This window comes from Perognathus longimembris, chromosome 8 (genome assembly GCF_023159225.1).
Source record: "Perognathus longimembris pacificus isolate PPM17 chromosome 8, ASM2315922v1, whole genome shotgun sequence".
NCBI classification, from domain to species: domain Eukaryota; kingdom Metazoa; phylum Chordata; class Mammalia; order Rodentia; family Heteromyidae; genus Perognathus; species Perognathus longimembris.
Genome location: NC_063168.1, coordinates 20,594,008 through 20,882,365, shown reverse-complemented (window position 1 = coordinate 20,882,365; position 288,358 = coordinate 20,594,008). Strand labels below are relative to the sequence as shown.

The 288,358-nt window shown below is 43.8% G+C and overlaps 2 protein-coding genes, 1 long non-coding RNA gene and 1 pseudogene across 4 annotated transcripts; 2 read left to right on the top strand and 2 right to left on the bottom strand.

The window, feature by feature from the left end:
- Positions 1 to 83,425: 83,425 nt before the first annotated feature.
- Positions 83,426 to 209,828, top strand: Spred2 (sprouty related EVH1 domain containing 2). 2 transcript variants are annotated; one of them, XM_048352627.1, is made up of 6 exons: positions 83,426 to 84,241; positions 175,286 to 175,463; positions 185,943 to 186,111; positions 188,552 to 188,616; positions 203,296 to 203,433; positions 206,003 to 209,828. In XM_048352627.1, exons 1-6 carry the CDS (start codon positions 84,216 to 84,218, stop codon positions 206,669 to 206,671), a joined length of 1,245 nt encoding a protein of 414 aa, XP_048208584.1. In that variant the 5' UTR covers positions 83,426 to 84,215; the 3' UTR covers positions 206,672 to 209,828. The 2 variants fall into 2 exon arrangements, with proteins under 2 accessions (XP_048208584.1, XP_048208585.1); XM_048352628.1 differs by lacking the exon at positions 83,426 to 84,241 and adding an exon at positions 153,740 to 154,718.
- LOC125356268 lies at positions 94,546 to 96,001 on the top strand. The gene is made up of 3 exons (XR_007211845.1): positions 94,546 to 94,677; positions 95,831 to 95,838; positions 95,990 to 96,001. It is a non-coding gene; the product is annotated as an uncharacterized LOC125356268 (long non-coding RNA).
- Positions 209,829 to 241,445: 31,617 nt separating the features above from the next.
- Positions 241,446 to 243,998, bottom strand: LOC125355958 (annotated as a pseudogene).
- A 1,445-nt stretch (positions 243,999 to 245,443) lies between these two features.
- Positions 245,444 to 286,819, bottom strand: Actr2 (actin related protein 2). Its single transcript, XM_048352626.1, has 9 exons — positions 286,661 to 286,819; positions 275,570 to 275,680; positions 268,479 to 268,694; positions 264,459 to 264,531; positions 262,121 to 262,257; positions 260,235 to 260,384; positions 254,265 to 254,410; positions 252,435 to 252,567; positions 245,444 to 247,891 (listed from the first exon to the last, which is right to left on the bottom strand). Exons 1-9 carry the CDS (start codon positions 286,706 to 286,708, stop codon positions 247,721 to 247,723), a joined length of 1,185 nt encoding a protein of 394 aa, XP_048208583.1. The 5' UTR covers positions 286,709 to 286,819; the 3' UTR covers positions 245,444 to 247,720.
- Positions 286,820 to 288,358: the final 1,539 nt, after the last annotated feature.

Below are 288,358 nucleotides of genomic sequence, written 5' to 3'. Positions count from 1 at the left end.
CCTTACCTCACACCTTATACAGAAAGTAAAACAAACTGTATCAGAATTCTACATGTAAGAAATAAAACTATAAAGCTAACAGCAAAAGCATAGAACAATCTTGTGCCTTTGGGTTAGGCAAAAACTTCATCCCTAGGACACCAAAGGGAAAATGGACATATTGAACATGGTTACAAATTTAAATTTTTCTCTTGAAAAGACATAGATTAGAAGTAAAATAAACACAAAGACAGTTAAGAAATCAAGAAGGAACCAGCAGAAAGTATTTGCACAACAAAAATCTGGCGACAGACTTGTATCATGGGTACATCCAGATCTCTTATAGCATAGTAAAAAAAAAAAAGAGCAAAAAAAATTAATCATCCATAGAATATATACAAATGAAAAATAAACCCATGTAAAGATGTTCAGTAATATTTATTCCAGAGGGAAATGCAAATGGCAACAATAAGGACAGCAATTATGACATACAGTGGTATGAAATATAGTAATATGTCATTACTGTTTATACCACTGTATAAACATCCATTTGAATGGTGAAAATTAAGAAGACTGGCAAGCCAGACTTGTTGGTAATCTCAACACTTGGAAGGCTGAAGCATGAAGATAGTGAGTTCAAGGCCAGCCTGGATTACACAGTAATGCCCTGCCTCAAAACAAAACACAATTAAAATAGCCAGGCACCAATGGCTCACACCCATAATCCTAGCTACTTAGGAGGCTGAGGTCTAAGGATCACAGTTTAAAGCCAACTCAGGCAGGAACATCCCTGAGACTATTATCTCCTATTAAAGCCAAAAGTGGAGTTGTGGCTCAAGTGGTAGAGCAGCCATAGCCTTGAGCAAAAATACTCATGGACAATGCCCCAGCTCTGAGTTCAAACCCCAAGACCTATACAAAAAAAGGAAAAAAGAGACTGACAATACCAAACAATGAGGATGCTGGGTAACTAGAACTCTCATGCTTTGCTAATAGAAGTATAGCTATTACATTTATGCATGCACGTGCACATGTGCACACGCACACACATATGGATATTTCTTATAGATTTAAATATAGAGTTACATATAACCTAGCAATTTTACTTATAGATACTTTCTCAAGAGTAATGCAATATATGCCTATATAGAGAGAACTGCCTAAATTAATGTTTATAGATTTATTGACAAGAACCATGACTGGAAAGAACCCAACTGTCCATCAGCTAACAAAGTAATAAGCTAATTGTCCAATCTCCCCACAGTAAGCCACTACTCAGTAATAAAAAGCAATGAACTCCTGATGGATACTGCTACACAAACAACTCTCAAATTTAAAGGCCAAGTGAAAGAAGCCACAATCAAAAGATTATAATTTAGCTAACAACTTTTTTGTTTTTATGGTACCAAGGAATTGAATTCAGAGCCTCATGTACACTAGGCCAGCACTCTACCACCAAGCCACATTCCCAGCCCTCTTTTGTTTGTTTTCATTTAGAAACAGGGTCTTACTAACTTGTCTGGGCTGGGTCAGCTTCCTGAGTGCTAGGATTACAGGTGCCAGCAAGTCCAATATTAAATTCTGTTTAAAAAGACATCAGCTCAATGGCTGTCAGGGGCCAAGGGGTGAGGGAACAGATAAACTAAAAGGGGAAGAACCTTTGGGAGGTGATAGGCTTGTTGTAGATCTTTATTGTGATGCTAGTTACATGAGTGCATATATTTGTCACAGTTCATCCAACTGGTGAGTTTTACAGTATGTAAATTATACTGCAATAAGGACCCTACCTATCTGCTGCCTTTGCTGAAGACTTCTTATTCTTAGTTGAGTAGTGTAGGCCATATGGGTATCATTTGAGCTGTGAGGGTTTTTCCAATTTTTTTTTAGTTGGTCATGGGGCTTGAACTCAGGGACTGAACACTGTTCTTGAGCTTTTCTGCTAAAGGTTAGCACTCTACCACTTTGAGCCACAGCTCAAGTTCCAGTTTTCTGGTGGTTAATTGGAGATAAGAGTCTCACAGACTTTCCTGCCCAAGTTGGCTTTGAACTGTGATCCTCAGATCTCAGCCCCCTGAGTAGCTACAGGTATGAGCCAGCAGCACCCAGTTACTGTTATTTGTGTGTGTGTGTGTGTGTGCCAGTACTGGAGCTTGAACTCAGGTTCTTGCTTGGCTTTCTTGATCAAGGCTGGTGCTCTACTATTTGAGCCACAACTCCATTTTTGGACTTTTGTTGGTTAATTGGAGATAAGAGTCTCACGGATTATTCTGCCTGAGCTGGCTTCAAATGGAATCCTCAGATGTCAGCTTCCTCTACAGCTAGGGCCACAGGCCTGAGCCACCAGTCCCCAGCTTTTCCCCAGTTATTCATCTTTCTAGCTATATTGCAAATTTGCTAGGGGTGTGTGCATCAGGGGAGGAATCTGGCAGACTGACTTAAACCCGTATGAAGATATCCCACATTGGTTTGGCTTGGTGTAAATTGTAGCTACCAAAGAAGCTGGAAGTATCACACACTGATAGAAAAACATCAAACCAAATCCGGCCACATAACACTATAAAAACAGCTTATTTCTGGATATGTTGATGCATACCTGTAGTCCCAGCTTCTGGAAGATGGAAGAGTTTGAGACCAGTAAAAGATCCTGTCTAAAAAAAAAACACAAAATGCCAACTAAAAAGCTGGAGGCATGTTTTAAGTGATAAAGCACCTGCCTTACATATAAGAGGTTTTGAATTCAAAAGCTAGTAACCATAGTAACAGAGAGAGAGAGAGAGAGAGAATAAATATATTAACAAGCAAACCTATGCAGTTTATAAGGCCTGTTTTATCAGTTCCATGAAGTATAAATTCTTCTCCTTTTGAGAAGTTTTTGACCAATACTTTCTACAAAAGGGCTTATCTGACATGACAACATTCCAGAAACAAGATTGTGTTAACCTGACAAGAGGCATTAGGCAAACACACATCATCCTACACCAGTGGCCTAATCTAGGATCATTTAGACATCAAGGGTCTGCTAGTTTTCCTAAGGGTTCAGGCCTCAATTCTACCCTGTTGGAGGTACATGGTTCTGAAATGTTTCAGACAAACCACATATCTGGCTACTATTTTCACTCATTAATCCCCTTCCTGATATTCACCATGCTAAGCAAAGCAGCATGGACAGATACGCAGTAACTACTTGGACTTCCTGGTTAGAATAGAGCTGGCCACACCTTAGTGGCAAAAGCTGGGGTCCTTTGAGATATTGCTTATACCAGTTGCAAAGTTAATATGCGACATCTTCCTGAGAACACACCCTGTCTTCTTTTAAACTCTTTACTAAATGTTTGACTTCTAACAGATGCTTAGTGACTCCTAATGATCATAAGGCAAGCAAATTAAGAATGGACAGCTTTGAGGAAAAAAGAGAGGGGGGAGGAGGGAGGGAAAGAGGAGGGAGGCTTGGCTTCAACCCCTCCAGACAGTTGTCTCTACCAGTTTTCCAGCTCCCAGACCCTTCTTGCCTCTGAAGATGGAGAAACTCAGCCTTGGGCTATGGTCAGCCTCCAGCTCAGCTCTGGGGAGGCTTTTGTGGGATGGTGGGTTCTTCAAGCAGATTCAAAAATAAGGAAATGGTGTTGCCTGTAAAAGGGTAAGTCACTCTGTGTCAATAAAACTTGGGAATTTCTGGAGTGAAAAATAATTGCTAGAGGCTAAACAACCACCTCAAATTAACCATCCACAGGAGACAGGCTCTTCTAAGTCTCCGAGTTCCCCATTTCAAGGGAATTTATCCACACTCCTTAGCTTCCAACCCCTTTCTGATCTTTTCTTCTACAGGACCAGTCCTTGTGGCTTGAGGCTATAGCTGCTCAGTGCTGGGCATGAAGGGGGTTGGGGGGACAGTAACAGAACACCAGGCCTGGTCTCCAGACCTCCAAGGCCTCTCTGGCTTGCCTATAACCCTAGCTATTTAGGAGGCTAAAATCTGTGGATCCAGGTTGAAATTAGCCAGGACAGTTAAAAAGGAGACTCATCTCCAATTAAGTGATGGGAGGGGGGGGGGGAGAGGGCACAGAACTGGAAGTGTGTCTCAAGTGGTAGAGGGCCAGCCATAAGTAAAAAAGTCAAAAAGAGCCAGGTGCCAGTGGCTCACAGTTGTAATCTCAGCTGCTCAAGAGACTGAGATCTGCAGACTGCAGATTATTTATTCTATAAGAACCCCACAGTCATTTAAGCCCTACAACCCCCCCTCAAATCTAATCAACATAAACAAAGAAAAGATAGAACCTACTTATCATGGCCATCCACAATATCTACTCATCCAGCATCCATTCTGCCCCTGTAATAGTACCTATTAATCTTTATTGTTTTTTCATTAAGATGCAAAGTAAGGAAATGACCCTCAGTGAAAAGGATGCTTCAATTCTTGGGAATAAAATGGAGAATTATTTACTCAGTTGTGGTAAGGCAAACTTAACATCATACTAACCTTTACCCTCCCCTCCAACCCTCACTCTTACCTTGTCCTCACTTGGACACATTGTCATATGACCCAACTCTAGCCAATCAGCCTATTTTATCCTGGCATCACAGTGATAATGGTACAATCCATTACCCACCTGTGACTCAGTCCTAAAATGTAGATTGGGACTATGCCTCTGCTCTGGATTTGGGGCTGATAATGGTATCAACCACTATTGCTAGAGTGGACACATAAGGAGACTGTGCAAGGATGAAGCTGATAAGAGAGGGTGCCAGGCCTGACCTACCTAGGGACTAAGTTGGGAATAAATTCTACTTCTGCCATTAACTTATTTGCGATAGCTCTCTCTCTCTCTCTCGTTCTCTCTCTCGTTCTCTCTCTCTCTCTCTCTCTCTCTCTCTCTCTCTCTCTCTCTCTCTCTCTCTCTCTCTCTCTCTCTCTCTCTCTCGGCTTAAATTGAGAACTTGCTAGGCCTTACCACTTAAACTATGCCCCTAGCCCTTTTTGCCTTGATTCTTTTTTCAATAGAATTTCACTTTCCCCCTAGGCTAGCCTCTTTGGTCCTCTCATGCTCTCTCCAAGTAGCTGGGAGGACAGATGTGCACTCCTGAGGCAGAATAGATTTGGGAAAATGAGACATGGTGGACAACTGCCAGGAATAATACAGGAGATAATTGTAATATGGAGGTCAGATCTGGCCAGCGCCATCATTGGCCACATGGCAAATTGTACTATCTACCATCTTGTCTTGATGGGTGTGCCTGGACTCCTACAGGAAGGGAAGTCCCATCCCCAGGTACTTGGTGTTCCTGAATCCCAAGAGACAGGGGTGGGCACATGGCCTAGAGGTTACTGAACCTGTCTGTCAAGGGCTTGGTACTGGGAGTTTCCTGTGACCCAGCCCCCTTAGGGTCAGGCTGGCTCAGTCACCATTATGCCATGCCACATGTCTCCATGTTCGCGTCCTGTGTTGTGTCCCTTGGCTCATCTCTCGTCCCCATGGCGTCCGAAGTCAGCTCTCCGTCAGAGCTGGGTTGCTTTGTTGGTATCGTTTTTGTTCTTTCCTCCCCCTCTGGCCTGTTTCCTGATAGTGTTAAGGGCATGTGTGGGCTGCAGGAGTTACTTAGAAATCTTCCGGAAGTAAGTCTCTGTGTCTCTGTCCTGTTCCGTGTTATGTTTTTCTGAAACCTGGGACTGGTCCATCTGGAGCATCCCCAATAAATTCATCTTTTTGCGTGAGACTGTCTCTGAGTGGTGGATTTTGGGAATCTCCTCCCTCAAACCCCATAACAATAATCATCTATCTATTTCCCTTAAGATTATGGGACCGGAGTCCTTTTAGGCAAAAATGAGGCAGGATAAATTAGGGAAAATGAAGCCTGGTGAAGGCAATTAAATAACTAGGTAGTTAAAAACAGAAGCGCCATCTCTGCTCCAAAGAAAAGCAACAGGATGCATTCCTTCCTGCAAGATAAGTATCTCACCCCCAAAAGTAACATTTGTTTAACAGGATGCATCTCCTCCTGAGAGAAATGCTCCCCCAAAGTGCAAACAAGTGTGGTAAACAAGAGCCAGAAGCATAGAAAGTGTATAACACTAAGAGTGATTGAGAGCAAAGGCAAACTATCTTTTCTAAGACAGCCCCCCCTATACCTTTACCCTATAAATATCCTAGACCCCAAAGAGTTGTATGTCTCCCTGTTAGAGGGCCCACAGTTAGTGTGTCTCTGCTTTTCTTCTTTTTGTCTGTTTGCCTGCTTGCTTACTCAGTAAAGCTCCACCAAGTTTTCTTACCACTGTGATCAAAGTCATTTCCCTTTTTTTTTTTTTTTTTTGCCAGTCCTGGGCCTTGGACTCAGGGCCTGAGCACTGTCCCTGGCTTCTTCCCGCTCAAGGCTAGCACTCTGCCACTTGAGCCACAGCGCCACTTCTGGCCGTTTTCTGTATATGTGGTGCTGGGGAATCGAACCTAGGGCCTCGTGTATCCGAGGCAGGCACTCTTGCCGCTAGGCTATATCCCCAGCCCGTCATTTCCCTTTTAAAGGGAAACTTCAGCCAGGTGCTGGTTGCCCATGCATGTAATTCTAGCTAGTCAAAAGACTTGAGATCTGAGGATTAAGTTCATTGGAAGCCAGCCTGGGCAGAAAAGTCCGTGAGACACTTTTTTTTTTTTTTTTTTTGTCAGTTGTGGGGCTTGAATTTAGGGCCTGAGCACTGTCCCTGGCTTCTTTTTGCTCAAGGCTAGCACTCTACCTCTTGAGCCACAGAGCCACTTCTGGATTTTTCTGTTTCTGTGGTGCTGAGGAATCGAACCCAGGGCTTCTTGCATGCTAGGCAAGCACTCTACCACTAAGCCACATTCCCAGCCCCAGAGAGACTTTCCAATTAACCACTCAAAAACTAGAAGTATTGCTGTGGCTCAAAGTGTAGAACACTAGCCTTGAGTGAAAGAGCTCAAGGGCAGCTCCTAGGCCCCGAGTTCAAGCCCCATAACTGACAAAAGGAAACTTCACTACCCTTCACGTGCATCTGGTGACACTCCCACATGTGATAGAGTTTCCGTAAGTAGTTTGCCCAGGTTGGCCTTAACCACCATTTCAGGCCCTCCCCCCACCCCGAGTGGGTAGGGTCAAAAGTGTGAGACTTTGATGATATCTATGGATGAGATGCAGAACTGTGGGGGAAGTATAACTATGGCATTTGACTAATTGACTAGATCACACCTCATTAATAAAGTGAGCTTTAAACATGATTTGGAGGAGCAGAGGCCTTTAGGCTCCCAACTATCTGAGAATAGGGCCATGGAGTCAGGGAATTGCCCGTGCAAAGGTCCCAGAGCAGACGCCTGCCCCCGGCATCTGGGAGGAACTACCAGATGGGAGTGAATCCTGATACATACAATAGGAGGTGAAGGAAGAGAGGCAGGTGGGCCCATGTCATACATGAGGACTTGCACTTTCAATCCATGTGAGACAAGCTTTTGAAGCATGGTTGCGCCTGAGTGACATCTGACTATGTTTTTGAAAGGTCCCTTTGGACTCCATGTGGAGGTAGCAAGACCAAAAGCAGGTGGATAGGTGAGAGCCCGGGCTTTCTCCAGCGAGACAAAGACTCCATATTGTCTGGCAGTTCCTGACATCACTGCCAAGGCTTTCTTCCCTTTCATTCAATATTGAAAGGGGAGTTATAGGATTTGAATTCTAGACACTGACCTTTAGCTTTTTCACCCAAGGCAAGAGCTCTACCACTTGAACCACAGCCCCACTTTAGGCTCTTTGTGGGTTAATTGGAGATAAACAGTCTCACAGACTTTCCTGCCTAGGCTAGCTTCCAACTGAGATCCTCAGATCTCAACCTCCTGAGTAGCTAGTATTACAGGCATAAGCCACCAGAGCACCCAGCTAATTCAATTTTTTAAAGAGAAAAACGGGCCCTGCATACAGCTGGCAGTTGTAATGTATAAATAATTAGCACATAAACACGTAACCTTCTGCTTGATGACTTGGTGGGGTGAATTGTGGCACATCACTGATTTCCTCTTACCTTTTCTACTTTAGACCAATGATCATATTTGCAAAGTAACTAGATGAATTTCACAGGGCTGGTCACTGGCCACAAGGATAGCATATGCCATATCCCGAGACCTGGGGGCCTGCTTTATGACCATCATCTCCTTGACAATAAAAAGATAAGACACAGTGTTTAGCTCTTAGGCAATATAAATCACAAGCAATATTACTGTTAGGTTTTTAAAGTAGGTAGCTGGTAAAGGAGAATGCCACGCGGTATTCAGGCAGGAGAAAAAGTTTATTACTGAACTGCTGGCCTGTGGCCAAGATGATCCGTGGCGGGAGAGAAGGGAGAGAAGAGCGACCCCAACCCAGCCCTGCCTTATCTAAGGCAGGGGCAGGGGGTGTGGCCAGGTGGATTAGGCTATTGGAATTCAAAAAGAGTCTACCGCTGAAACTCATTTTTGCACGCTGTAAAACCTATGTGCACAGTGTGTATGTTCCATGTGTGCATGTCTGTGTAAACGTCATTTGTTAGTGAAGTCTCAGAAAAGGGAATTGAAGAAACAGTGTAGGAAGAAGATGGTATGGGTATGTCTTAAATTCATACAAGACAAAGATTGTTAAATTGGTGTACAATGTCCATCTAGCTATATATCTGTGCTAAAACTCATCACATCTACTGAGTTTTGTCATTGCAGAATTCTGGCAAGTATTTGTTGGTCAATTCTTGACGAGGTACAGGTAAGCTCTAGTCCCCTTAGTCTCCTTGTTGTTTTAATTGGAAATAAAAAAGGGCTTTTGTGGCAAAGACACCTTGGGTTGCAGTTCGAAGCCAGCCTGGGCAGAAAATCTCTCTCAAACTCCAACTCCATCTCCCAACTAACCAGAGAAAAGCCAGGCTGAAAGCATGGCTCAAGAGATTTATCTCTAACCAGCCAAATGCTGGAAGTGGAGCTGTGGCTCAAGTGGTAGAGTACTAGCCTGGAGCAGAAGTGCTCAGAGACAGTGCCCAGGCCCTGAGTTCAAACCCCGTTGGAGTGCCAGACTTTGAAGTCAGGCCCCACTTTACCATGCGAACCCCACTTTACCACGCGAACCCCACTTTACCACGTGAATCTGAGATAAGCAGGCCCTGTGAGCAGACCCAGGACAAGCTTATTAGGGCCTAGTCGGTCAAGAACTCTAACCACTGGGAATGCTTAACTCTAACTGCCCCCAGAATGCCTCGAGCCCTGAGCCAATCAGATTTGTACCTGTGTCCTAATCTTGCTTGCTTGAACACCTGATTGCTGTAACTTTGTTTTTGCCTTTATAAGCCCTGTGTAATCGCAGCTCAGGGCTTCCTCCTAACCTCCGCTGTGTCGGTGGGTAAGACGAGGCCCGAGTTGCAGCTCGCCTGAATAAAGCCTTGCCTTGCTTTTGCATTTTGGAACGTCTGAGTCTCGGTGGCCTTCTTGGTGGTCGTCTCGCGACTTGACACAACACCGTGAATGCCAATGGGGGCAAGCCATTCGAGCAACAAGCACCTAGACCCCTGAGACTCAGCCAGTTCAGGGAACAAGGATCATGGAGCGGAGTAAGAGGAGAATAATGTCACATACTAAATGGAGTCACTTTGTCTCGCCCTTTCAAAATTAATTAGAGCCGGGGGATCAAGAGATAGCAACTGGGCTGGGGATATAGCCTAGTGGCAAGATCGCTTCCCTCGTATACATGAAGCCCTGGGTTCGATTCCCCAGCACCACATATACAGAAAATGGCCAGAAGTGGTGCTGTGACTCAAGTGGCAGAGTGCTAGCCTTGAGCAAAAAGAAGCCAGGGGGCTGGGGATATGGCCTAGTGGCAAGAGTGCCTGCCTCATATACATGAGGCCCTGGGTTCGATTCCCCAGCACCACATATACAGAAAATGGCCAGAAGTGGCACTGTAGCTCAAGTGGCAGAGTGCTAGCCTTGAGCAAAAAGAAGCCAGGGACAGTGCTCAGGCCCTGAGTCCAAGCCCCAGGACTGACCAAAAAAAAAAAAAAAAAAAGAAGCCAGGGACAGTGCTCAGGCCCTGAGTCCAAGGCCCAGGACTGGCAAAAAAAAAAAAAAAAAAGAGAGAGAGAGAGATAGCAGCTTGTGGGGCTGGGAATATGGCCTAGTGGCAAGAGTTCTTGCCTTGTATACATGAAGCCCTGGGTTCGATTCCCCAGCACCACATATATAGAAAACAGCCAGAGTGGCAAAAAGAAACCAGGAACAGTGCTCAGGCCCTGAGTCCAAAGCCCAGGACTGTCAAAAAATTAAAAAATAGGGGCTGGGGATATAGCCTAGTGGCAAGAGTGCCTGCCTTGGATACACGAGGCCCTAGGTTCGATTCCCCAGCACCACATATACAGAAAACGGCCAGAAGCGGCGCTGTGGCTCAAGTGGTGGAGTGCTAGCCTTGAGCGGGAAGAAGCCAGGGACAGTCTCAGGCCCTGAGTCCAAGGCCCAGGACTGGCAAAAAAAAAAAAAAAAAAAAAAAAAAATTAAAAAATAAAAGAATAAAATAAAGAGATAGTAGCTTGTCCATACCTGAGTATAAGAACTAGCCAAGTCATCCAATTTTTAATTTTGTGCCCTAAACCCTTCCTTTTGCCTTAATATTTTTTTTTGTCCAGCCCCTGCCTCATGAGACTTCTTCCAGGCTTCATTCAAGGACTGGCATCTACCACCAAGGGACCACATTTCTGCCTTTTACCCCTAATGCTGACGCCCCCTTGCCAGCAGGAAACAGCCAGAGAGAGTCTTCATCCTTTTTCATAACTATTAAAAGGCTGGAATGTAAGGTTCGTCCCTGGAAGGCTCCAGGAGATGCCCCCACCTCACTAAGTCTCCACCCAGTTACCTGGGTACCCAGCAGACCTGGAGGCAGTTACCTCCCCTTTCCCTGAGGTCACATCCTAATCCACCTGGCCACACCCCCCACTCACCCTCCCCCACCCCCGCCCTAGATAAGGCAGGGCTGGGTGGTGATCACCCTTCTCTCCCTTCTCTCCTGCCATGGATCATTTTGGCCACAGGCCAGCAGTTCAGTAATAAACTTTCTCTCCTGCCTGAATACCGTGTGGCATTCTCCTTTACTGGCTACCTAGTTAAAAAACCTAACAATTACATCAAGGGAAGAGAGATGACATTTTCAAATATTCTTCAACATTTTTATTGAAACAAGGTAATTAGAGACTCATTGAAAAAGGCAGAGAAGAGTGCTAGGACAATATAGAGAAAGGTGGAGTGTGGAGATGAGACCCTGAAAAGCAGCAGCCCAAGAATCAGGACTGAAGATGTGTATTGCTCAACCTTCACAGTGGTGACCTGTGTACTGATTTTAATTTTATTACATTGGCAGCTGATATGGAAGCCTCAGGACTTTTTACATGCATTCCCATTTCAAGATCCTCATTGAAATGTCCTACTATCTGGAAAAGTTGCACCATAATCCTCCTAGTCAGAACTTGCAGTAGAAGGACCCCTATCCCTCCCCACATAGACTCCTTCTGAAATTTACAGCAACATCTTAGTTCCCAGAAAAACTTACATTTGTAATCTCTAATGTGAAGTATATTTTCTGAGGCACTTTCCAAAACAAAATCTGAGAGTCAGTGGCTCACACATGTAACCCTAGTTACTCAGGAGGCTGAGATCTGAGGAGTCCCATTCAAAATCAGCCCAGGCAGGAAAGCCAAGAGAGTCTTATCTCCAATTAACCAACAAAAAAGCCAGAAGAGGAGCTGTGGCTCAAAGTGGAAGAGCACTGGACTGGAGCACAAAAGCTCAGGAACAGTGCTCAGGCCCTGAATTCAAATCCCAGGACTGGCACACACACACACACACACACACACACACACACACACACACACACACACAAATCCTGACTACTAGGGGACTGAGGTTTGAGAAGCACCATTGAAAGCCAGCTCACACAAAGTCCCTAAGGTTCTTGTTTCCAGTGAACCCCCCCCCCCAAAAAAAAAGCCAGAAATGGAGCTGTGGCTCAAGTGGAAGAGCATTAGCCTTGAGCGAAAATGCTAAGGGACAGTGCCCAGGCCATGAGTTCAAGCCCCAGTACCAACACACACACATACACACACACACACACACACACAGAGTATTCACATAGAGGTCTAGAACTAACAAGGCAAAAGAAATGTCAAACCATCAAAATGCAAAAATGAATAAGAACAGAAAGGTTCTCTCTCACTTGGGCACATTTCTATCATACACAAACAGGTAGGGACCAGGATCGTGTGTAGGTTTTGACACCTCTATCACAGGGGGGACCTTTAGCCACACTGAGTCACAGACATAAATTTAGATTCATTCGAAGCCATTAGGCTTATTGCACACACATATAAGAAAAGCAAAATAGTGTCCTCTTGCCTCAGTGGAATGAGGGCTTTTGCCCAGGTCTGCCCTTCCAAACCAGAATTATACAACGCTTCCCGTGGGTTCCTCAGAACCAGGAGCTGGAGTTGACCCAAAGTATGAACCAAAAATTGGAAGGGATCACGGTTATTTGTGAAACCCAGTTGGAAAATGAGTAACAATGTATTACTTTTGCCTAAACTGTGGACTTATCCAAAAAGATTTCTATGAAAATCAATAAAATCCTACTCAACTAATGTGAACTATAACTGAATCAATGTTTTCTTTTTCTTTTTTTTTTTTTGGCCAGTCCTGGGGCTTGGACTCAGGGCCTGAGCACTGTCCCTGGCTTCTTTTTGCTCAAGGCTAGCACTCTGCCACTTGAGCCACAGCGCCACTTCTGGCCATTTTCTGTATATGTGGTACTGGGGAATCGAACCCAGGGCCTCATGTATATGAGGCAGGCACTCTTGCCACTAGGCCATATCCCCAGCCTGAATCAATGTTTTCTAAAAATGACTGAAACAAAGTATTAAATATATGATTATCTGAAACAACCAGGGATTGTTTTTGTCTTTCAAATATATTTTCTTAAATATTTAAAGGCCTTCATGGTTTTGTTCTGATTATTGTACATAGCAATACTATGCAAAATATTTTTCCATTTTTTAACTCCTTAGTTCTGGCAGAGACTGCTAATTGCTTACCAAATACTCAATCCACTGTATTTATTAAACAAAACCTAGATTTATTCAAACTGCATGTATTCACCTTCCTTTCCCTAATGTCCCTTGGAACCAAATGTGGCTGTTGATTTAAGTTTCAAGGACAAGATTTAAATGGAACTTAGGTAGAAATTCCAGGAAACCTTTTTGCCATGGCCCCATTCTCTATTCTTTCATCTTGGAATCCTGGTAAATAAGCTAGAGATGCAGGCACCAAAAGACTGAAGAATGACATCCCTGTACTGAGGAGGGCAAAACAGAAACAGAAGCCTGGTGGCTCATTCCTATAATCCTCGCTACTTAGAAGGTTGAGATATGAAGCCAGACTAGGCAGGAAAATTAGTAAGAATCATCTCCAATGAAGTGCCAAAAAGCCAGAAGTAGAGGTGTGGCTTCAGTGACAGAGTGCCAGATCTGAGCAAAATAGCTAAGGGAGAGCACCCAGGCCCTGAGTTCAAACCCCAGTACAACATCAAAAACCAAAACAAGAGCAACAACAAAAAAAAAAAAAAAGAAGAAGGAAAATCAATTAAAGATGAATAATGTTCCTGGAAAGCCCAAAACTGCTCTGTCACCAGATCTGCCTAAGTTCTATCTCTTCGTGGTTCTTATTCCATTTTACTGTATTACAGATGTGTCCAGCTGCTGCTCCTGCATCAGCACCACTTTTCCTCTGGCAGCATCCTCCTGATGGGTTAGTGTTGATCCCCTGGTGTGGCCCACAGACTACCCCTCCCCTAGGGGATCCTCCCCAAATTCTCCAGTCCAGTATCTTAATCTATACATGAAAGCCCACTGCCCAACCCTCTCAGGTGATAGGCACCTGAGAAAGGGGGCAGGAGACCTGCTCAAACAATAGACAAAACTCTGTGAACCCTCCAGTGACCTGGGACCCTGCCCCCTCCCATTACCCCTACTTAAGTCCCTACACCTCAGCCCCCAATATGCCAGGCTTTCTGTTTCCGGACTCTCCTCAGGTCATCATGGTCACCCTGTTCAACTTTTCATTAAAGTTGATCTGATCTGTTGAGGTCATTTTCTTTCTTTCTTTCTTTCTTTATTATAATACCATCATTACTCAGTTTCCTAACAATAACCATCTTCCAAATAGCCTTGCCAACAAAAAAAGAACTTGAATTGAGTCTCAAAGTCAGTTTCTCAACTTCAGCCCTAAGGACATTTGGGGACACATACATATAATTCATTCTTCCTTCCTTCCCTCCCCACCACCCTCTCTCCCTCTCTCTTTCTCTCTTTCTTCCTCTTTTGAGACATGGTAACACTATGTAGCCCCGTCTTTTCACTTGCCATCCTGCTTCAACCTCCCAAGTGTTGAGGGATTACAGGTATGCACCACGATGCCTGGCTTTAATTCTTTCTTGAGGGCAGCTGTCCTATGCATTGAAGGATGTTTATTTACCAACATTGCAGGCCTCTCTCTACACACTAGATGTTAGGAAAATCTCAACATCACAATTGTGACAACCAAAAAGATCTCCAGATATTACCCAGTACCCTCTGGGAGGTAGGCCGAACAAAGTTGTCCCCACTCTTTGCTGTGGGACATTACCTCTCCACATCTTAAAGACCAGTGAACAGGAAATAGGATTGAGAAATCAATTCAAGAACACCAGCAAAAAAAGGGGTTATTCTAAAGGACAAATGACCCAGATTCTTCAACAAACATGGGAAAGTAGGCAGAAGGCAGTATTAAGTTTAAAAGACCTTTCAAGGGCCTGGGGATATGGCCTAGTGGCAAGAGTGCCTGCCTCATATACATGTAGGCCCTGGGTTCTATTCCCCAGCACCACATATACAGAAAATGGCCAGAAGTGGCGCTGTGGCTCAAGAGGCAGAGTGCTAGCCTTGAGCAAAAAGAAGCCAGGGACAGTGCTCAGGCCCTGAGTCCAAGCCCCAGGACTGGCCAAAAAAAAAAAAAAAGAAAGACCTTTCAAATCCAGCAAATGAATAGTGTGGACTTTGTTTGGATTCTGATTTAAACCCACTGCCAAGAGTTGTTTTTTATATAGTGGAAGAAAATAGAGCTCAAAGTGGCTGTTAGAACATGAAGACCAATGATGAACGTGGTCGGCATGGTAGTGGTACTTCAGCAGCATTGCTTTTATATGCTTTCTGTGAAGAGATGAAGTGACATATGACATCTTGTGAAGAGGAGAAAGGCAGGAATTGAGAAAACAACCTCCAAATTGTAAGGACAGCCAGGCACTAGTGGCTCACATCTGTAATCCTAGAGACATAGGAAGCTGATATCTTAGGATGGTGGTTTGAAGCCAGCCTAGGAAGGAAAAATTATAAGACTCTTAAAAAGCTAGAAAGGGAGCTATGGCTCAAGTGGTAGAGTGCTACCATTGAGCTTTGTAAAAGCCAAATCAGAGGGTAAGGCCTTGAGTTCAAGACCCAGTACTGGCACAGAAAAGAAAAGCAAAAAAGAAGAGAAAAAGAAACAGGGTTTTAGTTATTCCTAATAGCCTTCTCCCTGCTCATGTATAGGTTTGGAATTTTCCAAAAGAAAAAGTTAGGGAAGAAATTAACAAGGCATGGGTTAATAGGGAATTCAGTAGCTTCCAGAATTGTAGCAATCCACTATTAGGTCTGATGGTTTGAAGCAGAGCAGGCACCTCTGTTGCTTACAGAAGGATCATGAATTAAGGAACTTCCATGGTCCTTTCAGAGCTAGCTTGGGACCCTAGAGTTTCAAAAGGCTGACTTTGTGGTGGACTCACTGGTAATGCATTCTGAACTAGGGTTCCTCTGGCCCAGGGATCCTGGATTGAGTGAATGTGCCCTCTCCCTGGCCCCTGACTCATTTAGATGACAGACTGGACCGCACTGGAACATTCCAAATTAGACAGCGCCTGCTGAACAGGGCTTGCGTCAAAGCCCCTCTCTAAGCGCCTGTGGCTGCAGTTTGAGTAACTTGTCAGGAAAGTGTGAATTACAAGTCAGTATTACAAAAGTGCTTATTTTCAGCCTTCCAAAAAAACAGTGAGAAAGAGGAAGGCATGCATAATAAAGCAGCCAGGCATCTGAGGCAAAAGTTTGCTTGTCCTCATCCTCTCCTTCCTCCCCCCCACCCCTCAGGCCTTCTCTACCCCAGCCTAACCTGAGAAAGCACAGCCTCCACACACCCGGAGGAGGAAGGGGGGTGGGGAGAGAGCAAGTGAGGGGACCGAGGAGCAAGTATCACACAAAGGTGGGGCAGGGAACAACAGAAGTCCCTGTGCTCCCCTCCCCCAAGTCCTGCTGTCACTAAGTATGGAAAGAAGACTGGCTGCCCCAAGCCACAAAGGACACCTTACCAGAAAGCTGAGATGCCTCTAAAGTGGCACTCAGAGTGTCTCTGCCCAGCTCGGAAGGCTGTAGAACACTTCCTTGCAGCCACGGATAGAGCATCAGCCATGCTGTTCCACCTGTCCCTTCCTCTCCATCTCCCACCCCAAGCCCCAATCCTGACCTCAGCTTCTCTCCTTCAGCCTGCAACATGAGCCTCTGTGTTATTGTTCAAGCCATTCATTCTCCTCTTTACCATATTGTCAACAAGGCTGGGCACAGTGGCTCATGCTTATGATCCCAGCTAAACGGGTAGTACAGGACAAAAGGATTGTGGTTTGAATCTACTATGAGCCAAAAAGTTCTGAAGACTCCATCTCAACTAATAAAACACTGAGACCAGGGATGCACACTTGTCATTCTAGCTATTACAAAAGTTTAAATGGGGGCTGGGAATGTGGCTTAGCAGTAAAGTGCTTGCCTAGCATTCATGAAGTCCTGGGTTTGATTCTTCAGCACCACATATATATAGAAAAAGCCGGAAGTGGCGCTGTGGCTCAAGTGGCAGAGTGCTAGCCTTGAGCAAAAAGAAGCCAGGGACAGTGCTCAGGCCCTAAGTTCAAGCCCCAGGACTGGCAACAAAAACAAAACCAACCAAACAAAAAAAGTTTAAATAGGAGGATCACAGCCTAGGCTGGCCTGGACAAAAAGAGAGATCTTTTTTTTTTTTGGCCAGTCCTGGGGCTTGGACTCAGGGCCTGAGCACTGTCCCTGGCTTTTTTTTGCTCAAGGCTAGCACTCTGCCACTTGAGCCACGGCGCCACTTCTGGCCGTTTTCTGTATATGTGGTGCTGGGGAATTGAACCCAGGGCCTCATGTATACGAGGCAAGCACTCTTGCCACTAGGCCATATCCCCAGCCCAAAAAGAGAGATCTTATATGAATACTAACTAAGGCAGAAAGGGGCTACAGGATCCTATGAAAAGAAATAACTAAAATAAACAAACAGCCATGGCTGTCATTACAGCCATGCCTGTAATCCTAGCTACTCAGGAGGCTGAGAACTGAAGATCATGGTTAGAAGACAGCCCAAGCAGGAAAGTCTGTGGGACTCTTATCTCCAATTAACCACCAGAAAACTGGAAGTTGTGCTATAGCTCAAGTGGCAGAGTGCTAGCCTTGAGCAAAAAAGCTAAGGGACAATGCCCAGTTCAAGCCCAAGACCAAAAAACTCACAAAACAAACAAGCAAAAAGTGGTAGCGCTGTTGCCCAGGCCTGAGTTCAAACCTGAGTACAAAAATAAATAAATACATACATATATACATACATACATACATTAAAATAAAGACACAAACTGTGTTGGTGCACGTATTGTGGCTCATGCCTATAATTCTAGCTACTCAGGAGACTGGGATCTGAGAATCCAGGTTTGAAGCCAGCCTGGGCAGAAAAGTTCCAGTGAGACTTTTATCTCCCAATTAGCCACTCAACAATGGGAAGTGGTGCTGTGGTTCAACGTGGTAGAATGCTATCTTTGAGTACAAAGAGCTCAGGGACAGCGTCCAAGCCTTCAGCTCAAGCTCCATGACTGATTTTTTTTTTTTAAGACAAATATGGTGGTTCATGCCTATAGTTCCAGCTACTCCTGAGGCAGAGATCCAAAGTACCATGGTTCAATGCCACCTGGGACAAAAAGTCAGTCCTATCTCAACAATAAGATAAACATGATGTCACATGCTTATAATCCTCACTTGTGCTTGAGGAATAAACAGGAGGCTCACCATCTAGAACAACCCAAGCAGGGGCTGGGGATATGGCCTAGTGGCAAGAGTGCCTGCCTCATATACATGAGGCCCTGGGTTCGATTCCCCAGCACCACATATACAGAAAATGGCCAGAAGTGGCACTGTAGCTCAAGTGGCAGAGTGCTAGCCTTGAGCAAAAAGAAGCCAGGGACAGTGCTCAGGCCCTGAGTCCAAGCCCCAGCCAGGACTGACCAAAAAAAAAAAAAAAAAAAAGAAGCCAGGGACAGTGCTCAGGCCCTGAGTCTAAGCCCCAGGACTGGCCAAAAAAAAAAAAAACAACCCAAGCAAAAACTTGAAAACCTATTCAAAAAATAACTAAAAGCAGAAAGAGCTGGAGTGTAGCTCCAGTGGTAGAGTGTCTGTCTAACAAGTAAAAGACTTTGTTTTCTAGTACCACCAAAAAAAAGGTGGGGGGAGAGGTTGTTACTTGACTATCTATAAGATAGTTATTATCATCATCATAATTATCATCTTGACTTTTCCAAATACAGGATCTGTGACTAAAAAAAAAGGCAACCATCTTGTTCAAGAGGCGGGCATGATGATTTTACTCAAGTAATCCTAGCTACTCTAGAGGGGGAAATCAGTTGGATCAAAATTCAAAGCCAACTCAGGAGGTTGAGATCTGAGGATTGCAGTTGGACACCAGCCTTGGCAGAAAAGTCCCTGGGAAATTCTTATCTCCAATTAGCTACTCAAAAACTGGAAGGGGAGCTGTGGCTCAAAGTGACAGAGTGCTAGCCTTGAGTGAAAGAGCTCAGGGACAGTACCAGGCCCTGAGTTCAAGCTCCATGACTGGCAAAAAAAAAAAAAAATCAAAGCCAGTTTAAACAAAAAGTGAGTAAAACTTCATCTCAACAAACAATTTGAGTACAATGTAGTTCACGTCTGTGGTCCTAGGCACAAGAGACATAGGTGGTAGGATTGTGGTTCAACACTGGCCCCAGGGGAAAAAAATGCAAGATCCTACTGGAAAAATAACTAAAGTACAGAGGGCTAAGGCCATGGGCCAGGTGGTAGACAACTGCCTCGCAAGAGTGAGGCCCTGAGTTCAAGCACTAATACTGCCCCCTCAAAAAAGATACATTATCCAGGTGGGGCATAGGGATGGACGCCTGTAATCCCAACACTCAGGAGGATGGAGGTAAGAAGATCACACATTTGTAATTAGCCTGGGCCATATAGGGAGACCCTGTCTCAAAGGCAGATAAAGACACACAGTCAGTGGATCCAAAGCCTTTGGCTGTCAGTGTGAATGGATCCTTTCCCTATCCAGACACACAAATCTATATGCTGACATCTCACTCCAATCCAATGCCTTTTTCTGACCCCAAGTTTATTCTCTGTCTCAACTTCTCTGGGGCAGCCGCTCCAGCTTTTTCCTCTAGCCAAAGAGAATCCAATTTATTAGGATTTCTCTTGAAGGAGGCAGAGCCACTCCTGTTTATCCGCATCCCTATCAGACACATAAATGTATAATACAGTCATTAAATCCTGAAATGCCTGACCCAGCTACAACCACACACTAGCTATTAAAAGGTTCATTACCTCCAATGGGAGACAGTCGTTGTGCCTCCTCGTCTCCTCAGCAGATCCAGCAGAGCACATGAACTCTAATGGAAGGAAATCTTTACTTTCTCTAGGAATCCTCCTTGACAGATGTGTTGTTGGTCTATCCCCAGAAACATGGTATGCTTCTGGATGCATTGGAAGACAATACTCTTTGCGGAGGGGGGGAGCAAACAATTGTGTAAATTCTCTAAAGAATGAGAAGACAAGACAGATTGGAAAAAATATGCACAAAAGGATGCCTGATGACTGGGTGCCAGTGGCTCATGGCCTGTGATGCTAGCTACTCAGGAGGCTGAGATCTGAGGATCACGGTTTGAAGGTAGTCTGGGTTGAAAAGTCTATGAGACTCATCTTCAATGAACCACCAAAAAGCCAGTAGTATGGACGTGAAACATTAGGCCTGGGGCAAAGTGAGCAATTATTGTGTTTGAATGCAGTCTGTGAATTACCTCAAAAATACTATTTTAGGGGCTGTGAATATGGCCTAGTAGCAAGAGTGCTCACCTCATATACATAAAACCCTGGGTTCGATTCCCCAGCACCACATATATAGAAAATGGCCTGAAGTGGTGCTGTGGCTCAAGTGGCAGAGTGCTAGCCTTGAGCAAAAAAGAAGCCAGAGACAGTGCTAAGCCCCTGAGTTCAAGGCCCAGGACTGGCCAAATATATATAATATATATATTATATGACATATATAATATATATATACTATTTTAAAAGAAAAAATTATGTGTGAATTGAACTGGAGTAGAACAGTTTTCACTTTGTTTTCAATATGCATTGGTCTTTTTTTTAATCAGTTGAGAGGCTTGAATGGATGGCCTGGGTGCTGTCCCTGAGCCTCTTTGTGCTCAAAACCAATGTTCTGGGGCTGGGGATATAGCCTAGTGACAAGAGTGCCTGCCTCAGATACACGAGGCCCTGGGTTCGATTCCCCAGCACCATATATACAGAAAACGGCCAGAAGCGGCGCTGTGGCTCAAGTGGCGGAGTGCTAGCCTTGAGCGGGAAGAAGCCAGGGACAGTGCTCAAGCCCGGAGTCCAAGGCCCAGGACTGGCCAAAAAAAAAAAAAAAACCAATGTTCTGCCACTTTGAGCCACAGCACCACTTCTGCTTTTTGAGTGGCTAGTTGGAGATTAGAGTCTCATGACAACTTTCCTGCCCAGGCTAACTTCAAACCATGATCCTCAGGTCTCAGTCTCCTGAGTAGCTAGGATTGAGCCACCAGTGCCCAGCTCAATAATCATTTTTATTGCTACATACCAATAGCAAATAACTATCAATTCAGTGGGGTTTTTAATCCTTTTGTTATACTAAGGAGGTGAAATTTAAGGCTGACTCCAAGTTGGAAGATGGAAATTAGGGAGAAGAATCAAGGTCAGGAACCTTGTACAGAAGGAAGGGCAGTAAAAGAATAGATCCTAGATAGGTTTGCTGACCCCAGCGTCCAAGAGTCAATGCACCAGGGGCAGCTCAACCAGAGCCACCAGAGACCCGAGAGGGGTGAATTCTCATAGGAGAAAGGGAGGGAGGAAATTTCTGGCATGGCCTATCACTCCAAGAATTTTATTTTTGTTTAATTTTGTCCTAGACCTGGGGCTTGAACTCAGAATCTAGGCGCTTTCAGGATCTTGAGTTTTCTTGTTCAAAGCTAGCACACTACCAACTTGAGCTACAGCTCCACTTCTGGCTTTCTGGTAATTAATTAAAGATAAGCATCTCACAGACTTTTTTGCCTGGGCTGGCTTTGAACTGCCGTCCTCAGATCTCAGCTTCCTGAGAAGCTAGTATTACAGGCATGAGCCACTGACATCTGGCTCATGAATGTTTTAAAGCTCAAAATAGGGGCTGGGGATATAGCCTAGTGGCAAGAGTGCCTGCCTCGGATACACGAGGCCCTAGGTTCGATTCCCCAGCACCACATATACAGAAAACGGCCAGAAGCGGCGCTGTGGCTCAAGTGGCAGAGTGCTAGCCTTGAGCGGGAAGAAGCCAGGGACAGTGCTCAGGCCCTGAGTCCAAGGCCCAGGACTGGCCAAAAAAAAAAAAAAAAACAAAAAAAAAAGCTCAAAATAACTTCAGTTTTATGTTACAAGCAAATAATCACCCAGCATCTAAGCAGTCAGAGAACCTGGTATTAAAACACTGGTCTTTCTTCCCTCAGGCCTTTTCCTCTGCCTGCATGCATTTATCTTACATGTAGTGCATGTGTAAGGTACAGGTATGTACGTCAGTGGTTTCCCTACATGATATCCTTTTAGCATGTCAATAAAGGATCACTCATGACATAATTTTTAATGACAGAAAAGAATTTCAGTGTCTGGTGAAACCATACTTTATTTGGGCCATTTCCCAGATCTTGCCATTATAAACAGAGCTGCCAGGAACTTCCTTAGAGACGCGCCCTGAACTTCTGATCCTCATTCACAGAAGGGTGAAAGAGAACAACGAGCTATTTGCTCAAGTTGCCTTCAAACCCTCCCCCCCCCCCCCCCCCCGCCATCACAGCCCCTCCTCCCCAGCCCTGGTGACAGGCAGCCCTCTGCAGTCCAGCTGGAAGGCCCAGGGTCAGATCTTCCGATTCCTCAGGAGATGCTCTGCTCCCCAGAAGGACTGGCTGCATCCTTCTGAACCCAGATAATCAGATGCCAGGGTGTAGAAATCAGGCTAGCACTAGCCAAAACTGGGAGGAGATGCAGCTTGACATAGTCTGAGTCCTCTTGAAGGCTCCCCTTCCCTTGCACCGGCCCTAGCCTCTACGACATTCACACATTGCTGGCTCGGGGCTCTGCTGTCTCATCCTGTTGTCCTCACTCCCAAAGGTGTGGCAGCAAACTTCCACTCATACAGTCTCTCCAAGAAACCCTCTTTTATACCTTCTCTCAGCCAACAGGGTTTGTTTTGTCTGTGCTGGTACTGGGGTTTGAACTCAGGGCCTGTACTCTTGCTTGGCTTTTTTTGCTCCAGGCTCTACCTCTTAAGACATGCAGCCACTTTCAGGATTTCACTGTTTAAGTGGAGATAAGTGTGTCTCTGAGCCAGCACAGGTAGCTCATGTCTGTAATCCTAGCTACTCAGGAGGCTGAGTTCTTAAGATTGGGGTTCAAAGCCAACACAGGCAAGAAAATCTGTGAGACTCTCCAATAAACTACTCTGAAAAAACCAGAAGTAGCACTGTGGGCTCAAGTGGTAGAGCACTAACACTGAGCAGAAATAATAGGAATAATAGGAATAGCACCCAGGCCCTAAGTTCCAGCCCCAGGACTGGGAGAAAAAAAAGTCTCTCAGATGTACTTGCCTGAGCCTGTCAGCCTCTTAAGTATCTAGGATTTGGTCCAGCAGCCAAAAGGTTTTGAATTAAATGCCAAGGATCCATACAAGATGAATAAGAAGATGTCAGCACTGCCCACAGATCAGGGCCTTATTCTCTGTGTTCATCCATAGGGGCTGTCCTAACAGTGCCACAGTTCTAAGTTCAAGCCCCAGGATTGGAATGCATACCCATGCACGCGTGTTCGCGCACACACACACACACACACACACACACACACACACACACACACACACACAGAGTGGTGAATGTTACCAGAAAGTAAGTCAAGTGCAGCAAATCATCCCCAGTCCTTGCATGTGGTGAGAAAGAGAACACAGTGAAAGTGGTCAGAATTTGGAAAAAAAGACTGTGTGGCATGATACCACAGAAAAGAGAGATGACACTTCAGATCAGCAGCCATCTTCATAGTACAGACCTGAGTATTAGATTTAAGCACAGAAAGCACTGGGGGGGCAGGAGACAAAGGTCTGCATAGTTCCAGGGGGTCTGGATGATCGGTGAGGGATCTGGAGAAGTTGCCGCCACGGTCATCCCTTGAGGGGCGCAATAGGGATCCTATATATGACTTCTTTGGCTCCAGGAGCAGTCTGATCCTTCATAGTAATTATCCTCATTTGGGAGTGATCTGCTTTGTACAGACTCTTCTGTATCTCAGGGGTAGTTTTAGTTCTTGACATAAAGATGTTATTCATCAGTCCTGTCTTCCCTAGAACCCAAGGTGATTGCAGTGACACAGTTTAGAAAACAGTGCCAAACACAAAATGGAGGCAGAGAGGCCAGACGCAAACAGTGTAATATGATTACGATGCAGCCCTCTAGGTCAAACAACTCAGCATTTGCAGAGCTTGGAGATCAGCTCCAATCTGCTGATGTGACCACCTGAGTTAAGACTTCTGTGGGAGTGTGTGTTAGGAGTGAGCTCCTCAAGCAAGGGCAGGCACCTAACCGTATTCCTCTGAGCATGCGCCATTTGGTCATGCGCATTACCTCATCCCATGTGTGTGGCAATCCTGAGAGAACACCACTGTCCCTACCTTTCCTGTCTTAGAAGGGACCAAAATGCATGTCACAGCCTGGAAGAAGCTGTCAGGATTTGAAGCTTTGTGGCTTCTCAAAAGGCTATGCTATTAATTATCACAAGATGGAAATAGTATTCACTGAGTCGGTGGAGGGAAGGAACACAGCAGTGAGTGACCTGGACAAGCATTCATACACAATGGTCACTATTTGGATGCTAGACCAGCTTGGACAGGCTGTCAGACTGTCCTTCCCCAGATTTTCACATGTCCTTTTTTCTATCTATTTATTGGTTCAAGGAGCATTTTCTGATTCTACTGTGTCCAAGCGCTAGACTGCAAACTTACTCAATTTAGATCAAAATCAAGGAGCTGACATTCTATTGGAGATGTAGGACAGGAATATAGATAAGGTAGAAGCTGGATGTCAATGGCTCACGCCTGTAATCCTAGCTACTGAGGAGGCTGAGAGCTGAGGATTGTGGTTTGAAGCCGGCCTAGGCAGAAAAGTCATGTGCTATTATTTCCAATTAATGAGCAAAAAAGTCAGAAGTAGAGGTGTATTCAACTGTTAAAGAATGCCAGCCTTGAGCAAAAAAAGTTTTTTAAAAAAAAGAGTTCAAGCACCATTACCAGCACACAGACACACACACAGACACACACACGGTAGAAAAACTTGAACTGATTAATTACAAAGCCAGACCTGTTGCCAGACAGAACTGATGCATAGCCAAATGAGTTGAGCAGAGACATGGCATATTTTCAGAAGATAAGGTGACTCTGGAACTGGAGTAGATGGGTGTTCGGAAGGAAATGAGGCTTAAGGAATGCAGAGAGCTTGCTGCTTGGACACAGGAACAAAAGGGAGAGTGAAAGGCAAGAAGCATGTAAGTAGCCGGGTATGGTAGCATACAGCAGTAATTCCAGCCCTAGGGAGACTGAGGCAAGAGCATCTGCCTGAGGCATACAGTGGGACCTTGTCTCACAAACATACAAAGAAAAAAGCCGAGCCTGAGGGTGCTTATCTATAATCCTGGCTACTTAAGAGTTGGAAGTAGGAAGATTGAGGTCCATGGTCAGATCCAGGCCCCCCCAAAAGTTGGAAATTTTATTTGAAAAACAAACTGAAAGCAAAAGGGCTGAGGCATGGCTCCAATGGTAGAGCACCTGCCTTGCAAGTGCAAGGCCCTAAGTTCAAACCCAGCATGGACAGGATGGGAGGGAGGGAGGGAGGGAGGGAGGGAGGGAGGGAGGGAGGGAGGGAGGGAGGGAGAAAAGATGAGATGGTGAAGAAAGAATAAAGGAAAGGGCAGAAAAGGGGGCCCAGTGTGGAAATGGAGAAGGAAGGGGAGGAGGAGGAAAAGGTAGAAGAGGAGGAGGAGGAAAGCAAAGGCAGACAGCAAGGGAATTCCAGGTTTCCCTTCACCTCACTGTCTTTTCCACCTTTCCTCCAGCTGAAACAAACTAGGGAGCTATAAAGGACTTTAAAAAAAAAAAAAAAGTTGTTTACCAGGTTTCAGAGACAACAGCTGAGGATTATACACACCCTGGGATTCATGATCGGTTTGCAAGCCAAGGCATGCCCGGAGCTGGGCAGCAGCACCGCGAGCAGGTCACCCCTCCAGGTCTAGAGGGGCCGAGGGAGGAAGAGGACACGGGTGACCGTGATGGCTCTGAAAACCTGCCACTAGAAGACTCCGTGCCACTGCCATTTCCTACTGTTGTGTGTGGTCCCCCCAGCCTGCACTGGGGAGACCCAAGCTTAGGGATTGAAGGCATTTCCTGAAGGCTCAGCAGGGAAGGAGGCCTGCAGTGCACGGGCAGGGAGAGGCCTCTCCTTTGCTCCCCTTCGCCCTTCTCCCCTCTGAAGGACTGTGCAGGACAGGCTGGCACCCCAGTTAAACACTAAGCACAACTTCATGAGGAATATGAGGTCTGAAAAGCCCTGGGGACTCTGGGTTTTGTGGCATGACCCTGCTTATGAGCCCCCACCTCTCCCACACCCCAAGTACTCAGTCCTGTCTGTTCTGCCCACATAGCTTCGAAATGCACAAGCCCCCACCAGATGGCTTTCCCCCAAGGCACAAAAATCCCATAGCCACCATTTTGGCTGCTCCTGCTGGGCATCTAGAGTTCTAGGAACACGAGGGCAGGAGCCAAGCCCTAGGAAGAGCCCAAAGAACATCACCATTTACTTAGCAAGGCAAGATAAAATAGTGAGGTCACATTAGATGCCAACAGGTCTCTATGAGGGGCATTTGCCCACACTCTGCCAGGTGCATTTATGCCCTGGGGCAGGGAAATCCTCACCCACCAGAGGCTGATGCAAATGGCTAAATGCTGAAGATGCTGAGCTGCTCCCAGGATGCTTCGCAGAAGACCCTGCTGGGTGGTGGGTAACACAACTACCATTCTCCCACTGAACTCATGGCATGGAGGTAGGGTCAGGGACCCCAAAGCATAGCACCTTGGCATCTGAGAAAACAGCAGAGCAGGAAGATCTCTCTCCCTTGACACAGGCAATCACAGAACCCCCTAACCTGCCCCTGGAGTTGATCCTAAGTGGCTCATCCAGAAGTTTCCTTCTTTATGTTGAGAGGAAAAGAACATCCTTATCTCTGGAGACAAATAGACATAGAGGACAAGCAGGACTTGCTAATTCACCCACCCCACCTCCAGTTTTTACTCTAAGGTCTCATCCCCCATCGTCCTTTCCTCCTGCTCCTTGAACGCCCACTCTTCATCAACTGCAGCAAGAAGATGCACAGTCTAAAGGCTGCTGTCTCATACACACAAATACATTTGTATGCTTCTCTTGTTAATCTGTCTTTTGTTCTAGATAGCTCATCCAATGACCTGGCCATGAGAATGAAAATGCTACTCACATAGCTGGGAAATGTTGTTGAATGCCTGCAATCCCAGCACTTAGAAAGCAGAGGCAGAAAGATTATGAGTTCAAGACTAGCCTTAGCTACATAGAGAAACCTTATCTAAATAAATAAAAAAGGAAGGGAGGGTGGGAGGGACTCTTATAGAATAATTGCTAAATATACAGCTCATTCTGCCACCAGATGCAGGTGAGGTTTAGGGAAGTTTTCTGTTAAATGTAAGAACTCTTCACTTAGGGTCCTTGACTTCAATCCCAGAATAAGAATTTCTGGACAGGTCGCAATAATGAGAAAACTTGGCAGAGCTTTATTGAGAAAGTAAACAAGCAGTCAAGCAAATCTACAAAAAGCAAACAGATGAGCAGAAAGGCAGGGGTAGAGTGTGGGTGCTCTCACAGGGAGATAGAGACAGACATAGAGAAAGAGAGAGACACAGACACAACTCCTTGGGGCTGTTGGGGTATTTATATGGTAAAAGCAAAGCAGTTATGTGAAGATAGGTGCTTTGTCTTTGCTCTAATCACACGTGTGTTACATTCTTGAGTTTCTAGGTAAGAATACATCCTGCCATAAAACAGATTCTTATCCTGAGATAAGGAGGGTGCCTTAAGTTTGGGGATGCATTTTTCTCAGGAAGGCATACATCCTGTCAGACAAGTGTTCATTCTTGGGGTGAGGAATGCATCCCTCAGGAAGGAATGCATCCTGTTGTCTCTCTTTGAAGCAAAGATGGCACTTCTATGTTTCTAAATACCATGTTTCTGAGTTGCCTTCACCAGGCCTCAGTTTCCTTAAGTTACCCTGTTATGTTTTCCACTAAATGACTTTGGTCCCTTAATCTTTTGTTTTGTTTTGTTTTGTTTTGCCAGTCCTGGGGCTTGAACTCAGGGCCTGAGCACTGTCCCTGGCTTCTTTTTGCTCAGGGCTAGCACTCTGCCACTTAAGCCACAGTGCTACTTCCAGCTTTTTCTATATGTGTGGGGCTGAGGAATTGAACCAGGGCTTCATGTATATGAGGCAAGCACTCTACCACTAAGCCATATTCCCGGCCCTTGGTCCCTTAATCTTAAGGGAAGTATATGGAGGATTGTCTCCTGTATTTGCTGTAAATTGATTGTTCCTCATCTTCCATAATCTGTCCAGATTCATTTCTCCTAAAATGATTTTGTTCCCTTAATCTTAAGGGAGGTGTATGGACAAGCTTTCATTAAACTTGAGTTTTTTTAACTCCCAGCAGCCATTTACCATGCCTCATTTTCCCTAGGCTATCCTGCCTCAACTCTGCCTCCCTATCAGTTTCTGCTTCCAAGAGAATAGTTGAAAGGACTCAGGAATCTCCAGAGATGGTACATGGTCCCTGGAAGTGACCCTGTAGGACACAGTGATAAGTTTCCTTGGGGCTTGTCTCATACCAGTACTTAAGACGCTTCCGTTCTGTTGCAGGAAGTCAGGTCTGACTCTCAGTCCACTAAGCCCAGCCGAGGAAGGGAAAACGATCTGTCCACCTCTCAGGACAGACATGGCAGGTGGAGTCTTTGCATCCTGTCACTGGTTCTGTCCATGGGGGAACGCCGCAGACTCACCGTGCAAACACGGAGGGAGGGTTTCCCTGATGATCCACATGCGTGAGCTCCTTACACACCAGCAGGACACCGAGCAGGGTGGCATGGTGAAGTGCCTGAAGCTCGAGAGATTTCTACCCAGACAGAGCCGAGAGACCGCATCATAACTCAGCACCTTTTTCCAAAGAACTGAGAGGCTGGGGAAGAAGGAAGGATAGGATCCAAGGGAATCAAATAAACCTCAAGAAAGAGCAGCTTTTCAAAGTCAAGAAGGAAAGAGCCTCTCACCTGCATCTTTATCTGCTTGCAAACCAGGGTCACAACATGATAGCTTACAAAGTAACATAGAACTATCCAGAAATGTATATGCCCTGGGAGAAAGTTGAGTTTTCTTTGTGGTAGAACTTAGTTTATAAATGTAGAGAAAGAAGAGACAGTATCCTTTAATTCCTAGCACCTGTCACAGATCAAAAATCATGTTTTTACTATTATTATTATTTATTATTATTATTGCCAGTTCTGGGGCTTGAACTCATGGCCTGGGCACTGTCCCTGAGCTTCCTTTGCTCAAGGCTAGCACTCTACTACTTGAGCCAAGCACCAGTTCTGACTTTTTTTTTGTCCATGTGGTACTGAGGAGTCAAACCCAGGGCTTCATGCATGCTAGGCAAGCGCTCTATCACTAAGCCACATTCCCAGACCAAAAACTCATGCTTTAGAGTTAAGACTTTATTGTGATTATAAAGTTATTAGTTTTGATGTTACAAAATGGGAAGACTGGCTAGGTGACAGTGAATCGTGCCTATAATCCCAGAGACTCAAGAGGCTGAGATCTGAGGATTGCAGTTGAAAACCAGCCTGGGCAGAAAGTCCATGATAATCATCTCCAATTAACTATCAAAAAAGACAAAATGGGAGCTGCAGTTCAACTGGCAGGGCACTAGCCTTGAGTAAAATAGCTCAGGGATAGTGCCCAGGCCCTGAGTTCAGTTCCCAGTATACATACACACACACACACACACACACACACACACACACACACACACACACACACACGTCTAGAACAAAACAATTAGTATGTTTTGAAGAGTGTAATTTTTGTTGTCTATTTGTTGTGCTGGTACTGAGGCTTTAATTTGTACTCTCACTCTGCTTTTTCTACCAGTTGAACCACAGTTCCATTTTAGGTTTTTTGCTCGTTAATTGGAGAGAACAGTCTCTCCAATTTATCTGCCTGGACTGGCTTCTCAAATCTCAGCCTCCCAAGTAGCAAGGATTACAGTTTAAAGCCACCAGTGTCAGCCTCAAGTCTTCGAGATTTTATTGGGACCAGCAGACATAGGATTGTGCGTCCCAGAAAACTGGGTTCATGTGTCATTCACTTCTGGAGACTGGGTTATGTGTCAACACACCCTCCTTTATGTGGGGTTGGGGCCATGTCTTGGCCTTTGATGGTCAGACTCGGACTGTCATGTTTCATAGCGCCTGGGTCAGCAAGGCCCTGCTGTATATGACAAGTCATTCCGTTAATGTCTAACAGTCTGAGAGGTGATTCCTTAGCAACACCTAAGCCATCACTTTCCATGGTCAGGTTTGTGAACTCCCTGCCTAAGTCCTGCATCAAAGTGATGATTAGCCCGAGTTGTAGCTCGCTTAAATAAAGCCTTGCCTTGCTTTTGCATTTCGGAAAAAAAAAAAGTGATGATTAGATAAACAAACAATAGCATAGGGGCTGGGGATATGGCCTAGTGGCAAGAGTGCTTGCCTCGTATACATGAGGCCCTGGGTTCGATTCCCCAGCATCACATATACAGAAAATGGCCAGAAGTGGCGCTGTGGCTCAAGTGGCAGAGTGCTAGCCTTGAGCAAGAAGAAGCCAGGGACAGTGCTCAGGCCCTGAGTCCAAGCCCCAGGACTGGCAAAAAAACAAAACAAAACAAAAAAACAATAGCATAACAATCCAACCTTTCTCCACAATAACTCAAGGATGAATGTCAACCACTTTGGTTTTGAAACAAGGTCTCACAGTGCAGCCCAAACTGCCCTCAAACTCTTTGATTCTCCCCAGTGTTCCTGATGCTGACATTACAGGCATGAGCCTGTAATGTATTCAAATGTATTTTACTCAGTGAAGGAAACAAATCTTAAAAGGTTATCCAATCCATTTGTAGGGCATTCTAGAAAAGACAACAGAGATAGAAAATGAGTTCTTGGTAGCACATGCCTGTAATCCCAGCACTCAGGAGGATAAGGCAGGAGGATCACAAACTCTAAATCAGAGTAGTCTCCCTAGTAAGACCCTATCTCAAAAGAAAAGGAACAAACATAAAGAAAACCAGGATAAAGGCAAGGCACTAACCACATGTGTGTTGCAGACAGGGAGTGACCCATTGTTCATTCATTCATTAGCAAAAGAAGGCACGCAATGAGCATTGCAGAGCACTTCTCCATGCCAAATTCTGTGCCAGGAATGCTGGGACCCTAGGGAGAGTCGCACAAGTCCTTCCCAGCCCCTGAGCAGGACAGGAAAAGCTGTCCACATGCAGACAACTGTTGTCCCTGGGGCTCGGACCTCGCTAGGACCCACAACCTCAGCCTGCAGTGGAGAAGGAGGTGGGACTTGCTGATGCCCGTGTCCCCGCCAACGGCACTGCTGACCTCAAGATGAACGTGTTTAATAGGAAAAGCTACTGGACAAGTTTCTGTTTCTTCTGCTGCTCTGAAACTACTTGTGAGGGAATAGAAAGACACACAGCCCCAGGAATGAGGCAGACAAATGGAGAGAAAGCACAAGGGAATAGAAATATTTGCAATATTTTATTCTTTAAGTCCACAGAACTAAATGTTAAAGTGGAGTGTGAAGAGTCCATACTCATGAGTTCTAAGACACTGTACTTTTTCATATATTTCAAACACAGAAAATTTTTTCATAATATTTTTAAAAAGTCACCTGGGGGCTGGGAATATGGCCTAGTGGCAAGAGTGCTTGCCTCCCATACATGAAGCCCTGGGCTTGATTCCCCAGTACCATATATATATAAAACGGCCAGAAGTGGCACTGTGGCTCAAGTGGCAGAGTGCTAGCCTTGAGCAAAGAGAAGCCAGGGACAGTGCTCAGGCCCCAAGTCCAAGGCCCAGGACTGGCAAAAAAAAAGTCACCCTTTTCTTTCGGGTGCCCAAACTGGGGCTTGAATTCATGGTTTGGGTGCTGTCCCTTAGCTTTTTCTCTCAAGGCTAGTCCACAGCTCCAATTCTGGCACTTTTTTTTTTTGGTTGGTCGTGGAACTTGAACTCAGGGCTTGAGTGCTGTCCCTAAGCTCTTCTGCTCAAGGCTAGCTCTCCCCCCACTTGGAGCCACAGTGCCACTTCTGGTTTTCTGGTGGTTAATTGGAGATAAGAGTCTCACGGACCTTCCTGCCTGGGTTGACTTTGAACCTCAGTCCTCAAATCTCAGCCTCCTGAGTAGCTAGGATTACTGGCATGAGCTACTGGCGCCCAACTCAATTCTAGCTTTTTGCAGGTTAACTAGAGATGAGAGTCTCATGGACTTTTCCACCTGGGCTGGCTTTGATCCATGATCCTCAGATCTCAGCCTGTGGAGTAGCTAGGATTACAGGTGTGAGCCAGCCCTACCTGACGCTCCTTTCTTTACTTAAGTACCCAAAATTGCGGTATGAGGCCTTTTTCTACCCTAGAAAGAGTATTTCTGTGTGCACCTGAGTTATCAGCCTTCCTTGGAAATGACACTCTGCTGATTCATTCTCCAGGATGCGGCCTACATCCTAACGCTAGGATGAACTGATGACTGACAGTGAAATCATGACAGCCAGAAGCACCCCCACTTAACTTCCTTCAAACCCTTCCTACTGGCAGGTCAGCACCACCTCAATGCCCCTGACCCTCAGGCCGGACATCCTGCTGGTGGAAGCAGCTTTGAGCAAGCCTTGCTCAAGGACAGCTCCCACGAGAATTCTGGCAGCGCTGGGGAACAAAAAGGACTCCAAATTTCAAAGGCAGGGGTGAAGGGAGGGGTGAATCAGCCTGCCTCAAAGGCTAAAAATAATCTGCTTTGTAGACTTCCTCCAACTAGTCTGGGCCGGAAAAAGGGAGGGGGTGGGGGATGGGAGGATATTTACACCAATCCAGAGTATTAAGCACGAGCTTCTCAGAAATGAGTGCCATGGAGACCCCCACCCCAGGCTGGCTCTCAAGACAACTTCCTACAACTAGAACTTGATTCTCCTCTCTTGATATGTGTTTGGTAGCTCACACCTGTAATCCTCAAGTGCTAATAAGCTGCAAGTGGAGCTGTGGCTCAAAGTGGTAGAGCACTGGCATTGAGCGAAAGAGCTCAGGGGCAGCACCCAGGCTGAGTTCAAACCCCACTACCAACAACAAAAAAACAAATACATAAATAAATGTGTTTGGGGTTGGGCACACCTGTACTCCTAGCTACTCAAGATCTGAGGATCAAGGGAGCAGAAAAGTCTGTGAGACTCTTATCTCCAATGAGCCACCCCAAAGCTGGAAGTGGAGCTGTGGCTCAAATGGTAGAGCATCAGCCTTGAGCAAAAAAGCTAAGCAAGTGCACAAGACCTTGAGTTCAAGTCCCAGTACAGGCACACTCAAGCGCATGTGCATCCTCTCTCTCTCTCTCACACACACACACACACACACACACACACACACACACACACAGTGGCAGGTTGCCCTGTGCTCCACTTCCACAAGGCGTTCTCACATAGTGGGTCACAAAGTTCCCACACTCCCACCCAGCCAATTTTTCTTGGCACCTGCGCTACCACACTAGCGTTAGGAATATCAAGGCCCCAACCTCAATGTTCCTGCAAAATATTTACTAAGATCACATAAACAACAGAACTTGTTTGATTTTTGAGGTGGAGGGGGTCTTATTAGGTTATTCTTAAATTTTTACTAGGTTATTCTTAAATTCAGTCTTTCTGTCTCAACCTCTTGAGTAGCATGGATTACAGGTGTGTGCCACTGTAGGTGGCTATATTATAACTTTTAACTAGAGATTTTTTTTTTTTGGTTAGTTTGTCATGGAGCTTGAACTCAGGGCATTGGTGCTGTCTCTAAGCTCTTTTGCTGAAGGCTCATAGTGCTTCACCACTTTGAGCCACAGCTCCACTTCTGTTTTTTTAAGTGGATAATTGAAGATAAGAGTCTCACAGGGACTTTTTTTCCAGACTTGGTGTTAGCTTCCTCAAACTTTAATACCTTCCCCATAAGCCCATCTATGTTTTTTTGTTTGTTTTCATGGGGTTTTTGTTTTTGTTTTGTCAGTCATGGGGCTTGAACTCAGAGCCTGGGTGCTGTCCCTGAGCTCTTCAGCTTAAGGCCAGCACTCTACCACTTGAGCCACAGCATCACTTCTGGTTTTCTGGTGGTTAATTGCAGATAAGAGTCTCAGAGGGGCTGGGGATAGCCTAGTGGCAAGAACGCTTGCCTCGTATACATGAAGCCCTGGGTTCGATTCCCCAGCACCACATATACAGAAAATGGCCAGAAGTGGCGCTGTGACTCAAGTGGCAGAGTGCTAGCCTTGAGCAAAAAAGAAGCCAGGGACAGTGCTCAGGCCCTGAGTCCAAGGCCCAGGACTGGCAAAAAAAACCAAACAAACAAACAAAAAAAAGAGTCTCAGAGACTTTCCTGCCCAGGCTGGCTTTGAAGAGCAGTCCTCAGATCTCATCTTCCTGAGCAGCTAAGATTACAGGTGTGAGCCACCGGTGCCCAGCAACAAGAGATAATTCCGAGTCAGGACAATTCCATGCATGTTCCCTAGAAGAAATAAAGGGCACTCACTCTCCAGGTACTGATGTAAAAGAAGAGTTCATTTCCATTCCTTTAAATCTCAAATTACACTTCTTTGAATATTTACAAAAAGAATTCACAACAATCTCTCTATCTTCAGTTTCACCTTCCTCAGTGTCAATTACTCATAATCATGGAAGGTACAAAAACAGTAAGTAGAAAATTTCATAAAGAACTCAAGCCAGGTGCCAGTGGCTTACACCTGTAATCCTAGCTTCTCTGAGATCTGAAGATGGCAGTTCAAGATGGCAGAAAAGTCCCCGAGAGACTCTTATCTCCAATAAACTACTAAAAAAAGCTGAAAGTGGTGCCGTGGTTCAAGTGGTAGAGCACTAGCCTTTAGCACAAAGAGACTCAGGGACAATGCCCAGGCCCAAGGTTCAAGCCCCAGGACCAGAAGAAAACAAAAACAACAACAAAACTCCCCTGAATTATGGACAGCTTAAATAGCAACCTGCCCAGGAAGTGACTCAGCCCTCTATTCAGTGTATCCATGCTGTATGTGCTGCCCTTCCATCAGTTACTAGTAGCTGTCTCAGTTACCAGATATACCGCACAGTATCACCTCTGTTCATATAACCCCTTATTTTCCATTTCTTTATTCATTGAAATAGAAACAAGAAAGTTTTTTAATTGTACTATTTTGGGGGGTTTTTTCCTTTCTTTCTTCTGTTTTGCCCTCTTTTGTCACTGATTTTGATTTCTGTACCCTTTGTCTTGAATGTAAGTTTAACCGATTTAGGGAGGGGAAGAGAAAACACAGAAACCATGGGACAAAGGGTGAACTAATTCAGCAGTGATATTCACTAGACACTACGTTGGAAATGAACTATACAACTTGGGGAGGAGGGGGTTTGTGAGGGAAAAAACTGGGAGAAAATGAGGGAGGTAACACTGTTGAAGAAGAAATATACTCATAACTTATGTAACTGTAAGCTCCCTGTATATCACCTTTACAATAAAAAAAAGTAAAAAGAAAACCTAGTAAAATAAAAAACGAACCAACAAAAAAACTTATTTTACCTAATAATGACTCCAAAACATGAGAGTAGTAAAGATGAGAGTTTGGTTATCCAAGCAAGTATAAAGGGATGAAATGCCTCCTTCCAGGTATTAATAATTAACATATGGAAATGTATTGTTTCCTTCTTTCCTTCCTTCCTTTCTCCCTTCTTCCGTCCTTCTTTCTTTTGCTTCTTTCTTTTCTTTTTAATATTCCTCCTTTTTTTTTTTTTTTCAATCAGTCCTGGGGCTTGAACTCAAGGCCTGAGCACTGTCCCTAAGCTTTTTCACTCAAGGCTAGCCTCTACCACTTTGAGCTACAACACTACTTCATGTTTCTGGGGTTAAAGATAAGAGTCTCATGGACTTTCCTGCCCAAGCTGGTTTTGAACTGCGATCCTCAGATCTCAGCCTCCTTAGTAACTAGGATTAAAGGTGTGAGCCACCAGCACCCCTCTTTAAAAAAAAATTATTGGCATCTATTAGTTGCACAATGGGATAGGTGTTAATTGTGACATTCCCATTCATGCATACAATATATTCTACACCATCACTCTCTCTTACTTCCTTACACGGTTCTGAACAATTTCAGCAGGCTTTATTATTCTGTTTGCTCAAACAAACTACATTGACCCTAGTCATCTTTAACTTTCAACCATCCTGGTGGTTAGTCCTCCTCCTGTCCACTGAGAAAATTCTTAATTTAATAGGAAAGAAAATTCCTTGTGTTGGGGTTGCCAAAAGCTAGAGTACAATATAATGTGAAATATAACATAACGTGATCACATTCACGTAATTTTGTTTGGTTTTGGTTTTTGAGACAGAGTCTCACTAGGTAGTCTAGACTGCTCTGGAACTTGTAACTCTCCTGCCTCAACCTCCTCAGTACTGGGATTATAGTCATCTGCCATTACACCCAGCAACATTTGCATAAATTTTATTATAGTATATTATATACTATATATTACAGTAGACTATGTACTATACATATATATATATACATATATACACATATATATGGGTGAGTACTATCTGCAATTTCAGGGAATCTACTGATGGTTTTTAAACATATCCCTCTTAGCTGACAGGGGATCATTATAAGTGGATCTTCTTGGGGGCAGGGCATATGGCCTAATGGTAAAGTGCTCGCCTTATATACATAAGTAGATCTTCTTGTTTATTCTCCACATTCACAGAAATGGAGCCCAGGGCCCTAGTGGCTCACTCCTGTAATCCTCTTAGCTTACTCAGGAGGCTGAAATCTGAGCATCAAGGTTTGAGGCTTTGCCTAGGCAGAAAAGCCCATCTCCAAATAGAAGTAAAGCTATGGCTCAAGTGATAAAATAGTGCCAGACCTGATTTGAATCCTAGCCAGGCACGCACACATGTGCAAACATTTGTGCACACACACAAACACAGAGTCATTCTATGGTCATACAACGCACATGATGGGGAGCTGGGATAGGAACTCCGAGTTGTCTAGCTCCACAGACATAGCAAAGAATGATGATTTCCAGAGGGCTGTGTTGAAATGGGTGTGGTCTAAGGGAGACTTGCGCTCATCCCCCTCAGCCCCCCCACCCCCCACGGTCAGGTCTCATCCTAACTTTCTATCTGACTGTATCTCTGACTGTCAGATTTGAAGACAATAAAGGCAATAAAGTGTAACTGCACCTTTTTAAGGCTGGAGGTGAGTTTTAATCTCTGCAATAAACAAAAAATAAATGAATTACCAAGACTCCTCAGCCTTACAAAGTACCCTGGGGCAAGAGAGAGCCTTAGCTAGACAGTGTCTGGCAGGCGCCCCTTCCACCAGCCTTCCCAGATCGTCTGCAGCTATGAGGAGATTCCCAATCAAATGGACAAACTTGAAATGGGCCAATTTAAGTTCCCTGCCTTCAAGGGCTATATTTACCTCTCAAGGGAGGTAAAAACCTTTTTCAGGGGGTTATGAATGAAGGACTCTTCTAGGCCAGGCAATTTATAAAGATTTTCAAGAAAAGATTTTCATCAAAACAGCTCCCAAAGAAAGAGAGTGAGGTCTGGGGCAGACCCCAGAGGAAAGGCCCATAACAGACATCAAATGTCTTTGAAGCCTGGTCTGTATCTTTTAAAATTGATCCCTATCTTTTTGTTCTTGTTCTTGTTCTCTTGCTTGCTTTTTTTTTTTCCTGATGACTGGCTCTGAAAATATAAACTTGAAGCAACCTCTTGGATTTTAAGCATGAAAGGGTGTGGGATAAAGTCTGCTGACCCTTGAATGCTAAGCAAGTGTCTTCATGAACCTTGAAAGCTCTTTGCAGAGAATGAATCCAGGATCTATAACCGTTGGATCTGAAATGTCCCCCAAAGGACCAGGTGTTAAATAAAGCCTTGGCCCTCAGACTGTGGTACTATTAAGAGGGAGGAGAAATGAGTACAATGGAGCACTCTTCTAATATCAGCACTCAGGAGGATGAGGCAGGAAGATGGCAAATTCCAGGTCAGACTGGGCTAATTGAAAGTTCCAGATTCGCCTGAACAACATAGCCTTCTGAGACACTGATATATTGGTATTCTCCCCCCTCCTTCCTATATCCAGCTATGAGGTTAATGAGCTTCTTCCAACACACACTTCCACCATGATGTACTTCCATTCCAAAGACCCAAAAGCACTGAAGCCAAGTAACCATAGATGGAAGAAACCTCTAAAACCAGAAGCCAAAATAAACCTATTCTCATCATAAGATGATTATCTCAGGCCAAGTTTTTGTCACAGTAATGGAAAGCTGACACCACAGCAGAACTGAGCCCCAAGCTGGCTGCAGATACAACATGGTCACAGCAGCTCTGCCCCAGGAGGCAATCCTAATCACTGGTCACCCCTGCTGAGCTGACAGTGCTGCTCTAACCAGGGCTCTTCCTCATTTCCAGCTCATACATTTTCATCTCTTTGCTGGACTGAGAACTCATAGAGATGAGGCCAGAAAACTTCATTCAAGGCTAGATAACTCATCATCACCACCACTACTACCACCACCACCAACAACAACAACAACCACCATAGTAAGTCCTGAAAACCTTTTTAGAACTAATTCATAGGAGGCTGTAACATGTTCTCTCTTCCCTAGGGTATATCGGAGTAATCAGTACCAGTTTTGTGGCCTACATGTTTGGATTGATCAAAACTAGTAGCTTCCTCAAAAACCTAGGCTTGAAGAAAAGTAGCCTTTTCAACCAATGGTGCTCGGGGAACTGGATGTCCACATGCAGAAAACTGAAACCAGATCCCTGTTCAAAGTGATAGAGTGCTATCCTTGAGTAAAAAAAAAAAAAAAAAAAGCTTAGTAACGGTGCCTAAGCCCTGAGTTCATGCCCCAGAACCAAGACCAACAACAAAATTAAACCCTCAAAGAACCAGCAACTTGGGGCTGGGAATATGGCCTAGTGGCAAGAGTGCTTGCCTTGTATACATGAAGCCCTAGGTTTGATTCCTCAGCACCACATATATAGAAAACAGCCAGAAGTGGCGCTGTGACTCAAGTTGGCAGAGTGCTAGCCTTGAGCAAAAAGAAGCCAGGGACTGTGTGCAGGCCCTGAGTTCAAGCCCCAGGACTGGCAAAAAAAAAAGAACCAGCAACTCAATAAATAAATGGGCTAATGGGTTATTGAGCTAAAGGGAGACTTCTAGGAAGAAGAAGTAAAAATGGCCAATAGACACATGAAGAAATGCTGAACATATCTGGCCATAAAGGAAATGAAGAAAAAATAAAAAAAAAAACACTGAGATTCCACCTCATTCCAGCTAGAATGACCATGACCAAGAAAACAAACAATAATAGACACTGTCAGGATGTGGCCAAAAATAGGGTTTCTATTATACTATTGGTAGGAAGCATATTCAACCATTCTGGAAAGCAGTATGGGAGTGCTTCAAAAACTAAATATGGGCATTTATCCAAAAGATTACAAACCACAATACAGACAAGTCACCAGCACAACCATGTTCATTGTAGCACTATTCACCATAGCTAAGATATGGAATCAGCCCAAGTGTCCATCAATGGATAGATGGATCAAGAAAATGTAGTTCATATACACAGTGGAATTTTACTCATCCATTAGAAAAAAATATTGTATCATGTGTAAAGAAATGGAAAGAACTAGAAAAAATTATGTTAAGTGAAATAAGTCAAGCCCAGAGAGACAAAGATTTCATGTTTTACCACATATGTGGAAGCTAGAATTAGCTTCCAAAGATGTAAGTAAATATGTTGGGTAGTATATAAATGTATGCAAATATATCAACTGAAACATGATAGATTCAAAAGAGAGCACAAATACTGTAATTCTTTAGAAAGGCAAAGTCAAAATTTACAAAATAAACACCAGGAAGTGGGTACTTGAAAGGGGTGAGGGTGACATTAAGGGGAGGGGAGTAGATGAATGAAGAAAAGAAGGAAGGGAGAATACAATCAAGAATTCAATGTATATCCTATAGAATTGAGAAAATCAAGGGACTGGGTGGGTTGGTAGCAAGCAATGTGTGAGAATGGTAGAAAGGGTGAAGGGTAGAAATTGATGAAGATGCATTATATTATTAAACTGCTTTATTAAATGGCAAGGCCTTTGTATAATTACATAATAATAACAATAATAATAATAAACAAGGTAGATTTTTGTCAGTCATGGGGCTTGAACTCAGAGCCTGGGCACTGTCCCTGAGCTTTTTAGCCCAGGGCTAGCACTCTATCACTTGAGCCACAGCACCACTTCCAGTTTTCTGGTAGTTAGTTGGAGATAAGAGTCTCACAGACTTTCCTGCCCTGGCTGGCCTTTAACCGAGATCCTCAGATCTCAGTGTCCTGAGTAGCTAGAATTATACACATAAACCATCAGTATCAGCTCGACTGTGTACTTTTAAAATTCAGTTTGAGCAAAAACCCTACCAAATTGGTTCAACCAGAAACCCCAACCTTCATGTCTGACCACCCTTCATGTCTGATGGGTTCTTCATACTCCAGCAGCCCCAGAGGAGGTCTGATCACTGCTGCTCATCCTCAGGAAGAATCATACTGGGTTAGTTTAGCCTGAGTCCCTTCTGCCCTTGATTTTTCCCCCCTCTTAGTCATTTCCACCCACCAAACCCACCCCACCTCCCTTGGCTATGAATTTTTACTTGCCCACATTGTAATCTGGATTGCACCTGGTTCTCTAGTGAGGTTTCTTCTCCATAGGGCCTTGATCCTGAATGAAAATCTCTTTTTTACCACTTTTCTGTTGAGCCCTGGAATTCTCTGTCAGTGCATATGGCTGCTCTTATCGCAGGAGGGTCCCCTCAGAGAGTCAGGTCATTCAGTCAGAATCATAGTCCTTTTAATTGATTAAGTATCTTGTCTCCTGGCATCTTCTTTTCCAAACATTTCAGCTGGACCACTTAGGACAAGGAAAGAAAAGAACTAATGTAATTGGCGTTGGTTCCATTAACTTTGGTTTCTCGACCCAGTTTCCAAATTGGATGCAAAATGGGGAAGGGGACGCTTCTCCAGGGCCAGCAGGATCCACAGTTGTACTCCCACTCTGGTGGGGTGCCTCTTTTCTCTCCACCCAGCCCTATATACAGAGAGAGGAGGATAGAGACAGAGGATTCACACCTGGATAAACTTAATAAGAGCTTCTCTCTAGGGACCAAGTGGAGCCTGGCTCCCCAATCCCTAAATAAATTAGTCTGGCATCCTGGCAAGGACCAGGGTTTGCAATCATCGGCTCTGTCTCTTGTAGCCTTCTGTATAATCACTGGACTTGCCTAGGCCTCCATTCTTCATTTATGTAAACAGAATCAGTCTACAATATTCTTTATGTTCTCTGTAATGCTAATGACTGGAAAGCACTATACACACATGAAGAATGGTCAGTCTCTCAAGAAAATGCCTTCTTTCTCTCAAAAACAAGCTGGTTAGGAAAGAACAAAGGTCCCGTGTGTGTGTGTGTGTGTGTGTGTGTGTGTATCTGTGTCTGTGTGTGTCTGTGTGTGTCTGTGTGTGTCTGTGTCTGTGTGTCTGTATATCTGTGTGTGTCTTTGTGTATGTCTACGTGTGAGAGAGACAGACAGACACAGAGAGAGAAACAGAGAGAGACAGAGAGAGAGAGAGAGACAGAGAGAGAGAGAGAGATTGAGCACCAGCAAGTCACAGATCACAGAATTCTTGACTCATCATGAGGGGACAGAATCCCTTCCGGAAACTTGTGGAGATGTCACCATCCCCTGGGACTGAGCACAAGCAGCAATTGTATTCAGGTTCTATCAATGGAAACTTTGAATTGAAACTAGAAGCTTCTAATATATTAGTCTATTTATTAACTGGCCCTTTTAGATGGAAGGGTCTGTCCAAAGTTGCCTATTGAACTAATAGTACAATCTGTGCTATTTTGGATGTTTTTTAATAAACCATAAGTGCAGTTTAAAAATAAATCAATGCCTACAACTGAAAGGCAATCAAGTTACTTAAGCTTTCCCCTAACATATGCAACCATAGACTCTCTAGAAGTCTGGCTGCAGCATTTGGACCTTGTGCAGACACCAAATTACTTAGCAAGCAGACAAAAAGAAAGGGACTTCCAATCTTCCAATCAGGAGACCATTAAAATGTGGGTCATAAATCTCTAGTTCTACCACAGTTCACTGAGGACAGCCTGGCAACTTTCCCTCCTCATTGGGAGGCCAGCTCTGTGGAGTTAGGATGGCCTCTTGCTCTCATCTGTAGCCATACACAAGTACCAAGTACTGTCAGGGGCCTTGTGCTTTCTTATCGGAAAGGGAGACTGTTTGACCCAAATATCCCTGGGAAGTGCATTTATTCCCTCACCCTCAGCCTTCATTTTGAGTACTTCCCACCCCCAGAATCTCTGCTTTTGGCTATGTGTAAGTTTCTGAATCTCTTCCTGCCAACCTTTCCCTCATCTCCAGAGCTGGGAACCTGAAAGGACAGAGGAGTAATGTCTGCTTCCGGATTGGAGCTCACTGAGAGTCTGTCCTGTTTCCAGAGTACCTATGGGTGGGAGGGTGGGAACTGAGGCTGGAGGCAGTCTCCTCAGGGGGTTATTGACAAGAAGCTCCAGACACCTGGGGTCCCACACTGGCATCACTAGTGCTGAGGTGCCGGTAGTTTGGCCTCTATCACCTATTCTACACACAACTGCAAACCTCTGCTACAGTCTCTGCCCTCTAGGCCACACCCCAGATGCCTCACAGAATGCAGAACAATACCAGCTTCACTGGTTGTTTGGATGACTCCATAAGACATTCATCAAAGCCAAGAGCCCAGTGCAGTGGGCACATAGCAGGCATTTGCCCATGGTAGTGCTTTTCCTTATCTCCTGTCACTTTTAAGTCCAACTGCTGAGGCCCGTAAGAACCACCTGCTATTCCAGCTCTAGAGTGGTAGAATCCATCATTATCCAACCCTTGATAAATAGCTATGATAAATGATTCATTTCAGCCTCCTCTGTTAAGTTATCCAGCTTGAAAGAAAGACAAAAATGATTACAGTTGGTCCTTTATAACTTTGGGGTGTAAAGCCACTGATTCAACTAACAACTGATAAAAAAAATTTTTTTTTATTACATGTTTGGGCTGAGTGGTGGTATACACATGTAATCTCAGCACTCAGGAGGCCAAGTTGGCTAGTGTGGGAGGCTCTTCAGTTGGAGGCCAGCTTTGACAGAAAAGTTTATCCGAGAGATCCCCTTCCTTTTCAAGTGTAAGCTAGGCCCAAAGATGTGAGGTTGTTGCTCTAACTGTAACGGGAATCATAATATAGGCAGATGGTAGCCCAGGTGCTTGCTTGGGAAGGAAACAAGACCCTCAAAAGTAACCATAAAAATTAGAGCTAGAAGCCAGGAGCCAGTGGCTCATACCTCTAATCCAAACTACTCAGGAGGCTGAGATCTGAGGATCATGGTTCAAAGCCAGCCTGGAAAAGAAAGTTCATGAGACTCTTACCTACAATTAGCCACCAAAAGGCCACAGTAGAGCTCTGGCACAAGTGATACAGTGCTAGATTTGAGAAACCACCTCTCAGGGACAGTACTCTGAGTTCAACCTCCAGGACAGGCACACACACACACACACACACACACACACACACACACACACACACACACACACACACCAGAACTGGAGGTATGGCTTAGCAGAAAGCATGAAACCATTGGACAACATACATGAGGCTCGTATATAAACTGTTTTTATGTGGTGGGACAGATGTCATTCACTTGCAAAAATCAGGCCTGTTCACAAGGGAATTAATTTTGCTTACAAGTTGCTGCATAGATAATAGAAGCTGGATAGGGCTCCTAAAAAAATAACATTAATTCTGTAAATATTTGAATTCTAGTTGGAACCTAAGTTTGAAGAGACATGTCACTAAGAGTCCCTTTCTTAAATACTATGATCTTTTTGTATGTGTTTGTTATACTTCAACTCATTGCCTAACTATTTTGTAATCACTAAAAAGCATTTGAAGCTTTTATTTCTTTTTTTTTTTTTTTTTCCAGCACTGGGGTTGAAACTGAAGGCACTGAGCTCACACGGCATACCACTTGAACCACACCTCCAGCCCTACTTTTTGCTAGTTATTTTGGAGATGGAATCTCAACTTTCCTGCCCAGGCTGGCTTTGCACCACAGTCTTCCAGATCTCAGCCTCCTGTGTAGCCAGAGTAACAGGCATGAGCCATCGGTACTCAGCAGCTGAAAAGAAGAGCAAAGCTGGGAGCACTAGCACTCTTGGGTGTAGGAAAGTCCTGCTGGATCTATTTAGAGAAGCTGGCAAATCTGAGCGCATGAAATATTGCACCCAAGAGATACTTAGAGAGCGCAGACCTACGTGCAGGGTGTTAGGTCTACCAGGACAATGTAGAACACAGCCACTCCTCTCCAGAAGTTAGCTACTGGCAGGTGACTTCTAAATGAAGTTACTGCTGCAGTGACTGTGACACATTGAAGAGATAAGATTGTGGAGGAGACTGAAATCTCAGTTTAATGTACCCTTTATTATTATTATTATTATTTTTTTTTTTTTTTTTTTTGGCCAGTCCTGGGGACTGGACTCAGGGCCTGAGCACTATCCCTGGCTTCTTCTTGCTCAAGGCTAGCACTCTGCCACTTGAGCCACAGCGCCCCTTCTGGCCATTTTCTGTATATGTGGTGCTGGGGAATCGAACCCAGGGCCTCATGTATATGAGGCAGGCACTCTTGCCACTAGGCCATATCCCCAGCCCAGTTTAATGTACCCTTTATAAAGAAGATAATCAGTCAGGTATGGTGACAAAAGCTTCTTATTTCTGTATTTGAGAGGATAAGGCTGGAAGATTTCAACTTAAAGGCCAGGCTGGGTTATACAGCAGACCCTATCTCAAGAAGACAGAAGAAAAGAAAAGTAAAGCCAGGCACTGGTATCTCAAATCTATAATCCTAACAACTCAGTAGCTGAGATTTGAGGATCGTTGTTCAAAGCCACCCCAGGCAGGAAAGTCCATGAGACTCTTATCTCCAATTAACCACCAGAAAACCAGATGTGTCTCTGTGGCTCAAAGTGGTACAGCACTAGCCTTGAGCAAAAGAGCTCAAGAACAACACCCAGGCCCTGAGTTCAAGCCCCATGATTGACTCCCCCACCCATTCACCCCCCAAAAAAAAAACAGAAAGAAAAGAAGAGAGGAGGGGAAAGGGGGAGAAAAAAGGGCCTGGAATTGAAAGAAGAGGAGGAAAGAGACAAAAAAGAGAGTGAGAAAGAGAGAAAAGTAGGGAACCAGAGGAGGCAACCATCTGGATCCAGAGACTGGAGTTCTTTTTCTGGGTCGAAGTTACATCATTTATTAGCTGTATGATTCTGGACAAGTAACTGAGGCTGTCTGTGCCTCCATGTATAAAATGGGGATAAAAAGTGGTACCTCAGAGGTCAGATTTAAGAACTAAGTAAGTTGTCAGGCACTGGTGGCTCAAGCGCCACAATGGGTTGGGCACAGACACACACAAAAAAAGTTTAGTTAATAATACATACAAAGTACTTTGAAGAGATAAACACATAGTAAGCACTCTGTGGGTTTCCTGTTGGCATTTTTATGTATTTCAATATCCTCTCATTGACTTGTGAGCGCATTTCATTCATACCTAGAAGATGGAATGGCAAGAAAATGGAGATGGGAAGGACAAGAAATGGAGAGAGCAAGGTCTTCTAGACAATCCATCACCCAGAAGAGAAGCACTGGAGGCTTAAGGGCTCCTAGGACAGAAGCTTCTGTTCCAATGTGGTCTTCACATGATACCCCCAGGGGGTCTTCACACACACACACACACACACACACACACACACACACACACACACACCGCCCCCAGCAACACACACACCCCAGTGGACTTACACCAGTATCCAGGCCAACCAGCCCACCTAGGAGCCATGCTGGGGATGACACAGCTGAGGGGAAGAACTGCAAACAGAATGTTTAACCTTGACAGCCTGGCAGGGTGAGTGAGCTCTGTGGCTGGAAGCCATCCGTCCATCAGATGTCTGATAAGCCACTCAGAGCTTGGCCATCCTCTGTCGTTAAAGATGAATGCCCATCAACCCTAATGGCCAACGCTGAGTGCGGAAGCCCAGAGCCCCTGACTTCCCTTCTTGGCTCCAATGCCCTTTCTAAAAAGCTATCCAAGACAGTCACTTAACTACTCAGTTTCCTTATCTGCAAAAAGGAGAAAGCACTCGATGCCTTTTGTTCCTCCTTATCTCCCTAGAGGTTCATGCTATCTGAGTAATTAGAGCTGGAAGAAGGGAGGAATCCTATCTAAAGCTCCAGGACTGCAGAGCCTAGCAAAAGCCTGGGGAATTCACTGAGGGTTCACAGACCTTGCAAAAAGACTGGGGACATAGACACGGAGATCAGGTCTGGTCCTTCCTTTACTTCCAGCCTCGGGTGATTCAAAACAGAGATGAATTCAGGAACCTGAAGTGGGAGGACGGAACATTTGAGGATAGCCTGTGCTACATAGTGAGACCCTGTCCTGAAAAAGAAGAGAGGAAGGGGAAATGTTTCTGAATACATTCTTTCTAAAAGACATTGCTTGAGTATTAATACTGTCTTCTTGTTCCTGGATTTGTACCTAGCATATTCTTTGCTCACGATGTATTGAAATATTTTCTTTCATCTACTGTATGTACACCCAACATAATACCCCACAGGGATATTAGGGGATGCCATACAAACTTCATTGCCACTTCAATCATAGCAGCATGGCTAGATCAGACTTGATTAGAAGCCCAAAGCCTGACATGACTAAAGAAAATTAAACCTAAAGAAGAATTGAGGACAGGAGTAGTGGTTCATGACTACAACGCTAGCGACTTGGGAGGTAGAGAACAGGAGGATTGAGGTTTGAGGCCAGGCCAGTCAAAAAAAATATGCAAAACTAAATGTGTGCGTGTGACCACAATTATGGGGAAGGCTGTAGGCAGAATTGTGGTGTGAGGCTGACTCAAGGGCAAAAATATTAGACTTTATCCCCCCAAAAGAGCTAAAGTAAAATAAATAAATAAAACAGAACAAAAGGAGGGGCTGAGGGCATGAGGGCTGAGGTGGTAGAGTGAATGCCTAGGAAGCACAAGAGCCTGAGTTCAAATCCTAGTACTGACCAAAGAAAAAAGGATTATAATCAGGTCATCCTAGGGGTTTGCTTCCCCATTCAATCAACAACACTCAGTGGCCCATGATCTGACTTTGTTATGCCTGACAGTCATGCCAGTGCCCGGCCTACCCTGCTACCTTGGCATGTGTTGGCATGTTGCTATCCTACAGACACATGACCTGGCTTATGCCATGCGCTGCTACAAAGCACGGAGGGGTTTCCTACAGCTCCTAGAGTAAGTGCTAAATAAGCCTCAGCCATTCCGCTCGGGCAGTACTGGAATTTTGAACTCAAGCCCTTAAGCTTGTAAAGCAGGGACTCTGCCACTGTGTCACACCCACAACCCTTTTTGATTTAGATACTTTTTTGGATAGGGTCTCACATTTTTTCCCAGGGCCAGTCTCAGACCACAGTCTTTCTACCTACAGCCTCCTCATAGCTTAGGATCACAGGCACAATCAACATGCCTAGCTTATTGGTTGACTCGGTCTTGTTAACCATGATCCTCCTAATCTCCACTTTCTAAGTCTACAAAGCCCAACACATGACAGGAAACTCTAAAAAAAAAACACCTAGCTGGGAATGTGGCTTAGCAATTGAGTGCTTGCCTAGCATGCATGAAGCCCTGGGTTCGATTCCAGATGGCCCTCAGTAGACGAATGGATCAGGAAAATGTGGTACATATACACAATGGAATTTTATGCCTCTATCAGAAAGAATGCCATTGCCCCATTCGTAAGGAAATGGAAGAACTTGGAAAAAATTATACTAAGTGAAGTGAGCCAGACCCAAAGAAACATGGACTCTGTGGTCTCCCTCATAGGGAAATTAGCACAGGTTAGGCTAGTCACAGCAGAGGATCACAAGAGCCTAATAGCTATGTCCTTATGAACACATAAGATGATGCTAAGTGAAATGAACTCCATGTTATGGAAACGACTGTTATATCACTGTTGTAATTACTTTCAACATGCCATGTGAAACCATAGCTTCTATTGTTGATGATCCTCTGTATCCCCTTCCTGTGGTTGTCCCCGCACTATCACCGTATCTTATCTGAGTATACTGGAAACTGTATATACTGGTATTAGAACTAGGGAAGTGAAAGGGAATATCAAAATCAAGAGACAAAGGAAAAAAAGACAAATGATTCCAAAAGCAATACTTGCAAAACCATTTGGTTTTTTGTTTTTGTTTTTGTTTTTTGTTTGGTTTTTTTTTTTTGTTTTTTTTTTTTGTTTTTTTTTTGGCTAGTCCTGGGCCTTGGACTCAGGGCCTGAGCACTGTCCCTGGCTTCTTCCCGCTCAAGGCTAGCACTCTGCCACTTGAGCCACAGCGCCGCTTCTGGCCATTTTCTGTATATGTGGTGCTGGGGAATCGAACCTAGGGCCTCGTGTATCCGAGGCAGGCACTCTTGCCACTAGGCTATATCCCCAGCCCCGTTGCAAAACCATTTGGTATAAACCAACTGAACAACTCATGGGGGAAGAGGGAAAGGGGGAAAGGGGAGGGGGGAATGAGAGAGGCGGTAACAAACAGTACAAGAAATGTACCCAAGGCCTAACCTATGAAACTGTAACCTCTCTGTACATCACTTTGACAATAAATAAGAAAAAAAAAACACCTATATGTGCTGGAAGCATGGCTTAAGTAGTAGAGCACCTGCCTAAAAAGCAGAAGCCCTTAGTTCAAACCCTCAGTACTGTCTCACACACACACACACACACACACACACACACATATACACACACTCACCTACATCCAAGTGAATCATAATATTTGAAAGTGGGACCAGCATAATAAAATCTTTTTTAAAAATCATCTTTTTGCCTTTTCAATCTCCCCTCTACCACCTTTTCATCCCTCGCTGTCTTTAGCCTCACTGGCCAAGTCTCTGAAGCTAGACATGGTCCAGGGCATTTGCACCAGACAATGAGTGCACAATGACTCCGGAGGTATCATTCCTCCCCTGGCCTCCCCCACTGGATCAGATTGGAGCTTTTCATACACACACTCCCCCAGCAGCCTGTCACCCCCATAGCCCATCAGGGGCTATATTGTACACCAATGTGTGAGATCCTTGGATGACTGGTGACTTCCTTCTCACCCGAGGCCAGCTGCTCTGCTTGCTGAAGTGTCCTACCAGCTTGGAGAAGAAGGCCTGACAAAGAAGAGGCGGAATATTTGTATCCAGTGTGAAGAATGAATGGCAGGATGGAAGATGATCCAATATTCTGTGTCACAGGTTTTTCAAGAGATCAAAAATAATTTTTGAAAGCCATGTGTCACTAAGGAAGTACTGTCACAAAACATTGAACCCCATTTAATCTTAGCTACAGCTCCCTCGGCCAAGCTTCAAAGACAAGCATCATTTGGAAAATAAAATTACAGAACTAATATAACGAGCCATATCCTGTTGAGAGTTATTTTGGGAGGTGCCTACAAAAGCAGGGTTGTATGCTGCCTTCTCAGTGCCTGGCCCGGGATCCACAGTGTTCTGTCAAAGACGAGCTCGGCCAATGGCAAGTGCATGGCAGAGCTCAGTTCTCTCCTCACCCTGATGCCCCCAGGGGCTCCGTGTCAACCAGCCAGCCTGTAACTAATGCCTTTCTAAATCCAGACATGCACGTCTACCACACGTGAAGGTGGAAATATGCAAGAGCCTATGCCTGCTGCCCTGCCCCTTCTCCATGCCCCCGACAAAGGCCAAAATAGGTCTTCTGGAGCAATGAGATTTCCAGAGCAAAATGAAGTGCATGGCTGACTAAGTTGCAAAACATAGACTAGTCTGTGTGTGTGTGGTGGGCTTCCAATTTCAGATTCTAAATGAATGCATGTATATGCATGCAGGATATTTGTATTTAAAAGGCTGAAGGCAATTGTGTGTGTGTGTATGTATGTATGTGTGTGTATGTGTGTGTGTGTGTGTGTGTGTGTGCGTGTGTGTGTGGACTAGGACTTGAATTCGGGGTTTTGGTGATGTCCCTTAGCTTTTTTTTGCTCAAGGCTAGCTCTCTACCACTTGAGCCATAGCTCTATTTCTGTTTTGTTGTTGCTGTTGTTTCCTGTTTAATTGGAGATAAGAATTTCATGGATTTTTCTGCCCTGGCTGGCTTCAAGCCTTGATTCCTAGATCTCAGCCTCCTGAGTAGTAGCTAGGATTACAGGCATAAGCTATTGGCACCAGGCTTGATAGCAAATAATTTATTTATTTGTGTATTCATTTTTAACTATTTTTCTCCCTTATCGTCCCTAAAAAAAGTTATTCATTTATTTTGTTTATGTGACCCTGAGGAATTGAACCCAGGGTCTCATGCATGCTAGGCAAGCATGCTACCACTAAACCACATTCCCAGCCAGGCAAATATTTTAAAAGTTAAAAATCAGCTCTAGTTCTCTCTTTCCCTGTCCTTGGCTGCTAAAACACCCCTGCTTGAGCTATGCAGGGACAGAGTACTGAACTGCGATTGCTAGGTATTCCTGTGTTGCAAAAGCCAGAGAGAGATTCTGGCTTACCCCAGTTACCATCTTTCAGTCATCTGGCTATGTATCAGAGCCAGAGGTACATTCATGAGGGCATCTGGCTTAGTATCCTGCCCCTCCCTCCACACCAAAAAGGTTTTTTGACATCCTTGCCAGCCCCAGTGTTTCTGGGCTTCCTACAGGACCCAGACTTGGGCTTAGGAACCCCTACTTTCCTGAACATAAAAGGCTGAGCACAATTCTTAACTCCACAGAGGGGGCTGAGGAAGGCTCTATGAAACAACACGTGTCAAATCTCGGGTGGTGTTTGGTGAATGCTAATTCATGTGTGAAAGACTTCCTCCTTGATGTGAAACTTCTAGTGCCCTGATGATCTGCTGTCAAGCTGGGCAGGAAATCATCTGAGGACCTAATTTACACAGCCGTGTGAATGACTGAAATGGATTTTCCTATCTTCTCAGTGTAGCTGGGTGAGAGAGAGAAGAGAAAGACAGAGAGAAACAGACTAAAAGAATGTAAATCCCCAAAGCTATATCCAAATATCAGGAACAAGGACTATCATAAGCAGCAGCCTGAGCCCGGAGTCAGGCTGCCATCCAGACTCTGCTTTCACCCTAATTACCAACCAGAGACCATAAGAAAGTAACTTAACCTTTCTGAACCTATTTTTCCTTATCCCTATAAAAGGGGGTTATATTAAAACTGCCTCATGGGAGGGTGTAGTGGGTGAGGGAATTCCCGTTACACATGTGACTACTTAGAACAGTGCCTGGCAATAGTGAGTCCTCAATAAAAGCTAGTTATTATCATTGATGATGGCATTTTGAGCATAAGGTGGAATTCTTGGGCGCTTGCTTCCTTCCCCAAGCCCAAGCCAAATGTCCCCTCACCAGATGGCCTCATGCTTACAGGAAGGAAGAACCATCTGTTTTGCTTGGAGTGTCAGGAGCATAGCTCCAAATTGAATGAGAGCACTCCCTCCGCTTCACAGCCTTTACCATGCAAAGTAGGTGCCAGAAGAAATGGGGTTTAGTAGTAATATTGCTACCAGAAAAAAATAAGATGAAAGGGATTAGATGACTGCCTGAGTCAAGGAGAACCGAAAAGTAGGAAGCCATTTTGCATAGCTTCCCATCCTGTCCATTCCAGCCCTTGCTCCCCTCCCCCCCAGAGCAGAGCTTTTTCAGCTTCTTGTTGGCCTCACTCTTGCTATCAACTCCCATCCCTAAACCCTAACTTCTACATGTAGAAATTTGCAAGCTTGACCAATAGAAGTCTAGTGAGTGCTGCCTTAACAAAAGTACCACAACCTGGGTGACTTCAAGAACAGATAGTCATTCTCTTCCCATTCTGGAGACCAAAACTCTTAATATCAAGGTGTCCGAGGGGTTGGTTTCTTATGAAGCCTCTCTCCTTGCCTTGTATGTGGCTGACTTCTCCCTGGGTCTTTCTCTCAGTGTGTGTCCGTGTCTTTTAAAAAGGGATGGCTGGGGCTGGGAATATGGCCTAGTGGCAAGAGTGCTTGCCTGGTACACATGAAGCCCTTGGTTCGATTCCCCAGCACCACATATACAGAAAATGGCCAGAAGTTGCGCTGTGGCTCAAGTGGCAGAGTGCTAGCCTTGAACAAAAAGAAGCCAGAGATAGTGCTCAAACCCTGAGTCCAAGGCCCAGGACTGGCCCACCCCCCCCAAAAAAAAAAGAAAGAAATTAAAAAGGGATGGCTCCAACTGAGCTCCAGTTGTTCAGGCCTTTGATTGCAGCTCCTTGAGAAATGGGGGTTGGGAGGATCACAGCTTAAAGCCAAGTCAGGCAAAAAGTTCAAGAGATCCCATCTTAATTTACAGTAGGAAGTGTTAAGTAGAGTGATTGGTCCAAAGAACGCTAGAGACTTGGCTCAAGGGTAGATTGCCTGCCTAGCAAGCACAAGGCCCTTAGTTCAAGCCTCACTGTTGCCGGGGCTGAAAATATGGCCTAGTGGCAAGAGTGCTCACCTCGTATACATGAAGCCCTGGGTTCGAGTCCTCAGCACCATGTATATAGAAAAAGCCAGAAGTGGCGCTGTGGCTCAAGTGGCAGAGTGCTAGCCTTAAGCAAAAAGAAGCCAGGGACAGTGCTCAGGCCCTGAGTTCAAGGCCCAGGACTGGCAAAAAACCAAACCAAAACAAAAACCCCAATGTTACCAAAAGAGACAGGCTGAAGAAACAAAGGATTGGGGGTGTGACTCAAGTGATAGGCCACCTGCTTAGCAAGTGTGAGGCCCCCAAGTTCAAATCCTACTACCTACTGTCCCTCAAATAAAAGAGGAAAAAAAACTAGGAAACTCCTCTCCTTATAATGTCCAACAACCTTTCATTACCTTAAAATTACCTCTGAAAAGATCCTCTCTCCAAATGCAGTCACATTGAGAGCTACTGTGGGCAGGATTTCAGCATACACATTTTGGTAGAGTATAATTCAACCCATAACACTTGGTTAGATTAATTCCCAAACACTTTGTGTGTGTGTGTGTGTGATTATTTTGAATGTTCTTCTATACTTTAATTGCATTTTAATTGGCTATTGCTAGCATAGTCAAATGCTGTTCATTTTTTATACATTGACACATTGTTTCTTTTATCATCAATTATATGTTTAGCTCATTTATGTCACATTACTATCAGACATCTCCTTTCTCAATTAGCTTTATTTCCCAAGGACCACTGTCATTTTCATAGGAGTCTTTTTTTTTTCATTTTAAAGTTAGATTCCTATAGAGTACTCCACAGCAGAATCTAGAGAACATTATTAAGTCAACCAAGGGATTGTGTTTTAAAATGGAGAAGAGTTAAATGGACAACGGAGAAAGACACTTGATAAGCAGAAATGGAAGGTAGGAGAGGAAAGAAAGAAGTTGTCCGGGTAAACTTGAAATCTGGAATGATTTTTCAGCACAGATGTCAGGATTAGCCCTGCACAGGAAAAAGGAAGAAAGCAATGTGGGTAAGGATATGGACAAGGTATGGTGGTGGGATGCAGAGGTTGGTTGTAGCATCTCCTGTCTGATCCCTCCACCTGTGAAGACATCTGTGTGAGATGCAGAAGGGCTGTGTGATGGAAGAAGTTGCAATGTGGATAAACTGTAAAGTTCTGTAAAGTTGTGTTGTATCATCACTTGCTCTGCATCCTTAATTTAAGGACTATGTCACCCCCTGATTCCATGTCCTGTCTAATAAAAACTGAGAACAAGAGCTTTGGGCCAAGAGTTTAGTCAAGTTGCTGTCACAAAGTTAAGGTAGCACCCATAGCATCCATGAAGAGGTAAAGGAATCCTTTTTACTCCTTGTTGTTTGTGTTGTTTCTAAGAAACCATATTTGGGAGGAAGATGTGAAGTGTCTTTAGGTTTGTGTCAAAATGCATCCATTGACACTGAGAATGACAATTCTATAGCCAATGGGAAAACCTAAAAGTCAACTTAGAGAGATCATATCAACACCCATATATCCATGCTCCTTACGGTGGGCTCTGAATGAGATACATATCCGATCACATGCCACTGTTTCATGTTGGAGAAAAGACATATAGCCAGGCACTAGTGGCTCATGCCTGTAATCCTAGCTGATACTCAAGAAGCTGACATCTGGGGCTGGGGATATAGCCTAGTGGCAAGAGTGCCTGCCTCGGATACACGAGGCCCTAGGTTCGATTCCCCAGCACCACATATACAGAAAACGGCCAGAAGCGGCGCTGTGGTTCAAGTGGCAGAGTGCTAGCCTTGAGCGGGAAGAAGCCAGGGACAGTGCTCAGGCCCTGAGTCCAAGGCCCAGGACTGGCCAAAAAAAAAAAAAAAAAAAAACAAGAAGCTGACATCTGAGGATCATGGTTCAAAGTTAGCCTGAGCAGAAAGGTCTATGAGACTCATTTCCACTAACTACCAAAAAGTCAGAAGTGGAGCTGTGGCTCAAGTAGGCAGAGCCTTGAGCCAAAAAAGCTCAGGGATGGGGCTGGGAATATGGCCTAGTGGCAAGAGTGTTTGCCTCATATACATGAAGCCCTGGGTTCAATTCCTTAGCACCACATATAAAGAAAACAGCCAGAAGTGGCACTGTGGCTCAAGTGGCAGAGTGCTAGCCTTGAGCAAAAAGAAGCCAGGGACAGTGTTCAGGCCCTGAGTCCAAGGCCCAGGACTGGCAAAATTAATTAATTAATTAATTTAAAAATAAATTTTAAAAAAAGCTCAGAGATAGTGCTCAGGCCCCGAGTTCAAGCCTCAGTACCAGCACACACACACATACACACACACACACACAACATACATATAAACATGAAATAAGGGTGGATTCACCCTTGAAAGCCACAACCAAGGGCCACTGTAGCGCAGTTCAAGTTGCAGCCAACCTGTAGACTCACGAGCATGAAAGTGATATTTTATTAAGTACTGAGCTTCAGGATATGGTAGTAGCTGACAGATACACTACCTTGTGTCAGAGGAAGGAAACTGTAGAAAAGATGGTAAAGGAAATCGACTGATATTTTTAAATTACATAACCCTAAGTTTCTCTATTTTATGTGGTACAATATATTCATTCATTCAAAGTTTATCAAATGAGCTATGTTTCAGATCCTGCATATAAAACAGGATGGAAGTTCCTACTAGAAGGAGTTCACATATATATATATATATATATATACAACAAAAACCAAAAAAATTTGCTGCAGGCTGTCTTACTCTCCTTGTATCCCATATGGGTATAACCTGAATCAAGCAGGCAAGTTCAGTATCACTAATCCTGGGACAAATTCACATTGCATACCTCCTAAAAGCTTGCCATGGGATATACACAAAGTCCTTTATCATGTTCTTCACAAAAAGTATTTGGCCCAGGAATCAGAGAAACAAAGACAGAGACAGAGGCAGATAGCTGCTGAATGTAGGTGAAGATTACAGGATCACTGTTGTAACTGATGGTGTTTCCACTGCTTACCTTACTGTTGTCACTTGTGGTTCTGGGATTGGAACTCAGAACCTCTTGCTTTCAAGGCAGGAGCTCTTACCACCAAGCCTGCCTCTAGCCTCATTTTTCACTTTTTTCTTTCTCTCAGCCTTTTCTTTTTGTATTCTGGGGATCAAGCCTAGGGCTTGCGCTCACTGACTGAGCTACATTCCACGTACTTTTATTTGTTTCTTGCTTGCTTGTTTCTTTTTGGCAGTACCAGGGTTTGGACTCCCAGCCTTACACTTGTTAGGAAGGCACTCTACCACATGAGCCACACCACCCACATTTGCAAAGTGCTGAGATCTGAAGTAGACCATCCACAGAGGCCATAGAACCATCTGCAGTCTGAGTCATGCTCATTGTCCTGGCTGAAAACCCACTCAGCATCCACTAAGATGTCTGCAGGAGCTGACCACATCACTGAAACTCTCCTTTGGGCTGGAGCATTAGAATAAGAATTTGAAGTTAGCCTTGCTAGACAAGAGGAAATTTGTGCACTGCTGGGAGAGATTGCAAAGGGTGAGTCAGAAGAAGACTTAGGAGATGAGGGGGTAGCGATGGAATGTTTGCAGTGGGAGACAGCTCAGGCAAGGCCCGGGAAACATGGAGGAGGGGAGGCTGGGAAAGGGTGACTACACAGAGGTTTGTCTGAAAATCCTCAAATACAAAACCAACAAGGAAAGGCTTACTTGGTCTTATTTACCTAACACAGGCTGATACTGTGAAGCAGGTGAGGAGCACCCACCAACATCTTTCTCCTGCAGCCAGAGAACACAGTTTCCTTCCATTCATGCTCTTCTATCCAGTCCATCCTCCTTTATAAACTGCTGGTCTTCCTCGCCACCCTCCAGCACAAAAACAAAGCATCAGGTTTGACACTGGTGGATCATGCCTGTAATTCTAGCTCAAGAGCTGAGATCATGATTCAAAGTTAGCCCAGGCAAGAAAGTACTTAAGACTTTTATTTCCAATGAACCATCAAAAAGCCAGAAATGGACCTATGACTCAAGTGGTAGAGTACCAGCTTTGAGCAAAAAGCTAAGGGGACAATGCTTAGTCCCTGAGTTCAAGCCCCAGTATCAGAGTACACTCCCGCCCCGCCCCCCCCCCAAAAAAAAAAGGAAGAAAGAAGAAAGAGAAAGGAGGAGGAGGGAGAGGAGGAGAAGAAGGAAGAGGAAGAAGAAAGGAAGGAGGAAAGAAAGGGAAGAAAGGAAGGAGGGAAGGGAAGGGCAATAAAATCAGCAGAGCGGAGAGCCATTATAGGAGGGAAAGGTAGTAACAGTTCAGAGGCTTTTGCAAATTATCCAATGAGAGTGGCTTGGACAAGGTCCCAGAGAGGTGATGAGAAGTCATTTCACTCTGACTGCATCTAAAGCCAGGTGTTAATAGGATCCACTGCTGCCTTGACTAGAAGGATTATGAACCTCTCAGATTTTCCTTCAGCATTCCTATTCTCTGTGTTTTTTATTCTTCTAGAACTGGAGGGCTCTATTCCTTAGAACCTTGTAAGGTGAATTGGGCTATGAACAAATGCAGAAAAATCTGTCCCTGGTTCACTCGCATGGCACGGCCTCCAGAGGAAGATCAGTCAATAACGTCCACCTCAGCATGCCATATTTCCAGAGAGCTTTACTCTCTGTAGATGGAAATCTTTGCCCTACAAACTCAAGGACAGCCTCAACTGTAGTAATAGTAGTATCGTCCTATGTGACATGAATAGAGACAGTACTTTACAACCGTTTCATACCATGTGGAGATTTCTTCCCCCTAGAATAGGTCTGTATTCTGTGTTCTCATAATATCTTAGTCTCTCCTATTGTAATTTTCATTATGTTTTATTGAAAATAGTAGTTTAATTATGTTTTCTTTCTAGATTGAAAACTTGAGACAGAGGAGAGAGAGAGAGAGAGAGAGAGAACACATGTGTGTGCACATACCAGTACTGAGGCTTAATTTCAGGGCCTCTCACTATTGCTTGACTTTTGTGCTCAAGGCTGCCTCACTACCACTTAAGCCATGCTTATACTTACTGTTTTTTCTGGTTAGTTGGAGGTAAGAGTCTCATAGACTTTTCTCACCTAAATAGCTTTGCACCGTGATCCTCTCAGCCTCCAGAGTAGCTAGGATTACAGGCCTTAGCCACTGGAACCTGCCTAGATCAAAAGCTCTTTGAGAAAAAAAAAAATATATCTTCAGTACCTAACAGAGTGTCTGGCTCATAGGAAGCATTCACTTACTCTTTTTTTTTTTGTGGGGGGGCCAGTCCTGGGCCTTGGACTCAGGGCCTGAGCACTGTCCCTGGCTTCTTCCCGCTCAAGGCTAGCACTCTGCCACTTGAGCCACAGCGCCGCTTCTGGCCGTTTTCTGTATATGTGGTGCTGGGGAATCGAACCTAGGGCCTCGTGTATCCGAGGCAGGCACTCTTGCCACTAGGCTATATCCCCAGCCTCACTTACTCTTTTAATTATCAAAACAATTCTTCCAAGTTGAGTAGCTGATAAGCAGAGTAGTCTGTTGAGAGACAGTGGTCACAGGGCCAGCTCTGAGAGGAATGGTACCCAGGCCCAAGCCCTGTCCACTGTCCTGAAACCTAGAAGAAATGTCCATTCATTTCAGCAGTCAACATCATTGATTTTTTTCTGTATCAGATTCTACTGTATGCTGATGAAGGGTTTGTTATGTTTTCTTTTTCCTTTTCCTTTTTTTTTTTTTTTTTTTGCCAGTCCTGGGCTTGGACTCAGTGCCTGAGCACTGTCCCTGGCTTCTTTGTGCTCAAGGCTAGCACTCTACCACTTGAGCCACAGCACCACTTCTGGCCATTTTGTTTTGCTTTTTGTTTTGTTTTGTTTTGTTTCTTTTGGCCAGTCCTGGGCCTTGGACTCAGGGTCTGAGCACTGTCCCTGGCTTCTTTCCGCTCAAGGCTAGCACTCTGCCACTTGAGCCACAGCGCCGCTTCTGGCCGTTTTCTGTATATGTGGTGCTGGGGAATCGAACCTAGGGCCTCGTGTATCCAAGGCAGGCACTCTTGCCACTAGGCTATATCCCCAGCCCCACTTCTGGCCATTTTGTATATATGTGGTGCTGGGGAATTGAACCCAGGGCTTCATGTATACAAGGCAAGCACTCTTTCCACTAGGCCATATTCCCAGCCGCTTCCTTTTACTTTTTTTTTTTTTTTGTCCAAGACCAGGACTTGAACTGAGTACCTGATGCTTTCACTCACTGGCTAATGCTCTACCAACTGAGCCATGCCTCCATATCCAGTTAGATTTTTAGGGGGTGATATTTCTGGAGTTCCTATAAATTGGTAGTCTTCCTTTGGCTCCAACCCAGCAAGGTCTTACACTAAGTTATACCTCACTTTATTGCCAAGTGATCTGCAGGCTTCTTCATTTATCCCAAAATAGATATTAAAATGGTATTGGAGATTAATTAAGGCCAGGGCAAATGCTCTACCACTTGAACCATGCCCCCCCCCAAAAAAAGAAAGAGGGGGGAAAAAGTAGACAAACTAAAAAGAGATGCTGAGTACCCGTAGCTTATGCCTATTCAGGAGGATGAAATATGAAGATTATGGTTTGAAGGCAGCCCAGGCAGGAAAATCTGTTGAGACTCATATCCAGGTAACCACAAAAAGCCTACCTGTACTACCACACACAGACTAAAATGTCATCTCTATGAGAGGTGCTTACTGGAGTCAGGCAATACTTGACCCTATCAGGCACACTGCCTGACCTCATTTGCACCTATGTATAAAATCTAGTTTAGGGCTGGGAAAAAGAAGACATAATGAGCCAGCCAATATACCTACAGTCCTTTTGTCATTGATACATGATTCTGAAGGACAGTCCAAATAAATAAAGAAATACAAACATTACCATGAACAAGTGAAGTGATGGGAAATTGCTAGTTAGGAGAATGTGGTGATATTTATGTTCTAGAAAAAGTAGAGGCAGAGCTAGGATATTGCTCAGTGGCAAAGCACTTGCCTAGCAAGTGCAACCTCCTGAGTTTAATCCCCAGTAGCTCCCCCCAAGAAAGGACAAAAAAAAAGAAAAGAAAAAGTGGAGGCAGCATGTGTGAGGAGACTAGAAGACAGAGACAAGGAGATTGTTTAGAAGGTTCATTAAAAAAAAAGTGAGGGCTGAGAACGTGGCCTAGTGGCAAGGGTGCTTGCCTCGCATACATGAAGCTCTGAGTTCGATTCCCCAGCACCACATATATAGAAAACGGCCAGAAATGGCGCTGTGGCTCAAGTGGCAGAGTGCTAGTTTTGAGCAAAAAGAAGCCAGGAACAGTGCTCAGGCCCTGAATCCAAGCTCCAGGACTGGCAAAAAAAAAAAACAGTGAGAGAGGATAAAGCATGGCCTGGATAATGGGAATGAAGAGGAGGAGATGGATTTAGAAACTGTTTAGGAGATGGAGTCATTAAGATCTGGATGACTAATTGTATCTAGGGGGTGAGAAAGTAGGGGGAGGGGGAAATGATGACTTCTGAGCTTCTGGTTTGGGTGTATGGTTGGCTAGTGGTTGGAAGAAATGTGTGTGTGTGTAGCTGAAAAGACAGTTTAGCTGTGTAATTATGGATGTGTGTATGAACCCTAAACATGGGTATCCAGTAGGTAAGTGAGGTATGTGGTTTACAATTCAAGAGAAAATGTCAGGCTAGAGATAGTAACTCGTGATTCATCTGAGTTTAAGTGGTAAGCAGGAGTGGATAAGGATGCTACAGAGAGGCAGAATCTGAATCTGGGCAACATCAACATTTAAGAGGCAGGCAGAAATAGTCTCCAATGAAGAAGATCGAAAGGCAAGCTACACAACTTAAACTATTAAACTCCACTGTGAGCCTTACGTGCTTTAGCTCAGTTGGAATTGCATTTGAGTTTATATAACAGAAACCTGACTACAGTGAATTAATCAATTCACAGGGGGAGAAAGGCAGGGCTGATACTCTCTGAAGCCATTAAGACATATACTACTTCTGCCTTCTACTTCATTTTTCTTTTCTATTCTTTTTCCTTTTTTCTTTCTTTCCTTCCTTCTTTCTTTTTTGAGACAGAATTTTCCTATGTAGCCTAGAATGGCCTCAAACTCATGATCCTCTTGTCAAGACACTTGAGCATTGGGATTAAATGCTTGAGCTATTATGCCCATTTCCACTTGTCCTCCCTTTTTGTTACAAAAACAATAATTATCTGAGACATCCTATTGTTAGAAACGCACTACTCTCTGTGTCAGAAATGATACAGACATGCAAGAGGTACTGGAAATTTTGTCAAGGCAACTTATTTTTGTGCAAAAAAGTGCAATACCATTACTATACAGAGCTAGGCAAACACACTGGGCAGGGTAGTTTGCTATGTTTTTATCGCAATCCAAACTGTCTCTCTTCCTTGTCAAGGAGTTAGGCTCACATTCTAAGTACAATTGATTATCAAAAGTTTTCTTTTGGGGCTGGGAATGTGGCTTAGTGGTAGAGTGCTTGCGTAGCATGCATGAAGCGCTAGGTTCAATTCCTCAGGATCACATAAACGGAAAAATCCAGAAGTGGTGCTGTGGCTCAAGTGGTAGAGTGCTAGCCTTGAGCAAACGAAGCTGAGGGACAGTGCCTAGGCCCAGAGTTCAATCCCCAGGACTGGCAAAAAAGAAAAAGAAAAAGGTTTACTTTCTTTTTTTTTTCCATCATGGCTGGCTGGGAGTGAGATAGCTGAAGGAGGCAACAGAGTCAGTGGAAAGCATTTGCTAACGTTCCCTCTAATTCCATTGATAAAAAATTCCTCTTTTTAACAAGCAACATCCTTGACCATTACAATTTATCATTTTAACTCCTTCACCACAAGATGTAGCTCCCTAACACAGCTAGCTGGTCACAAGCAGCACAGATAATAGTCAAAACGTGAATCATTCCAGGAAATATCAATGCCAAAAAAAAAAATCAATATACAAAACAGAAGCACTTTAGTTTGACAGAAAAGACTATGTTTTCTCATACTACCCATTAAACTAAAAACTAACACCTACTGGCTAGAATTTATATGGATATATCACTAAATAGGCATGTAGGGAAATTAGTTATTATTTTTAACGTATTTTTTGGAAATAATTTTTAGACAAAATTTGCCAAAGAAGAACAAAAAATGCCTATACATTCTTCATATAAATGTTTTGTTAACATTTACCACAGTTGCCTTATCATTTTCTCTAGCTCCTTCTCGTGTATACACAACATCCATTTACTTCTAAATAGTTCAAGGTTTACTTCCTAAAAGTAAGGACTTCCTCTTATGTAACCACAGTACAAAGATCAAAATTCGGATATTGTCATTAGTTCAATTATATTATTTCTTCTACTGCTTTTGCCAATTATCCCACTAACATGCCTTATAGCAAAGAAAAGTAAATGTTCCAGTACCCAGACCAACCAGGACCACATGTTATATTTTGTGGCAGTGTTGCTTGAGTCTACTTTCTGACAGAATCTTTTAATCTGTCTTTGTTGCTCGTGTTATTGATACTTTTAAAGCAAAAAGCCAGTAATTTTGCAGATAATCTTTTTATTTGGGCTGATCTGATGTGTGCTCATGATTGAAGTTGTATGCTTTGGCTGGGATAGCCCAGAAGTGATGCTGTATCCTTCTGGGTGCATCGTATCAAGAGGTACAGGATTTTGACTTGCTACTACAGTCACTTGGTTAAGTGCTAACTAAAATCTGTAAGAGTTCCCTAGTATAAAGTTCCTACTTTGCCCTTTCAAATTAATAAGCACCTCTAGGGCAATGCTCCAATTTTCACCCACTAGCATTAACATCTCTTGATAGCCTCTCCCTCTCCCTCTCTCTCTCTCTCTCTAATTGAGACAAAGTCTCAATATGTAACCTGATCTAGCCTCTGCCTCCCAATCCTCCTGCCTGCCTCAGCCTCCCAAGTGCTGGAATTACAGGAGCATGTTACCATGCCCAGCTAAAATGGTGATTTTTCTAATTCATATATATTTCTTCTATATTAGTGTACCTTCTACCAAAAGTAGTTTCCTTCTTCCATACACGTGTGTGTATACACACACACACACACACACACACACACACACGGAGAAGGAGAGAAAGGAAAGGAAGGAGGGAGGGAGAGAGGGAGCGGACGGAGGGAATGAAGGGAGGGAGGGAGGAAGGGAAGAACAAGCCTATATTACCCTAGTTGGTCTTGAAATCCTGGGCTTGAGCAATTCTCCTACTTCAGACTCTTCAGTACTGGGATTATATACATACTATTTTATACTTTGCTCTTCATTTTTTATGTTTCAGTGTGAACCCAGATTCCTATTCTATTTGGTGAGTTATCATTCATTGTTCCATTGTTTCGATGCTGAATTGTGTCAGATTAGCCATTAGGAACCCCTTTAAGCTGATTTCTCTATTCTATTGACATGTCTCCACTATCCTTTGAATGTATCTCTATATCTCTAATTGAGATGTGTGTGTGTGTGTGTGTGTGTGTGTGTGTGTGTGTGTGTGTGTGTGTGTGCCAGTCCTGAGGCTTTAACACAGGACCTGAGAGCTGTCCCTGAGCTTTTTTGCTCTGACTTTTTAGAAGTTCATTGGAGACAGACAAGAGTCGCATGGACTATCCTGCCCAGGCTGGCTTTGAAACATGAGCCTCAGGTCTCAGCCTCCTCAGTAGATGGTTATTTTATTTTATTTTATTTTTTGCCAGTCCTGGGGCATAAACCCAGGGCCTGAGCATTGTCCTTGGCTTCTTTTTGCTCAAGGTTAGCACTCTACCTCTTGAGCCATAGCACCACTTCTGGCTTTTTCTGTATTTGTGGTGCTGAGGAATCGAACCCAGGGCTTCATGAATGCTAGGCAAGCACTCTACACTAGGCCACATTCCCAGCCCCTATGGTTATTTTTTGATGGGTTATATTGCTTTTCTCCTTGATAAAATCAGGCTCTGTTAGTAAACAATGAGGCCAAGGGTGACACTGTCCAAAAAGAAATGTCCTCTTTACCTGACTTATGTAACATAACAGTAACTCTGTTAGGTTTTTTAAGTAGGTAGCCGGTAAAGGAGAACGCCACGTGTTATTCAGGCAGGAGAGGAAGTTTATTACTGAACTGCTGGCCTGTGGCCAAGATGACCCATGGCCGGAGAGAAGGGAGAGAAAGGGGAGAGAAGGGAGGGAAGGGACAGAAGAGGGCGACCCCCACCCAGCCCTGCTTTATTTAGGGCAGGGGCAAGGGGTGTGGCCAAGTGGATTAGGATGTGACCTCAGGGAAAGGGAAGGTAACTGCCTCCAGGTCTGCTGCTTACCCAGGTAACTGGGTGGAGACTTAATGCAGTGGGGGCATCTGCATGTGGCCCTCAGGAAGAGGACCTTACAAACTCCTCAGTACATCACCTTTATAATAACACATTTTTTTTAATTAAAAAGAATGAGGCAAAATGAAGAATGTGTGGGCCACAACCAGGATCTACCCCACATCTGTCTTCTCACAAGCTAAGAGGTGGTGCCTTGAATCCACACTCATAGTCTTGCCTTGTTTTAATTAACATGGGCCCACATTCCATACAGAGACCCACAGCCAGCAAACTTCTGCAAAGTACCAGACAGTTACATGTTTGGTTTTATGGGTCATGTCATCTCTATTGCAACTATTCAACTCTGCCAGTATCATGAGAAAGCAGCTACAGACAAAATGTAAATAAATGAGTATGGCTATGACCCTATAAAACTTTATGTGTGAACTCTGACACTGAATTTCATTCTGTTTTTACATATCACAGTAGTCTTATTTTAGTTTTAAAAATCATATAGACCAGCTGGTCACCAGTAACTCACCTCTGTAATCCCAGCTACTCAGGAGGATAAGGTTTGAGGATCTTGGTTTGAAGCCAACCTGGGCATAAAAGTCCATGAGATTCTTATCTCCAATAAACTACTCACAAAAAGCTGGAAGTGGTGCTGTGGCTCAAGTGGTAGAGGGCTAGCCTTGAGGACAAAGACGATCAGAGACAGCTCCCAGGCCCTGAGTTCAAGCCCCAGGATTGGCAAAATAAATAAATAAAATAAAATAATAAAGAAACAAACCCAACAAATCATGCAAGTCATGCATGTATATCTATAATCCCAGCACTTGGAAAATCAAGGGCAGAGAATCATGAGTGTCAAGTCAGACCTTGTCAGTCAGTAAAAAAAGTAAGTAAACAAATAGAACAAAATTTTAAAATAATAAAAATTATTTCCAAATCTGGGTGCTTGCTGGTGGCTCATGCCTGTAATCCTAGCTACTTGGGAGGCTGAGATGTAGGGATCTTGGTTCAATACCAGTCTGGATAGGAATGTTCATGACACTTCTTATCGCCAAATAACCACCAGGAAACCAGAAGTGGCACCATGGGTTAAAGTGGTCGAGAGCTCAGGGACAGAGTCCAGCCAGGCCCTGCCTCCTGCCAAGGCTCTTCTCCCTTACAGTAATCCAGAATCGTCTATCCTGCTCTGAGGTTTTCATCAGCGTTCTTCTGTCTTCCTTCCTCAGCCTTTCTTCCGTGCCCTGGAACCTACATCCAGTTATAAATAAGCTTCTTCCCACTCTAGCCTCCTAGCTCCTTCCCTGACTTAACTGCAAAGAGAATATGTTTCCTAAGGAATGTTCTGTCATTGATGAATTCTAGAAAGGATGCCACTTATCTACCCACTTCGGGCAACCCACGCTGCAGACACTTTTCACCTTCTAAAATCCTTCAAACCTTTTTTCTTCCATCTTTTACCTTTCTACAAGAGGCCCTTCTCCTTTGAAACTCTTATCAGGCTTTTGCGGGGAGTGGGGCAGAGGCAGTACTGGGGCTTGAACTCAAAACCTTGTGCCTTGCTTGGCTTTTTTTCTTCTTCTTGCTTAAGGCTGATGCTCTACCCCTTGAGCCATACCACCACTTCTGGCTTCCTCAGATCTCAGCCCCCTGAGTATATAGGATTATGTGTATGAGCCACCAGCATCTGGATTTTGCTTTAAATTTTTCACTGGATCTTTTGCTGGTGGTGATGGTGGCCTCAGACTAAGATCCTCCTGTCTCAGAATAAGATCCTCCCATCTCTGCCTTCTGTATTGATGAGATAACAGGTATGGGCTACCATGCCAATCCCTACCTGACTCCTTTAACAACAGCTAATACACACTGAGAAAGATCCTTACAACCCCTGGGAAATTGGTATTCTGATGATCCCTGTTTGCAGAAAGAGAGGTTAAGGTCACATACAAGTAAATGGCAGAATCAAGATTGCAACCCCAGTAGTCTCTGCTTATTTCTAAGCTAGCATTCGGCCTTTTTCTCCAGGGCCACATGCATAACCATCCTTCATCTGAGGCTCTGAATACCTTTGCCTTCTGCATCAGTTAGGTACTAGGGCCAAAAAAAATGTGCCTTCAACCCGAGTCATGTGAAGGGCATTGGATTTATAAAGGCGCAGGGCAGAATTTCTCAACCTCCTTTCATGATCATTTACTATAAAGAAGAAAGGTTATGTTTTATTCACCAATAAGATGTTATTGAGGAGGGTTGTTTTGGAAGCCCACCAATCACCTTAATACCTAAGATTGTTTTGTTCTCTGAAGACAAAGTTTTAGCCCTGTGGGGGTTCTATCACCCCTTGAGAAGGCGTAGGGAAGTCAGCACTGGACCATTCTCTGGGGCTAGAAGGTGAAGGGCCGTCTCAAGGCTCAAGGTGTCAAGGGAGGGCAGGATTACTAGAAGGCAGAGATAGCTGAGAGAGGAACACCACATGACAAGAACAGTGACCTGTCCAGTGATGGGTATGGCTAGGACCAAGTGGCTGACTACATCTCTACTTTCACGCTCAAAGTCATCTTTCTATTTGGAAATGGTGGGTGCCTTGCGGTAGAGAGAGAGTAGCTGAAACTAGGCAGGAGGAAGACCTCTTCAGCTTTTGATTGTTGTACAATATGCATGGAACATCTACTTTTAAAATAAAAATGTAATTTTAAAAATTGACCTAAAATGCAAATATGGTCATTCTTTCTTATGCTTAAAATGCTTTAGAAGTCCATCTGCTACCAAGTTAAAAATCCAAATCGGTTCTCATGTCACAGAAGGCCCCAGGAATACTTGCTTAGCCTCATCTCCACCCCTTCCACCTCAGACTCAGTGTCCAGACACCTAAGTACTGCAAAGTGAGTACATTCCCTAGGGAGCTGCTTTCTTCGCTCCTCGCCAGTGTGCCTGTCCATCGTGCCATTTTGTATTGGGAGTCTGTATGGTGTTTGTTTTTGTGCTAGTACCAAAGCTTAAACCCAGGGCACTGTCACATAGTTTTTTCACCCAAAGCTGGGGTTCTACCACTTGAACCACAGCTCCACTTCTGAGTAGCCAGGATTACAAGCATGAGCCACTGGCACCTGACTTGGGAGTCTGTTTTTCTGTTTGTTTGTTTTGTTTTTTAATACCTTGGGGTTTCTATATCCTGCAATGTAAAGCTTTTCTCTCTCCTCACCCCTCCTTCTTTTCTTCCTGGTGAATTAATTCTCCAAGATTCAGTTAAAATAACCTCTCCCAACTCTTGTGTGAACAGCTGATGTTCTTCTGTGTCAGCCCTGCAGAGGCTGGTGATTAAGAGAACCGTGCTCTCATGCCAGGTTCCGTGGGCTCAGATCCTGGATTTGTCACGTACCACTTGGCAACCTGGGGCATGCTACTTAACCTCTCTGCTTTGGTGTCATCCCCCTCACCTCATGACTTTTCTTTTTGTAAAATGGGGATTCAGTTAGTTCCTATCTTAGAAGATCAGGTATTTACTGAATATACCTTTTTATATATCAAAATAAACAAAAATGCTTGCTCTAATGGAACCTCAATTAGATCTCAGTGCAAATTATGGTGCCTGAGTCACATTTAGCTACCTAGTTTATAAATAAATAAAGTTTTATTGAAACAGCATGTCTATTCATTTCTGTATTATTCATGGCCACTTTCATCCTATAAGTTGAGTAGTTGAGACATACACCACATGGCCTGCCAAGTGAGAAACATTCATGATCTAGTCCTTCGAGAAAACATTTACCGGGCTGGGGATATGGCCTAGTGGCAAGAGCGCTTGCCTCGTATACTTGAAGCCCTGGGTTTGATTCCCCAGCACCACATATACAGAAAATGGCCAGAAGTGGTGCTGTGACTCAAGTGGCAGAGTGCTAGCCTTGAGCAAAAAGAAGCCAGGGACAGTGCTCAGGCCCTGAGTCCAAGGCCCAGGACTGGCAAAAACAAACAAACAAACAAAAAAATTTACCATGTTTATACTCATTGTTGGGTTCCTGTGTTCTTCCTCTTTCCACATTTCTACAGAGGATTGGGGTAAGGGTTGGGGAGGGAAGGTACTTGTTATATATCAAGTTAGGAGGGAAAAGTATTCTTAAGTTGTAAATCCAAAAGTTGAAATGTAGTACCTCTCCCATCCTGTTTGAACCTTGTAATGAGAGTATGTTTTGACCAATATTAATTACTTTTGTATAAAAACATTTTTAATAAAAAAACATTTTTAATAAAAACATTTTAAAGTAATATCTATTTAAAAGAAAAACAAAACAAAAAAACAACAAAGAAAGAATAGTTTGATTTCAGAAGAAAAAAGAAAAGGTTTACAAGCTGGGCACCGGTGGCTCACACCTGTAATCCAAGCTACTCAGGAGGCTAAGATATGAGGATCTCTGTTGGAAGGCAGCCCAGCAGGGCAGGAAAGTCCATGAGACTCTTATCTCCAATTAACTACCAAGAAAAAAGCCAGAAGTGATGCTGCAGGTCAAGTGATAGAGTGTTAGCCTTAAGCCAAAGAAGCTTAGGGACAGAGCCCAGGCCCAGAGTTTAAGCTGAAGGATCTGAGGATTGTGGTTCAAAGCCAGCCCAGACCAGAAAGTCTATAAGAGTCCTATCTCCAACTAACCACCAGAAAACCAGAAGTTGAGTTATGTGTAGTTCAAAGTGGTATCGTGTGAGCCTTGAGCAGAAAAAGCTCAGGGACAGTGCCCAGGCCCTGAGTTCAAATGCTACAACAAAAGAAAAGGTTTACTGTCCTTTGCTATAGTGAAATTAAGAGGATTCATACAAGCATGGAAAGTGCTTTCAACATTTAAGGTTTTTAATAAATGTTAGCTTTAATATTTTTGCATACCTTTGCTATAAAAATAACACCACAGTCTTGGTAAATTTTTAGATGAATAAACTGAAGATAAAGAATAGCCACAAGTTAGTCTGGAAGCAACAGACAGAGGAATTTTAAGAAGGTGGAAGTGGTCAGCTATGCTAAGTGACCAAACAAGAACTACAGAAAGACTTTCCAATTTGGCAATCAGATGAAGTTAACTGACCCACAGTGCAGCTTGTGGGAAGCAAAGACAGGAGCTAGACTGTGGGGGTTCTGGAGAGAAGAGAAATGAGCAAGAAGACACAGGAAAGTAGAGATTACCCAGTTATGTGGCAGCAAATATCAAGATAAAAATGAACACATTTGATCTCCTGGCTAAAGTTTTCAAAGCTGTGGATCAGAAATGTTTAAGTTAGGGACTGGGAATATGGCCTAGTGGCAAGAGTGCTTGCCTCATATACATGAAGCCGTAGGTTCGATTCTGCAGTACCACATGTATAGAAAAGGCCAGAAGTGGTGCTGTGGCTCAAGTGGCAGAGTGCTAGCCTTGAGCAAAAAGAAGCCAGGGTTAGTGTTCAAGCCTTGAGTCCAAGCCCCAGAACTGGCAAAAAAGAGAAATGTTTTAAGTTGCCAGATGCCAGTGGCTTACCCCTGTAATACTAGCTACTCAGGAGGCTAAGTTCCGAGGAAGATAGCCCAAGCAGAAAAGTCCCTGAGAAAGACTCATTTCTACTTAACCACTAGAAAACCAGAAGTGGAGCTGTGGCTCAGTGGCAGAGTGCTAGCCTTGAGCAAAAGAGCTCAGGTACAGCAACCAAGGCCCTGAGTTCAAACCCTACAGCCAACAAAAGAAAAAAAAAAAAAGAAAATGAATTATACATCTTGGGGGTAGGGATAGGGAGAAAAAAGTGGGAGGTAGCAAGGGAAGGGGTGATACTGTTCAAAAATAAATGTACTCATTACGTGACTTATATAACTGTAACCACTCTATACATCACCTTTATAATAATGTTTTTTAAAGCATTAATTTACAGATGAGGGAATTGTGTTTAGATCATAGCTTACTACCATTACAATAATAAAAATCTTCCAAACAGCCACTGATGGCTCATGCCTGTAATCATAGCTACTCAGGAGGCTGAGATCTGAGGATGGTGGTTCAAAGCTAGCCCAGGTAGCAAAGTCCATGAGACTCTAATCTCCAATAAACTACTCAGAAAAAGCTGGAAGGGATGCTGTGGCTCAAATGGAATAGTGCTAGCCTTGAGAAAAAGAATCTCAGGGACAGTGCCCATGCCTTGAATTCAAGCCTCAGGAACTGCATGCGCATGCACACGCGCGTGTACACACACACACACACACACACACACGTCTTCACTTCTCTGAACCTTAACTACAAAATGAATTCAGTACACATTGCTAGATCCATTGTAATGATCAAGTAGAATTGTACAGTACTGTAAGTTGTAAATAATGCTTGCCATATTTCTGTTATTATATGTTTGGTAGAAATTATGGTAGGCTCAGAGGTAAAATGGAGTAACATAAAGAAAAATTCCTTCCCTACACATCTGCTACTGGTATTTTTATTCACTAAAGGCAGTTTTACCTTGTGTAGAATTACTCTCTCCAAGAATAGAATACATGACTGAATTCTGAAGAATATTCAGTCATGTATTCATATATATATATAATTCATATATATGTGTGTATATATATACGTATATATATACGTATATATATATATATACGTATATATATATATATATGTTGTTGTTCTGGGTCTGGGTGCTTCCCTGAGCTTCTTTGCTCTAGGCTAGTACTGTACCACTTGAGCCATACCGCCATTTTCATGGGTTTTTTTTCTGTGATTAATTGGAAATCAGAGTCTTAAAGACTTTCCTGCCTGGGCTGGCTTTGAACTGAAATCCTCAGATCTCAGCTTCCTGAGTAGCTAGGATTACAGGTGTGAGCCATTGTGTCCAGCTCAATGAAAATTTTATTGGACCTGTTGCTTTTTGGAAGATCATTTCCACAGCATTAATCCTGTTTATTCATTAACATGAGAGATCTTGTATTTTCTGGTGTCTTCTTTGATTTATTTCTTCACAGACTTTCGTGCTCCAGCTGGCTTTGAATTAGCAATCCTTAGATCTCAGCCTCCTGAATAGCTAGGATTAGGGGCATGAGCTACCAGCACCGGGCCAAAGTTGTTGATTTTTAACCACAAAGGGTTCCAGAAGACAAATTTGCTAGAAGTTTCTCATGTTTTATAAATGTTTGTTACAGAAATAATACCAAAAATTTCTCTGCCTACAAATGTCATCCAATGACCTAGCAGAGGTATGTCCAGAAGTCCACTCTACTGGACCTCTCCTGAAAGACAGAGGTGAAGGCGGGCCCCTGGCCTTGGAATATTGGGCTTTCTCACTGCAGAGTAGGGAAGCTACACAATTAGACTTCATTTGCTGAAACGTCACAAGTCATGGACGAAAGGTGGTTTAAATGAGAAAAGACTTACTTCTACATGAAAATAAAGCCCAGACTTAAGAAAGTTAAAAACTGGCTAGTGTAGCAACATAACAATTTCAGGGATTGGGGTGAGCTTTCCTTCTGATAGTTCCCAATATCACTGACTCACACAAACACTTCTAAAGGTGGCCCAGGATGTGTGTGTGTGTGTGTGTGTGTGTGTGTGTGTGTGTGTGTGTCCATGTTCCTGAGTCAGTCTTTGCAGAGCTAAAAGCAAGCTCTCATTTTCATTGCCTCCTTCATGAATGAGTTAAAACCGTGATAAGCAACTCAGTCTCCCAGTAATATAAATGGAAACAACTGCCAAAAGTACACCTTTAAAAGAAAAAAAAAAAAAAGAGTGCACCCGGTTGCCCTACTGCAACAAAGGCACCATGGTGTTAGAATGTGGACTTTGAGTGCCTGAGTGACAGTTCCGGAGGAGACCCTTCCTATCTACATGGCCTTAATTGTATCACTTTGCTTATCTAGCCTGTTTCTTCATCTAGAAACAGGTAGTTCCTTAATATGCTTTTGAACTTTAGTCCTCTGTGATTTCATAGGACTGTCCAATTCAGAGGACCTGCCCAGCCTGTTATCTGTCACCTGGAAGCTTAAAGAGCTTGGGCCAAGGACAATGAGAAGTCATTCAGGACACTTCCTCTGATGCCATGAAGCAAGACTTTGTACTTTGCAAGGGAAGGAAAGGAGGCAAGCGTAGTGCCTCATCATTTATTTACTCAGTATGACAGAGCTCAGGAACTAGAGACTGAAATGGAAGATAAGAGATGTTCTAATCTAGTGGGAAGGGAATCTAGATAAGTGGAGGGGCAATTACTACAAGGTGTGCAGAGGGCTGAAGTTGTGGCTCCATAATTGAGGTTGGTCTCGCTATTTCTGAGGACCTGGACTCCATCCCCAGCACCCCAAGTAGTGGTAAGGGGCCAACTGCAGGGAAAGCTAGGACAGAGGAAGAGAGGGAACACACAGGCTCTGCACGACGCTAGATGGAAAGGTGAAAGAAACCTCCAGAGGAATTGGTCCCAAATGAGGCCTGAAGCATACCATGAGAGCCTCTGTGCATCTCCTGCTCCGTTTTATTTGCTTGTCTTCTCTTTTCTGACTTTCTGTTTCTTTTTCTCCACAGCCTGGAATCTTGTAGGAGGACTACATGCCAACTGCTTTGGCACACTGATGGCTTCTGTTCCATACTCATCCACACCATCTCCGTCACCATTACCTCTATAACCACCATCTCTGTCATTACCAAAAAAAAAGTGTAACAACAGCTCTACTTCAGTGAATCTCAAAACTACTCGAGAAGGAGAGGGATTGGCTCATGCCCATAATCCTAATGGCTCAAGGAGCAGAAATCAGGAGGATCACAGTTTTAGGCCAGTGTGGGCAAAAAGTTAGCAAGACCCCTTCCACCTCCCATCTCAAGCAACAACGCCAACATGATGATTTACCTGTGATTCCAGCCACGTGGGAGACCACAGAAAGAAGGAATGCAGTCCAAGGCCAGCCCTGGGATAGAGGAGAACAAGTGGTATAGCTCCTGCCTGGCAAGCACAAGGCTGAGTTCAAATCCCAGTACTACAAAAACTATGTATAAAATCTGAGTTGATATAATGAGCAAATTGAGGGATGATTATTTGCTTTTCCAAATTATTCAATCTAGAGCAACTTTAAATAATTAGATTTCTCTAGTGCTTTTAAAATGTGCTTTGGTTTACAAACATTTTAATTGCCCAGATCTCTTTGGGAACATACCTATTTTAGGAAGGCATGTCAGAGACAGGATTTTCATGCTGTGAGAGAAGGGCAAGCATAACAAGTTCATTAAGGCCTCTTCCTTTATACACTAAGCTAGCTGAGAAGAGCTCTATAGGCAAGCACAGATCTACTGAACACTGAGCAGCTTTAATCAGCTATAAGTCAGTAATTAGAAAGACTCCAACAGTAGTATTCCTGTGTATGAATATGATTTCTGTATAAAATACGATACATATAAATGTGACACATACACTTATATATCATATATTTTATATCTTTTTTTTCTCCTTTGGTCATGGGGCTTGAACTCAGAGCCTGGGCATTATCCTTAAGCTTTTCTGCCCAAGGTTAGCGCGCTACCACTTTGAGCCACAGCTCAACTTTCTGGTTTTCTGGTGGTTAATTGTAGATAAGAGTCTTACAGACTTTCCTGCTTGGGCTGGCTTTGAGCTGATCCTCAGATCCTCAGCCTCCTGAGTAGCTAGGATTACAGTGTGGTCACCAGTATCTGACTTAAATCTTATTTCTTTATACATAAATAAGCTATGTGTCATATATGTGATATGTACTCTCATTATGGATTCTCTACATTGTACAATTTGGATGAAATAGATTGCAAAGTGGCTATGAATTCTTATATACATATCCCCGGAGATACAACTCTTCTTTCAAAAAGGAGAGCCTATTTACACCTCCTTAGCTGATTTGCCAAGAAGTGCCTCTAGGTTTGCCACAGACAGTTTTGACTAGTGGGATATTAATGGGACACAAGCAGAGTTTTACTACTGCATGCACAGTGGGGGTTGCCTTCTTGCTGACCTGGCACCCATCACACCACCATGAGGGCTGAACTGCTAGAAGACAGCAGATCATGTGCAACAGAGATGAACCACTCCTGCACAGGACCCTCTGGACCAATGCTCGTGACCATCACCATGTCTGTGAGGGAGGCTGTCCTAAACCATCTACCCAGGCTTTGCTTAGATTAGGAGAGACCACCAACATGTAAGACATAGCATTTTGTGTGTCATTTTAAGGTACTATATTTTGTGACAGTTTACTATATAGCAAGAGTAAACTAATACAGGGACTAATACTTTTTTTGGGGGGGGTGGGTGGGTGGGAGGCCTAGTCCTCCGTCTTGAACTCTGAGCCTGAGCACTGCCCTTGAGCATCTTTCACTCAAGGCTAGTGCTCTACCACTTGAGCCACAACACCACTGCTGGCCTTTTCTGAGTAGTTTACTGGAGCTAAGAATCTCGTGGACTTTTCTGCCAGGCTGGCTTCAAATCGAGATCCTCAGATCTCAGCCTCTTGAGTAGCTAGGATTACAGATGTGAGTCACTGGTCACTGCATCCGGCTGTGCTTTTGTTGTTTCTCCTTTAACTTTATCTATCCTAGAAAAGAAAAAGCTTGGGTGAGACATTCAGTTTGGGCTGGGGAAAATAGAGAAAGGAGATTTAACTCAATGGTAAGAATGTTACCTACCATGTGCAAAGTTCTTTATTTTATCCCCAACATCCCAAAATAAATAAAAGAATAAATAACTCAATAAGCCACGATTGCCACAAGCATATGGTGTTTCATGTTCCTTCAACTATAAAAGCTCCAGTTCTCTTCTAGCATTATTAGGCTTCTTTCTCAGTTTTCTTCTCAGGAGAACGGGCATGAGGAACAAAGATAGTATGCATTAGACATGGCCTAAATGAGAGGGAGCTGGAGATGTGAATGATAATGATGATGCCATGATACCACAGCTAGAAAGATAGGACAACTTCCTGTTAACTAACTCCTGTAAGACACTTATTCTGTTAAACTCAAATATCTATAAAACTCCCTGATATGGACCCCAGATGTCTCTATATTAGATTGCAAACCCCGTACTCTTACCATTCCTCCTAACTAACGTGCCTTCCTCGGTCTCAATGTTTTTCTCTGTTCAAAGCATATAGCTATTTTGGCAGTTAAACTGGTTTTTGACTACAAGTGATAGCCCAATTAAACATAAAATGAATATACTAATTTTTACAGTTTAAAAAGTTCAGATCAGCCATCCTCAAACTTCTGGCAAGATGGAAGGAATCTAGCTGCTGCAATCAGGCCCTGGGGAACTGTTTTCCCACCTTCATCTCTAGGTTCTGTTTTGCTCTGCCCCAGCCAATGCTGCGGCTCCATCTTAAGTGAGCCTTCCCCTCACTGGTTACCATAATCACTTTAGGGGCACCATGAAGCACCAAACCTCCCAAGTCAGAAACTTGGAAATGATTCCAGACTTCTCCATTTGTGCCCATATCTAACAGATCATAGAGCCAAGGCATGTCTACCCAATTTGTGTCTTTGGCACCGGTTGCCTCTCTCCATGGCCACTCTCACTGTGCTTTCATGTGTCATTATTTCTCTTGTGGAAAAAAAAATTCTTCCAAAGTAGTAATTGTTGCTTTACTCCCTACAAATCATTCACCAGACCTGGAGTCATCCATCTGTCAAAAGTGTAAAGTCTGGGCTGGGAATATGGCCTAGTGGTACAGTGCTTGCCTTGCATGCATGAAGCCCTAGGTTCAATTCCTCAGCACCACATAAACAGAAAAAGCCAGAAGTGGTGCTGTGTCTTAAGTGGTAGAGTGCTAGCCTTGAGCAAAAAGAAGCTCGGGACAGTGCTCAGGCCCTGAGTCTAAGCCCCAGGACTGGCCAACAAAACAAAACAAAACAAAACACAAAACGCCTCAATTATATCTAGAACACAGAATAGCAGCAACAATTATTACTAAGAAAGAATTTGGCATTCCTAGTTGACAGATTCTTTCATTCTCCTTTCCAGGAATAATTTTCTAAAAGCTTGAGTTTTATACAAAATATTCTAGTTTTAAACTGTTAGTTTTACTTTAAAAAAAAACACAGCTGGTTGTTTTGTTTTTTTTTTTAAGATTTTATCTGGACTGTGAGCTGTCAGTTTGTGAATCTGGTTTGACACTCTAACTCCAGAACAATGGGGCCCATTTGCCCTGCATTTGCATAACTGTAGATGGTACTTCAATGGCCAGAAGCTGAACAAAGATCAGCTGTGAATTGGGTACAAAAAGATTTCAGGATTTAAAAAAAAGGCCTAACCTCCTTTAGTGTGTGTTGAGTGGCCTCTCTGACCCAGATTCTCCCCTCTGCCCTTTGGGTTATCAACACAGGTCCTGCCCCCAACACAGGTCCAAACCTCTGGGCGTCTGGGCTGTCTTGGAAACCATTCCTCTTCCAGTCATCTCTCCACACACCCCTGTCAGCAATTCCTCCAAGATTTGATTCAAACATCTCTCTCAGAGCAGACTTCCTTTTCTTGGTTGCTACTTATTCTTCTCACCCATTTTTTTTTTTTTTTGCCAGTTCTGGGGCTTGAACTCAGGGCCTGAGCACTGTCCCTGGCTTCTTTTTGCTCAAGGCTAGCACTCTACCACTTGAGCCACAGAGCCACTTCTGTTTTTTTTTTTTTTTTCCTATATATACAGTGCTGAGGAATTGAACCCAGGGCTTCATGGATGCGCTGCAAGCACTCTATCACTAGGCCATATTCCCAGCCCCCTTCTCACCCCATTTTTGAAAACAGTTACCTACTGTCCTAATGTATTCTTTACATGACATAAACCCTAGAAGGCAGGAAGCAGAGTTCATTCACCTTGGTACCCCTTTGCCTTCTAGGTAAACTGGCACTTAAGTTGGAGGAACAGGTATACAACATGAGAAATAATGACTTTGATCTTTGTCTTTCACATTTTTTTTTCTGAAAAAGTAGCATTTAAAAAAAAAACACCTAATTGCAGCCTGGTGTGGTTTTGCAGCCCTGTCTGTAATCCCAGCTTCTGGGAGGTTGATTCAGGAAGAGGACTAGCTGAAGGTGAAGTGGACCCTGGGTCAGTGGACCCTAAGCTAGTGTGACTCCATCTTAAATTTAGAGCATTCATCTTAGCTGATGAGGGCAGTGTGACCTTTGCCTGCTTGCAAAGAAACACCCAGCCCACCTTCAGATAGAGGCCAGATTCCTGGAATGTAAAGGGCGTCTGGCACTATCTCCCAGGGGCAACTTCATTAAAAATCCTTCCTGTTTGTAAGGAATGTGGTGAGGCTAAGATCAAGCAAATCAGAAAAACAAATGTTGTAATTTCACTCAACTACCTGCATAGGGAGTTTGAGCTCACCTGTAATCCTATTTGTCTATCAATTTAGAGTAAAAGGATTGGTTAGTTTTAAGCAGAAACTGTAGGACAACCTGTGACCTTATTGGCCACCTGTATGTGGCCAGGTATGACTATGCAGTTTTCTATATGTGCTTTAATCCCATTGGCCACCTGCGTGTGGCTAGGTCTAAATGTATGATTTTTGCTATAAAAATTAGCCTGGAAGATCAAGCAGGGTCGCAATATCTGCTCCTGAGCCAGTGCTGCAGCCCTGACCGGTCTTTGTAGGTACTCTCTCAATAAAGTTGTTTTCCTTTTTTCATCTTTGTTTTGGTGGGCTCTTATTCCAGAGTATGGTAGGTGGGATTGCTGGGCTTGCCTGCGGACAGGGTGGGCTTTTTCCTACTACAAAGGTCAACCTGGGCCCTCAGACAGCAAGATCAGGTCACAAAAGTGAAAAGTGGGAAGCCAGAACTGGTGACTCACACCTGTAATCCTAGCTACTCAAAAGACAGATTTGAGCAACCTGGATTTGAAGCCAGCCCCAGGGCAGACAAGTCCAAGAGATACTTATCTCCAATGAACTAGCAAAAAGCAGGAAGTGGAGTTACTGCTGGAGTAGTACAACAGCACTAGCCTTGAAGCTAAAGTTAAGGGAGAGTGCTTAGGCCTTCTGTTCAGCACAGACACACACACAGAGGTGGGTATTGGAAAATTGATAGAACAGTGGTAGAGCACTTGCCTAGCATTCTAGAGGCTCCAGGGTTCAATTCCCAAACCCTTCCCAAAGAAATTTGCAGTTTGGTGTTTGGGAGAAGGGAAATCCTCTCTGTGTACACTTTAAATTGTGAAGCACCAACACGTATTTGTGAAATACAGTTGGAAAGAATAGGGTTTGTTGTTTTGTTTTTATCCTAGGTCTGGACTTTGCTAACGACTGCAAGAAAAGCTTCAGAGCTCGAGCTTGTCTGAAATGACTCTCACTAGGTTCTAGAGATCTTGGGGCCCCTGGGCTCGGTCTTAGGGTGGGGGCGGGGATGAGGAAACCAACTCCTTTCAATGAAACAGCACTTCCCACGAGGTAGCCTGCGGCTGGAGGGCAACAGACCCTTTGCATAACTTACTGACTGAGGCTTGTACAGCAAATTGAAACTGCAGGCAAACCCCCAGCGGCTACACTTTTTTTAAAAATACAAAAATCTTGTTTCCTTCCTAGACCTGTCAATGATTTCCTGCTTTCTGTCCCCCCCCCCACAACGTGTGTGTGTGGCCTGTGGCGTGGACCCCAATCCAAGCAGTGGGGTTGGCATTTCATTCTTTCTACCTGAATTAAGGGTGGGGGGCACCTTTCCTCTCTGTATTTAAAATCGAGGCATTTCAGCTGAGAGGGGTGAAAATCTACGAAAGAATGAACAGCACGGGGGGGGGTGGGGAGCGGGATGAGGCGTCGCCCGATAACGGTACCACGGAGCGGCCAGTCCGCCAGCTATTTATACCGCACGGATTATGCAACCCGGCTGCAGCCATTCATCCCCGGCTGGGCCACGGCCCCCGGGTCCCGGGGCGGGCGCCGGGGAGGGTGGCGGCGGGGGAGCGACATCCTTCCCGGGCCAGTCTCTTAAGTTTGCATCATCCTCTCCACTATTCCAGAGCCGGGGTTTCCATCGCTGCCAGCGGGTGCTGGGGTAAGGCAGCTGGGCCACACACTCCCTGGGCACCCGCTGGCACGGACGGCTGCTGATTTCAACGTAATCGTCCAGGCAGCAGAAGTGCCCGTGGAGCGATCCGGCCGCGCGCAGCGCCCGGCCGGGCAGACCGGAAGGAACTGATAAACCAAGCGCTAATGACACCCCCTCACTCCCCCTCCTTCCCTCCCCACCCTCCCCCCCCCCGGGTCGGAAGTGTCCTCGCTGTGCGGGTCATTGAGAAATACCGAAGGGCTAGAGTGGGGGGGGGGGGGTGAGGCGAGGACAGGCCCCGGCGCAGCTGCACGCGCCTCGCGGGGCGGGGAGCGGGGTGCCACGGCGGGGCGTGTTGGAGGGGGTCGGGGCAAGCTGCTGGCCGGGCCGTGCAAACCTCAGGCTGGGTAGAATCCGGTCCAGATCACCCCACCCCCACCTCGTTGTCCCCGAGGGAGAGTGATTTATCAGATCCTACCCGCACACACCAAGGAAACCTACACTTCAGCCCTACCGGACTCAGGCTGGCGAGAGTGGGGGGAACGAAGGACAAGAGCGCAAGGCCGAAGAGGCTAAAATGTCTTCTCCTGGCACCGAAGCCGGGCGGGAGAAGGCGGAGGCTCGGGTCCCGGCCCCGGCGGGCTTCCTAGTGAAATTGGACCTGCGGATCGAACTGAGCATGCCCGTCCTCCTCCGAGGGTCGCTCCGGCTCCGCGCTCCGGGCTTTCCGGGCCGCCGGCGGGAAAGACTGGGGCTGTGGGGCGGCTTCCCCCGCCCTGCTCCCGGGACGGAGGGGGCCGTAGGTGGGGTCCGGCCGGGGGCTCCCCGGGTGTGCGTGAAGTTGAGAGCCGATCGTTAGGACTGTGGCAGCCTTGTCGTCCTGCCGTGGGCACGCCGGACTGGGTCGTGTTCAGAGTCGCCAGCCCGTTGGGCTGGATGGAGGAGGGACAGGGCTGTGGGTCCTTTAACTCTGACGGCGGTGTGGTTAATTCTCTGAAGTCCGTGACATTCCGAATTTACTGAATAACTCTTGTTACTCTAGGAACCAACCAGGGGGGCGAGGTTCGCGAATACTGATGTTCAGGTCAATAAACGTGTCTGGACGTCCACCCTGTGTCCTCGGTTGTTCTATGGAGATACAAAAATTAGATTCCCCTCGGGGGCTAGGAATTGGTGGATCGAGGGGAGATCTGTCCGAAACTTCTGCATCTGGAGCCTCCTTCTGGAGGAGCAACAAAACGCAGAAGAACCCGAGAGCTTTATTTACTTTATTTAATGGCACGGGGAATGGAAGGGAACATTTGGTAATCCGACTGCCTGAAGAGAGGGAGAAGTTTGCCAGGAATCTGGAACCTACAGTTCCTTTGCTGAGCAGCAGCCTATTTGATTTTCCAGTAATCCTGTGTTCTGGATGTGATTATGACACAACAAACTTTGAACTCAAGGCTAAGGAAATCCTAACACCCTTAGTCTGAGTGACACCAGGAAATCCACTAGGGAGTTTTTGACTGCTAAATCTTAAAATGTTTTCCCCAATGTTTTCCATTGTTCTGACTACCTTCACCTCACAGAGCTTCTCTACCTGAAGAAGTTAATAATCACCAAACCTGCCACCTTGCCATTTGGATACCAAAATTGGAGGGTGGACCTAAGACATACTGATGGGTTGGGTGATCTTGATATGAATATATTCCTGGGTTCTTCCTAGAAGTCCAGAAATGGCAGTGTCTTTGAAAACCCTTAGGGAGAAGAGCAACCAAAAGGAGATCTGGGTAGTTGTGGGATCTAGAGATGATTAAACTCTTACCTTTGTTGTTTTCCTTTAGATATTTTTCAAGCAGCTTTATTGATATATAATGCATAGACCATATGAAATGTACAGATTTAAATTGTACAGTTCAGTAGGGAGGGGGATAAGGGCAAGTGACTGGAGCAGTGAATCTGATTGAGATACACTGTATGCATATATGGGCATGGCCAAATGAAATTTCTCTGTACAACTAATTGATGCTAATAAAACTGTAAAATAAAACCTGGAGCTGAATGTTTCCATTGTTTGTAAATATAAATAAGTTGTGCCATTCAGGACTGAGAAAGCATCACAGTGGTAGCATATATAAGGCCTTGGGATCCATCCCCAACACAGCAAAATAATAATAATAATACAATTGATGTGGTTCTTTTAGTATGTTCACAGATGGTGTAACCATCAATACAATGAACTTAAGAAAAAAATGTAGATATCATCTCAATCACCAACCACCCTATCACCTCCCCCAACCTTGGAACCTAGCCACTTCCTGTCTGTGGACTTGCCTGTTCTGGACTTTTCTATCAATGGAGTTACAAACTGTGTGGCCTTTATGTCTGGCTTCTCTCAGTGTGCACAATGTTCTCAAAGTCCATGCACATTGTAGTGTCAGAGCCGCATTCTTTTTCACAGCTGAGTGATGTGCCAGCATGTGGAAGGACATGCTGTGTGTGTCCCTCCATCCATCTGTGGATGCTTGAGCTGGTTCCACATTTTGGCTGCATCATGCCACACTCCTTGTGCAGTTTTGTATGGACCTAACATTGACTTTCCCATCTCTTGAATATGTATTGGCCTTAAGTACTGACCTTGCCGGGTGGCTGTAACCAAGTAGTTCAAAGAAGCCAGAGTTAAAAGCTTAAACAACTGTTCCAATTCAGGAGCTAGAATCCCAAGGTCAGGGGTCTTTTGAGTCTGTGAGGTTCTGGCTATGGCTACCCCACAGATGGCCATGGTGGCCACCTTAATATCTCCTTACATCTCTCCATATAGCTTTTCTCTTAGATTCCTAATGACCTCATTAAACTGAGAAAAATATGGTTGGCTTTGTTATTCCTGTGAACCTGTAGAATTAATGGAAGTCTGGCTCTCAGTTTCAGGTCCACTAGGAGAAATCCAGAATCCACGTGTTCCATCCAGTCAAATGCCCTTCTTACCACTACACTTCACTGCAACAGGCATCAAAGGAGGTGAGCCCCAAGCCATGTACACAAAGATTGTGGCTATGATAAGCAGGAAGCCTAGAGTAAACCACCAGTTTCTCCCTGACTCAAGATGAAACTCCTATAATCTTTGGAGCATTATATCTCTCCAAATCACATATTTTTTAGTTTTTCCTCCCAATGGTATTACTGAAGTTTGAACTCAGGCTTGTGGTTTGCTAGGCTGGCATTCTACCACTTGAGCCATGCTTCTAGCCCTGCTTTCTTCTGATTATTGTGTAGATGGAGCCTAGTCAACTTTTCTGCTTGGCTTGGTCTTAAGTAGCAATCCTCCAGATTGCTAAGATTATAGGAGTAAACCACACACGCTATGTATTTTACTTTTTAAGGCCAGTGTTTATTGTCTTAGTTTGTTTGGTAGCATATTGAGTGTGGGAAAGTCTATGCTTGGAGATAAGGAAGGGGCAGAGACCCTTACTTCCTGACAGGAAATACAGAAGGAAAAATATTCGCCCTCAATGAAATTTGTGGAGCCAAGTGCAAAGTGACAACATAGAGTGATTGGTGTTGTTTAAAAAATTACAAAGGAAACTAGGCACCAGTGAGTTAGGCTTCTAATCCCAGCTACTCAGGAGGCTGAGATGTGAGGATCTTGATTCAAAGCCAGTCCAGACAGAAAAGTCCATGTGACTCGTGTCTCCAATTAGTCACCAAAAAGCTGGAAGTGGAGCTGTGGGTCAAGTAATAGAGCCATAATGTATCAGTCTTGCACCAAAAAGTCAAGTGAGAGCTAGAAGCCTTGAGTTCTAGGCTAGTTTTGGCCTAAATAAATAAATAAAATTAAAAAATTACAAATAATTTTAAGAGCATGAAACCAAGCACAGATTCAGTCAACTTGGTGATCAGCATGCTGGGAAGCCAGGCCAGTGCCCATTCTGGCTGAGAGTTGGGGCCCACCCAGAAAACCTCCAACAGCTCCCAGGTCAAGGCAAGAAAAAAAAATAATTTAAAGACGAAGGACGAGGAGTTTCATGAGAAACTCTGTCTTCCCGTGCCAAAGCCTACTGGGCTGGTAACCTCTGGCTCTGTAAGGATGGTCTTCAAGGGCCTGAGGCAAAAGCCACCCTTCACACAAGATTTACTGGATAATTTAAGAAACACATTTGGGATATGTTTTAACTCTGTCACGTTTACTGAAATGCAAATGTCTCTGGGTTGTGCGGGGTTTACATTTTTCTATGCATAAATCATGATTGTTTAAAAATGCCTACTCTTATATCAAGACAAAAAGATCACGAGATACACATGAAACTGAATCACCTCTGCCATTCAGTACCTAGGCAACGTGTAACTCCCTCCCTCCCCTGCCTTTCGGGTTGAGTTGGGGTGCAGGGGTCCGAGGCGGCCACCTGCGCCGGCCCCACCCTCGCATCCCGCCGTGGTGGTACTAGCTCCTCGGTTCCCCTTCAGCAGCTTAACTCCATTCCTTTACCGAGAGCTCCCCGTCTCCGCCTTCTTCCTCAATTTTCAAGCCTAGGGTTTGGAAGGAAGGAGAGGACAAAACGGGAGCCAGATGTGTTGGAGTCCTCGGCTCCCGCCTCCTCGCCCCTCCTTCTCCCCCCTCCCCCCTCCCCCCTCCCTCCTCTTGTGTTTCCTAAAACCCGGAGTCCTGGAATTAAGGATTCGGAGCCGAACAGACGCGGCGCAAACTACTCAGCCAGGCGGCTCTTGGGGGACTGGGAGCCTGGAGGGAGGAGGAAGGAAGCCGGGCATGCTCAGTAGGTGGGACAAAGTTTTTTTTTTTTTTCTCCTTTTTTTTTTTTTTCGGTCGCAAGTAGGAAGCTTTTTGCACTCCACCACCTCTGGCCGCTGGGAAGACGTCATCGCTTCCGCCCTACTTCCTCCTCCTGTTGGCGGCGGTGAGAATCCAATATGGAGTAAATCGGTGGAGTCGAGAGATGGGGCTCGGACGGGGCGCCCTGCACCGCCTCCCAGGCGCACCTCCCCCGGCCGCCGACCGCTCCCCGGAACCGTGATTGGCCCGCCCCCCTGGGGGCGACCCCGGGCCCAGCCCCCACCGCGTCCGGCCTCCTCCTCCTCCTCGCGGCAGTGCCCGCCGCCCCGAGGCGCGCTTGTTTTTCTCCTGCTCTCCCCCACCGCGGTCCCCTGCCCAAATCTCGCCCCTCCGGCCGCTCCGCGTCCCGGAGTCCCCTCCCGCCCGGCGGCGCTGCGGCGCGCGCTCCGCCGAGCCTGCCCGTGCACCCCATCCCCAGCCCTGCGCACAGCTCGGGTTGCCCCCGTTCCCTCTCGGCTTCGGCGCCCCCCTTCATCTCAAGCTCCCACTCCCCCCCCCCCCACTACCACCAAATCAGGCGATCTCGGAGATGTGAAGAAGGGGGGTGAGCGGACAGGAAGATGAAGGGAGCAAAGCTGCCCGCCGCGGGACAGGCGTCTAGGTGAACAAGAAAATGACCGAAGAAACACACCCGGACGAGTAAGTTCACGGCGGGGTGGGACGAGGGTGCTCCGCTGGGGTAGGACGGGGACCGCGGACGCGGCGGGGACTCGCCGGATGAACTTGGCTTAGGGTGCAGCGGCTCGCTGACCTGCCGAGGCTGGGGTGCAGGATTCCTCTCCTTGTGGAAGTGAGGAGGGGACGAGCGCTGCCGGAGGCTGGCGGGGGCACGATCGGGGTCGGCGGGCGGCTGGCTTCTGCGGGGGCCAAGGGCGCGCGGGTGACCTCGGGGCGGTCCCCGATTCCTCTCCGGGGACTCCCCCCTCTCCGTCCCCTCCCCAGATCCTTGGCTGTCCGCGCGGAAGACCTGACACCCCCTCCCCCCCTACACCGACTCAGGCTTCCCGGGGTCGGTGGATTTGTACCCGGTGACTTTGTGACTCCCGCCCTGCCATCGGCTCCGAGGTCCGCTCGGGAGACCACTGGGGCCCAGGCTCCGCCATTTCGTTTTCTTGAATCGCTCTCATTTGCATACCACATTTTCATTCATAAAAAACACTGCAGTGCGAGGGGAGGACTGGCGCGGGCGGCGTGGGGGTCTGTGGAGCCGGGGTCTGCACGCGGACCCGTGCATTGGAGCCGCCCCGGGGCTGGTTGGTGGGGGGGGGGGTGGGAGTCGGGGGGGGGTGTCCCGCGGCGTGTGGAGTGCGTGCACGCGCTTGCGGGCCGGGCACACGCGCCCCGCGGGGTCTGGGCCCCCTCGGGGATGGGGGGGGGGCAGATCCGAAGCGTGTGCCGCGGGGGCGTGCGGGGCAGCGCGCGGGGAGGGAGCGCGCGCGCGCGTGGCGTGTACGCGCGTGCACGTGCATGCGTCCGGGGCCGAGGGGAACAAAGCTCCGGGTGCTCGGCTGGAGGGGCTGCTGGGCCGCCCCGCGCGGGATCCGTGCCCGTCGCGGTCCTCTGGGCAAGGTGCAGCTTTCTCCCTCTCCCGGGAGGCGGGATCGGGTTTGGGTTTTATTTATTTATTTTTCTACCCCGCCGGAGGCGTTTCCCCGTGGAGCGTGACGGGGGCGGGGCCGGTGGCCCGGCGCGGCGGGTCCCAGGTCTGGGGTCTGCGCGGTCACTGTGCGGCCGCGGTGGCTGCAGCTCGGTGGCTTGTCCCCGCCGCCAGCCACTATTTTTTTTGTGAATAAGACATTCTCCTTTATTGTCACATGATATCCCTCCTCCCCTGCACATTCATAAATCCGGAGCCTGCCTGGGCTCCTGTTCATTCAGTGCTGCCATTAGCTAAGGTAGCAGTGGCGCCGGCTCGGGCGCGGAGAGTCGGTCGGTAGCCTCGGGGACGCGTCCTGGAGGAACAGCCCCTGGCTGCGGAGTAGGGGGGCTGCGGGCAGCTCGCTGGAGGCCTAGGCCCTCCGTGGGGGTCCCCCCTGGCCTCTGCGTTTCAAGCTTTGGGATTCTGGAGTTCGGGGAGGGGAAGTGAGTCAGGGCTGGCGACAGGGAGGCTGGCAGATCTTCTCTGGCAGCAGGTGACTACCGTGTCCTACTCGGAGAAATCTCACTTGTTTTTAAATGTTCTTTTATCTTTTGGCATTTGTTGCCGGGCTGTGTGGGAGGGGGGGTGCTGATGTTCTGTAAAGGGAATTTCCTTCCTGTGGGTCCTCAGGGAGCTTTGAATTCATTAACTCCAGATCTGCCAGAACCCCACTCCCCAACACCTGTGCAGTTCAGGGTGGCTGCTTTGTAGCTGATTGTCTTTCTACTTGAGACGTTTTGCTTCGCCTTCCTACCCCTATGGTGAAATAGGGAAGTGGAAAAAGTTGTACTGTCGTTGCTGAAATATGGAGAGGAAAGGATATATTGCCAGGCCTTGCCTCTTTTTGAACTTGGCCAGCAGGTATTTTCCTGGGTCCTTCTTTGTACCTGCACATGAGTAATGAAGGACCCTCTGCATGCTGTCAGTGGCCTTGGGAGTTCTTGGAAAGGTTTCATCACATTGCTTGGCTTCTGGCTTGGTAGTGCAGGCCTGGCCTAGTCCCTTTTACAGGATCACGTTGGTCTTGCATCCTACTCCATTTGCTATCAAAGCAAAGGACTTCAGAGATGGCTAGCAGTAAACAAATATCTCCATTTCCAGACTTTCAGAGCAAGTTCAGCTTCCACTGCTCTCAGAAACCCTGCTGAGACAATAGATACTTATTGGAGGACAGGTTCTAGTTTCTGTTAGAAGATCTCAAACCTTAGGCCTTAGCCACTGCAGAAACGGCCTTCACTGTCCATTGTATTTTCAATCTTACATAATGACCCATCTGAAAATTTTATTTTAAACGTTAGTGGCAGTAACGTTTCTCTTGAGTTACAGAGGTTGGCATGATTGCTTTTTTTTTTTTCCTTTTTATCTTTTTGATCACACTATCTGGAAGCTTAGGGTTTAAATTATTGCTCCATTGTGGTAGACACGTTAACATTTTGCTAGGTTGATTACTCCTTTTATTATCTATTTTTTTTAAATTCTAAAGATCATGCACAGAGGGGTTACAGTTACACAAGCCAGGTATCATTTCTTTTTTGGAAGGGTGTCACTTCTTTACTCCTTTTAGATAAGTAATTTAGTCTGTTCTTTCTCTTCTACTGGTTTATATTTGAGATCTCCTACATTTTGGAAGCAAGCAGGATATGTAACTTACAAATAGAATTGGTGACACCAGACTGGAGATAGAGAATGGTACACATTTTAGTACCTTAGAAAAAAAGTTTGTCCGTTTGTCTGCTCTTGTGATAGTAGAAGATGGGGGTCCAGAGTCTTGAGGATGCTAGAAAAGTGCTCTACTACTGAGCTATTTCCTTAGCTCTTAAATTTCCTTTGTAGTCTACAATATAATTAAAGTTTTTACAAGATTGATTTTAAAAAAGATCTTTTATTTAACATCAGTGTAGTAAACCAGAATCATGAAACTGGTAAAAATAGTGCATAATTAAAACTAAGAATATTTGTCTTGTAATGTTCTTTCTTTGTGTCAGCTTGATACTCCTTCTACATAGATGGTAAATTCAGAAAGCCAGACTGCTTTGTTGATGGTCCCAAGAGATAGTTTCCAAATAGAAAATGCACAGGCTAATCTCCTTTGATCTCATTCCAGACAGAAATGCATCTTCAGATTTACATTTCTGCCCATTTTCTTTAAAGATTTAAAAAGTTGGCCTGGCTGGGAATGTGGCTTAGTGGTAGAGTGCTTACCTAGCATTCATGAAGCTGAGGGTTTGATTCCTCAGTACCACATAAACAGAAAAAGCTGGAAGTGATAGAGCCTTGTGCCCAGAGAGGCTCAGGGAAGGAGCCCAGACCCTGAGTTCAAGCCCCAGGACTGGCAAAAAAAAAAAAAAAAGTTGGCCTGAAGATATACTCAATAGAGAGAAGCTGCCACTTGGATAAGGATAACATCCCTCACCCAGGACGCCACCTGGGAACTTGCAGTTCAAGACCATCCTCTTACTACACTGCTCTGCCCAGCACAGATCTGGACCCTGAAGACCCCAGCCCCAGGAGGTAGCCAGAGGAGACCATGACACCCATTGGCCCTGATAACCATTCTCATGGAAATGATGAGGACTTTTACTAACCAAACTGGACTGTACCAGGCCAAATGATGAATCAGGGACCCCTGACTACTTCGCCCCTTTTCAGCAGGAAGAAGTTCCAGAAGAAACAACCTCTGCCCATACTCCCAGCCTGGTACCCCTCTTCTGTTATTAATAAACAACAAATGGGGGAATGTTAGCATTTCCCTAGCCTCAGGTCCTCAGCTCCTCCCACTAGCCCCCAGATTCACCCATACCTAATGAGCCACTCCTACTCATTACATAACTACTTCCCCTTTACCCCCAGAGAGAGAAGCTGCCACCTGGATAAGGTGCAGACACTAAATCCCTCTCCCATGGGGACTATGGCCCCACTAATAAACCTCCTTATGAACCTTCAAAAAAAAAAAAAAAGATATACTCAATAGTAGAGTACTTGATACACCAGGCCTTGGGTTCCTACTTGTGTGCACACACCTACTCAAAAAGCACCAACAAAGTATTGAAAGTAGTCCTTTTTTTGTCAGTCATGGGCTTGAACTCAGGACCTGGGTGCTGTCCCTGAGCTCTTTGGCTCAAGGCTAGCATTCTACTACTTTGAGCCACAGCAGCACTTCTGGTTTACTGATGGTGAGATGAGTTTCATGGATTTCCCTGCCTAGGCCAGCATTGAACTAGAATCCTCAGTTTTCAGCCTCCTGAGTAGGTAAGATTGCCTATGAGCCACTAGCACCCCAGCTGAAAGTAGCCTTTATATATAGGAGTGGGGAAAGTTTTTTGAAGCCATACAGATTTGGTCCGTATTAAAACATTTGATCGGGGCAGGGGGTGGAATGGGTGGAACTTGGAGGAAATGAGTGGATGACACTGTTCAAATATAAATGTACTCCTTGGGGCTGGGAATATGGCCTAGTGGCAAGAGTGCTTGCCTTGTATACATGAAGCCCTGGGTTCGATTCCCCAGCACCACATATATAAAAATGGCCAGAAGTGGCGCTGTGGCTCAAGTGGCAGAGTGCTAGCCTTGAGCAAAAAGAAGCCAGGGACAGTGCTCAGGCCCTGAGTCCAAGGCCCAGGACTGGCAATAAATAAATAAATGAATGAATGAATGAATGAATGAATGTACTCCTTACCTGACTTAAGTAACTGTAACCCCTCTGTATAATAAAACCTGTACAATAAAATATAAAAACCTGTACAATAAAATATAAATAAAAAAAGCATTCGATCATACATACAAATGGTCTGTCTTAAAGCACGATCCTTAGGTATGGGACTGCCATTCACCTTTCCATTTGTTCTTCTCATGAACTCTTCTCTATAATCCATTTCTTGCCAGGCATGAATCTTCAGCCTCACCCTTAGTCATATTTTTTTCCTACAGCTGGAAGCTTCTCTATTACAAAAAAAAAAGTTAAATATTTTTGCAGAGCCACTTCAAAGACTTGACAAGCATTGAGACTTTATAATGACAAGCTTGTGCTTCTCAGAAGATGAGAAAACTTTTCTGTGAAAACCACAGTACCATTTTCATACTTTACAAAATTAAAACTAATTCCCTGATATCTTTTTACCACTCAACCTGAACATATCCGAAAAAAAGAATGCCCTTCATAACTAGTCAGCCAGAGAGCAAAGGCCCCGAGTTACATGAATTAATAATCCATAAGTAAGGCTTACTCATGGTCTAAGGCAAGTTATTTACATATCTCCCAGTGGTTTTATGTCATTGAATAGAATGGAAATCAATCCTATCTATTTTGGTGGAGCTGTTTGAGGATGGAGAGAGTTTATTTATATGAAGCTTACAATAAGTTTTCTATGTGGCTCTGAGACAGGTGGCTCAGTTTGTTAATTTTCAGAGAGCTCTGTGAGGGAAACGTTACCCCATTTAACTGAGGGAAAGCCTAAAGTTCCTTGCCCAAGACAGTGTGTGTGTGTTTTTCCAAAATAGTATGTGTTACATTTTCTGAGCAACTCTGAGATCAATGGTATTATCCCCATTTATGGATGGGGAAACTAGGCCCAGAGAGGTTAACAGTTTGCCCAAAGTCCTCATGGCTTTAGTAACTGAAGGAGCTAGAAATTGAATCCTCTTAATAGGAAGAGCTCAGTGTTGTAACTAACCACTATTGGGAATGAAAGCAGGAGGCAGCCAATCTCATTGAACTCAGGAATCAGGAAGAGCCCCAGTTTTAGGCAGGCTCTCTACCTTCAAGCTATGATCCCTGGCCCCCAGTCTTAGTCATTCTGACTTCAGAGCCCACATCATTTCCACCAGTCATGCTGTTGGTCCATAATTCATGTGAATTGGTAACAGTTTGTCATTGCCATGATTTTTCTTACTTCACTTCTCTTCCCTGAAAATACTGGGAGGCATGAGGGCATACTGCATTAAAATGAAGTTAGATAAATTTAGGGTTTGTGATTCACCCCAAGATTATAGAAGCACGGGAAATCAGAATTGGCTATCACTAGAATATTAAAACAGTGATAGAAATTACTGTGGAATAGTAACCCAGATGCAAGAAGTATTGATTCATTTTCTTTGAGTTAGCTTTAAAAAAAAGAGTGTGTTTCTGTTTTGCTTATATAGAATCCTTTTAATAATGTTAAAAATATGGAGCTGACTTCAGAACTGGAATCTTGGTTTATTTACTGGAAATTCTTGAGGAAAAAATCTTGGAGAGACCTTTAAGGATCTTATAAACCAAGACCCATCAATGTGTTGTTCTGTTGGGTGTTTACTGCAAGGCCTCACAGCTGCTTGGGCCTGGCCTAAACTCATCTGTTGGTGACAGCCTAGACTTTTAATCCTCACGCTAGCTCCTTTTTGACCATAATAAGCCCATTGTGTTTTCCAGTTCCTTTCCCAAAACATACATAAGTGAACTAGTAGGAATACCAAAAACTTTACTTTTGCCTCTACAGTCTGCTTACTCTTGCTTATTGTTTACTTGCCTTTTTTTTTTTTGCCCCCGTTGGGCTTGAACTCTAGCCCTGGGAGCTGTTCCTGAGCTGCTTTTGCTCAAGATATGCACTCTACCACAGCATCACTCCTGGCTCTTTTGATTAGTTTATTGGCGCTCTGAGTCTCAGAGATTTTTCCTGCCTGGGCTGGCTTTGAATCACAATCTTCAAATCTCAGTCTCCTGAGTAGCTAGGATTACAGGCATGAGCCATCAATGCCTGCTTTGTTCTGTCTGCGTTGAGACAAGGTCTCACTCTTACTTAGCCCAGGCTGGCCTGTAACTCACAGTGCAGTGCAGGCAGTCCTCTCACCCCTGACCCCCCTGCCTTTGCCTCTGAGTCCTGGGGTTACAGGTATATAACATATCTCTGTTTACTGGTGCTTTTTATTCTGAATTCTTTTTTTTTTGTTTGTTTGCCGGTCCTGGGGCTTGGATTCAGGGCCTGGGCACTGTCCTGAGCTGCTTTTGTCAAGGCTAGCACAGCCACCACTTCTGCCTTTTTCTGTTTATGTGGTGCTGAGGAATTGAACCCAGGGCTTTATGCATGCTAGGCAAGCACTGTACCACTAAGTGACACTCCCAGCCCCCTAAATTCTTTTTTTTTCCCTTCCTATAAATAAAATTCTGCTCATTCCTCCAGCCAGCTCTTAGCCATTCTATTTGAGAGATCCTTCTTGACTTTTTCTGCCCTATCCCAATTATTCTCCAAGTCAAAATTGTTACTTTTCACTTCACATTGTATAGTAATTCTCCCCATGTAGAAATTGGTCTTCTCCCCAGCCAGATTCTGGGTCACACTATGGGGTTACTTCTCTGCTGCTAAGTTTCTAGTCACGTGGCAACTGGAAAGTACAAGGTATTTGTTTATTGAGATGGTTTCACTGTATTGTCCAGGCTGGTGCAGAATTCTTTGGGCTCCAATAGTTCTCCTGCCTAAGCCTTCCAGAGTAGCAGGAACTACAGGCAAGCAGCACAGCTCCTGATTTAGAAGTAGAAGATCTTGAGCACAGTGAAACTGGGCCTATGTTTCTGACTCTGCAGGGGAATCTGCAGAAATCACGATATTAACAATTTGCAGTAGCTGTGGGGTTCTGGTGGAGTCTTCACACTTTCGGTTGGAGACAGCTGTGCTGATGAACTCCAATATTGGCAGAGGTCCGACATTACTGGCTGAACACAAATACACAATCTAACAGCAGAATCCTCAGAAATGGAACAAGATGATAATGGAGGCAGAGCAGGAAGTTTTAGTGTGTGGTTATTTGTTTTGGCTCATTTTGTCTTAAGGAAATTGAACTTGCTTTTTCTTTACTTTTTTTTTTTAAAGACCTAGTCATATTGATAATTTTATTCTTAGAAATGTTTCTTTTTCATCAATTTGTCAAGCTAGACATTTCGTAAGGCTTCTTCTGGTCACCATGAAACCAAAGGAATATTTTGCACTGATTTACACAGTGTGTATATCAGTGGAGAAAAACATATTTTCTGCATGCATCTCACATACACCTCAAGTCCAGGAGATATAAAATTCTTGGTATTGACTGGTATAGGGATTTGCCATATTTATTTCCAAGTACTCCATAACTCATTTCCCTTCTCAGTTAACCTTGATCATACTATGCTCATGTATGGCCTGTTGCACACGTGTTATCAATTGTGCTTATGTTACTTAGGCTACTTTCAAGGTAGTGTGTGTATGTGGTGTGTGTGAGAGAGAGAGGGAGGGAGGGAGGGAGGGTGGGAGGGAGGGAAGGAGAGAGAACCAGGCTTGAACTTGCTTTATGTTCTTGCCTTGGCCTTTTTTCCTAAGGCTTTATCACTTGAGCCATGCCTCTAGTTCTAGCTTTTTGAGGGTGGTTAATTAAGACATAAGAGTCTCTTAACCTCAACCTGGATGCTCAAACCTCAGCCTTCTGAGTAGCTAGGATTACAGGTGTGAGTCGCCAGTAGCTGGCTTAGTGTGACTATTTAAAAGCAACATTTCTCTGTTCAGATGGGATGGGGGACAGTGGAAGGGGGGACTGATCAAGAATTAATGTTAGATGAACCTGTTAAATTGTGATCCCTTTGTACAACCTTTTGAAGGAGAGATAAAAAATTAAAGAAGAGCCAAAAGAAAAATCTGTTTATCTATACTTAGAGGGTAGAAGTAAAGAAATAGATTTTTACTTCATCCTAGCATTTAGCACAGCATTGAAGAGATTAGAACAGATACAGACAACTTGTAAGATGTATGACTATGGTCCCTCTGTGTACTGAAATAATGATTTTTTTAAAACCTACTTGTTTCTGTTCTTAGATATATTCCCCATGGTCCGTTCATAAAATCTTAAAACTTAATTAAATGGTTGAGTTTTTAAATTGTCTCTCCTTGTTCATTTGGTAATCATATCTTTGTCTTTCCGTTTTCATGGTTGAGCCCTCTTCTTTCTTTGTCCCCTTCCATTGCTTTGGCTCTGCCCAGGGCTGATGGTACAGAAAAGCACTGTTTGATTTACCCTGGCTTCCACCCAGCCTGCATCAAACATACAGGGAAGCTGGGCCCTCTGCCCTTCCAGGTGTGGGAAGAGCTTCCTGACCCTTATCTCCATGGCCTGGCACAGTGCTGAGGATATGGTAGCCTTCCTACAGAACATATATTGACTGAAGCACCTGTTCATTAATTGAAAAAATAGTTTCACTTTATATAAAATTTTAATAATGGCTGAGCATGCATGGCATGTGTCTGTATTCGTAACACTGGGGAGACTGAGGCAAGAGGATCCCAAGTTTAAGGCCAGCTTGGAAGACATAGTGAGACCTTGTCTCAGCCAAAAATTATTCCTGTTATCTACATCCACAAAGAGAATTTGAGCTATCCTTTCCAAGACTTCCACAAGGAAGGCTTTTTTGTGTGTGTTTTTTGCTAGTCCTGGGCCCTGGACTCAAGGCCTGAGCACTGTCCCTGGCTTCTTTTCACTCAAGGCTAGCACTCTGCCACTTGAGCCACAGCGCCACTTCTGGCTTTTTCTGTTCATGTGGTGTGGAGGAATCAAACCTAGGGCTTCATGCATGCAAGGTGAGCACTGTCGCTAAACCATATTCCCAGCCCCCAAAGGGAAGATTTTTATAATGGTAGTAGAAAAATATGGGCTGGTGGGTCAGGCCCTACCTGCATACCCACTTTTGGATAAAGAGTATCTGCTAGGAGTCGGGGTTACTGAATGGAGGTTCATTTTGCTGGTGCAGGCATAGGCTGTTAAAGCATTAGAAATAGGATGACATAGATAGAACATTTTATTGCAGTTAATTGGATTTAACTGGAGATAAATGTCTCATGGACTTTCTTGCCCAGGTTTTGAATGGAATAGTGATCCTCAGACTTCAGCCTCCTAAGTATGTGTCTTTCTTTTGAGAATTTACAAGGCAGGATATATACCATTTTAGGTTTTTTTTTTTTGTTTGTTTTTTGTTTTTGCCAGTCCTGGGGCAAAGCCCTAGGGCCTGAGCATTGTCCCTGGCTTCTTTTTGCTCAAGGCTAGCACTCTACCACTTGAGCCACAGTGCCACTTTTGGCCGTTTTCTATATATGTGGTGCTGAGGAATCGAACCTAGGGCAAGCACTCTTGCCACTAGGCCATACTCCCGGCCCTATTTTAACTTTTTTGAGGCAGGAAATGAGCTTCTTCTCACTTTGCTCCTAGGAGAGTGGAAGTGATTTACTCGAGTTCCTTGGGGAGCTTGTGGAAAATTAGAGCTTAGATGGCCTGTTCCCTTTGCTTCTCTAAGGCTGCCCTATTGGATCCCTGCAGAATAAATAGCTTTTTTGTGTTTGCAATATCAATAATGCTCAGCTCTGGTTATAGACCCTTTTTTACTTGGTGATCTTAGTTGGGGCTTTTTGGTGCTATTGAGATTTTTTAACTTCTTTTTATATTACTTGTCTGTCCTTTTACTATCAGTGTTCCTCCCGACCTATAGTAGCAAACATGGCTGCCTTCTGATCCTTTTTCTTTTCCTGAATGTGGCCTAAAAAGTCTTTATTACCAATAGTTTCAAATTGTTTCAAGTCAGAAGTCAGTAAGTTTAGCCTGGCACCTATGGCTCATGCCTGTAATCCTAGCTACTCAGGAGGCTGAGATCTGAGGATCATGGTTCAGAGCCAGCCTGGGCAGGAAAGTCTGTGAGCCTCTTATCTCCAATTAACCACCAGAAAACCAGAAGTGGTGCTGTGGCTCTAAGTGGTAAAGTGCTAGCCTTGAGTAAAAGCACAGGCCCAGAGTTCAAGCCCCACAACTGACCAAAATAAAAGAAGTCAATAGGCTGGCTGAGAAGGTGTGTAGGCTGGGCCTGTTCTTTAAGGGGTTACGTTGGCTTAGGACATGTTTTGTCTACTTGCATGCCATGTTGGTGTTCCATTTTATATTTCTAGCCAAGAAATGAAGTGGATGAGGGTGTGGGAATACAGATGGAGTGCTGGACCCGTTTAATTTAATCCTCAACATCTCAGTGATTTTATTCGTGCTACAGACCTTTTACAGCTGTATAAATGTAAATAGCCTTAATATAGTCATTCAGTCTCTCTCCATTGCTTAAAGGTTAAGTCAAATCTGTTTTTTTCTCAGGTGCAAAATTCCAAAGCAGGTGTGCCCTGCCAGGATGAAGTAGGGCGGTCTAGCATCTTCCTTCTGGCTCCATGGTCCCTTCTCCTTTTCCATCTGTGTGTGAAAAACCAGAGTCTGCTGTAAACGAGCTTTAGGGCTGTACTATTAATTCATGTGCATGTGTGTGTGCATATATGTGTGCATTTGCACATGCACCACCATATGCTAGTACTGAGGCTTGAATTCAGGGCCTGGTTTTTGTCCCTCATCTTTGCACTTAAGACTGGCACTCTGCCACTTGAGCAACCACTTCTGGCTTTTTGCTATTTAATTTTAGGTAAGAGTTTCATGGACTTTCCTGCCTGGCCTGGCTTCGAATCATGATCCTCAGATCTCAGCCTCCTGAATAGCTAGGATTGCAGGCCTCTTGTGTACTAAGAAATTTAGGGGATACTAGATTATAGGTGTTGATTTAGAGTAGTAGGATAGAGTTTGAATTGTATTCATTTACTATGTGCCAGTACTGGAGCTTGAAATCAGGGCCTGGGTACTGTCCCTTAGCCTTTGCATTCAAGGTTGGCGCTCTACTACTTGAACCACAACTCCACTTACAGCTTTTTGCTGGTTAATTGGAAATAAGAACTTCACAGACTTTTCTGCCCAGGCTGGTTTTGAACCTTGATCTTCAAATCTCATCTTGAGTAGCTAGGATTACAGGCATGAACCATCAGCTCCAGTGTTAGATGCAGCATTGCTTGATGACTGATTGATTGCTAGAGTTTTTTTTCTCTTTTGCAGGTTTCCTCTTGAAGGAACAGTCTAGAAATACAAAGGCCAACAGCCTTGGTCTTCCCAGATTTGGGTTGGGAAAAACTTAATACAAGGCATGCCAGGATCCCCTAAAAAAAAGCAAGTTCTTCAAGTTCTTTTTAGGGCATAAGAGGAGAGAGAAAGTTTGTGTGCCCGTAGGCTGTAAGAGGAGCGGAAGAGTTTGTGTATGTTGTACATACCTTCATGGATGATGCAATGTGGCTGAGAGTCAGGTGTCTACAAACTACAGGTGAGGGAAAGACTCCTGGAGGTTATCCTGTCTGAAGTCACCAAAGGGTTTATATGGCTCTTGTTTCCTTTTGTTTTTGGTAGTAGGGCTTGAATTCAGGCTTTTTCCTTTCACCTCCACTTTCAGCCTTTGATGGTTACTTGGAAATAAGAGTCTCAAAGACTTTCCTGCCTCAGCTGGCTCTGAACCTTAACCACTCAGATCTCAGCCTCCTGAATAGCTAGGATTACAGGTGTGGGTCACCTGTACCCAGCTAGGGTTTGTTATTTATTTTTTTTTTTTTGGCCAGTCCTGGGCCTTGGACTCAGGGCCTGAGCACTGTCCCTGGCTTCTTCCCGCTCAAGGCTAGCACTCTGCCACTTGAGCCACAGCGCCGCTTCTGGCCATTTTCTGTATATGTGGTGCTGGGGAATCGAACCTAGGGCCTCGTGTATCCGAGGCAGGCACTCTTGCCACTAGGCTATATCCCCAGCCCGGGTTTGTTATTTTTTAACCCATGACTTCAGCTGCTGCCTCTGTAAAAGGACTCCATGTCATAATTGCATAGGGCTTACTTGGCTTATATAAAAAAATTATTTGTATACCTTGACTTATCTTACTTACTTAGCAAGTGAAATAAGAGCTCATTCAAGGTTTTGTGAACACTTTTTGGATGTGAGATGACATTTCTCCCTTGACCTCTTCTTTGGTTCTGTGGAGCAGGGAACTGTGCCCATGAAGATGGTGTTTCTGCACTGAAATGTGGAAAGCACAGATGAGCAAAATGGCCTACGTCTGAGCATGTATTGCAGTCCATCTGTTTGAGAGGAGGATCATACAAGGTGCTTCTCAAACTTGAAACTTGCTTAGGGGATGGACTGAGGAAATGTGACAAAATGAAGGTCCTGACTCAAACTCCTTGGTAATGATGTGGCGTCTGGTCCATGGACTTAGCCAGGGTTGTGATGATGGTTGTGTCCTCATTGTCTAGACCTTACTAGAAAGGTGGTGGTGAAACATGCTGGGTATTAAGTAACTCATTCATTGCCGCTTACTGGACAGAAAGGTGGTTTACAAACACTGAGTTGTTATCAAGAATGTATGTATGCGCCCCCATCTCTGGCAAGCCTTCTAGCTTTTAAGATTCAGCTTGAATTTAGGTGGGAATGAGCAGGAAGAAGGTTTTCTTTCCTTCAGGCTTAAAAAAGTTCCTGGGGAATACCAAGAGGCCCAAGAAATCCATCACTTTAGATACTCAGAAGTCCCCAAAGTATGCATGGAGTCTGAACAGTCAGCTGGCATTCTGCAACCTTCCAGACAAATCAGTCATGAATGGAAAGCCTGCTGCCCTGGGAAGCAGGCAAGTCTCAGCCCTGGAAGAAATCACAGGAAGTAATTAAACAGAGAAGGTCAGAGAAAGAGGAAGTGGTTGTGTTGTTTCTGATGCGAAATAGCATTGTTGTTACTGAGGCTCTAGATGATGTTTAAGTCTCCTGGAATGTGACTGCTTGGGGGTTTGATTGTATTTAAATTGTGACCCTTTTAGTTTATTCTTTAGACAGCAATCTAGTTGGGAAATGAATTGCTTTTAGGTCTTATCTGGAATCCCCACGTGCCTAAGCAGAAGTCTTAAGTGAGAGTTGCTTATAGCTTGGCAAATTGCACTTAAATGAAATGAATGTCAAGACTATTAGAGGTTAATTTTAGGTGTCTGGAGTTCTCCCTAATCCTCCTGATTAAACACTTTAACCATAATAGTTTCCTTAATTGGAATAATGATGGAATATTAGCATGCATATTAAACCATTTACCCAAATTTGAATAGGGTTAAAATGCAAATTATCCATCACTTGTCAGTACTTACTCTTTAGAGATAATTCCTGGGGAGAAATGGGAAAGAGATTGGAATATGAATTGGGATAGGCCTTCTACTTGTGGTAGAGCCAAGAATAGAATATAGATAACTGAAATAAGTGAGAACCTCTTTGTTATCCCCACCCCCGCAAAAAAAGAGAAAGCGCTAAAACTAGAAAGCCTGTGATATTGTTTAGGCATGGAGGCGGGGTGCAATGGGGGCCCCTAGTTGTCTTCAGTAGCCTGTCAAGGCTTTCAGAGGAACGGGAATGAGAATTAGGGTCCTTCCTCCCCACGTTTAGATGCCTCAGCTACAAGTCTAGAACTCCCCAGGGCTGGCAAACAAGTGGCTGGGACCCCATCTACACTTCAAGTGTTTGTCACACAGATATACATGCATTGTTCTCTTTCCATATCTGTAGCTGCACTTATAAAACAGTAATATGCAACCTCATTAGAATACTGCTGAACGGATAGGGGATATTTTTCTCAACTCATAATCATTGTGGAATGCAAGTATAGTCACTGGGGAGGAAAGTACTATCCTGGAGTTTATTCCTTTGAGCCTTTATACTTAGAAAGCTAGGGATCAGGTTTAGGACTCGAGTGTGTTGGGTGGAAGGTATAAAGGAAACAGGACACATTTCAGTGGAGGTAGATGTGAGTGTTGAAAGCTGGAGACAAGGTGTCAGTTAGGGCTTCTGATTAAAGGAGTTAGGGGAGTGAGTCTTCTGTCTTCCCACTCCACCCTGCCCTCCTCTGAATTCCTGTTCTCTAACCATACACAATTACATTTCTCTCTCTCTCCTCCCCTCCCCTTTCTCTCTCAACACCTTCTCTGGCCTGAACTCAGGACATCACACTCTCTTTTTACTTTGTTGCTCAAGACGGGCACTGTTGTTATTTGAGCCACACTTTGTTGCTCAAGACTGGCACTCCTGTTACTTGAGCCACACTTCGGTTTCCAGGTTTTTGCTGGTTAGTTGGAGACAAGAGTCTCACAGCTGGGCCCGCTGGTAGCTCACACCTGTAATCTTAGCTACTCAGGAGGCTGAGATCTGAGGATCACAGTTTGAAGCCAGCCATGGCAGAGAAGTCCCCATGAGACTTTCTTTTCTTTTCTTTTCTTTTTTTTTTTTTTTGCCAGTTCTGGTGCTTGGACTCAGGACCTGAGTGCTGTCCCTGGCTTCTTTTTTTTTGCTCAAGGCTAGCACTCTACCACTTGAGCCACAGCGCCACTTCTGGCCATTTTCTATATATGTGGTGCTGGGGACTTGAACCCTGAACTTCAGGTATACAAGGCAAGCAAGCACTCTTGCCACTAGGCCATATTCCCAGCCCCCCATGAGACTTTCATCTCCAATGAATCGCTCAAAAACAGAAGCATTGCTGTGGCTCAATTGGTAGATCGCTAGCCCTGAGCACAGAGAGGCTCAGGGATAGTGCCTAGGTCCTGAGTTCAAACGCCACGACTGACTAAACAAACAACTAAAAAGAGTCTACCAGTTTTGTCTAATCAGGCTGGCTTGAAATCATCCTCAGATCTTAGCCTCTTGAGCCAGCCACCAGTGCCCGTTCACTGTATAGTGCAAGATAGGCTACCCCTAATACCAAAATCTCCAGAATGTATTTCAAGTTGCAAAGGAAAGCTACCTGGTTGCCCTGTGTGCCTCAGACTCTAAAATAAAGAAGTTGAATAAAAGAGTATTGAAGGACTCGGTTAGATGCAGTCATTGCAATGAGACTTCATGCTTTAAAAAACACAGACTTCTTTTCTTAGAGAAAAGTTTTCTTTTCAAGAGAGGAGCATAAAGAAGAACTAAAGCTTTTCTTTTTTTAATACTGCACTAGCCAGGGGAGAGTTCACTTTCCAATAGGAGGGTTGCGTTGAATTTCCTAGGACTTGGAAAAAGATGATGGTAGCATTTGAGGGGAGGGGCAGGTGAGGCAAGATGGGGAAGGCACTTTATATCCAGAGGTTTCCTCCTTAGGGAGGGACATTCCAACTCCAAGTTTACACTGATTGGGGAGATGAGGGAGAGACAGAGACCACAGACAGAAGAGTGATAGTCAATTCCACAGGCTAAACTTAGGAGAATACAGAATGCAGGGCTGACAAAAGAGGTGATTGGGCTCTTCAAGTAGAATGGTTGTTTAAGGCTTTGAAGCACAGAGCTGATGAAGTGTGAAGTTAAAATTAAACTAGTTAGTGAGAGGATGCAGGGTAGCCTGGAGTTGAGGATGCCAATAGTCATTCTGAACTATGGGTAAAGATGGTAAAACTTGTGCTCCAGAGGGTTTGTCTTTGCATTCATTTGAAGCTGGTCAAAGGGGCCTGTGATACTTGGAACAAAATTAACAAGCTTGTTTTGGAGATCAGACATCCCACTTTGAAATAACCCCAGTGAGGTTTTGCGGTTTGGGGGGCTTAGTAGCATTACTTGACCAGTTGAAACTGCCCTCGTGAATTGACAGGTGTAGCGCCCTTTCTCTATCAAGTGTTGGCACTTTGACCAATACATATTAGAAGGGGAATGATCTTAGGAAGATAGGAGCTTGGCTCCCTCCTTTGAGGGAGTAATCTGGTGAGATCAGATGCCAACCCAGAGTTACCCCCGCTAGTGGATGGTTTGAGCTACGCCAGCAAGATATCTTATGGCCTTGGTTTATGTCCTGTTTAGAGTACCATGTTAAATATTCATGATCTTTGCTACTCTTGAGTTGTCAAACTCTTTAAGAGACAGGCAAAAGATGGTGGAAGCGGAATCAGTTCAGATCACTGACCCATGTAGACACGAACCATCCATATTGCTGATCTTGACACAAGACCCTGGATAAGGAATGTGGATGAGATTCCAAACACTGTCTCTGTGTTAATCTGGCTTGCAGATGACAGGTAGAGGAGGCCTGGGAATGGAGGCAAGGCAGAGCCTCCAGCCCACTACCCTGAGAGAGAGAAGATGAGATTAGTAGTTGAAACATAATACATGCCAGGTTCCCAGATTTTTGCATCTGCCGACCCCAAAAAAAGTCTGTGAGACGTTACCTTTGCTTGCTGCTTCTTCCCAGCCCCCTTACCTTTCTGTTCTTCCTGTGTTTGCTTTTGATGTCAACTGCCTAGGCCATGTGGCATAGACAACAGGAAGTAATATTGGATGTGCAGGTCTCCTGGAATGGAGGGAGGGTGGGTGCCAGGGTGGGAAGGGTGGTGAGTTGGCTCATTTTTTGTGAGAACTCCATGCACTTATAGCCAGCAGGTGCTGTTAGAACAAAGAGAGTGAAGGAGGAATTGACCCGATCATATCAGAATTTTTTTCTTTTTGGTCAGTTGTAGGGCTTGAGCTCTGGGCTTGGTGTTGTCCCTGAACTTTTCAGCTCAAGGCTAGTGCTCTACCACTTTGAGCCATGGCACCACTTCTGGTTTTCTAGTGGTTAATTGGAGATAAGAATCTCATGGACTTTCCTGCTTGGGCTGGCTTTGAACCACAATCCTCAGATCTCAACCTTCTGAGTAGGAGGGATTACAGGTGTGAGCCACCGGTGCCCAGCTAGATTTCACTTTTAAGTGTTTGTCTATTTGTTTTGGCAGTGCTGGGGTTTGACTTTGGGGCCTTATGCATGCTACGCAGGCTCTACCACTTGAGTTATACCTCCAACCCTTTTTTGGTTTAGTTATTTCCCAAATAGGCATTTGCATTTATGGCCAGGTGAGCCAGAACCATGACCTCTTATTTATCCTTCTCATGTAGATGGGATGACAGGCATGTACCCCTGGGCTGAGTGTTTTATTGGTTCCTATTAGGTCTCAGGCCCAGATGGCCTTGAGCCACCATCTTTCTGATCTCTGCTTCCTGAGTAGCTAAAATTATAGTTGTGAGCCAGTATGTCCACCCTACTCCTAAGTTTTTATAAGGCCACTGCCCCATAGGGTGACTCCAGCTAAAGTCAAGATTATTCTCTATACTGAATCACACAGCTAGAAAGTGTCATGGCCCAGGGCATGTAAAAACCTAGGCTTGAGGAAGAATGAAAATCCTTACACATGACGCACCATATCTGAAACCACAGTCCAGCCCAGCAGATGTCTTGGGAGCAACACACATCCCCTTCCCTCTTCTATCGTAGTAGAAGCTAGATCCATTTCCTCATCCTACTTTTAAAGTATTTTGTCAGTGTAGACTTTGCAAGGAATAACAAGATTCACACTGCCATCCTACCTGTATCGGCCCTGCCCCCCCCCCCCCCCCCCCCCCCGCTTGCTTTGTTTTCCATGGTTAAGCCCCATTAGCTGGGCACTCTTACTCATAAAGGGTCCCCTGTGAGCCTGAATGGTTTGGTTCTCCATACTTGCTCTACTGATTGGCTCTTCCCTAGTTCTCTTGCTCTGGATCTGGCTGTGCAAAAGTGGCCAGCTGTGGCTTCCTCTGCACTCCTCTGTTTGGTGTGTTGGTTGGTCGGCCTATAGCCTGAAACAGACCCCAACCCCACCCCAACCTGTCCAAACAAGGACAGTCTATCAGTGTAACAAAAAATCAAGGTCATACATAGAGTCTATCTGGAGTTGGTTGGTAATGTGATGCTCTTTGGTTTTTTTGAGAACTGGGTCTTGCTATAGAGGCCGAACTGGCCTGGAATTTACTATGTAGCACAGACTGGCATTGAACTTCATGATCCTCCTGCTTCAGCCCTCTAGTGTTGGGACTACAGATATATGTCACCCTGCCCAATTCATCTTTTACTCTTCATCTTTTTCACCCTCATTCCAGTTGAGTTAGAATCTTACCTGTCCTTCTGAGTTAGTAGTTTTGTTTTTTGTTTGTTTTTTGTTTTGGCCAGTCCTAGTGCTTGAACTTAGGACCTGGGTACTGTCCCTGAGCTTCTATTGCTCAAGGCTAGCTCTCTACCACTCAAGTCACAGCACCATTTTCAGTGTTTTCTGTTCATGTGGTACTGAGGAATCAAACCTAGGGCTTCATGCATGCTAGGCAAGCACTCTACCACTAAGCCGTATTTTGAGTTAGTAATTTTTTTAATCCACGCAATTGGAAAATGTTTTTAGGCCAATCCAGGCTTGGAAGGGGAAACACCCAACCAAACTAAGAGGATTGCATCCAACCTAGACAGAATTGACAGAAAGCAGCTGCTTTGTCTCTTGTTAATGTGTCCTGGTTATACCTACAGGATGACATTAGTGGTTTTACTGCTGGGAGGAATATTGCACTTTGTCATTTCAAGTTAGATAGCCTCTGTGGGAGGGCTAGCCCAAATAGAGGTTACATGTAAAATGAGACCATACAAGACTATTAAAAAAAAATTAAGGAAGTGGAGTTGTGGCTCAACTGGTAGAGTACCAGCCTTAAGTTAAAAAGCTAAGGGATCACACCTAGACCTTGAGCTCAAGCCCCAGTACCAGGAACAAAACAGTCACTTCTAAATGTTGATCCACAAAGTTTTTTAATTGAAAAACAAATTCTAAAAGCATATTTAAAAAACCCACACCTGTGCAAAATTAGGACTGTTTTATGTTTTTAAAGGTTTGGCTGACACTGAAAAGGTCCTATTAATTTTTTTCAGCCATTCTCTTGGGTGATGTAATACAGATGCCTCAGGGGTGTGAACTTAGTGATTTCAGTGGTTAAAGTAGTACCCAGAGGGTTTAATTTTCCCTTATTTATTTATTTATTTATTTATTTATTTATTTATTTATTTTTGTAGAATGAGGACCAGTAACCTTACAGGAAACAAGAATAGTTGTAGAATTTGAGGTTTTGAAAAACCTTGGTTTACATGAGACCCAGAAAAGCAGAATTCTATGCTTTACCTAGAAATGAAAATGACATTGACTTAAAACAGATGTCTCTGGTGAAGGCCAAGCCAGCTTTCAAGATTGTAGCTTGTCACATGTAAGTGGGCCACGGCTTGAAAGTGTGGCCACAGCCCATAGCCCATAAGTTAATTCAGTGGTCTAGCAGAAAACGTAAGGGGCATACTTTTAAAAAATGGGACAATGTCTTCTATCAGTTTGAATGTACTTAATGCCATCAAACTGTGCATGTAAAAAATGGTTCAAATGGTCAGTTTTAATACATTTTGACTTTTTTTTAAAGAACATAGCTGGGCACTGATGGCTCATGCTTGTAATCCTGGCTATTCAGGAGGTTGAGATCTGAGGATCTGCAGGTTTGAAGCCAGCCCAGGTAGGAAAGTTCATGAGATTCGTATCTCCAAATAAACAGCAAAAAGCCAGAAGTGAGGCTGTGGCTCAGATGGTAAGAGTACTGTCCTTTATGAGCAAAAAAGCTCAGGGACAGTCCCTAGGCCCTTAAGTTCAAGCCCCCAAGACCAGCACCAAAATAAAAATAAAATAAAACAACACATTTAAATACAGAGTCAACTAAGGCCTTGACAGGAGCTCAAGAAACTTACCTGCAAAAAAAAGAAAAAGAAAAAGAAAAAAAAGTATCCCTGTTTTCCTCAGAGGCCAGACTCCTCTATCTAGATACCCTTACTCACACGTTTCTGGTTCCCTCCTTGCCTAGTCCCTGTGCCCTCCAGACGGTTTTTTCTTCCTCCCTGCCCTCAAAACATTGCACAGACCTTTGAAGCAGGTGAACTTTGAAACTTGGCCAGTGTTGCCCCAAGTTGTATATCACCTTCTGGACCCTGCAGCTTATGAAGCATGGGTGTTTCTGTCTTAAAGCATCTTGTCGGACAGCCTTGCAGTCAATCTGATAGTAGAGCTTGGGCTAGGTGAGGCTGGGAAGGATTTCATGGAGACTTCTCCGTGGTCACAGCTGGTATACCCCTGAGCAAGCACCTCCTAACCACAGTTTCCATGGTCTTCCAGGGCAGCAAGAATCTTACTCCCAGCCAATTGTGGTGGTGTGTGCATGCCTGCAATCCCAGCACTCAAGAGGTGGAGGCCACAGAATGGAGAGTTCCATGCCAGCCTGGCTTAAAAAAATTATATACATATATACATATATTTGTGTGTGTATATATATATATAATATCCAACAACTTCTGAGGTTATTTCTATCATGTAGGATAACTTCTTGAGCAAGTGGGATACTCACACACGTGAAAAACTAAGCCACCAAGTTAGCCCTTTCCTCTCCGCTGCAAGCATATTGGAGAATTCATTGTCTGACAATGAATGACATAGAATGAATAAGTGCTGAAGTGTAGCAACTTGCCTTTGAAGATGCTGGTCCAGATTCTTGATACTTCCTTTAAGTCTTCTTCCAGGAGCATGTTGGTGTAAATGGATTTTAGCATGCCACAAGAGTGGGAATATTAACAATGTATAACTTTTGTGAAAATTTCAATAAAAAGTCACACTCTTACCAACAAGTCCTCCCTCCCTCCCTCTTTCTTTCTTTCTTTCTTTCTTTCTTTCTTTCTTTCTTTCTTTCTTTTCTTTCTTTCTTTCTTTCTTCTTTCTTTCGTACTGGAGATTGAACTTAGGGCCTCATGCTATCTATCTTTTTGCTCAAGGCTAGCACTCTACTGCTTGAGCAACACCTCCACTTAAGACTTTTTGGTGGCTAATCAAAGATAAGAATCTCATGGACTTTCCTCTCTGGACTGGCTTGGAGCTGTGATCCTCAGATCTCAGCCTCCTGATAAGCTAGGATTACAGGGATGAGTCATTGCTGCCGGGTGGTGCTTGTTCTTTTTTTTTGGCCAGTCCTGGGCCTTGGACTCAGGGCCTGAGCACTGTCCCTGGCTTCTTTTTGCTCAAGGCTAGCACTCTGCCACTTGAGCCACAGCGCCACTTCTGGCCGTTTGCTGTATATGCGGTGCTGGGGAATTGAACCTAGGGCCTCATGTATACGAGGCAAGCACTCTTGCCACTAGGCCATATCCTCAGCCCCTTGAGAAACATTTTAAGGCACTATATTTAATACTTAATTTGGTGATCTTTATCCAGTCAGAAGAAAAAACAAAGGTTGGCCCACTTACAGCTTTGGAGCTAGCATTATTTATGAGGAAGCACACAGCCCTTCCAAGAATTAAAACAGGACCCGAAAATCTGGCAAATTAAGGGAGCCAAGCAATGTCCTACCGCAGAGAATGACCTTCAGCTTCTGCTAGGGTGGATATGTCTTCAGCAAGGAACCTTGGCTCTCGTATTTACAGGGACTTAGGGGCCTATCTTTGTTGTTGCATGTTCCTCTGCAGCAGTGACCATCACTCTAACCACCCAAGGAAACTGTCTTCTCTTCTGCTGTCCACACACATCCTGGTCTCCTGAGAGCACACAGAACTGAGCCGCTGTGATAGTTGCCTCTCGGTGTAGTTTCTGGTGGCTTAGGGCCAGGGCCAATGTAAAGGCAACCAGGCTTGTTGGTGTGGGAGGTTGATGCAAGTGTTGGGTCACCCTCAGCTTTTGTATGCTCATCAGTCTAGCAGTCATCTCTCCTTGATAGGGATGCTTGCTCACTTCCTGGGTGATTTACTGGGTCCAGGGATGGAGAAGGGGGTTTGCTTCTGCTCCAAGGATCTCTCTCCACTTCTGAGTGATGGGGCCTGGGTCTTGTGTTCCCTAGGTGGAGGCCTTTGGTAAGAACGAAGGGGAATGAAAGTGTACAGGCCACCTACTCAGTCAGTCAGTGCTCAGGAGGGCTTATTAAAAATACAGATGTCAGAGGCCCACCCAGACCTCCCGCATTAGCCTTGCATGGGTATGGGGCCCAGGAAATCAGTGCGTTTGAAATGATCCTTGGGTGATTTGTCTGCCTGCAAGCTAGAGTTTGAGCTTCACTTGCTAAATTGTAATCAGATCCTTCATGTTCATTTTTCTCAAACGTCTTAACTACTGAGGACTCACATTGTAAAGGCCACCTTGTGCCTTCCTCCAGCCACCCAGAGCTTTTATAGTTCCTGAGTATGTGTTTACACAATCTGTATTTTATGAAGTCCATAAAGACATATTTCCCCAGCAAGTCACCAGCAGCTCCAAAGGTCAGCTTCCCTAGACTTGTATGAAAGGCACTTAACTCAAAGTCAATTAACACGAAGACAGAAGCCAATTAAGGTAAGGAAGTGAGCTGGTTGGCCAACATTCCACCCCTCCCCCGTGTCGCCTGCTGTGCTCACTCTTTTATAAGTCCCTTCCAGCCAGTTACTTCACACACCCTATGCATGGGTGGCCCATTACAGCACACAGGTAAAAGTGTCATTTGTCATGCTGTTTAAAAATCCTGTAATGTAACCAGTCAGTGATGCCAACTTTGTACTGTTGCCACTCAAGAATCGCCCTCCCTGCTGCCGGCGGTAGGGACATTATTGAATGTTAGGGAAGGGGAGACCCCATGTTCCCAGCCCTGCTTTGAGGAACCTGCTCTCGGCCCTCAATGATTTCTGGGGGACTTAATGAAATATTGTGCCTGGTTCATGGAAAGCAAATGGTTCAGTTCATGCTAATTCTACTGTAAAGGCTGAAAAGGCCTGGCACAAGAACTGACTCATAGGGCCAGCAGGTGCAGTAGCCCACAGTATCCTCAGGTAGTGGAGCCATCTGAGCCTTAGGTGCTCATGTGTGATCCAGGACCCCCCACCCCCTCCAGAAACCAACTGTGCACCCTGCACTCAGAGCTCTGCCCCAAAGGGAAAGGATGGACATGTAGCAGGCTCTTTCCATTTCACAGAGCCTATGCATACTCACTACCTTCTAGAGAAGCCTCAGCTTTGAGGAATAGGTTAAGTCCTCTTGGTTTATACCTAGTGAAATGAAAAACCATCTAGAGCCAGGGAATTCTTTTTGACCTCACAGTGGGGAGGGTGGATGGGAGCACAGGTTGTGCTTTCAAAAAGGAGATCCTACCTGAGAGGTAGGTTTAAGTGCCAGGGAGGATGCCACCCCTTCCGACTCGGGTGTGGGCAGGGCTGGAGAGAGGCAGCATACTACAGATCCTTTGGCACCTACACGTCCTAAAAAAAAAAATCCATTTAAAAATTGTTTTTATAACTAAATCAGGGGAAAAACAAAGGACTAGTGATGGTACTGGAGTTTGACTCAAGCTTTGCTAGGCAGATGCTGTCATGTTCCCAGTAGATCCATGCTCTGAGCCCCATTTTGCTTTAGTTACTTTTTGAGTAGGATCTCTATCCCTCCCTCCCTCCCTCCCTCCCTCCCTCCCTCCCTCCCTCCCTCCCTCCCTCCCTCCCTCCCTCCCTCCCACCCTTCCTGTCTTGATCCTTTTACCTATACTGCCATAGGTAGCTGGAATTGCAGACATGGGCTACCAGAACTGTACTACTGCTTGTTTGTTGAAATATGGGGGGTCTCACTAACTTCTTCTCTTTCAGTGGTTTCAGACTATCTCTCTAATCTACCAGTTGCTAGATTACAAGTATGTACTACCACACCTTCCAGGAAAAAAAAAAATGCTTGTTTAGAGATAGGAAACTATCCAAAGTTGCTTCCTTCTTTTTAAAATAATACATGAGATAGGAGTTGCTAGGAACTGTGTAATATTATAGGGAGAAGAATTGGAGTTTCTAGTAAAAACCATGGGATTTAGACCAGTACTATGGAATAGAAACACGGTTGGCCACATGTGTAATTTCACATGTTCTGGTAGTGGTGCTAAAAAGAAATATAGAACTAGGTAAAATCAATTTTAATTCATTAGTTAATCTAGCATATTCAGAAATAACCATTTCAGCACTCAGTCAATAAAAATTATTAGTGAAATGTCCTGTCCTCTCTTGGTATACTTGTGTGCATGTGTGTATATGTTGCACTTGGAGCCCTGCTTGGGCTTACATTTGTGTAGCTGCAGTCTGTGGCTGGTGGCCACTGTGCTGAATCATGAACCTCTGCACACACAGACCTGTGTGCAAATGTCACTGAACTGCCTGATAACTGGTGGCTGCCTGAGAATCTCCCAGGCTGTGAGTGTAAAAAGGGTCCGTGATCTTTTTTGCAGGTTGCTGTGTTAGGTCAGTTGTTTTGTTTGTTTGTTTTTTTGGCCAGTCCTGGGCCTTGGACTCAGGGCCTGAGCACTGTCCCTGGCTTCTTCCCGCTCAAGGCTAGCACTCTGCCACTTGAGCCACAGCGCCGCTTCTGGCCGTTTTCTGTATATGTGGTGCTGGGGAATCGAACCTAGGGCCTCGTGTATCCGAGGCAGGCACTCTTGCCACTAGGCTATATCCCCAGCCCATGTGTTAGGTCAGTTGTATGTGTGTGAAAGACTGGGCCTAGGAAGATGTGGTCTGCACATGACACTTGTGAATTTGGAGGTCTTCGCTGTTGGTTATAGTCTTGTGCAGGCTGAGGATTAAGAGTGTTCTGATGAAATCTGGTGGTAGAGCAGTGTTTATGAGCTGAAGAAGACCTGCCCTATCCCACTGGTTAAACCTGAGGCTGAAGTTTGGGATCTTTCTATTAGACATTACAAGGAGCCCTAGCAACCTGCCTGGAGCTCTGTGACCAATCCAGAGAATCGAGAGAGTACAAGGAATTCCTACAAGAATAACTGCTGTCTTGGGAGTGTTGGGGGGAGGGAGGAGTGGCTGTGTGAACTGAGTCCAATATCCTGCCCTTGCCTTTCATGTTCCATGTTATCGTTCTAAACTTGGGCTGTCTTGTCCCTCAAATTTGACTAATACCGTAAGACTTGTGAGGATTAGATTGGACACGGCCTACTGCTGTGTCTGGTTTGTTTGTGCCCGGTTTGTGCCAGGTGAATGGAACACACCTCTGGAAAGCAATGTCAGTTGCCTTGTTGAAAGTCCACGGCCTTGCTAGCCAAAAAGGAGAGAGAAGGCCCCAAGAAGAAACTACTTCCGGACAGAAAGCAGGCAAATACCATTCCAGTCAGGTGCATAGGTGTGGAGGCCCTAGAGCCACTCACCTGTTTACTTGGTTGAATCTCAAGGTTTTCTAGAGTCCACTCAGGGTTTGTGACGGCAGGGACAGAACCAGGACAATCGAAGGAAAGGGAGGAGTATGGCTCAGATTGGTGGCATATTAGAAGATGGAATATTCCCTGTTGGCAAGTCTTGTCACAGTCCTGCTGATGACATTTTTCTTTTGGAAAGGGGGAGGGAGAAAGTATTGGGGTTTGAACATAGGCCTTTGTACTTCCTAGGCATCCTCACTACTGCTTGAATCATGTCCCCAGTCCGTTTTGCTTTAGGTATTCTTTTGAACAGGGTCTCCCATTTACAATGCCCAGGTTGTCTTGGACCTTGATCTTCCTTCTTACACTTCCTGTGTAGCTAGGATGACAGGTGTGCACTACCACACCTAGTTTTTATTGATTGACATGGAGTCTCTCAAACTTTTTTTTTGCCAGTCCTGGGCCTTGGACTCAGGGCCTGAGCACTGTCCCTGGCTTGTTTTTTTTTTTTTTTTTTTTTTGCTCAAGGCTAGCACTCTGCCACTTGAGCCACAGCGCCACTTCTGGCCATTTTCTGTATATGTGGTGCTGGGGAATCGAACCCAGGGCTTCATGTATACGAGGCAAGCGCTCTTGCCACTAGGCCATATCCTCAGCCCCGACTCTCTCAAACTTCTTAACCAGGCTGGTTTTGAACCACAATTCATTTGTTGTTGTTGGTTAGTAGTGGGGCGTGAACTCAGGGCCTAGGCACTGTCCCTGAGCTTTTTGCTCAAGGCAGTGCTCTATCACTTTGTGCCACAGTGCCACTTTTGGTTCTGATGGTTTATTGAAGATAAGAGTCCCACAGACTTTTCTACCCAGTCTGGCTTTACATGGTGATGCTCAGATCTCAGCCTCCTGAGTAATTAGAATTACAGGTTTAGCTACTGGCACCAGGCTCCACAGTCCTTTATATCTCCCAAATAGCTAAGATTCCAGGTGTGTGCTGCTCTGTGCCTGGCCTGATGTTATTTTTCTTCCCTGCTTATTTAGTCTTCTGGCTTCCTTGCCCCAGCTTTTGCTAGTTTGCTATTGTTGTTTGACCTGGAAGGTAAAAACATTAGCACATCCCACTTTATCCTGGTGGCAGAGATTTTCCCAGGATCCTAATGGGCGTGCTGTCTTAGCAGTGGAATTCCTAGGCTGTTGCCTGTGCCTCTGTCCCCTGTTCTGTCTCACTAGGGTAAAAGGACAATGTGCTCTAGTCAGAGAGAGACTGTTGGTTGGCCTTTTGATTTAAGTCACCAAAATCTAGATTTGTAAAGCATGAGAGTGGGAATGTGCTTGACAGGCGCTATACACACACTTAGCAAAAAATGGCTTTAGATCCGCCCTATCCTCCCTCCCCCTCCCCTGAGCACCCTCAGCCTGCCATGTACCCCCTCATTGACAAAGCAACAGAAGAGATCCCTGTGTGCCTCACACTGAACTCATGAGGACACTGGAGGATGACATTTCATGCATTTTTCATTGCCTTTCTTGTCATCCTTGAATTCAGAAATAGGTTATTAGTCATCTCGTCAGTGCACTAGAATACACACACACACACACACACACACACACAGCCATCTCAGCCTCCAGTTAAGAAGCTATTACGATTTGCACATTAGCTATGAGTTGGAGGCTTTCTGTCCTGGGACTTGAAGCCAAGGATAAAGGAGACAAATGCCCCCTTGGAGAGAGAGAAGACTAAACTTTCCACTGCCTCGGGTAGTGTCCAGTAATGTGTACCAGAGACCTGTGTGAGGTAGGTGAAGATCCACACACACCCCCTCCACACACACTGAGGAAGGGGGGTGGAGGATCTTATCTCTAAGGAAGTCCTGGCTCCTTTGTACCAGGCCAGTCTGGTGGAACAGGTTTGCCCCGGGCAAGGGGGAAGGAGAACTTGCTGTTAACTATTTGTGCCCTGCTCTTCTGGGCAGCCAGGTGGGCTGCTCTGCCAAGCAAAAGGAATGTGTGTTGCCACCTTCCCTCAACTCCCACTTCCTTCCAGAATGCCTCTCCTCAGAAAGAATACACCGGGCGAGTCAGGTATGGTACACAGAGGGTTTAAGGACTTGCTTCATTTCTATAACCAGGCCAGTCCTGGCCCCTGCCTTCCTGGAAACACTTTGCAGCTGGGCACTGGTGATGCCTGTAATCCTAGCTATTCCGGAGGCAGAGTTGTGAGGACCATGGTTCTAAGCCAGCCTGGGCAGACGAATTTTAGAGACTTTTATCTATAGTTAACCAGCAGAAAGCTGGAAGTAGAGCCGTGGCTCAAGTGGTAGAATGGGAGCCGTGAGCAGAAAAAAAAAGCTAAGGGAGAACACGTTCCCTGGCCCTGAATTCAAGCAACAATACTGTCCCAAAGAACAAAAAACGTCATAGGGTCAAACTTGAGCGCAGCTTCTCTCAGGAGTGGATAAAATACTGAGTCATGTGACAAAAGCAGGCTTGTTGATTTTTGTTTAAAGTGTGTGTGTGTGTGTGTGTGTATGTTTGTTTCTAGAATTTCTATTCATTACTCTATAGTGCTATGAAGAGTGAGTTCTTTATAGGAAGGGGTTGGAGGATTGGAAAGTTGGTGGGGTTGGTAGGTTTGGGGCTGTGTATTCAGTCCTGGTCTTGGCAGTTTTTCCTGTGTGGGGCAGTCAGTTGGGGCTCTGATGCACCTGCCATCTTGTGGTCTGCTTTTCTAACCTCCAGGTAGCTCTGCCATTGTACCAAACAGCCCATCCCAATGTACAGGCCGCGAGCACCCCTTTAAAAGACAAGAACATTGAGGCCAGGAAGCTAACCCAGGCCACATTTGAGAAGTGGGAGAGTCTAGTGGCCTGCTCTCCCCCCCCCCTCCCTGGGCCCCTTCAGGGGATGAAGGGGTGGTGGTGAGGTGGCCACGGCCCACCACTGGAGGGGTACAAGGAGCAGGCCCTGCTCCTCTCAAATAGGGGAGGGGCTTGGTGGGAGCTGTAGTGTGGATAAGCCCGAAGACTTGTGGAGGAGCTCAGATGTAGCTGCTTAAATTAGTTCAAAGTGAGAAATGTAAATTACTATACTTGCTCAAACCAAATGTCTGAACATTGTTATAAAATGAGGTGTAATCACAGAAAGGAAGATTGCAGCGCCTGCATGACTCCCACAAAATAGCCTTTGTGCTCTGGAACCCCACAGTGCTGATTAAGCTTCTAGGGTTGTTCAGGTGTGTGTATGGGACTTCATTTGGGGAGTCTTTGCCCTGCTATTCTAGACACTCCTTCACAGTTACTTGGGCATTGGTAGCACGCATGTGAGGAAAGGAAAGGAGAGTTAGCATTAAGCATGTGAGCTGAGACTATCTGGGGTCGGGATAAAATAAGATCTAAGCAGAGAAAAATCGAGATGATTTGTAGCAACTGGCCCTTGCTTGCTGCTGTTCTAATGATAATGGATGTTTCACAAACCACTGGCTCTGCTTTGTGTATCAGTATTATTTGTGCGTATGCCAGTCCTGGGGCACTGTTCTCTGGTATTTACTTAGCTTTATGCGCTTAATGCTGGTAACCCCATTTCTTCTTTTTTTTTTTTTTAACATTTCTCACTAATTTATTGGAAAGCTGAATGGATAAGTATTTTTTAAATTTAATTTATTAATTGAACACAAATTTTTTTGACAAGGTGTTGTGCAAAAAGGGTACAGTTACATAGTAGGGCAGTGTGTACATTTCTTGTGATATCTTACACCCTGTTTTTCTTTCCCTTCTCTAGGTTAGGTAGACATATATACAATATACAATGTATCAAGAACATATACAGTAGCCATGTGGCCAAGCCCAAGAAAATTTTCCTAGGGCTTTAAATGTGATGTCGATATTAGACAATATGTCGACAGTATTCTTATATGAACGTACACACAGCTCCATTTCTAGCTTTTTATTTATTTTTTTTTTTTCGGGGCAGATCCTGGGACTTGAACTGAGTGTCTGGGCACTGTTTCTGGGGCTTTTTTTTTTTTTTTTTTTTGGTACTGGGGATCGAACCCAGGATGCTGCACTTGCTAGGCAAGCGCTTTGCCACTGAGCTACATCACAGCCCTCTCTTTAGCCATGTGATGCCCCAGGGCTGCACCGGAAATTCTAAGTTCAGTGTTCTTTTCTGGAAAACGGACTGAGAGAGTAGGGTGCCACCCAGCCTTGAGACAAAATACTAAGGCAGAGCAACCTGGCCCTGGTTTCAAGTCCTAGTACTGACAGAAAAGCACAACAACAAAAACAGATGTGTGTACAGTTATATAATACCCTGAACATATGATAGCACCTGGTGAGTGTTAGGAAGCTATCATTATCATAATAATTATTGTTCCTAATCGTGTTTTCAACACCTGTGTGACAGAAGACAGACATTCCTCACCAAACATAGCAGGAAGACAGGAGGGAGAGGGAGGAATTCAGGTCTGTTAGGAAGCACATGGGCTGGAGTTAAGTGAGGGTATCTCAGGGATGGACCACCAGGGCCTGGGAGAGGGAAAGATTTGTGCTTTTGTTTTCTTGTATTTCTGATGTACGTTTTTAGTTTTGAGACAGGGTCTTACTATGTAGCCAGGAACTGATCTGGAACTTCATATATATAATCCACGTTTGGGAACTGGAAATCCTCTTGCCTTACTCTCTTCTGCAAGTGCTGGCGTTGCAGTCATGAGCAACCATGTCCACCACACCCATCTTTGGAAGGAGAGATTTGTTTGGTTAGTGGAAGGGGTGATCTACCTCTTCAGGGGAATTTTGCATAGCATGACTGAGCTGTGGCTTTCATTTGAGAACTGGGCACTATTGGCCTATCATCCTGGAAGCTGAGATCTGAGAATCTTAGTTCAAAGCCAACCTGGGCAGCCAATTAACCAGCAAAAAAAGAGCTGGGAGTGGCTCAAATGGTAGACCACTCTACCATTTGAATGGGAAAAGTCAAGTGAGAGCACAAAGCCTAGAGTTCTAGCCTCACCTTAGTATTAGTGCCTCCCCCCTCCAAAAAAAAGAAAAGAAGAGAGACTTGTTTGCTGAGGAGGGCTGTTTGGTTTGCTTGTAGGTTAATAGAGGACTTTTCATTCTGGAACAGGCATTTCAGGATCTTAGTGGGCCAGAGAGATTGCTAACGCTTGCGTATTTTTGGCTTTTGTGAATGAATTTTGGCTTTTGGGTGTAAATCAGATGTTATTAGGCTTAAAGTACATTAAGTGCAAAATGCTCCAAACAGAGTGAATTTGATTCTCTTTCTCAATTCCACCAAAAGTGTTATTCATTGTCTACTCTTTTCCACCCTCTCTTTTTCTTCAGAGTACTAGGGCTTGAACCCAGGGCCTCTTGTATGCTGGGCAAGTGATGTTGAGCTTGTGCCATTCTTCCACAAACCAGTCAAGCTCTTTGTTATCTCAGGGCTTTGGTATCGTCCATTATTTCTGACCGGGATGCTGTTCCCCCTGTTCTTCTCATCACTGGCTCCTTTGTGATAATTGAGTTTGAGTTTTAATGACAGCTCCTCTGGACTCATCTCTTTTATTTTTTTATTGGTGAGTTTTTCTTGTGTGTCAATACTGAGGCTTAATTTCAGGGCCTGGATGCTGTCCCTTAGCTTTTTCTTTTAAGGTGGCTGGCACTCTACCACTTGAGCCAAAGCTCTTCTTGTGGCCTTTTGGTGCTTAATTGGAGATAAGAATGTCATGAGCCCGGAAATCTTTATATTCAAGATCATTTTCTTGCTGGGAGCCAGTGGCTCACACCTGCAATCCTAGCAACTCAGGAGGTTGGAACCTGAGGATCACTGTTGGAAGCCGTCCTGGGCAGGAAAAGTCTATGAGTCTTTCATCTCCAATTCACCACCAGGAAACCAAAAGTGGCCTTGTGACTCAAAAGAGTTACAGCGCTAACCTTGAGTGAAAAAGCTCAGGAACAAAACCTAGGCCCTTCCTGAGTGAGTTCAAGCCCTAAGACCAAAAACAACAAAAAAGAGTGTCATGAGCTTTTCCTGGTTGGGCTGGCTTCAAACCATGAATGATCTCAGCTTCATGAGTAGCTAGGTACAGTCATGAGCCACAGACACCTGGCCCTCAGTCCTCCTTTTATGTCAGTTGATTTTCAATCTGTGTAGTACTCATCACCTGGTGATCCGTCTCCCTTGACAGGAGCAGGTACCTCTTAAAAAAAAAAAAAGTAGTATATACTAATGTCCCGAAAATACCTGGATATGGTAGAATGCTCCTGCCATTACTATTTTTTTCCGTTCTTGGACAAAAAGTCCCATGATATGGGCTCATCCTGGAGATGGCTGTGCGTGCTTCATTATAAAGGAGTAATCTGTAGTGTATGTCAGGAAGTGAGAGCCTGCCATGACAAGCATGCCTAAAGTACCCCAGCCTTCAAGAGCCCTCCAAGTTCCCGTGAAGCCAGTGCCTTCAGAATAAACTAAGAAAAAGGAGCAGGTGAGTATGTGTCTGAGGACTCTAGACGTGAGCATGTAGTTTGCTAAAATATTGACCATCCATAACTGGCAGATACATCTTGAGTTCTGACTACTTCTAAGTGCCTGTGCTTAACTTTAGCACTGGGGAAAAATGGTAGGAAACATGACATTGACCTTGTAGTTGTGTTTGTAAACAGTGAGTCCTTGACTTCTGGTTAAGCATAGTAAACTGCAAACTATCTCTGCTTCCTCCCAAAGCTCAAATAAAATGACTTGGAAGCAATAAAACGGTTCTGTTGCAGGGTGAACCCAGAAACCTTCCAGAGTGCTATCAACCAACGTTTGTAGGATGCCAGTGTCTGAATGTGGTTTAGAAAGGTGGCAGGGCCTGCCTGCTTGTCTCCCCAATGGGTGGTGCAGAGGTTTTATACTAGAGGAAGGGAATAAATAAGTGCCACAGAATTTAGAAAGCAATGTCCCACACAGGAGGGAAGGAGAGGGAAGAAAGAGGGCCCCGCTCCATATACGCTGCAGCCTTGAGAACAACCTGACTAGACACAGCCATAGGGATGGACAGTTTCCAGAAGGTTGGGCATCAAGAGCAAAATTGCTTGTGTCTCAGCTCTGGTCTAGTTTGTGGATTAAATAGTTATGCATACATAGAAATCTAAGCAAAAATAAGGAGTTTTTATTCTACTTACAGATTTTTAATTAGCATATATCAGCTGTACATTGTTAGCATATGTCAGTTGTCATTTCCTTACATGCATATGTGTCCCCATTAAACTAGGCCTCTCGCTCATTCTTTCTCATCTTCCCTCAGCCCCTTCAAGTTTCATCGTTCTATTTTCATACATGCATATAAAGTACTCTGGTCACATCCCCCCTCGTTCACCTTCTCCAGTCACCCTCCACTGGTACCTGTTCCTCAGCAGAGCCTGTTTTACGTTTCTTTCATTCATTTAAAATGTTTTTTAGTGTATATTAATTGTACAGAGTATTTTGCCATATGCATATATTATAATTTTCTCAAGTTAACATCTTCAGTTGTTTTCTTTCCCTGTATCTTTCCTCTTTTATTTTATTCTTGTTGCCAGTCCTGGGGTTTTGAACTAAGGACCTTGGGTGCTCTCCCCTGAGCTTTTTTGTTCAAGACTAGTGTTCTACCTCTTGAGCCACAGCTCCACTCCCAGTGGGTTTTTGTTTGTTTGTTTTTAGCAGTGTATTGGAGATTAGAGTCTCACAGACTTTTCTGCCCAGGTAGGCTTCAAACTATAATCCTTGGATCTCAGCCTCCTGAGTAGCTAGGATTATAGGCCTGAGCGTAGCCTGTCTTCTTGTTACTTAACAGCTTCCAGTGAAATTTCTTATGCCTTCTCTTTTTTTCCTCATATTTCCTTCTTTCTCTTTTTTTATCATTATTATTATCATCATCATCATTATCATCCCCATGACTCTACACCCTAGCCAAGTTTTCTACCACCAAGCTACACTCTTGGCCTTGAGGATTTAAGTGTGTGTGTGTGTGTGTGTGTGTGTGTGTGTGTTGAGGCTTGAACTCAGGGCCTGGGCATTGTTCTTGAGCTTCCTTTGCTCAAGGCTAGCACTCTACTACTTTGAGCCACAATTCTACTTCCAGTTTTCTGGTGGTTAATTGGGAATAAGAGTCTCAGAGACTTTCCTGCTTGGACTGCCTTTGAACCACAGTCCTCAGATCTCAGCCTCCTGAGTAGCTAGGGTTACAGGCAGGAGCCATCTGCACTTGGCTCTTTTTTATTTTTATTTTTTAATAATACTAGGGTTTGAACTCAGTGTCTCTAGCCTGTTAGGCAGGTATATGTGAGCCATGTTTCCAGTCCCTTTTTTGTCTTGGTTGTCTTTTGGGGGAAGGCCTCACTTTATGCTCAGACTAGCCTGGCCTGTATTCCTCCTACTTCTGCTTTCTTGTGTTGTTGAGGATGGCAGGCACGTGTCATGCCTAGACATTGGTTGAGAGAGACTCTCACAAACTTCTCTCTTTTTTTTTTTTTTTGGCCAGTCCTGGGCCTTGGACTCAGGGCCTGAGCACTGTCCCTGGCTTCTTTTTGCTCAAGGCTAGCACTCTGCCACTTGAGCCACAGCACCACTTCTGGCCGTTTTCTGTATATATGGTGCTGGGGAATTGAACCCAGGGCCTCATGTATACGAGGCAAGCACTCTTGCCACTAGGCCATATCCCCAGCTCTCACAAACTTCTTATTTGTTATTGCATCTGGCTTCAAGAGGACAACTTTTAATGTTATAAGAATATATTCTATAACCATGGCGTGTCTAAAGGGCAGCTCTACATATTTAACTGCTATGGAATCACAGCAGTCTACTACCAGGCCTTGATTTCATTAGCATGTTCTTGAAGTACTTAAGAAGGAGCAGGAGAACCATGGAGAAGCCAGGGTGACCTCCGGACATCAGAAGGCTCGTAGGTAATGGCTGAGTTTGATGCCACTGTACCAGTGGGTCTCACTGGAGATTCCAACCCCCCCCCCCCCCCCCCCGTGTGTTCATCTACCCTACAGTGCCAGGGAAAGCTCTGCCAGATGCTTTGCTTTGTCTTCCGGAAATTGGCAATCTAATTAGAAAGTCCTGGTATATGCATGTAATATGGTTATATGCTACCTTGTAATGTGAGTAAATCCTCCCCTCCCCCAAAAGAAAACAAGTCCAATTTGATAGGGCTAGAGTCGTGGTTTAGATATTTGAGGAAAGCTTCATAAGAAGGGAAGGAGTTGAGTTTTGCCATCAGAAATTAGTACGGCTTTAAAGAGAGGCACACAGAGAGAGGTCTTAAGCTACCACCAACCCCTTCTGGTTGCCAATGAAAAAAGTTGGCATTCTTCATTTGTTTCACGATGGTGGCCTGGTAGAGAGCCCAGTTCATTCCTTGGTGCTGTCTTGGCTGATTGCAGACAGGCCCAGATCATTTTTTAGGCTATTCACAAGCAAATGCTTAGGAGCCAGGGTCTTTGCATCAGCCAAGGTTGGTGCCAAGAAATGGCATGCATCTGTTTCTTTATTGCAAATATTTTGACTTCGGCGTTTCATTCAAAACAAGGACAGAAAAGTCAGCTTTTTCCTTTTCCCTTTTCTGAGAGCCATGACTGGATTTTTCTTGCCTGAACGGTTCTTGTGTTCTTATTTAAAAAGAAGAATTTGGCACATGGCAGACCTGCTCAAGCTATCTTTAGTGGGCTGCGGGGCGTGAGTGATTATGAACGGAGTCATACTTGCTCCCAACAGCAAGCTTTTAAGAAGCGAGCTGCTAAGCAGGCAGGCCTGGTAAGGAGTTTCAAACAGCCTCTTGGGCTGAGAGCTCTTATTTTTCAAGTGCATGGTATACCAGAGTCCCTCCCCTTGGACTTGAAGCATTGAGGCCTGTTTGCCCCTGAGGAAGTGTTTGTTTAAAATGGCGGCCGCCCTTGGCTCTGGGGAGGCAGCCATGCTTCACTTGGAGTAGACAGGACGAGGCTGACTTCATTCTGCTCTGTGTAGTTTGGCTTCAGTGCTCCGTTGGAATACAAAAATTCTTCCCCAGTGTGTCCTTGCACAGCACCATCTCTGTCCTGTGGTTCAGTTACACTGCAGTATGGCTACTGTAGTCTTCAAAGCTTGGACCTCTCTCTTGACTTTGCTCCAAAAATTTGCCCTTTCCCTCAGCAAATATTTGTGGAGTTTCTGTCATCCACAGGACCGTGTGGAGCACAAAGATGCATCAGAGGTGGGCATGTCCACGCATAGTGTCAGTAAGGCCGAGGATGATGGGCAAACACGGGGAGTTTCTGCTAATAACAATGAGCGTACAACAGCATAATGTGCTGCAAGCATTTAGTAGGGGGATAGGAGGTGTGTTACATGGGTGGGATTCAGATAAACCCTCCTGGAGAAGTCGATGTTTCTACTGTTGAGTCCTACCCTCCTGGAGAAGCCGATGTTTCTACTGTTGAGTCCTAAGGACAGGCTTGGGTATACAGAGGGGGTTGCTATAAGCAGAATCTGTATGTAACCCAGGAGGTAGAAAGTAAGGGACCAGGTAGAAAATAGGAAGACAGAATAACTGGTATTTACTAGTTTTCAGTGTATGTCAGGCACATACCTGAAGCTTCACCATTGTTACTGTTTAATCTTCCTAGCACCGATTTTCTTGTTAAAGAAAACTAGGGCCTGCAGGAAGGCTTGAGTTAGGAAGATCCTGGGTTCAGAGCCAGCCTGGGATACAGAGTGAATCAGCCTAGGCTATACCCTACCTCATAAAAGCAAAACGAGTAGTCCTAGATATTTGGGGAAGGCTGAGATCAGGCGGATTGCACTTTGAGGCCAAAATAACTAGCAAAATACAGAGCTTACAGAGGCATGGCTCAGTTGGTGGGGCACCAGTAGTGAGCAAGTGCAAGGCCTTGAACTCAAACCCCTGTAAGGCCAAACAAACAAAACAAACACAAGCAAACAAACAAAAAAACCCCAAGCCCTGTTACATTTAAATACCTTGATTAAGAATATTCATAAGTAGAAACATGGAGAACTGAAGGTAAGACAGTCTAAATCTTACATTCTTAGCTTCTAAGACAGGAGAGTGTTTAGCTAGAGAGCACAAAGGAGAAAAGGAGCCTTTGAAGAGGTAAAGTTTAGAAAAACAGTCGTTTGGGGCAGATGAGAAAAAGGGCCCTGAGTGCTGAGCTAATTACTCTGTAAGCTGTGGGGAGCCATTGAAGGTTTTTAATGGGCTGTGACTTGGCCACAGCAGGGCTTCCAACTGTAACTGCAAAAACATCAGAGTTCACCAGTGTGTGCCAGACACTCACTATCCAGGCGCCTGACACTCCTAACCTCATTTACTCCTTACCGGTCCTGTGAGCTGGGTGTTGTTGATGCCTCCTCTCACCTAGAAGGAACAAGCTTAGGGAGGGTAAATGACTTTGCTAGAAGTAGAATCGCGTTATTGATGTGCACCATAAACTCCAGGCCAGAGGGAGAGGGTTAAGTGAGGTTACTGCAGCAATCACTGAGCAGAAGTGAAGGAAGAGAAGGCAGGGGTGTGTCGGAGGGAGTTTGGGATAATGGAAGGGGCCAGGAGAGTCTGGTGGCCAGCTATAGGATGTCAGTGTTGGGGGAGAACCCTGGGTCATAGGAGAAGGGGGAAGTTCCCTTCCTTTCCCACCCCTCAGAGACTTTCTTATTGGGATGTAGGACAGGTGTCTGGACTGGGCTTAGCAAGTGGTGAAATCTGCTTTGGGTTGAAGTTAGTGTGGCTGGAGAGCTGGGGCGCCTGGCAGAGAACCTCTGGGGACCAATAAACGTTTGCTGTGATCCATAACAGTGGTCAAAAAGGGTTTCGGCATGCATTTTCTATTGCTCTAAGTAAATACCATGGTCAGAAATGTATCAAGGGTCAAGGTCTTCTATTCAAGTCAGGCTTCTGAAGCCTGTAATGTATGAGATCCAGTGGGTGAACCTAGTCAAGTCCTTCTTAACTGCTGGCTAATCTGTGGTTGAGGTATCGTGGGCCATCATATGACACAACAGATAGTGAACGCTCCTTTCCTGCTCTTGCAAAGCCACCAGTGAATGCAAGCAGGGGCCCCACCTACAAGCATTACTAATATATGACTTAGGGGTGTAAGTTACCAATACACTAAATTTTGGGGGGGGATTTATTGAAATCGTAGTGAGATGGAAAGATAGGCTGGAAAACTCAGCAGAGCTGATTAATAGGGAAGAATTAATAGATGTGACAAATCCTAGTTCTTGAACATCTCTTATGCTTTCTACTTATAGTTAGAGAAACCGCAGCCTGGGGTCATCTCCCATTTTTTTCATTCAGAAAAAGAATAAAAGGCTGGTGGCACGGTGGCTTGAGCCTATAATCCCAGCTACTCTGGAGTTGGAGATGGCAAAGAGTGACAGTTGAGTGACTGCCTGGGCAAAAAAGCTCCTAAGACCCCATCTCATCCAGTAAGAAGCTAGCTGTGGTGGAGAAAGTCTGTCATCCCAGCTATATGGGAATTGTAAATGGGAGGATTGTGGTGCAAGTTGTCTTAGGCCAGAAAAAAAGGGGGGGGGGCTGGAGGCACGGCTCAAGTAGCAACATACCTACCTAGTAAGTGCAGCCAAACCCCAACCCAAATAACCAAAAGATGACCAAAAAAACAACCCTCAAAAGAAAAGGAATAAAAGTTGCTATAGCTGTCATAAATTTACCTAAGAAAAAGTCAAGTAGCATGATGTGAAAATACAGTGTTGTTTGTTTTGTTTTTAAAATATTCTCTTCCCATTAAGAAAAAAAATTACCTGTAACTTCCTAGGGGTTAGATGAGGGTTGATTGTCTGCAAACCTCTAATATGAAAGTATGTGCTTCCCAGTCAGATTTGGCATAGAGGCAAATCTCAGTTTTTGCGATTCTTGTGGCTGATTTGAAAGAAAAGACCCACCGTCTGTGAGCATGGCTTGCGTGGGCCTTGTCAACACTTTCCTGGCAAACTTGTGGCCCAGAGTTCAACCCCCAGTACCGCCAATGGAAACAAAAAGAAAGAGAAGGTCCATTAAGCCTGTGTTCCTGCCCATTCACAACCCAGCTCTCAGTGAGACAGTGGCCCGGCCTGCTCAGGCGCCAGCACCGCCCCCAGCTCCAGCAGCAGCCCTTGCCAAACAAATGCCTGTGCATTTTCAAATCGCAGCGTTGTCTGTGCCATCCTGTCTCCACCTAATGATGTGTACTTGCTCCATCTCTGAGCTGTGCTGTGTCTATTTCTAGCAGATGAGCTACTACCGGAGAGGAAATGAGAATATGAATTGTTTGCTGGACTTCAGAAAGTGGGCATTGGAGAGAGACCTTTCCTGCATGGACCCCTAGGATGCAAGAAAGCTTTTCTTCCTGGTGGCAGCCTGTGTTTATTGATTCTTTTCGTTTCCCTGTCTGAGTGCTTTCCACTGCTTCTTAATAGTCATCACAACAGTTTTTAACCTGTGTAGTTCCATCACCATCTTGAAGATGAAGAGCCCGGTTCAGAAGGTGAAGTAGTTTGCGCAGAGCTGCTGTGTGCCAGGGAGAACATGATGCTCTTGGCATTTGACAATGACCACGAATGCATGAATGAGTTCTCCAGAAAGAATACAGTCCTGGGCTGCCTATGCTAGATCCACTTATTGATACGATGATCACAGAGCTGAAAATTTCCTATTGTTTAGTGATGTCATTTCCATCAAGCTCACGTGTTTGGGGTGACAGACTTTCTGTACTGCTCGATTTGTAGATGCCACACTGTGGTGTCTGAACCACAAACACACTTCTTAGTTCCTATCCCCATCACCTGCCCCCATCATTCAACAGCAACTGACTGGTTCCAATTCTTTTTTGTTGTTGTTTTGGTCGGTCTAGGGGCTTGAACTCGGGGCCTGGGTGCTATCCTTGAGCTCTTCTGCTCAAGGTTAGTGCTCTACCATTTTGAGCTACAACGCCACTTTCAGTTTTTGATTGGTGATTGAAAATACAGTTTCACAGACTTTCCTGCCCGGGCTGGCTTTGAACTGCAATCCTCAGATCTCAGCCTCTTGAATAGCTAGGATTACAGGCATGAGCCACCAGCACCTGGCTGAACCTTTTCTATTCTTATTTTTTTTTTTTTTGGCCAGTCCTGGGCCTTGGACTCAGGGCCTGAGCACTGTCCCTGGCTTCTTCCCGCTCAAGGCTAGCACTCTGCCACTTGAGCCACAGCGCCGCTTCTGGCCGTTTTCTGTATATGTGGTGCTGGGGAATCGAACCTAGGGCCTCGTGTATCTGAGGCAGGCACTCTTGCCACTAGGCTATATCCCCAGCCCTCTATTCTTATTTTTTAAATTAATTATTTATTATCAAGGTGATTGATGTAGAGAGGGGTTACAGTTCCATTCATAAAGCAGTGAATACATTTCTTATCAAACTTGTTACCTCCTCCCTCATTTTTTCCCCACCTTCCCCCCATCCCAATCCTCTTCCCCCCAAGTTGTACAGTTGGTTTATAGTATATTGTCTTATAAGTATTACTGTTACATTGGTTTACTTTTTACTCTTTGTCTCTCCATTTTTGTGTTCCTCTTCTCTTTCCTAGTCCCTATAAATTTACATACAATTCTCAGGGTACCAAAATCAGTTACAGTGACATCAGGGGTAAAACCATGGGGAAGAAAGACAAGAGAAAAAGGCATAATTTCACATGGTATGTTGAAAATAATAACAACAAAGATAAACCACTTATTTCCAAAACTCGGAGTTCATTTTGCTTAGCATCATCTTATGTGTTCACATGTACATATAGCTATTGAGCTATTATGGTCTTCTACTAGGCTTATCCTCGGCGTATACTATTTATTACCAATGAGGCAAACCATAGAGTCCATGTTTCTTTGGGTCTGGCTCACTTCACTTACGATTTTTTTTCCAAGTCTTTGCATTTTCTTACAAATGGGGCCATGTCATTCTTTCTGACAGTGGCATAGAATTCAATTCCATTGTGTATATGTACCACACTTTCTTGATCCATTCATCTACTGAGGGGCATCTGGGTTGGTTCCATAGTTTAGTTATGGTAAATTGTGCTGAGACAAACATAGTTGTGCTGGTGGCTTTAGTATGGCCATGTTTGTGATCCTTTGGGTAAACGCCCAAAAGCAGGATTGCTTGGTCATAGGGGACCTCTATGTTTAGCCTTTTAAGGAACCTCCACATTGCTTTCCAGAGTGTGAACCTTTCCTGTTCTGAGAGAGTAACTGAAATATTTGTAAATATATTTGAAGAAGGGAAATAGACAAGGAGACACCAATAAATCTTTCCTATTTTTGGTAAATGCCTTCGTAATGACTTAATGCAAAGATAAAATCTGTGATTAATCAGTGACCTGGTAAGATGGCCACCTTTTTGCTCTGGATTTTGGAGACAGGGAATGGGGGTTGTAGTCTAGGTGGAGGAGAAAGTTGTGCAGAGGTTCTACACTCCCAACATGGAGTTCTGCACGATAGCACCACAAATATGTGTGTGCAAGAATCTGCACGATAGCACCACAAATATGTGTGTGCAAGAATCTGAAGGCAGTTGAAAGCTGTACTTAGAATTGTTTTGGATAATATGCTGCCTTGTTTTTGTCTCTGTGGCAAAAATAGCTAATTCTATGATCCTTTGGAAAAAAAAAAAGGAGATGGGGAGAGATCTGACTTCAACTCTGGATGAGCTCCTTGAAGTTTCCTTTTTTCTTTTTCTCTATTTTCTGCTAATTGACAGGCAGTCTCAGGGAGGTCTGATGTCGGTTCCCCCCCCCCTTCCACTCAGCTCAGAGTAATTCACTGCAGCCTTTAGGAGGACAAGGGCTTGGAGGAGGAGGAGGACTGAGTGTCCCTGGCACGTTCTGATTAATCCTATTCATTGTCAAGTACAGCTTTTTAATGAGCTGATTCATTACTGAGAGTAGGCCTCATGCAAGCAGATCCCCAGTTTGTATCCTGCAGATTTAATTTCTAACAATTTCCTCATTTCAACACAACTCTATTGTACTGTGAGCTTTACGATTTCCTTCTTGCGGAGAGCCTCACCTAATGTTTTATTTCAACATGAAGAGGGAAATATTTAATAAAAAAAAAAAAAGAAAACCTGAAAAAGAAAGTCATGGGTGGACACACAGGTGGATCTAACTCATTTGTAAGGACGCAGGATTGTCCACGCATGAAAGTACAGGAGGAACTTGCTGTGCAACTCATTGAGAAACTGTGTATACTTTTACATTTATACACTATCCCGGACAACCTAACAGGTATACAGAAAACGTTTGCCTCAGTGATCATAGAGGAAGAATTAATGTGAAGTTTACAAAACTATAAAAAGATACTAAAACAACCAGTAGGAAAATGGAAATTTTTTTTCGGGGGGAGGGCAATGTTGGGATTTGAACTCAATGCCTCTTATTTGCTGGGCAGGTATTCTACTGCTGAGCCACACTCGTCTCTAGACATTTTTGGAGGCAGTAAGGAGGGAGTGGGACTGAACTCCATTCATTTGGTTAGCTTGCTGTGTGGGCAGTCTACCACTTGAATCATACCCCCAGCCTAGCTTTTTGCCAGCTATTTTTGGCAGTGGAGTAATTTCTGTTGATCTGGTTTTGAGCTGTGACCCTCCAGATTTCGGCCTCCTGGGTAACTAGAATTGTAGGCATGGGCCACTGGTGCCCAGATAGACAATTCCCTAAAAACAACAACAAAAAAAGGCAAGATTACTGGCCAAAAGAGAAATGTAGCCAGGAGCTGATGGCTCACACCTATCATCTTAGCTATATAAGAAGACTGAGATCTGAAGAACACAGTTCAAAGCCAGCCCAGAAATCCCAGGACTGGTGCGCACACACACACACACACACACACACACACACACCCACACCCTCTACACCTGGCTAAACATAGGACAAAATTGTTAACCTTATAATGTATTAAACTAATATAGTGAAAACAGAATAGCAGTTTTTCACCAGAAAATATTTTAAAATACTGCTGTGGTTTTGCTGAGAACACTCTCATATACTCTTTGGGGATAAAATTTCATGCAGTCTTTCTGGAAAACAGTATAATCATTTTCATCCTCTTCCCCCTTCCAAAAGTTTCAAGGTAACAATCAGGTAAAAACACATTGGTGGGCAGTGATGTGTAAGGTTTCGTGAATGAAATAGTAAGATGGTTAAACCACATGGGAAAGCTACATAGTGTATAGTCTCGGAAAATGGTGTTCTCAGGAGATAGCTAATAAAATAGAGCAGAAAAGAAAGCATAGAACTCAGTACTACATGATATGATCCACATTTTGCCTACAGTGTGTGACTAGCATAGGGATGGCAAAAGCTGCACCGGGGTGTTAGCAATGACCCTGGTCATCTGATCTGTGGTGTTCCAGGCCCGACTCATGGTCTGTACTGATGCATCTCATGTGAACACTGATGTGTGAACTACTCTGGACAGCATGTGTGCATCAGGTGTAGTGAAATGAGCTGTGTCCCTGAGCAGGAAGAGCCAAGCTAATAAAGGTGGGAAGCTTTGGGGCCTCATGGCGATTGTGGCAGGTTTCCTAAGGTTAAAATGAATGACTTCTTTGGGAGAAGCCTGTACACTAAAACCATTTAGTGCTCACATGGATTCCATATTGCTCGAAACGCCTTCCATGGCTAACACATTGCTCATCACAACCCCAAGGCATCCCTATTGCAGAGGCTTAGAGAGATGGTGTCATTGATTCACTCTGGGTCACATAGCTTTTGACAGAGGATGAACTTGAACTCAGCCAGTCGAGATCTGATCTAGGCTGTTGACCACCATCTCTATCTCTACAGAGCTCAACCCAGCCAGTTTGCTGCATCATATCATCCATCATTGCCCCTGACAGTGGGTCAGTGACCTGCCAAGGCTGGGTTCACTGTCACCTCACTCTGGTTCCAGTGCTATGGCTGGGACTGCCCTTGACCTTGTAGGAGGAAACATCTTCCCCTGAGGAGGGAGCTGGGGTGGGGATTTTTGCAGCAGTGACTGGCCTCTGTTGACAGAGTGCTTTCAGTTTTGCCACAGGGTCTTGTGGCCCAGGTCTGGGTCCAGGTGTTGTGAGGTTATTTCTGGAAACATTTCTCCTCTTTTGCCCCATCTAGCTTGATCTTCCTTTCCCAAGGTATGTTCTTGGCTTCTGTGCCCAGGCCTTCAGACATCTCTGAAGGTTTATAATCATCTTCTATTTCTGAAGGTTTATAATCATCTTCTATTTCAGGAAGGCACCTAACACAGGAGGGGGCAATGGGTATCCTGGTGTCCATTTTCACCTTTTTTCAGCTAAGATCCCCCCCACAAGGTCACAGTGTTTGGTTAGCAGTGGTTACCTGTGCTGGACCACAGTGTATCGGTGAAGTACTCTTTATCTAAAATGCTTCTAACCAAGGTCTGTTCATCTACTCCCTGAATGTGTCCCTCTTTTCCTCCCTTCCTTCTTTGAGTTACTGGGGTTTGAACTCAGGGCTTCACACTTGTTAGGCACACCATTTGAGCCACCACTGTAGACACTGGAACTGTTTCTTATATTGATGTGTTTGGGGTTTGGAATGTTTCCATATTCATAGTGAAATTATCTTGAGGATGGAGCCCAAGTCTAAACACGAAATTCATTTGTGTTTCAGCTATTCCTCAAACCTGTAACCTGAAGGTAAACCTATACAATATTTTAAGTAATTTTATGCATGAAATTTCTTGATGTAGAGTTTTCCTCTGGTGATGCATCATATCCCACATTTTTTATTTTGGAACATTGTAGATTTTGAGTTTTCTCATTAGAGAGGTTCCACCTGCATATATTCTTCTTCCTTACCTATTTTTTTTTTTCCAAACAGAAAGATGAATTTATTGGGGATGTTCCAGATGGACCGGTCCCAGGTTTCAGAAAAACATAAAACACAAAACAGGACAGAGACTTACTTCCGGAAGATTTCTAAGTAATTCCTGCAGCCCACACATACTATCAGGAAACAGGCCAGAGAGGGAGGAAAGAACAAAAATGATAACAACAAACCAATACAGCTCCGGTGGAGTGCTGATTTGGGACACCATGGGGACAGAGATGAGACAGGACACAGGACACGAACATGGAGACATGTGGCATGGCATCCCTTACCTATTTTTTAAAATGATTATTTTTTTGTATGTGATTCTAGGGATCCAACGTGGGTTTATTGAGACCCCTTGAGACCTGGACCTATGGGCTTTCTGCAGGTGGACGGCATGCCCTGGTCCAGGTCCACATCCTGACTAGCTCCAGGCTCCCTCAGAGTTCTAGAAGTCCCTCTGTGTGCAGTGTTGGTGTGGGGGTGTCAGCACCACTCCATGTCACATGACCTCCCATGCCAGTGTGCCCAGGTAAATTATGTTCAGCCTTAACTCAAAGCAAGACCCAATCTTAGTCAGCTCCACAGTGTGATCATCCACCTTGTATCTGTCTTGGTTCTCAAACGTGATGACCCAGATGAGTGTTAGTGGCTCATGCCGCTAATCCAAGCTACTCAGGAGATTAAGACACAAGGATCACTGTTTGATCCAGCCTGAGCAGGAAAGTCTATGAGACTCTTTATCTCCAAAAAGCTGGAAGTGGAGTTGTAACTCAAGTGGTAGATCACCAGCCTTGAGAGATAAAGCTAAGGGGCTGAATGTAAGCCTCAGTATACACACACACACACACACACACACACACACACACACACACACACACAGAGTAATGCCCCAGTGGCTGTCATCATTGGGCACAAGGATTAGGTAACAGTGGGTGACAAAAACTTGGGTATAGGGAAGGTGAGTGGCAAATGACTTGCCTAGCTTGAGAAAGCCATGGTTGGTTGATGGAGGTGCCCAAGTCAGGGACGTTGGACCACGTGACCATGTTGCAATGTGAAGTAGGCAGTAAGGCTGAGGGGCAAGTGGCCAACAATGGACCCTACAGGTGTGCCTTAATGCTTGTAGACAGCCAAGTGGTCAGTGGCCCCGTTAGCTTTGCAGGCTTACGCCAAGCACCCCAGCCTCATGTCAGCCTCAGTTCACATGCTTGGCACCTGGAAACACTGGTGTCCATGTTTTCTATTGTTCAGTTTTTCCTTCAGTGGGGGAGATTGAGCTCAGAGTCTTGTGCTTGCTGAGTGGAAGGCAAGCAAGCACTCTACCACATGAGCCATACCTCCCAACTCAGCATTTCACAGTTTAATTGATCCTCCAGATCTCCAACCTGATCTGAGTAGCTAGGATTACCAGCACTGGTGCCTGCAGTTTTAGCCAGGCATTATATTCCAAGCACGCTGGAAGCTGAGGCAGGGAGATAGGAGTTCAAGATCAGCCTGAACTATAGAGGGAGATCCTGTCTCGTGAAACAAACAAAACAAAACACAGAGTTTATAAACTCTAGCTGTAACATTTTTAGCTTCTTCAAAATCTGTATGACACAGATCTTCCTAACCACCATTCAAGTTTGAGCAACTCCATTTCTGTATGAAAAAGAAATACCTCCAGCTATTGTCTGAACTTGTACTTGGATGACTGTGCCAGAGTGTCTGCTTAGTGGTTTGTTTTGTCACAATAACTGAACAGTGGGAGGGCACTGCATTCCTCAGCCGTGGGGCACTAGATCCCCATTTCTTTTTAGGTGTGGGAGATGTTTTTTTGTTTGTTTTGTTTTGCTTTGACAAGTAACAAAACTCTTTTAGGTATTTAACTTCTTTGTGGAGACTGTCATTTTTACAAGGCTTAAGTCTGGCTGTGTGCTGTGTTTCAGAGAACCTGTATGTTTTCCCAAATGATGTGTCACCATTTCTCTGTCGAGCACACTTTGAGGGGTAAGAAGAAAAGTCATGGCGGAGAATTAAATTATTTTACAAACATACAAGAGAAGGTCGAGGGCTGGTCACTCATACCTGTAACCTTACCTACTTGAGAGGCTGAGGTCATGGGTTGAAACTAGCCCCTGTAGGAAAGTCTGTGAGACGCTTATCTCCAATTAACTACCTGAAAACCAGAAGTGGAGCTGTGGCTCAAGTTGAAGATTTGAGCAAAAAAGCTAAAGGGACAGCATCTAGGCTCTGAGTTCAAGCCCCAGGATTGGCGAGCACACACACGGTAATACAAATGCTGGGTGTCTGTAGAATTTTTAGAGTTCAAAGGACAGATGGTGTGAGATGTTCCCTTAAGAAAGAAAAAACACAGAACAGCCTATCTTTGAGGGACATCCCTTTGGGGAGGGTGTAGGGCATCTTTTGGGTTGAAAACCAGCCAGAATTGCTCTGGGGCCTGGCCAGGTGGACTTTCCTGCTGGGGCAGAGCTTGTAGGGCTAGAAAGGATCTTTTATTTCTCAAGGAAAAATAGCTAAAGCCTGAGTTTCCACACATAGCACCCAGGACTGGTGGACCTGCCAGGGATCCCTAGAGCCCCAGGGCAATTGCTCTTTCCACAACACCTGCCCTGCAGAACTGTTAGAAAGGCCACGCCCTCTCCCTACCTGCTGACCCTTCTGAATCCTGGCAGTTCACCTGGATCTTAGCTGAATTGGCAGCTTCATGGCTGCCCCAGAGAACAATTTGCCCGAAAGCTAAGGAGAAGAGGGCTAGGAACTAGTCTGAGAAAGACCATTTAATTAATGAAAAGGACCTTTCTAATAAGGGACCACAGGGCTCAGGGTTTTTGCCTTTTGCTTTGGGCCACCTAGAAAACATCCTGGACACAACAGGCATGTTTGGTCGATCTTCTGTTTCTCTTTGGGGCTCCGTTACCTCTTTTTTCTCTCTTGCGTCCTTCCTATCCTCCTGGTTTTCGTGCTTTGTCTGCTTTGATGGCATCATTAGAGAAGTGGCCCCACACTGAGAAGACCAGGCTTGCTCTGCAGTCACCCTTATAACAGCACACGCTGAAAGCTGTTTCTGAGGGTCCTCAGAAATCAGCAAACAAAGTGTCAAGTCCATGGGCCTGGGCTGCTTTTGTGAGGCCCAGATGGAGTAGAGAAGAGGCTTAGCTGTGCCAGGCTTGGGACTGGGTGGGGCAGCCCTGCCCACATGCGCCCAGGGCGAGCTTACTTCACTGGCATTTGCTGGGCATCGATAATGTCTTTGGCCCTAATGGAAGACACATGATCTTTCCCTTGAGGGCTCAGATTCAGTTTCATAAGCCCTGGATTCCTTCAGGTTGAACTTCTCCACCAAATGTGGATTAAGCAAGTGATTGAGCACTGCTTGTCAAGGCACTAACACACTAAACCTTAAGGGTGAATCACGGTAGATTTTAGTTATTTGCTTCCCACATTTTTCAGTACCTATAAATTTCCTTTTTATATATGTTTATAGTGAATTTTTGTGAGGCATGGTTTGAATACAGGTCTTTGTCCTTGAGTTCTGTATGTTTAGTTATTTTTCAGGTAAGGGCTGTTGTTTTTGCCTGAGCCAGCCTTAGCTCTTACTCATTTTAGGAGTTTATGTTTCCCCGTGTAGCTAAGATGACAGGTGCGCACGACTACACTTGGCCTGCTTATTGAGATGGAAGTCTTGATAACTTTCTGCTCACGTTGGCCCAGAACTGAGATTCCCTCCTCCCCCCATCCCAGCCTTTCAAGTAATTAGGTTTACAAGTAAATGGTGTGCGTGAGCCACAACACCCAACACATTCATTTTTAGTTGGACAGTCTATAGACCTAAATGAGAAACATCAATATTTTGACATTTTCTGAATTTGTTTTAAGTAGTATTTCCATTCTGGAGTTAATATGCACATAATTAAGTCACCTTTCCAATATGGGTCCTGTTTATCTCAAAAATCCCTTTGAAGCCTTTCCAGGCATGTCTTGGAATTTTCATTTCTTTTTTATTTGCTGGCATCGTAGTTGAATGTATTTACCTGTTGCTTGCTATTAAGTAAACAGGTAGCATTGTTTTATAGAAAAGCTAGGTGCTCAGGTCACAATTATTGGCTATGGAAATGCGAAGCCTTGTCCTTTATGCAAGGGAGTTCATTCTGCCTCCATGATACCTCCTAGAACAACAACAGCAGTGCTCCTTAAGGAGAAAGCACAGGCAAAAGCCATGGTCTGCACTGAGGAGGAGATTGTTCTGCAGACTGAGAATTCCCATCTCCAACATCCTGTGGCTGAGACCCCCCCCCCCAGCATCAACTGTGCACCCACCATGTAGCCCAGGACACACAGCATTTGGGAAGAGCAGAGGGCTCTGAATATGCGGAATGACAGTGGCAAGCCTTCCTTAGACAATCTCTCCTCTTGGAACATGAGAGCCTACAGGAAAAATGAAGATGGTATATATTTGACAAGTTCACGACTGCAGAACGAGTTTAACTGAATTGGCACCACGCCCCTGGATCTTGAATAACCAGAAGTAGTGAGAGCATTTTTGAGACTCAGTTAGCACATAGACAGGTAAATAAGAAGAGAACAGTTTGTGCCATTGCTCCACGAGATAGGATGGAGAATAAGTGATCTGGCCCTGGCTCATCAGTATTTGACTCCACAGATGTTGGCTGCTTCTGGTTGTGTGGCTGCTGCATGCCCATTGGTGGAGGATGGGCCCTTTGCTCAGTTTGGGGAAGACCTTGTATCATAGGACACAGAGTGAAGGCTGGGCTTTCACCATTACCCAAGGCCTCGTCTGTTCCTAATTAATTGCTGGAAAGATCAATTTGGCCTGAAAACTTAGGAAGTTATTTGGGATCTCCAGTGTTTTTCTTCCTGTTAAAAAGTAATAACTGGGGGCTGGGAATGTGGCCTAGTGGTAGAGTGCTTGGTTAGCATTCATGAAGCCCTGGGTTCGATTCCTCAGCACAACATATGCAGAAAAAGCCGGAAGTGGCGCTGTGGCTCAAGGGGTAGAGGGCTGCTCTTGAGCAAAAAGAAGCCAGGGATAGTGGCCAGACCCTGAGTTCAAGCCCCAGGACTAGCAATAATAATAATAATAATAATAATAATAATAATAATAATAATAATAATAACTGGGCACCGGTGGCTCCTGTCTGTAATCCTAGCTAGTTAGTAGGCTGAGATCTGAGGATTGCAGTTCAAAACCAATCCAGGCAGGAAAGTTTGTGAGACTACCAAAAAGGCAGGAGTGGAGTTGTGGCTCAAATAGTAGAGCACCAGCCTTGGACACAAAAAGCTAGGGGACAGTACCCTGGCCCAGAGTTCAAGCCATAGGGCCAGCACTAAGTGGTGGTGGTGGTGATGGTGATGATGATGATGATGATGATGATGATGATGATGATGATGATGATGGAGGAAATGTCTGTAGTTGAGGTGTGATTGTTACCTTGTCTTCTACCTCGTTCCACCTCTGAAAGAACTTCTGGGTCCATAAGCATTTTCTTGAAAGGGTCACCATTTCCAGGGAGGGGAGAGCTCATCTCTTCTCAGCTTTGGTCCTTAACCTGCCTTTTGGTGACAGTGGAGTGGAAATTCATCATTAAACCACTCTCTTCCTCTTGGGGTCCATGCACACCCCAGTTACAGGTGGGAGGAGAGAGAGGCAGTACTTCCGATCCCCATCTCCACCTGCTGCTGGCCCAGCCACTTGGGGAACCACTGCTGGAGTGCACACTGCAGCATTTGCGCAGTGCAAGGAGTGGAATTCCTCGCCCAGGGTTTCAGTCTTTCTTCTGAGGTAGAAGGAAAATCTTAAGGACTTTTTCTTCATTTTCTTTTCAAGAGTCATTTGTCAAGGCCCTGGTTCTGTAAGTGTCACAGATGGAGAGCAAAGTCCCCAGTGAGTGTCCAGTAGAAATTTATAGCAGATCCACTGTGTGTCTAGTTTATTTATCTATTTAGACTGTGGAGGGAACGGCACAGAGGTAACTCAGTAGGGCAAGGAGCCGTGGACACCTGGTCTAATTGAAGAGTGGAGGAATGACAGGCAAATACATAATCAGATTAAATCAAGGCCAGAGAGCTCAGGGAAGGACATCTCAATGGTCACCTGGGAGGGTAGGTCTTCAGTCCTTGCTGGGAAGCCAGGGTTTCACTGCCGAGTGAGATGAGGGGGGGTCTTCCTGCTGCCTTTAGGGGTTCTGGGGGAGGCAGAGGGAAGGTACTGACTTCATAAATGTGCACCTTGCGCTTGCACAATGATCTTGAAATACTATTGATTTACTGATTGATTATGCTAAGGATTGAACCCTGGGCCTTGCACTGCTAATAAACTAGTGCTGTATCAATGAGCTATACTCCTAGCTTCTGAAATTCCTTTTTCTCTCTGTCTCTTTGGTAGTACTGGGACTTGAACTCAGGTGACTTGGGATTACTGAGCAGGGTCTCTGGTATTTGAGCCACTCTGTTATTTATTTATTTATTTATTTTTGGTGTTGTTTGTTTTGGTCAGTTGTGGGTCTTGAACTCAGGGCTTGGGGTCTGTCCCTAAGCCTCTTTGTGCTCAAACACTACTATTTGAGCTATGTCACCACTTTGGGTTTTTGAGTGATTAATTGGAGATAAGAGTCTCATGGTGACTTTTCTGCCCAGGCTGGCCTTGAACCTCGATCCTCAGATCTCTGCCTCCTGAGTAGCTAGAATTACAGGCATGAGCCACCTGTTCCTGGCTACACTGGTTATTTTTGAAATAGGGTCTTGCTTTATGCAGAGGCATAGCTGAACTACGATTCTCCTATTTAGAGTTCCCTTTGTCATTGATGTAACAGGAGAGTGCCATTGTGCCCATTGTGTTACATGTGGCAGGGAAATTTACAGTGGCAGGTGCTCATACCATAGCACTCAGCCATTGATTGAGATAGCAGTCTCAGAAACTTTTATGCCCAGGTTGTCCTTGAACCTCAGTCCCTCATTCTTACCTTCCCAAGTAGCTAAGATGACAGGTATAAGCCACATCACCCAACAACCCCCAAATGTTTCATTTTTGAACTACCCAGTGGCCCCACAAAATATTTTCATTTTGTACCAGGCCATGCAAAATGCCCAGCTGCTCCTGTAGGTGGAGGTGAATCTGTACAGGTATGTCTGTCCATCATACATATGTCCACTTGATTTTATTATACAGGCAGTGGGGCAGCATGGAGGGGACGGGGACAGAGTGGTGGGAGGAGCACTGGGTGCTGATGAGGCCAAAGTGACCGGGAAGATTCTGCTGTGACAGGAGCTAGACACCGAGGGCTACTTTGGACATGGGGGTAAAGGCGGAGAGAGCTGTTGCAGATAGTAAAGTTCTGGCTGGGAGCAAGATGCCACACACCAGCAGGACTGCAGGAGAAATGAGGCCTCAGCCAGAGGCTGCAAGGCAGATGTTTTGCAGGAGTGGGGTGAGGTCTTTTCCAAAAGGACCCGGAAATCTCTGGTGGGCTAGCTTGTGGAAATGTGCCCTGGCAGCTGCTCAGCTGCAGCAAATGACCTGCAGATCAAGGTTTTTGTCAGCATCCAGCGCTTCAGTAGAACAAATATTCATCCCAAAATAAACTTCCCGTTCTTCCTGTTTTTATAACTTGCCTATTTCCTCTGAGTTTGAGGCTGGTCTCCAGTTCCGTGGGCTATTAATCTTCAGAGGATCAAGACCTCTATAGAAGTATTTCCTGTACATGTTTATCCACCCAGCCCTAAATTATTTTCTTCCAGTGATAAGAGAACTTTTCCATACTGGTATGTCAGACATTGCATTCAAGAGATATTTCAATTGGACACCCCAGGGAGGCAGATTAAGCCAGAAAGATTATTCCAGGTCATAGGGAACCCAAGTCCCGTGGAGAGTGGCCCTTGATGGACAGGCTTCGCTCACCTCCTCCAGGTGAAAGGTGTTTCCTTCTGGACTGGGTCTGAGGATAGAAAGCACTAGCGGCCCAAGACCTTCTGAGAAAAGTTCAAGTGTCCTGTTGAATCCCACAGGGGGGGTATATTACATTTTTAAAACGCTTCTTTGCTGAAAGTTCAAAGTACCCCTTTCTTAGACTTGTTGGTTCTTACATGTAGCATCTTCAGGTTGTGAACAGGCCCCTGCCTGTGCAGACAGGGCAGTTGGTAAGTACTTGGTGCTCATGACTGCACAGAAAAAGAGAGAGAAAGCCACACTGCAGCTTGCAGTCCCAAGCTGATTGACAAGCAGACAAGCCTGGTTCTGTGGGCGTGGACGGTTCACTCCTCTGCCCCAGTCCACCTGCCCCTGGGAGCCCTCCTTGCTCTGCGCTTCATGCCCACAGCTCCCAAGCTAGCGTTACATGCCAGTGGGTATTTTTAAAGCCTCAGTGAAGCCGGGGTGACCGGGCTGCGTGGGTGGCGGCCTGTGCAGAAGCGGAACTTGGAGGGAGGCCAGCCGCCTTGCACGGAGGCCTTCTGAGCTGGGACTGGGATGGCACATTTTTCAAACAGCACCACGACTAGCACTCCCCTCCTGCTGGGTGGGGGAAGCCTCCAGGTGACTCTACTGGGAAGAATTGCACCCCAACCAATGTCCAGTATTGTAGCTGTTAGCTATCTGGATGATCCAGCCCTTGAAACGAGCCAGCAGTGAACTGGCTTGACTTGGATTTCGAAGCCTCATTCCAAAGAAAGAGAATGCAGAGTATCTCCTTAGTAATTATTTTATTTTGGCTTTTGTGAAAATGGAAACATTTTAGATCTATTGGCTTATGTCAACTCTATCATTAGGAATTAGTTTTGCCTGCATATTTACTTACTTTATTTTTGCTGTGACCACTAGAAAATTTTGAATTGTGTATGTGGCTCGAGTTCTGGGTCTGTAAGACAGTATTGGTAGTCTGTAAGAGTGGGCTCAGCCAATGGTGTGCCTTTTATTTATTTATTTATTTATTTATTTATTTATTTATTTATTTATTTTGGTTGGTCAAGGGGCTTGAACTTGCAGCCTGGGTGCTGTCCTTGACCTCTTTTGCTCAAGGCTAGCCCTCTACCACTTGAGCCACAGTGTCACGTTTGGTTTTCTGATGGCTAATTGGAGATAAGAGTCTCTTGTACTTTACTGCCTGGACTGGCTTTCAACCGTGATCCTCAGATCTCAGCCTCCTGAGTAGCTAGGATTAGAGGCGTGAGCCACCAGCATCTGGGAACCTGTTCACTACTTGCTAATGGCCTGGCTGAAGGGTGACCTAATCTTAACATATACTTCCTAGGAAAGATTCTGAAACTCCTTTCAAAAGCACTCTCTTGGCTTGTTTGCTTTTGTTTAGCTTGCTTTGCTGATTACTCTCCCCCAGGAAACCTTTCCCCCCTATCCCCCCAAATTCAGCACTCTGCTGGTTCTCTTTCCCAGGTCAGATTCCAAGTAGCTACTTGCTACTTGCAGCTTTCTTCAAACTAACTGCCAGACTAGGTCTTGGAAACTGCTGTTTGAGCCCTGCAAACTACCCCCCCACCCCGCCCCAAGTTTTTCAAGTGTCTGTGTGTTGGTGAGGGGAACACAGGGCAGGTGGGAGGCTTAGGAAAGTCCTGCTTTGGTAAATACAGACCCAAAAGGCAACCTCCTCTTGTGGAGCTGGCCCTTGGGGTGGGGGCATTTGTCCCCACCCCAGTGCTGTCCACAGACCCAAGGAGTTCCCTGAAGGAGGAGCTTCATGTTGACTTAGAAGCCCTGGAAGAACCTGCTGAGGTGTGAGTGGTTGGGATTTGCTGAGGTTGGTTACCATGACGTCTCTGTGCCCAGCCTGTGCGAATGAGGCACTTTGTCATTCTGTCACTTTTTGCCCACCTTGCATCTGACTGAATCTTTGCTGGGAAAACCAGCATGAAAGTAAATATGTATTAAATGTTTGCTGTGTAAATACACCTGCCGTGTGTGTGTGTGTGTGTGTGTGTGTGTGTCTGTCTGTCTGTCTGTCTGTCTTGGTATTGAGACTTGAACTCAGAGCCTGGTCACAGTCTCTTAGCTTTTTTGCTCAAAGCTATCACTCTACCACTTGAGCCACAGTTCCACTTCTGACTTTTGATGATTAATTGGAGATGAGAGACACACTGGCTTTCCTGCTGGGGCTGGATTGAAACTTTGATCCTCAGATTTCAGCCTCCTGAGTAGCTGGGATTACAGCCTTGAGCCGCCAGCATCTGGCTAGGCACTCCCTTTTTACATACAGCATTCACTAGCGTTACAAACTCCCAAGATATCTGAGTAGATGCTCATTTTCCCATTTGTGGAGGAAGCAACTGCTGTTTAGAAGGATGAAAAAAGTTGCCTCACAAGAAATGGGTGAGCCAGGGCATGCAGCATGGACTGCATGAGTCCAGGGCTGAGTGTGTTAGCTATCCCGGTGCCAGCCCCATGTGTACATTGTGCCTAGTGCCCAGGCATTTGTTTATTTATTATTACGATGTCAACTGGGCATTGCAGGCTGGAACATGACACCCTGGGAAGGTTAAATTTTGTGTTGTTGAAGCAGCCAAGCAGCACTGAGTTGGCCGGACTGACACCTCTGTCATGTCTTTCTTTAAATAAAATAAAATAAATGTCTCCCTTGTGGCTGTTAGGTTGGTGGTGTGCCGTCTGGAGGGAGGTCTAGTTTGGCTTCTAAGATGCCCTAGTACGTTGGGGTGGTGGCCACTCTGTGGCCCATTGGCTTAACCCAGTGAGGTTTTGGAAAGGAGCTGTATGCTTTGGATGCAGGCTGCTGTTTGGTTTTACCTCTCCATGACTTGGGGGATTGAGTTCTTCATTCTTGGGGTGGGAGGAGGGGTGGTCCTGCTCCCCCAGCTCTAAAAGAGGGAGATGAAGAGAACTGCTGAGAACACAGAAAGGTGGTAGGGTGTGCTTGGCATGTCAGGTAAATGTCAGCTTGCATTTCATTATGGTTCTCATTAATGCCATGCAGTGCCACATGATGGATCCAGTCATAAACCAACAAGATACAATCATCTGGCTTGAATTTCTGCTTTAAGGGAAACATTACGAGAGCACGCACCTCAGCATCTGGACGTGTACCTTTGTGATTGAATGTTGTTATCTTCCAGAGCTGTGACCTCATCTCAGGAGGCTTCGTGCTCTTCCCGAGCGCAAAGCCATCTGCTTAAACACTGCCAGGAGCCCTTTTGGAATTCTTTTCAGAAAAGAAAAAAAGGAAGTGGGACCATACTTGGCAGTATTAAGTGTGATCTTGAGCAGGTAGATTTTCAAAGTTTGGTAAATAATGTGAGCCCATGTTCACAATGGATCCATTATAAGTTTGTTCTTTTAATTTTTTGTTAGTGCATATTGTACAAAAATGTTTCATTTCAGATATGCATATAATACCTTTTGATCAAGTTTCCCCTCACTAGTTTCCTGTCCCCCCCTTTTTAAACAGCATAAAGAGCTAAGTGCCAGTGGCTTCATGCCTCTAACCCTAGCTACTTAGGCTGAGATCTGAGGATTAAGGTTCAAAGCCAGCCCAGGCAGAAAAGTGTGAGACTCTCCAGTTAACCACCAAAAAGTCAGAAGTAGTAGAGGGCCAACCTTGAACAAAACAGCTCAGGAAGAGTGTCCTGGCCATGAGTTCAAGCTCCAATACACACTCTCTCTCTCTCACACACACACACACACACCGTGTTCAGTGGGTTTCTTTACACATACATATGTACATAAATAATGTGCTTTAATCATATTCAAACCTCCTCCGCATCACCACCTTTCCCCTTTCTCCCTCCAGCTGCTTCCTTCCCTGGGATTTTTCTTTTTTCTTTTTTTTTTTTTTTTTTGGCCAGTCCTGGGCCTTGGACTCAGGGCCTGAGCACTGTCCCTGGCTTCTTTTTGCTCAAGGCTAGCACTCTGCCACTTGAGTCACAGCGCCACTTCTGGCCATTTTCTGTATATGTGGTGCTGGGGAATCGAACCCAGGGCCTCATGTATATGAGGCAGGCACTCTTGCCACTAGGCCATATGCCCAGCCCCCTCCAGATGATTCTTAACTAACAGTAAGGATCTATTCCCCTCCTCTCTCTTCTTCTCTTGTGGTAGTTCTTTTATTGGAAGGCTGCCCTTGAAGAGTTCCAGATCAACATCAAGCAGGAGCATTAAAGGCAGAGAGGGTTGGGAGTGAGTGGGCAGAGTTGACTATAACTTACAAGGTTGAGATTTTGAAAGTAAAATTGGGCTTATTCACACCACTGTATGAAGCTCTGAGCACCGATGCTCATAGCTGAGTTGCCTTTGCAATTTGGGGCTCGTGTTGCTGTGAATGGGACTAATAGCGAAGATGCATCTAGGAAACCAAACTACCAAACAAACAAGCCTGACTTATGACCTTGGATATACAAAATTAGAGTCTGAAAGAGTATGGAAGTGTGCGCAAGGTTTATATCTTCAGCAAGGAATTTAGAGTTTAGTTAGGATGGCCCGAAGTTCCAGCTACTCAGGAGGCTATGATGGGTAGATCCTTCAAGACCAGCCAGGCAATATAGCAAGAACTTGTCTTTGAAAATAAAAATACAAAAGAGCTGGGTGCCTATGGCTCACATCTGTAATACTAACTACTCAGGAAGCCGAGATAGGAGCATCAGGGTTCAAAGCCAGTCCAGGCAGGAAAGTTTGTGAGACTCTTATCTCGTATTAACCACTAAAAAAAGCCAGAACTAGAATTGTAGCTCAAGTGGTAGAGTGTGCTAGCCTTCAGCAAGAAAGCTCAGAGATGGTATGCCCAAGTCTTGAGTTCAAGCCCCAGGTTGGACACAAAATACTATTACTGCTGAGGCTCTGAAAGGGCTGAGATTGTAGCTTACTTGTTGAGTGTTTGGCTAGCATGTATAAGGCCCTAGGTTCCATTCCCCAGCCCTGCTGATCAAATGAATGAATGAATAAATAATAAAGCTGGGTGTGTAGGAAGCCTTTGTTCTCTGATGTAATGCCATGAGCAAGACAGCTAGAAAGCAACATCAGCCACGCTTCTACTGGGGTGAAGTGTATGACCCCGTAGAAAAATATCTTTGGCTTCATGCAGGAGAAAGGGGTAACCGAGCATCTTTTGGATTTGGATCACTTTCGGTAGTAGGTGGAAATGAGAGGTACAGATGCTAGACCGTATCTATTCTAGTGGATATCTTTGAGAGCATGACTATGGAAAGAAAGAGCATAGGGCATTGGGCTGGGTTGGGTCAAATTCCAACTTCTGCTCTGCTGCTGTGTGGACTCAGAAATCATAACAAAGATTGTCTGGGCTTCGTTGCTCTCATCTGTAAAATGGGAACTCAATTACACTTCAGGGTTGTCACAAGTAAGGGTAAGGGTAGTTAACACACAGAAAACACACCCTCCACCTCCCACGGCTCTGAGAATTACACTATTAAGAGAATTAATGCCATTGCCCCATTAAATGGGGTAGACCCTCACAGCTGTACATCACAGCATGTCGCCTGCCACAGAAGAAACCTCCTCAGTCACCGGAGCAGGGTAGACCCTCACAGCTGTACATCACAGTATGTCACCTGTCACAGGAGAAATCTCCCCAGTTACCCAGAGCTGGTGGCTCACACCTGTAATCCTAGCTACTCAGGAGGCTGAGATCTGAGGACCAAGGTTCAAAGCCAGCCCAGGCAGGAAAGTCTGTGAGACTCCTACCTCCAGAAAACCAGAAGTGGAGCTCAAAGTGGTAGAACACTAGCTAGCCTTGAGTGAGAGAGGTCCTGGACAGTGTCCAGGCCCTGAGTTCAAGCCCCATGATCAACAAAAAAGATTTTCAGAAAGTCTCCCCAGTCCCTCTGTGTGATGAGGCTTTTACTCCGGAGAGAATAGTCTTTTCCTCTGGGGCTTGACTAAGACCAGCTGTTAGGCAGCTAAGTAAATTTGGCTGCTTTCAGACCCTGCACCTGTACCCTGTACTCTGGAATTTTCTCTGTAGCCAGCCAGGCTGGTCTCACCAGGATGGCATTGGCCCCGAGTACTGGGCTGGGTGAGCAGGTAGTTAGTGGAATGTGATCTATGGCCTGGCATCCATAGCAGGTCATCTCCCATTGGGCTCTAAGCCATCTCCAGTTTCAGCTTTAGCATCAGCCTTGACAGTAGGGGTATTACAGGGAAGCCTGGCCTGGCCCTGACCCTAGGCGCCCCAGACACATAGATCATTAGGGTGTGAAGGCCCTAGGAAGGCTTGTGTCCAGCTGCCACTATCCTTTCACACTTCACCCTGCCTTCTTCCTAAACCCCACTGACAGGTTCTCTAAGCACTGCTTCTTAAACGTTGTACTACATGAGAACTAATTACCTGGAGAGTTTTGAAAAATCCCAGAGTCCAGGCTGCATCCTAAACACTTGAATTAGATGCCGATGCAAAAAACGAACACAAACGTCCCAGTGATACGTGCACACCCACTTTCAGTACCAGCGTCTTAGCTGGTAGAATGACTTGTATGGTCACTGGCGCTCTCCACTGCGGATCAGCTGAGGCAGTGTCATCCCACGAGCCTAGCTGTGTCTTCTGGTAGTAGTGAGCTCCTGGGGGCAGATCGCCATTAGAGCAGCCTTTTTCTTATCACCATGAAATCTTTTAATATCCACCCAAAGACAAAATAGTCCATTCCCACTACCATCACCGTACCACCCACACATACTCCTCACCCAGCCCAGCTGCCATTCCTGTCTCCTGGGCCCAGCACAGACATTTGGGGGGGCTGGGGGGAAGGGGGTAAAGTAAAGTGACTTGGAACACTTTAAAGCAAAACCCAGAAATACCATTTTATCCATAAATACTTCAATACAGGGGCTGGGGATATGGCCTAGTGGCAAGAGTGCTCAGCTCATATACATGGAGCCCTGGGTTCAATTCCCCAGCACCACATATATAGGAAACGGCCAGAAGTGGCGCTGTGGCTCAAGTGGCAGAGTGCTAGCCTTGAGCCAGGGACAGTGCTCACTCTGAGTCCAAGCCCCAGGACTGGGGGGAAAAAAAGAAAACAAACCAAAAAAACTTAAAGGCATAGTTCCAAAAGATAAGAACTTTCAAAAAAAATAACCACTTTACTATTACTGTACCGAAGACAAATAGTCGTTTTATTTTCTTAGCTGATACCAAATCTGTGAAGTTTTCTCCAGTTGGTCTCGAAAATGCCTTTCTAGGCAGAGCGCTGTGGCTCATGCCTGTGATCCCAGCTACTCGGGAGACTGATGTTAGAATTGCAGTTTGAGGCCAGCTAGGGCAAAAAGTTAGGGAGAACCTCATCTCAACCAATATGCCAGGTATTGTGGTGGTACTTGTTATCCCAACTACATGAGAAAGTCAAAGGTTGGAGGGTCACAGTCTGAGATGGTGAGACCCCATTTGCAAAATGACCTAAGACTAATAGGACTACACCCTCATAGGTGCAGGGCCCTGAGTTCAAACCCCGGTATCACAAAAAGAAAGAAAGAGCCTTTTAGTACAATTGAAGTATTTCTCCTCCCTTGTTTGGGTACACCCTTAATGCCCAGACAAATAAAATAGTTCATTTTTACTAATTGGACTTTAGCCCCAGAGTAATTCCACTGTCACTGTGTACACACTGATGATGTGGCATCTGGCTCAGCAGATGTTCACAGGATGGTCTTTCTCCTACCTTCCTGAGTCTTCTGCAGGGATCTTGACAGGTTACAGAGGAAATGGTAATTGAGGCCCAGCCTCTGTTGTGCAGGTGCGTCTGCCTGAAGGCTTGTTCCTCGTGGGAAGCCTAGAATAGAACCCTTAGGGTTCTTGTGGAAAGGGAATGAGTCAGCTCCAGTACATTCTCCGATTCCCTGCTCCTTTGCCGGAGGCTGTGGAAGGGCTTCCGTCTGGGCTCTGTTTGGGATTTACTTTGACAGGGCCTCTTTGACTGCACCTCAGAGTGTGGACGGCCAAGGAAGGAGTAACTGAATCTGTTACTTTCTGTCACTGAGATTGGAATGCTGTTAGAACACCTTTGCTTAACTTTCTTCCTCTCCCTCTCCTTCCCCTTCCCCTTATTTCCCCTCTTTCTTCCCCTTTCCATTCAAGAAGCCTCAGCTGACCTTGAATTGGTAACTCTCTTCTCTCAGTGTCCCCATTTCTGGGATTCCAGGCTAGGCTTAGTGCCACCACACAGCTAGAATTTTTCCAAGAGACGAGGCCCCGATGAATAATGGTTGAATGGGTGGTGAGCTATAGGGAAGACAAGTGGGAGGAGAAAGAGAAAAATGGTAAACTGGCAACCTAAATAATTGAACTTATCTCATTCCTTCCACGAATAGTGACTTATTAGCATGTGCTACATATGCCTCATACATTTTCCTAACCCAGCAAACCAGAATCTCATCTTCTTTTTCTGTAGCTTTAGAAGGGCTTTGTCTTAGTGTTGAAATGAACTGGCAGTTACAAAATTTTCTTCTTTCTCCACATACGTGTGTCATGGTCAGATAGTTCAAAAACAGTAAGTAAGCATCTTGGTATATAACTCTAAGATATAAGGGTATTTAGCCCAGGACTTTCGTTTTATTTTAAAAGCAAAAAGTTTATACAAATCCAAATGTCTACTAATAGTAGACTAATTAAATAACTCATAGAATTAGTAATGTTAACTCAGTGGTAGAGTACTTGCCTAGCATGCATGAAGGCCTGAGGTCAACACCCAGCACCACAAAAATTAAATAAGCCATGCTATATCCTTAGAGTAGAATATTTTTTTAAATGAGAGGGTGAGGGGAAGGAAATGAATTAATTTTGTGTGAATTAGTTCTGTGTTCAAATATGGAAATAACACCAAGAGATAAAAGTCAAGGTCCGGAGCTGTGAATTGTATGCCTCCTTTTAAAAAAAATCAATTTGAAAGAGGGGGAATGGATAGGAAGAATATGTATTTGTACTCATATAACTCCTGGAAGAAAATACAAAAAACTTTTTAGGGGAGAAGGCAGTAATGGGGTTTGAACTCAGGGCCTCCACCTCTCTTAGCTTGCTAGCTCAGCTGGTACCCTACCACTTGAGCCCAGGTTGGTCTCAAACCATGATCTTCTAGATCTCAGCCTCCTGAGTAGTTAGGATGACAGATACAAGCAACCAGTACACAGATACCCCCACTCCCCTCCCCTCCCCCCAAAAAAACTTCAAAAAGTTGTCTACTTTTGGCTCGTTGGACAAAAGAAAGAATGGGACCAATGTGATGTGGTAAAAATATGTGTCTGTGTCTTTACCTTTTTAAAGTTTTGATTTATGAGTCAAATTATTCTCTAACCTATACAAGAATGGTTAAATGAATAAAAAGAATGTGTCTGTACTTACATTATGCAGACTGATTTATAGCTTGACTATGCCCCGATGTATTATGAGTTCTAACTGGTGCTGCTTGACCTGACAGCGAGGCTGTGACAAGCCCATCATGTTCTTCCCATGATCCCTTGTTCAGCAACAAATTGTAAATATTTGGTTCTCTTTGGGAGCCCATGAGCTTTTGCCTTTTTTTACCCTGCGATACAAGGCCAGCCAACAGTGCCTGAAGTTGAACTGTAAGGGACAGGGATGGCACTGTGTCTGGATGCCCTGCTTGGGGGGGGGGGGGGGTTGGGGGGGCAGGAGGCAGGACCTGGCTGCCTTTCCCACCCCAGTCTCCCAACCATCCCTTGCTTACTCGTTGGCATCCTGTACGTCATGTTGTCTGTGTGTTTGTGTTTATTTCCAGCTTCTCCTGAATAGCAGCAAAATCCTTTTAAGCTGAACTGGTCCCACCCTGGTAGTTTTGGAATGCTCAGATGTTAAGACTTGCTCTCCGTGCCGGGCACATTCTTAGCATCAGGCACAATTCCTCCAGGGCTCACAGAAAACAAATGAAATCCATGCAACTCTTCTCCCTGTTGAGTGGACACAAAGAAGGGCAGAGTCAATCTCTGGGGAAGACTTGAGACAGAAAACATGTGGGGGTGAGGCTGCTTTTAAAGTGTTCTCAAAGTCCAAAGTTAGGAACTGAGGATCTATTCTCAGCTCTGCCTCAAATGTGCCTTTTCTATTGTATTCCACTTTGTGCTTTCCTGTTTGGATTTTAGTCTATAAGGAGATGGAAGCCACATTCACTGTCTAGTCGCTCTCCAGTTCCTCTAACATTAGATACTTACTTTAATGAAACTTGAGACCTAGCTGTCCTTATGAATTTTACCACTAAGTGAGAAGTAGCCAGGCAGGTCCTCCTTCCTCCATCCATATGGGGTAGAAGGTATGGCCAGGGACTTATTCTCTCTCCCACTGCCTCGTTTGAACAGAGCTATATACACAGCAAAGATCACATGTGTCCTAGCTGCCCTTGAAGGCTCCATGGGACACTGACCTTTCACCCCTCCCTCCAGTGCTGGAAGAGCTAGCTAGCATTTAAGAGCCAGGTTGAGAGATGAGTATATATTATTGTTGCCTGTAAGCATAAAGTCCGAGTGAGTCATCGGGAGTAGCAAGACTGGTGCATGTGGACCAAGGGATCCCCAAGTCCGCCATCTCCTGGGGTATGTGTTCATTCAGATGAAGGGCCTTTCCTCTCTATTTTATTTACTTGTTGTGTGGAGGGGTTAAGACAAGGTCTTTCTCAGCCTCCCAGGGGCTGCATATTAGCTGTGCCATTTTATCAGCATCCTTATAGCCTGGTGACATGGTTTAGTCTGGTCTCCTGGACTCAGGGTCAGGAATACGACTCTCTCTCCTCCTGATCTGTCAGCATTGTCCAGGTCTCTTCTCAACTCCCTTCTTTTTTGGCCATTTGTAGTATTAGATGGAGTTCCTCAATAAGCTCTTACCAGTCTATATGAGGAGTTTCGGAGCTTTAAATGTATAAACCCTACATTTTCTAGACTACGAGACTGAGACACAAGGAAGAGACTCTGCCCAAGGTATGTAACTAGTGACAAAGTTGAACCAAAGCTACTACAAGATTACTATTTCTGCCAAAAGTGCATACTATTGAGTATTATGTGCTGAAGAGTGAGAATTTAAAAAAGATTTCAAGTAGGCTGCTGGCTCCTGCCTATAATCCTAGCTACTCAGGAAGCTGAGATCTGAGGATCATAGTTAGAAGCCGGCCTTGGCAGGCAAGTCTGTGAGACTATGTCCAACTAATCACCAAAAGGCAGAAGTAGAGCTGTGTGGCTCAAGTGGTAGAACACTAACATTGGGCAAAAAAGCTAAGGGACAGCGACTGCTGAGGCTCTGAGTTCAATCGCCAGGACGGGCACATACATACACATGCACAAAGGTTTGCTAGTCTAAGAGGTTATTCTGGTCTTAGGTAAGGTTTTTTTTGTTTGTTTGTGACTGATATCAAGATGAGTGGTAGATTTCTTCTGGGACCATGCCAGGCCTCCTTCTGGCTGTGAGGGAATATTTAAAACAGTGGACCGAGCAAGGCAAATTTGGGTCCAGTGCTCTTGGTATGTGCAGCAGTCATCGTGCTGAATGACCTTAAGGAATAAGCCATCCGACCTTGTGCAGATTGGAAGTGCAGAACTCATTGTTCAGGCTGTCAGGTGCCAAGTACATTAGATGGCTCCCCCTTAATGCACTTTCTACATCCCCTTCCACATCTTTAGCCAGCTCCATCCCTTGATCTTAGTATTCCAGCCCTGGGCTATGATTCAATGCTTTCTGCTGCCCAGGTATCAGAAGCCAGGCTTGGCCCTGACTGCTCCTCAATACTCCTCCTCCAGGCTTTCAGGGGAAATTGGGCTTTCATTGAGACCTGGTCTCCACTCAGCCATCAAACCAGTCAACTTGTTCCCTTGCTGATTAAGCCCTTGGCTTATCTTATAATTTCCCAGAGTGACCTGCCCATAGTTCTAAATATATTGTTTCCCTCTCCCTCTCTCATCAATGCTGTTCCCTATCATGTGCTCCGCCAAAGAAACTCAGCCTATCTAGATGACATCTGGGGCTGGGATGTAGCTCAATGGCAAAGCACTTGCCTAGCAAGTGCAACGTCCTGGGTTCGATCCCCAGTACCAAAAAAGAAAAACAGACAAAAAAATACAGTTAGATGACATCTGCCCACTAGTTCAGCCCCCCGTTTTTCCTCCACGCAGTCCAGGAACACAACTTGTGGGTATGATGAGATAACCACATGGCTCTCTGCACAGAATGGGCAAGTGGGTAAAAGTGACTCCCTTTTGCCTTTTCATAAAGAATCCTGGCCTCTCCTCCTCAATCCTAGGAAGATCTTTACATCATGGCCTCATTGTGTGTGTGTGTGTGTGTGTGTGTGTGTACACATGTGTGATTGTGCTTTAGATAATAATCCATTTCATTAACAGACCTCTTCAGTCCAGATTAACTATGAGAGAGCCTTCTAGCCCTCCATGCCAGATACATTAAAACAACTGCCTGCTGAACTGGCTACAGATGACTTTTGTTGCCATGCTGCTATCTCTGAAATTCTGCCCTCATCCACCCTACACCTACGCCTTCACACCTGGTCATTCCTTTTAGTATTTAACATAGGCATTTCTCTATGGGCTTTTCTCCAAGATGTTGATGTTTGCCAGTGAGGCAACAAGTGGCTACCAGAAAGACACTGTGTACATCATGTACATAAGTTTCATCTCTGACCAGCAGCTGGCCAGTTTCTTTTTTCGAGAGAACATAACTGAAGGCAGTTTAGAATGGTTTCTTTTGTTCCAATTTCCCCTCTCAGAGGCCATTCCCAGGAGTTCCTTCACCTGCATTATCCATTAATGCTGTGGACTCATTTCCCCAAATAAACAAGTCTTCTTGCCAAAGAAAATACTCACTCCGATTGGAGGCAGGGATGTGTCTCGGGATCTGCTTTTGAGGCGTGCCTCTCATTTTTTCTGGGTTGGCCCTCCATCTCCATTCTGCTCTTAGCAGGGAGTGCGAGGCTGCAGCCCTAATTTCCTAAGGCCCTTCTCTGCTTTATTAATCCTGCATGGGGCCATCCGGCCCTCTTGAAAGCATCCTTCATTTCTGTTTGCTCAGTTTCCTGAATGCCTCTTTCAGATCATCTTTCACGTCTTGCTTCAAGCTCTGGGGACACATGTGGTTTCTACATAATGCACAGATGTGCTTTGGGGGTGGGGAAGTCTGGCTGTATACTCACACACTACAGCCAGTATGCTAAACTCCAACATGGTGTGGGGGAGAGAGGTGTCCTCCTTGAGTGGGCAGTTCAGGAGAGGAGGCAGAAAGACCAAAAGCAACCTCAGGCTCTGCAGATTCCCCACCCACCGTGGGTCAGAGATGTGTTCCATATTGTAAGGAAAACTAAGCAACAGCTCTTGTGATCTATATCACCATAAATTACACTTACGCATATTACAAATAGAATGTTCAGCAGAAAAGGGACCAGGGACCAAAACATCTATAGGGAAGAGAATTCTAGAAGTTCTTTACTCTCCTTCCTCACCCAGATGTTGATTGCCAGTGGTCAACAAACTTTTGTTTCAGCTTTGGGGGGCCATATGGTTTCTGTAATTGTTCAGTTCTGTCTGTGTAACTGTCATAGACAATATGTAAACAGATGAATGTTGTGGCTGGCCAGTTTCTCTCTCCCAGACCCTCTCTCCCCAGTGTAAATTCATAAAACCTACAAACATCCTCATCACCATTGTTTGCACAAATTGGAGAGTTTTCTGTGTGCAGCTGAGCATGAACAATCACATTTACCCCTTCAAAATGATTTTGTGAGCTTATTCTTAGTTCTATACCCATTTTATAGATAGGAGTCTTAGAGAAGTTAAGTAAAAGTCAGATATAACTAGCTGTAGCTGTACTCAGTCCTCATTCTCTTTCCCACCACCCATTACCAGTATCTTTGGAAGTCATGTCTGCCTGTAGATGTTGTCAGCCTGTATTTGGTCTTTAACATCCATACAAGGACCATAATCTAAAGACAATTGCTGAAAACACTTGTGGATTAAGATTAAAAAGGTAGCAAGAACTTTAAAAATAAGTCTTAATCAGCTAGGCACAGTAGCTTATCTGTAACTTTAGCTACTTAGGAAGCTGAGATCAGAGGATCTAAGTTCCGAGGCTAGATTGAGCATGAAATAAATCTCTACAGAAAAAGCTAGGTGCGGTGATGTGTGTCTGTTATCTCAGCTACACCGAAGCACAAATAGGAGGAGGATGGTCCAGACTGGCGCAGGCACAAATATAAGGCCCTGTTTGAAAAATAACGAAAACAAAAAGGCCCCAAGTTCAAATTCCAGGATCATCATCAAGAAAGGTGGGAGTGGGACATCCATTAGAAAATTAAAAGAAGCCATGTACCAGCTAGTTCCTTGAGAGGCTGAGATCTGAAGATGGCTGTTTGAAGCCAGCCTAGGCAAGAAAGTCAACGGGACTTTTCTCTCCATTTATAGGCAAAAAGCCAGAAGTGGAGCTGTAGCTCAAGTGGTAGAGTGCCAACCTTGAATGAAAAAGCTAGCAGATAGCACCTAGCCCCTCTCCATTTAGTTCCTAACATGTTACAATTTTACTATATTTGCTTTGTTCTGTCTTTCTCTCTACATGTGTACATGTGTACACATGATTAATGCAGGTTAATATTAGTAAAATGGAAACACTCAAATTCCTTAATGAACTATATATAGACTTATTTAAAAAGTGGGCTGGGGATATAGCCTAGCGGCAAGAGTGCCTGCCTCGGATACACGAGGCCCTAGGTTCGATTCCCCAGCACCACATATACAGAAAACAGCCAGAAGTGGCGCTGTGGCTCAAGTGGCAGAGTGCTATCCTTGAGCGGAAGAAGCCAGGGACAGTGCTCAGGCCCCGAGTCCAAGGCCCAGGACTGGCAAAAAAAAAAAAGTAATGGGTTGAGAATGTAGCAGAGGACTTGGCTAGTATGTACAAGGCCCTACTTTCCATTCCCATCAGAAATGATTTAAAATTTTTAAAAATTCATATGTTTATAAATTAGACTGGAAATTGACTAATTCCCTCCATCTCTACCTGTTGCATTCGGGTCACTTATGCTTTCCTTATTTACAGGTCTGACTTGCTAGGGAACATTTTGACAAGTATATAGCTTGCCATCTTTATGAAGGAAGAAATCTCTCAACGCCAAGAAAGGCATGCTTTCAGATTCACGTTCAGATCTATCACTCTGGATTATCGTGGTTGTGATTTGACATGATATGGGGACTGTCCTCACCTTTCAGAGCCAGTTTGCAGTCCCAGGAGACAGAGTCCTTTAACACTGGAGTTGGCTGTTGTGTTGGCTGAGGTGGGAACCCTTATTTCTGAACTGAAGGGGTGCTGTAAGCAGTCCCAAGCATGCGTGGGAACTCTGTATTTTGTTTGCTGTGGTGACTTGTCATCCTCCTGCAATGCATCAACACGAGTAGTTTTTTGGGATGACATCTAGTTTCAATGGTGGTTTCATTCGACATACATTGGCGCTTCTTTATCAGGATTTTTTTTCCTGACTGAAATCACACCTTCTTCCTCTCCCACATAGTTTAAGTAACCCCATTTGAGCATGAAGTGAGCTAAGCAAACACTGCCACCTTACAAAAGGCTTTGTTGGTGTAAGGGACTATGGACGTGACTTACGTAACCTCTCATGGAGGGTATCCAAAGCCATAAAAGGAAGCTGGAAATGGTCACCTCTCCTTTATAATGTTAACATTGGACTCATGAACAAGGCCTGGGCTTGTATCCGCTAAGAATGCATAAGGAAACAGCCACCAGATCCTCTTGAGAGGAGGAGGTAGCAGGTATTGGTTCAGAGGGTTGATTTAGCCTTGACACCTGCATCTCACCGTCCAGTGAGAAGGCTAAATCAACTTCAAGGTCAGCCCCCACACCCACAGGGGGCCACACTGCTCCCCCACTCTCTCCTCCCACTCCCTATTCACATGTGTGAGAGTACCATGCCTGCCTAACTAAACAAGTGTTTCATTCTGGTACAAAGTAAGTCATAGGAACTGAAATTGTTTTTAATTTTTAAAACACTTTGTTATGAAAACTTTCAAAGATACCTAAAGGATTCACCCATATTCACCGCATGGATGTAGCAAAACTTTCACTTTTTTCCCCTCTCTTCCTCCCTTTCTTTTCCTTTCCTTTTTTCTTCCCTCCCTCCCTCCCTCATTCTCCCCCCCTTTTTTTTTTGCCAGTCCTGGGACTTGAACTCAGAGCCTGGGCTCTGTCCCTGAGGTTCTCTGTGCTCAAGGCTAGAGCTCCACCACTTGAGCCACAGTGCCACTTCTGGCTTTTTTCTGTTTACATGGGGCTGAGAAATGGAACCCAGGGCTTCATGCATGTTAGGCAAGCACTCTACCACTGAGCTACTTTCCCAGCCCCCTTCCTTTTTAATTATTTTTTTAAGTTTTGTCCTTTAACTTTATTCCTCAGAGAGGCACAGCTGGGATCAAGATCTTTGTTGTGATGGCAAGTAAGTGACTTTAGTTTTTGAGTATGAGGAACTAGAAAAAGATGGACGGATCTGTCTCTCATCTTATTTTTTAAATTAAGTAATTGTTCAAAGAGATAAAAGTGCAACGCATCTTGATTAGTGGTACCCTTTCTATTGTTCTCCCCCATTTTTCCTCTCTCATCGCCACCCAAAGTCACAGAGCTCAATTTTTATATATTGTCCAATGTTTCACATATTTATTTACTCTTCTCTTTTTGTTTAATAAACTTTTTTGTTTATTTTTGATACCAGTCCTGGGGCTTGAACTCAGGGCCTGGGCTCTGTCCCTGAGGCTCTCTGTGCTCAAGGGTAGCCACTCTACCACTTGAGCCACAGCTCCACTTCCAGCTTTTTTTTTTGTAGTTTAGTGGAGATAAAGAGTCTCAGACTTTCTTGCCCAAGCTAGCTTCAAACCTCAATCCTCAGATCTTAGCTCCCTGAGTAGCTAGGATTACAAGCACCTGCCACCTGCTGTTCAACTGTTCTTTGACTAAAATATTCATAACAAATACTGGATATTATATCACTTTACCTCATACTTCAGTATACCTCTCTAAAACGTGGCCCTTTTTCAAATATAATACTGTCGTCCTACCTAATATTTATCCACAGGCCAAAAATAATCATTAAATTTTTTGAAGATAGGATATAACTATGTAGCTCAGGCTGGCCTTGAACTTCTGATCCTCTAAGGCTGAGGTTACTGTTGTATGGTACCACACCCAGCTTGAAAATTTTTATGTGTAGTCTCTTTTCATAGCTCCTGCATCTGGTAACCTTAGAACACAGGGTCAACAAGGTCACTCATTGCCTATTCTGTTTCACCTGATAGCTGCAGAAGAAAAGGAGCCTGGCTCTGGACTCAGTTATCTCATTTGGGGCTGGGGATGAGTGAACAGCTCACCTTTGTGGTTCTGCAGACTGTGATATTAGATATTGAGCCGTGCTCTGCTTCCTAGGCATTTCAGACTACCCTCAATGATTGATCATCATAACTTACAGGAATTTTTTAAACAATATTTTAATTGGAAAAAGCATCTGTCAGCTGTCAGGCTTCCAGTTTCCACTTTTGAGAAGCAGGATGTTGAATGTGAGTAATGACACAACAGGCCTATAAAATGCGGACTAACCCTGGGATGACTCATCCAGTACAATGCAGTATATTTGTCAAGGAGACTGAATCATATATGGGGGAAACCACTTCTCAAGAAGCCAGCTGGTTCTCAGGTCAGCCAGAGACAATCCATTTTTATCGGAAGCTTTAGAGTAGCAATAATGCTAATACCCAGCACTTGGGCTCCACGATGTAGAGGAAATGGCATCGCCCGGCAGGTATGTGCTTACTGTTTACATGAACTTTAATTCCTCCTTTTTCTCTTTGGCTTAACCTTTCCACTGTTTGCTTTCAACATTTTCTTATGGGAGAAAACTCAATGCAATTATAAAGAACTGAAGTGCGTGTGTGTGTCTGTGTGTGCGTGCACGCACATGTGTGTTTGTGTGTCCATCCATCCGTGTGTGTCTTTGTCTATGTCCACATGCATGGATAGATAGGTAGCCACAGATCTGTTGATGCACAGTTCTTAGCCTCTCATCTTCTTTTCGGGAAACAAATATCTCCTTAGATATCCAGATAAAAATGGTTCTAGCCTATCGCTTTTATTAATCCTGAATCTAAAACAGAGGCTGCCTAGGAAACAGCTTACAAGGTTGAGGCACCTTTTAGGTGGGTGGCTTAAAGCCTTAAAGATACGGCTATGTAGATGGGGGCTGAACAAGGTGCAGTGATGTTTACTGATGTTTTAGAGTGGGATATGTTTCGGTGTTGTGCTTTTTTTTTTCCTGTCCTACAAGATGCATGACTTAAAGCAGGGAAGCTTTCTTCCCTCCCTTTGTGAATATGGTTGTTTTTTGCAGGTCACAATTTGCTCATTCTGAATTCATGCATTAACTTTTCCAAGGTGGGAGAAAGGGTAATGGGGATTTGGTGGCAACAGTTAATTATAGCCTTCCCACGATCTGCAGGATCATTCTGCATAATTGGGAGGCTGTGTCTGCCTGTCTGACCTTCTCCCTTCCTTCACTCACTAAATTTAAACAATGCCTGACTAGTTAAGGCACATCTCTTGTTTATTTGAGTGTGTTAAACATTCCTATGTGTGTTAACAGACTATTCAATGTCTCCTCATATTTTTAAAAGGTACTTTTTGAGTTCTGCTTGTGAGGGACAGATGCTATAGTTAGTTTATAGCACTGCTATTTATGCTTTGCTGGTCTGTCTGTCCAGAATGGCTGGGTCAAGACCTTTAACATGACTGCCCACAAATTTGCCTAAGATCTAGCAATGGTGGAACAGTCACGTCTGTGATGGTAAATCCTGTTCTCACCCCAAGAGTGTCAAGCAGCCTTGGGGTTACCAAGCTGGGAAAATAGCCTTTGTTCCTCTTCCTCTTTCTGGTAATAATGCCTTGCTTTCCTTGAGGTATATGAATTTGGAACTCTTGGTAAATAGAATTCTATTTACTGCTTGCATTGCATTCAGAACTTTGTATGTAATTTGTAGGAAAGTTTGGTGTGTTTTTATCTGTTTGGTAGATTAAAGGGTATGCTTTTTTAGAATGGCCTGTTTGGGGAGACCAGACTACTTCTAAATTTTATTAATTTTGCATTCTATAAATGAAAGCCACCTGTTATGCTGTAACATGCTAATAATGGTAGAGGACAATAATGAGGAAGAACAGTATTTGAAATATGTGGGGCTTTTGCTAAGAATTTGCCTCCCCACATCTGTAGTGCTTATTTTTATGTGTATACATGCATATAGTACATATTTAATAATAGCATTTGGTGATATTAAAAATACTTAAGATTCAAAGTGAAGGCCTGTTTCCATTCCCTCTCATTAATAGTTAGGTTTTTTAAGTTAGGGGAGAGAAGCTACTTTAAAAATTATTAATATGAAAGCTTGTACTTTGCAATCTTAGAGTAAATGGGGGTTCTCTTGCCCCTCTTTTGGAGGCTTTGGGGGAGGCTTGAACTCAAGGCCTGGGCGCAATCCCTGAGCATTTTTGCTCAAGCACACAGCTCCACTTCCCAGCTTTTTGGTGGTTAATCAGAGATAAGCGTCTCATAACTTCCTTATCCAACCAGATTGGCTTCAAAGCACAGTCTTTAGATCTCAGCCTCCTGAATAGCTAGGCTTGCAGGTGTGTGATAGCAGCGTCCAGCTCTCTCTTGCAATTTTAACTCAGGAGTTCATTTTTGTCAAGTTATCAGAAAAATAATGTGAGTTGGTTTTGTTTTATCTTGAAGGCAGAATTCCTCATTTTCTCTCATTTCACTGAAACATTAGGCTCCATTATATTGCTTTCTCCCTTGAGGCCTACAGAAAGTAATTGCAAGAAGGGATATGAAACCCTTCTTTGAAAGCTCTTGATTTGTTGATGTTTTCTGTGGAAATGTCTTGTTGTCCTATGATTTGTGTCACTGGGCTCAGGTCCCATCCAGGCTCTTTGCGGAGCAGTGTAGATTTCTTGTGGCAGTGTTCACTTCGGGACTATGGCTCTTCCTCGGAGGCCCCTCTGCTATCAGGCACTATAAGGCCACGTGGGCTTTAAAGAGTCCTTGTTTCCTTTTGAGGGAAGAATACAGAGCCACAGCCGGAACCAAAGGTATATCATTGGACATGGAAGCAATCGATAGCTATTGACTGAGTCGTGCCTATGTCCAGAGCCATGTGCTGAGTAGTGTTGAATTAAAGGCCCAGCCCTGTGCTTGCTTCAGTTCCTGCTCTAGTGGGATTCATCATTACTGACACTACATTCAAGGTTTTCTTTTATTCATAAATTTACTGGAATGTGTAATCCAGAGCCACTAATTGCCACATATAAGCAGCTTGTTGCTGTTGTCATTTGACTCTCAGATAAAAATTGAGAAAGAATCGTCCTACTCTAAAATTCCACTCGGTGGCTTAGGTGGGCATTTTTCCTAAGCCAAGGAGAGTGACATAACCTCGACAGAAGAGTTTTCTTTTCATTTCTTGGAGTGGGGGTGAGTGTTGACAGTCAGAGAGCATTTGAATCCTGAACACCTCATTCCCCCCCCGCATCTTTGCTGGCTGCAAGACCCTTGCTCTTTAGGGAATCTATTAAGATTATGTTCCACTGAGTCAAAGCTATGAATTCAGTAACCATTTCATAAAAGGTTTGTTTAAAGTTATGCTGGATCATCTATGAACATTTAACATTTCCTCACTTGTATTAGTGGATGGAGCCACAGTCATCTGTTCTTACTGTGTGGATGGATGAGTTACAGAGGTGTGGCTGGGACCATAGCTCCCACACTAGGCCTGACCTGTCATTCCCTCCCTTCTACATCTGGAATGTGTGGTCATTCTTCCTACACAGTAACGGGATATGTAACACTTGTAGGCAAATCTTGTATCATTATCTGGGAATGGTTGAGGCATGCATAGCACAAGCTTCTTAAAGAAATAAACTTGTCTCTCTATATCTCACTACTCAGGATTGAACCCATGGCCTCACCTACTGGGTAATCAGTCTACCACTGAGCTATCTCTTCTTACACCAGCATGGACGGTGTAAGAGGAGAGAGAGCATTATTTCAGGTGTAAGGTTGCTGATAGCTTGTTGCATTGGCTCTACAGATTGTCTTGGGTGGGTGAGAGAGGAGTTATGCCCATTTTCCAGCTGGGTTTGTAATCATCATTTCCTTATGACTAATGACCCTAGAGAAAGCTCATGTTTCAGAATGAGACTGGCAATTCAGTCCTCAAAAGAACCTTTGGCTTGGGATGAGGGTTGTACCTTCCTCAGTGCACATTCTGAAAGCAGCGTGGGGAGAAGCTGTGTCCACCGCAGAGTCCAGTGATCCCTATGCTGTCTTTCTTAAGATTTCACCCCAAGACATGATTTCATGTTCCATTTCACTCAAGAGTTGTGAAGGTTTCTCAGATCAGGGGTATCCAAGATAGGATTGTATTTTTCTTCTTTTCCCTTCTTTTTGTTGATCTTGGGGCTTGAACACAGGGCCTGGGCACTTTCCTTGAGCTCCTTTTGTTCAAAACTTGTGCTCTACCACTTTGAGCCACAGTGCCACTGCTAGTTTTCTGGTGGTTAATTGGGGATGAGTCCCACAGACTTTTCTACTCAGGTTAGCTTGAACCACGATCCTCAGATTTCAGCCTCCTGAGTAGCTAGGACTACAGGTATGAGCTACAAGGGCTTGGCTTGGTTCTTTAAATTTTGTTTTTGTTTGTGTGTGTTGTGTGTGCGTGCGTGCGTGGTTTCTTTGAAGCACATCTTCCTTGTTCCCCATTCAGCTGAGGATCTAGGTTGTCTGCATTGCTCTGGCCTGGTGGGGCCTTGCTGTTTGACTGGGCCTCTTGAATTCCATTAAATAGAGCTCAGACAGCATGTGTCATAGAGGCTGCTTGGGAAGGGTGAAGAGCAAAATTAGTGTCCGTGGGTGGGCATGCGTTCCCATCACAGTGCCAAGGAATGCAGTGTGCAAAATCTGGCAGGAACTTGTTCCAAAGAACAACAAAACAGCACCCCCCCAACACACTTTTTTTCTTTAATATTTAAAAATGCCACTATCACGTAGAAGAAATGAAAATGTTAGCAAACTCTTGCACATGTTTGTAATTGACTTTATCGCTAAGGTTAGCATAGATATATTCTGGAGGATTTTGTCAATGTTCTCTGAGATTATGTAGGGTTTAGAGGAATTTGTTAAGGCCAACAATTAGGGGAAATTTTTATTCTGCTTTGTCATCTGTTCTTTGAAATGATTCTTTTCATTTTTATCTCAGTAACACCAATACCAGAGAAATGTTTGTGCTTTTGATATTTGTGATCTGCCTTGAACCCCAGGGAACAGAACAAGGGCATCATTACATTCCCATGTGAAGTACCATGTCTTCTTCTATGGTTCGGATAGTTCTCTTGAGGAGATTGTAGTAATTGTTGTTATAGCATAGAAAGATAGTTCTTGAAGAATAGCTGTGTTCTTTGCCCAACCAAAACTTAAGACTTTCCCTTTGGGGAAGTTAATTTTTTTTTATTTGTGGTAATGTGTACTGAAGGATGACAGAAATGTTCCTTAGTAAAACCCATCATTTCTGACTTTGAGCTCTTTTAATGTACTTAATTCAACTGGGCTTCCATTTCTTGAGCCATCTTTTTAAAATTTGGTTCACACACACACACATCCAGTTGATCATCTTAGCTATTTTTAAGTATAAGGAAGGCACAGTAGTGTTAGCTACGTGTACGTTGTTCTGCAATAGATCTGTAGATGTTTTTTATTTGCAAAACTGAAACTATACAACTATTTCCCCCTTCTCCAGGTCCTGGCAACCGCATTGTACTTTCTGTTTCCGTGACTTGTGTAGTCACAGTTAAATACCTATATAAGGAGGATGTATCATGTTGTCTTCGTCTTTTTGTGACTACCTTATTTCATTTAGCACATTGCTTGCTATCAAGGTTCATCCCGTGTTACAGTGTATTACAGGATTTCCTTCATTAAAAAGCCCAGTGATATTACATTGTATGTATGTCACATTTCATTTATCAATGCATCCCTTGGTGGACATTTAGGTTGTTCCTACTTCTTGGTTCCTGTGAGTACATACTACAGTGAAGGGCTGGGAATGTGGCCTGGTGGTAGAGTGCTTGCCTAGCATGCATGAAGCCCTAGGATTGATTCCTCAGCACCACATTTACAGAAGCAGCCAGAAGTGGTGCTATGGCTCAAGTGGTAGCGTGCTAGTCTTGAGCAAAAGAAGCCAGGGACAGTGCTCAGGCCCTGAGTTTAAGCCCCAGGACTGGCAAAAGGAAAAACACATACTGCAGTGAATATGAGATGAAGTGAATTCTGATGAGCCTGGTTCTGACCTTCCTTGCTTACCTTACCCCTTACTAAGTCAGTGCACTCCTCCAAGAGAATCTCCTAGGAATACTTCATCTGTGGTTTGTTTACAAACCACAGCCCTGATAAATTTCCACTTAAACAAGTCTTTTTGAACTTGGGTATATAAGTTCTTGTCTATTTGTTGGTCTCTTTGCCTGTGTTAGGTGAGAAGAGATCTTACACTTTGCTGCTCTGGTTCTCTTTAGACCCATCAAGAAACAGTGGTGCCGAATTTCAACACCTCCCAAAATGAAGCCTGAAAAACTGAGTCAGAAGTGTAGGAAGTCCTCTTTGGCTTACCTTTTTTTTTTTTTTTTGGTCATTCGTGAGGCTTGAACTTGGGGCCTGGGCGCTGTCCTTCAGCTCTTTTGCTCAAGGCTAGAGCTCTCCCACTTTGAGCCACAAGTACCACTTGCAATTTTCTGGTGGTTAATTGGAGATGAGTCCCATGGACTTTCTTCCTTCCTGGGCAGCTTTGAATGGCAATCCTCAGATCTCAGCCTCCAGAGTAGCTAGGATTGCAGGTGTGAGCTACCAGCACCCGGCTTACCTTTTTTTTTTTTTTTTTTTTCCAGTCCTGGGCCTTGGACTCAGGGCCTGAGCACTGTCCCTGGCTTCTCTTTGCTCAAGGCTAGCACTCTGCCACTTGAGCCACAGCGCCACTTCTGGCCATTTTCTATATATGTGGTGCTGGGGAATCGAACCCAGGGCTTCATGTATATGAGTCAAGTACTCTTGCCACTAGGCTATATTCCCAGCCCCCGGCTTACCATTTTTTTCCCTCTTACCACATACCCAGGCCAGCAGGTTCTTGGCTAGAACCCAGCAAGAACCAAGTAAAATGGGGCAGCCGCTGTCACTGGCAGAGGGCAAGGCTTCTTTAAGAAGACATTTGGGGATGCATTTCAGGGGTTTGGGGAATTGATGAGGCTTTCATGGACTGGATTGGGATTCCACAGCTCACCATTTTGGTTTTTTATAAGGAAAACACATGCCAATTTTAAACTGATTTGCCAGAGAATGTGTGGACTGGACCTTGTTGGCTGAAGGGCCGAGTTGCTTTATCTAAGGCCTATGAGAAATGTCTCTCCCACTGTAAGTTAAGCAGTTGGTTCATTGCCTTCTCCTAGCATTTCTGGTTCTTCTCTGCTGCTATTGTAGTGAAGGCTGGTGGAGCTGGAGAGTAGGCCTCGAGCCTTCCAAAAACATAGATACCCTACAGTTCTCCCATGCCTGCATTTGTGAGCCTTGTTCTTCCTTGTGGCCAATCTTACATTCGTTAGGTGCATAAACCCCGCTGAGATGACTAAATTGGACCTTTTTTTTTCTTTCATAAAGGATCTTATTAAATGTACTAAAATAATCTTCATCGTTTTCTATCCCAGCTTCCCTTCCCCGCCTCCCCGCCAAGCAGCTCTGGGGATTGAAGCCAGAGCTTTTAACACATGCTAGACAAGCTTTCTACCACTGAATTATATTCCCCAGCCTCATTTTCTAGCCTTTTCAGAATATCTCAGTAAATTAGCTTCATTCCTGGAACTTTGTAATTTGCATTAAGGACACTTGCACTGAGAGAAATATGTGTTAATTCTAGATGGTTATGTGTCTTTCTGGTTTCAAGTTGTCTTCTAGTCCAAAGAAATTGCAGTTGCATTTTAGTGATGAAAGCTTGCTGCTCTACTTTCTCGTGGTATATTTCAGTAGCATGTGCCCATTGGCATCGCTAAAGGACTGTGAAGGTCTTTTTTGTTTTTCTTATTCATTTTACATATAAAGAAGCTGAGCTGTGTCACAGGTTAGATCTGTTGATGGATGGCTGCAGTTACACTGGGACATCAGGAAAGGAATGGCATTGTTCATGAGAAACTGCCAAAATACCAAGTCAGGTGTATGGGGGTGAGGGGAGAACTTTCTGTGTCCCACCCTCTACCTTGATCCTGTAGCCAAGCTTCTTCTTAGAATTCCTTAATCTTAGGGGACCCACAGGGAAACTGCTAGCTCCTCCAGAGCTCCTAACATAGATGTACAGACTTCTCCCCACAGCACAGAGCCGTGACTCACTCCTGTAGGAGGCTGAAATCTGAGGATAGAAATTCAAAGCCAACCTGGGCAGGAAAGTCTGTGAGACTCTTTTATCACCAATTAAATTAACTACTCCCCAGAAGTGGAGGTATAGCTCAAGTGATAGCGCACCAACTTTGAACAAAAAAGCTAAGTGTGGTGCAGAGACTGGACCTGGTCCCTAGATCTGTCCTTTGAGAGTATGACCTTGAAGAAGTCTCTTCTCAGGCTGGGCTTTAGTTTTCCATCTCAGTGAGTGTGGAGTAGAGATAGTTGTTAGCTTAAAAGATGCTTCATCAGTGGTTTGTGGCTTCATCAGTGGTCTTCACTGGAGACCTAAGCTTCCTTCTTTCTATTTTTCCACCCCACATTGCTCAGGAGCGGATGTCTCCAGCAGGCTTTGTTTTGTCTGTTTCCCTCCCCCCCCCCCTCACTTAGCATTTAAAAGATTTGGTTATTGTTTGTTTGCTGTTATTTTCTGAGACCACTTGGAGTTAAACCCAGGACCTTGTGCATGCTAGGCAAGTACTCTACCATTGACCTACATCCTCAACCCCTTTTGTATATGTTTCTGAGTTAAGCTTTCCATCTCTGGTGAAAGGGGGTGGCAGAATCTTAGGAAAAAAGGAACTTGGTGAATTAGTAGTTCTTGCCACCTTTGTCCGGAACATCTGCGAGCCATATAAATGATGAGGCTCCTCAAAGTCCAGCCAGCTGATCTCTGACTCCTTCCTTCCTGTAGACCAAATTATCACCTCCTTTTGTTTAGAATTTGGTAAAGTAACTTCCTCACCTTTTGACCTTGGTTTGCTGGGGGAGGGGGTTACAGCAGAAAGGCAAATAAACAAGCAAACAAAGCTGTAACAGGAAAAGAGAAATCTCCTTTAGGTTTTAAACTGAGTTGCTGTTAACTGAGAGTCTGGCTAAAGGTTTCAGTTAGTAGATTGTAGTTACTCTCTTTCCTTTGTTCTCCCGAACAAAAAGGAAGAACGCAAAACTATTGTGAGAAAGTCAGGCACCAGAAGTTCAAGGGCTACCATTGAAAGCTCTGAAATAGAGATTATTAACTTTCAACAACTCCCTTTACCAGTTGTGTTTTGAAGTACCAATTTTTCTATTACATGTACACTTTAATGTGGTGAGAGTTAATTTTGTTCAGTGATCCAGCATTTCCATTAACTAGCCTTTGGGGTTTTCAACGTGGATCATAAAGACCATTTGTGTAAGGGTGTAAAACAGAGGGAAAGTCTAAGAAAATGATTGCTGGCAGCAGGGAGGGGGGTCCGTGGGGAGGGGGTTATTTTGTTTGTTTTAAGTTGGTAATCCTTTGATCTTGATTAATTATGAACTCGACTGAACCCCAGGCATAGTAGAGCAGACAGACAATAAAAGCCAAATCATAAACTTAGGTTCAGACTTTGGCCGCTCCTCTCCCAGAGCTCCTTTGCTGTGTAATCACTTGAGACACAGTCCTTAGGACTGACTTTTTATAGGCTGTAACAAGTGGATGCTTTCTTCTTTTGAATTTTTAAAAAATTGTCTTGGATGTTAATGAACTGTTAGGATCCAGTTTTCCCTAAAATGTCTTAACTGCCCTTAAAATGTCTGTTGGCATTTAATTTAGAGATGCCAACTTAGAATGCCACAAGAGATTTAACATACCATCAGAACACGCCTAAGTGTGGCTGTGTGCCTCTTGTTACTTCAGATGGGACTCTAGGTCAAGGCAGAGCCAGAGGCAGGCTTTACCAGTTGAGTTTGGCCTTATCTGAGATGAGAACTTGCCCTGGAGAGAAAAGCCTAAATCTTCTTCATCTTGTACCTGTAAAATCCTCACCTGTGACAATGTGGGCTTATAGGATGCTAGGCTGCTAAAAAGAAACTTTTTTTTTTAAAGGGAGGAGAGGAGTCTACTTAGGAGGCTGAGAGCTGAGGATCATAGTTCAAAGCCAGCCCAAGCAGGAAAGTCTGAGTCTCTTCTCTTCAGTTAATCAGCAAAAAGCCAGAGGCAGAGCTGTGAATCAAGAACGTCCCAGCCTTGAGCATAAAAAGCTAAAGGACAGGGCTGGGAATATGGCCTAGTGGCAAGAGTGCTTGCCTTGTATACATGAAGCCCTGGGTTCAATTCCTCAGCACCACATATATGTAAAACAGCCAGGAGTGGCACTGTGGCTCAAGTGGCAGAGTGCTAGCCTTGAGCAAAAAGAAGCCAGGGACAGTGCTCAGGCCCTGAGTTCAAGGCCCAGACTGGCCAAAAAAAAAGGCTAAAGGACAGCCCCCAGGCCCTGAGTAACCCACAGCCCTTTACCCCCAATCAAGAAAGATTTCCATGGAACTGTAACTTTTTTCATCCTTAAACTGTATTACATTTGCCTTCAAGTCTGTGAGTTGTTTTGTTCTTTCATGTTGGAGGGTACTGGGTCCTAGGAGTTTAATTTCCTGGAGCCAGTAGTTTCAAGCTCAGAGATAATTTCCATGCATTCCAGAGCCATTGATTGAGGTAAGCAGCCGAGGAACTGAGTGCATAGTCGTTCCCATCACTAGTCACGGAGATTGACTGAGAAACTTAGGCTCAGGGTCTCCAGTTCCCAGACCCCTAAGGGGGAGAAAATAAAATGGCAACTGTTGGGGCCAGGAATATGGCCTAGTGGTAAAGTGCTTGCTTGCCTCGTATACATGAAGCCCTGGGTTCAATTAATTCCTCAGCACCACATATATATAGAAAAGGCCGAAAGTGGTGTTGTGGCTCAAGTGGCAGAGTGCTAGCCTTGAGCAAAAAGAAGCCAGGGACAGTGCTCCCACCCTGACTCCAATCCCCAGGACTTGCGGGGGGGGGGGGGGCAGGAATGTCAACTGTTAATAAGGATAAGAACAAATTCCTGCCAGTGGCTACTTTCTTCATTGACTGTGCTTGCGCCAGGATAAAGACTACCAGATTTATACTGTTCCAAGCCCGACTGATATAATACAGGAGCATTTCTTTAAAACCTGACTTAGACACAACTTCCAAAAATTGACTCCTGTTTCCAGTGCAGAAACTAAGAGCTTCAATAAACGCCTTGTTGCATGTGAGGACTTGACAATGCTATTAGGGTTTGAGATTGGCTGGCTGAACAGCCCTAATTCCCTTAAGGGTAAGTGATCAGTTATGGTGATATCCTGTATTTAGTATTGTAGTATGGAATTTAAGTGCTGAAATTTAATCCAGTAGGGAAGGTTTTGTTGGTTTGAGAAAATAAACAAGCAAACAAACTGTAGTTGTGCTTAAAAAAAAATAAATGTTGAAAAGGTAAAATTAACCAGGTGCTAGTGACTCTCTTTTACAATCCTAGGAACTCAGGAGGCTGGGATCTGGAAGATCACATTTAGAATAGCTTGCCTGGGCAAAAAAAGTCCTTAAGACTCCAAAATAACCAGTAAAAAGCTAGGCTGGTGGCATGGTTTAAAAGTGGTAGACCACCAGCCAAGCAAGTAGAAGGTCCTGAGTTCAAACTTTAGTAATAGCCAAAAAGAGAAAAGTGAAGACTTCTAAGACTGATAGAGGAAAGGAGTCTCCAAATCCATTGAGACAGCATGCTGTTAGGGGGGAAATCAACTGATTGGACACAGTATACTGGAGTTGGTCTGTCAACCTTGTGAAAAAGTAAACTGGAAGATGGACACTTTAGGAGCCAGTTGCAGTATGCATGGGCATCGCAGTACCACAGACATCTTGCTGTCCATGTACAGTGCTTGTAGGCTTGCCCCGATAATGGAGGCTCTGTCTAGAGAATTCTGGGGGCTCCCCCTGAGAGCTGACCATCTGGACCACATCTGGTTTTTCCTGACTCCCTAGGCCCCATGACCAGTGCTCGCAAGCTGCAGATGTCAGGGCATCCTAACTGTCTGCTGGTAATTCCCCAGCGATTTCCTCCATGGCCTTTAACGCTTCTGGAAAGCTGGCACCTTTAACTTCCAGCCCCAATCTTTGTTCCTGTGTCTTTACTTCATTTCCTTTTCTTGGTCAGTATGGGTCACAGGACACAGTGGCACAGTCAGGGAGAGACTGTACTGGTGAACACTTAGTATCTTCACCTTGGGATATCCCCCCGGGGAATGCCCTTACTCTCCAAGGAAATCTGCATATCCCACCCCAAATGGTGTAAGAGAATGTGCCAGAATGTGCAGTACACACACCCTACATCTTTGGCTTCTATGGCCCAAAGACTGGAAAATATGCATGTTTACAATGAGTTGTAATTTAAAGGAAAAGATTGAGAAGACATGTGGCATGGTGGCTTGCTGTATGTTAAACAAGATGGGAGCATATCATTTTGAATCAAATTCACAGGTTTACAACAAGAGGAGTCCACAGCTTTTTTGTATTGAAATATCAGTAAGAAACTAAAAGTACTGAAGGTTCGTGCCTTGTAAACTTTGTCTTCTGAGGATGAATGCAAAAGAATGATTTATAAACTATTAAATTTAGTAATATTCATGTTTCGTACCAATTGTGCTACCAGTGTTTTTCCTAATAAGAGAGAAAATGGCCCCTGTACTACATGTAGAAGAAGCTGGTGTGTGGGTGAGTAGGTTTATTTATATACTTCGGTGTAGCTAGGCTACACAATAGAAATGCTGGGCTTATGGGAGGCATGCAGGTCTGCGGGAGGACCAGCCCCTCACTGCCTCCTCCAGCGGCAGCGCCCGCACTGGGAGCAACACTTCTGGCTGAGGTACAAGACTAGTGCGATTCCTACAACATTTCGTCTCTCAGGTTCTGGACCTGAGAGTAAAGGACAAAAACGTGTCCCTACCCCCAAAGAACCTGGGCTTCCTACAACATAAGCAGCTCTCAGTGCGGTTTCTGGATGAAGTTAGGTCATTGGAAGGCAAAGACACACACACACACACACACACACACACACACACACACACACACACACACACCCCATACCTTTTAGGCTCTGTGTTATATATTCCTGAGAATTCATTTCATACCTTTAGGACAGTCAATACTGCAGATGAAAAGTATCGGAATGATGTTATAGCACCTGGGTTACCCTGCTAGAACAAGTTTAATGTCTCAGAAAAGCAGGGCACAATAAAGTGAACTGACAGGCCTGCTTTCTTCTCTTGGTGGGTCTGGCTGCTAACTTTGTGCTGTGAAACTGGGAGCGTTACACCCCTGTTCAAGTGCAGGGAGCTCCCCTCACTAGTAAGTACCAGGGTAGGGCAGTTTTCAAAGATGACTCCCCACATGTATTTTGTGGCTGATTTCTCTGATCTTAACTCTCTGTGGGAAAGTATTTTTGGTAGGTGAACTTAGCTTTCCTAAGTGGTGCCACGCACCCCCATTCTAGTTAGGAAGTAGGCATTGCGTTCTCAGAAGGTGTCTCTGTCCTTCACAGTGCCACTTCCTGGGTGTTTGAGAGGAGGGCTGGGCTTTCACCCGGCTTGCCCATGGCCAGAAATGGCATTTTTGCAACTAAATAAATAAACATCAGTTCTTGGGCTTTGTTTCTTCTCTGCCCCGCCCCCTTTCTTCTTTGACGCAAAGTCTTACTACTTAGCTCATATTGGCTTTGGACTCACCTTCTGTGTCAGCCTCTGGAATTACAAGTGTGCACCACCATGCTGTGCCTAGCCATCAGAATCTGTAAATTCTAAAGCCAAAGCTTCATTGTTTGTTTGTTTGTTAATTGTAGGGATTGAACTCAGGTCCTGGATGCTGTCCTTGAGCTTTTTCACTCAAGGCTAGTAGAGCCACAGCTCACACACTTCGGTTTTCTGGTGGTTAATTGGAGAGAGGAGTCTCCTGGACTTTCCTGCTCAGGTTGGCTTTGAACTGCAGTTCTCCTGTCTCAGCCTCCTGAGTAGCTAAGACTACAAGTGTGAGCCACCATTTGTCTCAGAGCTTTATTATTTTGTTTTTGTTTTTGTTTTTGGCCAGTCCTGGGCCTTGGACTCAGGGCCTGAGCACTGTCCCTGGCTTCCTCTCGCTCAAGGCTAGCACTCCGCCACTTGAGCCACAGCGCCGCTTCTGGCCATTTTCTGTATATGTGGTGCTGGGGAATCGAACCTAGAGCCTCGTGTATCCGAGGCAGGCACTCTTGCCACTAGGCTATATCCCCAGCCCTAGGCCATGTTTTTAAAATGTTTAAGTAATTGACACTTATATAGGCATCTTACAAAACTAACTCCTGACCTGACAAATAGTTTATGACCAGTTTATGACTTTTTTGTTTCCCCCAGTCCTGAGGCTTGGACTCAGGGCCAGAGCACCAATGCTGGCTTCTTTTTGCTCAAGGCTAGCACTCACTCTACCACTTGAGCCATAGCTCCACTTCTGGCCTTTTCTGTTTATGTGATGCTGAGAAATCGAACCCAGGGTTTCTTGCATGCTAGGCAAGCACTCTACTGCTAAGCCACATTCCCAGCCCTATATCTGTTTTATATATACATTTATATATTATATAAAAATATATGTATTACTCATTTATTTAGATGGAATCCAAAGGTCTTTATAAATCTATCAGCACCAGCAGACCAGAAGCAATGGTGTGAGTGGCATAAAACGAATGTGCCCAGCTCCCTGGGTGACATTTGTCTCGTTGGCATCTGGGAGTTGGGCTGGAGAGGCTGGGATCTGGACTAATCCCTCTCAAGGTCTGTTGAAGTGGGCCCAAGTGGAGAAGTGAAGCTAATGTTCAGCATAATGGAGAGATAGGAAACCATGTAATCAGATAAGGGCTGAAGTGAGGGGGCCAGGAAGAATTTGTAGGGGGGTGGGGACATAAAAGTTCCCATCTTCATCACTGAAGCAAGCCAGAAAGGGGAGGGGCAGGTACAAAGGGGCCGGTTCCCAAATGGCAGATGGTATTCTTTCCTCTACAGGTATGCCTGCCACGTGCCCTGAAACCTGGTTGTGGAACTGACTGTTGATTAGGGTTGGTTGAGGTCCAGCTCAGGTGCTCTAGCACGGTCAGATGCCTGGCTAAAAACCCATTGCCTGGTGGCTGGGACTGAGGTTTAAAGAACCTGCCTTTGCAATCAAAGCCAGCCTTTCAGCCAAAGTAATAATTAATAATGGCTGCCACTTAATCAAATTCCCCTAACTCTTGACCTTGCTCACTCTTTTAACCAGGAGAGTAGATCTTGTCTTCATTTTGCAAGAGAAGAAACTGAAGCTCAAAAAGAAGTTTCTTCAGCTAGCTGAGATGTCTGGCTCTGCTTCTGGGAGCCTGCCTAGCCCCAAAGCACACATTCTTTACGGGGCTGCCCAGTCACCGTTTCCTGCAGCTCTTTTGTTTATTTCTGTACTGGGGCCTGCTTTGCATCTGGAGAAATGTACAACAGAAAGGCTGCAATGGAAACTTTGATTTGAGGTGCTAGTTTGGAAATTGTTGCTTCTTTGCCTTTCTGTCCTGCCACAGGATGTCCTTTGCCTCTTTTGTCTATTGAGTGATTGTCACACAAGTCTACGTGTGGGGACACAGACTTTTCCCTCCTAGGAATTACATTTAAATGGAATATCCAGGTCTCACTCATTTTACCCATACCATAGCTAGAGTTTGGTATGGTAGTTGAACCCCTTGGTAACTACACTGGTGTTCAGTGTTGTTCAGATCAGACTCCATTCAAGCCACACCTGGAGTCTCACCCGGCCCCCGCCCATATACTTTGTGGCACTTGCCCGTTTGAGAGCTTCTTGTCAATTTCTGTCACTTCTGTTTTTGTTTTGTTTTGTTTTTGCCAGTCCTGGGGCTTGAACTCAGAGCCTGAGCACTGACCCTGGCTTCTTTTTGCTCAAGGCTAGCACTCTACTACTTGAACCACACTGCTACTTCCGGCTTTTTCTATATACGTGGTGCTGGGGAATCAAACCCAGGGCTTCATGTATACGAGGGGAGCGCTTTACCACTAGGCCATATTCCCAGCCCCCAATTTCTGTCACTTTTGACAGTGATGGCATTTGCTTGTTTTATGTCGGTCCTGGGGCTTGAACTGAGGGTCTTTTCACTGTCCTTGAGCTTTATTTGCTCTGTCACTTGAACCACAGCTCCACTTTCAGCTCGCTCCTTCCTCCTTCCTTCCTTCCTTCCTTCCTTCCTTCCTTCCTTCCTTCCTTCCTTCCTTCCTTCCTTCCTTCCTTCCTTCCTTCCTTCCTTCCTTCCTTCCTTCCTTCCTTCCTTCCTTCCTTCCTTCCTTCCTTCTTGTAGTTCATTGGAGATAAGACTTTCATAGACTGTCCTCTCTAGGCTGGCTTTGAACTGTGATCCTCATACCTCGTCCTCCTGAGTAGCTAGGATTAATAGACAGGAGGCACCCGTGTCTGGCGACAGCATATTTTGAAGGTATTTCTAAGGTAAACCAGGGGCATTTTCTTGTGCAATTTTTTTTAAGGCATCTACCATTGCCATTTCAGATCCATCACCCTAACCAAAATCCTGCTTCTGTTTTCAACAGATGCTGTTTAATCCTTTCCAGAAAGAGGGGGGTGGTGGGAGGGGAGTTGGCTTGTGGGTAGAGTTCATTGTCATTTGCCCTGCGCTGGTCAGCGTACAGCAGATAGGAAGCCACTGGCACAAAGCCAGGTGGCTGGATTATCCAGACGTGCTTCTCAGCTTTTCGTGCTCACGCCAGCCCCCTGCCTTGTTTTAAATAGCCAAGTGCTGTAGTTAAATGCTGGTTGCTGCGGGAGGAGATGAAGGGAGGTTTCTTTCCACTCATCCCCAAACCCCCTCCTATCACCCACCCTACACAGAGGGCTGAACGCAAGTTAACAGCTCTGTAGTCAGAAAAGCAGAGAGGTAGGGTATTTTAAAAGTAATAATAATTCTTTAATAAATGCATAAAGGAGTTTGTGGCACTCACACGAGTGCACACTCCCCACTTTCATGTTTGAGTCATCAGTTGCCTTGACTACAGAAAGAACAGCCCACAGCCCACAACTACAGACCCCCAAAAAGTAAAAGCAAGATTTAACAAGAAGTATGGAGAATGTCAGTTCTTCCACACCATTTCCCGGGGAGGTGAAGCTGCTGTAGTACATTGGAGAGGATTTGAGCAAGTATGTCAGGCACTGGAGGATTGCAAATGCTAGGGACCCTTAGCATTTCTGGAATTCACAGGGAGGGCTACAGGGAGGAACACACAGAGCGTCCCCAGAGTTACTTACATACTGCTAATCTAAGCAAATGCTCTCCGATTTTCTTTGTCTCTAGATCTCAAGGGACATGTGTGTGGGATCCGGAGGGAATGGGTTAATGGCAAATGAGCTTGACTCACCTACATGTGCTCCCTCTGCTTCTCACCCAGTCCACCTGCTAAAGAGAAGGAATGCTTTACTCCTACCCCCTTGAAGCAAATGAAGATTGGACATTATCTGTTTTACAGGGACACGGTTTGCTTCAAATATGCTATTTAAAACCTGTTTATATTGTGTTTTTAACCCATTCACTCCACAGCCTGTTTTCACATCAGATATTATTATATACTCACAAATACATAGCCACGGGCAAACAAAGGGCGAGAAGGTTTTAGAGTGCTGCTTTATACAGAATGGACAGGAAATAATCCGGGGCAGAGTCCTGTGTGAAATAAGGGAATTAGTATAGTTAGTTGTGTGGAGAGAAAGGTGAGGAACGGGACTTTGAAATGAGAGAGCTGGCAAGTTCAAAGGCCCTGGGGTAAGGTTATGTTTAATTTGGAACATCATCAAGAAGACCAAAGAGGCTAATGGAAGGAGCAAGGAAAATAGTAGGATATGGGAGCCTAGTCTGATGTAGGAAACTGCTGGAGGGTTTGAGTAGAGAATTATAGTCTGACTGACTAACCTTTCTGTTTTTCTGGGGGAATCAGGCAAATATGGAAGTAAGAATACCAAGTAGTAGATTATTGTGGTCATCTCAGTGGACAGTGATGGCCACCAGGATCAAATGGTTAAAAGTGACCTCTGACTAATATATATATATATATATTTTTTTTTTGCCAGTCCTGGGACTTGGACTCAGGGCCTGAGCACTGTCCCTGGCTTCTTTTTGCTCAAGGCTAGCACTCTGCCACTTGAGCCACAGTTTTCTGTATATGTGGTGCTGGGGAATTGAACCCAGGGCTTCATGTGTACGAGGCGAGCACTTTTGCCACTAGGCCGGCCATATTCCCAGCCCCACCTCTGACTATTTTGAAGGGGGAACCGGAAAGGTGGGAAGGCCTTGGGAATCAAAGATTCAATACGATACTGGGAGATTGAGGCCTGTCCCCCCTCCCCAAGCAGAGAAGATATATTGACTGCTGTTTTTACTGAGGTTTTAGTGTTTTCACTAGGGAAGAGGCTGGCTGGAATGTGAAGGTGGTGAATGCTGGCCTAGAGCAGGTGTTCAAGTGGAGGATGGGGCTTGATTAAGCCAGCAACCGGAGAGCCCAGAGTGCTGACAGAGTCACAGGGGGTGACTGGGGTGCAGGGTCTGTGCTGACTGTGTCTGTTTTCTTAGCCAAAGAAAACAGCAAACTCATCCATCTCATCTGAGGGGTGGGGAGAAGCTGTGTGAACTGATCCTGGGGTAAATGTAGCACCATGCTCATGGCATCTGAGGACTCATTTAAGGTTGGTGACTCTGGCTGTAAAACTAGGGCTGTGAACAGTTTGGAGTTTTCTCTTTCACCATGTTCAGTAAGCAGCATGGGCAGGCCATGAGGTTAGATCCATTGATGGTGTATGAGCCTGGTTAAATTGTGCAATTCCGGAGAGGACATAGGTGTTAGGTGACATGCTGAGCAGTATGTGTGCTGTCATAGACCATGGTGCTGAGGTTGAGAAAGAATGGACGTAAGGACGTGTGGGATGTGGAGAGCGAGATAAATATGGTGGTCCTAGTAGTCAGCCCGCCCCCGTGGGATGAAGTGTGCTAGAGGCTGAGTGCCGGAGCTACAAAGTTGGGAGGTGTGATGGTCAGACCACAGCACTCTTAAACTGGAGGAGTGGGATTGGTACAGATGTTGGTAGTCAGGTCAAGGGTTGACCTGGGCATGGTTTGCTATGACTCTGCAGGATTAAAGGCATTGGAGGGGGAAAGCTTCAGAAATAGAGAGAGGCCAAGGAAATTAGAAGACTCGTCTGAATCAGTTTTGAAGTTATGTGAATCGTGGCAAGGATTAGATAGAGATGGAGGAGCAGTGAGCTTGGTGGCTAGGGTGATCAGGGAAAGAGAGGTAACCCAAAGCTGCGGGAGATTGGGGAAGGGCATGGACATCGTCATAGGGTTTGAGAGGAAATGAAGGAAGGGTGAATAGCCTATAGCCATGGTAAGTGCCTGTCCCAAGGGTAGGTTTTCAGGCAGGCAGGGAGAGAAGGCAGCCTGTGAGAATGGCCACAGACCCACCCACAGTCAGTTTTGGCTAGATTAAGAACAGCAATGGGCTTGGCATTGGTTGCCTCTTACCTGTAATCCTAGCTATAAGGAGGCTGAGATCTGAGGATTATGGTTCAAAGCCAGCCTGGACAGGAAAGTCAATGAGACTCTTCCCTCAAATTAAGCACCAAAAGAGCTAGAAGTAGAGCTTTCACTCAAGTAGTAGAGTGCTAACTTGGTACAAAAAGCTCACACACATACACACACCCCAAAGGAACTTTTGCACCAGCACAGAAAGGATGGAGAGTGATGCTGGGGTGGGGGTTGGGGTAAGGGATAGAGGGTATGTGAATGGGAGAGTTCCTTGAAACAGATAGAGTTCCCATTTGGAAAGACGGAAAAAAAAATTCTGGAGATGTGGTGGTCGTTGCACAATAATACAGATGTATTTTATGCTACCTAACTGTGCACTTCTAGTCCATCCTATATGTTGTATGCCTTCCTCTAACTTAAAAGTAAGGTCAGAGGAGAGGATGAGAAGGAAGGGAGCTGTAGACCTGAATGTTCTGAGGATCTGATGGAAGGCAGTTGAATCACCGCAGAGGCTGAGCTGTAAAGAGTGGAAGAAAGCCTGCCTGGCTTTGTGTGTGGGCAGAGGGACCATCTCCCTCCTCTGAGTGGTGGGGTAGGGAGATGGTCTTCCTTGGGGCCCAGGGAACAGGAGGGTTCTCTGTTACTCCACATCTGTTTCCCCAGAACCTGGCCCAGTGCCTGGTGTGCAGAAGACATGAATGTCTGTTTGAGTGCTCAAGAATAAGTTCTATCCAAAGAAAAAACACCAAGTGAGAAGTTAATGGCCTTGCTGATAATCCAAACAAATTTCCCCCCAAAGTGATGAAGCTAGAGTTGGTCTCTGGAGGAGAAAGGATTTTTGGCAGAGGTGCAAAAGAACTTATTGCGAAAGCAGTTTTAGAACTGGAAAAAAATAAAATCATAAACAAAGCTGCGCGCATATAACAGAGTTGCTTAAATTGAAATACTTTCCTACCTATGTAAATGATTATATAAATGGAAAAGTTGTAGTGTGGAAATGGATTCTTATTCTTATGCTAAATAAGGAGGTTATTAGCTTCATAAAATGCTCTTTTACATTGTTTGTGTGTTTTGTTCCCCCTGAAAGTCACGATGGGTCAGGAGCCATTGGCTCACACCTGTAATCCTAGCTGCTTAAGAAATTGAGATCTGAGGGTCACAGTTCAAAGCCATCCAGGACAGGAAAGTCAAATAAGGCTCTTATCTCCAATTAACCACCAAGAAACCAGAAGTGGAGCTGTGGCTCAAATGGTTGAGCACCAGCCTTGAGCCAAAAAGCTAAGGGACAATGCCCAGGTCCTGAGTTCAAGCCCCAGGACTGGCACACAGAAAAAAGTCAAGGCAGGCTGCCTGTGGATGGGTGAATTTTTCTGGCGACAAGTCCAGGAAAGCACTGGCTTGTGGTCATCTCATGTTGCAAAACATGTTCTGCAGCTACCAGACCGTTGTCATGCCCCCTTCTTCTTGTCGTTTTAGTGACAGCTATATCGTGCGTGTCAAGGCTGTGGTTATGACGAGAGATGACTCCAGCGGGGGATGGTTCCCACAGGAAGGAGGCGGGATCAGTCGTGTGGGGGTGTGTAAGGTCATGCACCCTGAAGGCAGTGGACGCAGCGGCTTCCTCATCCATGGTGAACGACAGAAAGACAAACTGGTAATGGCAGACACAACTTGTGGTTGACCAGTAGCGATGACCGACTTCTATGCTAAACTATATCCCTCTTCCCATTGGTATTTTTGTATTTCTCTCTCCAGTTCAGAATTTTGCACACACATGCACACAAAAAAACTACAGATTTACTCTGGAGCTGCAGCAATTTTTTAAAACAAAGCCAACACCTTTCCAACGAAATCTCTAATGGCCACACACCATGAAACACACATGTGTACAAGTGTATTGAGCAATCAAGTTTGCATCTTGGATTCATCAAGATGTGTTTCTTACTGACTTTGTTACAAGGTATTTAAAACAAAAGGGGGATGTTCTTTATTATTATGAGTCACCTAATACCACTGCACTAGGAAGCCAGAGGTTTTTAGATGTAGGGTTTGTTCCTGGAGCTTTGCCATTGAGCTTTGGATGGTAGATGCTAAAAGTGTAAAGGCAGAGTCAGCTGACTTTTGGCTCCTTCTATGTAAGTGTTTATCCAACGGGTACTGTAGCTTTTATCTTGTAAATAATGAGTACAGCATGCTTGGAAAAAGAAAGTAACAAAAAGAAGTATCACACATCTATAAATAATTATGCATGTTTATAAATAAATACTTGGAAAGTTATCATTTTCTCACAAGAATCAGGGATTGTGAGTTCATAACTTGGATGGCCACTTTTGTGTTGTTGACAGAATCTCTGATAGGAGGAAAAATAGAAGACACAAGTCTATTTTGTTTTGTTTTATTTTGTCGTGATTCTTATTCATGTACATATGTGTTTTTGTGGTGCTGAGGATTGAACCTCGGGTCTCATTTATTCTAAGCATTGAGTTACACTCCCAGCCCCAAGTATGTTTTCATTAAGGCCCTTAAACATGGAAGATATTACCCCTGTCTGTGCTGATCAGAGAGTGTATATTTTACAGCCATTAGATGATGCAGGATATGCAGGATTGTACAGGACCCCAGAGAAAATACAGACAGCACATTTGAGACTCATAAACATATTTGTTGAATTTTACGTGTTAAGTGCAAGTTTTACTCTTTTGCAATCACTGATCATCTGAAAAAGTTACTGAATAGATAACACAGAACAGTTTGTAAATGTTACATACAGATATCAGAAATGCTATTTTCACACCCAATCAATTTCTAAAAATTCAAAGGGAGAATGCAGCTAATTTTAAGAAGTCTCTCTTCAGGAAATTCCCTACATAATCATCAAAGCATCAAAACATTCTTATTTATGACATTCTTGCAATAAAGGCAGTATAATCACACTACCAAAAAAGGTGAATTAACCACCGTCTATTGTGCTTTTCACTGCCTTAAGTACAGCCTCAGCCCCTCAGTTATGTTCCATATTTGTATGCCTGCTGCGGCCCATATTGTAATTGAGGAATCAAAGATTATTTGCTCTTGGTGACCATTTGAGAGCCTGGAACCAGCATTTGATACTGTGCTACAGTGATCTAAAATTAAGCCAAAGCCACCTATGCACACCCACTTTTGGCTCGTTACTATAGCTTTTCAGCTCTTATTTTTTATTTTTACTTATCTATAATTGAGTGTGTCAATGGGTTTACTTCTCAGGGTTTTGTTTTACCGTGCTAGGGGATTGAATCCAGGGTGTTGCACATGCTAGGCAAGCCCTCTACCACAGGGCCACACTCCCAGCCCTATAAACATCTTCGTATTGTTTCATTTGCCCCTACATTCTCATAAGAACATTGCTAAGTTGCTGATAGCTATGTGACACTCTGTTGTTCATGTGACCATATCTTCATGTCATGTACTAAGGTGATTTCCTTATTCATTCATTCATTCATTCATTTATTAATTTAATTAGTGCCAGTCCTGGGGCTTGACTCAGAGCCCCATGCTCTGGCCTGGCTTTTTTGCTCATGGCTGGTGATCTGTTATTTGAACCACTCCTCTACTCCACCATTTTGCTGGTTAATTGGAGATAAAAGTCTCTTGAGGGCTGTGAATGTAGCTTAGTGGTAGAGTGCTTGCCTAGCACGCATGACAGACACCCTGGATTTGATTCCCCAGTACCACAGAAAAAGCCAGAAGTGGCGCAGTGGCTCAAGTGGTAGCATGGTAGCCTTGAGCAAAAGAAGCTCAGGGATAGTGTTCAAGCCCTGAGTTCAAGCCCCACTACTGGGGGGCGGAGGGGGGGAATCTCTTAATTTGTCTGTCCTGGCTGGTTTTGAACCATGATCCTCAGAACTCCACCTCCTGAGTAGTTAGGATTACATACATAATTATTTTTCCTTTTTGTCCCTCAACCCCGGTGTTATGAAGATATACCCACTTTTTTGTTTTTTTACTTTTTTGGAATAATTTCAAGGGGTTAAATTTTTATAACTTCAGAAAACATATAGAAGGGGATTGCTACTATCATGTAAGAATTTCCTTTAACATACAAAGGGTCATATATTTTAAATCTTTATCAGTTTGATAGAGTAACAGTGACATAGTTATTTACTAATAAGCAGAAATGGTGTTTTCTCTTTGATAATGTTATAGCAGAATTTTGTGTCCTTCATTATATTTGCCTATTGGAGGTTTTAATAAAGATAATAATCTCCATCTGCCATATTTGCTACAAATAGATTTTAACAATTTATCTCTACTTTTTTATCTTTAATTTTTCTGTGTTAGCATATTATCTCCAGTGAAGGGCTATGTATCTATAGAGCTATTTTTTCCTGGTATATCTATGGTTTGTCAAAGAATATCTCAACCTAAAATAGCCCTTTAAGATTCTCTAGCCTAGCCCCTTAATTTTACAAATGCATTTATGAACTAATGTATTACCAGTGACTTGCACATAATAATTACAAACTCTTACTGTCTTGTTCAAAGCCCCTGACGTAAATAACCTCAGTACCATTCCTGCACCATTCTGAAAGAGGAAAATATTACTGTCTCCTCATTGTAGTGGGGGGGCACATTTATTAAAAATTGTTCATGCTGGGTGCCAGTGGCTTACACCTATAATTCTAGCTACTCAGGAGGGAGGCTGAGTTCTGAGGATCACAGTTCAAAGCCAGCCCAGGTAGGAAAGTCCATGAGACTTATCTCCAATTAACCACCAGCAAATTGCAAGTGGCGCTGTGGCTCAAAGTGGTAGAGTACTGGCCTTCAGCAAAACTGCTTCGAGACAGCACCCAGGCCCTGAATTCAAGCACTATGACCAGCCCCACCCCACCCCCCAAAAAAGTTGTTTATTTCCTGGGTCTGGGATATGTAGTCAGTGGTGGAGCCAGCATTAGAACCTATTTGTGTGGATGTGGGTATGTGCCAGTCCTGGGGCTTGAACTCAGGGGCCTGGGCACTGTCACCTAGCTTTGTCTCTCAAAGTTAGCACTCTACCACTTGAGCCACAGCTCCATTTCTAGCCTTTGGTGGTTAATTAGAAATAAGACTCCTGCAGTGGCTGGCTTTGAAACACCATCCTTAGATTGCAGCTTCCTGTGTAGCTAGGATTACAGGGACACAAATGATCTTTCTAACAGAAGCAGTTCTTTTTCAGAGTTCTAGAACTCAGCGTGTTTTGGTGTGGTTTGGGGGACCTATGAGCTTAGTTACTATCATTATTTCTGTGAGAAAATAGGCACGTTCTCCAAGATGCCCATTCGTTCACAAGTGGTTTATTCAGATGAGTTTTGGTCAGATGGAGATAATTGCATTTTCTTAAGAAGTATATGTGCAATTGAAGCCTTGCTGAGCAGTCTTGTTCTAGATGGACTAGAGGAGCTTTTTCCTTACCAAATCCTGAATCAGGAAATCTAAGGAATGGCCTGCTCTTTTCAGTGGCCATGCATAGGTGGCCAAGCACTCGTACATTTGTTTGGTGGGAAGTTGAGCTGGCAAAGCTCTTGAAAAGGCAGGTTAGAAGCTGGGTGTCAGCAGCTCATGCTTGTAATCCTAGCTACACAGGAAGCCGAGATTTGAGGATCATAATTCAAAGCTAGCCAAGGCAGAAAATCCATGAGACTCTCTTCTCCAATCAACCAGTAAAAAGCCTGAAGTAGAGGTATGGCTCAAGTTAGTAGAGTGACAGCCTCAGGCAGAAAAGGTGGGGGACAGTACCCATGCCCTAAATTTAGCCCCATGGCTGGTACAGAAAAAAAAAATTAAACCCAAGTTGATACAGGACTTTTAATTTTAAATATGCATAACTTTTTACTTAGTTCCTATCTAGAATGCTACCCAATAAAAACAGACATACACAAAAATGTGTGGACAGTGCTTTACACGTCGTTTTGTCTCAGGATTCCTTTACACACACACACACACACACACACACACACACACACACGGTAGTACCCTCAAAGAGCTCTTTGTTTTGATGAGTTATAGCTATATTTATTTAACACATTAGAAACTAAAAATCAAACTCTTTGTGCATTAATTAATTAATTTTGCCAGTCCTGGGACTTGAACTCAGAGCCTGGGCTCTGTCCCTGAGGCTCTCTGTGCACATGGCTAGAGTTCTACCACTTAGAGCCAGAACCAATTCCTGCTTTTTCTGTTTATTTTGTGCTGAGGAATCAAACCCAGGGCTTCCTGCATGCTAGGCAAGCACTCTACCACTAAGCCACATTCCCAGCTCTCTTTATGCATTAATAGTTAATCTAAATGACACTTTTCTGAAAAATATTTTGCAGAACAAAAGTAACTCATGAGGAGGAGAGTGCTATTGCTTTGCATTTTCAGAAAAGAGCTGGATTCTTACCCTACTCCTGGTTTTAATCTATTGTAATAGGTTCTATGCGATTGAAGTATATAAAGATGAGTAGTTGGAAAAGGAAGAAATGTTTTAATAGCCTTTTCAGATAATTCTTTGTTACTGTGTCAAAACTCAACCAACAGCAGTTTTTAAAATGTGGAACCTGGAACCATTGATAGGAAATGTTATCCTCTCTTACATTAACCCACTAGTTTATCTTTCACTGTGAATGGAGCTTTACTCGTGCCCGATTTTGTAACATTGTACATTGCTCATCTGGAAAAGAATTGCAATCCTGCAGTAGCACAAAGATCACTCACATTTTTTTTCTCTTTGGTGGGGGGGGGGGGGAGGGTGGTACTGCACTAGGGAAGGAGCCCAGGCAAGCATGGTACAACTGAGCAATATTCTCAGCCTTTTCTTAAAATTTTTATTTTGAATCAAAAGTTACTGAGTTGCCCAGGCTGTCCTCAAACTTGCAATCTTCCTCAGCTTCCTAGTAGCTGGGGTTGCAGGTGTGCTTCAGGAAAAATATATATGTGTGTGTCCAGGGGAAAACAAAGATAGATAGATAGATAGATAGATAGATAGATACTGCTTAATCTCACCAATTGTCTTATTAGAAAAACATTTAAGTACTGCTAAGCTGTTCAAAAATTTTGATTTTCACTTGAAAGTTCAAATTTTATTATTGGCAACAAAAAATCTCCACTTGTTTTCCTTGAAATGACAAGCTTGCTTTGTTCATTTTCAAGAAAATGTCTGCCAAATACTCAAGGCTGATTAACCATAGCTTGTCTGTGATTGTTGTTTCAATAAAATGGCATTCCAAGAAATACACAGTTAGCTCAGCTCACAGCTGAAACAATCACACATTTTTTACTTGAGACAATCATCCCACTTCCAAAGGCAGTGGAAGAGAGAAGAGGTGGTTAGAAATATTCATTCTTTTTCTTACCATTTGTTTTGAAGCCAAGCTTCTCCATATACTTTTGACTAAAGAAACACAGGATAGCAAGTCAAATGCAAGAATCCATTTGTAAACCTAAAAGGCCATACTACAATAAAGGAATGTTTGCTGCTTCATTAAGAGCCAATGGCTTTGGGGCTGGGAATATGGCCTAGTGGCAAGAGTGCTTGCCTCCTACCCATGAAGCTCTCGGTTCGATTCCCCAGCACCACATATATGGAAAACGGCCAGAAGGGGCGCTGTGGCTCAGGTGGCAGAGTGCTGGCCTTGAGCGGGAAGAAGCCAGGGATGGTGCTCAGGCCCTGAGTCCAAGGCCCAGGACTGGCCAAAAAAAAAAAAAAAGAGCCAATGGCTTTGATACAGGTGCGCATGCTGCCCTGAGACATGCTACTACTGCACGGAGTTAAACTCACCATTCATTTTCCACACTAAGAATGTCACCATTGTAAAAAGGTCAGACATGCCTTATTATGGTAATGAAGAGAATTTTTCCATCTTGGACCCCCCTGAAACGAACCAGAGATGGGTTAGGCTCCCAAAGACCTACGGACCAAAATTTAATGATGTGTTGATGTCTACAAATGTAGATTCGGTGCTGCTTGTAAAAGTGACCGATTACAAATGAGGTGCATGTGCACAGGGGTGGAGGATGCATACTGAGCAGCGTCGCCCGGCATTTGAGCAGTACCACACCAACCTCCTTGTAGCTCCTACACATCTCTTGTTTTGCTTTTGGATTTTGATGCTGGGGAATCAAAACCAGGGCCTTAAACATACTTCTTACCATTGAGCGGTGCAGACCCTGATCTGCCACCCAAGACATGCTTTTAAGTAAAATAAACTTCTGGGCATGGCTATAATTAAACATAAAACTTCAGGGTATATCTAAAGAAGGACAGCAAAGGAAGTGGGTTGGTGCCCACCACAGGCACCACAGAGTAATTTTGGGAAGCTGAGACGGGAGAAAAGAGTGGAACCTTCCCACATTTATCTGAAATACTTATCTACTTACCTCTTTACAGCCCATGTTTCTTGGGTCAGATTTTGTTGTTGTTGTTGTTGATGTTGATGATGATGATCATTGGGCTTGAACTCTGGGCGTGGGTGCTGTCCCTGAGCTCTTCAGTTCAACGCCAGTGCTCTACCACTTGAGCCACAGTGCCACTTGCAGTTTTTTGGTGGTTAATTGAAGGCCCTCACAGACTTTCCTTTCCAGGCTGCCTTTGAGCCGCAGTCCTCAGATCTCAAGCCTCCTGAGTAGCTAGAATTATAGGCGTGAGCCACCAGCACCGGCTTGGGTCAGATTTTTTTTTAAATATAATTTTAGTGTTATTATTAAGGTAATTTACAGAGGGGTTATCGTTTCATAAGTCAGGTAATGAGTATATTCCTTTTGTTGGCCAATATCACCCCTTCTTTTGCTTTCCTCCAGTTTCCCCCCTCCGTCTCTACTCACAAGTTATGTAGTTTGTTTTCCACATAGTGTATATTGAATAGCATGATTGCGTTTGTTTGCCCTTCCTCCCTCCCTTTCTCTGTGTCCCCCGACAGTCCCCCCTTTAAAAAGCCCAAAGCCAAACAAAACACCACCACCCACACCAAAATAATAACACAAAACCTATGTTTTGGGCTAGGAATATGACCTAGTGGCAAGAGTGCTTGTCTCGTACTCGTATATATGAAGCCCCGGGTTCGATTCCCCAGCACTACATGTATAGAAAATGGCCAGAAGTGGCATTGTGGCTCAAGTGGCAGAGTGCTAGCCTTGAGCAAGAAGAAGCCAGGGACAGTGTTCAGGCCCTGAGTCCAAGGCCCGGGACTGGCAAAAGAAAAGAAAAGAAAAGAAAAAACCCTATGTTTCAATAAATATTAATATCAATTATTAATTTAAATGTTTAATTAATATTAAACACTAATTTAAATATTAAGGGAAGTTTTTTCACCTTTGGGTTTCTTCCCTTCTGGTATCCTTTGTCTGACAGTGTGTGAATGCCTGGAGTCTTGTATGGGTTATCATGTCCAATTATATTTTAGATCTAGCCCTCCACAAAGGAGAGAAAACATGCACTGTTTGTCTCTTTGAGCTTGGCTTACCTCACTTAGCATGATTTGTTCTAAGTCCATTCATTTTCGGGGGGGAGGGGTGGGGGGCAGTCGTGGGCCTTGGACTCAGGGCCTGAGCACTGTCCCTGGCTTCTTTTTGCTCAAGGAAAGCACTCTACCTACCACTTGAGCCACGGCACCACTTCTGGCCATTTTCTATATATGTGGTGCTGGGGAATCGAACCCAGGGCTTCATGTATACGAGGCAAGCACTCTACCACTAGGCCATATTCCCAGCCCAGTCCATTCACTTTTTATTTAAACAAACAAAAAAAAAAAACTTGCAACAAACAGAATCAAGCCATGTGCTTCTTAGATGATGCCTGTAATCCTGGCTGTTCAAGAGGCTGAGATCTGAGGATCCTATCAAGCAAGAAGGTCTGTGTGGGACTCATATTTCCGATTAACCACCAAAAACCTGGAAGTGGAACACCAGCTTTGAGAGTCTGAGGTCCTGAGTTCAAGCCCTAGTACTGGCACACACACAACAAAAAAATAGAATCATAACCTTTTTGTATACCTACTTAAATAAGAATACATAAATAAAAATGTATATAAATTTTATATAAAAATAAAAGGCAAACTTTTAAAATCACATTTTTTCTCCCCATGCACATTATTTAAAAGACAATTTTAAAAAGCCTTTCTCCAAAAATGAGGGAGGGTGTAACAAATATGACAAGAAATGTACTCACTACCTATGTAACTGTAAACCCTCTGTACATCACCTTGACAATAAATTTAAATAAAAGCTTTTCTCCAGTATTATATTAATATCTGATTGTCTGTACACCCAAACTTCCGTTATATCTGTTTCAAAGATAAAAGCATTAGAAATGTTTCATTTTTGCTGTTAAACTTAGAAATACCAAGATGTTAATTGTCTAAGGGGACATAAAGAGACTATATCTGATTTCTTCAATTCCCCTAATTTAAGTATGAACTTATTTTACTTACACTTCTCTAAGAAAATATACCTTTAGAAGGATTTTAAAAATTAAGACAGTATTGACAAAATACTTACCTACCCAAAATATGGAAACACTGAGCCTTTATTTTTTGCTTTAAAAAAAGTTTGAGACTGAATTGAGACTAAATAAATTCTAAAATAGATAACATTTGTTAGGTAAAGCCCTGGTTAATTGTAGTTCTCTGATTTGGAATGGGGTTGGGCTGACATTTAATCGTTGTACTATTCTTAGGGGAAAATGACCATAATAAGCGATTTAGTCATAAACAGAATTGTTTAAGGGGATGGTTGTCTTCTTTCAATATACAATGTCACAAAGTTAACTGCTTGGGACTGCTAATTAACATACCAATTTGAATATTAATCTTATTTATTACATTTGGGAACATTTACTAGGGAGCATTTAATTCCCTTTTGCTTTGATATGGTCTTAAAATTTGTCCTCATTTAAAGATGTTCTTATTTAAATTCACAGTAATTTAGGCAAGCCTTCACCCTTGCCCTTCATTTTGTCTGAATTAACAAGATCACATAGTGTTAATTGTGAACGTTTGCCAAAACAAGATCAAGGCTATTAAAACTCAGTAAAATCATTATAGTGTTTATAATGAGGCCACTGGAATACTAAAGTTTGGGGGTTTTTATGAATAAAGAATGAAGTTTATATTTACATGATTGCATTGCCTCTTTTATTCTGTAATATGAAAGAAACTCTGATGTCTTATCCATGATAGCACTATTAGACACAGAAAGTTATTTTGCAATATTTTTTACATCAAATTAGGGGGACACAGCATACATGGAACTGCTAGAGCAATATGAAATCAAGTACTAAATTGCCAAGAGAGGAGGACTGAACACATACAAGATGACAACTGATGATGAAATCTACTGGTGAATGAATGTGGTCCTATTAAGTGTTTTCAGGGCATGTTCTTGTTCTCATTGACAATGTTGGTATTACTTCCATGTTGTAATGACAGAGATCAGGGGTCTGGAGCTGCAGATTAAAAGATTAATCAAGCTATCACTCAACGATGGCCAGTTCTGAGACTGCATTGTTAGAAGCATGGAGAGTGGCCCAGGAATCCAAGTGTAAAGATCATAGAGGCTCAGATCTGGGTGGCAGCAACTGAAATGGGGTTGAAATAAAAGATGTTTAGGGACAGGTGAAATGGACTTGGTGACTCACCATGCAAGGGGAAGCAGAGGAGGCAGAGATTGCCAAGCCAGAGAGAGTGCTGTGTGAAGGGTTGGCCTTGCCAGATATAGGGGAAGTTGGGTGAAGAAATGAGTTGCAAAAATCTAAGATTAATTTTCAACTTACTGAATTTGGGTCACAGGAGACATCCTTTAGGGCAGGAAGGGAAGAGTAAGCCATCGGTACAAAGGCCCCAATGTAGAGCAAGATCTAGCCCTTGCCCTAATTTTCACATTGGGGGCAGAAGGAAGAGAAATGTGGTAAAGGAAGACAGCCAGGATAGTAGGGCTTATTAGATCTCAGGGAAGGGCCTGCAAAGATAGGGTGGGCAACAGGAAGAAATGGTTTCTTCCTAGGTGGAGTGGGTCACAGGTGAAGAGAAAAGGTGGGTGGTTTTTGTTGGCTGCCCCTAGTGATGGTTCCCAATTAGACTTTTGTAACCAAACACCATCATGCCTGCTCTGTAAGTAACCAGCCTGTGTTTCAATCCTTCAGGTGGTATTGGAATGCTATGTAAGAAAGGACTTGGTCTACACCAAAGCCAACCCAACATTTCATCATTGGAAGGTCGATAATAGGAAGTTTGGACTTACTTTCCAAAGCCCTGCTGATGCACGAGCCTTTGACAGGGGAGTGAGGAAAGCAATCGAAGACCTTATAGAAGGTATTGAACTTGTCACTGTACCCTTAGTGGGCTGATGGAAATTCTCCAGGTTCTTGCCATCCTATATTTGTGGTTTGCTCGTGGGAAGGTTCGGGATCAGGGAAATGTCAAAGCTTTCTAAGTCTCTAGAGAGAGTAATTAAAGTGACAACACGGAGAAAATGAGATGTTTCATAGTGGTCATTGATTGCTACTTCTGATCCTGGCCTGGAAGAGCTTCCAGCCATTAGTTCTCCAAGTCAGCACTTCAAATGAGAGGAAGTCATATTCAGAGCCCTGTGAAGAAAGGACTTTCTAACATACATATTAATGCCAAATCCAAAATTTAGGAAAATGAGTCACAGGAGAATGTATGTTATTATAAAACTTTTCAAGTTATTCTTTGGGATTTGGGGAGAGGAAAGCAGATCTTAACAATCATCTATAGTACAATTAATAGTTCAAAAAAGTTGTAGCTAGGACATTAACCTAAACAATAACCATAACATAACCAAAAAGGAAACAATTTTTTAAAGCCTGATTACTGGCCACCAGTGGCCTATGCCTGTAATCACAGCAACATAGGAGGCTGAGATCCATAGCAGAGAAAAACCCTGAGTGACCACTGGGAATTGCACACTGGGAATAGCACTGGGTGCTATGGGCTTGGCTTTGTCTCCTCTTTCTCTCTTGGAGATTGAATTTGTTTTGCTTTTTCTCTCTCATCCTTGTCCAACAGTTCTTTTCTTGATTTGAACTCAGGACCTGGGCACCGTCCTTGAGTTAGCCCTCAGTGCTCAGGCCCTGAGTTCAAGGACCAGGACTGCAAAAAAAAAAAAAAATTATGGGGCTGGGGATATAGCCTAGTGGCAAGAGTGCCTGCCTCGGATACACGAGGCCCTAGGTTCGATTCCCCAGCACCACATATACAGAAAATGGCCAGAAGCGGCGCTGTCGCTCAAGTGGCAGAGTGCTAGCCTTGAGCGGGAAGAAGCCAGGGACAGTGCTCAGGCCCTGAGTCCAAGGCCCAGGACTGGCCAAAAAAAAAAAAAAAAAATTATATCATAACAAAATGTTTTCTAAGTGCACATTTTAAAAACCCTGACCAAGAGAAGGAAAAGCCAAAAATTTTGTTATGTCCATTGCTTCTACAGATTTCAGTGTTACTTTTTTTAAAAATTACTTATTGTCAAAGTGATATACATATACAGAGGGGTTACAGTTTCATATGTAAGGCAGTGAGTACATTTCTTGTACAGTTTGTTACCTCCTCTCTCATTTTCAGTGTTACTTTTTTGAATATCGCTTTTGGTCAGTGAAGCTGAAGCATAAAGTGAACAAGAAAACAAGTTGAACTTGACTGACCTAGTTTGTTCTATGGTGGAATAAGCTGGGTTTTCATACAGGAGCCTTAATTTTGACCTGAAAAGGCAAATATAACTCACTGGGCTTCTGATAGTGCAAGAGAAACCCTCCCTGGCATGGCTTTGAACACAGTTCCTGCATTCTAGGGGGTTTTGTTTTGCTCTGTTTTTGATGCCGGTGCTGTCCCTGAGCTTTTTCCCTCAAGAGTAGCACTCTACTGCTTGAGCCACACTTCCACTTCCCACTTTTTGCTGGTTAATTGGAGATAAGAGTCTCATGGACTTTTCTAAAAGCTCAGGCTGGCTTCAAGCCAGGATCCTCATATCTCAGCCACTAGAGCCAGCTAATCTGGAGTTTAGAGTATAGTACCCAAGCTCAGAACTGGAGACTGCACAGGCTAGTCAGCCAAAACTTCTTCATCTCTAGATGAAAAGATTTAATCAAGCTCAGTTCAGTGAGACTGGCGAGTCTAGAGGGGTTCCCTTCACCGCTATAACCTGGAGATCACTACAAAGGAGTGTACTTTAGCCTCCACAGTGCTTGTTTTCTGGTGGCCAGGGCAGAAGTATGAAAGGTTAACTGGGAACAGCAACAGTAGTCAAAGTTAGTTGAGAGAGCATCCTGAAAAAAAATCAGAAAAAAAGAAATTAGAAGCATTTAAACAGGTAGCTTATTTGTCCTGACACAATTCATGTGCAAAAAGAATGGAATGTGATTTTATTAAAGTATGCTTTTTAGCTAGGGATTCTAGCTCAGCGCTTGTTTAGCATGTTCATAGCCCCAATAGTGCAGAAACAAAACCAAACACTTTTTAAAATGATTGATTTGACTTAAACACTTGGGGGAAAAAGAACTTTGATAACTGGGAATGTGGCTTAGTGGTAGAGTGCTTGCTTAGCATACATGAAGCCCTGGGTTCAGTTCCTCAGTAGCACATACACAGAAAAGGCAGGAAGTGGCGCTGTGGCTCAAGTGGTAGAGTGCTAGCCTTGAACGAAAGGAAGCCAGGGACAGTGCTCAGGCTCTGAGTTCAAGCCCCAGAAATGGCAACAAAACAAAACCCTTGACTTTTTTTTCCCACATTTTAATTTTTTTAGGTTCAACAACATCATCTTCCACTATTCATAACGAAGCTGAGCTTGGTGATGATGACGTTTTTACAGTAAGTTTTCTTTCGCCTTTGCTTTCCATGTTAGGTGATGAGTAATCAGAGAAAGGTTCTTTCACAGCATCAAAGACCCTTTGCCATGTGGCATTTGCTGTTGCCATTTGGGTGCTCTCAGAGAGCTCTCCATCTTGTCCCAATTTCCAACTGTTAACTCACACTGCAGGAGTACCATCCACCACACAGTACTAACAGTGTGGATCTGTTCAAAGTTCTCACAAAGTCTTCTCACAGAGTTTGAGTGACTAGCTGCTCTGGGTCACCCAGGACAGTACCTGTGTTCATCCCTGGTCCCAGAAAACACGTAGATCCTTAGCAGTCCAACACAGTTATCACCCTGTTAAGAGTCTTCTCTGTTCACACTTTTCCCTGGCATGGAGAGTTGAGAGAGAAGAACCCTTCCTGATGAGTAATTCTACATCTGATAAGAAAGGCCTGGATGCTGAATGGAGGTTAGGCCCAAGTCTGCTCAGAGAGGAAAGTGCTTAGATGTTTTGACCCAGCTTGAGTTAATGAGATGTAACTGGGGACAAACTGATTTCTCAGCTTGCTTCTTCATTTAAAGCCAGTGCTTCTGGAGGTTTATTAACAGATACTTATTGCCTGCCTGTTGTGTGCTGAGAGCAGCAAGTTGCTGTCAGCCAGCATTTTCAAACTCAGCACCTTGATCCATAATAAGAAATGAGGTTTTGTGACCCGGACTCACATCAGTCGCTACCTAAAAGCTAATCATATTTCATACTCTGTTTTCTTAGTTCTTTCTTTTGCTTTGGTTATTTATTATGAAACTATCAAACACAGAAAAATTTAAAGTGTGAATTAGTGAAGAAATACTTGTATAAGCCACACCTGGATTCTAGCCTGCTTGTTTGATTGCTTGTAATTGTCCACATCTACGCACATAGAGGCCTATGTGCACACATGTACAAGTTTCATTTTGCAATTATTTGAAAGCAAGTTCCCCTAAATTCTTTATCGTGCATATCCTAAAAAACATTCGCAGAGGAATTTTAGAGTTGTGAGGCCAGTCTCTGATGCTATACTTGATGGATGCATTCATTGTACCTTGGTCCAAACTCAGAATATACAACATGAAGATCAAAGCCTTATGTTAAACTACAGACTTCGAGTGATAATGATGTGTAAATAAAGGTTCATTGATTGCAACTAGTGTATACTCTGGTGGAGGGTATTGAATACATGAGGGACCATGAATTTCAGGAGCCAAGAGTCTATGAGGAATATAGGTACCTTTATTTAATTTTGCTTGTCAAGCTGAAAAAAAATTGAACAAAACACTTTTGTGTATATGCCAGTGTTAGGGCTCCCTCAGCTTTTTTGTTGAAGTCGGGTGCCCTAACCACTTGAACCATATCCTCTACTTAGGGCTTCTTTGATGGTTAATTGGAGAGTCTCACAGATATTTCTGCCTGGGCTGGCTTTGAACTCAGATACTCAGATCTCAGCCTCCTAAGTATCTAGGATTTCAAGTGTGGGCCCCAGGTGCCTGCTAAGACTTTTCTTAAGTAAGTCAATTCCCTATACAGTCACACTTACTATTAGGTATTTCATAATGCTATCTAATGTTTTCTTCATAGTTGTCCAGTTATCCCAAGACTTTAATTCCTTGCTTTTATTCCCATTTTAAAATATTGTGTTGGGAGTAACCCGTTCAGTTTGTTTCCCAGTGCACTGATGGTTTGTAACTAGTGATATGGAAATCACTGCTTTGGGAATGCACAGGGGCGTAAGCCATGTGTCCAGCCCTCAGGGAGCTAATGGGGTGGTTCGCAGAGGTGAGCTTGATCAGGAGAGGCCTAAGCAACTGGCAGATTGTGGGACACAGTCTGGTCTTGAGATGAGGGAGGGTCATACAGTCAGAAAAGGCCTAGTTGGTCTATGCTTATGCCGTACTACCCTTACTATACTTCATCTCGCCTAATCTCAAGCTAGCATAGACCTTGTGGCATTTGAACAGGCTCTGAGAAGGACTTACATACGATGGAGCCCCAAAAGTGGAGGCACAAGCCGGGGGTGTGTCAACCTGTAGGTTGCCTGAGCAGCACCAGTCCTGGCCTGAGGTGAAGAGAACCTGCGTAGGGGGTTCAGGAAATGAACTCAGTTGCCCTTCCTTGGGGCGACTGGTGTGATGTGGCTCTGAGCAGGCTTCCTCTCGCACTCCAAGCAGATCCTCTCAACAGTTGGCATGTTGCTTACATCTGTTCTTTTGTCACGTTTCGGGAGACAAACAACAGCAGGCGGGTTAAAAGGTGGCTTCCTGTGCTCTAGAGCAAAACTCTCGCTTGCAGCTGCTTCCCAGCTACCTGCCAGAAATGATTTATAGATTCGGGAGAGGGGGAGAGGGGAAGGGATGATGGAAGCCAGAATCCCTCCTGGTTTTGTCCTTTAACCCACAGGGTATCCACATGCTGTTGCAGGGCAACGCTGAATGCCTGGAAGAAAGTTTAGAAACAGTCCTGCTGTTTGCACACAGTTGGAAACTCACAGAGGAGGGAGCGTGACTTAATGAATTACATTCCAAGTAGGCCCTCATGGATGTATGTGGCTAACTGCCCTCATTTCACTTGTTTGTTAATGATGGCACCTCCCTGCTTCCAGAAAAGCCCATATGTAGGCCTAGGCTGCTGATGGCTAGGAGCATATCCCATAGAGAAATGGAAGGGAGGGAGGGCTTTGTATGCCAGGTTCCCATTTGTCCATGAGGTCCTTGTAACTAGACTTTGTGTCCCAAAGACAGTAAATAAGTCTGAAGTACAAAGCCAAGAAAGTGGGGGATAAGTGGGGCTGCTTTATCTCCTGTGTAGTCTACAACTTCCCAAGTGATGTTGTGTCCTAAAAATCATTGGGAAGACATGTTTAGAACTTGGCACTCATTTATCAAGGAAAGGATATAAACAGTGATAAGACCGCCATACAACTTAGGGTGAACCAGAGGAGAACAGCCTGTAAATGGGAAAATCTTCAGAGTTATCACTCAAGAAATTGGGAGTACATCTTTTCAGTTTTCTGGTGCTGGGGCGAGAGATTTCTGTGTCTTGGGGAGATTTCTTGTTGCTAGGAGGAAAGCAGCAGATAACATGTGGGTGCCAAGAACACACACATTCCTTAATGCTCTGCGTGCGGGAAGGCTGTGGTTTGGGTATGGCTGAGGGTTCTTGTATTGGAAGCGGGGTCCCCAGCGTAGTGATGCTGAGATAGGTCAGGGGTGCTTATGTCCTCATAGTTCTCATGGGACCTCTGATTAATCGTCAGAGAGACTTGTTAACCTGTCCCTTCCCAGCCTCTATCTGTGTTACATGATCTCTCCCACATTGATCCCCCCATTGTAATGCCATCTTGAGCAGAGGGCCTTGGTGATGCAGGCACCATGACCTTGAACCTCCACAACTAAGTAAACTTCTCTATAAAGCTTCCAGCCTCTGGTGTTTTGTTTTAGTCATGGAAAACGGAGAAGAAACCTAAAAGGTTATGTACCCCATAAGGTGGTTTTATAGGTTGGGTGGGTGGTCACAAGCCATGAGCTGTCACTGCTCACATTTCCCCTACTCTTGACCCTCACTTCTCAGGATGAGGAGCCAAGTTGCATTCCTGGGAAGAAATGCTATTCCTGTGCACCCCACCTGGTTTCCACTTGCCAACCCTGTTTTTCCTTGCAGCCTCCTGGCCTGCCTCTCCATCTCACCACCCCCGCCTGTGCCTGTCCACATCCTTCCCACCAGATCCATCTCAGAAGTTCCTGGTTAGCCACTGCTCTGACTCTCTTCAATTTGGGGCTGTTTATTCGATGTTTCCTAATACGTCTCCTTCACCCAATTATAATTGTTTCTTCTTTAAACTCCCATAGCAGTTTGCTTTTTGTTTCTGTGAGGTGAATGTTCCTCACAGATTATCAGTAGTTAGTTTGTCATTGAAGTCTCTATGCCGGTAAACCTTCACTCTGTGAGGTGTCCTATGATGGAATCATGGGTAATCTGAACCGCAGGAAGAGTGTTACAGTCATAGGCTTCCTTCATTTATTTGCTTGATGATTATTGTCAAGGACAGTTTAAAAGTGGTGCTTTTGAAGGCTTCTCAAATTGTTTTTTTTTTGTTGTTGTTTTTTGGGGGGTTTTTTGCTGTATTTTTGTCTTCAATTTCTGCTCTGTCTGCAGTTAGGATCTGAGACCCCAGGCTGGGTGCTCACCCTAAGCTTGTGCTACTCGGCTTCTTGTCTTCACTTACTTTCTGCCTTGCAGCACTGACCCTGCGCCCTCAGCTCCACACGGGACCCCAGTGAGAGCAGAGACACAGAGGTGGCAAGGGTGTCTCCAGCACTGAGTGTGGTTGCACGAAGGAATTCCAGCGTCTGAGCCATTCGTTCTAAACTTGTGAGCTAGATAATGCAAAGGATATAAAACCACAGCCAAGGCTAGCATTCTGTGGCAGGAGTCTCGGGCTCAGCTAAGAGTTGGCTCGTTTTTCTTGGTACCTCCCGTGGATAGACAACATTTTTATTCCACTTCATTGCAGGGGGAGTTGAGAGGAGCAGAGCTGAAAGTTTGTCCATGTACAGTAGGCTCCCTCTGTTGCACTGATGACTGACAGGTCTTGTCCTCTCAACACTTTAGCTCTGTGCATTCACTCAGGGAGTTGACTTCCCCAGCTTAGGGCACCTCCTACCTGGATCCCTGCAGTTCAGGACCCTTAGAAGAGAGTGTTTGGAGGCAGCAAAGGAGAGGTTGTTGGGGACAAGGTGGTGAGGAGAGAAAGTGGGCTATCAAAACTAGATAGAGGTTTGATGGCCATCTTATAATTTTCCTAAATCCCTGTCAGGAAACCTTGATCCCATTAAAACTTGGTGGTTTGCTTTCCTGTAGGATCTTAAAAATCATTTGAAAAATTTGCTAGCCTATTTGAGGATAAGCTCTCAGTGCCCTTGAGAAGATGTGGCTGCATGCACGCACACTTCTGGAGGGGCTAATGCAGGGTCCGTGCTCAAGCGTTGCCATCACCCCCGCTATGCTTACGCCGAGCGCCTGGGCGCTGGCTGCCAAGCCGCAGGACTGGGAAGATACTTGCTTTATAGGAAGATGCTTGAGGATGTATAGCCAAGTCTTCATCTTCCATAATAACAAGTCCTTAAACTATCCAAATCTGAAAAGCAGGAAATAGTAGTACAACCCTTAAAAATGGAGACAAAGACCCAGAAAAGCAAGAGCCACAAGAAGTGAAAGTAAGTTTCTCTGGGGAAGGAGAGGCTGAGATGGGGAAGGACTGTTTGATTTATTAAATGCTTCGCTGTAGAAATACTGTTTGAACTTTTTTTAAGGAAGGAAGTTAGAAGAAAAGGAGGTTTTCTCCAAAACAGCACAAAAGGGACACAAGTTACAGCCACCCTGACCTCCACTACACACACACGTACCCCAGTCTGACTTTAAAGCAATTATAGAGACTCGGCAGTCTGTCCTGTGGCTCTCCCCCGTTATTCCCACCAGGGATACAGAAGTCCTTCCTCCTGCTCAAGTCCCTCACATAAAATGCTGTAGTGTTTGGTGCATTTAACCAAACACATCCTCCTATATATTTTGGATCATCTCCACATTACAATCTAGATATATTATTATACCTGACGCACCGTATGCGTTAAACTATATTGTTCAGGGAAAAACATCTGCACCTATTCAGTATAGACACAATCCATGGATAGAGGGTCTTCTGTACAGCCACCAGGGAAAATAATGGCATATCAAGGTAAGACAATGGGCAGGAGGAGCTAGCTAGAAATAGTGGCTTGCTGGGAGGCAAGGAGACATGTAAACACAGCACAGCCTTTGAGCTGTAGATGTTAGAATTGGAAAGGATTGTGAGTTCATCTGCTTTCACATCCTTCCTGCTGGCAAATGGAGTCGCATATGCCCCAGGAGATAGACACTTGCAGAAAACAGCCAGGTCGATGACTCGCCTAAGGCATCGCAGCTGGGTCGTGGTGGAGGAGCAACCAGCACCATCCACCAGCCTTTCAGCTCACCACTGCCATTTTCTCTTCCTGGATTAAATAATTACATGTGTTTTTAAACAACAGACTATAGAACAGTGTTCTCTGGGGCCCAAAGTGGAACGAGGAGAGAGCAGAGATAAACACATGACCCGTGCAGATGTGGCCCCTTCCTGTGATGGACTCGGGGCCCTGTTGCAGGAAATCTGTGCTCTTGAAGTCCCCAAAACACCAGCTCACAGGAAGGCCTCCACTATAGAAGGTGATAGGGTTTTGATCCCCTTGAGATGTCCAACAGGGAGTATTTAGCATTTAGCCTTTGTTTTTGGATGGCCTTTCCCAACCAGGTCCCCAGATGTGTACAGTGAGGATGCTTCTCTCCCATGCACTTAGTGTACCTGCTGTGTGCTGTCCCTCGCAGAACTGAGGGGAGCCAGTCGCCCCACACACGCCGTTTGGGAGTTTTTTGTTTGTTTGTTTGTTTTTTGTCAGTTGTGAGACTTGAACTCAGGGCCTGGGCTTTGTCCTTGAGCTCTTTTGCTCAAGGCTAGTGCTCTACCACTTTGAGCTACAGCTCTACTTCCATTTTTTTCTAATGCTTCATTGGAGAGAAGAGTCATGGGCTTTCCCACCTTGGGCTGCCTTTGAACATCAATCCTTAGAGGCCTGGCCCCTTATTTCATTTTTTTTTAAGCCCTTACTAGGGCTTTAACCTCAGGCCTTAAGTGCTTGCTGTACTACTTAAGCCAGAACTGGTTAATTGGAGATGAGAATCTCGCAGTCTTTCCTGCCTGGTTGACTTTGAACCAGGATCCTCAGATCTCCGCCTCTTAAGTAGCTAGAACTATAGGCATGAGCCACTGGTGCCCAGCTAAGAACTGAGAGAAGGCAGTCACCTCATTTTGTGTGCAGCTTCCTGCTCCCGCAGAACCCACAGTTGGAAAGGGCTGTATTGGGACTTTGTTTGGGTGTTTCCTCATCCCTTATTTTTTTTCCGGTAGACAGTCCCCTTTCACACAGGAAAGCTGCCCTGTCTTTTTGCTGCTGCTGCAACTTCTGACTGTTTGGCCCAGACTGAAAAACTTGGTCCTTCCTCATGCCCTATACTTGAACTCTTGGCATCCTGTTTATTTTAAGCAGTTTGTGACTTTCTGCCTGCTCATGGAATTGTCCCTGGTGACATCTTGGACCCCTCTCGGCCACCCCAGGTGTTCTCTGAAGCATATGGTTAAAACCAAAGCTCTAAAAAGCAAGTTGTTGCATCTCCAAGGCCTTCTGAGTGTTTTGCAAGTTTTGCTTGTCTTCACCCCTGATTCAGTGGGGACAGTGACCATCTTGTTGTCTGGCATCAAGGCATCATTTACAGGAGCAAGGACAGAATGCCATACACACTTCCCTTCTCTTAAAGCATGTTTTTCCATCTACTCCATCGCCAGGAAGCTGTAAAGCAGAAAGTAGATGTCCTTGTTGTGTGAGGAGTAACATTCCTTCACAGTGTTTCGTGTGTGTGTGTGCGCGTGCGCGCACGCGCGCGCGCATGCGCGCTAGTGCTAGAACTTGAATTCAGGGCATGGCGCTGTCCCTTAGAGCTTTTTTGTTCAAGTCTGGCACACTACCACTGGAGTGCCCCAGCTCTTCTTCTGGCTTTTGGGGGACTAATTGGAGATAAAAGTCCCACAGACTTTTCTGCCCAGGCTGGCTTTGTTTGAAGTGAAGTCCTTAGATCTCAATCTCTTGAGTGGCGATGTCTAGGATTATAGGTGTGAGCCACCAGCACCTGGCTTCCTCTTCAGATTTTCTAAGAAGGGAAGTTTTTGGAAAGGGTGAAGTGGACACGTTTCCTCGGTTGCAGTTTGGAGTCTGGATTTTCACCTGGGTCTTCCTCTTAGCTGTCTTTAATCGCTGATGCTGTGCACTCAAGACCTTTTTGGAGCAACATACTTCCTCTAAGTCTGTTTCACACCCAAGAGGAAGAAAGCAAGCTGACCAAGGTGTGGAGAGGTCCCTGGCTCCGGCCCATGTGACATTTGTGCTCCTCTGCTGACCTGTGCATACAGTTGACACCTCTCTCTCTGCAGAAAATGCCACCAAGGCTCAGAAAGATGAAATGATCTGTGTTGGGTGCTACACTCTGCTCATCCACGCAAACTAATCCTGCTTTTCAAAAAAGTTCCAGAGAAGGAAATATTTAGTCAATAAGTTTCATTTTATACATGTTTAGCATTCCAGATTCTTCTGATGGCAGGAAAGGTGCCTGCTTTCTTTCCAACTGATATTTTGGCTTAATTCACACCACCATCATCCTGTATACCCCTACCACTCCCCAATCACCCCCTTTTCTTCAGAAGAGGTGCGAGGAACCTCTTGGGCCCACTTGAAAGGCTCCATCTATTTTATATTCATGGATCGGAATATTTTCTCATTGCCTTTGTGGATTTTGTTTGTTCTGTGATCAAGTCTTACTTGCCTCAGCCTCCCAGGTAGGTGCCAGCATTACAGGTGTCACTATGTCACCACGTCCAGCTCTGTCTTTACCTTTGACGTTCAGGAATTAGGGCAAGAGGAGGGAAGGAGAGCTGGAAATCAAGAGAGAAAATACCTTGAAAATATAAGTGACTACATAGTTTAAGAAGTTAGACTGATTTATGATAGTTTATTAAGAAAAGCAAAATGGACCAGGCATGGTGTACATCCTTGTAATTCCTGCTCTCTGGAGACTGAGTCAGGAGGATGGTGAAATTAAGGCTAGCCCAGAATACAAATCAAGACCCTGTCTAAAGAAGAAAAAAAGAGTAGAAGGGTGTGCAGAGAGCTCAGTAATAGAACCTTGTCTAGCACATACATATTACTAAGTCCTTGGTTTGATTCCCAGCACTGGAAAAGGGAAGGAGAAAGAAAAGAAAAATTCTAAGGTTTTGCCCTCTGCTTTGCCTATACCTGGGGGCACCGAACCCACACCTCCAGCTGCTGTTGCTGGCTGGGACCCAGCACTTGGGAGGCTGGTAAGGAAACTCCCCGAAGATAAATGAGAGCTCCTTTATCTTCTAAATGACAGTAATTATCAACCTCACATTACACTGTAAGAAGAGGAACTTTTAATTTAACATGTAATACCTACAGTGGCCAAATTAAAGCAATTAAATGTCTTAAGGATCCAAACAAAAGCTCGGAAATGCTCTCAGTTTCAGGAAGCCCAAAGGCATTTTACTAGCCTTCCACCTGTGTCTGTATTTGCATATGCATCAGCCCATCTTTTTTCAGCTGTGGAGACTTAAGACACTTTTTTAGCCATTTTGCTAATTCAACACAGCACCTAGTCAGGGGTCCCTGAAATGCAGCCTTCTAGCTCCCCAACCCTTCCAGTAAAGCTCAAATGTGGTTCCTTTCCTTCCATATATTAATGTCATCTATCTTCAAAATTTGAAAATGTAGACTGCGAGCTATTACCAAGCTATACCCCAAGCTTTTTCTAAGTTGTTTTTGGTTCTGTGATTTTCACAATGGAAGAATCCTCTAGATCCTCATGGGACCATGTGCCCCATTGGCTGGACAAAGTCCTCTCCCCCCCCCCCCCAGCAGCTTCCTCAGACCCCACTGCTGGGGATGGGATGGTGTAAAGCTGAGTGGGCCTGTGTCCTCTGCTCGCCCCTTCGAAAGAGGACGCTTGGAAGCTGTGTAGGCCCTCAGGATGGATGAGTTGTAGCTACCTGTTTCCAAATACACATAACTGGCTACTCCCCATGCCAACAGGGAGAACTGGCCAAGGGTCTGTCCAGGCCATACTGTCCCAGTATGAGATTGGGGGTAGGGGAGATATGTATAGATATATTTCAATAAAATGGGAATATACTGCTTTGGTTATGTCAGCTAAAATAATGCAAATGTGGTTATAACTTCTAGTTTAGCTAACTTAAAAAAAAAAGTCAAAATACCGACAGTCTCTGCAGACAAGGCAGAAATTCCGTTGGAACTATAAATTACTCCTAGAGCTCCTGAGCCACAGAAGAGGCAGGCTTGGTCACACTTCTCTGTGCTGTTAGGACAAAGAAGGGTTGCCTGTGATGCTATCTGAGATGACACAGGTGTTAGGTCATCCGTCACAATCCCCTTCATTTTCACAGGAGGGACTTGAGGGTAGCTTTCCAGTCCCCTCTCTACAGTGCTACTGTTACTCAACAGCACTGCACAATTCCTGCCCAGGTTGCCCTACATCCTTAATCAGCTTCTTTAGCTTATGTTTTCTGTGCCTGGCTTAAACATGTAGGTTTATTGACCTTCGAAAATGGTCATTTAGAGCCAGGCTTGGTGGTTCACTCCTGTAATCTTGACATTCTGGAGGGCAGAGACAAGGAGGATCATGGATTCCAGGCTTCCATGGGTTACACCAGGAGATGCTATCTCCAATAAAATAAATGAAAACAGGCTAGGATGTAGCTCAGTGATACTTGCTTAGCATGGCAAGGCCCTGGCTTCAGTCCTTAACACCACAATAAGGACTGTAAGGTCCACCCCAGGGAGGGCTCCATGCAGATGTCCATTGCCTGTCTAAAGTCTTCTCCCAGTACCTGTGTTACCTAAGTAACTGGCATACTAGAGGGAGCCACCTCCCCTCACCTGGCCACACCTCCCCACCCCTGCCCTAGAGCAGGCATGTGTACATATGTACATACATATACATGCCTATACTGCATATGTACATTTGCAAGCCACAAGGAGAAGGCTTGGTTACTTGTACCTTGATATTTTTTTTAGCTGTGTTCCTGGGACACTGGGATATGAAATGGCCACACTTGGTTGTATGCCTCTCTAAGGAAGGGTTTATTCCACTTTCCTCCCTCCCAGAGGAGGAGAAAGACATGGTCAGTTGCCAGTCTTCACCTGCCTGTGCTTCACGGGAGCATCCTCCCTGGTAGCCCCAGGCATGGCTCTGTCTGCCAGCTACAGCTGCCTTACTCTGTCCCAGCCCCTTTTAGAAAAGCAAAGATTTAGAAGGAAACCCAAGGGCATTGTAGGGGATGCACACAGTCTTGAAAACACAGGTCACTTTGCAGAGAATAGTCCTGACTCATCCTGAATGCCCCAAAAAGCCTGCCGTCAGCAGCCAGGATTCCAGCCCAGGGTGGATGATTTAATAAGCTCGTCTGACCTCTTAGTTTTTTTCACCTACTGCCTTGAGTTTTCCTTGGTCCAAGTTGACCTCCTTAATGAAGAAGCCTATCCCCAGGCCCAGGACATCTAGCAGGGATATGCTGCTTTAGAAATTTTCTAGTAAACTTGGAAGACTAGCCAGGCTTTAATGGTTCTTCTCTCCTCACTCTCTAGTCTTTCAGTGTTCTTCTTTTTCAAAGTCTTGTTTCAGCTCAGTTACAAAGCCAGTCACAAAGCTTGGACACACCAGTGGCTCACATCTTAACTACTCAAGAGGCTGAGATATGAAGATTATCTATCTATCCACCCCTTACTGGGTACTAAACTCAGGGCCTGGGCACTGTTCCAGCCTCCTTTTTTTTTTTTTTTTTTAAATCAAGGCTGGTACTTTACCACTTTAGCCACAGCACTACTTCTGGCTTTTTGCTTCTTAATTGGAAATAAGAGTCTCACAGATTTTCCTACCCAGGCTAGCTTCGAACTTTGGTCCTTAGGTCTCAGCCTCCTGAGTAGCCAGTATGACAGGCATGAGCCACCAGTACCCAACACTCATTTCATTTTTTTTTTTTTTTGGCCAGTCCTGGGCCTTGGACTCAGGGCCTGAGCACTGTCCCTGGCTTCCTTTTGCTCAAGGCTAGCACTCTGCCACTTGAGCCACAGCGCCACTTCTGGCCGTTTTCTGTATATGTGGTGCTGGGGAATCGAACCCAGGGCCTCATGTATACGAGGCAGGCTCTCTTGCCACTAGGCCATATCCCCAGCCCCCTCATTTCATTTTTGCATTAACCTTGAAGAGGATTTTAGCCTTGTTTGCAGATGTGAAAACTAAAGATGAACTTTCCAAGATCACATTCGTAATTAACAGACAATGATTCCAGTCTAGTCTGCCTGAGCCCAGAAGCTACTATTTTTAATAATATTCCACTGTGTTTCTCTTGTCCAGTGCCTTGGATTACCTCCAGCCCTAGCCTATACCCTTCTTAATTGAACATCCTTTTAATAAATGGGCATTGACATTGCATCAGGGTGGAACTTAAGAGGCAAGATTAGTTTTGGAGGTTACAGTTGCAGGTGGCAAGGGCAGTGCTCACTGTATCATGGCTCATAAGACTTCCTAGGAGGCCACTCTCCCTGGAAAGCTGTGCCAGCCTTTCTGTCCACAGCCAGAGCACTGAGCAGGCACTGCATTAACAGGCAGGCTCTGACCTTGTTCTGTCTGGCAAGCTTGTTGCTGAAGCCACTCCTCTTAGGAGCCAGACGCCTTAGGCCCAGAGTGCTCTCTGAGGGCCTCTGCTTTTGTTCTTGAGTTCAGAGCCTTAAGAGAGTAAGGCTAGATAAACTCAGCCAGAGGAAGTGGAATTGCCAGCCAGGTCTAACAGTTGAGGTGGCACTGTGGATTGCCGAAGGGATAAGTGCCATTTGCTTGCACATGCAAAATCCCAGGGATATTTAAGACTCACTTGCTTATGTGAATGTATACATAGCAGACCACAACAAGAGAGCCAGTTCCATGACCTACATGCTCATGGGGAGACCTTGTTCCCTGCTCTTCCTTTAAGATGCTCTGATAGTCCATCCCTTTAGTTTGTAGGTCACCTCTTAGCAAGATTTGTCTGGGAGTGTAGATCTGATGGCTGGAGCCACTCCTGAATGCCCTCCTGGAGTTCAGCTGTGCCTCCTGTAAGAGGTCCTCGACTTTGTTGCTTTCTTGGGGAAACTCCATCATTAGATTAGGAGATACTGAAAGGCTTTGCCTGTCTCAAACGACTGACAAACATCTGAGGAGCTTTGTCCCTGGCTGGGCATTCTGTTGAGTCCATGCAGGTTGGGGAGGGAGGATGGTGCCTAAGACAATGAGGATTCTGCCTGGCTAATGGATACTAGGAAAACTGGGTGTGCCTAGTTTCTCAGAATGACTTTCTGCACATTGTTAACCCGAGCTTGGGTCACAGAAAATAGGGTGGGTGAGTGAACAGATGACTAACACAGAGATGGACCGTAATCTGTTAGCTGGATTTCTGAGAACTAGATTCTGGGAGCGAGCATGCTTCAGTGTTGAATAGGAAGATGACAGCTAACGTAATCGGTGACTGTAATATGAATGTTGGACAAGGACTTAACTCTTGAGATTTGAATCATACGAAAGGGCCCTTATCTACTCATGCACAAGGTATTTATTGAGATCTTTAGAAAGCTTTGTATTTATTGGGAGAAACATCCCTTTGTGTCTTGGTTTGTATGATGTTCTACCATTGGGGTAGGAAGCGGAGGTGATACATGAGGAATCCCACTGGGCTTTGTGGTTAGGTGGCTGCACACTTCAGACCCACCTCTGTGGATGGCTTTCTGCCACAACGGATCAGAGCCAACATCTCCCCAAATCTCTGTGTTGCCCATATATGATGGGAAGGGGTTTGACTTGGAGGGTTGTGTAAAGGAATCGTGCTCCTTCCTATGCAGGGCAGGGCCTGGCACACTGTTGGCACTTACTCAACACAACACCACACAGAAGTGTTTGAAGTAGAGGGTGTAGCTCAGTCAATGGTAAAGCAGCACAAACACACAAGAACTAGGTTCAACCCCCAGCACCAAAAATAAAAGAATTCTTTGCTTGTCGCTTATTTTTCTGCCCTGTAACCAACCATATGATAAAAGGCAGTAAGGAAAGGTAGACCACTGAGGAAAGTGAGAATTTGTAATTATCAGTTTAGTCTTTCCCAGATACTAAGACAGCAACTCTTCCTGTGTGAGTTCGGAACCCTTGGAGGAAGAAAGAGCAAAGGGTGAGAAGGTGCTATGCTATGCTGTGGAGGAGGGAACCAGCACTGGCAATGAGGCCCCCAGTGCCAGTAGGGTTGTATGAGCTCTTCCCATAGCCACAGACCACACTGCTACCCAGTAAGCCCCACAGATGCAGACAGGATACAGGGAGAGAGGAAACCAGCTCTGCGTTCGTTCACCAGCCGCCTTCTTTATCCTTGTTTTATTTTTCCCCGCCACAGAGCTGGTCCTCATTCTCCTGTGCAGTCGTCTACCTCATCTGTACGTTAAGGCAACCTCTAGCACTTGCATCTAATTTCACAAGATTATAAAACTTCATCCTAGAAAGGAAGTATCCACAATAGTCAGAGGTGTCCTTCTCTCTGAAAACAAATCCTAGGCTGGGATTGGCCCCGCATGTGAAAACCTTAGTGTTATTTTCACATACACACATCTCCCCTGCTTGCCATAGCCCCTGGCAGTCAGGATCATAAATGGGGTGCTGTCCTTGTTCACACTGGAGTCACTGGCGGGAACTAGTGTATAGAGCCGTTTCCCCGGAGGTGGGATGCCGCTTCCATGTCTACTAAAACCAGCCCACCATTCCAGGGCCTGGTGACTGGGTTTCTCCACTGATGGAGTGAGTGAGGCCTCTTGGATGGCCAGGACAAGTTCAGGATCATAGAAGATTCTGCAAGAGATCTAGATAGAATTTGAATAGTGCATATTAGGGTTCTGTGTATGTTTTAATCATTGTTTTTTTAATTAACTAGACCGCTACAGACAGTTCTTCTAATTCCTCTCAGAAGCGGGAACAACCTACCCGGACAATCTCCTCTCCCACATCCTGTGAGCACCGGAGGATTTACACCCTGGACCCATACCCCACGGACCATTATCACCTTGACCAGGTGAGCAGCGTGTCTTCCTCCTCACACACACCTCCCCCTGTGGCTTCTAGAATAGCCCTCTTCTCAGCCTAATAGCCCATCTCAGCCCTCTTTGGCTCTTCTGGTTTGTACCCTACCCACAGTGAAAGTGTTGGTGGGGGCAATTCAGCCTTGCTTGACATTTTCTTGAGCCGAACATCCTGCCACACCCTTGGTATGCTTTAGAATTAGCCCTTATAAATCACTCCAGGAGACAGGTTGTCGGCATTCCCAGGTTATAGATGGGGATGGAGAGCCGTGGAATGTACCTGAGGGAATGAGATTCAAGTCCACATCTGTTCTTACCCAGGGCGCTAAGATACCTGTGTTCCTTGGTCCCAAGGGCCCCCTGGCTTAGTGTGAGAGAACATTGGGTCCAGATGGGGACTGAAGAATGCTGTGCACTGGGCTTAGGCCCCCTGACACCACGGGCTGCAGGCCCAGTCTTGCTCAGGAAGATGTAACCGCAGTCTGGAATTCAATAATTCAACAGATATTTTCCTGAATGGCTGTTTTATGGAACAGGTTTCCAAATTGTGGGGCATAGACAGGTGTCTGTGTGGCTATTAAACTGCTTTCAGCTGAGAACCAGACAGGGAATTCTCTTAAATCTAAAGCTAGATTTGTTTGATTCTTTCTTAAAAGATTAGTTTATTGTGTGCTTCCTAATATTTTGACACTAAAATGTTCTTTTTTAAAAAATCACATTATGGTCGCAGTAGATAAAAATTGGATTTTTTTTTAACTTTCCTTCTGCAAAATAAAAATGAGGCAAAGCCAAGATTTGTTTTAAATCCTTCCAGATTATGATTTCTCAAAGCCTGGGGAACTGTGATTGGGAGAGTCTGGCAGGAAGTAGAGTGAAATGTATTATGTGTAACAATTAAATTTTTTTAAATTATTATGTGGCCTCCCCTTCAGGGAGCTGGGCGAATATCTTACCATGTGATTAGTTCTACAGCAGCATATGGCAACATTGATAGTACTAGGCATCAAGCATCCTGTGTATCAAAAGCTTATGCAGGGGCTGAGGATATGGCCTAGTGGCAGAATGCTTGCCTTGTATACATGAAGCCCTGGGTTCAATTCCCCAGCACCACATATATAGAAAATGGCCAGAAGGGGCACTGTGGCTCAAGTGGCAGAGAGCTAGCCTTGAGCAAAAAAGAAGCCAGGGACAGTGCTCAGGCCCTGAGTCCAAGGCCCAGGACTGGCAAAAAAAAAAAAAAAAAAAGCTTATGCAGTTTGGTAGATAGGAAAACTGAGTCTTTGTGAGTTACTAAATTCTGTAGTCCACGTTGGACTGCAGAGGGTCAGTCCAGAGCCAGGCTCTTACCCCCTGAGACACCTTCATGCCCAGAGAGAGGCCGTGGAGGTGGGGAATCTCATTCTTTGCTTGGCCAGGGCAGAAGTATAAGCACACATGGAATGAATATTTATCCAGTACCTGCAGCTCTGGTCCAGGTACTGTTGTATGAAGGACTAACTACAGAGCAGACACCCTAAGGGAGGTTTGTGAGTATGAAGCTGGGTCTAGCTGCTCACTGTTGGGGGAATCCTGGCAGGATTCAAATCTAGTTGACTTCTGGATGCTCCCTTTTCATATCCGTGTATCTCTTTCCAATCAAATAACCAGATGACAAGGTGAGCCTTATATATGTTCCTATGCTCCATTTTCTAGTACCGCCTATTGTTCTTGAGAACGGAACCCCAAGTACAAAATACATCTTAATGTTGTTGACCTAGTGTGCACAATAGATGACAAAAGTTTCAGGGAATAGAACATACGAACAGGTAGTGCAACCCCCTATTCTTTTGTTTTGTTTTGTTTTTAGCACCAGCTAGTTGTGTAATAGGATACTGTACCAAAATGGCAAAAACTAATGGAGGCTGTTAGACATCAGTCTGTTGGAACACTAGGGTGGGACCTTCCTAGGGGAGGTTGGAAGAGAGGATTCTGGGGGCCAAGTCCTGCTTGTTGTGCCTCCATCTGGGCTTCTGAATTATGCATCAAAGTGCACACTTGTTGTTCACTTCCTGCACGTGTAGTGTGATACATCACAAAGGAAGGGAGAGAATGCTAGCCTCAACCACTTAAGTGGATTTCTGACTTTGAAATGGTTGGAAACTCAAATCGTTTGTCCATCCTGTAAAGGGTCGCTTCCTGGCTCACACCTGTAATCCTAGCTCCTCAGGAGACTGAGATCTAGTGGTTGCAGTTCAGAGCCAGTCTGGGCAAGAAAATCCACAAGATTGTTACTTAGATCTCCAATTAACCAGCAAAAAGCCAGAATTCAGAGCTGTGGTTCAAGTGGTAGAGTGCTAAGCAACCTTGAGAGAGAGGGGAAAACAAAAACAAAACTAAGGGACAGCACCCCAGGCCCTGAGTAGTTCCACCACGAGTAATGGCATGAAATATTAATAATGGGTTAATTTACTAAATGAATTTAAGAAATGACTTTCCTCGAAGCAGTGTCTGGGGGTGGGGGTTTTGGATGAGTGACAGCCGCTGTAACGCCCGGTGTGCTCCCCCCCTTCCTTCCCGGGGCAGCGGATGCCCAGGCCCTACCCGCAGGTGAACTTCCCCGACGACGACGAGGAGGTCGTGCGCATCAACCCCCGGGAGAAGATCTGGATGACGGGCTACGAGGATTACAGGCACGCTCCGGTCCGGGGCAAGTACCTGGACCCCTCAGAGGATGCCGACTCGTACGTGCGCCTGGCCAAGGGCGAGGTCCCCAAGCACGACTACAACTACCCCTACGTGGACTCCTCCGACTTCGGCCTGGCCGAGGACTCCAAGGGCCGCTGGGGCAGCGTGATCAAGACGCAGCCGCCCCGGGGCAGCAAGGGCCGGCGGCGCAAGGAGGACGGCGAGCGCTCGCGGTGCGTCTACTGCAGGGACATGTTCAACCACGAGGAGAACCGCCGGGGCCGCTGCCAGGACGCGCCCGACCCCGTGAGAACTTGCATCCGCCGGGTGAGCTGCATGTGGTGCGCCCACAGCATGCTCTACCACTGTATGTCGGACCCCGAGGGAGACTACACAGACCCTTGCTCGTGCGACACCAGTGACGAGAAGTTCTGCCTCCGGTGGGTGGCCCTCATCGCCTTGTCTTTCCTGGCCCCCTGTATGTGCTGTTACCTGCCCCTCCGGGCCTGCCACCACTGCGGAGTCATGTGCAGGTGCTGCGGCGGGAAGCACAAAGCGGCCGCCTGACTCAGTTTCCCCCCTTGTCCCCAACCCCCCCCTCCTCAGCCTACAGGGAACTTGTGTCTCTCTCTTACACACCTTCTCCTCTCCGGCTCCCTTCCACTCCAAAGGGGGCAAGATGAGCCACTGAGGCCTCTTTCTTGGTCAGCATCCATTCCAGCCTGGGGAACTGCCCTGTGGACTCTCTTACTCCCCAGGGCCGGGGTTCGGCCATACCCCCCTCCACAGCTCGCACAGTGTTCTGACGGGAAGGAATCTTCCGCAGAGACTCGGATTCTTACCAACCTGTAATCCCCGCTAACTGTCTTCTCCAGGTGTTGATTTCCTGCCTCTCCTCCACCCCCTTTTCCCTCACACACCTCTTCCAGTTCAAAGGAGTCTGCAGTGGAAACGACTAGAATCGGGTGTTGGGTTTGCCTGGTGGATGTTTTCCAAAAGCACGGAAGACTTCATCTTTGTCTGGGTTCGGTTTGCCTGTTGCTGGAGGGCATCAGGCTCCTGCAGCAATGTGTAGTTGGAAAAGATGAAAAACCCTTGCAGCAGCAGTAATCTAACCCGCACCCAGTCAGTCGCCTTGTATAGGAGGTGAGCTAGTCAACTATCTTGTACTACAAAATAATAGCGCTTTAACTTTTCTACAGCTAAGTTAACCATGTAAGCTGCAGTTTCCATGTTTAGTCTGCCATCATTTCCCCCCCACACACACCACCATCAAAAATCTGTTGAATTTACTCACTGATGCAAAATATTCGCCTGTCAAACGACTGAGAATTGAGCCTTAATTTCAGATTATCTTGGGAGAATTAAGAAAAATCCCTTCAACTGCATTGCACCTCTTGGACCAGGGCTAGAAAGGGGATTCCAGGTTTCTGGGAGCCCCCCTCAGCTTCCCCTAAAATAGGACTTTCTAGAATTATGTTGCCACCACTTCTAAAAAAAGAAAAAAAGAACTAGCAATATTAGAATAACATGTTGATGAAGACATTTTTCTCATTGTTTTTGCAAACCAGACACAAACCCATGTTGGTTCAGAAACACCGAAGGTATATAGTGAATAACACATCCAAGCTTCCCCAACCCTGGTGACAGTTATATATTAGCCAGGGGGGATTTTTAATGTGATACATTGATAAACCCACCACTTGAGGAGTGGTAGACTGCATTTTGTGTCGGTGGGTTTATGTTTTTGGTTTCCATTTTGGACTCAATTTCACATCATCAAGCTTTCATTTATACTTGGGAAAAAACAAGGCCATATGTAAAAACCCTTCCAATGCCTAAGTGTCTTTCTCCTGCAATTCCACACCCAGCCTTGCCACTTGGCGTGCACAGAGGGTCAGGTCGCCAACTGATTCTACCTGTCGCCTTGCCACGTAGGAGGCTTCTCATTAGCTGGAAAAGAGTATTTTTCTAATATATTGTAAGGAATAGCCAAATCTTATTGAAGAATGAAGCCAGGTACTGGTGGCTCACACCTGTAATCCTAGCTACTCAGGAGGCAGAGATCAGGAGGATTGCAATTCAAGGCCAGCCTGGGCAAAAAAAAAAGTTTATGAGACCGTGTTTAAACTGATAGCTGGGTTCAAGGATGTGTACTTATCATCCCAGCTGTGTAGGATATAAGAAGATGAGATCAGGAGGCATCGATGTTCCAAGCCAGTCTAGGCTAACAACTTTGAGAGAACCTCCCCCTAGCTCAACAACAAAAAAGGCTGGATACAGTGGTCCATACCTGTTAGCCCAGCTAAAGTGACAAGTATAAATCAGAAGATCTAGGTCCAGTCCAGTCTTGGCAAAAATGCGAGACCCTAATCTCAAAAATAACCAGAGCAAAAACAAAAACAAGAAGGGGGTGGGAGGACCGGGGACCAGGAGTGTGGCTCAAGCAGTAGAGTACCTGCTTAGCAATGGCACAGTCCTAAGCTCAAACCTCAGTACACCTCTCCCTGCCCTGTGAAGAGGGGTTACCTGTACCTAGCATAGTACAATCAGATCTTTCCATGGTAATTGCAAGCAGGAGACGTGGCCTGGTCCCCCACCCTCGCCCCTGCTTCCCACTCTCCCCTTTCTTGATTGCACTCGACTTCAGTGTTCAAGGAAAGGACTCTTCCAGTCTTGCCAGTCACATTGGGAAAATGCTAGCCATGCTTACCTTTGTTAGGAGTGTTTTATTTCTTCGAGACAGATTGTCAGTGTAAATACTCCAGTCAGTGTGCTGATGACTTAGTTGGTAGATGTTTTCATTTGTTGGAATGACTGGTTGGAGCTATCCAGTGTGGAAAAGGAGCAGAGAGCTGCACATCGGGATCCATGGAAGGGAAGAGAACCCCTTCTGGAGAACATCTAGCAAACCCTCAGCCAGCCTCCTACTATGGAGAGACCACTGTCCCCTGCCTGAGGGACCGCCTCGGGGCCTTTCTGTAAGGTCCCCTCTGCAAAGCACAACACTAATGTATGTTTCGTCAGACCTCAGTTCCGTTGCCCCTATTTATTTCAATCAGAACACACACGGGTCCCTTTGTGTTGGCCACCTGTATGTAGCTGTCACTCGTCCTGTCTTCCTCAGCCCCTTGCTGGTTTCCATCTCTTGAATAAGAGTATATGCTAGTGAATCTGACTCTCTGTATGTATCCTTTGGTTTTGTGAAGGCAGCGGTTCAGGGCACAAAGACAGCCATGGGGACATTTTGTGTAAATACGTCTGTCTCTCTTCGCCACACTGAAGCTGAACAGTGTGCGGTATTTTCCCAGTCAGCTTTGCCATACTGACGTCAATCATTTGAGAGAAATTATTCAGATTTTATTTTTGTACCTGTGGTAACAAAACATTAACCAAAAGATTTTCTGTTTAGAAGCATCCCTGAGACACACACACACACACACACACACACACACACACACACACACACATCCCAAAGCTATTTGCTGACATTAACAAATTAAAGTGCCTGAAGCATAATTCATTCTTTACCTGTATACTAAAAAAAAAAAACCCTGTTGTATTGATTTTTTTATAATAAGCCTTTTTACCTGTGTAAAATATATATATACAAGTGTATGATGTATATTTTAGTTCTTAACTTTTTTTATGGTTTCTAATATGTTTGACCAATGTAGCCATTGCGTTAAAATGTATCATGTAAATATAAAAACATCCTATCAGATTGCTGGCTTTGGGGTGTTTGTCTGGCTGGAGCGTGGGGAGGGAGTTGAGCCTCGGTGTCTCGCCCACAGGATGGGACATGCAGACACCGGTCTGTTTTTGTGAGGCCCTTCCTGCCTTTAGTTATGTCATGTTCCCCAGGGAAGACTGCAGCTCCATGGGCTCAGATGCCTCAAGTGAAAGGAATGCTGTGTGACACACAACACACACGCGCGCGCGCGCACACACCCCACGGCCTGGGGAACATCCCCTTGTCCTAGGCCTGCCTTCCCACAAGTGGTCCTCAGAGGGAACAGCTGTACTTCCTCCCAGTTGTTTTCCACCAGTTCCTGCTGAACCTCAAGGGTGTGTGTGTGTGTGTGTGTGTGTGTGTGTGTGTGTGTGTGTGTGAAGACTTCCTCAGAAGACAATGGTTCAAACTTCAAGACATTTGGTCCCAAGCAGCTCTCACTCTCCAAATGGACCCCGGATGCTGAGAAGGACTGTGACAAGCTCCAGGAGGAAAGAAGCATGAAGTCTTTCAGTGGCCGCAGGGGAAAGTTGGCTTCTTTAAAAGGGCTTTCCATCTCAGCATTAACACCTCCCCAAAGAGATGACTTTGCCAAGCCACTTCTAAGTTAAGAGAACTAGAGGGGAGAGCCTCACAAGACCTTCCTTGCCCCTTCCCATGCCTCCTGTTCTGCTGTTTCACAGTTGATGAACCCAGCCTTACAATGGATAACTAATGTGACCCACAGTCACATGAGGCCAACTGAGCCAGGCTGGCTGAGACTGGCACCCAGAGCCCTCCCTCCCCAGAGGCCTTAGAAATAATGACTTACTGCTTTTGGTGCCCTGAAGGCTTGGTCAGGAAATTGGCATCTTGTTCTATTTTAAAAACAAAGCAAAACTCTAATCTTGTCAGGAGTGCTTAGAGGCCCTCTAGGTAGGAGAAACTGGTGGATACTCTCTTAAAGGAACTGCAGGGGTTTTTGTGCATGTTGCCAGTCCTGGGGCTTGAACTCAGAGCCTAGGCACTGTCCTGGCTGGAACTACTACTTGAGCTACACCTCCACTTCCATCTTTTTGCTGGCTCATTGGAGAAAAGTCACAAGACTTTTCTGCCGTGGCTAGCTTGGAACCGTGATTCTCAGATAACTAGGATTTCAGATGTGAACCTCCAGTGCCTGGTCCTCTCCAAAGTTGAGTGTTCATCTCTACTTTGCATATGAGGCAACAGAAATTATGTCATTCCATCAAGATCACTGGACACCTGCTGCCAGTAGCCTTTGGCCAAAATGACCTCACCTGACTTGAGATTCCCTAGGTATCTTGGCCACAGGACCCAAGTCCACCTGCTTATCTCATCCAAGTGAGGTCAAAAGACAAGGTGTTGAGGCAAAGTGACTATTCAAAAAAGCCAACTAATCTTGTCTGGGAAGATGGCAACCTGGTGTATGCCTCCTCACGGGTCGAGGTTATGGCCAGGTGACACATAACTGATTCTAATCAGCCCTCTGTAATCTCAGGAAAGGAGACCATTATATCCTCCAGCATTTCTTGTCCCCGCTAAGCCAGTCATGTCAGTTTCTGCCATTTCTCAGTGGACAGGCTGAATTAGCCTCTGACTGATCACCAAACTCCTGGTAAAGAAAGATCATGCTTCACTTGGATGGTGAAGATGAGGTCAGGTGGACTAGGGAGTGAGGGTCTTCATAGTGAATGGAGCCCATGGAAAAGGTTCAGTACTCAACCTTTGTTACAGTGTGGTCTGCAGCAGGTGCTCCCTGCTCCTTTCTTCCTTTGCTCTGGGCCCTGGGGAGACCTGGAGCTAGAGAAAAGTCTTGTTTCGAGACACAGCAGGCCAAAGCACGTGGTGAGTATTTGTGTTCTATTCCTTTTCTCACCTCTGATCCTAAATTTGATTGTCTTGCCTTGGAAACCCAGGTATAGTAATAGCTCAGGTGAGAGTTGCACAGGTGCAGTAAGGCTGGCTACCTTCTGGGGAAGAAGTCAATGGCCTTGGTAGCTCTACAGAAAAGGCTGGGCCCTGCTCAGTGGCACTTGTTGATTGACACTACTTGCCCACATGTCCTCCTGTTCCTTCAATGGTGGTTACCAACTCTCCCCTAAATGGTGGACCCATGTCCCACACAATCAGGCCACCTTCCAAGGCAAAATACTATTCGATGCGCCCAGTTTCTCAGGGACCCTCAGGGCAGTTGTAACTTATCCTTCCCTGTAAGCAGATAATCAAAGGGCCAGCCTGTGAAGATTGGAGGGGGGACCTTCCATTGGTGTCAATGTTCCCCACCATAGGGCCTGCAGAACTATTTGGCTTTCCGATTTGTGTGGTGAGATGGTTAGATGTACCATTTGGTTGTTTTTCTGATCTGCTTTATACTTTGGGATAGTTTTCTAGTTTTGCAGTGCTGGGAATTGAAGTTAGGGCTCCGTGCTTACTGAGTTCCACTCTTAACACCAGTGAGTTCCAGTTCCAGCCTGCAATGATTTAAGCCTGAGCCACATGTGTTGAACAAAGAGAGATGACGCTGGTTGCATTTCACTCACCAGACACCAGCTGTGACTGGGCCCAGCAGGGCCTACACAGTTTCTTCAGCTGTAACATCCAGCATTGGTACTTGGAACTAGAGGCAGCATCCACAGGGCAGGCCGAGAGGCTGGAGGCTTTATACATTTCTAAGGGAGGATAAAGTTCCCATGATAGTCATACTTGGTGTGTCAGGTGTGGTGGCAAGCACATGCTTATAATCCTCAACACTCAGGGACAGGAAAACCCTGAGATGGAATTTGAAATTTTATCTGAAAAACAAAACATTCAGGGCAGAGGGATTCTGACTGTAGTATCAAGTAATATATGTTGTTGCAAAAATGTTACTGCAAGAAGTGACACTGGTGTTCCAAGTGGTAAAGTGCTAGCCTTGGGCAGAAAAGCTCAGGGACAGTGCCCAGGCCCTGAGTTCAAGCTCCATGACCCAAAACAACAACAACAAAATGCTTGAAAAACTGTTACTGTAAAAATATCCAAGTGAAAGTTTCCTTGTATTGGTTTGCTAGGAATGCTGTAGTGGGTGCTGCACCCTGAGTGATTTGCTATCAGAAGTATCCCATAGCCTGGAGGCCAAAAGTCCCAACATCATGGTGTCAGCAAGCCTGGGAAGGAAGATCCCCCACCCCACCCCTCCCCACACTTCCCCTTCTCCTTGGCTTGTGGTCGGCTGCCTTCTTTACCTCTGCATTTCTGCCTTTTGGGCAAGCTCAGTGGTAGAGCATTTGCCTAACATCCCTGAGGCCCTTGGGTTTGATTCCTGGTAACACACACACACACACACACACACACACACACACACACACACACTTTTTTTTTTATAAGGACACCATTTACTTTGGAACCAGACTCATCTTAAGGACCTAATTTGAGCTTGATTACTTCTGTAAGGACTCTATCTTCAAGCCAGTGTGGTACGGTAGCACATACCTGTGATCTCAACTATTCAGGAAAGGGAGGTTGGCGGACGATCAGTTCCAAAGATGTCTGGGTAAAGTTAGTTCAAGGCTCTATCTAGGAAAATAAAAACAAAATTGAAAGCAAAGGGTCTGGGGGCATAGCTTGTTAGATACAAGACCTTAAGGTCAAAAGCAGGGCACTGAAAGCTCACGCCTGTAATCTTACCTCTTCAGGAGGCTGCGATCTGAGGATCATGGTTTAAAGCCAACCTAGGCAGAAAAGTCTATAAGACTCTTAGCAGCAGTTAACCAGCAAAAGGCGTGAAGTGGAGATGTGGCTCAAATGGTAGAGCATTAGCAAAAAAGCTAAGTGAGAAAGCAAGGCCCTGAGTTCCAGCTTCAGTGACAATGCCGGTGGCTCACGCCTGTAATCTCAGCTACTCAGGAGACTGAGATCTGAGGACTGAGGTTCAAAGTCATCCTGGGCAGGAAAGTCTGTGAGACTCATCTCCAATTAACCACCTGAAAACTGGAAGTGGAGCTGTGGCTCAAAGTGGTAGAATATTACCCTTGAGCGAAAGAGCTCAGGGACAGCAACCAGGCACTGAGTTCAAACCCTGGCCAAAAAAAAAAAAAAAAAAAAAAGACCCTTGAATTCAAAGTGCCACAAAAAAGTTACCCACCCCCTCCATCTCCAAATAAAGTCATATTCTGAGGTCCTAGAGGTTAGGCACCAACATTTGAAGGGGGTGCATATTTGGACTCCTAACTCTCCTCTATTACACCAAAGGTAGCCACTATGTCTTGTACTGTCTTTGTATGTATACAATATACATGCATATATACAAATACATGTGTATAATGTACATGATGTGTTGTCTTGGAGGAAAACTAAAGTAGTCATGTACTGCTCTGAAGATGATACTTGTGAGTCTGTGTATGTGTGTGTGTGTGCTTGTCCTGAGCTTGAAATCAGGGCCTGGGTGCTGTCCTTGAGATTTTGCTCAAGGCTAGCACTTGAGCCACAACTCCACTTCTGGCTTTTTGTTAGTTAATTGGAGATAAGAGTCTCACAGACTTTTCTGCCCAGGCTGGCTTCAAATCACAGTCCTCAGATCTCAGCCTCCTAAGTAGCTAGGATTATAGGAGTGAACAACCAGTGCCTGGCTAGAATCAGATTGTATGTATTTATTTATTTTTATCTGTCACGCAGCTTAAACTCAAGGACTTGGGCACTAACCCTAAGCTTTTTTGCGCAAGGCTAGCACTCTACCACTTGGAACCACACCACCACTTCCAGTTTTCTGGGGGTTAATTGGAGATAGGCATCTCATAGACTTCCTTATCTGAGCTGGCTTCGAACCACAATCCTCAGATCTCAGCCTCCTGAATATCTAGGATTGCAGGCGTGAGCCACCAGCACCTGGCTTAGAATCAGATTTTTAACTTAGCAAAATTTTCTTCAGTGATTGCTTCTGTTCTTTTCTGTCAAGTTTCTTCCACTGGATATGTGGTTCATAGATTGCTGCTCTAATCTTCCTTATCCACTGTATTTTCTCATCATTTTCATCTTGCCTTTTTATTAAATTGCACCCCAGGATAGTTTCTACCATGACTGTTGTAGCGTTTCTCCACAAGTGAGCTGTAGATGCTGAAATCCCTGAGCTAAATACTGTCCTAAGACATTCTTTGCTTTTGTTCCACTGGATTGACATTTGCATTGATGTTACAAAACAGTGTTGTGGTGCCTTGGGCTACCAAATGGTGCTGATCACTTCTGAACATCCTCCTAGAAGAAAATGACAGTTTCATTCAAGAATATGCTTCATGAAGTAGTTTATTTGCATGTATGAAAGTAGAACTATGAAGCCTATTTAAATGGTGTTTTAAATGGGAGAGTAGGATAAGGGGTAGTGATAGGAGGGGTAAAGTTGATCAGGATACATTGTATACATGTGTGAAAATGTCACACTAAAACCCCTGTGCAACTAATACTGTATATGCTAATAAAGAAAGAATGTGCTTCATGAAGGAACAAATATTGTTTTTTAATATTAGTCCTTGAGTTTACATCTTTAATATTCTGTGTGGCAAAATGGAGCCAACACAGAAAGCACCTCTGCTACACAGTTCGTTATCTCTAGAAAAATCTCAGGTGCAGTTGTTGGGAGCTGCAAGCTAAACTAGTGACTTCTGACATGAGAGACCACTTCTTTTTTTTTTTTTTTGGCCAGTCCTGGGCCTTGGACTCAGGGCCTGAGCACTGTCCCTGGCTTCTTCCCGCTCAAGGCTAGCACTCTGCCACTTGAGCCACAGTGCCGCTTCTGGTCGTTTTCTGTATATGTGGTGCTGGGGAATCGAACCTAGGGCCTCGTGTATCTGAGGCAGGCACTCTTGCCACTAGGCTATATCCCCAGCCCGAGAGACCACTTCTAATAGAAGAGTGACTGACTGACAGACTCTCATTATCCTTTTGTCTGTGTGATTACTTAGGCAGGGCATTTAGCAGACCCTTTCTCAAAAAAAAGTAAGTAAGCAACAAAAGCCAAATGAGCCTAAGACTTCAAGGAAGACAACTGACAGAATTTGTTGCCAGTGATAAGACATGCGTTCAAGAAATAACTGGAACTTAATTTAAAAAAAAATAGAAAGAAAAGAAAAGCAACCCTCCCTCCCACATCTATCCACTAGTGTCAACAGTTTCCCAACAGTTTTCTCTTGGAATTGATAGCACTGAGAAATGTGATTTGGGTTTGGCAGTGTGGCTCAGTGGTATATCACTCACCTCACACGTGAAGTTCATATGATTCAGTGAACCAGTATCTTCCAAATGACCAAGGCATGCTGCTATAAAATAATGCACAGGGGAAAACATTCATTCGGAATACTGGACATAAAGTTTGATGTACTAAAGAGATACTATCTCAGGTTTTACATTATAATGTGAAACTCATCATTAAGAAACTATCGCTTGGGCTGGGGATATAGCCTAGCGGCAAGAGTGCCTGCCTCGGATACACGAGGCCCTAGGTTCGATTCCCCAGCACCACATATACAGAAAACGGCCAGAAGCGGCGCTGTGGCTCAAGTGGCAGAGTGCTAGCCTTGAGCGGGAAGAAGCCAGGGACAGTGCTCAGGCCCTGAGTCCAAAGCCCCAGGACTGCCGCCCCCCCCCCCCAAAAAAAGAAACTATCGCTTAAACTGGGCGCCAATTGCTCACATCTGTAATCCTAACCTACTTAGAAGGCTGAGATCTGAAGATCACGGTTTGAAGGAGCCCAAGCAGTAAAATCCGTGAGACTTATCTCCAATCAACCACCAGAAAACTGGAAGTGGCAAAAAGTTGTAGAATGCTAGCCTTAAATGAAAAAGCTCAGGGACAGCACCCAGGCCCTGAGTTCAAGCCCCACAACCAACAACAAGAAAAAGGAACTATCATTTGTGAGTTTGGCATAATATCAAAGAAGACTTTGATTTCAAGAGAATCATAATTTTCCCTTTCCAACAACCTTATCTCTGTATAGGGTCAGATTTTCTTCATACACATCAACCAAAACAACTCTTTAGATTGAATTGACCAGCAGATGTGGTGATCCAGCCATCTTCCATTAAAGAGGTTTTCAAGCTATAAGCAAATGATTCTTCTCACTACACTAACATGCATTTTGCAAAAATAGTTATTTTTCATTAAACATACTACTAACATTAAAATAGGTTTTTTTTTTAATTTTCATATGAATTTTATTAATTTATTTGACTCAGCAGTGCTAGTGACTGAATCCAGGACCTGACCCATGCTGGTCAAATGTTCTACCACTTGAGCTAGGCCCAGCCCAAGGTTTAATAAATTGTTTAGCTTTGATCCCTAATGCAGCCATATGACTAGCTGTAATTCACTCATATTGGAGCTCTTCAGGGCCCCCATTAGTTGCTTTTTTTTATGTTTGTTTGTTTGTTTTGTACAGGTACTGGGACTTGAATTCAGGACCTGGGCACTGTCCCTTAGCTTTTTGGCTTAAGGCTAGCACTCTACCTCCATTTCTGGCTTGTTGGTGGTTAACTGAGATAAGAGTCTCAAAGATTTTTCTACCTGGCCTGGCTTTGAAAACCTAGACTAGCTTTGAACCGTGATCTTTAGATTATATCCTCCTGCATAGCACTGAGCCCAGCCCAATTAATTTTTACTAGTACAAAGGGACACTGGGAAGGCAGTATGAATACAGGTTGTTTCATTGTCAATTCTCTTATTCTCTCCAGTGCAGCTTTCACTCTGACCCTTCTATTTTGATTACTTTGTATCCACTACTTATTTTAGGTAGATCTCTTTGTATCTCTTCTTATCTGGCTATTTTGTCCTGGGTCCCTTCTTACAGCAGTTCCGTTGAAGTCTTGTCTTTGTGCATCTCGCAGAGGTCAGTAAGGCAGACTTATCCACACTAAACATCTGGTTCACATGGAACAGTAGCTTTCAGGGGGATGTGTGATCCCCAGCTTGAAGGCAGCTCCACTGTCTTCATTGGCTCCTTGGTATTTTTTTCCACTGCATGGAGAGCCCTCTATTCAGGTGCAACCTTGACCATCAGACAAAGCAAATGCAATGTCAGCCTGCCCTAGGGTGTGGGTAGCTTCCTGTTAAGGATGTCAGCTTGCTTAGCTCATGTCTGGTAAGCATTATCCAAGGTATTTCTGAGCCATCCTCTGGTTGTATCTTCTGCTCAGCTCTTGAGCTCTCTGGCTAAGCTGGAGAATCTAATGTGGCTCACACTCTCTCTTTGACCTGTAGATCTCTGCCCTCTTTTTTATATCTGTCAGTGTCACTTCCTTTAACAAATAAATACCTGAAATTGATGCATGCTCACCCCTAGCCTTCCATGGTGCTGCATGCTGGGAACTGGAGTCTTGCTTACTTCGAGGGGAGGAGGAAAAAGAGGATGAAGTCAGGCTCTTTGCCTGACCTTGATGATAATTCTTACTCAGGCAGACGTCCATTGCTGACAAAGGGATTGGGTATGACAAGTCCATTTCCTTCCGTCCTGGGTCTGTCTGTCTTTTTCTGGCTCAGAGGAGACAACACAAGGGATTCAAAGCCCAAGAACATTTTAAAGGCATCCCCAGGGGCTGGGAATATGGCCTAGTGGCAAGAGTGCTTGCCTCGTATACATGAAGCCTTGGGTTCGATTCCCCAGCACCACATATATAGAAAATGGCCAGAAGTGGCGCTGTGGCTCAAGTGGCAGAGTGCTAGCCTTGAGCAAAAGGAAGCCAGGGACAGTGCTCAGGCCCTGAGTCCAAGGCTCAGGACTGGCCAAAAATAAATAAATAAAGGCATCCCCATAGACAATGCCATTAGCGAACATTCTGCCTAGATTTCAGCTCATGATCTTGTCTCTGGTCAGAGGGAGGTTGTGAGGCGTTGTGTTTATGTGAGGCTTCCTGGGAATCTGAAGCGGATGCTTCCTGGGGTATCTGATGGGTCTGCTTCTTCATGCACGCTCTTCTGGGAGTCCTTGCAGTTGATATTTGTGGCTCGATGTAAAATCCATCCCACGTTGTTTCCTCCTTTGTGGAGCTTGAGTAATAACTACCTCCGCCCCGTGCTTGTCAGGCTCCATTAGTAACTATGGTTGCCTTTTGAGTGTCTTCCAAAAAAGCCTTCTCCCTGCCAAAAGAGAGCATCAATCCTGTCTGCCGGGCCTTGAGAGCTGACACAGCCAGGAATGAAAGCATCTTGTGCAAGGTGCAGCAAAGGAGCAAGGGCAAGATACAGGGCACAGCCAGGTGCCTGTGGCTCACCCCTATAATTCTAGCCACTCAGGAAGCTGAGATCTGAGGATCATGTGTTGGAGCCAGCCTGTGCAGGGAAGTCCATGAGACTCTAAGCTCCAATTAACTGCCAAAAAGCCAGAAGTAGAGCTGTGGCTCCAAGTGACAGAGCACTAGCCTTAAGCAAAAAAAGCCAAGGAATAGTGTTCATGCCCCCAAGTTCAAGCTCAGGGAATGACACAAAAACAAACCAACAAACAGGACTCCAGGACTGTGGACCCCATGAGCCTGGAAGATGTGGTGTGGCTCTTACATGATGCTTTCAATGGCTGCTTCTTTGCCAGCTTAATGGGAGAAGCAGAGAAGCCGCTTCATTAATGCATCACCCCAGCCAGGGCCTACTTCGTTTTTGCAGTAGCCTTTCATTCTGCAAAACAAGTGCTGTAAGGGCAGTGAACACTTATGCAAATATTTTAGCTGTCCCCATCCCATGTATGCTCGTAGGGCCCCGAGAGCCATCTATTAGCTTTTATGCTTGCTTTGCAGGCAGTGAGCCACCAACGCTCTGTCTCAGAGAACAGTCGGCCAGGCTGTCTGCTGCCACCTCCTGCCACTGCAGACTTGGTGGGGAAAGAAGCTGGAGGGTTACAGCTGGTGTGGGCAGAGGGATTGAGATTTAAAACTCTCTCTCTCTCTCACACACACACACACACACACACACACACACACAAAACTCAGCACATGACACAAACTGTAAGTATATATGCAGTATTTTGAGGACAAGAGAATTATGTGTTCTGTATGATTCATCCTCTTCTTGGTGACAGAAAATAGATTTGCACTCCGGCTCTGGTAATTTGGGAATGTTTTCCCCCAGATATTCTGAAAGAGAAGACCCAAGCAATTCACCCTTCCTCAGAAGGAAGGTCAAGTCTAGACTCAATTATTGAGCCACATCTAACTGGGGGATATTCTCAGTTTTCCATCTGGAACTGGGTCAGTGGCTCCACTAGGTCCTGGGGGCCAGGGTATGAAGAGGGGAGGAAGCTGCACTTTCCTCAGTCTGACCTGAGCCTAGAAATATGTGCTGGCCAGGCTCAGTGGGCGGGGCTGAGCACAGAGCCTTCTCTCAGCAGGTGCATCAGGCCCTCAGGGGCGGGGCAAGCATCAGCCAGGCCAGAGGACCAGCCAGAAACAGAAACAGATAATCTTTCTAGGATTCAGCCCTTGCAAGTTACCAAAACATTGTGTGCTACTTTGAGGCTGATACATACCTTGGCAGGGGCAGTGGAACTTCTGCCCAGACCTGGGAGTCCCCAGGGTCAGGCTGACCTCCAGGCTGCAGCTTGGCCAGGAGGAGAGGCCATACGGTGGGTGGGGTGGCCTTCCAGGACAGACTGGTCCTGGGCTAAGAATGCTAGAGCCATAGGAAGTAGAGTGACAACTGAGCATGTCCTCATGAGGCTGCCGGAGAGCCTGGTAACAGCATCTCCCAGCCCCTTGCTGGCCTGCCTGGGTCCTTCACTTTTCTTCCTCCATGCATTTTGTGAGATGGAAGGACTTCCTCACTCCCTGAGTCTCAAGCACATTCCAAGTTCATTACTGGGATTAGGCAACCTTCTGTTTAAGAGTGGAGCAACTGGCCAGGTGCTAGTGGCTCACGCCTATAATCCTAGCTACTCAGGAAGCTGAGGTCTGAAGATCAAAGTTCAAAGTCAGCCCGGGAAAGAAAGTCCATGAAACTCTTATCTCCAATTAATCACAAAATAAATAATAAAATAAAAGTTGGAAAGTGGGGGGTGTGGCTCTACTGCTAAGCATTAGCCTTGAGCATAAAAGCTCAGGAGCAGCACTCAGGTTCTGAGTTCAAGCCCCATTATCAAAATAAATAAATAAGTAAGTGGAGCACTCTACCTCTGAACTTTCAAACTTTAGTTTTCCAAAATGGTATTAGACTCAAGTTTGACAAAATAGAATACTGGGTCTAACAACTAACCCAGTAAGCTCTACTGGAAAGTTCTACATCTTGCCTTGAGAGACAGCTTCAAGAGTGACTTAAGCTGAGAGTGGTACATGTCTCCAGAGGCTGAGAACTGAGGATTGCAAGTTCTATGCCAACCTGGTCTAGAAAATACTCTCTCTCTTTCTCTCTCTCACGCACAATTAATTAATTTTCAAAAAGGAAAAAAAAACAAAGAGGAGAGTGTGTGTGAGAGAGAGCCTCCCTTATAATTTACCAAGCTTAAGTTGTCTTTGTTTTGTGGGTTCTCAGTGATGTATGTCTTACTTTATAACAAGAATAAAATGACCGCTACTGCGGTAGCGCAAGTGCTAATGAGCCTGCCTAGCAGTCAAACTCCAGTACTGCAATAATAATGGTAACAATAATGGCTTTAAAATAGTAAAATTCCTGTACAGATGAATTAGCAGTGGAGTAGTACCTGAAAGCTCATTTGGGCCCCCAAATGTGTTAGCAACCGTCTCCGTGGGTCTGTGGTCATGCCCTATTAATGGAGTCCACGTTTGCCAGGCCCCACCACTAAAGGGACTGGACAAAGAGACACTGCTCAGGATTTTTCAGGTAGCCTCCCCACATTCCCTAGCTCCTACAGTTAGGAATGGTCACATGATTAATTCTGGCCAATGTGTGAGACCCCAAAGTGTCAGTATGTGGTCCTCAAGCACTGGGCCTTCCCAATTATGGAGAGACACACACCGTGGCTGCAATCCCAAGATGAAAGCAGATTGGGTCATTGCGTGACAACAGAAAGGCAGATGACATGGCAGTGGACTGAGTCAGGTTGTGAATGAATAAATTAAAAATCAATCTTGGTAAGAAGCCAGGATAATTCTGAGTTTGTTTGTTACTACCAAAGACAGTCTGACTCATACAAGATAGTGACAGATAATAGAAGGAACTTCATGTAACAGGCAAAAAGTCATCCTGGTGGTAGGAAGGTTTAAAAGGGACAGGGGCATTACCCACTCCCCCACCCACAGTGCAGGCATTGCCTCTCACTCCTACATTCTCTGGGCCAGAAGTAGCTTCAAGCTTTCATTGAGCCCTGGGGCCCACAGAGAAGCAATGAGGCTGGGCGTTGGTGACTCATGTCTATAATCCAAACTACTTAAGAGGCTGAGGATTGTGGTTCAAAGCCAGCCCTGGCAGGAAGGTCTGTGAAACTCCAATTAACCACCAGAAAACCAGAAGTGGAGCTGTGGCTCAAGTGGTAGAGCACTAACCTTGAGTAAAAGAACTCAGGGACAGCACCCAGGCCCTGAGCTCAAGACCTATGACTGACCAAAAGAGAGGGGAGAGAGAGAAGCAATGAACCCTGCTGAAGGGACCTGCTCCAGCCGCCAGCCAGCAGGGTCGGTAGTGGGAGCTGCGCATGAGGGAGCAGAAAACCGTCCTCCAGCATCTCCCCCACTGTCCTCCCTACTTTGTGTGACTTTGGGTAAGTAACTTCATCTCCGTAGGCTCAGCCGGGTGTGTTAGTATCCACCCAGCCAGGTAGCAGGCAGCTGCCCACCTCTGCAGTTCCTGGCTGCCCGAGGTGGCTGTGGTGTGATGGTAGTGGAACCAAGGATCCCCTGTCCACACTCCATGCCTAGAAATGCCACCAGTGCCTGGCTACAGAATTAATTTTGTAAAACACTTTTGTGCTCTTACCATAGATGGACATAGCTTCTTTTCTTAAAATATATATTTTTTTTATCAAGCATGGGCTTTGGAATTCTAGCCAAGCTTTACTACATCCTAAGGGTGACTTCTAAGGCCAACCTCAGTTTCCTCATCCGTGAAATGGGAGAAATCGCAATGCCTGCCTTGTTGAGTTGTTTCATGTAAAGATTAGAGATGGCATGTAAGAATTTATAGCACAGGGCCTGGCTCCCATTAAGCATTCCTGGCATCCATTCATGGCACCCATTAGGCTATTTTTGATAACGCTCCCTGGCCATTTGTCCACAGGCCCTGATATCTGACAGAATCATTAAGACCATTCCTTGAAGAGCCAGTGTTTGTAGGGTTTTAATATTTGAACACCTGGCAGCATCTTATGGAAAATACTCATTTGGAGCCTCTTCCTGTGTCCGGCCAGCCTGCTATTAACAGTTCCGAAAGCCTTCTTGAAAAGCATTCTTCCTGGTGCAATTTTCCCCAAACTCCTGCTCAGTAGCCAGGGGCTGATGTATGGCTGGGTGAGTCTCCTCCTCTCTCTAAGCGGCTCCAGAGGATGTGAGGGAAGGGGCTCCTCTCTCCAGCTGGTGAGGAAAGAAAGACTTGGAGCCATTGTGTCTGACATGGATTCAGTAAGCCCATTCCTGTCCTTCCCAGTTGAGCACTGCCTGCACCCACCAGCACCGTGACAGCGGACCGGACCCCTTCTGCCAATGCCTGACACAAGCAGCGGACAAGCCCACAACAGGACGCATCACCGTGGCATTCCTCCTTTCTGCACAAAGCTCACCTGAAGTCTGCCTCTTGAGCTGAATGGAGGGTCCAGATGAAAATGGTGACCCAGCCTGAGGCCCTCCATCAGGTTTCCTATTGCTCAGAACTGGAAGTTATCTTTTGAAAGGGAAACTTCACACAGGAAGTTGTGCACCTGACTTTGTCTACTCCACAGAAGGAAAATAGAATTAGAGTCTGCCCCAAGCCTCCCCTTCTATGGCTGGCTCACTCTGCTCCCAGACCAAAGACTATGTGAGGCTGGAGACGTGGTAAAGTGTGCCTTTGTTTGCAGCATAAGGTACCATGACAATCTTGATTATTACTGAGGACTGATGGGATTAAAGGCCCTTCACCTTCCAGGCACTTGTGGGACTTGAATATGGACTTGAATATGGCTATAGGGAAATGTGACCGAAGGAAAGACTTGCCACCTGGCACGTGGGAGTTAGGATGCCTCAATATCCGTTTGCAGAATGAGTAGCCAATCTGGAAGCCATGCATGACATTCACTGTAGCAGAAATTCAGTTATGTGTCATGAGCTTTGTTACTTGAAGGCAGACAGTGAGTTCTCCCCACTTAGAAAATTGCTCTCATTCGAAAGCAGAGAATCTCCTTTTCTGTCCCTTATGAATCTCTCCCATGACTTTCTAAGTCATCCTGAACAAACTTCTTATCTTGACCATCACTGTTCTAGAGGACCTAGTTTCCACTAGTTCTGACCTCACCTCCTAACACTACTCTTTTTTTTATTCCCTTAAATTAATCTTGTCGAAATCTGCTCAGGTGTTGCTCCTTCAAACAAGTCTTCCCAGGACTGAGATGTAGTTTCATGGAAGAGTGCTTGCCTATCTCATTTGAAGCTCTGGGTTTAATTCTCAGCACCATCAAAAAGAACACAGAGAGGTTGCTTCATATAAAATAGCATCCCTCACCCCAAACTTGATGCTTATCTTACTTTATTTCTATGGTGCTCTTAGCTGACATATTTTGGGACAGTTAATTGTGTGTTGCCTGTCTTGTCTGGATTTTTGTATTGGTGTGCCAGTCCTGGGGCTCGAACTTGGGGCCTGGGTATTGTCCCTTAGCTTTTTTGTGCAAGGCTAGCACTTTACCACTTGAGTCACAGCTCCACTTCCAATTTTGTTTTGTTTTTGTTTTTTGGTTTTTTGGTTTTGCTGGTTAATTGGAGGTAGGAATCTCACAGACTTTCCTGCCCAAGCTGGTTTCAAACTACTGTCCTCAGATCTCAGCCTTCTGAGTGGCTGGGATGACAAGCGTGAGCCACTGGCGCCTGGCTCTGAACTTCATCTTATTCAATATTGACTCTCTAGTGCCTGGACCCATACCTGGTTAGACACACAAGGAAGAGCTGTTGCTGAAATGAACATATTTAGCCAGCAAGTCTGACTGCCACTGGTGCCATCCGGGCCGCCACACCTCTGGCTATTCTCTCCAAGTGAGCCCTGATTGGCATGAATTTCAGAAACAGAATGTTGGATCAGGAGAAGAGCTGGAGACAGATGACTTCTGCGTTTCACAGCTTGGTGGAGTGCACAGGGTGTGACTACCTCCACACATCATAAGGAAGCTACCTCCATGAGGGACACCCCCAGCCTAGACTAGCCTGGAGCAAGAGGGAAATTCCACAGGTGGTTAAGAGCTATTTGGAGAAAATCAGTTTGCACTAAGCAGCTCTTACTCCTCAGAGCCAGGGATAAGCTTCTGTATACTGAATGCTATGAGATGGGGACCAGCGAATCACACTTCTGAAACCTTAAAAAATGTTATCTTTTTGCTAAATTCTTTCCTAGGACTTCCCCCCACCCCCTTTTATTTTGTGCTGATACTAGAGCTTTGAACTCAGGGCCTGGGCATTGTCCCTTAGCTCTTTTACTTAGGGCTAGTGTTCTTCCACTTGAGCCACAGCTCCACTTCCAGCTGTTTGTTGGTTAGAGAGAAGAGTCTCATACACTTTCCTTCCCAGGCTGGATTTGAACCTCCATCCTCAAATCTCAGCCTCCTGAGTAGAATTCTAGGCATGAGCCACTGGCACCCAGCTGAGTTTTGTTTTGACATGGAGGTCTCAAAACAAACAACCCTACACACCAGCGACTTTGTGTACACCAACCTGCAGCTCTTCACTAGCTGTTTAGTCTCAGAGAAAATATTTAACCTGTTCTGTGCCTCATCTCAACCATCCACTTCCTTCTCAGAGCTTCTTCCTGAAGGTCTCATGCCCACACCTGGATTGCAAGCCAACAAAGAACAAGTCAGCCTCTTTGGGCAACCTCCATTTTCCCACATGGCTCCCTGTCTTGTGCACTACAAAATTGCTATTTTTTTATTCCTGCAGGTACTAAATAAATCCTCAGTGACTGAGCCTGGAGTCAAACGCATTTATCCTTGTCACTGGTCCAATTCCATGAGCTGGGAAGGAGCCCAAGGCGCTATGGGTGCAATAAATCTGCTCTTGGGGCCCCACCCATTTCTCCACCAAGCAGATGTGTTAGCTGGAAGCCAAGGCTTGGGGGGCCTCATGCTGGGCTGAGAGAAGGAGGAGCCGCGGGGGAAGTGTGTGAGTCGGCTTCGATTGCACAAGGACAGAAACAAAGCCCTGGGGAGACACCAAGGTGGTGGGGAAAGCCATGCGTGAGCTCTGCTACCTTGTCTCTTGGAGCCCTAGTTAGGATGGCTTCATTGTTGAGGGCCTTACTTTCCCTAATTATTAGCATGGGCAGTAGTGTAGCACCTGGATTTTGACTTACTGAATAAAAATGCAAGTGAGTGTGTGTGTGTGTGTGTGTGTGTGTGTATAAAATCGCACATAGCAGCAGGTATGTGATAACCATCACTTAGATAGTTTTCATGGCCACATCAGTCTCCTGATGCTGTAGCCCCCATGCAGCTCAAAGTAAGTGGCTGTCCTTAGGCCCGGGGTCCTTCCCTGGTGCTAAGAAAGCTGTAAATGCAACTCATTGAAAGTAAACTGTAGATGGTTTTTGTTTGTTTGTTTGTTTGTTTGTTATATTGGGGCTTAAACTCAAAGCCTTTCACTTGGCTTTTTTGCTCAAGGCTGCCACTCTACTACTTTTGCCACACCTCCACTTCTGGCTTTTTTCATGGTTCCTTGGAGATAAGAGTCTTATGGAGTTTTCTGCCTGGACTGGCTTTGAACCTTGATCCTCAGATCTCGGGCCCCTGAGTAGCTAGAATTCAGGCAAGAGCCACCAGGACCCAGCTTGTTTTGTTTTCAGACAGGATTTACTAACTTTTCCCAAGTTGTCCTCCAGTCCTGATTCTCCTGCCTCTCCCTCTTCAGTAGTTGGGACCACAAGCATGTGCCACCTATTCCAGTCAAGTTCCAGTTCTTACAGGACTGGCGCCCATCCTGTGGCGATTCTGTACTGCCTTGAACGGCTTCTTCACCTAAAGAACACACACTTGCTAGGCTCTTCATATAACTCGTGAATGCCTTTTAATAGAAGACATCCACTAGAGCAGAAAGAGGACAAGGTTGTATTCAAAGCCACCCAGCAGGATCAGTGGTGGACCAGGCTCCTAAGGTTGCTGAGCTACTGCACCATAAGACAGCATCCCCTTCCCCCCATCCAGTCCTCTCATTCCTATTTTGTTTAGCTTTCTGGAATCTTCCATTGCATTTGTTGACTGCCATTTTTGTAATGAAGGCTTCCTCATACATCTTGGGCAGGAATGTGCTAAACAGCACTAGATGCAAACTTGCTTCTCCCACATGTTGGCCACACTAAGTGCCACGCCTTTACAGAATTCTGTGACATTCTTTTCAGGATATTTGTGGCATGGAGAGGAAGCCCATACTGCCTTAATGCAGCTGTGTGCTCTCAGGAATTGCAATAAAGATTCAGGACTTGTGCCTCTAAAAAGGAGTGTTTCTACCAAATCACATGGGTGCCTAAAACTCTTGTGTGTGTGTGTGTGTGCATGTGCGCACATGCTTGTGTGCGTGCACGTACACCCTATTCCTAGGGCTTGAATTCAGGGCCTGAGCACTGGTCCCCAAGCTTCTTTGCTTAAGGCTAGTGCTCTACTGCTTAAGTCATAGCTCCACATTCAGCTTTTTAGTAATTAATTAGAGATAAGAGTCTCACTGACTTTCCTGCTTGGGCTGTCTTTGAACTGTGATCCTCAGCTCTCAGCCTCCTGAGTAGCTAGGATTTCCGGCATGAGCCACTGGTGCCTGGCTTGCGTAAGATCCCCTTGTATGTCCCTAAACACTCACTGTCAAGGTAGAAGGGGAGAAGACTGAGAAGTCACTGAGTGCTGAACAAATTACCTGGAATGAGGATGCTTAGAGAGACATGCTCAGCCATTCAGACACACTGCCCGTGACTTCCTTGTGAGACGAATGAATGGAATACCTTTCCAGAGTAATTTTCCACTTACAGATTTAGTTCAAGAGCTATGTTGGAAGTGGGGAATTCAAAGTCTACCCAGATTGCTTTCTTTCATTTTGATTTATGCTAGTATTTCCTTCCTTCCTTCCTTCCTTCCTTCCTTCCTTCCTTCCTTCTTCCTCTCTCTCTCTCTCTCTCTCCCCCTCTCCCTCTTTCTTGATTGAGCACAGCCCCTATACCACCTATAGCCCTTCATATTTGGAGACTGCAGAAGAAGGTTGGAATCTTGCCTCTGAGGCTCTCAAAGTTACCTCATTATGAAAGAAACATTGGCCGAAATTCACCATATATTCACATTATCGTCAGTGTCAGCTTTGATTGATTGGTCATGGCTGCCCAGGGATGAGGACTTTTAAGGCAAGTCAATGGAGTCAATTAGTTGTGTCTCCCTGTCTAGGAAGAGAGCATAGAGTGGCCCCCACATTATGAATTGATAGTTCCTGCTTCCCTAGGCAGGAACTTAGGATTATATACTTTTTAAAAGGCCTCAAAACTAGAAATAAAGTGAAAAGGGATTTTTAGGGGCAAGTTGCTGAGTCTTAAATTTCCCAGAAACATTCACTTCCTCAGATATCCTTTTCATGTGATCATAGAAACTTCAAGGTAGGAAGGATCTTCAAGATTGTTTTCACGTATTCACTCTAGAAGAGTTTTCAAAAACAGGAATAGAAACAAAAAGGAATTTCTGGTGGTGAATTCTAAGTTCTCCAGAAAACTCAGTTCCTCAGAATTTTCCATCCACGGACTCATAGAAACCTAAGGCCTAGGAGGATAGTGAAGGTCATTTAGGCCTGTGGCCCTCACATTTGACCTATGGTAGAATCATCCAGGGAACTTGTAAAAAAATCCAATGTCTGAGCTCTGATTCAAGTGTTCTGAGGAGAGACCCAGGAACTGATATTTTGTTTTTAAATTCCCCCTACAGACTGTAATGCATAGCCTGAATTGAGAACTACAGATTTGGTCAAAATCCCCCGTTTTTCAGATGAGGAAATGCAGGCTTAGAGAAGATTGGTGTTTTCCCCCCAACAACCAGAGTTAATTGTCATCCAGGCAGATGTGTGTCATCTGTGGCATGATCTGGGATGGGGTGAAAGCCCCAGGTCCTTAGGATTGTGGAGCTAGGGTTCTGGAGCCCTATCTATCTCATGGTCTATGTCTCGGTGGCCATTTTCCTAAAGCTCACTCTCAAGCTAAGCATGAGACCAGGGGATCACATCTATAATCCTAGCTACTCAGGAGGCTGAGATCTGAGGATTGAGATTCCCAAGCTAGCCCAAGCAGGAAAGTGAGACCCTTGAAGCCAACTAACCACCAAAAGATGTGAGGTGTGGCTCAAGTGTCACAGTATCATCCTTGACCAAAAAAAGCTAAAGAACAGCACCCAGGCCCTGAGTTTAGGCCTTGGTACTGTCTCAAATACACACACACACACACACACACACACACACACACACACACACACACACACACATTTCAGGGCTAGAGTGTGGCTCAAATGGTAGCATGGCTGCCTAGCAAGCAAAAAGCCTTGAGTTCAAACCCAATTTGGAAGTAAAAAGTTTCAGTAAAGAGAGTCTTCTTTGTCCTTGTATAGCAATGGAAACAGAAAGAGATCAACAAAGTTCTATTCTCACATTTGAACTTTACAAAAGTAGAGGAAGAGAATGAGAAGTAAGCTCATGTTTGTATGATGCCAAGCACCACCCCCTATGTGTTTGTCCTCTCAACAGTACCAGAAACAAACACTGTTACCCCATTTTGCAGATGAAAAAGGAGTGGAGTTGGTCACATGTCCAAGGTCAAGAAGCTGGAGGATGCCAGTTTTCACCACTCTCAGCTGCCTCACCCACAAATGTGAAATATGCTAGTCCTTTAAGAATACATTGCCCACAAATGGCTTACTATTTGTAAGCTTAAGAAGATGGCGCCCATATAGTGAAGGAGCATGACTACACACTGAGTATGTGATTGAGTGAGCACTAACTGAGGTGCCTGACACCACTGATGTGGTCTTCTGGTCATAGCAACCTAATCAGAACCTAGTCATGAGGAAGCACAGAGGAGCCCTGATAGAGGACTAATCCATAAAACAATTGGCCTTAGTTCTTCAAGCATTTCAATATCATAAAAGACAAAGGGACACAGGTGTAGCTCAGTGGTACAGTTCTTGCCTAGCATAGTCAAGAGCTGAGAAACTATCCCACAGCAAAGAAAACAAGAATTAGGTGCCAATGGCTCCTGCCTATAATTCTAGTTAACGCTGGAGGATAGTTTGAAACTAGCCCAGGAAGATAAATCCAAGAGACTTTTATCCTCATTAACCAGCAAAAAGGCAGAAATGGAAATGTGGATCAAATGGTAGAGTGTTAGTCTTGACTAAAAAAGACCAGGGAGAGTCTCTGAGTTTAAGTCCTAGTGTCAGCCTACCAAAAAAGAAAGACAGAGGCAGAGGCAGAGGCAGAGAGAGAGAGAGACAGACAGACAGACAGACACAGAGACACAGAGACACACACAGAGAGAATGAATGAATGAAAAAAGAAAATAAGAGGTACAATACCTAAAGGTATCTAATGTTGAATAGTATTCGGCACTTAATGGGGAAAAATGTCAGATCCAATTGGCACAATTGGCAAAATAGGAATATGGATTAAAGAATAGAAAAAAAGTCTGTGTCCTTGTTAAATTTCCTAAGTTTGAGAACTGCATTTTGGCTATGTAAGAGAACATCCTTTTTCTGAGGAAATACATGCTGAGGTATGGTAAGAGGTAAAGGGTCAAGATGTGTCAAGTCCTCTCTGGTGATTGAGAATAAATAAAAATCATTTCAGTGTTCTTTATAGGAGCCAGCAGAGAACTAAGTGGCTAATGAGTTAAAAATATATTTTGATTATTTGATTAAAGAAACCCACAGTCGGGGGCTGGGAATATGGCCTAGTGGCAAGAGCACTTGTCTCGTATACATGAGGCCCTGGGTTCGATTCCCCAGCACCACATATATAGAAAATGGCCAGAAGTGGCGCTGTGGCTCAAGTGGCAGAGTGCTAGCCTTGAGCAAAAAGAAGCCAGGGACAGTGCTCAGGCCCTGAGTCCAAGGCCCAGGACTGGCAAAAAAAAAAAAAAAGAAATCTCCTTAAATAAGAATCCCACAGTCTCCTGACATGAAGGAAAGTCCTTTTCCCAGTGGTTTTCTTGGTTTCTAACACTTTTGCTTTACTTCAGAGAAGACACAAACATTAATCTGATTCCTTACCCTCACTTTCTTCATTCTACTCCAGCTCTTCTCCTCCTCCTCAAACATTAATCTGATTCCTTACCCTCACTTTCTTCATTCTACTCCAGCTCTCTCTCCTCCTCCTCCTCCTCCTCCTCCTCCTCCTCCTCCTCCTCCTCCTCCTCCTCCTCCTCCTCCTCCTCCTCCTCCTCCTCCTCCTCCTCCTCCTCCTCCTCCTCCTCCTCCTCCTCCTCCTCCTCCTCCTCCTCCTCCTCCTCCTCCTCCTCCTCCTCCCTCTTCCTCCTCTTCTTCTTCCTCTCTCTTTTCTTTTTGCAGAGCTGAGGATTGAACTCAGGTCCTTGTACTTGCCAGTCAAGTGCTCTTCCACTAAGCTAAATCCCCAAACCTATTCTGAGAAAGCTCTAGTATGAATGAATTTGTTTTCCCTCATTATCATTTATAAATACATTCACAGTTCCTGGAAACTTATCTGGAATTTTATTCACCTCACTGTGCTCAGAGGGTAGAAAAAACAAAGTCAGGGGCTGGGAATGTGGCTTAGTGGTACAGTGCTTGCCTAGCATGCATGAAGCCCTGGGTTCCATTCCTCAGCACCACATAAACAGAAAAAGCCGGAAGTGGCACTCAAGTGATAGAGTGCTAGCCTTGGAGCAAAAAGAAGCCAGGGACAGTGATCAGGCCCTGAGTTCAAGCCCTAGGACTGGGGAAAAGCAAAGAAAAAAACAAACTCAGCAGGACATGGCTGAGGACCTTCTTTCTCTGCTCTTCTTTTTGCCTCTGTTTCTTTGGAAATCTTAGGTCAGAATCTTGGCCTACCAGATAAAGGGTTTGAACAAGGCTGCTCTTTTGAAAAAGAATGCTGACTTTAATTCAATAAATATCAAGCCCTTGCTAGGTGAGTTCTTCCTGAGACACATTAGAGAATAAACACCTAGGTTACTGAACTAAATGTTTGGAAACATTGGTCTTGTGTTCTTCTACTACGCACCAGATTCCTTAAGACAGCCTAGCCATTTCTAATACCTATATTACTTAGGGTCTTTGCTACAAGCAACATAGCCTCTCCTGGATGATCTAAACAGAAAATAAATGATAAAGGGACATTTGAGGGAGCTTGCAGAACTCTCCTAGCTGGCCATAGAGTGCTAAGGGAGGGCATCCTGCTGAAAACAAGGCTCAGCCCCAGGTTCCCCTACCCTGCACGCAACAGTCACTGCCCAGTGTACTCCCCTGATGTTGTGACAGTCACCCAGGGGCCACCAGTCCTGCCCACCTCTGCCCCAAGGCCTTCAGCTGGGAAATAATTGCTCTGGTACTTGATTCTCACATGGAAGGCTCTGCCAGAAGATCCTCACTACCAGAAAGGCCAGGAGGGTGAGCTGGTAGATTTTGTCTAGGGAGGCAGAGCAGCCTATAAATGTAGAAAGGTCCCAGATTAGGAGAGGAGAGTTCAAAAAGTGATTAATTAGCCACAAGTCATGACCAGTAACAGCCAATCCGGGAAAATTCTAGTTTCTAGATTGTCTTGGCATTCCTAAGTTTAATGAATGTCTTCTGTCAGTCCAGTTTAGTCTCCTCTCTCCTCTTATACACTGTGTTTTAGGTTTAAAGCCTATTCTGAATATGAAAAAAAAATCTGTAAAATCTTTGACTCTTAATTCTTCTTCTTTTTTTTTTTTGCCAGGCCTGGGCTTGAACTCAGGACCTGAACTCTGTCTCTGGCTTTTTTTTTTTTTCTTCAAGTAAAAAGATGGATTTATTGGGGAAGTAAAATGTATACTGACTAGCCAGGGTCACGGCCCAGACACACCTGGGTTCTTTTTGCTCATGGCTAGCACTCTACGTCTTGAGCCACAGTGCTACTTTCTGCTTTTTCAGTTCGTGTGGTGCTAAGGAATGGAACCCAGGCCTTCATGCATGCTAGGCAAGCACTCTACCACTAAGCCACATTCTCAGCCCCTGAATCTTAATTCTAAAGTGAATCTTTAAGGGAGAGAGTACAAGTACCTAAAAGCCGGGAGCTGGTAGCTCACGTTTGTAGTCCTAGCTACTCACAAGTCTGAGATCTGAGCGTCGTGATTTGAAGCCAACCTGGGCAGAAAAGTCCTCATGAGACTCTTATCTCCAATTAACCATTCAAAAGAAAAAAAAAAAGTAGAGCTGTGGCACAAAGTGGTAGAGACCTAGCTTTGAGCAAAAGACGATAGGAACATTGCCCAGGCCCCGATTTCAAACTCCACAATTGACATAGAGCAAAACAAACCAACAACAACAACAAAAAACCCCACTTGATGATGATGTAGTACCTGGAAACTCGTTTATAGATGAGGTAACAGGGATCCGAAATGTAGCGCTAAGCCAAAGTTAAGAAGACTGTAATACTGGCTGGGAGCAGGATTCCCAGGTGAGGTGATAGCCCCAGAGGCAGGGTAGCAGGGAGAAATATTGGGAGCATTAGCAGGGGGAGAGGGAAAAGAAGAGGGGTGGAGGGAAAAGAAGGCAGAAAGGGTGAGTGAGCTGGGTAAATAAAGTCTATTGGATTTCCTTCCTTCTTGACTTCTAGAAGACTCTGATGCTGTGAGAGAAATTCATTCACTAACTCTGGACCACAGAACATATCAAGACATACCACATCAAGTGTCTTGCTGGACCCCCGGGAAGCCCTGTGCTACCCAATGCTGGGTCATCTTCTTGTTAGAACCCTGAGAACACCTCTCCGAGTTCCAAACTCAGTGACTTCCATGCAAACGCAAGATCTATATCATCTATATCTATATTTGGGTGTCAGTATTGAAGCTTAAGTTCAGGGCCTTGGTACTGTCCCTTAGCTATTTATTTATTTATTTATTTATTTATTTATTTATTTATTTATTTATTTGCAGTCCTGGGCCCTGAACTCAGGGCCTGGGCACTGTCCCTGGCTTCTTTTTGCTTAAGGCTAGCCCTCTGCCACTTGAGCTACAGTGCCACTTCTGGCCATTTTCTATATATGTGGTGCTGAGGTATTGAACCTAGGGCTTCATGTTTACGAGGCAAGCACTCTTGCCACTAGGCCATATTCCCAGCCCCTTCTTCAAGTTCTAAACTGAGGATAGAATGTCTTGAGCAGGTGGCTCTGCTCACCACCATTGGATTTAGGGAAAGCAGTATGAGATCCTTCAACAAGGCCTCTGACCTTATAGGAAAGCTTTGTGGTCAAAGATAAGTAACTAATATAAGGTAAAATAAGGTATCTAGTACAGAAAAAAATAGATTTGTCTCCTTCAAAGTCACTTGAACACATACAAAATTCAACTGTGTTTCTTTCGTACAAACTGAAACTAACATTGTCATGAACTGATTTTCTTTCTTTGCTTGTTCACTGCCAAGTTCAACTTGACAAATCAACTTCAAAGTAATTTAACGCATATACATGTACAAAACCTGCAAAAAAATTGGCTCCCATGTGAGCTAGCCCCCAATCCCCCTCCCCAGAACAGCTGCACAAAGCTAACACTTCTAACCACAGCATACCATTTGGCTTAGCAAGCCTTGGCGCACTTGGTAGTGAGATAATTTAGCAGTCTATTAAAATGCCTCCATCACTACTGCTTTTTAAAAGGTGTTTAGTTCAACCATCCAATGGCCATTCAAATGTTGATAAAACCCTATCTTTGAGGTTAGGCAAGCCCTAGTGAATCTGTAATTCCAGCTGAGGCAGAAGGATACCAAGTTTGAGGCCAGCCTGAGCTACGTAGAAAGATACTATCTAGAAATAAACTGAAGAAAAAGAAAACCACTGAATTAAAACAGTCACTGTGTGCCAACCAGTATAAAAGAGTACCTCACCTGAGATTATTTTATATTTTTAAGTGTGTGTGTGTGTGCTGGGAATATGGCCTAGTGGCAGGAATGCTTGCCTCACATACATGAAGCCCTAGGTTCAATTCCCCAGCACCACATATACAGAAAATGGCCAGAAGTGGCGCTGTGGCTCAAGTGGCAGAGTGCTAGCCTTGAGCGGGAAGAAGCCAGGGACAGTGCTCAGGCTCTGAGTCCAAGGCCCAGGACTGGCCAAAAAAAAAAAAAAAAAAAGAGGAAACAATGTGTGTGTGTGTGTGTGTGTGTGTGTGTGTGTGTGTGTGTGTGTATACTGGGGCTTAAACTCAGGGCCTGGGCGCTGTCCCTTAGTTTTTTCACTCAAGGCTGGCAGTCTATCACTTGAGGTAGACGTCTCCACTTCTGACTTTTTGGTTTTGAACTGGAGAGAAGTCTCACAGACTTTCCTGCCTAGACTGGCCTTGAACTATGATCCTTAGATCTCAAGCCTCCTTAGTGGCTAGGAGCCACCAGTACCTGGTTATTTATTACTGTAAAAAAAAAAAAAATCAATATGCTTGCTTCTCCTAAAAGTCCATGTTTAAAAAAGAAAGAGGTGAGTTCTTGTCAATACTATCATAAAATCTATCATGGTTGGAATGGATGCATGGCTTAGAACACCAGCAATGAGAGTATAGGCCTCAATATGTCGAAACCATAGAGAAACTTAAGAGGACTCTCTTTCTAGGCCCTCCTTACAACCAAGCCAGATACCTGCCCCTGGGTTGTTGGGTTGTTTCTTTCTTGGTATTTTCATTTCATGGGAAAAACAGTTAATCCAGGTCTAACCCTCAACTATCCCATAAGTATGTGAATTACACATTCTTGTACATCTGAAATACTTTCTTGTGGCTTTTTTGGGGTTTGCTCTGTTTTGTTTATCCTACACAACTTCCTTCCTTCCTTCCTACCCTTTGCTCCCTGGGGCTTTTAGAGATAGGATAACCACTAATCATGTCCTCCTGCCTCAGCTCCGGAGATCCAGATGAGGCTCCTCCCTCCACTCCTTGCCAGAAGAGGATGTAAGCAATAATGGCCATCTTAAACAACACTGCTATTCACAGTGTGGAGATCTGGGAAACATCCTTGAATGTAGAGAGCTAAATTAGCTGCTTCTTAAGTAACACACAGCTGCTCTGCATGGAAGCTGAGTTACTGTCTCCCAGGAAGCAATGGTCTCTTGCATGATTTAGTCTCTGCAGATGGCCTTTCCAATAGGTTGTCCTCACGGACACAGCCCCTGAGAGCTTTCACACACACTTGCTACTCTGTGAGTTCCACAAACACAGGCAAATTCTTCAGAGATTCAGGATTCAAATGCTTCCCTTCCCAAGTGCTCTTCTCGAGGGCCATTGGGATTCCAGGGGCCACGGCTAACCTTAATAGCCGACATTCTTTCCATTTCTTGCCTTCCTGTTGGGAGTGTGGAGATTGAAGCCGCCATCAACTCATTTGTCAAGTTCTGATCTAAATCCAGGGCCTTGGACCAGAGGGAACACCTGCTAGGCAAAAGCCAAGCCTACCAAGGAAAACAAAGCTCAACTTGATCCATCTGTAAACATGACCAGGTTCCCCAGGCTTGCAATGCCTGTGACCAGCAGGCCACACCAGAGCTTCCCACCAGCGCGTCCACTTCATTTCTTCATGGGCATGTTTTGCTATTAATAGAAGAGCGAGCACTTCATCATTATATTATGCGGCACTTCATCATCAAAGCACTTTTCTAATGGTACTTGGGATACCAGGCCCTCCAGGCTAGGGACCCTTGAATCATTCAGAGTTAAATTAAGGCACATGAAGAACAATACTTTACCCTAGGTCCCTGAATGAGGAGCAGAGTCAAGACAAGCTCCAAAGTTGATGGAGACTTGGGAGGAGAGGGAAAAGCAAGGACTGTCAAGGGGTAAGAGTCTGGATCTGTAACAGGAGTGGAGAGCTTTTCTCTTTTCTTTCTTTCTTTCTTTTTCTCCTTCCTTCCTTCCTTCCTTCCTTCCTTCCTTTTTCTTTCTTTCTTTCTTTCTTCCTTCCTTTCTTCTTTCTTTCTTTTTCTCCTTCCTTCCTTTCTTTCTTTTTCTCCTTCCCTTCCTTCCTTCCTTCCTTCCTTCCTTCCTTCCTTCCTTCCTTCCTTCCTTCCTTCCTTCCTTCCTCCTTCTTTCTTTCTCTTGTGCCAAGGGCCATCTGGATATTTATAACAACATTTCCCAGGTTGTCACAAAATTATCATCTTAAAAATTAGCTAGTTAGGGGCTGGGAATATGGCCTAGTGGCAAGAGTGCTTGCCTCGTATACATGAAGCCCTGGGTTCGATTCCCCAGCACCACATACACATATATAAAAATGGCCAGAAGTGGCGCTGTGGCTCAAGTGGCAGAGTGCTAGCCTTGAGCAAAAAGAAGCTAGGGACAGTGCTCAGGCTCTGAGCCCAAGGCCCAGGACTGGCAAAAAAAAAAAAAAAAAAAAAAAAAATTAGCTAGTTATAGTTGGTCCAACATTTAATTACCATATCCCTAACATGGAAGCTAGAGCTGCTTCTCTTTGGTGCCTGTGATGTTAGCTGACATGGATGATGTTGCTAATCACACAGCTGACTGTCAACTATGGTAAGCTTTGAAAAGAACTGCTCCCAGCAATAAGTGGTTCTGAACACCAACATACATTTCAATGCATATCTCCTCAAAGTGGGAAATTCAGCATTGCTTATGTAACACAACTCCAACAGCAGGTGTTGTTCATCATCACTATGCAGCTAAATGACTTCATGTTATAGGGTACCAGACACATTGAATGATTCCGCATTGAACCACTTGTTTATTTTTGTGTCCTGGAATCTTTCATTAAATGTCTCAATTAGGTATTTATTTATTTATTGTTATTATAAAGTGATGTACAGAGGGGTTACCATTACATAAAGAGTACATTCTTTTTCACAATTACACTCCTTCCCTTGCTCTCTCCCAGTTTCTCAATTAGTTTTGCACGTTCAGCATATTCAAACTGTAGACAGCTCTTGTCCTTCCAGAGTAGGGAAATGCACTGTTATTTCTTTTGAGTGGCAATTTTTACAGCCTCACGTTTGCTTCAAATGACTTCACGGTTAAAAGCAGGGAGCCAAGGAACTAGTTGGCCCCTGTAGGTTGATGTTCAGCTCTGAGAGGTACTTGGCAGCATCTACCGTGAATGCTAGATCACACAAGCCGCTTGTTATCATTGAATTCCTGACAGGTTTTTCCTTCATCTCCATGAACTGCTTGCCTTCACTTGCAGTCCATAAAAATTTAATGAGCAAGTACTGGTAGCTCATGCCTGTAATCCAAGCTACACAGAAGGCTGAGATCTGAGCATAGTGATTTGAAGCTAGCTCAGACAAAAAAGTCAGTGAAACTGTTATCTCCAATTAATCACCAAAAGCCTGGAGCTGTGGATCAAGTGGTAGAGGCTAGCCTTGAGCAAAAAAGCTTAGGGACAGTGCCCAGGCCCTGAGCTCAAGCCAAGGACTCGGAAATAAATTCTCATGAGCATGTTCCCTCAACTCAAATCTTAGTTTTCTTCATTGATAAGATGCGTTTGTAATGCACACAGCTTCCACTGACAGTAGGTTCTTTTCTGTGTCAAATTATTCTATAAATGAGAACAGTTAGTTGTGCAGTATTTATGACTGTTGTCACAAGTCAGAGAGGAACAACAAATCTTTTGCAGAATCCTTCAGTGGTTTTCAGTATCTCAGTAATAAGACATGAGACGATTCTCCAAGACAAACATTCTGTGAAATAATTGTACTTTGTCTGATGCTACCAAGACACCATTCATGTTCTCAAACTTCTCCATGTGAGAGACCTTAGCTTCTTTGCATTTAGTTCACTCACTATATAACTCATCCGAATAATGTTCCTCCCATAAGAGGCCCGGTCAAAATGACTTGTGACCCCAAACTCCACTGAAGAGCACTGATTTTATCCAGATGCATTTGGCCTCCCAACTCATTATAGAGTTGAACGTGTTTAGGGGCTGTAAAGATGCTCTAGACTGGCTTCTTTCATGACTGCCAATGCATTGCTGCGAACTAGACCTTAGGTTTGCTTCTGACTTCAACACCACCAAAATATCATTTGTCAACACTCATCAACTTTTCTTTGTAGTTATCACTTATGGGATGCCACATTACTTGTTTTTAATAACTACCTAGTTTATATGTCACCTGTGATGCAATTAACTTGCTTTCATTGAAGTTGTAATCCTGCATCTTGAATTTGGAACATATCCAATGTTCATATCATTGGCTCTTGATGCCTTTTCTGTGTACTGTAATTTCCTTTATCTGAGAAAGAGGATTGCTGATCATGGATCTGTGGATAAAGGATGGATTGGAGTTATCTGTATCAAGACAACATCATTCCCAATTACGGGAGGTAAAGTCATCTATGTCATGAGGAATTATCCCATTGCATCCCATCACCACTTGATCACTTGAACACTGTAGTTTTGCCAGTGTATTAATACTCCTGGAATGTGCATACTCCCAACCTGTCTGGCACTGACTCTTCTCTAAGTCACCACAATGCAAGTAGATCAGCCATGGGCACCTGACAAGACGCATACATGTCCATCCCATCAAGTACTTGTATCTGTCCTGTCCTATAAGAGACGTTCCTTGCTTGTCCCTCCAACTTTACACTTGATTAACTTAATATAAACTCATGTCACTTATATAAATTCATGAAAAAAGCTCCTAGATACACTGAATTTCAAGTCCCACCTGCAGTTGCCTTAGCAGACCCAGACCACATGACTCCATGGGCCTGCGGATTGGATGTTCCCCTTCCCTGCTCTGTATCTTTCTCACCGAGTCCCTGCTCCTGGAAGTCTTTTTTTGTCGTGAAGATGATAATTCATACTTGCATTAAATGAGAATGCTGATCAAGTGCCTCAGGCACAGTTGACACTTAGTGGGTATGCAATAAATGGTAACCATAATAGCTTCCTGTTGTGTCCCCAATATGTTAGTGTTCCTGCTCCCCTGATGGTTCCTTTCGTGACTGAGACAGTTGTCTGTACCCAGAAAGTCCAGGCACTCTCAAAGTTCAATGGACACTTGTTTAAGACACATTCTTGTCTCCAAAAGGCAGTAAACAAGAGCAGGAAAAGCGTTTCTTCCCCCAAAGGGATGGAAACAAAGATCCTTTGAAACAGATGACACTTAGAGTCCAAGCAAGGCACAATGGGCAAGGAACCAGATTTTCCCAAGGTGCACAGTGGGAGTCCTGGAGATGGGGTACAGAGAGTCCCCAGTGTCTTAATTTTAGGAGAAAAGCCTTTGCCTTTATTCTCTTAGAAAACTCTCAATTAAATGAAATCAATTGGCAAGCACTCTAAGAATGTTACCATTCAGTTTGTAGCCTAATTCCTACAATTTTTCCCCCCTGGCTTCTGATTCATGTTTTTACAAGTGCAAAGAACGCCCCCCCTCCCAAGAATGTCCCCTCAATTTCTGGAAGTGAAGCCAGAAATTATAATTTCTCAGCATTGTAATTTGCTCCCCAAGAGATTCCCCCCACCCTCCAAAAAAAGGTTGGGAAGCACCAACCAGAATGCTGTTGAAAAAAGCAAGTAGAGGAAGACTGTAGGCGGAGGAGAGATCACTGCACAGAGACTGGGAATTCTTAGTCTAACTGGAAATCGTTTACACCAATATTGTCACCAATCCAAGATATCCAGGGTAAATGGTTTCCTCATTTCTCCTCTATAAATCAGTGTGGATCTTCTTGGCAGGCTCTGCTCCTCTGCAGGGTGGGCAGCTGTGAGGCAAGCAAGGGGTTTATCTCCTCCTCTTCTCTTGACCTTGTCTTCCTGCCTTTCGCAGATGCGATTTTTTCTCCAGCTGCCTCACAGATAATTATTTTAGCAGACAGTTCAGGGCCTGAAGGAAACAGGGTATAGTCTTGAAGTAATAACTCTACTGAAAAGTAGAGGGGAAGAGGCTCTCCTTTGGTTCCAACTTCTGAATAAAATTAGGTAGTGGGGTGAGCTATTTGGTTTAGTTTGCCATTTAGCACATTGTGGCTTCCAAGAATCCAAGATGCCCTTTAGTGTTTCAGTTTATTCTTTCAATTCAGGGGACTGGAGCATACCAAAGGTTTTTCACTGATTTGATGGGGGTGGGGGGGGAGAATGTGGGAGGACACACTATAAATCCAAAGCCCTTTAGACTCTTAAAACATGGGAATTTCATTAACTAAATCTCTCTTCTCAGTTACTCAACACACTCACAACGCAACAAAACAAACCTTTATTTATAATGTTCAAGGAAGCCTCTCTTACTGTTCGTAATGTACCCAAGAGAGGATTTTCTTCTTCTTTTTCACTGAAAATATTTTATTAGGCTTTTGGATAGGAAGGGGAATTTACTTGCCAGGTAGGGTGATCCCAGCCTACTTCTGCTGGAAGCAGCATCCAGCCTCCTTTCTGCTGAGTCTGTGTTTGGCCCCGAGGGCAGCCTGGCCTGGAATTCTCTAGTCTGTGATGTTGAAACCTGGCTATCCAGCACCATGTAGAAGTCCAGGATGGAGATACCAATGCTTGGATCCTATTGGATGCCCAGATCTGAGTGTTCCTGGATCCCAGAACCAAACTTGCCATTGCCTAAGGAGTTATTATTTTCTTAGTTCTTTTTCCTGTACCTTTAGACACCTTTTCTCAAGATTTCTTTTCACTAGGACCCACAGACTGTGCTGAGAATAGCAATCATCATTTCTCCTGATGAAGGACCTGGCAGTGATTAGCTTTGGAAAACACTGGAGTCTGCAGTGAAAGCTGCTCCAACACTTTGGTGTCCGGGTCAATCTGCTTCCACTTTCTCCTACGCAGATACTGAGGCAGAGCTTGGGGTTGCGGAGTTCCCATGTGAGGCCTCCTCTGAACCTGGGTCCTGTACCATGGATGGAGACAGACAGCACGAGAGAGGATTTTTGTGGGCTTATATCTTACCTTCTTTTGAGTATTATGAACAGATAAAAATGTTGGAAGGCATGAGAGGGCTACATGTGCATTTTCATCCAATTCTTTGCTGAGATGGTAGGATTAACCAAAACTAAAGGAAAGCACATGAAATTGTCACACCATTTTAAAAAGAATAGGAACTTAAGTTAGAGGAGTTTTCCTGGTATCAACTATACTTGTGTACTTGGGAAAGCAATTAGTAAACACTAATAGTCCCAAACACACAGTATAAAGAACTTCTGCTCTACTTTGTTGACTTTGATGTCTTAAGCAATATATTTATAGCAGCCTTTAAAATTAATGTGTGGCCTACCATGCATGAGGCTCTGGGTCAGTCTCTAGCACTGGAAAACATAAATGAACTTTAGTAAAACTATGGGTGGACAATTGGTCACCATGAGAAGTTAAGGTTTGCTTCTGGATGAATTTTAGGACAAAGGGAGGCTAAACACCTGATAGGCGCATTTAAGAGGATGGAAGGTATTTAAGGAGGTAAAAAGTATTTGTTGTAGACATTTATTTGTTTATTTATTTATTTAGTTTGTTTTTTGCCAGTCCTGGGCCTTGGACTCAGGGCCTGAGCACTGTCCCTGGCTTCTTTTTGCTCAAGGCTAGCACTCTGCCACTTGAGTCACAGCGCCACTTCTGGCCATTTTCTGTATATGTGGTGCTGGGGAATCGAACCCAGGGCTTCAAGTATACGAGGCAAGCACTTTTGCCACTAGGCCATATCCCCAGCCCCGACATTTAATAGAAGCACCCCATTCAAGAAATTTATCTAGCTGGAAGCCAGTGGCTCATGCCTGTAATCATAGCTACTCAGGAGACAGATCCGAGAATCATGGTTCGAAGCCAGCCTGGGCAGGAAAGTCTATGAGATTCTTATCTCCAATTAACCACCAGAAACCTAGAATTTGTACTGTGGCTTATAGTGGTAGAACACTAGCCTTGAGTGAAAAAGCTCAGGGACAGCACTAAGATCCTGAGTTCAAACCTCACAACCACCACCAACAAAAGAGCTTTATTTTCCTAAAGCCACAGACCTTTCTGGTGGTGCTAGGGTTTGAACTTGGGGCCTCACACTTGTGAGGCTGCCACTCTACTGCTAAGCCATCATTCCAGTTCTGTTAATCACTGGTTATTTTTTAGTATAGAATCTTACCTCCTGCCTGGGTGTGCATCTGAGCTACAATCTACCTACCTACTTTCAACACTGCTGCATCCAATTTCCCTTCTATGGAGAGTTTTGAGGACCCTTCTGTCCAGGCTGGTCTTGAACCATGATTTTCCTGTTCTTAGCCCTCCATGTAGTTAGATTACAGGTTTGAGGCACTGGTGGCTCAGGAGACCTTATGATTTTCTTGTGAATATTGTAGACAAATCTAAAAAAATACCCCAATCTCTACAAAACATCTTTCAGAAAATAATCGAATACCATGGCAAGCTTTAACTTTAGAATAAGCTTAACTGCTTAAAACTTCAATCTTGAATATTAATATTTTTGCATGCAAACATTTCTAATTATGCATACAATTTTTATTCCTGAGTTAGGGCCTTTTTAAAAAAACCTGTTCAAGGATGAAAAGCGTCTGAACTATCTTAAAGGAAGCATTCATTAGGTCAAAGCTCAACCTGATGTTCATGGCAAAGGGCAGTTCTCGAAGTCTGTCTGGTGGTACTACTTCTAATGCATTCCTGCATTTCCCTTATTCCCAAGCCCAAACCTTTTCATTTGTTCACACAAGCATAGCTAAATATTCCTTATTCTTCTATTCTTATTCAAGTATTTCATGGAAAATGGTATGCAAAGTCTTTCCTTTTTTCTCTGCTGGGTGGGAGTTGAGGGGGTAGATATAAAAGAGACAGGAAATCGGTTCTGCCAAGAGAGAAATTGTTTGGATTCTCCTTACCTAGTTAGACATTTTACATCTGAGGGTAACACAAATGGACATACTTACAATGGGTACAGACTTCGTCACTGCCATGGATGATTTAAACCCAAGTAAGTTAACTATGTTCAATAGCTTCTTTCTTCCTAATATCACATGCTAAACAAAGCAGAGAAAGATGCTTTAAAAACTTCTCAGCATAATAATCACTGAAATTTACTGCCTTCCTTTTCTCTCCCCTAACTCAAGTTTTGACTTCTATTTGGTAATGATAGCTACTTGCAATGTATGGTTAAAGTCACTAATTAGGCCTTCACAGGGAGTCAAACATATAAACACACTATCCTCACTTTCCACACTCACCTACAATGTAACATTTTCAGTTTTTTTTTTTTTTTTCTTTTGCCAGTCTTGGGGCTTGGACATAGTCCTTGAGCTTTGCTGCTCAAGGCTGGGACTCTAAACCCTTGAGCCACAGCTCCACTTCCATTTTTTTTTTTGGGGGGGGGAGGGAGTGGCTAACTGGAGATAAGAATCTCATAGACTTTCCTGCCTAGACTAGATTTGAACCATAATCCTCAGATCTGAGCTTTTTGGGTAGCTAAGATTGTAGGTATGAGCCACCAATACCTGACACATGTTCCCTTTTTGAATAGACCAAGCAATCTGAGCTAAAGAAAGAAACCAGTGACCCTAGACCAACCTTAGTATTTAGTAGTTAGCCAGTTAGTTCAAAGTTAGATACCATGTTAAATATTGAGCTGGGGGAAATTCTTATTTCTGGTTTATTTCAGTTTTGTTTGTTTTGGTTTTTGAGATAAGCTCTCACTATGTAGCCCAGGCTAGCCTTGAACTTGTCTCCTGTCTGAGACTTCTGATTGCTAGGACCTCCCTCCATGTTTCTAAAATCAGCAGTAGTTAATAATAAACACATTCAATTTTTTCAAGTTTGTGGGAGGAGAAAGAAAACAACAAACAAGCAATGAGACATTCATTCCATCAATGACAAATCCCCTACAGTGGAGGTAGCTATCATATTCTACTTCAGGTAATTCAGCAGTTACAGGATAATTGAGACCAAAGGTGTCTAGAAGGGATACTGGCTGTGAAGAGACAATGAGGTTGAAGTATACAAGTTCATGAAGAAGAACAAAAGTGCATGTACTTGCCAGCTCCCAGCCTCAAGGCTGGTTAGCATAACAGCAATGAAAGGTCAGTTAACTACATTTTCATCCTGCTCAGTGATTTTGTTGAAAGCCACCGGTACTCTCTTGGGAAACAAAGCAGTCTGTTGGAAGACAAATCTCTAATGTAGGGATAAGTTACTCTCATCTCTAGCCACCTCCCATATGTGTATGAAAATCACACCAGAAATAAATTTGTCAATGGAATGCTGAACTTGGCCTAACACCTAACATGAAGTTTCCAAAATCCATCTTACATTAGCAAAAATCCAAATGTTAATAAAAATAAGAAAAAATGCCATTAAAGAGAATATCTATGAAAAGAAAAACAAAAGACAAAGCTCAAATTTATTCTGTAAAAATCTGATTTATTTTCTGAATCAAAAAGAAGTCTATCAGAGTTAAATTTCGAATGTTTAGCTTTCCATTGATCTTTCTAGATACAATGCTCAGAACTGTGCAGTTAGCATTCAATACCACATTTTCTAAGAACTCCTGTACAGCATTGGTGATTCTAATTTAAATCAAAGAATTTAATCATCATGGAAAAATTTAAGCAACAATGGGTTTCAAAAGTTAAAAACGAGATCTCTTTTAAAGCAACTTCTTTTTTAACTTTCTGAGTGACTCCTGTCTGACAAATCCAACTGAACAGAGTACCTCCTAAATCCCAAATGCATTATTTCACCTTAGAATGGGAAAACTACAAATGGAATTTCTAAATTATTACATATATAAATATACCATTGTATTGTCAAAAAATTCTACATTCAAGGTACAAATAATGTTTCCATTAAGAGTCCATCTCATTCTTTGTTGTTTTCTACCCTCATATTTTAAAATGATGACCAAATGCCAAGAGTCATTACTGAACAGTCAAGTAGGTACTAGTTGGTCTACATACAGTATGTGTCCTTTAAGAAGCCTAGGACTCTAAAGGTGTTGGGGTGCGGGTATTCATGACATCATGATTTAGGAATACTTTAGAATCCCAAAGTTCCTGAGTCTTGTATCCAGAAATCTAGTAGACATTATTCATGGGCTCTTCATGTGTACTGAAGCATGTCCAGCATGCACACAAACTTTATTTGTTCAGATTGAGGTAAAACAGACAAAACCACTTAACAGAAGCTACATACTTTAACCTTTTGCTGCCGATATAATGTGCACTTATTTTTAAGTTATCTCTAAAAGGAAACTCTCCAGCCAAACTATCTTTTTTTAGTCTTCAAAAAGAAAAATTAAGCCACTTCTTTCAAATTCATTACTGGTAAAGAATGTTATGAAATGAAGGAGAAGTTTTCCCAGAATCAACATTTTGTATTTAAAGAGATAGAGTTTCTCATTATTTTTCAAATATGAAACAAACTTACATTTGGATATGATTAGACATTTCCTCAGACTGCAAACAATACTGCCAGGGTCATAAATAGGAGCCTACCAACATTTACAAACTTCCCACTAAGCTCCTTGCAAAAGCATAAAAGAGGACTGAGAATGAGCAGTTATAATCAACTTCCAATAAAAATAAATATTTAAATCTTGATTTTGAGTTTTTTTGGGCAACATTTTAAGCCATCAAATTTTACTTAACTGGAAACAAGTACCCTACTCCAATGTTATTGTTTTTTAACCCAACAATTCTTAAACCTACCAGTAATTGTTTGTATGTATTTTTTGTTTTATTAAATAAGCACTGGTCAGTTATATAAAAATATTGTAAGAATGATACTTGGCACTGGGTAACCTAATGCTTAAGAAATAAATAGAAGCATTTAGAAATAACCAGTTTTTAAGCACTAAAAAAACCCCACACTTGTAATTCAAATTAACAAAGCATTAAAAATTTTTTTTCCACTGATAGATTCTAGGGAGTCTAATTCCAGCTGATATGGTTGATTTTATAAATAACAAATAAATCCCTTAGCCACATGGTAATAGAACACTAGACTTGCTTTTTTTTTTTTTTTTTAATCATATGGAATCAGTTCCTGCAGACCAAAATAAAACCCGCCAAATCAAAGACAGTAAATAAGATTCATCTTTTGTACCCTGGAGAAGAAAATCTCAAAAAAATAACAATAAAAAGACCACCCATTCCTTCTACCACACAAAAGTCCACCCACAACATTTTAGTTCTGAACTTAGTATTTCCCTAAGATGTTAACCGGAAAAGCTTGGCATTTGTAACTGTAGAAAGCCACACAACAGAGAAAATGCCCTGAAGAGTTCAGGGCCGCCCACCCCCACCCCACCAGTAATAGTAAAAGCTCTGGTTGAAGTTTTTTCTTATGCTAATAAAGGCATACCACCTACAGGGCTAAAGACTAAAACTAGCAGCATTAGAGCAGTAAAGTGAAAATAGGAAGTCTACAGGAGTGATCTAAATGCTTAGGGGAAGAAACAAAGCTGCAGACAGGACCCTTTGCCCTCTGGTTGCATTAAACAGCCAGATTTACCCACATTAACAAAAAAGTTAACAAAGCTTTCCCAATACCCCAGAATAAAACTTGACCTTTCAAGTCAAAGGGCACAAGAAGCCTCTTCCACATCCTGGAGCTGAATGAGTTCAAAGATTGGCAATAAAGGAAAAAAGAAAGCATTTAGGGATGTGATGGGAATACGCTCTGCAGTTTATCGAACGGTCACACCGAGCTTCTCCAGCACCCGGACGCCCTTCTCTTGGTACTCTTGTCGGGTCATCCAAAAGTTGTCTTTGTCTTTCATGATATCTGCGAGGACCGCACCGCCCAGGAATACCATGTGCTTTCTGCGAGGTGGGTCTTCAATTCGGATCTTAAATTTCTAAAGGAGAAAGGATAAGGTAGATAGATGTCATATGTGCACCATGGGGTCTGCCGCAGGAAGCGCATGTTTTCATGGATCCTTTTGGATCTCAGAGCTGACTAGACTTGAGTCTGAATGAGGTACACAGTTACATGGTAATGTGTTCCAAGCTCATGATGAGACGATTGTTTTATTTCATGCTGGCTATCCCATCCTATTTCCACACTAAACTTTTAGTGTCAAGATTTGCATAATAAATCACACAATAACTTGTGCTGTGAGACCAAGCAGCAGAGGTATGATTACGGGAGTTTTCCCCTTGGATCCTGAGCTGTGAACTGCAGGCTGGAGAAGAGCACCTGCACGGCTTCTTTAAGGTCGAGTCTAGTGGAACACGCTAAAACTCAGCTGCTTTTCTTTCCTTTCTGGTGCTGGGCCCTCCAGCATGCTTTACTACTGAGCTATACTCTTCTAGCCCTGAAGTTCTTATCAGCAAAGCTCACGTTCTACTGTCTTAAAAAGTTCTCAAGATAAGGCCAACTAGGGTCAAAACAAGTCAGGAGAATTTTGGAAAAATTGAAGACAATTAGGGTTGGGCATATAGCATACATGTGTAATCCTAGAACTTGGGAAGCTGAGGCAGGAGGATCGAGTTCTAGGCCAACCTGGGCTACATAATGAGACTGTTTCAAAAAAACCAAAAACAACAACAAAAAACAATTGGGAAACATTTTATAGTCTGGAACTACTATTAACTATTTACCTTTCTAATTAATTTGTATGGTTGGTCAACACCTGAAAACAAAACCTTAAATGATTTGGAAGGTCTTATTTAATGTCACAAATCCTAGAAAAAATAACAAGAACTCAAAGTAGCTAGGTCATTCTGAATTGCCTTTATGCCACATAAATTCATCTGAAAATGTATAAACTGTTAAGGAAAACATCAGTTTTCTTGTAAGTAAATAGTCAACTCTGAAACTCTGAGCCCACCCTTCTGTTTTCATTGTTAATTCTCCTTTTGAGACAGATCTCACTTGTCAGGCTGGGTTTCAACTTTCCACCTTGCTGCTTCAGCCTCCCGAGTGCTGGGGTTATAGACATGTTTTTATAAAGGGCCAGAGAAGCTTTTAGGAACTCTGGCAACCTCACAGACCCATGTGTAGCTATAAAATGGCCATAGATAATATGTAAACAAATGGGCCTATACGTGTCTCAATAAAACATCTATTACCTTTGCTCTAAGGGAAAGCACCCTGAAGACGGTGCTACCCCTGTTGCTTTTTTAATGGGCTGCTATTCTCTCTTGTATACGTCCTTCCTAACTTGGAGTATGTTCAGAGATTCTGTTCTTCAGTGCTACTTCTACCTCCTCACCACAAACGCCAGTGCTTGGAAACTCCCTTTTTTTTGGTGTTGGTACTAGGGCTTGAACTAAGGGTCTGGGCACTGTTTCTGAGCTATTTTTACTCGACTAGCACTCAACTACTTGACAGCTCCATTTCCACTGTTTTGGTAGTTAATCGGAGATAACAGTCTCACAGACTTTCCTGCTTGTGCTGGCTTTGAACACAGATTCTCAGATCTCAGCCTCCTGAGTAATTAGGATTACAGACGTGATCCAACAGCGCCAGGCCTTAGAAACTCATTCTTATCTATTCACTGCTCTTCCTGGTGGAAGTCATCTATGGATCCCTACAGACATCTACAGATCGACAGCTCATTCTTTCTCATACCTATTTTGGTTTGAATATGAATGTGTCATCTTGAACATCTGACAAAATTCTGTGACTCTGTTGGGACCAGTCATACCAACTTGGCGAATCAACTACTGTGTATCTGTTCTCAAGCAGCTGAACAAGGCAGGAAGGAAATTCAACTGCTTGCTCTTAAATAAAACACTAAGATGCACTATGCCCAGTCACTGACAGGTTGAATTAAAAACCCTTTGTATATAACTACTTAAAGAAGGGGCTGGGGATATAGCCTAGTGGCAAGAGTGCCTGCCTCGGATACACGAGGCCCTAGGTTCGATTCCCCAGCACCACATATACAGAAAACGGCCAGAAGCGGCGCTGTGGCTCAAGTGGCAGAGTGCTAGCCTTGAGCGGGAAGAAGCCAGGGACAGTGCTCAGGCCCTGAGTCCAAGGCCCAGGACTGGCCATAAAAAAAAAAAAAAAAAAAAAAAAAACTACTTAAAGAAAATAAAAAATAAATTATTACAAGATGCATCACTAGCTTCAGTTGGGCTTTCAGTTCTGTTTGGCTAATACTATTATATTTTCCCACTAGCTTTTCTTTTCTCTAAGAAAACGATTTCAACGTCCTCTATTTTGAATAGCTCCACCTTTGCTCTCTCCTCACCCAGGGATCACTTGCCATATTGGACTTATTTATTCTTTCAAAAGGGGAAGTCACAACCTACTGTTTTTCTGTTCAACCCCCGCCCCCCCCAAAAAAAAACAACTTACCATTTTTACAAGAGCTGACCAAGACTTTCTTCCCTGCCCCCTTTCTGATCTCATCGCCTTACCCACTCTAGTTGGGACACTCCTCCCACCAACTCAGGGACTTTGTTCTTCCTGCCTGGAAGTCACAGGCTCATTCCTACTTCCATTGTTGCAGGTCTCAGATCAAGTCCTCTCATCAAAGAGACCTTTCCTGATTGGTTTCAAAGGTAAAGCAACATACTCGCTTGCAAGCCACTACCATTTTCTAGCTCCAACCTAACCTCACTGCAGTTTTCTTTGAAGCCCTTATTCCTACTGGTAAATTATTTAGCCAGAAAGTGAGGATTTTTGTTTACCGACTACTATTTTGTTTGATCAGTGTTGGATACCCGGCTGGAATTCAAGAACTATTTGCTGCACTAGTCTAAGTGGTAGAGTGTTTGCCCAACATGCACAAGGCACTGGGTTCAATTCTTTTCTTTCTTTCTTTTTCTTTCTTTCTTTCTTTCTTTTTTTTTTTTTTGCCAGTCCTGGGGCTTGAACTCAGGGCCTGAGCACTGACCCTGGCTTCTTTTTGCTCAAGGCTAGCACTCTGCCACTTGAGTCACAGCACCACTTCCGGCTTTTTCTATATATGTGGTGCTGAGGAATCAAACCCAGGGCTTCATGTATATGAGGCGAGCACTTTACCACTAGGCCATATTCCCAGCCCAGGGTTCAATTATTAACACTGCAAAGAAAAAAAAAAAATAGAAAAGGAACTGTTTGCTGAAAAATGATTACTTGAGATAATTTTACATTGTATGTATAATTCAATCAAATAAGAAAAATGAATGAGGGGGCTGGGGATATGGCCTAGTGACAAGAGTGCTTGCCTTGTATACATGAGGCCCTGGATTCAATTCCCCAGCACCACATATACAGAAAATGGCCAGAAGTGGCGCTGTGGCTCAAGTGGCAGAGTGCTAGCCTTGAGCAAAAAGAAGCCAGGGAGAGTGCTCAGGCCCTGAGTCCAAGGCCCAGGACTGGCCAAAAAAAAAAAAAAAGAAAAATGAATGAGGTGCTTAGACAACATGACTCCTTTCCACAGTTCTTTTAGTTAATGTATGTGAGCCCATATTCAATTTAATTTTAACAATTTGAGTCATATATGAAAGATGTAATATTAGTGTCTCCAAAATATATAGAACTTTATAACATATAATCTCATTATCTAGGACAGTTCACTAAAGACAGGAAAATAAAGGTCAGGATTAACTTCAAATGAAATGACTTCTTGACTGAGTACACAGCACACACAGTGTACTTCAGATGCTAGAGTTGGGGGAGAGACATGCCAAAGAATCACTAACAGTTATTTTCTAGTTTGCAACTTTCACTCGAACACATCAATTACTAACAAGGCCTACTTCAATAGCTATGATAGTTACTGGCATGCAAAAGAACTGGAGACTTGATTGGGGAGACAAACACATATATAACAAACACCCAGAAAAATAATCGAAGACTACAATTATGATATTGATTAAGAGTAACTATGTCGATTACATACTCAAAAAGTTAAGAACAAGATGGGCACCAGTGGCTCATGTCTGAAATCTTAGCTACTTGGGAGGCTGAGATCTGAGGATCACAGTTTGAAGCTAGCCGAGACAGGTTAAGTCCATGAGACTCTTATCTCTAACCACTAAAAGCCAGAAGTGGAGCTGTGGCTCAAATGGTAGAGCACTAGCCTTGAGCAAAAAAGCTCAGGGGCACTGCCCACACCCTGAGTTCAAGCCCCAGAATCAACACCCCCCGCCAAAGCACCCCAAAATACCCCCAAGTGGGGTATTTATCTCTTCCATGCAAGTTCTTTCCAGGCATGAGGCACCGGAGGGGAGGGGGGCACCTGGGGGCTTGGCTGGTTTTTACAAATGTCCCTAGTCACCCCTATTTACAGTGGTGACCTGAATGTACCATCTTTCTTTCCCCCATTTCTTCTAGGCAGTAATTAACTGCATGAAGATGGAACTGTTTAGAAGACTTCTTGCTCCCTCTGGTGGTTGTCAAGATTCACAGCACCTTTACTAGGTTTGAAAAGAATGTTACATCTGGGTGTTGATACTTACAGAAAGTTTTTCCACATCTCCCTTTAAAACTCGTTCTAAGTAAAGTTGCTTGAGTTCTCGCTCCAAGCGTGATGGCAAGCCAGGATACATGGTAGACCCTCCAGAAAGCACTATGTGCTTATAGAATTCAGATCTAGGAAGATACAATTGGTATTCATTTGGGGTTTCAAGGTTTACTGTTTTTTGTTGTTTTTTTTTTTTTTTTAAAAAACCATTTTGGCTGAGCACAATGGTATAATGCTAGCAATCAGGACATGGCAGGACCATCCAGGCAAGCCACAGCTAGATGGTAAGATCTTGCCTCAATAATAAGCAAACTAACACATAAATAAAGGAATTCATTATGTTGCCCAAGTAGCCTCAAATTCTTGGACTCAACTGAGCCTTTTGCCTTAGCCTCCCTCATCAAGTGCTACATTTACTGTTATTTACAGCAACTTCAGGGGATGGCTAGAAGAATTAAATTCCTCATATGTATCACAGGGCTAATGTTTGCTATTACTGCTACTGCTGGATGCAACTCCATTTTATGTATAAAATCTTTAATAATTTGATGAGAATATGTTTAAAAGAAAAGTTTCTTGCAAATGTAATTAACTGAGTCATGATAAAGAAAAAAGTTAATGTTCTAAATTTCCAGTATTTGGACTATGTTATCACTGAGCTTCCCTAAACCTCACATGTGTTTCTTTACTATAATTTTATCCATATTCTACTTTGAGTTACTACTTTTCAATTTGTTTCATTTGTCTTTTGTAGTTTTTCTCTTGTTCCTTTAGATTGAGGCTGGCTGTTGTTATTTTTTGCTAGATTGATGTTTGCTGCTCTAGCAGTCCCTTTTTTCTTCCTTACAAGTTACTGGGTATGACTCCAAAAAGATAAACCTTTAATAGTTTAAATAGTTTACATGCAGTAAAAGCAACAGAATCTGTATGGAGGTCTGAAGAACTCACAGGAAAGTTCTGGACACATCCATTTCAACCTTTTTCAAACTAGCTTCTAAGTCTATTTACCTTCATCCAAGTTCTCAATTGCTAGGGCTACTGCAACTCTTGCCTTCTAGAAGAGCACCGTTTTTCTATTTTACTGTGGAAACATGCACTGCAGAGGTAGCATGAGCCATGCAGGTGAAATGCAGCTACAAGTGATTAGCACACAGCATAAAGAACAAAACACAATCCGAGTTGTGCCACTTTCCTATGCAAGCTCTACACAGGGGTACTGAATCTAACTCATGCTGTAAAAAATGTTAAAACTTCTTTATAATTCCATCATTCCACTCTTGGGCATAGATCAAAGGAGAGTAAATCTATATATGAGAGAAGATATTTACACACACATGTTTACTACAGACAACACCCCTTCACATATACATCATGGATTACTCTGTCATGAAAGACATGAAATTATATCATCTGTAGGAAAATGGAGGAAAACCAAAAATTGCATGTTCCTGCTCATGTATGGAATACAGACATAAGATGATGATGGTAATAGTAATGGAAATGAGTCACAAGTGTAAAGGGGGGACTTGTTTAGAAGGAGACCAACAAGAGAAGGAGGGGGAAAGACAGGGTGAGAGGGACAGAGGATTGAAATATGTATACATACACGCATATATCACACATACATATCACAATGAAATCCTCTTTTATGATAAATGTACACTAATTCAAAAAGGACATAGTCTTCTAGCCTACAATGATTTAATATATATTTGTTCAACATATAGGACCATCCTTAGCAAAAATACAAGTAATAGACAACTTGTTCATTCTAACTACTTATATTCCATTTATTTCTGACAAATAACCTCCATTTTTAATGTACCTGGTATCAATGTCAGCCGCCTGGATTGTGTTAAAAAGCAATTCAGCAACACCAACTCCCTCAACATTGATCAAATGAGGCTGAAATAAAGCTTCAGGTGCTTCGAATCTCTCTCCCCCAACTTTAATAATACGTCCATCTGGAAGCTAGAAATGAAAAATATCAAGAACTAGTCAACAAAAGAGCAAAATTTCCCAGCGTTCACTAGGCATTAGTACTTGGTGTTGTTTTTGTTTTTGTTTGGTCATGGGGCTTGAACTCAGGACCTGGGCACTGTCCCTGAACTCTTTTGCTCAAGGCTAGCACTCTACCATTTTGAGCCACAGCTCCACTTCTGGCTTTCTGTTAATGGAGATAAGAGTCTCACAGACTTTCCTGTCCAATGTGGCTTTGAACTGTGATCTTCAGATCTCAGCCTCCTAAGTAGCTAGGATTACAGGTATGGGCCACCAGCATCCGGTGATATTAGTACTTTTAAACACATCTGTTCTACAAACAAAATCACAAAAAGCAGTAATTTTCCCTAAAACTTTTTTTTTTGGCCAGTCCTGGGCCTTGGACTCAGGGCCTGAGCACTGTCCCTGGCTTCTTCCCGCTCAAGGCTAGCACTCTGCCCCTTGAGCCACAGCGCCGCTTCTGGCCGTTTTCTGTATATGTGGTGCTGGGGAATCGAACCTAGGGCCTCGTGTATCCGAGGCAGGCACTCTTGCCACTAGGCTATATCCCCAGCCTCCCTAAAACTTTTAAGTAAAAATATTTAGATAACTTTCATTTTTATTTTCCCCATACTGAGGCTTAACTCAGGACCTCTCACTTGACTTTTTTTGCTCAAGGCTGCCACTCTACCACTTGAGCTGAGCCCCAACTTCTAGATTTTTTTTTTTTTTTTTTTTGGCCAGTCCTGGGCCTTGGACTCAGGGCCTGAGCACTGTCCCTGGCTTCTTCCCGCTCAAGGCTAGCACTCTGCCACCTGAGCCACAGCGCCCCTCCTAGCCATTTTCCATATATGTGGTGCTAGGGAATCGAACTGAGAGCTTCATGTGTAGGAGGCAAGCACTCTTGCCACTAGGCCATATTCCCAGCCCTAGATTTTTTTTCCTGATTAACTGGATATGAGAGTCTCACAGACTTTTCTGCCTAAACTGGTTTCAAACCATGATCCTCAGATCTCAGCCTCCTAAATAACTAGGATTATAGGTGTGGGCCACCAGTACTCAGCTTAGATTACTTTTGATTGTCATGTTGTATTGTGCTTTTTAAAATGACAGGCCATGTTCCAAAATGTCACAAATTTCATAGAGAAACCATCAAAGTATCTTCTATCTGTGCATGATATCCCATGTGTTTGTGCACCAAAACAAACTAGCCATAGTGACCAATTACTGTAGTCTGACTATTTGGGTATGTGTTAATGCTGCTTGCTTTAAACTTTAAATATATTTATAGTGATTCTTATATTGTTCTCATATAGAACAGATACACTTAACCACTTCCTTTCACCAAATACTTCGTGAAACTATTATTTTGCCACCAAAATGTTTTACTTCAAATAATTAATCTTCAAAATATTATTTAAAAAAAAAAGAAGCAGAGGGGGCTGGGAATATAGCCTAGTGGTAAAGTGCTTGCCTCGTATATATGAAGCCCTGGGTTCGATTCCTCAGTACCACACATATAGAAAAAGCCAGAAGTGGCGCTGTGGCTTAAGTGGTAGAGTGCTAGCCTTGAGCAAAAAGAAGCCAGGGACAGTGCTCAGGCTCTAAGTCCAAGCGCCAGGACTGGCAAAAAAAAAAAAAAAAAGAAGCAGTGTATGGTAAACACTCCTGTATTCCCAGCACTCAGGAACCTAAGACAAATGGGTCTTCGTTTTGATGTCAGCTTCAACTAGACAGCAAGATTATCTCAAAAAAAAAAAAAGTTCATATCCTTTTAGATATCAATACATTGTAAATAATTGCTAAATATAGATACATTAAAACTGTGAAATTGGGCTGGGGATATGGCCCAGTGGCAAGAGTGCTCGCCTGGTATACATGAAGCCCTGGGTTCAATTCCCCAGCACCACATATACAGAAGATGGCCAGAAGTGACACTATGGCTCAAGTGGCAGAGTGCTAGCATTGAGCAAAACGAAGACAGTGCTCAGGCCCTGAGTCCAAGCCCCAGGACTGGCAAAAATAAATAAATAGATAGATAAATTTGGGGGGGGGGGGAAAGAACTTGGAAATATAACTTTAAGTCAGTAAGATTTAAATAATAGTTTTAACATCATAACATTACCTACATGGAAAACTCTCAAATCATATCATATTTAATTACATATCACATTTACATATTATATATTACAATTATTATATTTAATTACAAGCAATGCTAAATGGAAACTCTCTTACACTACCTCATAGTTTGCTGGGTTGACTCAAGTACCAACCATGCTAATGTACAGTGGCACTTGACATACTTGATAGCAGAACTAACTGCTTTCACACTAACATGTCTAACAATATAGACTTATAAACAAAATATACTTAAATTTATTGCTTATGGGTATATGCAAAAGAATCATGTTTTGCAAAAGTACCAGAATTAGCTTTTTACACACTATATTGACTTTCTCTCACTTGTTTTTCTGCCCTTTCTCTCTTTTTTTTTTAAACAATTTTTTTTTTGCCCTTTCTCTCTCTCTTTCTTATTTTCTTTTCTTTCTGCACCAGTCTTGGGGCTTGAATTTAGGGCCTGGGCAATGTCCCTGAGCTTTTATGCTCAAGGTTAACTCTACCACTTGAGCTAGAGCTCTATTACTGGCTTTTTGGTGGTTAATTGGAGATGGGTCTCAAAGACTTTCCTGCCTAGGATGGCTTCGAACCACAACTCTCAGATTCAGCCTCCTGAGTAGCTAGCATTAGATGTGAACCACTAGAGCATAGCTTATTTTTTACTTTTTTTAAGAGATAAGATCTTGTTATGCTACCCTTGCTGGCCCTAAACTCCTGAGCTCAAATGATCCTTGTGCCTCTGCCTCCAGAGTAGCTAGGGCTACAGCCATGCTGTGGTCTAGCCAGAGTGAGGCCCTGAGTTCTAGCAGTGCAAATACAAACATACAAACAATTTTCAGGTAGCTACTACAGAGGCAAAGATCAGGAGGATTGAAGATCAAGAAAAGCTTAGGCCAAAGAAAAGTTAATGAGACCACATCTGAACTAAAAGCTCAACATAGTAGGACTAGTACGCTATTTTATCTGTTATCTCAACTACAATAAGGGGGTAGGAGGACTATGGCTCAAGGCCAGCCCTGAGCAAAAATGCAAGATCCAACCTGAAAAATAACTAAAGCAAAACAGGATAGGGATGTGGCTGAAGTAGTAGAGCACCTAGCAAGTACAAGGCTTTAAGTCTGAACATCAACATTGTCACAAGAAAAACAAATTGAGGTATAATCAAACTCCATATTGTAAGCTATGACAGGTGCGATGTCTCACTAGCTACAATTTTAAGTTGAACATTTGTTTTGCACACTTCAGTAAGGAAAAGTGGCTACCTATTCAATTAATAAAGCAATACTCTAAGCATAACTGCTTCCCAAAGTATGCTTCTTTTTTTCTTTCGTTAGATATACTGAAGCATTTTATAATCTCAATATAGCAATTATTTTATCATTCTAGTTATTCTATAATTCCAATAATTATCAGTCCTACTATGTATAGTTTTGTTGCCCAAGGACAAAAGCTTCAACTTCTGCTGCAGTCATCCTAAGAAGCAACTGCTATTTTCTTATTTTTTAAAATCTGTTTCCAGTTTTGTACTACATTTTGAGCAATAAGGTAGCAGGTAGAACAGAGTAAGAGTATTCCATTTTCCAGCCCGAAATGCTGCTCATCTTTCCAACTCATTGCTCTGCTTAAAAGATGAATGCACTCATAAATTCTCATTTTATTCTCCTGAGACATTATATGTAATCTACTATAAAACATACGGGTACTGTGAAGTCCAAACACCTATCATGTTTACAGAATAAACACGGGGAAATCAGACATGGCACATTGTGAAAAAGAAAATCATGTTTTCATTTATCTTCATTGCAAGACAGGTAATGCATGCAGGACGAAAAAGCTTAGGAGTCATCATCAAACTGTGCCAGGGATATTGTAACAGATCATACCAGGGAAATCTGTGCAAATTCATCTTCTTACTCAGTACCAGATGGCAGAAAAAAAATACTGTTTTAGTCATGTTTATATTTAGGAAAACAGATCTGACAAACTAAACAAGTAGACATCTAGCCCCTCTTCATGATTAAATAACAATGCCAATTCTTGAATCTGAAAGAAAAAAACTGAGATGAAAAATCTCAATAAAAACATGGCCATTAAGATTTTTCTTTTTAGCCAGGTGCTGGTAGCTCATGCCTATAATCCTGAGGCTGAGCTCAGGAGTGTGATTCAAAGCCCACCTGGGTAGGGAGTCTGTGAGATTCTTATCTCCAATTAAACACCAGAAAACTAGAAGAGGTGTTGTAGTTCAAAGTGGTAGAGTGCTAGCACTGGGCAAAAAGGGCTCAGGGATCAGGCCCCTAGTTCAAGTCCCACAAGTGACACAAAAAAAAAAAAAATACTGTATTATACCCTTTTCTACCTGCTCTTCTTGAAGGCAGTAAAATACTAATGAGGATGAAGACTGAGTCCAGTTCTAGTTGCTTAGGAGGATCAACCACAGCCTGGTTTCCTGTATTTCCAGAGACTCCTGTCAGTTTTGTCATGGTTGTTGAAACTGGCTCTCAGACCATTAACATGATCTTGGTATATTCTCCCAAGACAGATGTGTCACAAATGCACTTATTTCTTCAAAAAGATTTGGTGGAGAAGAACCTCCTGATGTTCCATTAGCTAATGCTGGTCTATTAGCTACTGATATCTTCTGGCTTTTCTACAAGTTTCTCTTGCTGAGTTGCCCCAGCAGGTATAGAAGTGGGAGCCACAGCAGGGTCTCAGGAGGTGTGGCTTGAGCCACCACTGTTATGGAAGAACTAATTACTGTAGAGGTGACAGGGCTGGATGGCTGAGTTGTAGCTGGTGCTGCCATGTCATGGCCTTAGACCTGATAGGATGAAGAACTCCTAGAGACATACAGAAAATCTGCTACCCCATCATAAAATGGTAGCCACCACTGGCATGGCTCATGAAGAGCTAAAGTACATTTCTTAGACCATTACCTACATGAAATGTAGAACATTTTTATACTCTCACAGTTGAGTACATTTAGCATGTCAAAGGATCTGAGAAGTCTTAAAAGGAAAGTAAAATCAACTGCCTCCTTTATTTGACAACTGTAAATTTTTAACTTTGTGAGAATTCTTCACATCTCCAGGAAATGACACTCTGTTTAACATGTTGAGAAATGCTATCTAAGACATCAAGATCCCAAAACAACATCTCATATCTAATTATTTCCTAAGGTACAAAGGAACTTATGATTCTTGCCTTAATTTATATTACATGGTGTCCCAAAATAATTAAATTATATAACTATAATATAGGAAGGGATATTTGGAAGTCATACATAAAAACATTACAATTCAAATTAAAAATACTGATTCTAACAGCTGGGGATATAGCTCAGTAGCATTGTTTGCCTAGCATGCACAAGGTGCTAAGTTTGATCCCCAGCACCAACAAAACAAAAGCCTTTGACACCAATAATCTTGGCTTTTTGCTTTTTTTTTTTTTGCCAGTCTTGAGGCTTGAACTCAGGACCTGGGCACTGTCCTTGAGCTTCTCTTGCTCAAGGCCAACAATACTCTACCACTTTGAGCCACAGCGCCACTTTCAGCCTTTTCTGTTTATGGGGTACTGAGGAACTGAACCCAGGGGTTCATGCTTACAAGCTAGGCAAGCACTCTACCACTAAACCACATTCCCAGTCGATCATGGCTATTTTTAAACCACATGTATACTGTAAAATGAATATACTTACTGTGTAAGATTCAACTAATACCGTGGTTTCTAAGGCTAGTTTCTGCTCTTGTTCAATATTGTATCCCACATAACACAGCTTTTCTTTAATCATGCGAACTGTTTCAAAATCAGCAGAATGGTTGAATGCGTATCCTCGCAACAGAAGCAGCTGGCGCACACACACAAAAATAGCAGTAAGTTCATAACAGATTTGAATGAGCTCCATTGTACAAACGAACACTTGTTAAATGTCACACGGATAACAATGTACAGTGTATCCTTAGTTCCTACTAAATACTTCCAAGTGATCATTTTATCTGTCATAAAATAATTTTTTTTCAAATTTTTATTATCAAACTGATGTACAGAGAGGTTACAGTTTCATACGTTAGGCATTGGATACATTTCTTGTACTGTTTGTTACCTTGCCCCTCATTCCCCCCTTCCCCCTCCCCCTTTCCCTTGTCATAAAATAATTTATATTTTACTTTGACAAAGAATAACAGGACTAACAGTTCATCAATAATAAATGCATAAAACAAGCTAGAAAAGGCCAGTTAAAAATACTGTTTATAGGGGCTGGGGATATAGCCTAGTGGCAAGAGTGCCTGCCTCAGATACACGAGGCCCTAGGTTCGATTCCCCAGCACCACATATACAGAAAATGGCCAGAAGCGGCGCTGTGGCTCAAGTGGCAGAGTGCTAGCCTTGAGCGGGAAGAAGCCAGGGACAGTGCTCAGGCCCTGAGTCCAAGGCCCAGGACTGGCCAAAAAAAAAAAAAAATACTGTTTATAAACTAACATATATAAACAATAAGCAATCAGTATATAAATAAATATTATGTAGATACTGGACTTTCACAGCCTGCAATTTTCTCATTCAATCAATGCCATATTTATGAGCTACTACTAAGTTTTAGTAAGCTGTCTTGAACTTCTTATTTTGTGTCTGGTACATATTGAAAGGTAAGAGATTTGTTAAACAAGTGAATAAAAAATTATTGAAGCTGGATACAGTGGCTCATGCTTGTAATCCTAGCTACTTGCGAGGTTAGGATTTGAGATTAATTAGGAGAATCACAGTTTGAGGCTAGACTGGGCAAGAAAAAGCTAGGGGCATACCAGTCATTCCAGCTATGTGATAGGCATAAGCGGATTATATAGTTCAGGCCAGCTGACGCAAAACCAAGACTTGATACAAAAAATAACAAATCAAAAAGGGTTGGGCGGCATAGCTCAGGTGGTAGAGCAACTGAGTTAAAAGCAAAACACACACACAGATAAATGAATGTATAACCACTAGTGTAGTATTTCATCTTTATTATTTATTTATTTTGGAAGGCTGAGGTTGAGATAGGTTCAATATGTAATTAAGGGTGGTCTTGAACTCATGATTTTCTTGCCTCAACCTCCTGAATGCAGAGATTACAGGCGAGAGTCTCATGGACTTGACTGTCCAAGCTAGCTTTGAATTGTGATCTTCAGATCTCAGCCTCCTGAGTAGCAAGGATTACAGGAGGCATGAGCCACTGACACCCAGCTCATATATATATATATATATATATATATATATATATATGAACTCAAGGCCTGAGCACTGTCCCTGGCTTCTTTTTGCTCAAGGCTAGCACTCTACCACTTGAGCCACGGTGCCCCTTCTGACCATTTTCTATATATGTGGTGCTGAGGAATTAAACCCAGGGCTTCATGTATACGAGGCAAGCACTCTTGCCATTAGGCCATATTCCCAGCCCTTTTATAGAGTTTTATATGAATGGGAAACTGGGTAAATTCTCTCTAGAGACATAGATTTGCTAGAATCCTTATACACTGAATTTTATGTTAAGTCAGAACACAAACCATAAAAAAAAACAAACTAATTTCGATATGTTTTCCTTTCACTTACCTTGATAAGGTATCTGGTAATATCCCTCCCAGCAATATCCAGTCTCCTGGTAAGGTGAGGAAGAGAAAAGCCTTCATACACTGGGCAAATGTGAGTCACACCATCTCCCGAGTCTACCACTACACCCGTCAGTAAACCTGTGGAAGAAGCAAAAGGTTTTACAGAAAAACCACACCCAGCAAGTCTCAAATACAGTACAGATGCCAAACTAGAAAATTAACTAAATAGAAAGCAAGGGCTTTTTTATTACTCACTTTGCAGTATGTTTCTTTTCTTGAGGAATGGGTGGAGTGGTAATAAGTCTGAACTCAAGGTTTTGAGCTTGCTAGTCAGGCTCGCTAGCACTTGAGCCACATTCCTGGCCCTTATTTGCTTTATTTTTTAAAATTTTTATTTATTTATTTACTTGCCAGTCCTGGGCTTTGGCTTCAGGGCCTGAGCACTGTCCTGGCTTCTTTTTGCTCAAGGCTAGCACCCTGCTACTTGAGCCACAGCGCCACTTCTGGCCATTTTCTGTATATGTGGTGCTGGGGAATCAAACCCTGGGCTTCATGTATACAAGACAAACACTCTTGCCACTAGGCCATAGCCCCAGCCCCTTTGCTTTATTTTTGAAATGGGATCTTATGTTTATCCCAGGAATGGCATCACACTGTGATCCACCTACCCAGGCCTCACACAACTGGGACCACATACTAATGCTATCACTGCCCAGCTTATTTCCTGAGATGGGGTCTCATTAACATTTTCTTTTGTTCCAGCTGGCCTTCAACTTCTATCCTCCTGATCTCCACCTTTCTGGTATGTGGCATTCAGCCACAAGAAGATTATTAAAATGTCTAAAAGTCTCTGGTACATATTTGAAAGCCCCACAAGTTCTTAGTAAGTTTTTGTTGAAGTTATTAGACCATTCAATATAAAGAACTCTCCCACATGGCCACTATCTTATTTCCAACAGACAATACACCAGATACTAATGGCAACACCAAGAGAACATTAAATCTACCTCAAAAAGAAAAAAAAACGGAATGTACTTCAGAATGTCTACTTTCTCCCCTTTACTCAATCTATTGTCTATTTGACCCAGCATGACTTTATGCTGATCTTTTTGCATAATATTTTAAAAGTCAAATAATTATTTTGGGGGCTGGGAATATGGCCTAGTGGCAAGAGTGCCTGCCTCGTATACATGAAGCCCTGGGTTCAATTCCTCAGAACCACATATATAGAAAAGGACAGAAGTAGCATGCATACTAGCCTTGAGCAAAAAAGGAAGCCAGGGACAGTGCTCAGGCCCTGAGTTCAAGCCTCAGGACTGGCAAGCTCAAGGCTAGCACACATGCCACTTCTGGCCTTTTCTTTTTTTTTTTTTTTGGCCAGTCCTGGGCCTTGAACTCAGGGCCTGAGCACTGTCCCTGGCTTCTTTTTGCTCAAGGCTAGCACTCTGCCACTTGAGCCACAGCGCCACTTCTGGCCGTTTTCTGTATACGTGGTGCTGGGGAATTGAACCCAGGGCCTCATGTATACGAGGCAAGCACTCTTGCCACTAGGCCATATCCCCAGCCCACTTCTGGCCTTTTCTATATATGTGGTGCTGAGAATTTGAACCCAGGGTTTCATGTATGTGAGGCAAGCACTTTACCACTAGGCCATATTCCCAGCCCCAAACTCCAACCAATTCTGAGGACAAATTCCATGCTTATTCTCTATGCATAAGTTTAAACAGATGAAGGGTTTGAATGCAAGGTTCAAGCTTGCTGGGAGGGTGCTCTAATACTTGAGCCATGCCTCCAACCCAGGGCCATGCTATTTTGATGACATTAGTTTGTCTGGTAGTACTGGTGTTTGAACTTGGAGCCTTACACTTTCTAGGTACACACTCTACTTCTTGTGCCATGCTCCAAGCCCTTTTGGATTTTGTTTTCAATGGTGTCTTCTTTCTCCACTCCCTCAGGGCTGACCTGAAACTGGATCTCCTATTTCTGCTTCCTGTGCAGCTGGGATAAGAGATGTGGACCAGCTTTTTATTGGTTGAGATGAGGTCTTGAAAACGTTTTTTTCCCACTTTGGCCTTGATTCACAATCTCTCTTGCCTGATCTCAGCCTCCCAAGTAGCTAGGATTCCAGGCAAGAGCTAATACACCTGGTTATGATGTCTCTTAAATCTTCACTGCTTAGTAAAGCAAATGAAGATGTACATGACATTTTATTTCACAAATGACAGAAATGGTGAAAAATGTCAGAGTGTGCTATATAAATAATGGGTATTCCTCAGATTTATAACTTAATGGAAAATGAAATGCAAAACTAACTTTTCTCACGGGTAAGTTTCACCTACCTTGGGCATACAAAGTCAGAACTGCCTGGATGGCTACATACACACCAGAAAACTGGTAAGTTTCAAACATTACCTGAAATGTAAAGAGAAGAGAAAAAAAAGTATGTGTGATTGTTTAGAAACTTACATATAAACTTTCTTTAGACTTGGTGAATGAGCGGAACAACTTGTGAGGGAACTCAGTCGTGAGAAATAGAGAAAACACCACTTAAGAGGCCAAATTGTGAGTCTTTATTGAAGAGCCAGGGGACTGCTGGTGGACTCCTGTCTCAAAGACCAGCAGCCCCGAATGCAGCTAGCACAAAGCTTATCTATGCAAAAACCACATATGGTGTTAGATATAAGCAAAGCAAATCAGATGAAGACACTTAAACCTAATAGACATGTTAAATAAAAGCAAACCATCTAGGGAAACAATCAAGGGCCAATTATCTAGGGGAAACATAGACCCAGTCTCCTTACTTCAAAGTGACCTAAAACATCCTCTATTCCAACCATAAAGTCCTGATCTATAAAGTCCTGCTCTTTCAGAGCTCCAACCAAGCATTTATAAGTGGTACAAAGAAAAGATTGCTGAATGCACTATAGTTAATGGCTAATTAGTGTGAAAGAAAACTATCTTCATTTCAGCAAAACTTTCAGAATGTTCCTTAAGGAATAGTGTTTTCTTTATTTTCCTTTCCTTCTTTTTCCCCTTTTCTTTTGTGAAACAGGGTCTCACAATGTACTCCTGCTTCAGCCTCCAGAGTGCTGAGTTTCAAGCATACGCCACACCCAGGAAATATCTTTTAATTCAAAACAAAACAGTAAATGAGTCTCCCACCTATGTTCCCAAACCTGGCAAAAGTCTAGGACTCTCCTCACAGCAGTTAAAAATGAAACAAATATCTGGTTACCAGTGGCCTATGCCTGTAAACTGAGCTAGTCAGGAGACTGAGATCTCTCTCCAATGAACCACCAAAAAGCCAAAGTGGAACTGTGGCTCAAGTGGTAGAGCACTTGCACACAAAAGAATCTTGTGCACAAAAGCTCAGGGACAATGCTAAGGCCTTGAGTTCAAATCCACACCCCAAAAAAGAAAAAGGGCTAGGGATATAATTGAGTAAGAGTACTTGCCCAGGCCCTAGATTTGATACCCATGACAGCACAAAGTAAAAGAGAAGTAAAGTGAGAAGATAAAGACAAAATGTAATGTGATTAATAAGCTGACAAAGTACAGTGCCTATCATGCCCACTTGAACCACAGCTGTGTTCTCTCCCCAACTAAACTATATTGGAGGGTAGAGTTTCTCCAGGCCTCTGTGGTCATTTATAACATTCCCTACCACTCTGGTCAGCTAGGAACAGCCCATGCCATTTTTCTTTTTCTTCTTTTTTTTTTTTTTTTTTTTTTTTTTTGCCAGTCCTGGGGCTTGAACTCAGGGCCAGAGCACTGTCCCTGGCTTCTTTTTTTCAAGGCTAGCACTCTGACAACTGGAGCCACAGCACCACTTCTGGCCTTTTCTATATATGTGGTACTGAGGAATCGAACCTAGGGCTTCATGTACACAAGGCAAGCACTCTTGCCACTAGGCTATATTCCCAGCCCCATGTCGTTTCTTTTGGTCATTTACAGTAAGTACAATTTGATTTGGCTATTATCCAAAAATCTACATTCTTAGAAGCTTTGCATTTGTTCACAATAAAAATTATAGTTTAAATTTTAAATTTCTGAAATATTCACCAATTAAACAGATATTTTGACTAGTATTCTACTCCATCATCCTTTGAATAAATCTCTTTCTATAAGGATGAAATGGAAATAATTCTATGCAGTAAGCCCATTTTATTCATAAATTACATTTGGTTTTGACCAAGAATGTTCTAAAGGAAAAGAAAAATCAAAAGAGCCAGGTGCCAGCGGCTCATACCTGTAATTCTAGCTAGCTACTTACGTGGCTGAGATCTGAGGACTGTGGTTCAAAGCCTGCTCAGGCAAGAAAGCGTGAGACGTTAAGTCAGAACTGAAGCTATGGCTCAAGTGATAATGTGCTAGCTTTGAGCATGAAGGAAAAAAAAAGTCAGAGACAGTGCCTAGGCCCAAACTGGCACCAAAAAATTTAACAAATAAAAGAAACTTCAAAACCCCCAAATTTAAACTCTCATGTATTACACAGATTGATGCAAAGCTTCGTCTGCCTTGCACTATTAACAGTTGTTTAATTTGTACGATCTGCTGAATGTTTCCTGCCACTGGGTGAAAATCTGACTCCCTACAGCAAATGGTGCCCAGAAAGCAAAGTAAAAGTTTATGTGCTTAATTTAAACGATAAAGTGAACTTTTAGTTTGTTTTTAGTGGAAGTTGGAGCATTATGGAAAAAAAAAAGTGACTCAAGCATCCTCAGTACAGTACTGACTTCTATAGATCCTAAACTTTTGTGTTTTTTCTTTAACTGCAGTCTTCTTGAGACCACATACCCAAGGATGTCAAGGCACAAGCCAACACAATGAAAGAGGGATGTAAAAAGTTACTTACCTGAACATTTAGCAAGGTAGTTGTCTAGCAAGGTAGCTGTCTTGCTTGCTCTTTTGTCTACAAATGCTTACCTCATTAATTTCTTTATACAATTTTTGGCTAGTCTTGGCCTTTTTACCACTGCATACTTGGGTTCCTTTAGTGAGCAGTATTATCCATATCTTGAAGGCTTTCAAATTATATATCTAGCCTCGAATTTTTCCCTCAACTTGACCTTATAAACACAGCTAAAATATTTGACATTTCTATTGACTGCCTAATGATATCTCAAACTTAACATGTTCCAAACTGAACTCTTGATCATTTTCCTTAAATCCCGTTTTTTCCTTAGTCCCCTTTCCCCCTATAGTTCAACTGATGTTAACTTAACCTCTTCTTCTTCCAATTACTCCAGACAAAACCTTCCTGACTATCCTCTCTGTCAACTATATAAAAACTGTAAGAAAATTCTTTGCCTTACCTTTAAAATAGACCCATAATCTGATCACTTCCCACACTTCTATTATTCCTGATAGTAAACATGACTATCTTTTCCATAAATAATTTTAAACATCTCCAAATTGGTCTCTACGATCTTTGCCTCCTTACAGTATACTCACAAAAGAGCAGCTGGAGACATTAAGTCTGGGCAAGTATCTTCTCTGCAGTAGCCATTCATCTAGCTCAGAGGAAGCTGAGCTTCCCACTGAGGATACTTATCCCATCTTACCTCCCGTTGCTCTCTCCTCAACCAGATCCTCCAGCCACACTGGCTTCCTTGCCGATTTTCTAATGTGACAAGACAGTCCCACTCTACGATCTTACTACTCTTACTACGCTAACTACTCACCTTTTTCTGGAATGTTATTCCTCTATACATCCTGCCCACCTCCTCTACCCTGTTTTAGCTTAAGTGCCACTTTCACATGGAGATTTACAACTACAACCTATACACAACCAAAACCTCTTGACTTCCTTAGTCTACTCCATATTTTTCCTTTAATCTTCTAACTAACTCACCTTTTTGGGGGGGAGTAGGGGGGAAGGAATGTTAGCAGGATTTTGTTTTGTTCACTTAAATACTCTAATTAGAATAACTAGCATATACTTGTTGAATACCCTTTATCTGAAATCTTGGAATCAAAGGTCTGGAATCAAATTTTGGTGTTTTTCAGTTTTGCTACCACTTGAGCTACACCTCCAGCCCCAGATTTTGGAATGGCTGCATAGACTTCACTGGCTGAAAACCCCAAATCCCAAACCCAAAAGTTAAACTGTTCCAGAATCTAAAACTTCTTGAGCATCATGAATATAGGCCAAAAGTTTCAGAGTAGGAATGCTAAGCCTGTAGAAAATGCAAAATAAAAAAAAAATCTGGGGAATGCAATTATTTTTATTCCCTTTATCCATAGTAACCATATAAGAAAAAAAGAATTATTATTATTATTGTCTTTTTTATGAAAATTTTTTTTTTATTTAACCTTATAACACAGGGACAACATACATATCCTATCTAAACACTCACCTCCACAATCTTCTCTCTGTTTTTGGTTGGGTTCATAGGAGGTTCAGTGAGTAAAATTTTGCAATTTCTGGTATCTATATTCAGCTTCTCTGGTCCAAATGTATAGTCCCACAGGTGTTTCATGTCGTCCCAATTTCGTACTATACCATTCTCCATGGGGTAGTTAACTTCTAACATTGAGCGTAATTCACTTGCTTCATCACCAACCATAAGGTCCTGGAAATTACAAAACCAAAGCTCTAAATCATCCAAATGTTTACATGAATTAGCTTCAGAAATTAAATTCCCACGATTTTAAAGAAAACTTGGGAATAATTCATCTTAATATTTCTTGCACTTTCAAATAAAGCTTTGTATTCCACGGTTAAAAATCTTTTCTCCCAGAAGAATGTTTTGTAAAGTTTAACCATGGATAATAAAACTTTATATACTGTGTGGTTTAAATCAATAAATTGGCCTTACCTTTATGTTTCCAAAAGAAGAGCATTAGTACAAATAAACCCCACATTTCCATATTTTGAAGGGTTTTGTATGAGGTTTCATCTGTTTCTTTTGCTCAAATATTCAAAAAATAAGTCCTGTGATATGTGAAATAGTATATCAGGGGAAAAAACTTGTAGAAAAAATATTCAATTCATGCAACACATTTCTTGGTGCTAAACATCAAAATGATAAGTGTAAGTACTAGAAAACATAATGAAAGAAGCAAAAAACGATTCTTTATTACTCTACAATAATGTATATATGTACCAATGGTCAATTTCACAAACTTCTATGTGTCTAAATTAAAATTTATATTCTATTTCTATATATGCCTCACCAGTTTAAGGGAAATCTGTTGTTTCAGAAAACAATGAGCCATTAGAAAACAATTCATTCTTTAAAATTATCTCATTGGCAAATTCTCAATCTTAAAAATGTAATACTGAAAACCTATGTTATCACACATGAAGCACTATACTCACAGCTCTTGTCTCCAGTGAGAATATATTTAAGATGACTCTTATTTGAAAAAAAAATCAAATTCTGTACATATAACAAGGCTAGAAAAAAAAGGTAGTTGAGATAGTAAGTACTAATTTTTATGTGTTGATGAACTCACTCAAATACTAGTACCAGAACAAGCTCATGGGGGAGAATGATAGAAGGGGTGACATTGATCAAGATGCAGTGTATTCATAAACTGACATGTTGAATTGAAATCTCTTTGTACTACTACTTAAATAATAAAAGAAAAAAGAGCTACTATTTGCTACAATATGAAGTTTAAATTATAGAGAAATGAAGAAAAAAAGTAGCAAAATTAAGATGAAGTGACCTAAAATAGAGACTTTAAAATATATGAATTTTAAAATAAAAAAATCAGAAGTAAAACCAGGGTGAGAAACTTACTTAAAACAAAAACAACAACAAAACCAGATCTCTGGAAAATTCACTGAAAGCAACATCACAGAGGATCTAAAGAAAGTAAAACAGAGACTAAAAAATTCCTAAAACTTCCTGTTGCAAATAACTTCCTTACAAAGTTAAATCTTCTCATAATTTAACAAAATGTGTGTGTGAGAGAATGTGTATGTGTGTGAACGCTAGTTCTCCAGCTTGCACTCAAAGCTGGCACCCTACCACTTGAGCCACAACTGTACTACCAGCTTTCTAGTGGTTAATTAGAGAGAAGAGACATATGAACTTCCTTGCCTGGACTGGCTCTGAACCACAATCCTTGATTTCAGCCCCTTGAGTAGTTACACAAGTCTGAGACACCAGTACCTGGCCAAATTTCTAAACTATTTAGAATCTTCAGGTAAGAAAATGCAAAACGAGCTGTACTTGCGAATGCTAGTAAATGGCATGCATATGTGGAAGTATTTAGGAAGAAGTATACTGATATATTAACTTACTTTAAAACATCAAAAACCAAGATGTTCAATATATGGATACTTGGACAGGCATGTGATAAGTCAGTACAATATATACTATCAGAATTTAGGTGATAGGCATATATAACATAAAGAATGATACAATGCAAAGAATAATATAATTCTTTTAACATTGCTATATATTCTAAACATTGCTTAACAAAAAATAGAGGAGCAATCCATACCAAAAAGTATATATGTACTTACAGACATTAACAAATTTGATATCCAGTTTTTTAATTCTCATCTATAATAAATATGATTTTGGACTGCACAGATAATTGATAAAAATCAATATTATTTCAACTAATTTAATGCTGAGAATGCTTTTCATTACAAAGTATAGGGGCTTACTCATATCTGAACCAATGTCAAATCTGGAAGTATTGACTTCTAAGACCCTATACACAATAAAGGATTAACTGAAAGAAACCTCTGACATTGAGTAGTCCTTGCTCCATCTGAACAAGAAAAATTTAAATGTAGTAAAGTTGGTGGGGGGGGGGGGAGAAAATAAAGAGAAAAATGAGGGAGAGAGTAACAATGTTCGACAAGAAATGTACTCATTACCTTACTTATGTAAATGTAATCCCTCTGTACATCACCTTTACAATAGAATTAAATTTTAAAAAAAGAAAGAAAGAAAACATTTCTGGGCACTGGTGGCTCACGCCTGTAATCCTAGCTGTTACTCAGGAGGCTAAGATCCGAGAATTGCAATTTGAAGCCAGCCTGGACCGGAAAGTTCATTGAGACTATTATCTCCAATTAACTGCCCCCCCCAAAAGCCAGAAGTGGAACTGTGGCTCAAGTGGTTGAGTGCTAACCTTACGCAAAAAAAAGTCAGGGCAGCATGCACACCTGGAGTTCAAGCCCTAGTACTGGCACAAAAAGGAGAGGGGAGAGAGGGAGGAAAGGGGAAGGGAAAGGGAAAAGGAAAGGAAAATAAAGGAAGGGAGAGAGGGAAAGATCAGTAATATAATCCTAGCTACTCAGATAATCCTAGCTACTCAGGAGAGTAAGATATGAGGATTGCAGTTCAAAGTCAATCCCAGGCAGAAAAGTCCATGAGACTTATCTCCAGTTAACCACCTGGACAGCATCCAGACCCTAAGTTGAAGCCACAAGACCAGCACAAAATAAAATAAATTAAAATCCTAGAACAATATCTGAGCTCAAGTGATGAGAACTTTAGCCACGAGCATGACAACTTTGTAAATGCCAGGCCCCGGGTCAAATCCCAGTACAAGGAAGAAAAACAACAACAAGGTATGTGTGGTTGTCTATACCTGTAATCCTTGCTACTTGGGAGATTGAGATTGAGATTGAGAAGAGTCCAGCCTAGGTAAAAAGCTCATGAGACCTTATCTCAACCAAGAAAAGGATGGGAGATGCTTGTCACCCTAGCTATTCAGGAGATGCATAAATAGCAGGGCTGTATTCTAGGCCAGCCTTCACATAAATAAAAGATCCTACCCAAAAGATAATAAAAGTTAAAAAGGAATATGGGTGCAGTACAAGGTTCTGAGTTCAAAACTCAAAATTGCAGAAAAAAATTCTAAAACATATAATCATCCCTAGACTCCTTCAACATTCAAAAGTTAAAAATGTTAAGTGTTAGCCAGGCACATCAATCTGAGGATTGTGGTTGAGGCCAATCTGGACAGACAAATCTGGGAGACTCTTAACCTGTAATTAAGCAGCAAAAAGCTGGAACTTAAGCATAGCTCAAGACATGAGTACCAGCCGTGAGTGAAAAAAAGCTGACTGAGAGGGCAAAGACTGGAGTTTGAGCCCCAATTCACAAACAAACAAATGAAAAAGTGCTAAATAACTTGCCTTCATCCTGCAGAACAAATTTACAAATAATCAAATCTGTTCTGAAGTTTTTACAAGCCACTAGAATTCAAACCTGAACCACCATCTATTACTTCAAGGACTGAAAAATCAGTAAGTAAGACACTTTTTCAAAGGTATTTATGTTTTACAAAAAGTAGGCTATAGATATTTGCCCAAATCATTTTGAACAATGTCATATTGAATCAGAAAACAAAACAATTTTAAAACCACACATATATCCCTCAAAGAAAATCCCTCTTTAAAAAGCTATTAAGTCTACATGTACACCCTTTAGAAAATTGCTAAGACAAATGCATGATAGTTTATTGGGAAAAAGGTAAGAATTTCCACTTAAATGTTTTTGTTTATTCAAAACAAAACTTCACAGTTACTAAAAGGTATCATTAGAAATGCCTGATTCTTATCATTATCAAAGATGCTTACAAATAAATTTTTTTAAAAACTTCTTTTATTTTTTATTTTATTATTATTATTTTTTGTCTGTTGTGGGGCTTGAACTAGGGGCCTCCAGAAGGCCATAGGTTTGATTCCTCAATACCACAAAGGAAAAGAAAAATTGGAGGAAAAAATGAAAATCCAATGCCTGACATAAGCCCAGAAAGCTTCTAACTGGAAAAAAAAACAACAAAAACTCACCACACAATGGTATTTATTGGCAAGCCGGGTAGAGAATATGTTTGTTTGTGGGAAAGCTTTATAGGTATGTTAGCCATTTCTTACTTATCTTCAGAAAAATGCCAAATGTATTCTTCCAATAGAATGATATGGGAACAAGTTACTTTTTTTCTTTCTCCATTTTTGGTTCACTTTGCATATTAAAATTTTATTCCATGAAATATGTTATGATACTAGATGCAATATTTAACATCAGTCAACAAAGTAAATGTTAACAACTTCATCTCAATTTTCTGGATCACAAATATCTTATGTAATAAAGCCACTTGGTTTCTAATATTATGCACACTACATTCCATTTTAATTATAGCATTCATCTATAAAACCAAGAAGGAAAACAATTCAAAACAATGTTAGTAATTAGTTCTGGTCCATTGTATACTATCAGGAAAGTATAGGACTTAATTAGTTGCTACCAAATTGAAGCAATGAAAAAAGGTTAAAACTTAAAATAAAAATATGGAATAACCCCCCTCCCCAAATACTAAAGGGACACAAAACAACAACTACTGTCCCATCAAGCAAAAGTGGAAAACAAACAGAGAGCATGTGTGTAACCTCACTTACCATCTTTTTGTTATTCTACTTCAACAGGTCAAGAAAGGTGAAGAAAGAGAAGGTAGAAGTAAGAGTCAGAAAAGGCCTAAATAAACTCCTCACTGAAATTTTTAAACATACAAGTAACAGAGACAAATTAGGTTGAGGTCAGATCCAATACTACATATTATCTGGAGTTAATAATCAGGGTCAAATTACCATGGACAGTTATTATTCCTGAATAAAAGTTAACTCAATAAATGATTTAAATTCCCATCTCTTTTAGTCTACTATCATATTTTACCTAAGAGGACACACTAAGTCAATTCACTAAGCACAGGAATTTAAAAAAATCAAGTTCATTTCATTACTGAACTTAAGAATTAATGAAAGTAAGTAGCAACAGCAAAGTTCTAGCTGTGTAGACAGAGTTAGATAATTCAGGGTTGTTTGTCTAAGCAATAGTATTCAAGTTAAATTTAACACAGGTCTCTTACTGTTTTTTTACTGAAAAAACAATTAACCTGAAAGGCTTTAAAGACTGAGTAGAGTGAGAAGAACTGGGTCAGTAGAACATAAAATGACAAACTAGATTAGCAAATGCTACTGGGGAACTCCTTAACAAAAATATCCTATTAGAATAGTAGCAAGTTTGAATTCTCTCACTTGAGCCTTAAAAAGCAAGAAAGCAGGTGTGAAGAGATGTGTAATAATTTTTGTCTTTTGGAGAATAAAAATGGCTATATATGATGTATCTTTAGATCTCAAAATTTTATTGTACATAAAAAACATAAAAGATCCAAACGGGCTGGGAATATGGCCTAGTTGTAGAGTGCTTGCCTCACATACATGAAGCCCTGCATTCAATTCCTCAGCACCACATATATAGAAAAGGCCAGAAGTGGTGCTGTGGCTCAAGTGGTAGAATGCTAGCCTTGAGCAAAAAGAAGCTAGGGATAGTGCTCAGGCCCTGAGTTCAAGCCCCAGAAATGGGGAAAAAAAAAAAAAAAAAAGAGACCCAGACACCAAATCAAAAGTATTTCCTCTAAATAGTAGTTCCTTACCACTATTAGTAGCTCAACTTCCAAGCTGAAGTTTGACAGAATCCAATCAGAAAGGAGTTCACAAAAAGAGGATAAAGAATCTCAAAAAATTTCCCCCAAACAAAGTCCCTTTCTTAAAAGTCTTATATTTAATGTTTCAGTGGAGTTTAACGTAACGGAGGCCAGAATTCACTATTCTTTTTCAAAAAATTAACATGAACCTCAGTTTGTGAGTTTTGTTCATTAATTGATTTATCTACTACCAATAGTAGAAGCCTACCAAACAGCACGTCTCAACACCTATTACTACCTTTCTAGATGTCTCAAACAAATATCCCCATCAAATGACTTATGACCTAACACTTTACTAAGTCTTCTCAAAGATTTAGTAAAAAAGATAGGACCAACAATGTGTGCATATTCACAAACAATTCACCAAAACCTTTTTCTTGATTTCTAGTCCTGTAGGAGAAAATGCTACCATTTTTAATCTTTCATAATGTATATACAGAAGGCATTGATAACTTTCCTTCCCCTCTCCCTATGGTAAGATAAATAGTGCAAGGCCAAATAAAAACTTGCACAGCTTCCTTTAGTACTTTATGGCAATCAGTCTATAAGTAGAAAGAAGAACCAATGAGATCTGTATTCTGTGTTTTCCTGACTAGCTATATTTAAAGAGTAGGAAAATAAACTAAGGGGGAAAAAAAAATAAGGTCCCAAAGAGACACTAAAACATGACAAATACATCAGATTGAAAGACATAAAATTTCCAGGCTGATGTCCTTTAAAAATTATGTAATAGGACTTCAATTCACTAAAATAGTGTTTTACATCAATATAAGTATTATGCTCTAGCTAGTAATGGCATTAAGCCTTACATACACAAAATTAGACAAAATAACTTTATTGTTATGTCCTTGTTGTCTTAATATGAACTAGAATAAGAAAAATCCTGCCCTCTCCCTTTGCTTTTCATGGCATCATAATTTAAAGCTACTTAATTCAAAGAATACCTCAAATATCATGATGATCACTTTAACAGTAAATAAAACATTACCTTGATTTCAATATTCCCCACTTTGGTGGTTGATCTGATAATAGGTCTTCCAACCAAAGCTGGGAAGATGTGTTCTGGAAAGTTAGAGCCTGCATATCCACACTTCACGAACTAGAAAGAAATAATAAATGTGGGTTAGAGTCAGGAATTTATTCTCATCACTTAAAACAGAACATTACTTTGCATTTATAAGGTATTTTAAACTGTGGTGCTTTCAAAGTACCCAGTGTAGTCATTCATTCTATTTTCTAGCTTCATCTCCACTAACTTCCCTCATGGCTCCAACTGTTTCCAGAGCTCCTGCTACTTACTTAGTGCTAAATGGCCCCACTGAAGGGAAAGCCCATGACAGCACAGAGCCATCCAAGCCACTCATGCTGTAGCCGGATGCCCACAACAGGCCTTGGCCCACAATGGTCATTCAAGCAGTATTTGAATATGGAAAAGCTTATTCAATGAATGCTAATTTTTGAAAAAAAAAAAGAATTAGAAAATGAAAATAAAGCTTCAATTCTTTTTTTGTTATTAACATCAATTGGTTGTACAAAGTGGCTTCATTTTACCATGTCCATTTATCTATAGTACATCTGTATCAGCCACCCTTTCCATCATTCTCCCTTCCTCCCCCTCCTCAAAGCATTTTCAGCAAGCTTCTCTGTTCCATTTTCACACATGTATATAACGTATTTTGACTATACTTGCCCTCCTTCTCCTCTCTATTCGTCTGTTCACTTCCCACAAGAACCTATACCTCAGACATGTTTCAACTTCCTAACTAAGTGCCTGGTACTTGTTCAAAGGGGCTTCATCATATCTCACACATGCAGATACACACACACACACACACACACACACACACACACCATCCTGTACGTGTTTACATTATAGGTCTAGCATCCATATGAGAAAACATGTGACCTTTGTCTGGGCAGCTTGCTTAATATGATGGTTTCCAGATCCATCCATTTCCCCATACATGACATAATACCATTCTTCTTTATGGCTGAACAATATTTGCACACATGAATTTGTGTGTATATGTGTGTGTGTATGTGTGTGTATCCATTCATCAGTTGTAAAGCTGTTTCCATAACTTGGCTGTTGTGAATGTATGGCGATATACCTGGGTATGTGGGTGCCTTTATTCTATCTCAACTTGTAATCTTTTGAATAAACATCCAAGAGTGGTATTGCTGGATCACAGAATAGTTTTTGAGGATCCTCTAAAAATTTGATTCTGAAGTAGTCTTTCATTTATCTTGGGAAGTTCACTAAGCAATCTATTTCCAAGATGGAGAACCCAAATGGTATATGGATTAGAATCATATGAAAATATGTATGCATTAGGCATTTTTGCCTATTTACATTTTTACACTCAAATAAACACATTTAGTAATACTAAGTAACACAATTTCTTATTCCAATGGTGTACTTTTCCAAAGAGGGTGTATGCTACTGGTTCTAATATCAATTCCATTTTACGTCTAAGAAACAGACATTCTAAACCTAGGAAATTTAACTAGGGTAAAACCTGAAAGAGAACCAAAGCTATTTTGTTTTAAGGCTGTACTGGAGCTTACACTCAGGGACTCTTGCTTGTAAAGCTGGAGCTCTACCACTAAAGCCACGCCTCCAGACCTTTTTTGCTTTGGTTAAACCGCATCCTCCCCCCCATATTTACACACACCAGCCTGAACTGCAGTCTTCCAACCTATCCTTCCATAGCTTGGACTACAAGCATTAACAATCATGCCTAACTAATTGGTTGAGACTTTTTTCCTAGGGTTGGCTTTGAACTGTGAGCCTCCTAATCTTTTGCTCTATATATAGTAGCTAGAATTACAGGTGCAAGACATGATACCCGGCAGTAGCAAGGAGTTTAAAATTCTCTGTCAATAATACTTTTTTTTTTGGCCATTCCTGGGGCTTGGACTCAGGGCCTGAGCACTGTCCCTGGCTTCTTTCTGCTCAAGGCTAACACTCTACCACTGGAGCCACAGTGCCACTTCTGGCTTTTTCTGTGTATGTGGTGCTAAGGAATCAAACCCAGGGCTTCATGCATTCAAGGCAAGCTCTCTCTACTACTATACCATATTCCTAGCCCCAATACACTATATTTTTTAAGAGCTGATCTTGAGAGGAAAAGACAAGTAAAAATTTCAAAGTGTAGGAAGAAGCAATAGTAAGAAAGGAAATGTAGCTGGGTTCTCGTGACTCATGTCTATAATCCTTACTATTCAGGAGGCTGAGAATTGAGAATCGAGGTTTGAAACCAGTTTGAGCAGATAAATCTGACATACTCTTATCTCCAACTAACTGGCAAAAACCTGGAAGTCTCCAATGGTAGAGTATTAGCTATGACTAAGAGGCTCTGAGTTCAAGTTTCAGTTTCAGCACACACACACGAAATGTAATAGAAGTTTCTACCACTTTAATGAGTCTTAATTCAAAAGCTATACTGTATAGGAATTCTTTCGTCTGCTGTAGAATCACAAGTGCCTAGAAATAGGTGTTTATTAAATAAATTATCAATAAATATTTAAAAAATTGTTGATTCAAGAACACAAAATTAAGATTCTACTTCTATAGACCTAACTAAATGCGAATCATATTTGAAGGGGAAAAAAATCTGTATCTGTACTGAGAATGGAGAGGCTTTCTATCACTCCATAAACAATGTAATTATTTACATAGCAATTACACAGTGTTGATTTTCCACACATGAATATGATGCCATTTTGTGTAAGGGTTTTGCAGGGGCTTCAGCATCTGTGTGTACATGTGTGTTAGAATGAGTCTTCTAGATACCAAGGGGAAACTGCATTTTTTTTTTTTTTTTTTTTGCCAGTCCTGGGCCTTGGACTCAGGGCCTGAGCCTGTCCCTGGCTTCTTTTTGCTCAAGGCTAGCACTCTGCCACTTGAGTCACAGCGCCACTTCTGGCCATTTTCTGTATATGTGGTGCTGGAGAATCAAACCCAGGGCTTCAAGTATACGAGGCAAGCACTCTTGCCACTAGGCCATATCCCCAGCCCGAAACTGCATTTTTAGATTCAGGAAAAGTATCTTTTTCTAGGGATCTAGGCACAATATATTTTTAGAAGAATTAGGATGAAAAACTACCAGAATGTGATGCATGACAGTAATAATACAAAGGCAGGAAATTTCTTGTAACATATACAAGAAAATCTTGTTTGATATAGTACAACTTGAATCAAGCTATAAAAAAATCTTCAAAGTATCTCTATAACAACTCTGTTTAAAATGCTGAACATTTAATTATAAACAGCCTAGAACATTCTGCAATCCAGAATTTTGGCTGCACTCCAATTTTTGTAAATGTTAAAATTATGATTTGAACAGATTAAAGCTGTTATGAAAAACCTGTCGCAAATTGGAAAATGTCATATTACCAATTTTACCTGAACTTCCATCCTTTCAGTTTATGTTCAATTTCAGAACCTAAATAAAACATACTAAGATATATTTTTCCATCTTTGGGGAATAAGGGGCAAACACAGAAATGGAAGGATGAAGGGTGAACAAATGTAGCAGTGGTACTTAATAGTACCACTATTAGTACCACTTAATAGTACGACATTGTATTATGTTGAAAATGAACTATACAATTTGTGGGCAGAGACAAGAGGGAAAAACTGGGAGAGAGAGAAGGAATGGGTAGGTGGGCCAAAAAAAAAAAAAATGTACTCATTACCTGACTTATGAAACACTAACCTCTCCTGCGGCTGGGAATATGGCCTAGTGGTACAGTGCTTGCCTTGTATACATGAAGCCCTGGGTTCAATTCCACAGCACCACATATATAGAAAAAGCCAGAAGTGGTACTAGTGCTGCTATAAGAAGCCAGGGAGAGTGCTCAGGCCCTGAGTTCAGCCCCAGGACTGGCAAGGGAGGGGTGGGGGGAGGGAACAGTAACCCCTCTGTACATCACCTTTGTAATAACGATAAAAATAACTATGAGGGGCTGGGAATATGGCATAGTGGCAAGAGTGCCTGCCTCGTATACATGAAGCCCTGTGTTCGATTCCCCAACACCACATATATAGAAAATGGCCAGAAGTGGCGCTGTGGCTCAAGTGGCAGAGTGCTAGCCTTGAGCAAAAAGAAGCCAGGGACAGGCTCAGGCCCTGAGTCCAAGGCCCAGGACTGGCTAAATAAATAAATAAATATGAAAAAAATATATATTTTCAAATACACAAAACCTAGTCTTTAGGCAATTTACCATTACGCTGCCAAAGCAAGGACTTCTGTTAGGTTTAAGTACCCATTTCTAAAAGTGTAATTACTGGGGCTGGGGATATGGCCTAGTGGCAAGAGAGCTTGCCTTGTATACATGAGGCCCTGGGTTCGATTCCCCAGCACCACATATACAGAAAACGGCCAGAAGTGGCGCTGTGGCTCAAGTGGCAGAGTGCTAGCCTTGAGCGGGAAGAAGCCAGGGACAGTGCTCAGGCCCTGAGTCCAAGGCCCAGGACTGGCAAAAAAAAAAGTGTAATTACTGTAAAATTCCTATGGGATTATCTTTTAAGGCAAAAGTTAGTGTGGTATGCTGACACATACAATAGGGAAGTTGCCTGTTCATATGTTCCTCCTCATTTAATAGTGAAGAACCAGAATATACTTCCTACCTCAAAGGAGCATTAAAACAGAATTCATGGTACCAAAATCAGTTACAGTGACATCAGGGGTAAAACCATAGGGAAGAAAGATAAAAGAAAAGGGCATAATTTCATACGGTTTACTGAAAACAACAAAGATAAAACACTTATTTCCAAATCTTGTAGTTGATTTCACTAACTCTTTTTTTTAAAAAAATTTATTGTCAAGGTGATGTACAGAGGGGTTACAGTTACATAATAAGGTAGTGAGCACATTTCTTGCATTATTTGTTACACTCTCCCTTTTCTTTCCCTTCCCTAGTTCAGATAAACATATATACAATACCCAGTGTACCAAACTCATATACAGTGACCACAGGGGGTATGCCATAGGAAATCACCTAGTACATTAAACATAATGACAACAATAAAATCCTCCTGTTTCCATCTTTTGGAGTTCATTTTGCTTAGCCTTATCTTATATAATCATGTGTACATAGCTGTTGAGCTATTGTGATCTTCTGATAGTTCTATCTTAGACATTTTTATCATTTCACCAACTCTTAAAACACAAAATCTCACCCAGCTCATCTCATATAGTCAGAAGCCCTTTGGAAGAGTAGAGGAAATGCTTGTTATCATTATTATGACCATGTACAAATTTCAGTATAAATAAGAGCCATTATAATTGCTCTCCTGGTACCAGTCATAATTTACACACATATCCTGAATATGTAACAAAAATACTGTTTTAGTACTAAGTTCTTATGTTTAACTTCAAAGGAATGAACAGATATAGATGCTGGATGGAAAAGAATTACCCATTTGTCAGGATAATGCTCACTTACATGGGTAAAACTGTTCTCAAAGAAACCTAGAGAATGAATGACTAAAAGGGAATCTACTAGTTTGTAATGCCATCTTTTGCACTCTAAATATAAGTAAATGACTTCATTACATGGGCTATAACAACAGAAGTTGGAGGTGAAGGAATCTAAGATATATGTCAAACCCTGGTTCAAAGAAGAGGTTGCTCATGTTGACAGGTCTCCCCTTTATCGGGAGCCACTTGTACACAGTCAAAACACTTAACATGACTAAATGGTAATAATCATATCACTGTTTTCTATTACAACTTTGAAGCCGGGTGCCAGAGGCTCATGCCTGTAATCCTACTCAGGAGGCTGAGATCTGAGGATTGCAGTTCAGAGCCGGCCTGGGCAAGGAAAGTCTTTGAGACTCTGATCTCCAATTAACCACCAGAAGACCACAGGTCTGTGGCTCAGAGTAGCCTTGAGTGAAGAAGCTCAGGGACAACGCCCAGGACTTGAGTTTAAGCCCCCACAAATGCCAAAAAAAGAAAAAAGGATTCTTGAACTACTCAATTTATTTGCTTTACCAAAGGGAAGGGAAAGAAAGGGGAGAGAAAAGAAGGAAGGAGGGAAGAATGGAGGAAGGGACTAAGTAAGTGGCTTTTCAATGAAAGGTATCAGTCAATCCCAGAAAATGGAAACATGTTTTTTGTTGTTGCTTTTTGTTGCTGTTGTCTTTTTAGGTGGAAGCAAAAGGGGAGCACAGGAATGAAGGAAGCAGGAATAAATGCAATCACTGTATTCAATATGTACTACGTAAAAAATAAACTATGCAACTTGTGGGCAGGGACAGGAGAGGGAAAATAGGGGAGGCAAAGGAAAGGGTGACATTGTCCAAAACTGTAATGTACTGATTACTTGATTCATGGAATTGTAACCCCTTTGCACAACTCCTTAATAATAACCATTAAAAAAAGGGGGGTATCAGCCACGAAACTATTTAGTCTGTCTAAACAGTAGCTTACTGAAAGCAGATGTGATCTTAGTATTTAGTGCTAGCATTCCTACAGGGCTTTAGATATTCCATCAACAGCAGAAACTACTATTTCACATTATTTCAAATGTGAAATAGTTGCAACAAGAATGTAACTAAAACAATCCAATTTTCAATGATAAAAGTTGACAATCTTACTATTCCATTTTTCAAAAAAATCGGCATTAATAAATCTAAGCTATCACAACATAAAATACTAAAGAAATCTTCTCTAGACTACTAGTTTGGCATTATGTTAATCCTGGAACCCCATGCACCCACAATACCACTTTAGGACTTGGGACTTGGTGACTTAGTTCTCTTGTGTCGTGTAACAGGCTGTATTTAAGAACTAGATTTTACCATATATAGTTTCCTCTTCTTAGTACAGTGGTTTAAACTTGCTGTTACTTCCCACTGAGTCATCAAATGGTAAGAGTATGAGTACAATGTACCCTCAAGTAAAAATGAAGAAAATTTCATCTGCTCTAAAAGTAACTTTTTCCTTTAAGAAATCAGAATTTGTAGCCAGATGCATGTAACTCATGCCTATAATCCTGGCTACCCAAGAGGCTGAGATCTGAGGATCATGGTTCAAAGCTAGACCAGGCAGAAAAGTCTGTGGGACGCTTATCTCCAATAAATTCAAAACTGATGGGAAGTGGAGCACTGGCTTAAGCAGTAGAGTGCTAGCCTTGAGCAAAAACTCAGTAATAGCCCCCAAGGCCCTGGATTCAAGTCCCAGGACCAGCACAAAAATAAATAAATCTTAATTTAGAAAGTCTCATTTGGGCTTATTTGCTTTGTATTTTTTCCATACTAATTTTATCTGATAGAGTTGGCATGTTAATTTAATCATATAATAATTGTTCCTATTTTAGGCCACTGAGGCCTGTTTTTTTTTTTTTTTTTTTTTCTGTCTGTGGTGGGCTTGCAGTCAGGGTCTGGGCACTATCCTTAAATTAAGCTTTTTGTTTTGGTTTGGTTTTTGCCAGTCCTGGGGCTTAAACTCAGGGCACTGTCCCTGGCTTCTTTTTGCTCAAGGCTAGCACTCTACCACTTGAGCCACAGTGCCACTTCCGGCTTTTTCTATATATGTGCTACTGGAAGAATCGAACCCAGGGTTTCATGTATATGAGGTGAGCACTTTACCACTAGGCCATATTCCCAGCCCTAAATTAAGCTTTTTCACTCAAGGCTAATGCTCTACACTTTTAAGCCAAAGTGCCACTTCTGGTTTTCTGGTGGTATACTGTGGAGATAAGAATCTCATAGATTTCTGTCTAGGCTGGCTTTGAACTGCAATCCTCAGATCTCAGTCTTCTGAGTAGCTGGGAGAATAGGTGTGAGCCATCAGTGCTTGGGTAAGGTATTCTTTTATTCCAGAACAAATGTGCAGAATGAAACCAGTGGAGTTCTCATTTCTATTTCAAACACTCCTAAATCCAATATATAAATCAGCATAAAGATAAAAGCAGACCATAATCCACTACAAATGTGACTTGTAAATGAAAATACAAGGGTCCTAGTACTATAAACCATATCACTAGATTTTATTAAGTAACAAACACAGGGAAGTCTGCCTTTGGTTTGTAAATGAACTTACAGCTGATGTGGGGAGACTCAGGCCCAACATGAGAGGACCCAAACCTAAAGCGCAATCACAGATCTCCAAATTTTTGTCTATATGGCTATTTTCAATAGCTATATTTTAGAAAGTAAGCTTGAATGTTTAAGAGGCTAAAGCATACAAATTAAATTTGTGTTCAATTAATAAATTAAATTTTTTTAAAAAGCATACAAATTATTTAGTGTTCCTTCTCAAGGCCACTCTAATGAGACACAGTAGAGTGGGAAGACAGTGAGGAAATGGAGCAGGCCCAATATCTGGGCATGGGATCAAACCAACTTAGGGTCTGTTAGAGAGATTTAAAATAAAATTAACTATGTGAGAGTGGGAGTGTGGCATTGCTCAGTGGGGTACAGTGCTTGTCTAGCATGTCTGAGGTCCTGGGTTCTGTAGCCAGCACCACAAAAAATAAAAACAATAATCCTTCTCACGCAGCCATATAATTTTAAAACCTAAAGCATGTAAGGAACAAGTGAAAATTCCTTAAGGTAAGAACTATTTCCATGAAATTTTAAAATCAAATGTCTTAATATTTTATTGCAAAGAAATAATCATAACTTGGTGCACCCAAATAGAACCAAGATGACCAGTGAGGTCTAGGAGCCTAAGTGCTTAAGAAACAGAAGTAGTTCCTACTCTAAATTTTTAGAAATATCACAGCATTTTGGATTGTTATGACTCACATCAGAGCTAGTTTATAAACCAAAGCCAATCATGTTTATAGGGAAAATATGGATAAATTTTACAACTAAATCTTAAACACAAAACTAAATACATACATTTTTGTTTTTTTTTGGCCAGTCCTGGGCCTTGGACTCAGGGCCTGAGCACTGTCCCTGGCTTCTTCCCGCTCAAGGCTAGCACTCTGACACCTGAGCCACAGCTCCCCTTCTGGCCGTTTTCCATATATGTGGTGCTGGGGAATCCAACCGAGAGCTTCATGTGTAGGAGGCAAGCGCTCTTGCCACTAGGCCATATTCCCAGCCCACATTTTTGTTTCAATTGGCTCCATTTTTTTTTAAATGTCAAAGTAACTGTTCTTTTGTCCTAAGGTACAAGATTTTAAAATTCTGGGCTACATATTAGACTAATAATAATATATTTAGCTTTCTTATGTTGGCTAAACTAGAAAAACAGTAATGTAAAAGTTAGCTTTCAGTGATTAGAGATGTAACTCAGTAGTAGAGCACTTGGCTAGTATGCATGAGGTCCTTGGTTCCTTTCCAAACACTGCAAAGAACCAATCTCATGTGCGTGTATGTGAAATACACACACACACACACACACACCTCTAGTATAACTTTAAAAAAGAAATGCATTAAAATACAATTGGTCTTAGTTTCCAAAAGAAGTACTGGGCACAGTCATAAAATACTCTAAATTCAATTTTGAAGGTTTTAAACTTTTGAGACTGCAGTAAAAATCATGGTAGTGTTTTTAAAACAGCATCTTTGAATTTTAGCTGTAAGAGCAATATATGTGCATAGTTAATTTAAGTACAATGTACCCATACATGTTAAAAAAAGATATTTTTCTAAGAATTTAGAAGATCATAAAGCCCTAATCATCTTCCCTAACACTCTTAATTCTTTGTGTTAACCAATATGAATATTTTTTGTGCATCCCTACACAATTTCCACATACAAGTTTATGAATATATAAATATCCTTAATACAGAAAACACACAAAAAGAGAATTTATTCTAAACTTTCTTTAGCTTAGTAGGTCATAGGCATGTACAACAGCGTTGGATCTGCCCCTTTAAAAGTATTTTATAGGGATGTCCTATGATATTACAATTATTCTAAGTCCATTTTTTACTTAGTTTAGGTGACGCTAGTATAATTATTGTTTGTAAAAGTCTAATAAATCTAGTCCAAGGCAGTATCATAACAGTGACTACCCGCTCTTTCCTCTTCTCAACAATTCAGTTCCCAATGAGTTTTAAAGTTCAAGTAACATTTATTTTCATTCATATGTCACATTTATGAGAAGGGGGAAGAAGAGTATCAAAATGTTACATCACCAAAATGGTTAGAATTCACTATACAACTCAACCAAAATAAGCAACATTTACTAGCTTGCTGCTCCCCCTTCAAATATGTATTGTAATGGGGAGGTGGTGATGGAAAGAACTCACTTTCAAATAGTTTCTAAAACAGTCTTTTAGTATGATTTTAACAAATTAAGACTGCATTTGGTGTTGGGAAGGATGGGGATGGAGGTGGAGGAGGAACCAAAACTGATTATCTTCCCCCGCACCCCCCCTCCCAAAGTCAGTAGAATCAACGCTTGGAAACATCCTAGATCTCCCAAAAATCAATCATCCCAAGGAACATGCTGGTATCCACGGGGGCTGTTTCCGGGCCAAAGTACCAGCATACAAATCACAAAGTATTCTGCAACCTTTCAAAAACAAAACAAAATACAGGCAGACAGAAGGTTAAGAGAAAGGATAACAAATCCTCCTGAAGCCCTGCGCCAAGAGCTGGGGCCCATTGCATGACAGCACTTCCCTTTTTCTTCTTCTTCTTCTTCTTCTTCTTCAGTAAACGCGTTTCCTGCCTGCCATTCGATACCTTCAGCTACACAGGAAGAGGAAGGCCTCAAGGTCTCTTTTCCCCCTCACACACCGGTACATATAGGAAATAGAATCCTCCTTGCAACACTCAACAGGCATCCAGCTTTTTGCCCCTCAGGCACTTTGCACCAACTGCCCCAGCTCCCTCAGAGCCGACCCCTCGGGGCAGCAGGAAGGGCTGGGGCCCAGGTGTCCGTCCGCCGATCGGGGCTGCGGAGGTGGCTGGTTATCAAGGGGATGAGGAGAGGAAGGACCGGGCTGGAGAAAGACCCCAGCCCGGCCTGCTCCTCCCGACGCCCGCAGGAGCAGGAAGGGTCGCCCCGTGCCCGCTCGCCCCCGGGGCCCAGGACAGCCGCCCGGAGCCGGGAGCCCGCGCGCCCCGTGCACAGGCCGGCACAGTACCCGCGCCGGTGCTTACCCCGGTGCCGTTGTCGCACACCACCACCTTCCTGCCCTGGCTGTCCATCGTCCGCCCTGGGGAGAGCCGCTTCGGTCCGCACAGCCCACTACCGCTGCCACCGCCCGGCTCGAACCTCTTCCTCCTCCTCCCTCTGCAAGGCCCCTCCCTCGGTTCAACTTTTTCTCCCCGCCCCCCAAACCGGAAGTGACCGCCCTGCCCCACCCGCCATTTAGCAGATAGCTCTGTGCAGAAGGGGCGGGACGGAAGGCAGGAAGCGGGGATCGGCAGCGGTGGCGTCCAATAAGAAGAGGGACGCCCAGGCAAGACGTCACGGTTGCCGCGCCCGAGTCTTCTTATAGCCTGGCTTCCGGCGCTCTGTCTGGTGTTAATGGCGGCTGACATCTGGGGCGCTGGAATTAAGGGCGCGGCGCCCTGGACTCGCGTAGACACTGGCAGGTGAAGCACACCGTGCGTGCCGCGAGGTGGCGGAGGAATGTGGCGGCGCCGCTGGCTGAGAGAGCAGAGAGCAAACCTGGAGGGCCCAGGTTATTCTGTCATTGACCATGGCTTGGTGTGCCTGGCTTCCAGGCCTTGTCAGTGAACAGACGTGCATTTCCAGGCTCTGGCTCTCCACTTGCCTCTTCCAGTAACTCCTTGTTGCTCACACCTTCTTATTAATTAACTCATTAATTTTGTGTATGACTGAACACAGAGCCTCCGTTTTGAAATCAGGAAACCAGCTTTTCAAATCTGGCTCTGCCAATGAAGAGTAACATACCCACGTCCTGGCATGGAGATGATAACCTTTATCTCTGTGGGTGGTTGTGAAGATAAAATGCTGTGCAGAGTGGTAACTATTATTAACTTAATTGCATTTTCTGAACAAACGGTTCCTTTTATTCATAATGGCTCTATTTTTGTTGTTGTATATCGCTCTGAAGTCCCATGAAACCCTCAAGGTGTTCTTTACTCCCTGTCCTTGCTATTACTTTGCCACGGGTATATGAATAACAGCATTGTGCTTATTATAGTCAAGTATTTATTGGCTAAATGACACATTCACATAAAAACCTTCTATGGTTTTGGAGAAGAACTAAAATTATGCCTTCTATATAACTGTTCCGCATATGACATTTAAATAAAACCTGAGCCAGGCGCTGTTGGCTCATGCCTGTCCAATCCTAGCTACTCAGGAAGCTAAGATGTGAGGATCGCGGTTCCAAGCCAGCCGTGGCAGAAAAGTCTGAGAAACATCTCCAATAAACCACTCAAGAAACAGGAAGTGGTAATGTGACAACTGGTAGAGCGCTAGCTTTGAGCTGAAGAGCTCAGGGACAGCACCCTGGCCCAGTTAAAGCCCCACAACCAACAAAAACAAAAAATGAAACAACAAAAACTTGAATCATGAACTCCTAATTTTGTATTCTTTTATAATACTATAAGCCTCCCAATTTCTACATTGTTTTTTAATTGACCAATGGTTTTCAAACTTTTCTAACAATGTAATATTCTTTAAGTCTAATTGTATATGGATCCCAACACATTATATAGATTAAAAAAATAATAAGCCTGCCATAGATAGTTGCAGTTCAAAATTTGAGAGGTTAGGATGGGTAGGAAGCCTCAGGAACATTTCTTCTCTTCATCTGTTTCAACAGTCTTTAAGGAACTTCAGCCTGCTGAATAGTGCATTCATTCAAAAATTATTTGAAACTC

Excerpts from the sequence above, each read along its gene's own strand:
- Spred2 (XM_048352627.1), top strand. The coding sequence starts at position 84,216 with ATGACCGAAGAAACACACCCGGACGA. Across the intron at positions 186,112-188,551 it reads AATCGAAGACCTTATAGAAG|GTTCAACAACATCATCTTCC; the intron begins GTATTGAACTTG and ends TAATTTTTTTAG. Across the intron at positions 188,617-203,295 it reads GTGATGATGACGTTTTTACA|ACCGCTACAGACAGTTCTTC; the intron begins GTAAGTTTTCTT and ends TTAATTAACTAG.
- Actr2 (XM_048352626.1), bottom strand. The coding sequence starts at position 286,708 with ATGGACAGCCAGGGCAGGAAGGTGGTGGTGTGCGACAACGGCACCGGG. Across the intron at positions 252,568-254,264 it reads GCGGCTGACATTGATACCAG|ATCTGAATTCTATAAGCACA; the intron begins GTACATTAAAAA and ends GTATCTTCCTAG. Across the intron at positions 247,892-252,434 it reads GAGATGTGGAAAAACTTTCT|AAATTTAAGATCCGAATTGA; the intron begins GTAAGTATCAAC and ends TTTCTCCTTTAG.